The sequence below is a fragment of the Giraffa tippelskirchi genome, chromosome 5 (genome assembly GCF_054371585.1).
Source record: "Giraffa tippelskirchi isolate mGirTip1 chromosome 5, T2T-mGirTip1v1.2.pri, whole genome shotgun sequence".
Lineage (NCBI taxonomy): Eukaryota > Metazoa > Chordata > Mammalia > Artiodactyla > Giraffidae > Giraffa > Giraffa tippelskirchi.
Window position 1 is genome coordinate 37313140 of NC_137279.1, and position 264343 is coordinate 37577482.

At 50.4% G+C, this 264343-nt stretch overlaps 11 protein-coding genes and 6 long non-coding RNA genes across 82 annotated transcripts; 8 read left to right on the plus strand and 9 right to left on the minus strand.

Annotated features, from left to right (window-relative positions):
• Positions 1-31315: 31315 nt before the first annotated feature.
• Positions 31316-44733, minus strand: FBXO2 (F-box protein 2). 5 transcript variants are annotated; one of them, XM_081491358.1, is made up of 7 exons: positions 38651-38970; positions 38148-38439; positions 33296-33667; positions 32722-32851; positions 32554-32649; positions 31981-32119; positions 31316-31743 (listed from the first exon to the last, which is right to left on the minus strand). In XM_081491358.1, exons 3-7 carry the CDS (start codon positions 33660-33662, stop codon positions 31609-31611), a joined length of 867 nt encoding a protein of 288 aa, XP_081347484.1. In that variant the 5' UTR covers positions 33663-33667; positions 38148-38439; positions 38651-38970; the 3' UTR covers positions 31316-31608. The 5 variants fall into 5 exon arrangements, with proteins under 5 accessions (XP_081347484.1, XP_081347483.1, XP_081347482.1 ...); XM_081491357.1 differs by lacking the exons at positions 38148-38439; positions 38651-38970 and adding exons at positions 34495-34680; positions 36178-36326; XM_081491356.1 differs by lacking the exons at positions 38148-38439; positions 38651-38970 and adding an exon at positions 44603-44733.
• Positions 33321-42768, plus strand: FBXO44 (F-box protein 44). 15 transcript variants are annotated; one of them, XM_081491360.1, is made up of 7 exons: positions 37706-37797; positions 38142-38270; positions 38703-38974; positions 40087-40213; positions 40357-40452; positions 40565-40700; positions 41612-42768. In XM_081491360.1, the coding sequence occupies exons 2-7, from the start codon at positions 38251-38253 to the stop codon at positions 41753-41755; spliced, it is 795 nt and encodes a 264-aa protein (XP_081347486.1). In that variant the 5' UTR covers positions 37706-37797; positions 38142-38250; the 3' UTR covers positions 41756-42768. The 15 variants fall into 15 exon arrangements, with proteins under 15 accessions (XP_081347489.1, XP_081347500.1, XP_081347490.1 ...); XM_081491367.1 differs by having other exon boundaries at positions 40087-40184; positions 40370-40452; XM_081491363.1 differs by lacking the exons at positions 37706-37797; positions 38142-38270 and adding an exon at positions 33321-33548.
• A 34-nt stretch (positions 44734-44767) lies between the features above and the next one.
• FBXO6 (F-box protein 6) lies at positions 44768-61174 on the plus strand. Of its 16 annotated transcripts, none has more exons than XM_081491383.1 (8): positions 44768-44899; positions 47394-47528; positions 53146-53379; positions 56532-56826; positions 58683-58809; positions 59325-59420; positions 60353-60488; positions 60717-61174. In XM_081491383.1, exons 4-8 carry the CDS (start codon positions 56562-56564, stop codon positions 60888-60890), a joined length of 798 nt encoding a protein of 265 aa, XP_081347509.1. In that variant the 5' UTR covers positions 44768-44899; positions 47394-47528; positions 53146-53379; positions 56532-56561; the 3' UTR covers positions 60891-61174. The 16 variants fall into 16 exon arrangements, with proteins under 16 accessions (XP_081347509.1, XP_081347504.1, XP_081347510.1 ...); XM_081491378.1 differs by having other exon boundaries at positions 53194-53379; XM_081491384.1 differs by having other exon boundaries at positions 44768-44841.
• Positions 61175-61213: 39 nt separating this feature from the next.
• MAD2L2 (mitotic arrest deficient 2 like 2) lies at positions 61214-66548 on the minus strand. 3 transcript variants are annotated; one of them, XM_081491394.1, is made up of 9 exons: positions 66515-66548; positions 65939-65990; positions 65717-65835; positions 64329-64400; positions 63643-63743; positions 62757-62851; positions 62362-62435; positions 61792-61884; positions 61214-61565 (listed from the first exon to the last, which is right to left on the minus strand). In XM_081491394.1, exons 2-9 carry the CDS (start codon positions 65976-65978, stop codon positions 61524-61526), a joined length of 636 nt encoding a protein of 211 aa, XP_081347520.1. In that variant the 5' UTR covers positions 65979-65990; positions 66515-66548; the 3' UTR covers positions 61214-61523. The 3 variants fall into 3 exon arrangements, with proteins under 3 accessions (XP_081347520.1, XP_081347519.1, XP_081347518.1); XM_081491393.1 differs by having other exon boundaries at positions 66436-66548; XM_081491392.1 differs by lacking the exon at positions 66515-66548 and adding an exon at positions 66191-66319.
• Positions 66549-73165: 6617 nt separating this feature from the next.
• On the plus strand, positions 73166-105904 carry DRAXIN (dorsal inhibitory axon guidance protein). 2 transcript variants are annotated; one of them, XM_081491395.1, is made up of 7 exons: positions 73166-73631; positions 88510-88970; positions 91848-92035; positions 93676-93787; positions 94872-94961; positions 96460-96549; positions 100823-105904. In XM_081491395.1, the coding sequence occupies exons 2-7, from the start codon at positions 88550-88552 to the stop codon at positions 100933-100935; spliced, it is 1014 nt and encodes a 337-aa protein (XP_081347521.1). In that variant the 5' UTR covers positions 73166-73631; positions 88510-88549; the 3' UTR covers positions 100936-105904. The 2 variants fall into 2 exon arrangements, with proteins under 2 accessions (XP_081347521.1, XP_081347522.1); XM_081491396.1 differs by lacking the exon at positions 73166-73631 and having other exon boundaries at positions 88526-88970.
• Positions 95096-100879, minus strand: LOC145506526 (uncharacterized). The gene is made up of 3 exons (XR_014053998.1): positions 100567-100879; positions 96758-96792; positions 95096-95506 (listed from the first exon to the last, which is right to left on the minus strand). It is a non-coding gene; the product is annotated as an uncharacterized LOC145506526 (long non-coding RNA).
• A 1672-nt stretch (positions 105905-107576) lies between the features above and the next one.
• Positions 107577-111325, minus strand: LOC145506527 (uncharacterized). Its single transcript, XR_014053999.1, has 4 exons — positions 110838-111325; positions 109546-109748; positions 109245-109429; positions 107577-107854 (listed from the first exon to the last, which is right to left on the minus strand). It is a non-coding gene; the product is annotated as an uncharacterized LOC145506527 (long non-coding RNA).
• A 573-nt stretch (positions 111326-111898) lies between these two features.
• On the minus strand, positions 111899-116239 carry LOC145506529 (uncharacterized). The gene is made up of 2 exons (XR_014054000.1): positions 116162-116239; positions 111899-115737 (listed from the first exon to the last, which is right to left on the minus strand). It is a non-coding gene; the product is annotated as an uncharacterized LOC145506529 (long non-coding RNA).
• AGTRAP (angiotensin II receptor associated protein) lies at positions 115900-134977 on the plus strand. Of its 6 annotated transcripts, none has more exons than XM_081491400.1 (6): positions 116320-116405; positions 123207-123308; positions 129056-129090; positions 131674-131779; positions 132625-132799; positions 134275-134977. In XM_081491400.1, the coding sequence occupies exons 2-6, from the start codon at positions 123240-123242 to the stop codon at positions 134376-134378; spliced, it is 489 nt and encodes a 162-aa protein (XP_081347526.1). In that variant the 5' UTR covers positions 116320-116405; positions 123207-123239; the 3' UTR covers positions 134379-134977. The 6 variants fall into 6 exon arrangements, with proteins under 6 accessions (XP_081347525.1, XP_081347529.1, XP_081347524.1 ...); XM_081491401.1 differs by lacking the exon at positions 116320-116405 and adding an exon at positions 122656-122703; XM_081491399.1 differs by lacking the exon at positions 123207-123308 and having other exon boundaries at positions 115900-116405.
• Positions 134978-135367: 390 nt separating this feature from the next.
• LOC145506530 (uncharacterized) lies at positions 135368-139537 on the plus strand. The gene is made up of 3 exons (XR_014054001.1): positions 135368-135641; positions 136731-136856; positions 137638-139537. It is a non-coding gene; the product is annotated as an uncharacterized LOC145506530 (long non-coding RNA).
• Positions 139538-149084: 9547 nt separating this feature from the next.
• Positions 149085-174945, plus strand: C5H1orf167 (chromosome 5 C1orf167 homolog). Its single transcript, XM_081491404.1, is given in 22 exon segments — positions 149085-149227; positions 149591-149817; positions 153503-153630; positions 154690-155951; positions 156155-156198; positions 156638-156845; positions 157970-158106; positions 160580-160695; positions 161190-161376; positions 164198-164373; positions 164851-165037; positions 166660-166837; positions 166922-167076; positions 167744-167952; positions 168834-168978; positions 170328-170711; positions 171250-171526; positions 172887-172980; positions 173339-173423; positions 173635-173770; positions 174098-174208; positions 174671-174945. Coding segments are annotated over 21 exon segments (4527 nt in total). The 5' UTR covers positions 149085-149227; positions 149591-149686; the 3' UTR covers positions 174848-174945.
• Positions 174946-175243: 298 nt separating this feature from the next.
• Positions 175244-189942, minus strand: MTHFR (methylenetetrahydrofolate reductase). Of its 10 annotated transcripts, none has more exons than XM_081491429.1 (13): positions 189894-189942; positions 189390-189552; positions 187119-187388; positions 185486-185724; positions 184541-184651; positions 181352-181545; positions 180146-180396; positions 179736-179870; positions 179391-179571; positions 178952-179134; positions 177756-177857; positions 176814-176933; positions 175244-176236 (listed from the first exon to the last, which is right to left on the minus strand). In XM_081491429.1, exons 3-13 carry the CDS (start codon positions 187376-187378, stop codon positions 176018-176020), a joined length of 1995 nt encoding a protein of 664 aa, XP_081347555.1. In that variant the 5' UTR covers positions 187379-187388; positions 189390-189552; positions 189894-189942; the 3' UTR covers positions 175244-176017. The 10 variants fall into 10 exon arrangements, with proteins under 10 accessions (XP_081347555.1, XP_081347558.1, XP_081347549.1 ...); XM_081491432.1 differs by having other exon boundaries at positions 175244-176315; XM_081491423.1 differs by having other exon boundaries at positions 187119-187391.
• CLCN6 (Cl-/H+ antiporter 6) lies at positions 188871-224199 on the plus strand. 16 transcript variants are annotated; one of them, XM_081491413.1, is made up of 25 exons: positions 189109-189235; positions 190317-190362; positions 190632-190910; positions 191151-191210; positions 197229-197294; positions 197987-198052; positions 200798-200864; positions 203164-203270; positions 203796-203922; positions 204918-204985; positions 206276-206334; positions 207207-207339; positions 208338-208451; positions 208703-208869; positions 209414-209540; positions 212141-212267; positions 212541-212694; positions 213034-213193; positions 213283-213389; positions 214366-214552; positions 215475-215632; positions 215749-215905; positions 217517-217624; positions 217768-217893; positions 221054-224199. In XM_081491413.1, exons 5-25 carry the CDS (start codon positions 197283-197285, stop codon positions 221132-221134), a joined length of 2412 nt encoding a protein of 803 aa, XP_081347539.1. In that variant the 5' UTR covers positions 189109-189235; positions 190317-190362; positions 190632-190910; positions 191151-191210; positions 197229-197282; the 3' UTR covers positions 221135-224199. The 16 variants fall into 16 exon arrangements, 14 of the variants coding, with proteins under 14 accessions (XP_081347533.1, XP_081347539.1, XP_081347541.1 ...); XM_081491415.1 differs by having other exon boundaries at positions 189113-189235; positions 190762-190910; XM_081491412.1 differs by lacking the exon at positions 189109-189235 and adding an exon at positions 189853-190211 and having other exon boundaries at positions 190762-190910.
• On the minus strand, positions 203015-213272 carry LOC145506534 (uncharacterized). The gene is made up of 3 exons (XR_014054005.1): positions 212889-213272; positions 210959-211130; positions 203015-203400 (listed from the first exon to the last, which is right to left on the minus strand). It is a non-coding gene; the product is annotated as an uncharacterized LOC145506534 (long non-coding RNA).
• Positions 224200-227197: 2998 nt separating the features above from the next.
• On the minus strand, positions 227198-228349 carry NPPA (natriuretic peptide A). The gene is made up of 3 exons (XM_081486961.1): positions 228141-228349; positions 227717-228043; positions 227198-227209 (listed from the first exon to the last, which is right to left on the minus strand). Exons 1-3 carry the CDS (start codon positions 228258-228260, stop codon positions 227198-227200), a joined length of 459 nt encoding a protein of 152 aa, XP_081343087.1. The 5' UTR covers positions 228261-228349.
• Positions 228350-230117: 1768 nt separating this feature from the next.
• Positions 230118-232538, plus strand: LOC145506535 (uncharacterized). Its single transcript, XR_014054006.1, has 2 exons — positions 230118-231551; positions 231883-232538. It is a non-coding gene; the product is annotated as an uncharacterized LOC145506535 (long non-coding RNA).
• Positions 232539-238484: 5946 nt separating this feature from the next.
• NPPB (natriuretic peptide B) lies at positions 238485-239880 on the minus strand. Its single transcript, XM_081486010.1, has 3 exons — positions 239675-239880; positions 239164-239410; positions 238485-238626 (listed from the first exon to the last, which is right to left on the minus strand). The coding sequence occupies exons 1-3, from the start codon at positions 239798-239800 to the stop codon at positions 238610-238612; spliced, it is 390 nt and encodes a 129-aa protein (XP_081342136.1). The 5' UTR covers positions 239801-239880; the 3' UTR covers positions 238485-238609.
• Between the last annotated feature and the right edge of the window lie 24463 nt (positions 239881-264343).

Sequence of the window (264343 nt, forward strand, 5' to 3'; positions counted from 1 at the left end):
CAGAGGAGGAAAGGATAGAGGAGAGGGAGGAGAAAGGAGATGTAAGAGGGGTGAGGGACAGGAGATGAGGGGAGAGAGGAAAAGTAAGTGGAAGGGAAAAGAGAAGGGGTACACCTGGACCACACAGTGCTGAAACTCTGGGCTCAGCATCCTTACATGCTGTTCAAAAGCCCTATTTGCAGGGGAGTAGCCCCACACTAGCCCCAATCCCCCTTCCCACAAGGTAATCCCATGCCTCTTGCCACAGTGATTGGTTTATTAATAGATAAACCAGGTCTGAGCCAAGCCATTCCTGTCATTCCTCTGGCCATAGGTATTGGCTCTGAAGTTGTGTCACCCAGCCCACTTGGCTGAGGACTTTAGCTGGAATTCTGGATAGAAATCTCTCTCCTTCTGTACTAGGAGGTGTGGCTAGAACTGTGCAGCCCTTCAGCCTCCACAAAGGAAGCCATCGTCCAGTCAAAACCAATATCAAGAATGGAAAAGAGTGGAGAGTTGAGAGAACAATTGGGCATCTGGTGAGACTTTTGAGCTTCTGAGTCAAACAACCCTGGAGGCTGACTTGCCAGAGGAGACCCAGAGAAGAGATGACACTGCAGCTCAAATCTGGAGGCCTCCACTGTAGGACTCCCCCTTCTTTGGGAGAAGTCATTATTTTGTTCTATGCAGGCCTTCAACTGATTGGATGAGGCCCACCCACATTATGAAGGGCAATCTGCTTTATTTAAGTTTACTGATTTAAATATTAATCTCATCCAAAAATACCCTCCCGGAAACATCCAGAATAATGTTTCACCACATATCTGGACACCCAAACTGACACATAAAACAAACCATCAGAGCATTATTTCCAGATGCATGTTTCTCAGGTACAGACAAGAAACAAGTGCTCCAGATATAGACAAGAAATAGAGGTCCAGAGAGGCCCAGAGGTCTGTCCAAGGTCACAGAGCAATGCAGCAGCGGAGGCTGGCTGCCTCCATCCTGACTCCCAGGCCAGTGCTCTCTGGACAAATCCCCTCACTCCTGCCATGGCTTCTGGGAACCCAGGGATAAGATGAGAGCAGGAGCCACAAGCAGGCCAACCACTCTGCCATCCTGACACATCTGAGTTATAAGCCCCGAGAAGAAATGCTAACTGGCATGGAACTTGCTTATCATTTGCATGCTGTTCCCTGAAGTTCAAAGCACACAGATATTCATCAGATCTGCCTTGTCCCCTGCAGCCTCTTCAACCACATCATCACAGAAGGACCTCAGAGAGCAACGGTTCTGCTGGTTGATCACCTTTTCTCTTCATATGTCTCCTGACCCCCATCCTAGGGCCACATGGGCCATGGGTCTATAAGCCCAGGTTTCCTGTCAGGTAGGTTTATTATTATTGTTTATTTATTTTTGGTTGTTCTGGATCTTCATTGCTACATCTAGGCTTTCTCTAGTTGGGACAAGTGGGGTGTACTCTTTGTTGCAGTACATGGTCTTCTCATTGTGACTTCTCTTGTTGTGGCTCACAGACTTTAGGGCAAGTGGGCTTCAGTGGTTGCCACATGTGGGCTCAGTAATTGTGGCACACAGGTTTAGTTGCTCCAAGGCATGTGAAATCTTCCCAGACCAGGGATTGAACCCGTGTCCCCGGAATTGGCAGGTGGATTCCTATCCACTCTACCACCAGGAAAGTACCTGTCAAGTAGCTAATACAGCCCTCCCCATGTGGAATTCACTTTAGGTGGTACCAAATGGACATTTTAAAATTTTAATACTCATGAATTCATTTTTGTGTTGCTTTGAATTTATGACTAGGGGATGCTGGTTTCCCATTTATGGTGATGATATAAAGTTTCCCTTTAAACTAAATTTAAGTGTTTTTTTAAGTGAGTCAATGGAAATAGAGTGAGTAAATAATATAACAGGCAGTATGTTGATATGGCCCAAACAGAGATGAAATGACTGAGATTTTAGAAACACTGGACTGATCGAAATGTCTCCTGCCACCATGTTGATCCACCCCTACTAGGCCTGTTCTCAGCAGAGATGAAGGCTAAGGGGGCACAGTCCTGTGTGTTGGGAAGGCATGTCCATTCCCACACCTGAGTCTGTCTTGGAGACACCTGGCCTTGGAACCATGGCATGTCCAGACACCTTGCCCCAGAACCCAGGGAAAAGGTCCCAGCAACAATTCTTGGGACCCATTATCTACCCAGGACTGACTTCCTCTCATGCCTCTTAGAAGGGGAGACATATTTTCCCATCTAGACCACTCACCATCATGGAAATAAGTCATTTCTCCACACGAAAATGCCTGCAAGGTAATTAATATCGCAGCCATTTAACTCAGCAGTAATACCCTCACCGTTAATAAGCTAGCTAAGAGTTCTCCTTGAAATTAATAACTTGCAAATGACCCAAGAGCCCTGGTTCCCTACCTTCTTTTTTTAAACAAAAAAACACACAGAGAATTTCAATAGAAAAGCAATTTTCATTTATGAGCCAGTATCATTATTCATAACTGGAGAATTTGGAGAATTGTACAGAGTAAAAGCCTTTTCCACTTAGTTAGAATCTTGAACATCACAGGAAAAGGGGAGAGACCACATCTAGTACAGGAGACAAGGAGGCAGGAAATATGAATCAAAAGGAAGAAAATCTCTCCTGTGTAATCGCAGGTTCGCACAGCTGGGTGAGGAACAGGACTCAGCGTCTGCATCTATTGCAGCAAGAAAATCTGGGGCTTGCTGTCACATCCAGGGCCAAGGCTGGCATGTCACAGCCATGTACTCAAGACCCAAGCACCAAAGTCTAATCTTAAAAGCTACAAGAGAGGAACTTAACCCGGTGGTCCAGTGGTTAAGACTCAGTGCTGCCAATGTAGGGGGCGTGGGTTTCATCTTTGGTCAGGGAAGTAAGATTCCACATGCTATGTGGCCAAAAAGATTAAATATATATATATAAGTGAAGCCAGATGTGGCCAAAAAGATTAAATATATATATATAAGTGAAGCCAGAAGCGGAGAAGGCAATGGCACCCCACTCCAGTACTCTTGCCTGGAAAATCTCATGGATGGAGGAGCCTGGTAGGCTACAGTCCACGGGGTCGCTAAGAGTCAGACACGACTGAGCGACTTCACTTTCACTTTTCCCTTTCATGCACTGGAGAAGGAAATGGCAACCCACTCCAGTATTCTTGCCTGGAGAATCCCAGGGACAGCGGGCTGCCGTCTATGGGGTCGCACAGAGTCGGACACGACTGAAGCGACTTAGCAGCAGCAGCAGCAGCTGCAGCAGCAGCAGAAGCCAGAAGGGAGTGCACAGAGGCAGTGAATGGAGAAGAGGCTAGAGTAGAGGTTTGGGGAGAGAGGCTTGGAGGCAGGAAGGGTGGAAGAGGAGAAAACTGTCCTGTCCTTCCCCCAAGACTGAGGTCCAGCCTGTGGCTCATCCTGCACGGCCACCTCATCTATGTCGCCGTGCACACGCTTCCTCTAATTGCAGCGAGCAGGGGCTACTGTTGGTTGCTGTGCATAGGTTTCTCGCTGCAGTGGTTTCTCTTGTTGCAGAGTACAGGCTCTAGGGACCGCAGGCTTCAGTAGTTGTGGCACACAAGCTTTAATTGCTCTGTGAATAGCGCATATTTTTGTACAGGTGAGGAGGTAAGCCTCGGTGAGGTGAAGGGACCTGCTGCAGGGTCACCCAGCCAGCCAGTGGCTGGGCTGCGAAGAAAGTCAAGTCCCTTTGATTGCATGCAAGGCTGAGTCACCACGGCCACCAGACCCTTCATTTGCACAGAAGTCCTGCTGAGTTCATCCCCCCCTCCACTCTCTCTAAAACCTCCCAGCCTGCTGATAAAGCAGGTATCATCATCACACTTCACAAATTTGGAAACGGAGGCTCAGACGAGCTGAGGGCAAGCCTGGCTGAGGCTGGGATTTCACCCAGATCTTGGACTCAAACACCAGGAGAGATGCTAGTTGAATCCAAACACATCAACTTCAACTGAACCCCTGGGAGCAGCGTCTGGGCCTTCAGCTGCCTGGAGGTCCCGGTCCCACCTCCACTCCATCCCCTAGAGCTCAGAGAAAACAAGTCAGAAACACATTGACATAATCAACTCAGTCCAATTGGATTCATGGCTCCACCAATGAGTTGCTTTTTTTAGAGTGTTCCCATGAACTGTACTCTGCTCTAAAGCCTTCACCTCAGTTAACCCACTCTAGAGAGTAGACACCATTCTCCTCCCTTTAGATGGAGGGAAATTGAGGTATGGCGAGGTCAGGCAACAAAGTCACATGGCCAGTCAGTGGCTCAACCTCCAGAGGCCTGGTCATAACCACTAGGGGACACTGCCCTTGCACTGATATTAACACCAGCAAGGCCAACAATAGCTAAATGCTTGTTTGTTGTTGTTTAGTCACTAAGTTGTGTCCAACTCTTCTGCGACTCCATGGACTATAGTCTGCCAGGGTCCTCTGTCCATGGGATGTCCCAGGCAAAAATACTGGAGTGGGTTGCCATTTCTTTCTCCAGGGGATCTTCCTGACCCAGGGATCAAACCCATGACCCCTGCACTGGCAGGCACATTCTTTACCACTGAGGCACCAGGGAAGCCCAAATGTTCATTTAGCACTGTTCTAAGTGCCCAGTCCTCATAAAGATCCCTAAGGGAGGTGTTATGGCCATCCCTCATTGTATCAGTGAGAAAATGAGGGCACAGAGAGGCAGAGTGGCTTCCCCAAGGTCATACAGCTTGGAGGAGGCTGAGTTGGGATTTGAACCCAGGAAGCAAAGTTCTGAAATCTGTGCTTTTAGCTCCCTCCCTCCTGTGACAGTGACAAGGGAACCCTGGAGTCATCCTGTAGCTTCACCCAGGCTGCCCATCATTTCTGGCCTTATCACCCCCTCCCTCCCCTCTGAGCTCTAGCTCCCCTGCCCCCACCTTGCCCAATGGGCTGGGGGACACAGCACCCACAGGATCCCACAGACCGAGCCCTGCTCCTGCTCCCACAAGAGCCCCCTTGGCCACCACCCTCCCACTAACTGCCCTTGGTGTCCCCTCTCCCAACTTGAGCCCTAAGGGCTAGATTAGACTTGGAATGTCCCACCTCTAAAGATCTGGCAAGCCATCTCATCCACTCTTATACCCATTCTACAGGTGGGGAGACCAAGGCCCCACAGGGGGTGACATGACATATTCAAGGTCACAGGCACCTCACTCCCTGCTGGACTCAGGCAGCTTGATTCATGGGCCTCTAGTGCCCACTCCAAGAGCCAGCACCCTCCTTTCTTCTCCAGGCACTGGCTTAGAGTGACACGTCCTGATGAAGCTCCAGGAACAGCTCTCAACTCCAAGATGTTCCATCAGCTGGTAGGCCCGGGTCCCTGTAGGGGTCACATACCACCTGTGGACACAGGACAATCACCATAGCAGGCTGAGATGTGGCCTGGGCTCAGCAGCTGCTGTCACTTCTGATCACATGTGAGACATGTCCCTCTGTCCCTCCGGTTATCACAGGAGGCAAACAGGGATGCTGCAAACAAAAATCAGCTCCTTGTCCTTTTTTAAAAAAAAATTTTTATTGGAGTATAATTGCTTTACAATGGTGTGTTATTTTCTGCTGTATAGAAAAGTGAATCAGCCATACATTTATATATATCCCTTATTTTTTGGATTTCCTTGTCCCTTCTGAGGAACCAGATTTCTTAGGTAGTGGTTCCCAAATGTCAGTTTATGAATCAGCACTTCAGAATCACATCTCAAAAATAGAGCTTCTCAGGCCCCACTCAAAGATCAAGGAGAAGGCCTGGAAATCGTGATTTGAAAAGCCTCCTATTCCCACTCAGCCTACTCTGGCCAGTGAGCTTGGGAACCACTGCTCAGGACACTTCATTCACAAAGGGTCAAACATGGGGGCATCCTAAGGACCCTCTAGTCCAGCCCACCCATTATACAGATGGGAAAACTGAGGCTCATGGAGCTTGTCCTGGGTCACAGAGTGACTCAGTGATGGTGTTCTGATTCAGATCCAGGTGTCCTGATTCCCAGACCAGGATGTTTGCCCTTCTAGGCCATCAGCAGAAATAGCAGAAAAGTTCTTCTAGCTCAGGGCTGGAGGCCATGCTTGGCACGGAGCAAAACTGTCATAGAGAATTGTTGGATGGAAATTAAAGAGCATTGAATTGGAGACAGAAAGTGCCTATTTCTGCTCATCTGTCCCCCTTCTATGTGGTCCTGATGAAGCTTATTCACAATGCTCTTTGAAGCACAAACACACATCACACCACACACACACATCACACCACACATACACATCACACCACACACACACACTACAGGGTGTGTGACTGGGCCAGGCTGCCCAGAGTTCTTATCCCCCTAGCCACTGTGCCCCCTTCTCTTGGATCTGTGAGTAACAAACTATGTTTTCAATGGCAAATGCATCATGATCTCTTGGTCTCACCACACCTAAATAATGATACAACTATACTTTTAAAGGAAATCAACTTTGAATATTCATTGGAAGGACTGATGCTGAAGCTGAAGCTCCAATACTTTGGCCACCTGATGTGAAGAGCTGGCTCAATGAAAAAGACCCTGATGCCGGGAAAGATTGAGGGCAGGAGGAGAAGGGGGTGACAGAGGATGAGATGGTTTGATGGCATCACTGATTCAATGGACATGGGTTTGAGCAAACTCTGGGAGATGATGAAGGACTGGGAAGCCCGGCATGCTGTAGCCTAATTTCCTTCCAACAATTTTCCATGGGGTCACAAAGAGTCAGACACGACTTAGCAACCGAACAACAAAATACTTTCAAACACTCTCTGAACCTCTTATTCCCTGTTTATAAGCTGGGGATGCATCCATCCGCCCTGCCTCACAGGATCTCAGCAGGAAACACATGTGATGATGCTTTAAAGAGCCTGGAAACTATAGAGGGCTCAGCAGACAAGAGGAGGCAGGTCCAAACCCAAAGGCAGTCCTTTGAGGATGTGCCATCTGCTTGCCTCTGCATGATACCTCTTTGAAACAGGTTAGGCCAGAATGATCAGCCCCCTCTCCAGATAGGTACCCTGAGGCACAGCAAGATCAAGGACTCACCCAAGGACAGGCTGCTGGCTCTTCAAAGATTCAAGACTGGAAATTGAGAAAGAGGAGGAAGAGTAATCCAGGCCAGTTGGAGTTAAGCAAGGAGAGGGTCTTGAAGGAGGTGGAGTGTCACATAGAGAGACACACAGTGCCCATGTGCATAAGCGCACATACACACACAGGTATGCACACACATGTTCACACCTGCTGTTGCTGCCAGCCCAGGCAGAATTAAGAATGTAAGCAGTCTTTGTATGTGGACTTTAGAAAAATGGTACAGATGAACCTATTTGTAGGGCAGGAATAGAGACATAGACGTAGAGAATGAATGTGAAGACACAGTGGGGGAAGGGGAGGGTAGAACGAACTGGGAGATTAGGATTGACATATATATACTCCCATGTGTAAAAGAGACAGCTAGTGGGGACTTGCTATATAGCACAGGGAACTCAGTTCAGTGCTCTGTGATGACCTAGATGGGTGGAATTTGGGGGGCTGGAGAGGGATCCAAGAGGGAGGGGATATATGTACACATAACTTTGGGCTTCCCAGGTAGAACTAGTGGTAAAGAACCCACCTACCAATGCAGGAGATGTAAGAGATGCAAGTTCAATCCCTGGGTTGGAAAGATCCCCTGGAGGAGGAAATGGCAACCCACTCCAGTATTCTTGCCTGGAGAATCCCATGGACAGAGAAGCCTGGTGGGCTTCAGTCCATAGGGTTGAAAAGAGTTGGACACTAGTGAATCATCTTAACACACATAGCTGATCCACTTCACTGTACAACAGAAACTGACACAGCATTGTAAAGCAATTATACTAAAAAAAAAAAATGTGTATACTTTAGTACTAGCTAGACAATTATCCTGTTAATCCCACTTCTAATGTCTTCCTCCTTGTCCTTGGACAAAACTAGGAATCTCTTTTATTTTTTCTTTTTTGGGCAACCTCTTTTAGGTTCACAATTCAGCCCCTTCTCCAGCTGGCACTGTTTCCATGCCTCCCACGTGGCCCCTCCTCACCCCACAAGTTTCCATCACAACCCTCTCAGCCCAGTGAAGCCTGACAAATCCTTCTTGCAAACATGTATGTCTCAGGCTCAGCAGAACCTCCCAAAATAAAATAAAAACAAGTTTGAAGTGCCTCCAGATAACTCAAAGTGTTCCGCTCATAGCAGCGTTAACAGCATCTGCTTTCTCCCCAACAGCACAAACATTTCTTGTCTGCAGTAACCATTCAGGCCAAGTCCAAGGACATCCAGAGAAGCCTGTTGCCCCAAAGACCCAAGATAACTGGACGACAATGAACAGATTCCCCCTACCTTCCCACCCAGAGAGTGTTGGGAGTCAGAAGAAGGAAGACAGCTGGTCTCTTGTGTAGACAGAGCATGACAAGAACAATCATAGGAATTGTCAATGTCACTTACTATGGGCCAGGCACTGTTCTAAGCACTTTGCCTACATTTGCTCATTTAGTCCTCATTCCAACTCTGTGACACAGATATTATTATTGTGCCATTTTACAGATGGGGACACTTGCAGAGACTGAGACCATATAACAACCCAAGATCAGCATCCTCTCTTGGCAATCATTGCTGGAGCATAAAAATGGCTGCCCCTCGAGGTGGGTGTGCACACTCCACTTTGCCACAGTCCTCACCACCCCCTGTTGTATCACACTTTGTCTGCTTGGCTCATTTAAGTCACTTGCTCCACCCTTGCATGTGTCTGGGTTTCAACTCAGACACCATACTGTCTCCTCCCATGTGCTTCATCTGCCCTCATCCAAGGAGTCAGGATCTGAGACCTGAAGATCTGAAAAAAGTTCCACCCTTCCCCTTCCTTTAGACCGACTCCTCCAGGAAGTCTTCTTTGTCTAATCATTAATTCTGCAGGTACCTGAGGTGAAAGGATTCCTGCAGGTCATCTTTTTGCTTCCCTGGTGGTTCCGTGGTAAATTATCCGTCTGCCAATACAGGAGACATGGGTTCAGTCCCTGGGTGAGGAAGATCCCCTGGAGGAGGGCATGGCAACTCACTCCAGTATTCTTGCCTGGGAAATCCCCTGGACATGACTTAGCAACTAACAGACAACCCATCAGTTATATATGAGAGACTGGGTAGAAAAGCGCCATGAAACGCTGCTCCCTGCCTGCCCCGTCACCCATCCCCGTCCCACCAACATGGTCTCAACTCCCGTTCCTCCCCATGGCAGGGAAAAAGGGCTTGTGCTGTTCGCAGGCTTATTTTACAAATGAAGGAACTGAGGCAAAACTCTGGGTCCCTCTTTGCAACATACGAGGCAGCTCTCAGGTCCCAGGTCTCCCTTGCCACCCCAGGGAAGGCTGTTTTCCCCCTCATCACTCTTCCCCTTCTGACTCTTCTTTTAGTTCCTCAGCTCTAGGACCAGGTCTGGGTCCCCTTGGCATTCTCCTGGGCACAGGCCTCCGGGGGCCCAAGCCTGGAGCTCCCACTGAGCCTCCTCCCCGATACTCAGGCCCTCTATTCTGCCTCCCCCATTTACAGTCACCCCAGCCCCTCTTTTCCCATGTTCCTCTCTCCCCTCTGCACCGCCCTCCACAGGAGCTGAGGGACATCACTTTGATCATTCCCCTGGCTGGCCCTCCTTCCCAGGGCCCCAACCACTTGAGAGACACCCCCTTTTCTGGGGTTGGCAGTGGAGTCTTGGGCCCATCCAGGATCATCATTTCTTCGGAGCCTTTGAAGCACAAGCCCTGGCAGATCACTGAGCTTCTGTTCTCTCTTCCTCCCCTGGATACTGCCTGTCTCTGGAGCCCCCCAGCACCTCCCAGACAGCTGTGCAGGCTGCGCGCAGCACTCCCTGCCCCGAGCAGCCACATGCTGCAATCCTAATTGCCACTCACTAGGCATCACGGCACGTCCCTCACGTCCTGCCCTGTGCAGCTGCCAACTGGAGAGAGTGCTGCCATGGTCTGTCACTCCTGCAGACAGGGTGGGGGGGTGGGGTCGGGGGGGCCTCTCCTTGCCCCCACTGAGCACCCCCACCCCCACCACCAGGCCTCTAAATGCCCTCAAGCAACTGAGGGTGGACCTCAGGGACTGGGAGGAAAGGTCCCCCCAGCTGGGGAAATCTCGCTTGGCTGTAATTAAACTCCGCCACCATGCTGGCGGCAGACAAAAAGGAACCCATAATGGGATTAGAATTGTCATAAATTAAAATCATAAATTCAATAAACGCCTTATCGGCCTCCCTCTGGAAACGGTTGGCCTACAGTGGCCGGCTCTGATAGGCATAATGGAGACGCTGTGGGAAGACGGGTCAGGGCAACCAGGCAGGCAGCAGGCAGGGAAGACTCTGGCCCAGCTGCCAGCCCAAGCTGATGGGGCCTGGCCAAGCGGCCCTTCTCCAGAGAACCTCCCATGAGGGCAGACCATGGCACTTGGTAGTGCTTCAGAACCAGCCGTGGCTCCCTAGTACCCCCACAACTTAATGCAGCCTGGCTCTTCACCAACTTCCCACTTTAAAATCTGCTGACACATGCCTCTGCTACCCACTGCATGGGCATCCATAGAATGACCTCTGGCCTCAAATGTGTGATGTGATAGAAGGACATGCTTTTTATGCTTTTTTAATGTGGTAAAAAGTCACCTAATACAAAACATAGTATTTTAACCATATTTAACTGTGTAGTTCAGTGGCACTAAGAACACTCACATTGTTGTGCAACTCTCACCATCATCAGCTCTTGAATTTCTCACCTTCCTAAACTGAAACTGTCCCCATTAAACACTAACCCCCATCCCCCCAACCCCAGTCCCTGGCATCTATCAGTTCTCTTTCTGATTCTATGAGTCTGACTATTAGAAGGGCATGCTTTGACACAGTCAAGTTCTGGGTTCTGAATCCCAGCTCCAGCACAGGCCAGTGGCATGCTCTCTGAAAGATATCTGCATTCAGGATCAAATAGCTGCACGTAGTAACAGAGTTCCAAATGAGCACCAGCTTCTGTGCTCACCGATGGGGGAAACAGCAGTGAGCAAGACACACAGGTCACAGATCTGGCATTCTAGTGGGAAAGACAGACGCATGCAGGTTTTGCATGTGTTAATCATCAATTCTGCAGGTGCCTGAGGTGAAAGGATTCTGACATTACTATGATTGTCCTTGTCAACAATTTCAGGAATTGTTTTGTTTCTAAGTCGTGTCTGACTCTTTGCGACCCCATGGACTGTAGCCCACCAGGTTCCTCTGTCCATGAGATTTCCCAGGCAAGAATACTGGAGCGGGTTGCCATTTCCTTCTCCAGGAAATCTTCCCAACCCAGGGATCAAACCACGTCTCCTGCACTGCAGGTAGATTCTTTACCGACTAAGCCAGGAGGGGCCACCAAGGGGAAACCCAGGAGACCCGACCAAGCTGAGAAAGGGGACGTGCAGGGGGAGAAGGTATTTGTGAAGAACTAAAGCTGGAGCTGAGATCTGAAGGATACGCCAAGGTGGGGGTTAGTGTTAGTCACTCAGTTATGTCTTACTCTTTGCAAACCCATGGACTGTAGCCCACCAGGCTCCTCTGTCCATGGAATTCTCCAGGCAAGAATACTGGAGTGGGTTGCCATCCCCTTCTTCAGAGGATCTTCCTGACCCAGGGATCGAATCCAGGTCTCTAGCACTGTAGGCAGATTCTTCACCGTCTGAGCCACCAAGAAAAAGCTCTCAATGCAAGGGAGAGTGTGTGAAAAGTAGCAGGGGATCCTAATTTTTCAGGATCTGAAGTTTATACAGCTTGGGTGGGAGGTGGAGGATTTAAAAAAAATAATGCAAAATAGCACTCTTCATTCAAAAGAATGCAAAATTAGGTGTGAAAGTTAATGTTTATTTAGAAAGAAATATAATGAAATAAAGTTAATGTTTATTTAGAATGAAAAAGTATAACTTACATATTTTTAAAGCTGACAAATACCACAAACATTCCAAAATCCGGGTGGGGGGAATTTTTTTTGTTAACTGCCTAGCACCTCTATAACAGTTTCTTACATTTTTGGCTACATACTGTTGGATTCCCCCTTCACATGTCAAGACTTTGTAATCTCATTTTCAAGAGAGAAAACAGAAAGATAATTCCTTCAGCATGTTTGAATAAAATGCACACACACATATATATTAATCTATACACATAATAGAGTTTGTTCATATGGAATGCATAAAACACAAGCTTCACACACAGACACACTCATTGTCTGTAGAGCTGATACAGGTTATGTCCTACTGTTATCTACAGAAAATGGCCCCCCAAAAGATGTCTATGCCCTAATCCCCACAACCAGTGAAGATTTGGTTACATGGCAAATGGGAACCAAGGTTGCAGATGGAATTAAGATTGCTGATCAGCTGACCTAAAATAGGGAGACTGTCCTGGATCATCCAGATGGGCCCAATGTAATCCCAAGGGTCTTAGAGGTGGAAGAGGGAGACAGAAGAGAGAACCAGAGAGATGGCAGCATGAGAAGAACCCGGCCCAGCCTAGCTGGAGGAAGGGGACACAAGCCAAGGCATGCAGGCAGCCCCTAGGAGCTGGAAAAGCAAGGAAACAGATGTTTCTCTGAAGGCAAAAAGGAAAGCAGCCCTGCCTATACCTGGATTTTAACCCTTGATTCAATCCCTGGTCTGGGAACTAAGATCCCATATGCTGCGTGGTGTGGTCAAAAAAAAAAAAGAATCCCAGGAAGAGGACATGGAGGCTGGGGAGTGAGGGAGGATGGGGAGGATGCTATATAAGTAGGACAGATTGAAGGTGGGGCTTGAGGAAGGGGCAATGTCAGGGAGACACCAAGCTTCTGGCTCAAAGATGGGGGGATTCAAAGAGGCAGCGGCGGGTGTCGGGGCTCCAGGAGAGGGATCCTGTGTGCCCACCTTCCCATCCCACCCCCGGCCCACAGGAAAGAGAAGGGAAGTCACTCCTGACTTCCCATGCAGCCTCCCAAACATCACATTCAAAAGAGACTGAGAACTTCCCCCGGCACTATTGCTGCCAAGCGACCCAGTGCCTCAGCCCAGGAGGCAGAGCAAAAATATTGCAGAAAGAGAAATGGGGCTCTCTCCTTGTGAACCACGCAGCTTCTCAGGCTCCCTCAGGAGCCCACCCACTGCTGAGCCCAGTGCTCACCCCCCCCACTTCTCAAGCCCCCGCCCCCTAACCCTCTTGGGGTCTCCATTCCCCAACCTCAACTCTCAAACCAAGCCCAGAGTCATTGCTAGTGCTTATTAAGCCACTAATTAATTGAATTTTTTCCCCTCATTGCATGCTGTTAATTAGTTTCTTGTAGTAACAGAGACTATTATTCTTGGAAGTAATAACTTGGTTCGGGAGGCAGTTTTAATGTTACTTATAATTGCTGGAGGGGGTGGGGTCTTGGGCTCAGGTGGGCGGGACTAATTCAGGAAAGGAAGGGAGTAAAGCAGACACACACAATTCTCTTGCCTAAAAGATGACTTTCTCGTTTGTCTTAATAGTGTCCTGCCTTTTCCAATTTTCTCCAAAGAAACATATTATTTTTATAATATCAAAAGAAAAAAACTTAAGGCAGGAAAAGCCTTAGAGTGTCTAGAAAAATTGTGCCTGGGAGAACGAAGCCATAGAGTGCTGGACTGTGGGGCCAGAGGGCAGTGGGCTTCCCTTGCTCCCACAGCTTCTGTTCCAGGCTGTCCTTTCTGTTCCCTCCCCACGAGCCCGCAGTGAGTCAGCCCCAAAACCAGGGTGCAAAATCAGGACTCTGCCTCTGAGCCCAGGGACCTAACACTGATTCAAGCTGAGTTACAAAAAGAAAATAGCTGGGAGCCATGTGTGCCCCAGATCAGGAATCATGAGGCCACAGTGAGGAGATGACAAATAAAAACAACCAAGGGGACTTCCCCTGTGGTCCAGTGGTTAAGGCTCTGCCTTCCAATGCAGGGGACACGGTTCAATCCCTGGTTGGGAAGCTAAGATCCCACATGCCACAGGGCAAGTAAGCCCATGCACCACAGCAAGAGAAGCCTGAGCTGCTAGATAAAGATAACTAGATAAAGAAGCCCATATGCCGTAATGAAGAGCCTGCTTCTGCCGCAATGAAGACCCAGCAAAGCCAATTTTTTTTAATAAAAAATTAAATAAATAAAAGCATCCAAAATCACAAAGTCCCTCCATCTTCATGGAGCTTGCATTTTAGCAAAAGAAACAGAGAAAGAAGAAAAACAGAAAATAAAAGAGAAGATCATGGGTGCAAAGAAACATACTGGAGATAGGACGGCCGGGGTCTCCTGGAGGAGATGCCATTTAAGCTGCAAACAGAAGGATGAGATGGGAGGAAACCCAAACATAAAAAAAGGGTCTTCTAGAGGACGAGTCTGTGTTTATTCCTGAGGAGGGGCCTCAGTGCACTCCCCCCACCACCAGATTCCTGCTTGTCCGCAGAGCCCTGCAAAAAGCTATCACTCACACCAATAAAAGCACCCGTTAACCTTGAGTCAGCCCTCAATTAGCCACAAGGTCTTAACTCCATCATTAGCCTGGGGGTTAGAGGGGAGGGCAGTGGGAACCGTATCTGATTCCCAAAATGACTTGTGATGTTGTGAAGCAGCCAAACAGAGGCTGACAACTCCTCACTCCTCAACAGGAATTCATTTTGCTCTTCCTCAGTTCTCCCAGGATGAAGAGGCCACTTACCGGCAGGAGGAACATCCTTGGCAGTTCCAATATGACACCCATCCTTTGCTACTGTGGCAGGGGACAGTAATGGGCAAGGCACCTAGGGGCACTGGTGTGCAGATAAATGCTTAACAACCAGCTCTCCAAGGGCGAAAAGCCCTGATTTGCAGCATCTGCCAATTTCCATGTTGTCAATACCCTAGCCAATTTCAAACTACCAAGCCAACATCACTGAACGGAGATGCAGACTGGGGTGAGTCTGCCTGGCACACCACTGCTTTAGGCATGACCCCTCTGCAAGTCTCCCCACCTGCAAAATGAAGATTAAATGAGATCATGGTAAATAACCATCACCCTTGAGAAGCGTCAACAGAGGTTGGTGCTGATAAAGCAGGGGTTCCCTTCTTCCACCCAAGGAAAGCGGAGGAGTCCTGGCGCAAAGTTGAGAAATATCACCCGAGCATTTAGGGATTGAATATCTTGTTAAACCATCTGGGTAGAGATGAGGTGGGGTGGGTTTGCAGGGGAGGTGGCAAGAAAGAGAACATAGAATCAATTCCCACCCCCTGCCAAGCTCAGTGCAGAGTTTCACCAGCTGGGTGGTAGCAGAGGGAAGGAAAATGTAGCACAACTTAGGGTCCCCAGGACGGGGACCAGGCTTGGCTGGTTTACGCTCTATGCCCAGTCCCCAGCCCAGGGCACAGCAGGAAACACGGCTGTTCAATAAATGTTTGCCAGATGAGCTAATGAATGAATCCCAGCGTTCTCTCCAAGTGGGGGATGGGAGCCTTTCCCTCCTCTCTCTCAGTCCACGCACATGCAGAGCAGGCAGCCTGAATTGTGGTTGGTGCTCTGGAACGGATCACCAGGCAAGCCCCCCACCCCTACCCAGGACCCTGGGGTCTGTGGATGGGCCTGTGGTGCTGCATGAGAGCAGGTTAGAGACAACCTGTGATTCATCACAGCAAATGCCCAGAAAATAAATATCACACTGCCCTAGCCCTTCCCATTGCAGCCTCTAATATCGTTCCTGCGGGAAGAGGCCTTATTATTCAGTGCCTGTGGTGACAGCCAACGAGTAAATCAGTGACCTGGAGATTGCTCCCTGGGGAAATTGGATGTGGCTTCTGGTGATGGCTGCTCTGTAGGTGCTGCGTGGGAGGAGGAGGGGTCATTTGGGGGCAGGAGTCGGGGCGAGGTTTTCACTTGGAGAGAAACTCCCTGCGCATCTTCCTGCTTCCCACGAAGCTCACCTGATAGGGAACTCCACCCCACCCTGTGCGGTCACTTCCCAGGTTCTCACTGGATTGGGAGTACCCCCACCACACCCCCAAGCTGTCACTTGCCTTCCTGGGACAGAACCAGCTCACAGACAGAGACACAACTCAAAGGCAGTATCCTGTGGTCTTCTGGGCACTAGTCCTTTCCAGAGCCTGTCTCCCAAGCCCTAAATTCTATACCAGTATCCACTCTTCCAGGCTGGAGTGGGTGGGAACCCAATCCACCAGTTACAATGATGAGAGATCATATCTATTTTCCCAGTGTTGACACCTAATTCTTTACTGTTTGCCTGGCACATAATAGCCCCTCAGTAAATATTTGTTGAATGAATAGATGAGTAAATGAAGGCCCTAAGAAATGGTTACAGAACGGAACAGGCATGTGTGTGCATTTTTCATCTATTTCTCTGCCTTGTTATGTTCCTAATCTTTTCAAGGACGTACCACCATTTTTCATCACAGCAGCTATATAATGTACTGGGTCACACTCATTTCTAGTCTCTGGCTTTAAACTCTTCTCAGCTTTTCTTCCTTTCCTCCAACTATCATAATGACACTACTCTGAAGTCCTCTTCCCCCATCCAGATGGTGGGCATCATGAACATGGGCCCTGTGTCCACTGACCTCCTCCAGCATCATGTTTTCCTACATCCAAGCAGGCCCCCACGGGACAGACTTCATGGTCAGTCAGATACTAAGCTAGTCAAGGAGCTACTTTGCAGGCAGAGGGCTTTCCTGTTGCCTTGACATTTCAGTGGAGAAGTAAAAGTTCTGGGCACAGTACCCACAGAGCCATGAACTTGGTGAAGATTAAAGGCCCAGTTCCAAGCTCTCTCCCCAAGGTCGGCAGGATACAACAGCGCCAGCTCCACTACCTGCCACTCTGGCAAATCTTTCTCCTAATTATACCTGAATTATGCAAATCAATACCAATGTCGATATAGGATTTCCTCTAACAAGTCAAGAACATGCAAGAAGTAAAGACCTGGGGAGACGGAAATCCATCTAATTAGGAGTGAGTTTCTCTCTTTTTCTCTTGGCTGTGCCAATAAATGGTTGCACGACAACCCCAGAGAAGAGGTCAGCGGGTAGAGCAAACCAGGGCAGAGGGCAGACAGAACGTGAAGACGTGGTGTGAGCCAGAGGAGAGAGGACTGGGAGGCTGTGGTCACCCTGAGAGCATGATGGATGTAGCATCATTCACAAACAGAAATGGGATTTTGGAGTCTCTCTTTCCATCAAGCAGTTTAAAATCTGCCAAAGCTGGAAGTTGGGGGCCCAGGAACACATAGTCTCTTACTATAAGGCATAGTCTCTTATCTCTGGAGACATGCACTAAGAAAGAAAGAAAGAGAGAGACAGAGGGAGGAAGGAAGGAGGCGAGGGGAAAAGAAAGAAAGAAAGAGGGAGGGAGGGAGGGCTTTCATACAGTGAACTTATGCTATGTGCCTCTGAGAAGCATTGTACCTCCAGGCTCTCGTTTAACCCTCAACACTTTGACTTAGGTATTGTTATGACCCCATTTCAAAGATGTAGACTGTGAGCTCAGAGAGGTGAAATATCCTGCCAAGTTTCCATGGCTGTAAGCAGAGTAATGAGTTTATGTGCTCAGTCATGTCCAACTCTGTGCAGCCCCATGGACTGTAGCCCATCAGTCTCCTCTGTCTATGGGATTTTCCAGGCAAGAATACTGGGGTGGGTTGCTATTTCCTCCTCCAGGGGATCTTCCTGACCCGTGTCTTCTGTGTCTCCTGCACTGCAGGTGAATTCTTTACCCACTGAGACATTGGGGAAGCCTGTAAGCAAAAGGCTGGAGCATCAGTTCTTCTTGTCCCATCGCACTTATTGCTTCATTATATGCAACTGGGGCTCAAAGGCAGAATGTGGGCAGGCAGAGAGCTGCATTTGGAGGGGTGAAAGAGAGGACAAGGACACCTACCTTGAAGCCATAGGACCCTTAGGCCTAGGCACCACCTCCAGCAGACCCCTCCAGCAAGGAAGAAGCAAGGAGGCCTGAGTTTATCATGAGGGCTGGCTTAACTCCCTTTGCACTTAATCCTCAATCATTTTATTATAGCTTGTCTTCTCCAGGTAGACTGGAACACAAATGACAAGTAATTTATATACTCCATGATCAAACATCCTCCAAGCTGATGGCCCAGCATAAGGCACTATAGCATAGTGGCTAAGATCTTGGCCTCTGGAAGCAGACTGTGTCTATCCACTGGCTTACAACAAGTTACTCTCCATACCTCAGTTTTTCCATCTCTAAAATGGGGCTGATGACAGTGCTTGATACATACTAGAAACTATGTTAGCTGTTGTTATTGTTCAAGGCAGGGCACCAGGTCTCAAGATGACCGAGGCATCATCTCTGTCCTTGAGGAGCTCATAATATAAGAAGAATGGGAAAAAGACAGTGCTGTGGTATGTCAATTACAGAGATAAGCAAAGGGGCCAGGGGAGACCAGGGAGAAAGCCCTTAACTCTGCCTGGCTTTGTCCTTTAGGGAGGCATGTTATAGTCAGGGAAGGCTTCCTGGGAGTGGTGACACTAGGTGATGGTGTTTTAGTCAGTACATCGTGTCCAATTCTTGCGACCCCATGGACTATAGCCCTCCAGTCTCCTCTGTCCATAGGATTTTCCAGGCAAGAATACTGGAGTGGGTTGCCATTTCCTTCTCTAGGGGATCTTCCCGACCCAGGGATCGAACCTGGGTCTCTTGCATTGCAGGCAGATTCTTTACTGACTGAGCTATGGTGTTTGCAAGCAGAGGGCTCAGCCTGTCCAAAGGCCTGGAGGCGTTCAGAAAGTCTGTGGCAGGCAGCTGGAGGAGCTGAAGCTGGAGAAGTGGGCAGGGCCTTGCCTCCCAGAGATTATGACCACCCATCTAAGAGGTTGAGATTTCATCCTCAAGTGCCAGGGAGACCCTGAAGAGAGGCAGGATGAGCCTTGAACTTTGGAAGGGTTGCCCTGCATTTGAGTGAAGGCTGGAGAACAGGTGTAGAGGAGGTGAGGCAGGAAGCTGAATCCTAGCGCTCAAGCCCCCAGCTCCTAGCTCCCAGCCAGACTTCCCTCTGGGGGGGCTCCTGTGGGAACCCAAGCTCAGCGGGACTGGGGAAGTTATTAATCGCTCCACGACGCCGCAGGCCATGGTCCATTTGCTGCTTTTCTCAGTCTGTTTTGAAACTGTGAAATGAGCCCCAGTCTTCAAGGCGGCCGTAATAACCATCCCGATTCTGACATTTAAATTACAGATGGCATTTTCAATTAAACAGGCGCTCTCAGCAGGTTTAATTTAGCTATCAGTTCTGGTCTGTTCTTTAAGTGCTAAAAAAAAAAAAAAAAAAAGCCAGCAATGAATTCTAGGTCTCTTTCCAGGAGGAGGGAGGGTCTCTGAAATGTGACATAACTCTCATCTTCTGGCTCTCATGGGGACTCAGGCAGCCTCCTGTAGACAGTCACAGTCCACTGAATTCACTCTTGTGCACTCCCAAAAGCACTCACAAAACTACACACACACACACACACACAGACTCCCAGCTACAAATCCAGTGGCTTCGAGGGCATCGTTGAAACAAGCGTTGAGAGGCTTGTGTCCTCTCCTATTTGATTTAAAAAAAAAAAAAAAAAGCAAGAGATTCAGGAACCAGACAAACTTGGACTGAGATCTTTGCTCTACCACTAACTTGCTGTGTGACGTGGAGCAACTTACTTAACTTTGCTGAGTCTCTATTTTCTCAGTTGTAAAATGAGAATAAAGATGAGACCAAGTTGGAATAAGTATTAAAGTGTCCAGCACTGGTGCTGGCTGATATAAGTGCCAATAATCCTTGTGCCTCTCCTTTCTTCTTCCCTTACTTAGACTGTCACCCATCAACTTGGAGCTCTCCCAGTTAAGATTTCCATTCGTTCGGTCTTGGGTCCAAGATGGTGGCAGCTCGCTGTCCGCGGTGCTGAATCACACCGCCGAACCACACCTATCGCTTACTTTCAGTTCCTCATGAGTTATCTCCTCCCTCCTGCCTGGTTGGTCTGCTCTGAGAATCTCCCTCAACCCAGGTCACTACTACAGGTGAGTTGGGAGACAAAGGTCCAAATTTTCTCCTAAGGTTCTGCCTCCCCATATTCCAAAGTCACTGAAATCCAGGCTGGGGAGCAGTGCAACTCAAAGAAACAACGTGCCTGGTCCCTGTCCTCCAGCCCTTACTGACACAGGAAATCCTCAGTTTCAAGACTTTTCAAGAAAAGTCCAGCTGCTGGGCTCCATCAGGTCGTATCTGAGGTTTTTGTTGTCCTAGGTTGATCCCTGCTCTATTTTGGGGTTCTGAACAGGATGTAAACAGGCTGCTTTCTCTGGCCACAGCATGTGCTGGTTCAAGGCCAGGGAGAAGCTGACTCTGGAGAAGCTGCAAGTGGCCAATTATAGTGTATTTGCATGCAGTGCCTGTCCCCTCACCCTAGAACACTTGTAATCAGGTGGAATTAGGGCTGAGGGAAGGTCAAGACAGAGATTATCACCCCTACTTTACAGACCAGCTAACAAAGACCCAGAGAAAACCAGAAATCTACCCAGTATATCACGTCATATCTAATTTCACAGTCAAGCCCATACCAGCAGGTCAGGTAAATGTTCGCCCAAAGAATTAGAAATTGGGGGGTCAGGAGGCTGCAGCCCAGAATCTTGTTAAAACAATATTCCCATGACTGTGTGTTTGGGGCATGGCTGGCTCTCCAAGGGAGGGTTTTATATGAGAGAAAGCTCTTTGGCTCTGGTAGAAACTTGTTTGCAGTTCACAAAGCACTTTCACAACCACTCACCTCCTTGGCTCTGGCAGCAGGCCTGTGTGCTAAGTACTATTATCCCATTTCAAAGGGAAGGAAGTTGAGGTTCACAGAAGTGAAGTAACTTGTCCAAGGCCATCCTGAGAGAAAGCAACAGGATGTAGACTTGAACTCTGGACATGGGAAGCTCCATTCTCCTTGTTCTAATGCCCCAGGCCACTTTACTAGGAAGGGAAGAGGAGCTGGCAGGAGCCAGGGGGGGCAGATGCCCTCTTAGGGAAAAAATATAGGGACCTGAAATTGAAACTACAGGTATTCAAACCATACTCAAGAAGGTACATGGGTACATATATCCACATGCTCTCTTCCAGAGGCCTGGAGTTGCCTATATGTCTTAGGGGAAAAAACTAATAAAATCTGATATTTGTTTTGAGTACCAACTGTGCCCAGAGTTGCACTGAGTGCTTTATGTACAGCATCCAACTTCATTCTTATGACTGCCCAACAAATTGATCCAACATTTCTTCCTATTTGACAGATAAGTTCAGAGAGGGCCCAGCATCACACAGCCAAGAAGGGACGAGCTGGTCACTCTGCACCAGGGCCTGAGCTGGGAACCCTGTGCTCTGCCACTCTCAGAACCTGACACCAAGTCCACTGCTATGCTTATCATCACCTACCCTCTGGCTCCTGAGATCCCTTGTCCCTGGTGGACAGGGGCCAGGAAGTCCAACCAGGCACTTGAGGACCTCTAAAAACCAGGTCTCTGCCAGCTCTGCCCTCTGTCCTTCTCATTTCCTTCCTGACTCTAGAACCTTCCCAATGTTTCCACACTCCCTCCCCAGCCTAGGTCCTCCTCCTCTCAGCCCTTCCTGTCCACCCAAAGGAAACCAGGGCAGGGATGCTGACCTCCCTCCCCACACCTGTGCACATAGCTGATCCCAGAACCGAGATCCGGAGTTGGCAGAATCAGGCTGACCCTCAAGAGATGCACATCTATCCCCTCCCCCAACATGGCCTAAGTTTCCTCACCTGTAACTGGAAAGGTGTGGGGTCAGGGCCAGGGAGTGACTTGAATGCATACCCCTTAGACAGAAAGAGCCAGCACTCAGGTGGGTGTGAAACAGGACTCTCCTCTCCATCCTCTTCCTCCTCCTCCTTCCTTGATCCCTAGGGGCAGTTGTTTGATTGACAGGGTAGATCTTTCTGAATGTGGTTGGGGGTGGGGAGTATAATACAAAAAGGCAGCTGCAATATTAAAACACGACTTTACATTGAGGGGAGATAAAACAGATACTCAGTGTTCTCACAATGCAGGATAGAGATAATCCAACTCAGCAAAATTGTCTTGGCCACAGGTGGATCAGACTATGGCGGGGCAGGAGGCAGGCAGGATTAACTGAGGAGTCAGCAGAGCTACTGTGGGTGAGACCCCCCACCGCCCCCCTCCCCAGGTTCCCGCTCCTCTCTCCTTAGTCAGGCCTCCAACCCCTCAGGAACCCCAGCCTGGATCGGACATGCCCCCTCCCCTCCTGGCAGCTCCCTTGGCTCCAGCTCATTAGCCCTGAAAAACCAGCTCAAATCCAGGGGGAGGATTTTTCAGCTAAAATATCTCCATCTCAGGCTAGTTTTTTTCTCTCTTCCCCACATCATTAGTGAAAGTGCAGTCTCTGAAGCTCCCAGGCTGTGTGGTGAAGAATGCCCCCCGCCCCGTCCCGGGGCACCCCTGGCCAGACAGAAGGCTACATGCTGGGATCTGGCCTGGGGGTGGGCTGGGGGAGCAGATGGCTCTGGAGACCAAAAAGGAGGCAGAGGGAGTCCCAGCAGAGCCCCTTGTATCCTGCCCAAGAGGATGCTGAGTCCCCAGAAAACTGGAAGCAACTTCTGTCAGCAGGGCGGTGGTCAACTGAATGCTTGTCCTGCACCAAACCCTGAGCCAAACACCCACTCATCCCTGCCCGAGGCTGTGTGGGGTGGGACTCTACGTTAAACTTTCATGGCACTGCCCAGCCTCCTCCTCTCAGCCCTGTGGTTCTCAGTGACTCCATTCCAAGCCTTTCCCATTAGAATGCCACTCCTCTCACCACGATAATTAGCTCAGAAGTTGGGAGTATGAACCCACTGGACTTGATGCCAGAAAGACACGGGCCTGGGGGTTCTCAAGTCCCTTCTGGGGTGGGACTGCCTGGGATGAAGCCACACAGAACTGAGAGACAAAGAGAAAAACCCAAGTTCTGAATATACTGTTGGAGTTCCTGGATCCAGCTTTACCTGAAAGAAAGCTATACTGGACTTTTCTGTTATGTGAGCCCCAAAATCTACTTGTTACTTAAACCACTTTGAATTGCCTTTCTGTCAATCATAGCTGACAGACTCACAACCAACATAAGCATTTTAGCACACCTCTTTTTTTCCATCAGGAAACTGAGGCCCAGAGAGGTTACACTACTTGCCCCAGGTCACACAGCTATCACTCTGTGGATATCAAGCCAGTGATGGGGGTGGGGAGGGGAATTCCCAACTGGAACTTGTTCCCCCTGAGGTTCTGAGAGGAAGGGGGCTGGGAGAGGCTCTGAGGCTATTTTCAGCAGGACAAGGGACAAAAAGGTAACAGGTTGCCATGGTTGCCACCAGCTCACTGTGTGGTTCCAGACAAGCAACCTCACCTCTCTGAGCCTCAGGCTGGCAACAAAATGTCTCACCCTGTAGAGTGCAGGTGGCCGTCAGGCAGGCAGGATGACTGCTCTTGTCCCTCACCCCAGCGGTCTGTGAGCAGGCGGCTTCCCCAGCCAGGCAACGGAGGTTCCCCCCACCCTGAGGTCAGGCACTCCCAACCATACACACACTCCACCTGGTTTTAAATGTCTCTCAAATACCAAATTCAATTTCATATAACTCCACCAGCTCTGCAGTGCAGAATTCATTGGATGAGGAGCTTGCTTTTCAGGGAATAATTCATTTTTCCGGTGTTGGAGAGGAGAGTAATTGATCCAGGGGGCCGACGCCTCCCTCCCTTTCTCCCTCCTTGGGACCATCTGATTCCAAATGCAGCTCTGAGACTGCTAGGTCAGAGTCAGGGGGCTTCTGCTTTAATATATTGGATTGTTCCACACGGCGGTGACGAAAAACAAGATTTAATTCCCCGAGAAACACCAGCAGAGAAAATCATTTCCCTGCCTGCTTCTCCCTTCCCTTTTTTTTTTTCTTTTTATTTTTTTTCAGAGACATCTTTGTCTTTGTGCAGGCTTTACAGCCAGCCTTGCTACAACCCTATACCACCAGAGACTTCTTGAACCTGCCTACCCCATCTAGAGTCCTATTTTCCTGTCTTGAAGAAGATTCAAAACCCTCTCTGCCCACCCCCCCCCCTCAATTAAGGGTCCCTGAGGACAGATGTTTCTATTCGTATTTGGAGGACATTATGGTGATTGCTGTTGTTCAGTCTCTAAGCCGTGTCCGACTCTTCGCGACTCCATGCGTTGCAGCACACCAGGCTCCCCTGTCCGTCACTATGTCCCAGAGTTTGCTCAGATTTCTGTCCGTTGACATGATGCTTAGCACGTTGATAAATTACAACAAGCCTGGGGAGAAGACCACATAGTACCACAGCTCTGACTGATGGGACAGGAAGCTAAGAGCTGGCCAAGGAAGTAATTTACTTTCCTACCACCTCTCAGATCAAGAGTCCACTCACTGCCTCCTCCAGGAAGCCTCCCCTGATTAAGGTCCAAGTTAGCTATCCATCTTGGAGCTTCCAAAATACAATGGGCTCCCCCATCACAGCCCTTTTACTATCTGATGGTAGTTGCCAGACTTTTATGTATGTAACAAACTAGTCATAGCACTTGCTATGTGCAGGCCCTGATCCAGGTGCCTTCCAAATATTAATTCATTTCAATCCTCCTAACAACCAGGAACTATGATCAGCCCCATTTTACACACAAGGAAACTAAAGCACCAACTGGTAATGTGACTTGGCCAAGGTCACACAGGTAGGGATAGCGAGAACTGGGAATCCAGGTGTCTACTCCTTTAGTCTATGAGCTCCCAAGGGACAGGGACCCTGTCAGTTCACTAAACCCAGAGGCCCCCACCCTCTAACAATCCCACCACTTACAGGACAGAAAACCCCGTAAAAGTCGCAAGGGAAAGCCCCTTGATGTGGAGCGAATTCCAGCTCTGGAGTGAGACAGTCATCGGCTAGATTCCAATTGTGTGTCCTTGGGTGGGACTGCACTGCTCTGAGCCTTAATTCTGTCACTGTCTCTCAAACAGGAATGAAAACAGCACACAGGTGCACTAGGAGGATTAGATAAAGCCATGCACCAATAGCGCTTTGAACACACCTAACATGTAGTGAGGACTCGTAGGTGTGAAAGATCCTGGACTCGAAAATGGAGGCTTTGGGGATACACTTGCCACGCTCAGAAAAATAACAAAACCTTATCAATCCAAGTCAATGAAGCGAGCTCTGAAATCTGGGTGGAAGGGTGGATTTTTCTTAATAGTGGTAGTAAGATGGGTGAGTTGCCAAGAACTACCAAGAAGAATTTTGCAAAGCACATGCAATCCATTTATTTCTAGGAGTTACTGAGATGTGGGAGAGTCTGAAACAGGGGCTCACAGGACCAGAAACAGCACTTGATGGGTGTTTCAGTCATTCAGCAAGTGTGTATCCAGTGCCTTGGAGCCATGTGGAAGTGTGAGGGGCACAAGCATTGTGGGCCCTTTGGATCCAGCTAGCTCTGCTGCTGACTGCTTTGTGACCTTGACCGTGAGACCCACCCTCAGAACCGCAGCTTCCTCATCCATAAATTGGGATGACAAAATGAAGCCTCCCCTGGGACTGCTGTGGGGGGCCAATCATGTAACCAGGGTAGCAGATCGAGATCAATAACAGCAGCAGCAGTCAGCCCAATCCCATCAACCTCCCATCTTGTGCAAAAAACCTCAGAGGCACTGGGAGCTGAACCTGGAACCTGACTCCTTGGAGCAGCAAAGCAGGTGGGCAGGTGGGGATGCAGGTCCCATTTTATAGATAAGGGGCAAAGGGCTTCCCATGTGGCACTAGTGGTAAAGAACCTGCCTACCATTGCAGGAGACATAAGAGACACGGGCTTGATTTCTGGGTCAGGAAGATACCTTGGAGGAGGGCATGGCAACCCACTCCAATATTCTAGCCTGGAGAATCCCCATGGACAGAGGAACTTGGCGGATTACAGTCCTTGGGGTTGCAAAAAGTCCGACATGACTGAAGCAACTGAGCATGCACACACATATAAGGGGCAAAGCCAAGTGAAATCCAAGTGTTTCTGTCTTCAAATCCATGCACTTGACCCTGGATGAGCAGCCTCCCTGATTCCTGGGAGAAGAAGGAAAGAGGGAGATCAGGGCTGGGAGGAGGCTGGGGACCCCTGTGTACAGGTTCATTTATCAAAGGTGACCCCAGAATGGAGTCCATGAGGCTGAGACAGGTCACAGAGAGATCCTCTATGGGAGGAAAAGTAGGGGAGGGTGCCAGGCGGCCTGGGATGGAGACTGGTGAGTGATCAGAGAGCACTGGAGCCTCAGAGAGCAAATGCCTGGTATGTGCAGGGGTCCCTGGATTCCCATGGAGCCTCCCTCTGTGTCTTACAAACATCACCTGGGTGGCTGAGTCCCTGCTCTTCATCTCCCTTCTTTGGCTCCAGCCCCTCCCCTAATCCAGGCAGTTCTTCCTTACATCTAACTGAAACCTTTCTTGCTATATCACCAAGACCCTCACTGAAGCACCAGAAGATGTCCCCAGCCCTGCCTGTGCCATCTGCAAGCTGGTGGCGCTCCTGGCTCAGGGCGGTTATCTTGCTGACAATTAATTGGCTTTTGTTAGAGGAGAATGAATACCATCTCATCTTAATCTTCCTCATTATTCTCCTTGTTCAGCAGAGTCAACACAAGATTAGGTTTAATTTATGGGGAAAAAAATAGCAAAGTCATTACTCACCAGGAGATCAGGATTGGATCTGCCTGGGTGTTCTGTGTTCACTGTAAGCAAGGGGCCACGAGGAAGGCTTGGAGTTCTGCTGAGGCAGGGACAGGCTGGGGGGACCTTGGCCCCCAGATCTGTTTGGGGCTGAATCCCTGGAGACCATCAGCCCTTTCCAGTCTTACAGAACTCAGGCCTCAGAGGACCCAGCCTCCTACATGTTTCTCAGGAGCCTTTGCCATAAGACCAGTCCCAAAGGAGGGCAGGGAGCTCAGCTTCTGAGGACGCAGACTCAACCCGAGTCCACGGAAATAAATCAGGATTTGGATTCAAATTCTGACTTCTGAGACCACTTCCTCTGCAGAGAACTAGCCAGAACCGGCCCTGCCTGGGGACTCCCTTGACAATGCTGACACTTAGTGGTGTTTAGAAGTACTGGTCCTTCCTTCCATCCTCCCTCTACATCCCCAAGCAAACCATACATGTACAAAAAAAATCCAGATTTACAAAGTAAATCAGAAAGGGAAAGAGGGACTTTTAGCCATTCAAAATGGCTAACTATATTTCCACCAAGAAGTCTAAAAGAAAATTCATCTTATCTTGCCTGACTCCTTAATCAAAATGGCCCAGACCCCTTAGCACCCCCTCTTTCTGCCTGGGGCGATAATAAGCAGAGAAGCCCAGAAGCCTCACAGTCCTTGTCATTTTCAACTCTTTCCACTTCCCCGGCCCCAACTCTGTCCTCTGGCACGTGCTCATCTTGGATCCTGTACCACAGCAGAGTAGCTAGGACCAGCTCAACTACTTACTCGTCTTATGACCCTAGGCTAGTTACCCAACATCTAAGTCTTATCTCTTTCATTCATAAAATGGGAGTGCCTGCATCTACCAGAGAGGGCCACTGAGCAGATTAAAAAGCCTGTGTGTTTAGCACAGGAACTGGCAGCAGAAAGTCCTCAGCAAATACCTATCACCCTCACCACCATCATCACTATCATCCTCTTCATCCTGCTTCTCTGAAAATTTCGTTTCATCCACTAAACTGTAAGCTTCTAAAGGTGACTCAGTGGTAAAGAATTCCCCTACCAGTGCAGGAAACACAGGTTCAATCCCTATGTTGGGAAGATCCCCTGGAGGAGGAAATGGCAACCCACTCCAGTATTCTTGCCTGGGAAATCCCATGGACAGAGGAGCCTGGCAGGCCACAGTCCATGGGATCACCAAAGAGTTGGACACCACTGAGTACACATGCACACACCTCCAACTCCTCATCCCCAGCTCCTGCTAGACCGAAGAGATTTTTTTTTCCTTAAAGTACACTGATATCATCTCTGCTTCTTGTAGTATTTATAGCTTATTAGATAGAGCACACAGTAGGTGCTCAGGAAACTCTCAGGATCACCTGCCAACGTCTCCAACTTCATGTCAAACCACTTCCCCACTTGTTCACTGAGCTCCAGTCATGCTGGTTGCCTTTCTAATCTGTGAGTAAGTTCATTCCCAACCCCGGGCCTTTGCATTTACAGCTCCTGCAATGTTCTTCCCCCAGATACCTGGTTTCTCATAACCATTCAAATGTCACTTTCTCAGAGAGATCCTCCCTGATCACCTTGACCGTGCACAGCAGCACTTCCACGCTCACTCTATAGACTTTACTGTGCTATAGAGGTCAAGTGCCTAAGCGGCTGGGTAGAACTCCAGTTCTACCACTTACTAGCTGTGTGGCCTCAGACAACTTGCTTTACCTCTCTGTGCTTCAGTTCTCATATGTAAAAATGGAAATATTAATAATAATGGTTCCTACTTCATAAGGTTATTATGATGAATCAACATATGTAAAGCTCTTGGAGTAGTGCCTGTTGTCTCTAAGTGTTATATCATGTTGGTAATTATCCTGTTTATTTAATTGCATGTGTTTATGTTTCTCCATCTAGACTGTATATTCCAGGAAGACAGAGGCCTCCTTTGCTTTATCCATGCCTGGTAGAGAGCAAGTGCTTAAAAATATCAGTTGATTAGAAAGAAATCTTAGGGCCAGGCAGGCCTCTCCTTAATCATGTTCAGGTGCCTTTGAGCTAAGTGGCCAACCAATCGGCTATCTCTGGCTTTCACACTCTCAGGGCCCTCGGGCTCCCCCTGATGGACAGCGAGTAAGTTTTGTTTTGTTTTGTTTTGTTTTTTTCCTTGAGGCAGATCGCAGCCTGCTGTAGCTGTCAAATTTCCGCGCCCACGTAGGGGACAGTAAACCTGACTCTTTGGAGTCAGACGCACCTGTATCACCCACTCCAGTATTCTTGCCTTGAGAATCCCAGGGACAGAGGAGCCTGGTGGGCTGCCATCTATGGGGTCACACAGAGTCGGACATGACTGAAGCGACTTAGCAGCAGCAGCAGCAGCACCTGGATCAGAACTTCTCCAGTTATTCTGCACGTCATACGCCAGGTAAGTCTCTCATTCGAGCCTCCTTATGGGCAAAAGAGGGGTAACGACGGCCCTTGCCCCCTCCACCATATCTAACTTGGTCATAGGCAGTGTGGTGTGAGGGTACCCTGTGCATAGGGAGAACTGCAGGCCCCCATACCCCCAACGTCAGCCCTTGGATGATGCACAAGAAGCCATCTCGTCTTCCAAAGTTAAACACCACCAGGTATCCGCTGATCTTCCAGGGACAGACACGCAGGGACAGCCTGGAGCACCCCATTATTTGAGCCCCCTGGGTCTCCTCTGTGGGCCCTGTGCCCTGGGGAAAGAATCTGGCCTCTGTCCCTCTGGCTCCTTCCACTGAGAGCCAGCAGTTGGCTGGAGAGGGCCTTGCTGGGCTTGCATCCTCATATTTACTTGACCCCCACCTCCCTGGCTGCTGTCTCCCCCACCGTGGCCTCAGAGGCCAAGGGTTCCCTGTCTCACTCCACACTTGTTTCCAGATCTCACAGTGCCCTTGGCTTTGGCTGAAGACCACAGACACTGCAACTCCTATATCTCCAGCCCAGACTCCTTATGGCCCTCTTTCCTGAACACCCCCTGGGGGAGTTCTCCCTACCTACAGCACCTTTCATGCCTCCCATACCCCTGCCCTGACACCTAGTCCTTGCGGACCCCTGGACTCAGATTCCTGGCCTCTCATACCCACTGCAACTCTCTGTCCAATCTCTTCCCAAACCCCAAGTGTTGTCTCTGGTCCTGATTCATCCCCATCTGGTTCCCCATGTGCCTATCCTATTCCCTCACCCCCAAAGTATCGCCTTGCCCATTATTCCTTTACTTAAAGCTGGGAGCTCAAGGGGTAACTCTCTTCCTTCATGGCTCCTCAGCAAACTGGGTCCCCAGGGTAAGGCATCGCTTACCCTGTCTGATTGGCAACTCAGGTGCATGTGAACAATGCCTTCCCCACTGGACTGTGAAATCCTCTAGAAAGGGCCAAGGGTGCTCATGGGACAGAGGGCTGTGGCTGCACCTTCAGACTAGGAGTTTTCAGGGATGTGTCTTCCCTATCTGACTGAGGATGCTCCCAGAGCAGGGAACATATCTCCACCATTAGATTGGATATAGCCCTTCCCCAGATGCCCCATCCTCAATGTGTCCAGGCAGTGACTTTTCCAGGGACAAGGAGTGTCTTTCTCAACCTTGTAACCTTAGGACCCTGCACTAGGCCTGGCCCCAGGTTGGGGCTTCAAGAATCATGGGTGAATAAATAAACCAAAGAACAAACGCAGGCAGGCTGCAGCTTAAACTCTGCAAGCCCACTGACCAGCAGGTGGCATCAAGGAAAGCTGGAGGGGCAGGGAGATTTTATTGGTTATCCTTTTGGAGAGAACAGATTTCTCAAGACCCTCAACCACCCCCAAGACCAGCAGCTGAGAGTCCTGAGGAGGAGGCTGGGTTTGAGAGCTGCTGGGGAGGCCAGAAAAGGAGTTCCTGACCCAGAGCCTGGTACACACCCTTCCCTCCACCTCTCCCTTTGAACCAGTGCCAGGGGCTGGCCTCTGGGCAGGGCTTGGGAAATGACCCATGGGACCAGATGCTAATGACTCCTGTCTAATCCAATACTAGGCCAAGGAAGACAGCATGAAGTGGGTATGAACTGAAGAGGGACACCAAGCTGACCCTTCCTGTGCCTCCCACCTGGTCACCCCCCACCCCCATCTCCCACCTTGAGCCACTGGCACTAATCGTGGGCCCAGGAGAACTGGCACCGTAGACTAGGTGCTGCCATCACTCAGCATTCTGCCTTCAGAAAGAAACAGGGCAGGGGATCAAAAGAGGTCAGGAGGGGAGCCCCCACACACGCCCTGTTCTGGCTTCTGGGCAGTTTGGGTCTCAGTCAGGCGCCAGGTCCAGCTCCCCATCCTTGGCTTCACAATCCCAGCCTTTGTCCCTTGGGTCCAGGCCCGGCTGGCTCTGCACCCGCCCAAGGGCCCCTGGAAACCAGAGCAGCTGGAACCCCACCAAGTATTTTTCCAGACTGGGCCAGAGGCCCTCAAGAGACAGAGACTAAGCAAAGGGAGGGGAGTTCATTCATCCATTTGTTCATTCATTCCTTTCTCGGACAAATAACATTTATTGAACATCCACAGTGGCAAGCACTGTGCTAGAGGACAAGTGCTAGGGGATTTAGTGGTCGGCCCAGTGCAGACCCACGCCCTCACCCATCTTATTTTCTGGATGCAAATATATACCAACAAAACCTCTCTTTCCCTGTGTGGGGGCTGGGTTTAGAGTATGGGACCGAGAAGAGTGCTTGGGGGTGGGGAGAGTGAGGATGCTACTGACTAAGGCCTATCTAATCCCGGGCCTCTGCCCCTCCAAGGCAGCTGGGAGATGCTGGAGAACAGGTCACTCAGGGCTCCACCCACACACTGCTGTTGGTCACCCGAGCCCCGAACCAGCCCTTCCAGTAGACGCAGTCCTGTCCCCCGTGCTCGAAGCGGACGAAGCGGACGCCGGGCCCATAGTCGGTGAAGGTATGGGAGATCTGGAGGTGGGGAGTTGGGAGAGGGTCAGACTCAGAGCCCTGGGGCCTCCCCCAGCCACCCTGCCCTGGCGCCCTGACCCTCCTCTAGCCCCCTGGACTTTTCAGCGCAGCATCCCTCCTCCGGGTCTGTCTGACGGTCCAGGCTAGCCCCGCCCACAACCCCCGTGGGCAGGGTTTCCATGATCCCCGCCCCTCGCGTCTAGGCCCCGCCCGCCGCCCTCCGGCCTCCGAGCTCACCTCAATCCAGCCACCGTCGTCGCTGTCCGCCGGCACTGCCACCTGCCCACTGTTGAACTCGGCCAGCACGTCCTCGTGCTCCGACAGCAGCTTCACCGTGAGCTCGTACAGGCAGCCGGCGTCTCTGCGGCCCGAGTACCTACCCCGTGGGAGGGAGCGAGCGCCCGGGGCAGGCTTCAGCCCTGCTGAGCCGGTACTCTGGGCCCAGCTCTTAACGGAAATTAACCCTGCCGGTCGGTACTACCAATGACCCCATTTTACAGATAAGGAAACCGAGGCCGGAGAGAGAAAATGACTCGCTCAAGGTCTAAACCCAAGAACTAAATCCCAGATGAGCCAGACCGAACCTTGGGACCAAAACTTCTTGTTTGGATCTCAGATATTGAAAAACAAAACCAAAAAAAGCTCGTCAACATTTAAAACTCAAGAGGGGAGGCGGATTTCCACCTTCTCCTGAAAGCCCGTGGCCCATGTGGTCGCAGCCTCTAGAGTTGGGAGGCAGGGGTCCCTGAAGCGGGGTAGCCGGTTCCAGTTGGCCCTTGACCCCACTCCCCTAGCCCCCCGGCCGCTCACCAGTCCTTCACCACGATGGCCGGTTGAGTGGTGTCCAGTAGCTCCTCCCAGTAGCCCTCAGCCTGCAGATCAATGATCTGCGCTTTGCGACACCACCTGGGAGACTGGGGGTTAGAATGGAGTGGAGACTCCTTCCCTCCCCTTCCCATCCGTCCCCCTTCTCCTTACTCAAAGGAGGAGGCGAAGTACTTCTTGACTCTCTCATCGTGGATGAATTCCACCCCACAGTCCCCGGGCAGCTCCTCCACTCTCCAGCCGTCCCCACCGTGCTCCACGTCGCACCAGCCCTCCAGGTCCTCTGTAGGAACACGACAGCCCCACGCTGGCCACCCAGTCCCTGAGAGGGTGTGGGGGGACTAGTTCTTGCCCCCATCGTGGGGGGAGGGCGAACGTGGTCCTTGAACGTTGGGCAGAGGGTGGTGAAGGTAAACGGTGAGCGCTTCCTGTTTTTCCCCCGGATTGTCTCAAGCTCTCCGGAGGGTCTTCCGCGGAACCTGTCTTGTCCCAGTTCCCCGGGGATGGAAGGATCCCCAGGGAGAGCGGACCCCTCCTCCAAAACCTAACCCAGGGAACAGGACAGAAAGATGATACTACAGTATGTATTGGGGTTACTCTGTGCTGGGCACAGCGCCAAGCACTTTATCTCATCTACCGCTCAAAGCAGGCTGGCTTTGTTACGGCCCATTGTATACAAGAGGAAGCTGAGCTCCCAAGGCCAGGGTGACAGGGCGCGACCCCTCACCTTCCCCGCACGGGTTCCTCAGCAGGTTGCGCCGCCTCTTGCTCAGGAAGTAGAACTGCTGCCAGTGGTCGCGCTCGTCCTCAGGGCCGTCCTGGGACACCAGCCCCTCCTGCTGGCACTTGAGCAGCCACAGGGGGGCGCCGTCCACCAGCTCCTTCCACCGCAGGCACACCAGACGGCAGGCCTGCACCAGCTGGGCGGCCGGCAGCTCGGCCAGCACACGCAGCAGCAGCGGCTCGGGCAGCTCGTCCAGGTACGCCGCCTCCTCCTCCCCCTCGTCCTCTGGCCGCTCCTCCCCGCCGCTCACCTCCTCCGCGCACGCCTCCTCCTGCTGCTCCTCCGGGCTTGCCTCCTCCGGCTGGCCCATGCTCTCTGAGGGTGGGAGGGGCGGGGGTGCGGCTGAGACTCCCCGCGACTGTTCCCCGCCGCGCCCCACAACCTCTATGTGAAGGGCATCGCCTCCACCCAAGCTCCAACAGTCCGCAACTGGGGCCGGATTCCGTGATCAGAGAGTAGGGCCTTGTGGAGGAAGTTCAGGGGACCAGGGCCACCGACCAGCCCCAGGTCTGAAGAGTGGCCTCAGACGACTGTTTCCCCTGCAGGGCCACTACACCACATACCTGAGCCGAGAGCAATAACTGATGGTACTTCTGACACATGGAAGTCCCTTATTCCTTTGAACCGCCCTCTGAGATCTCTGCTCCAGTCACCTCCTCGAAGGAGCCCTCCTGGACCTCCCTTATTACAAAGTCCTCTCACCTCACCATTGGGAGTTCTGTCCTTCCTAGCTTTTATCCAAGGATGTGATGGTTTATAAACACCTTTCTTTGGACTAGACTGAGGGAATGAGGCCAAGAACAGGGTCTGGGCAAGTCACTGCTTCACCCTCAGTGCCTGGTATCGGACACCCTCCCCTGCCCACTGTCAGCAGCTATTGTCTATTGGGCCGGGTTTTCCTGATGGTTCAAACAGTTAAAATCTGTCTGCAATGCAGGAGACCTGGATTCAATTCCTGGGTTGGGAAGATCCCCTGGAGAAAGGAATGGCTACCTATTCTAGTATTCTTGCTTGGAGAATCCCATGGACTGAGGAGCCTTGAAGGCTACAGTCCATTGGGTTGCAGAGTTCGATGTGACTGAGCGACTGACACTACCAAGAGTTAGGCCCTATTTCATTCTAAGCATTTTAATTGTATTTACTCTTTAAATCTTCACAGCATCTCTTCAAGGTTGTTGGTATTATTGTCTCATTCCGTTGATGAGGAAACTGAGGCACTGAAAGGTGAAACCACCCAGGATCACACAGCAAATGAGTGGCTGGAACCTGGATTTGAACCCTAGGCAATGGGGCTTCCAAGGTGATGCTAGTGGTAAAGAACCCGCCTGCTAAAGCAGGAGATACAAGAGATGTGAGCTCGATCTGTGGGTCAGGAAGATCCCCTGGAGAAGGTCATGGCAACCCACTCCAGTATTCTTGCCTGACGAATCCCATGAACAGAGGAGCCTGGTCACACGGGGTCAAAAAAAATCAGGAATGACTGAGGCAACTGAGCACATCGTCAAGCTCCAGAGCTGCCTTTAACCACCACAGCCTTGAGAAAATGATTCGTGGAGTTGGGAGTTATAATTTTGATTTCACAGGTGAAAATGCTCAGGCTCAGAGGTGTGGAATGACTTGCCAAAGGTCACAATGCTGGTATTCAGGCAGGGGACACAGGGACCTGAGGCCTGAAGGGAAGAAGAAACAGGGGCTTGGGGATGGGGAAGGGAGGCTCCTTAAAAGACAGTGTGTGTGTCAAACAGGGAGGTGTAACACATACTTGGGAAGGAGGGTTTCTTCACTCCTTTTCCTATCCCTGGCCCTCAGCTTCCCTGTCTATAAAATAGGAATAATCCCTGTGCCAAGGCATTCAGACAGTACTGATGATCAGCTCCGCTGAGGAGTAGGCAAGGGCGTTCAAAATTATGAGAGGGACCCATGTCAGGATCTGTGGGCTGAACTGTCTCTTGGATCCTGGCTGGCCTCAGCTGGGCCATCCAAGCCTCGAATAAGCAGATACTGTGTGCCCAGTGTCCCTGGAGACGGTGGGGAGGAGATGGAGCCACTCTGAGTGATGGAGGGGGCCACTGCTCTCAGACCTAGGATCAGGGCGGAGAGGGTTCCCTAAGGGCTGGGCCCTGGAAAGACAAGGCAGTGGCGAAAACAGGCCAGGCACCAAGGGAGGAACAAGCAGGGCCCAGACCCAAGGCTGGGGGTTGCCAGGACCTGGCCAGCCAGCCCTTCATCTCCTCACATGCAGCATTCCCCACCCCCAAACCCCTGTCAGACCCCTGAGAGCCGAATCAGGGTTTACCTCTTCAGAGCCCAGAGCACACAGGGAGTCCTCAGTATATCTTATTCAGTGAATCTTATTAGTTAGCACAGTTCCCTTCATTATTAGCATTTTTTTTTTGCCACATCTTTGTAATATGGGGCTTTACCCACCCCTCTGGCCAGGAGGAAACTGAGGCCCAGAGAGGCTTACTGGCCTCTCCCAAGTCACACCATAGAACAGTGGGAATGGCGGAGAGGAAAATGCCTGCCCTGAAGCCATGTCACCTGCCCATCCTGCTGCCCACAGCTCTCCGGGGAGCTGGGCCCAGTGTCCTCACCTCTCTACCCCTCCCCCTGCCGTGCCCTGCCCTGGCCCTGGTAGACACCTGATGCTCCCCAGAAAGGTGCACCTCGCCCAGTCCCCTCTCCTGGCCCCAGGCCTGGCACTGAAGGCCCCAGATCTGATTACAGGCCCCCCACCCCCTCTGGAGCACATACAACTCCCCACATTGTTGCCTTCAGAAAGTTATCTGGGTCCTGGAAGCTGCCTCCGAGGCTTATTCACTCACTTGGATTGGGCCCTTAAGTACAGGGAATAGCTGGGCCCTGGGAAAAAGCAGGAACCCATTCTGGGTCCTATGAAAGGTATGGTAAGGGGGCCATGGATTGGGAATAAGAGCTGAAGGAGGTAGGATTTTCAGGGCTAGAGGTGGGGGCAGGGCAACTCAGCCACCCTAGTGAGCATCACTGTTACCCATTGTCTCCCCCAAGCAGTGGCCTCTCAGATGGGCCTGATGACAAAGGGGTGAGGGAATCTGGGAGTGGGCAGGTCTTGTTCCCACCCTGACTCAAGAAGCAACCCCTCCAGGCCCAGCGGGAAGTCCTAGAGATGAGGAAGGGGTCTTTGGTGCCAGACAAAATGACTGGGCAGTCTCAAAGGGCTCTAAGCGTTAGCTAGAGCTGATGCCTGAACTCTCTCACCACTGGCCTGGTGCCCACTGGGCATCCAGCCAACCAAATGAGGATAGCCCCTCCAGACAAGGGATCCCAGGAGGAAGGCTTGGATAGGGTGGGGAGAGGCCAGTAACCCCAAGAAATTCGTGGGGATTCAGACAACTCACGGCCTAGAGTTGGCAAATGCAAGAAGCTGATGGAATAAAAAGGCTTGTGGCCTTTTCGATCGCAGATGGGTCCCAGACCCCGGTCCAATCAGACCCTCGGGACGCCGGGAGGAGGAGGGAACGTGGACCACTCCTACGCTATCTGCAGATTAAATGGGACCCAGGAGTCCTCCCTTTGCCTGTCATCTCTCAAGGCCTCTCGCACATCAAGATACCAGACAGAAGGCTGTGCTCCTTAGAGACTGTCTCAGGGGCTCTACTTGGGTGAAAGTTTGCCGCTCCGGGTCTAGGGGGGCCCCCTCGCTTTCTGATGCCCCCTCTCCGTAGCACTCGCCCGCCTGCCCCGGTCACCCCTCCTGGACTGAGTGGGTGGATCCGGTGGCGGCGGCTACCTGGGTCACCGTCTCCGTCCATCGCTGCGGAGGGCGTTCGCGAGAGGAGGAGGACCCGGAGCGCTGTGGGGCTGTCCGAGTCCCGAGGCGGCGGCGGCGGCGAGTCCAGGCGCTGCCCGCGTCTGGGTCGGGTCCCGGCCGGCTGAGCCTTTTAAAGGCCCCTGCCTCCGTCCCCGCCCAGCATTTGGCCCCGCGCCGGGACGCCCCGCAGTCCAGAGCGATCGGCCAGAGGCCGGAGGCTCCTGGTTCCTTGGCGGACCCAGAAGGCTCGAAAAGGTCGGCTTTTGTTTTTGTTTTTTAATGCAGGAGGAGGGGGAGCCCAATTCGGGGCGTCTCCCAGCGCCCTCCTAGGGTGATTGCTCGGAGGAGGCGGTGAGGCGGCGGGTAGAGTCTGGGTCACGCGGAGGGTGCGGGGTGCGCGCCCCAGGCGGAGGGAGAGGGCAGAGGCTCCTCCCCGCACCGCACCGCCCCTCCAGGTAATTTTCCTACATCGGTGAGGGGCGCGTCCCAAGCCTGGTGCTCCCCAAGCGGCGGGGAACGGAGCGGGCGGCGGGGGGCGGGGCCGGGGAGGGGCCTGGTGGGCCGCGGAGGCGGGGCCGCACCCAACGCGACTGTAGGTCCAGGCAGGCTCAGCCCCCGCGGCCAAGCGGGATCGCACAGCGGCGGCCGAGCGCAGGTGACCGATGGGAGTAGGCGCGGGGAGCGCCGGGGCGAGGATGCGGGTTGCGGGGGCCGGGGGCCTCAGCGATTCCGCGCCCCGCCGCAGTGCGCCGAGGGAGGCCCAGCGCGAACAAGGCCCAGGCCGCGGGGTTGCGCGGCGCGGCCTCGGGCGGCGGCGCGGGCGAAAAACCCCAACTAGGATTGCCATCGATGCGCAGGGGTCCAGGCCTAGACTCTGAAAGCCACAAGGAGGGATGGGAAGTCGAAGACGCGCGAGGGCACCTGGGCCTGGAGCCCAGCCACGGGCATGGGGGTGGGGGTATAGGAAAGGCGGCTCGCCCACGCCTACCGCTTCTCCAGTCTCACCCAGGCAGGTCGTTTCCTCCGTGGTCTCGGAAAAGTGCCTTGAGCCCTTTGGACGTCGGTCGGAGACAATGACAACTATGCTTTCCCATCCTCTGTTTTGAGGATGGGAGAGAGAATGAGAAGGTACCAGACAGGCTGCGGGGCTTTGCGTCCGTATTTCCAGGCGAAAGACTGGCCTATTGAAAAAGGCTGGCTCTAGACTCAGAAAGGGCTCAGGCTCCTTTCCGCCGCTCCCGTCTGTGTGGCCTCAGGCAGGTCCCACCTCTTCTGCCTCCGTCGCCTCCCTTAGGGGCTATTGTGAGGTGCCAGTAAAAAAATCAGAGCTCACCTTTTACTGAGCTTCTCCTGAGAGGGGTCCTTGAACCCTTTACAGGAGGTAAGTACTGTTCCTGGCCCCGTTTTACAGAGCAGGAAACTGAGGCTCAGAGAAGCCCGGTGACTTTCCTGAGACACTCAATGGCAGAGCTGGGAGGAGAACCTCCACCACGGGGTGCTGCGAGTACCTGGTCCTCTGGAGGGGGCCAGGTCTGCAGTGTAGCTTGTCAATGCCCACAGGAGAGCCATGGCAGTGGGGAATATCAACGAGCTGCCCGAGAACATCCTGCTCGAGTTGTTCACACATGTGCCTGCCCGCCAGCTGCTGCTGCGCTGCCGCCTGGTCTGCAGTCTCTGGCGCGACCTCATCGACCTCGTGACCCTCTGGAAGCGCAAGTGCCTGCGCGAGGGCTTCATCACCGAGGACTGGGACCAGCCCGTGGCCGACTGGAAGGTCTTCTACTTCCTCCGCAGCCTCCGCAGGAACCTCCTGCATAACCCATGTGCCGAAGGTGGGATGCTGACTGGCTCTGACATGCCCCCAAGCACACACACTGTTGTGATGTCAGCTAACATTCATTAAGCACTTACTATGAGCCAGCCAGGCACTTTAGGGGGCTTAATGCCTTTCATCCTCTCACAGTAATCCTAAGAGGTAGGTGCTGTTAGGCACCCATCTTTCAGATGGGAAAACTGAGGCCAAGAGTGGCATTTCTTATTCTGCTCTTAAGGTTATTTCCCCAGTGACCTTTCTGAGGAGAAGGAATGTTGGCCAGTTGGAACTAATTGTGCCCAGGACATAAGACCCAGAAGTCAGAACCATATTTTCTTGGCCTGGTTCCCAGACTCCAGGATTAAGCCTACTAGGAGTGTCCCAGAGGACAAAGGGGACTTTGCTCACGAAAGAGGGAGAGATCCAATCTTCTTTCCAACACATTCCAACAGCAGGTGAAACATGACTTCTGTGATCATTCAGAGGCCCCCCTTTCCATTGCTGTGTTGTAACTGATTAATTAGACACTGGAATGGGATGAGGACCTCATTCTCCATTATGTGGTCAAACCCTGGAGTGAAATAATAAAACCACCCAAAGCTGTCCAGAGCTTTCAGATGCCTCCTCACTTGACTCCCCAACAGCTATGTTCTTGACCAGCAGTTAACACACCATGCATGGTCCATAGGCCAAATCTGGCCCAGGAACTAAGAAGAATTTCTAAGGTTTTATGCGATAGTCAATATGTAGCCCACAAAACCTGACACTTTGTGGAAAAGGTTTGCCAGTCTCTGTTCCTGACCCCAGTTTACAGAGGATGAAACCAAGGCTGAGAGAGGGAAAGCAGCTTGCATAAGGTCACAGAGTCCAGTATTGGTAGAGCTGGGACTAGATCCAGATCTGCCTGGCGTCAGAGCATTCCCTAACAGAAATTGTCTGGTTATTCCCACTGTCAGGATTCCCAGGAGAAGTCAGTCATGGTGGTGCCTGGCACACCGGATGTGCAGGGTTCCCCAGCTGGGGGCTTGAGGGCAGCTGCTGAAATCCAGGGAGAGATGCTGGGAGCAAGGGGCGCTTGGGCGCTGACCACTAGAGGGCCTCCCTTTGATGTGAACTCTGCTTTCCTGCCAGAGGGGTTTGAATTCTGGAGTCTGGATGTGAATGGAGGTGATGAGTGGAAGGTGGAAGATCTCTCCAAAGACCAGAGGAAGGAATTCCCTAATGACCAGGTCAAGAAATACTTCGTGACTTCTTATTAGTAAGATCCATGGGGTCCGGGCGGGGGGGGGAAGCCCAAGTCATTGCACCTTGAGTCCTCTCCTGCTCTGGGAAGGGCAGTCTTAGCCCTGGAGGGCCCTGGTAGCGAGCCCCAGCCCCTCCCACCCATCCACCCACCCCCAGCACCTGCCTCAAGTCCCAGGTGGTGGATCTCAAGGCCGAAGGGTACTGGGAGGAGCTGATGGACACCACACGGCCAGATATCGAGGTCAAGGACTGGTGAGTGCCTGGGGCGAGGGCTTGGGGTGGGGGGGGGCCTGCCATTCAGGTGCCCCACCCCCACCCTGCCCCCCATCTCCAAGGCCCTGATGGGCCCTCCCTCTGCCTGCAGGTTTGCAGCCAGGCCAGACTGCGGGTCCAAGTACCAGCTGTGTGTTCAGCTCCTGTCATCAGCACATGCACCTCTGGGGACCTTCCAGCCAGACCCAGCAATGATCCAGCAGAAGAGCGATGCCAAGTGGAGGGAGGTGTGTGAATCGGGAAGGGGACCGGGGCACACTGTCCAAGGCTGAGACCACAGTCACACAGGCCTGGGTTCAGACCCCAGTTCCACTGCTTCTGACCTAGGCTTTGGCTGCTCTGATCTCTAAAAGACTTCAATGAAATGATGCTGGGAAAGATATGTTCAAAAAGATTGACTACTACTAATTACTACCAGTTATAACTATTATCTAGGTCAGGGTTCAGTGATCTTTTTTCTTAAAAGGCCAAATACAAATAGTTTAAGCTTTGCAGGCTGTACTGTCTCTGTCTCAACTACTCAGCTCATCAGCTCTGCCATTGTCATGAAAGCAGCTTTAGCAAGTGGGCATGGCTGTGTTCCAACAAAACTTTATTTATAAAACCAGGTAGTGGGCCCCTAGACCACAGTTTCCCAACTCCTGATCTAGACCAGTGCTCTCTGGTAGAACTTTCTACAGTGACAGAAACGGTCTGTCTGCCCTGTCCAGTTTGATAGCCCAGAGCCACACACAACAACTGAAAACTTAGTAAGAGCCAGTTTGTAGTGTAGCTGAGGAACTGAATTTTATCTAATGTTAATTAATTTTAACTTAAATAGCCACATGTGCTTAGTGATGACTGGACATCCTCTGGCAGCTTGCAAAGTTTCCTTCAGTTCCTTTGAGCTGCAGTTAGATAATCCCATGCAGTGGATCCGGCAGGATTTTGCTCCATTTTACAGATGAGGAAATGGAGGCATAGACAAGGGAGGCAGTCTGCCTAAAATCAGAGTAAGGACTCAAATTCCATTCTCCTGACTCTGGGTCAAGCACTAAGACCTCAGCCCATCCTGGCCCCCTCACCCCCTCAGGCAGTGCCACCCTCAGGGTCAACTCCCCTGACCATCTCCTTCCCTCTGCCTGCCCCCCCCCACCAGGTCTCCCACACTTTCTCCAACTATCCGCCCGGCGTCCGCTACATCTGGTTTCAGCACGGTGGCGTGGATACTCACTACTGGGCCGGCTGGTATGGCCCGAGGGTCACCAACAGCAGCATCATCATCGGGCCCCCACTGCCATGACATCCCCGAGCCCCCAGCCACCTAATCCCAACTGAAAAACTGCTGTCAGAGAAGGGCTGGGCTTGGGAAAGGGAGGTGGAGGCCAGGCTCCCCCAGCCTTCCTAGTTCATCTTTGCCCCCAGCTCCTCACTTGCCACTTTGTGGAGCCTCTTTGTTTGTGCAGCCTTCGTATGTTATCGGTAGCTAGCTCTCTGCCAGGGATCTCAGTCTGAATTATGGGGGCCCCGAGGTTAGGGAGGTACAGGTCATTCCCCCAGGCTCCTCCCCTAGTCACCTCTGAGGGAGGGTCTTCAAGCTCTGCTGGTAACCCAGATCTGTGTGTCTACCTTCTCTCCCTGGGCCGTTTTCTCACTGTCTTCTTTGAGGGCCCTCAGAGCAGGGACAGTCAGGACTTCCGGCAAGCCTGTGACTGCCCTATGTAGTACAGATGCTGGGAGGTGACTGTGTAGCTCAGACAGGTCTAGGAGTCGAAGGAGGGTTCTGCTGGCCCATCCTCTGCCCCTTTCTCTACCACCCTCAAACTCTCACTCTGTGCCCCTGCTCAGGGAGGTGGCTTTGGCCCAGAGGCTCAGGCCTGGTCTGAGATAGTCACGCCCAGTGGGGTGGGGTCCTGGCCAGGTCTAGACAGTCTTCACAGTCAGAGAAGCCCCAGAAGCCACACAGGTATTAAGTGGGGGCAAGGCTCCCCAAAAGACCCCCCTGGAATTCTGTGCAGGGTAAGCCAGGGCAGGTGGGGGGGGTGCCAGGACTGGTCCCTGAGAACTGGGATATGTGAACCCTGAATGAGTAAGATAGGGGTTTTCAAGAACCACCTGTCCACCTCCATGCCTAGACCACGCTCTCTGTAGCTTGGAGAGCATTCCAGGCCCCCACCCTACCCTCAGAACTACCATTCCCAGGACCTCCCAACCCTGTCTGCCCACGTTCCCGCCTCTCCCTCCTGCTGGAAAGAGAGTGGTGCTCTGGTCCTACCTCTGCTGCATGTGGCCAAATAAAAGGTATTCCCAGCCCAACATGTGCCCTGTGTTTTCGGGGGGGAAATGGCAAACTTCATGGGAGGTCCTGCCTCTGGCCTGCAGAAGGTGCAACTTGTATGGCTCTGTCCAAAGTACACAGAGGGGTTGACATTTTGGGAGCCAGACTTCGAAGAATGAGGGTCCTGGGACAGACTGCTGGAAGAGCTGCAGACCCCCACACCCCACCAGCCCTCCAGTACTGCTGGCTTCCTCTGGAGGCCTGGCCACCAGATGGGGGGTGAGGCGTGAAGGTTTCTTGGGCAGCTCTTGCCTACAACTCTTGCTGGGTCAGCAGTACCACCACAGACACTACTTACTGCTGTTTTTTTCACTGCCCAGAGCTTTACTGACATTGGATGAAGCCTAAGAATTTATAGTGGCTCAGCTGGTCAAGAATCCGCCTGCAATGCAAGAGACCTGGGTTTGAACCCTGGGTTGGGAAGATTCCCTTGGAGAAGCGAAAGGCTACCCACTCCAGTATTCTGGCCTGGAGAATTCCATGGACTGTATAGTCCATGGGGTCACAGAGTCAGACACGACTGAGTGACTTTCACTTTCAAGAATTTATAAACGTGCCTGGCACACAGTAGGTGCTCAATAAGTGCTGTTAAGTTGCATTATCTTCACTCAACAGTTAGCTAGATTAGGGCCTCAACCAGGGCAGGGACTGTTACTGACCAGGGTTCTTGCTTGCCCTCCTTATCAACAGAAATTGATAAGATGCCAGATAAGAAGTTCAAGTAAGCCTTTATTGGGACCTCCACTAGAGTAGGAGGGAAAGAAATCAAGTAACAGGTTTCCTTGCTCCCTGGCTAGCTAAAGGAGTGCAGGGGCAGGAGCAGGGGTCGGGGTGGGGGGACTCAGCTTGGTGAGCCGGTTCCTTACACAGGGTGAGGGTAGGGTTGTTAGGGCTGTGTTCTAGGGCTTGGGCTGGAGGGATGGCCTAGGTAGTTTGCCCACCCCTTTGGTGGTGATGTGTGCAAGGGGGCATCTGTAGTATTTGCTTTTGCTCCCAGCTCTTCAGAAGTGACAACGGGGTTTTTGGTCTTTTGTATCTAGTCCATAACTTACCCCAACTTAGTGTGCAGAGAGTTATTTTCAGTCTCTTACAGTTTCTATTTTGTTGCTCAAGGGGACTTCTAAGCAGGTGCAAGCCCTGCAGCAAAGAGTCTCTGGTCTCACCCAGCCTGTCTCAGAAACACCACCCACTTAACTGTACGGCAAGTCAGCAAAGGACACTCTGTCTTGGAGGAGACACAGCCCTGAGTTAACAGCCTGGCCTGGGTCAGGCACCCCTGGGCAGTGCATGGCCTTTACGACCCTTTGTGATTACCTGAAGTGTTGTTCTTCAGTTGCCCAGTCATGTCCAACTCTTTTGAGACCCTATGGACTGCAGCGCCTAGGCTCCTCTGTCCATGGGATTTCCCAGGCAAGAATATTGGAGTGGGTTGCCATGCCCTCCTTCAGGAGATCTTCCCAACCCAGGATCTAACCCGGGTCTCCTGCTCGGCAGGAGGATTCTTTACCACTGAGCCACCTGGGAAGCCCCTGAAGTAGGTGCTTTCTAATTATTTATTGTATAGTGAAAGTGAAAGTCGCTCAGTCGTGTCCGACTCTTTGCGACCCCATGGACTATACAGTCCATGGAATTCTCTAGACCAGAATACTGGAGCGGCTAGCCTTTCCCTTCTCCAGGGGATCTTCCCAACCCAGGGATCAAACCCAGGTCTCCCGCATTGCAGGCGGATTCTTTACCAGCTGAACAAGGGAAGCCCTGAATAGAGAAAGGAATTAACTTAATCCTAACAAAAAAACACAGAGCGGATGTTACCTTTGAGTTAATTGAGGGCTGCCCGAGAGATGGTAGGAGCCAAGCTCAAGGCCAGAGTTTCAGCAGTCTCCCTCCAGACCCACTTCGCTCCCGAGGTCCAGGGATCCCGGGTAGATATCTAAGGAGTGGCCCCAGAGGGGAGGAGCTGGGTCAGGAGGCGGCTCCGGGTTTCCCGGAAGGAGGAGAGAAGGTCGGTCCCCGCCGCTGAGCCGCCCGCCGCCTAGAAGGGAACGCTTGAGGTCTGGAGCTCCCCTGACGCGGCCCTGGCCCTGAGAACCCCAGACTCCCTGGCACAGGGTGGGTGAAGGGGTTCCGGCGCTGGGTTGGCGAGGTCTCAGGAGCGGCGCAGAGGGAGGCGGCCGAAGCGCGGCGCGTGACGCAGGCGCGGGGCGGGGCGAGAGCGCACAGCGTCTAGGAGGCCGCAGGCTCCAGGCCGATCCCGAGCTCCGGTCCCGCGGAGGGCGCCGCCCCGCGCCCAGGTCTCAGCCCAGCCGGGGGACGGGTAGGGGGGCGACAGGTGCGGGAGGGGGCTTGGATGTCAGGCGCTGAGGGTCTCCGGGTCTCCCAACGTTGACCGAGCCCTAGGACGCCGTTACTGGCGGGCCGACACCCGCGGCAGGCGGAGAGGGACGGAGGGAGCCGATTACAGGCGTGGCGGGGGCGTGGCGGGGGCGGAGCCAATCGCCAGGATCTGGTAGCCGCGGCGCGGAATCCCTCACCTCCGGGCCTGGCTGTCTCGGAGCATCCTCGGCTTCTGGGGCCACTCCCGCCTTACATCCAGAGCAGCGCCCTGGCCAGGAGACAGTCTAGGGACTCTGGGCACCATCACGCCCGCTGGGCCTGGGACGGGGCCAAATTTACCCAAGCCTCAGCTTCCGCTTTCGGAAATGGGCTTAGTAACAGGGTCTCAAGGGGTTCTTGGGAGAGTCTATGGAGAAAAGGCTAGTGCGTGGCTTCTGGAGTGGTACACAGGAAGCCCAATTGGTGCGAGAGGCTGCTTCGTAGCGCTGATGTAGACGTTTCCACTTAAGAGTGCCCCAGGATGACCTTCATCGACTCCCCCACCCCCCGCTACCCCCTCTGCAGTCAGGCTTTGGGGATGGGGTCCAGTAATAACGTGGGTTGCCATGCTCTCCCTCAGGGGATCTTGACTCAGGGATCGAACCCGCGTCTTTTATGTCTCCTACTTTGGCAGGCAGGTTCTTTACCACTAGTGCCACCTGATGTTGTTAGTCGCTCAGTCATGTCCACAGTCAACCCCACGGACTATAGCCCGCCAGTCTCCTCTGTCCATGGTATTCTCCAGGCAAGAATACTGGAGTGGGTTGCCATTTCCTTCTTCAGGGATCTTCCCGACTCAGGAATGGAACCTGGGTCTCCTGCATTGCAGGCAGATTCTTTACTGTCTGAGCCACCTGGGAAGCCCAATAACATGGGACCAGATTTTGGACCACAGGTTAAGACACCTCTAACTTGGAGATCCAACCAGTCCTGGGTGTTCATTGGAAGGACTGATGTTGAAGCTGAAACTCCAATACTTTGGCCACCTGATGTGAAGAGCTGACTCATTTGAAAAGACCCTGATGCTGGGAAAGATTGAGGGTGGGAGGAGAAGGGGACGACAGAGGATGAGATGGTTGGATGCATCACCGACTCAATGGACATGAGTTTGGGTGAACTCCGGGAGTTGGTGATGGACAGGGAGGCCTGGCATGCTGTGGTTCATAGGGTCTCAAAGAGTCGGACACAAGTGAACTGAACTGAACTTGAAGCCCAGGGACTTTTACTTGGTCTAGACAATGCTTTTAGAGGTTACCAACTTTTAAAAATGGACAGATTTCATGTTTAAAAAAAAAATGTTTAAAATTTCTCCTGAAAAATGGGAACACCTGGCCATATGGAGTATTTTTCCATCACTGCCCAAGGGACCAGTGGACCTTAGGAGCCAGGCTCGAGGCCAGAGTTCCAACAGTCTCTGTCCAGGTGGGGGCCCACCTCCCTCCCTGCATCCAGGAAACCAGGCTAGAGGTCTAGGGAATGGCCCCGCAGGGGAGGGGCTAGGTCAGGAGGACTCTTTGGCTTCCCAGAGGGAGGAGGAAGCAGAGAGAAGGTGAGTCCTTGCTGGAGCTACAAGTACCTTGTGGTGGTGGTTTAGTCGCTAAGTCATGTCCACCTCTTTGCGACCCCATGGACTGTAGCCCGCCAGGCTCCTGTCCATGGGATTTACCAAGCAAGAATACTGAAGTGGGTTGCCATTTCCTACTCCAGGGGATCTTCTTGACCCGGGGACAAGTACCTTATTTATCTGTTTATTTTTTTCTCTAATAATGGTAAAATGCTTGTCCCTGGGCAGGTGCCAGTGTGTCCACCCTCATTTTTTTATGGGATGAATGTGTTGAGAAGACTGTGAACTGTGTGAAAATTAATAAAGGGAAACTGACAGTACAATCCCAGCATCAAGAGGCATACTGGGCATTTCTGCAGAAAAGGACAATACTACTGCAAACAGGAAGCAAAAAAGATCTTCTCCTTGCTTGGCAACAGCTCAGCCAATGAGAGACTAACAACTCAACCAATGGAAAGCCATATGCTTCCAACTCCTAGTGTCTTCCAGTGCATTTTTTTGTTTATAACAGCCCCACCCAACTTTCCCTTCTCCTCTATAAAAAGAGTCCCTTCTTTACTGAGCAGGACTTGGTTTGCTGAAGTTGCATAGCCTGAATTGCAGTTCTTTGCTGCTCCAAAATAAACCGGTTTTGCTAGTAAAAAAGCAACCATTTTACTGTTTTAGGTTAACTTTACACGGAGATTTCCACGGAGGTTTCACGGAGATCCAGAGAAGACCTTCCAACAACTCCAAGGCTGGTGAGCAAACAGGTGCCGCAACTCACAGAACCCACTTTCTTGCCAACCTGGCAGTTTGAGGGTAAGTTTTTCTCCTGGATCCGAGCTCCACTCTTTCTGCGTTTTGAAGCTCTCCAGGCTTTATTTGGGGGCTTCCCTAGTAGTTTCAGATGGTAAAGCATCCGCCTGCAATGCAGGAGACCAGGGTTCGATCCCTGGGTCAGGAAGACCCCCTGGAGAAGAAAATGGCAACCCACTCCAGTATTCTTGCCTGGAGAATCCCATGGACAGAGGAGAGTGGCGGGCTACAGTCCATGGGGTAGCAGAGTCAGACACGACTGAGGGACTAACACACAGGCTTTATTTGGAATCAGTTTGAAGGCGCCATCCTTTTTTATTAAGGCCTTGTTTGTCTGTGAGTACTTGGTTAGCTCTTAGGCCTCACTCCATGTTGAAATCAGACTGTTCCTAGTGGAACTGTGCTAGCTTCCAGTCCGACTACTTTTGGAACCAGGCTTTTCCTATTGAAACTGAGCTGATATTTGGCCTGGGGGCTGTTTAAGAATGATTCTTTTTCTCCAGAGAAAAAGCCCTGAAAAATGGGATCCTGGTTATATAAAAATGTTTTGAGGGTGCTCCCCTTTTCAGGGACCCGAGGCAATTTTATGTTAAAAAAAAAACACAAAAAACCTGCTGTCTCTCCTTATAAGCATTTTTAACTAAATGGACCAACTGAAACAGATGTAATTTAGAACATCAGTGATCAGTGTAGGAAACTTTTGAACTCCCCAGATTTCCTTTCTTAAAATTGTTCAAAGTAACTGAAGCAAACATTAAAGACCAAACAGTTTCTGGGGTCTTTTTTTCCCTACACCCTCTTCTTTGTCTGTGGATGCTGGCTCCCCAGTGCTCCCTTCCTCTGAACCTATCGGAACATGCTCCTTAAAGTTAATCTTCTGAGGATTGAAATAAATCCCAGATTACCTATGTTCCCTGGACCAATTGTAAGCCATAGGTAGTGTTTCCTAAAGTAACTGAAGATCCCCCATAGGTTGGCTGGAGATTTTAATACAGTTTTTCAAACCTGCCAGTCTGGTTTCTCAGATTTATATCAGTCCACATGCTTGTTGGTGAGTGTCAAGTAAACACTGGATGAAAGTAGCCTCATGGGAACATTCTGGAAGGGTTTTAGTAGAGCAAACCCCTACCTTTTGGCAAGAGGCTAGAACACTCATTGAAAACCTCCACTGAGCAATGACAGTAGCTTTTCCTAAGCCTGTTGATTGGAACAAAATGCAGCCTTACACACAAAAATCTGATGATTATTCTGTTCATGATTAGTCTAATTGACCTAAGGTTAATTTTTTTAAATATATGTATTTTATTGACGTATAGTTGACTTACAATGTTTCAGGTGCACAACAGTGTGGTTCGGTTATACAAATACACTTCTATTATTTTTGAAATTATTTTCCATCATGTGTTATTACAAGATATTGACTATAGTTAACTATGCTATACAGTAAACCTTTGTTGCTTGTTGCATATCTATTTTTTAATTAAAAATCTAGCATTCTATTCATACTAAGTCAAACAAGTGGAATCAAAATGTCATAAATTTTTTAGTTAGGAAAAAATTCATAAGTTTTCTAAAACATATATATTATACATATTTGTATATGTATACAAAAGCTTTTCTACTACACTTGATAAAGGCTTGAGAAAGAACATCAAAAAAAAAGTAAAAGATCATCATATAGCCCAGTTGTTTTTAAACAATGACTGCTCATTAGAAGCATTTCTGGTGCTCTGGAGGAAAAAAGCAATCCCTGAGCATTTGTATGATTTCAGGTTATTTTTAAAGAAATATTCAACTTCCTTCAGATGTTGAGTCCCCTTGGGTAACTGTTACTTCCATGTTTATTAATGGACTGAACTAGGATCTTTTTCTTTTTGTTAAAAGCATGAGGATGGAATGGGAAACTGTGTCCACTCTTAGATTCATTTGGTAAATCAGATTACTTGCTCCCTAAATGAGCCACCAGAAAGAAAGACCTCTAAAATTCTTAATCTTCAGCTCCAGCAAGTGAAGGTCCCTAAACAGATCCAAAACCTTCTAGTTTCTGGTATTGCAGAGAATCAGGGTATCAGGAAAAAGATTTTTGCCAATTTAAGCATTTCAGGAGTTTTCAGTCTTCTCATCAAGTCTCTTATCAGCCTTTCCATTGTCCTCCTAATGCCCAGTGAGAGGGCTCTGAGAACTACAGGGGCTCTTCCCAATCCTCCCTGTTCATCAGCTCGAAGAAACATCTCTCCAGGTTAGGAAGGAATTTCTGTCCTTACTGAGAGCAGAGCCACACTCTTGGTGCTCAACCCTACTGCAGAGAACTAATACAGTTCAGATAGGGGATCTCTAATAACCCTAAACAGATCCTGTCTCCGAGCCTTCTCCCTTTTGTTTGGGCCTTTTGAGAGATACACACCCGTTCTCTTAGCTCCTCCAACTCCATTCATTATTAGGTTAAGGCTTCTTAGAAGAATATTATACCGGAATTTCTTCCTCCAAAAAGGAGGAAATAATTCTAGAATTTGACAGTAGCCATCAAAATAGCCAGCGAGGTAAATGAAAAGACTTTTTGACATCTTTTATTTGTTCTGTGTCTGACACTGCAGGAGCTAATTCTGGAAATACCAATTGTTTGTCCCTGATGAATCAACTACCACCTTCAAGGGCCAAATCTCCAACTGATACTGGCAAAATTCACTGTGTACCTCCCTTTAAGATTCAAATAGACCCCTCTAAACTCTCTCCAGAATTAATCAATAGTCTATAAGTAAAAAAGCCCTTCAAGGTGTAAAGCCCATAATAGAAGATTTCAAGCCTCATGGTCTCATTATCCATTGCAATAGTCCCTGTAATACTGCTTTTTTACCCGAGGGGTAAAACCCAGGTGCTGAAGATGGTTTGTCCAGGACCTCCAAGCATCAAACACTGTTATCTCTCAACACCCAGTTGTTCCTAACCCCCATATGCTACTGACATCTGTTCCCTGTGGAAGCAGGTTTTTCACTGAACTGATCTATGCAGTGTATTTTTCAGTACTCCAGCTGATAAAACTAACCAATAATCTTTTTGCCTTCACCTGAAATGGACAACAATACACCTGTACAGTGATGCCCCAGGGTTTCACAGAAAGTCCTTACTTTTCACATATCTTTAAAGCTGATTTAGATGATATAAAGTTTTCTACAGATTCTGCTTTGTTAAAATACATAGATGACTTGCTCTTGTGCTCTCCTTCTCAAACCTCCTCACAGGAAGACAGCATCCACCTGCTAAAACTTTGAGACATAAAGTCTCCAAAGAAAAACTGCACTTTGCTCAAACTCAGCTTTGATATCTAGAGCATGTGATCTCAGAACAGGGACTATGTTTGAATCCAGGTAGTCTCCATAATGGGCTTCCCATGTGGCACTGGTGGTAAAGAATCCACCTGCCAATGCAGGAGATGGAAGAGACTCGAAGTTCGATCCCTGGGTCGGGAAGGTCCCCTGAAGGAGGGCATAGCAACCCACTCCAGTGTTCGTCCATGGACAGAGGAGCCTGGCAGGTTACAACCCAAGGGGTTGCGAAGAGTCAGACAAGACTGAAGCGACTTAACACACTCGCACAACAGGCTCCGTGACATCCTGAACTTCCCCAAATCAAAAACTAAGCACCAGTTATGAGGCTTTCTGAGCACTCCAGTTACTGTTGAAATCAGATTCCAAATTTCTCTCTATGGCCCAGCCGTTACATGATTTATTAAAAACCGGTAAAGTAGACTCCGTTAATTGGAGAGGTCAAGATGATACAGCTTTTGAGGACTATAAGGAAAATCTTAATGAGACCACCTGCCCTTGAACATCCTAATCACCAGCTTCCCTTTTTCCTCTTTGTATATGAGAAGGCAGGGACTGTCCTCAGAGCACTTACCCAAAAACATGGGGACCATCATTGACCTGTAGGGTTTTGTAGCCAACAGCTGGACCCTGTGGTGCAGGAATACCTCCCCCCCACTCCACCCATGCCTCAGCCATTCCTGCCACTGCCCTCTGGTTAAGGCCACTGAAGAGACAGCCATGCGATCCCATTCAACCATGTTTGTACCCCAGGTAGTAGAAGCCCTCCTGAATTCTCATCCACTCAACACTTTTCAGTCAGTTGCCTCACCTCGTATGAAATCCTTTGGCTGACTGCTCCCCACATAACCCTTTCACATTTACTAGCTTCAGCCCAGCTGCCCTTCTCCCCTCCTTCACCACGAAACCCCTCAGCACTGCCTGACCCTCACAGGTCACTCTCTGACTCCACATAATCATTTAGAGGAGATGCCTCTAACCAAGGCAGATTTTTCATGGCTTACTGATGGTCCTTATTTAAAGGGAGAAAATGGTAAATACTGTGCTGGGTATGCTATTACGACTCCTTTTGATATTGTTGAAGCAACACCTTTGTTCATCGTTCAGTGGCTAAATCCTGTCCGACTCTTTGCCACCCCATAGATTGCAGCATGCCAGGCTTTCCTGTCCTTCACTGTCTTCCGGAGTTTGCTCAAACACATGTCCATTGAGTTGGTGATGCCATCCAACCATCTCATCCTCTCTCGCCCTCTTCTCCTCCTGCCCCCAATCTTTCCCAGCAACAGGGTCTTTGCATTAGGTGGCCAAAGTATTGGAGCTTCAGCATCAGTCCTTTCAGGGAATATTCAGGGTTGATTTCCTTTAGGATTGACCGGCTTGATCTCCTTACAACATCTTTACCTATGGCTTAATTACCCTACAGGCTGAATTATATATTCTCACCAAGGCTTCTAAGTTTAGCCAAGGCAAAACTGCTTACATTTATACTGAGAGTCATATGCCTTTGGAGCAGCCTATGACTTTGGGATAACATGCGACCCCCTGGACTGTAGCCTGCCAGGTTCTCCTGTCCTTAGGATTTTCCAGGCAAGAATCCTGGAGTGGGTTGCCATTCCCTCCTCCAGGGGATCTTCCCAACCCAGGGATCAATCCTCTGTCTCCTGTATCTCCTGCATTGCAGGCGAATTCTTTACCACTGAGTCACTGCGGAAGTCCCCACAGCTGATAAAAAGAGATATATTTTAATATTGTGTGTGTTAGTCACTCAGTTGTGTCTGACTCTTTGCAATCCCATGAACTATAGCCTGCTAGGCTCCTCTGTCCATGGGATTCTCCAGGCAAGAATACTGGAGTGGGCAGCCATTTCCTTCTCCAGGGGGTCTTCCCGACCCAAGGATCGAATGCAGGTCTCCTGCATTGCAGGCAGATTCTTTACCATTTGAGCCACCCGAGGAGCTCAGAAAAACAAAACTCTATCTACATCAGCTACTGGAATACTGGAGTGGGTTGCCATGCCCTCCTCGAGGGGATCTTCCCAATCCAGGGATTAAACCCAGGTCTCCTGCACTGCAGGCAGATTCTTTACTATCTGAGCCACTGGGGAAGCCCAAGAATACTGGAGTGGGTAGCCTATCCCTTCTTCAGGGGATCTTCCCAACCCAGGAATCGAACCAGGGTCTCCTGCATTGCCTGCAGATTCTTTACCAGCTGAGCTACCATGAAGAAGATCGCTCTACCAGAGCATTGTTATTTTTAATGAAAGCAATTAAGCCTTTATTATAAAATCTTCTTCATAGTGTGCTCTTGGGAGATGAAGACCTTAAGTATCACACCTTTCAACCTAGAGATTTCATCTATTGGAAAAGACACCTCAAGAAGGACTCTCTTCAGCCTCCCTGGAAAGGCCCCAGCTGCTACTAACCTCCCCTTGTGCTGCCAAACTCCAGAGAACAGACTCTTGGATTCATGTGACGCATCTAAAGAAAGCACCAGACCCTGACTGGACCTGCACACCATTTGGTGACCTGAAGGTAAAGATTTCCTGGAATTAGAGCAGATGACATCCAATGAGACAGCTTGCCCCAGATGTCTAGACAAGGCCTGTTAGAAGGTTCAGTATTCACAGATGTGGCTGTCTTTCATCTAGACTATAAAACTGACCCTGGATTCTTAGCCAAATTCAGTCTCTGCATTTGCAACCTACAATCTGTATTGCTGATGAAACATCTGATTCCAAAGAGTTTCTTTGGAGATAACAATACTGTCTAATTACTCCATGTTTATTCCTACACTATGTCATTCCAAAGTTCTTGTTAATTCCTTCAGTTTTGAGCATGACTTTCCTTCCCAGTTGGCACTAGTGGTAAAGAACTCGCCTGCCAATGCAGGAGACAAAAGAGATTCAGGTTCAATCCCTAGGTGGGGAGGATCCCCTGGAGGAGGGCAGGGCAACCCACTCTAGTATTCTTGCCAGGAGAATCCCATGGACAGAAGCCTTGTGGGCTACAGTCCATAGGTTCACAGGAGTTGGACACAACTGAAGCGACTTAGCAACAAATTGCTGTATTCACTCTTTAAAGATACAGACTTTTAGATGGGAAATTCCTGAGAGATCTCCTCCTGCCCACTCCTGCTTGATACTTAAATGTGACCACAATGGGTGTCCAATATGTGCACTTTCCCTCTGACATAGGACAAGACACTCAGGAAGGGTCCTTCCTGGCATTCAGTGACAAAAGGTGATTGAACGCTAGTTAAAAAAAACAAAAAACCCTGAGTCTTGATCAGCGATGCTCTTGGAGAAAGATCTTGATCAAAAGGGAGAAATGTGAAAATTAATCAAGGGAAACCTTACTAAAATGGACTGGGGAGGACAGAAAAGGGAGTACTTGACAGTCAATACACATCCCAACAGGAAGAATCAATACAGATCTCCAGCAGAAAGTAACACTACTAGCGCCAGCAGAAGGAAGAAAATTTTTCTCCTTTCCTGGCAACAGCTTAGCCAATGGGAGACTGTCACAACTCGGCCATTGAAAAGTCACCATATTTGGAACTCCCAGTTTCCTCCAGCAAGCTTTATAACTGTCCCTCCCAACTTCCATGTCTCTTCTATAAAAGAATTCCCTCTCCTTGGCTTGGGCTTCCCTTGTGGCTCAGCTGGTAAAGAATCCGCCTGCAATGCGGGAGATCTGGGTTCTGGGTTGGGATGATACCCTGGAGAAGGGAACGGCTACCCACTCCAGTATTCTGGCCTGGAGAATTCCATGGACTGTATAGTCCATGAGGTCACAGTCTGACACACCTGAGGGACTTTCACTTTCACTTTCTCCTTTGTTTAAGAAGATTTACAAGTGGTTCACCAGTTGTATGTCCCAAATTGCAATTCGTTGCCAGTGTTAGTGTTAAGTCTCTCAATTGTGTCCGACTCTTTGTGACTCCATGGACTGTAGCCCACCAGACTCCTCTGTCCATGGACTGTTCCAGGCAAGAATACTGGAGTGGGTTGCCATGCCCTCCTCCAGGGGATCTTCCCGACCCAGGGATCGAACTTGGGTCTCCCACATTGCAGGCAAATTGTTTACCATCCGAGCCACCAGGAAAGCAGTTCTTTGCCACTCCCAAATAAATCTCTTTTGCTGGTAAAATATCTGGCTGTTTTATTGTTTTAGGTTAACAACTGCTTTTTTGGCCAAAGTCACAATGGAAAATGAGAAGACTCCCCAGTGTTCCTACATGTGGGGGGAGACTATTCCCCCCCCCCCATCCATAAGCAGATAAGGCCCTGAGTGATAGTGGCTACAGGCCCACCCCCCACCCCCCGAGGGAATCCCTTAGACAGCTGGATAACCAGGATCCCCCCAGGCAAGATTCAGGCCTAGGTGGTGAGACCACTCCAATTTTTCCAAAACCCTGTGCAATTCAGGGCTTCCCTGGTGACTTATTGGTAAGGAATCTGCAATGCAGGAGATCTGGGTTCAATTCTTGGGTCAGAAAGATCCTCTGGAGAAGGAAATGGCTACCCACTCCAATATTCTTACGTGGAGAAACCCTTGGACAGAAGAACCTGGTGGGCTACAATCCACGGGGTCACAAAAGAGAGTCGGACATGACTAAGCAACAAAACAAGAACAAAAGAGTTAATGATGCTGTGGAGCACTTCTCAACCAGCCTTGTGCTCAGTGCTTTACTTGTACCTCCTCAGTCCTTCCAGCCCTTTTGAGGTCAGGACAGCTACTACCTCCATTTGGGGGGGTGGGGGTGGGGGAGGAGGGGACTACCGTCCCGGGACAGGGAAGCCTGGTGCGCTGCAGTCCATGGGGTCACAAAGAGCCGGACATGACTTAGCAACTAGACAACAATCTTCCGAGATAGTCATTGCAGGCCACAACTAAAACACAAGCAATCTTGCATCTTCACCCTCAATCTGCTTTTCAGTTTCTAGGCATTTCAGAGTGACCTGAAGCCCAAGCCAGAACTGTTGGGGGGGAACCTCCTCATGGGGATATTTTATCACATTTGGTTTCCAGGCTAAAGCGAACAATTTAGGGAGAGGAAGTTTGTTATCTTGGGACTAGCCCATCACTTAAGTTGTGAGCTAGTCTGTGGATGCAGTAAAGATTTTCTATCAGTGAATTCACAGCATTAAAATAAAGCTTTTGCAGAGCTTACAGACAACAGCATGGTCTTGGCAAAATCTTACAGTTCACCAGGCCCACCAACTAAAAATTAAGCCATTAATTTTTAATGAGGATGGAGCTTCTTAAAATATTAGTCCCTGAAGACTTTATCAATATTATTATTGCACTCTTTCAAATGTGCATGACATGTGACCACTTTATTGTGAGGGTCTACCGTATACTAATGTGTGTACTCAGTCACTCAGTCATGTCTGACTCTTCGCAACCCCATAGACTGTAGCCCACCAGACTCCTCCGTCCCTGGGATTTCCTAGGGAAGAATATTGGAGTGGGTTGCCATTTCCTTTTCTGGGGGATCTTCCTGACCCAAACCCATGTCTCCTGCATTTCCTGCATTGGCAGGTGGATTCTTTACCACTGAGCCACCTGGGAAGCCCACCATGTACTAGAAGGGGGCTCGGGTGTCTCCTGGCCCGGGTCCTTGGGGATCTGTGGGGTCCACCTTCCCGGTCGGAGCTCATGACCACTGTTGCTCCCCACAGGCCTGTGTGTGCACCTCGCCCCCTGCAGCCATGGCCCTGGTCAGCATCAACCAGCTGCCCGAGAACATCCTGCTGGAGGTGTTCACACATGTGCCTGCCCGCCAGCTGCTGCGGAACTGCCGCCCTGTGTGCTGCCTCTGGCGCGACCTCATTGACCTCGTGTCCCTCTGGAAGCGCAAATGCCTTCGGGAGGGCTACGTCACCGAGAACTGGGACCAGCCTGTGGCCGACTGGAAGGTCTTCTACTTTCTGTGCAGTCTCCGCAGGAACCTACTGCACAATCCATGTGCCGAAGGTGAGTGGGGGCTGCTTCCCTCCCTTTCCTGAGCCTCAGGACCTTTGCACTTGCTGTTCCCACACTACCTGGACCGTTCCCTCACCCCCCCCCCGCCCCAACACCTGTCACGCTCCCTTGGTCCTTCTCCTCATCCATCAGATCTCAGTTCAGAGATGTGCCCTGATCCTGCATCTGCAAACAGTGCCCCCCACCTCTGTCATATCACCCCATTTTCTTCCTTCATTGCACTGGTCATAACCTAGAATTACTCAATCTCTTGGGTTTTTTTTTTTCCCTCTGCTACAAATTTCAAGTTCCTGGGGCCTGACAGATCTTGCCACTTGGCACCCGTGTCCACATAGCAAGTGCTCAGGACACACTGGTTGAATGAATGAGCATACGCCCTGCCCCGCTTCCCGTCTAGCTCAGTCTTTGCTGCCTAAGGGCTATGTGCAAGCTGGCTATGTACCTGGTCTGAGTCATTATCCTCCTGTCACCTCATGATACAGAGGAAGAAAATGAGGAATTTGAGAGGTGACTACAATCACATGGTTTGAGGCTCCAGTTTTGCTTACGTTCTCTTACATTTGTCAGGGTTTGTTTATTTTTTTTTCCCTTCATTAGCACCTTCACTTCATATCAGGCATCATGCTTCCTGCTGGGATATAGCAGCAACTGATCAAGAGGCCTAGTCTGTACGCTTAGAACCCTTTTCATGATTGTTTTCTCTCTCTATTCGCACGAGCATCATGCGGGTTAGCCAAAGAAGAGAGGTAGGCTCCATTTTATAGGTGGGGAGTATGAGGCCCCCCAAGATGAGTGTCTTGCCCAAAGATCTAGAACTGCCCAGCTTCTGGAGTCTGGTCCTGACTACTAAAGGTCCTCAGGCCCCATAGACAGTGCCCCACTCAGTCTCCTGGCCTGCCCCAAATTGTGCTCAGAAGCTGCCCAGCAGGTCTGGGCCACCAGCTTGGCTCATCCAGCCTTGCAGAGCCAGCCACCCAACCTTGCTCAGCTCTCCCCGTGGGTCTGCCCTGGGCACTAGCCCAGCTCCTGGATTTCTGAATTCTTCTGGTTCTCTGCTGGGGGGCCCCCAGGGAACCTGGGGAATAGATGTGGGCTCTTAGTAGAGGGAACAAAGGAGTAATTTGGAAAAGCTCCCCTGGTGATTGTTTTGGAAAGCCTGGAGAGGAATCACTGTTTCAGGGGAGACAGAAAGGACAGCCCTATGCCTCCAAACCTGCTCTGCCAACCTGGTGGAGAACCTGTCCACAAATACAGGGTTACTACACGGTGCCAACCCAGGGATGCCCGGCCCCCCAGTCCTCCCTTCTGCCCAGGGCAGCAAGTTCCCACCACCCACCAGCAGACCCCCTCGGATCTCAGTTACGTAGTTGACCTCCCAGACGTCGACATTGGGGTGGCTGCCAGTAAGTGGTCTGAGGTGGGATGAAGTCACACTAACCGTTCAGAACAGAATTACCCTCATGGGCTCTGCATCATTCAGTGGTTTGAGAACTGAAATGGGTATTTCCCAGAGCCCCAACCCGGGCAATATGGAAGTGAGGAAAGTTTGGTTTAGAGTTTCTGCTTATACTCTTTTTTTGCCCCCAGCTTCACATCAGGAATTTAGCCAGTCAGAAACAAAGTGAGAAAGTGGGAGGGGAGGGTCTGGATCAGAGCAATGGGTACAGGTCAGAATGTGGAGCAGTGGGGGGGTGGGTCTTTGCAGGGTGGCTTCAAGGTGGCGGGGGGGCATGCCTTGAGATCTGAGCCTCCCCAACCCCTGCCCCGCCTCCCTCCCAAGACCAAGTGGAGAGGGCCAGGCTAAGCATTCACACAGGAGATCTCACTGGGGCTTCTGTTTCTCATAGAGGATATGAAATCCTGGGAAATCGACTCCAACGGAGGGGACCAGTGGAAGGTGGAGAGCCTCCCCGGAGCACATGGCACAGACTTTCCTGACTCCAAAGTCAAGAAGTACTTTGTCACGTCCTATGAGTAAGACAAACTGAGCCAAGAAGCTGTGTGGAGGGAGGAGGGTCCAGACATCTTCTGCCAAATCCCAAGGCCTAAGTGAGGGCCTGCCTATGAAGCTCCAGGGAGGGGGTTCCCAAAACCAGCTCAGGGTCTACTGCTGCCTAGCACAGGAGTCAACTCAGCGGCCACATTAAGAGGCAGCAGGGTGGAGAGCAGTTTGAGGAGGCAGGGAGCCGTTTGCGTGGTGAGGCTAAGTCGGGGCGGTACAGGCTGTCCCCAGTCTAGGGACCTGAGTTTACAGGTGCCCTCCTTAGGGTGCTGGGAGACTGGGCCTAAGGACTGGGATGGATGCAGCCCAACATAAGTGGGTCAGGCTCCCCGCATGTTCCCCACAGGGCTGCCAGGAAGCAGGAGCCAGAGTCCGCAGCAGCAGTGACTGGCCCACAGTGATCAAGCGGGGACTGCTGGGCCCCTTGAACTAGCCCGCTGAGTCCAGGCCATGCCTGCAAATGCATGCCTTTCCCTCTGCTCCCCAGCATGTGTCTCAAGTCCCAGCTGATAGATCTCAAAGCCGAGGGCTACTGGGAGGAGCTACTGGACAAGTTCCGGCCAGACATCGTGGTTAAGGACTGGTGAGTGGGGGCCCCCACCTGAGTCCCACACTCTGCAGCTCTCCCTTTTCTCTTCCTGAGATCCCCTGTAGGGAGTGCCTGCTAAACCCAGCAGTGTCCTGGGGCACAGGCTGCCCTCCTTCCTGCTGACAGAGCCAGCACTTACTCATTCAACACCTACCTCCCACCACCACCACCACCCTGCACCAGCAGATGTTAACCCCAGTTTATAGATGGGGAGACTGAGGCCTACAGATGCGTTGTCAGAAACAGGCATGGGAGCAAAAGACATCAGAACCTAGCCTCCTTGGACCTCACAGATACTCACATGCCTCCTTGCCTGTGTGCCGCCCCTGCCCTTTTAACCATTCATCCCAAGACTATCCCAAGCTCCTACTCTGTGCCCAGTGTTTTGCAAGGCTCTGGCCTGGCTCAGAGCAGAAGCTGAGCCCCGGTGCTAGCAAGGCCCACCACTCTGAGGATGGAGGGTGGGGTTTTAGGTGTGCAGAGCTACAGAGATTTCGGAGGGTGCAGTGGGGCTGACCAGAGGCTGAGCTCTGTGCCAGCCCCCATCACACAGGCCCTCCCTCCCAAACCTCCATTAAAATGTACAGGTGACATGCATCTGACAGCCCAGGCCTTTATCTCTGTAGAGAGCCTGTCACTTGTTAGGTTGAAACAAGTGTTATGTTGAAAAAAAAGATTATGTTGAAATCTCCACTGGAACACCCAAGAAAGTTGTTGCCCCTTTTCTCAGATGGGTTCATTGAGGCCCAGAGCAGACTGTACCTCCAGGGGCACAGTGGGGCACAGGGAGCACTGCAGCCACCTGAGCCTCACAGGCAGAGTAGGGCAATGAAACTCAGAGCCCCAATTTGTGGGCCTGCTGCCTGCCTGCTTCCAGGGCTGCCTCTGTCTTGGGGTGCCCAGTCCTGAGCCCTGCCCTCCCACAGGTTCGCCGCCAGAGCAGACTGTGGCTGCACTTACCACATCCGAGTACACCTGGCCTCGGCTGACTACCTCGTCCTGGCCTCCTTCGAGCCCCCACCCGTGACCATCCACCAGTGGAACGATGCCAAGTGGACAGAGGTGAGGCCTCACCTGCTTGCCCCTCACCGAGCTGCTTCTCGCAAGGCCAGGATGGCAGGAAATCAGGGGCAGCCCCAGAGCCCGGAATGCCCCAGTCCACTGCCTGGAGCTCCTGCCTTCTGGCCCAGAGGCTCTCCCTTGCAGGACCTGGCTCCATCCTTCCCTTCTCCAGCTCAGCTGTCATCCCCTCTCCAGTCCTAGTGATTGCTCTCTCTCCCCTCCCCCCAGGTTTCCCACACCTTCTCGGATTATCCTCCAGGCGTCCGCCACATCCTCTTTCAGCATGGGGGCAAGGACACCCAGTTCTGGGCAGGCTGGTATGGGCCCCGCGTCACCAACAGCAGTGTCGTCATCAGCCACAGGGTGACCAGGAACCCGCCCCCCGCTGTGGCGCAGCCCTAGACCTTGCAGGGGCCAGAGGAGGCACCCCACCTGCCCTCCGTACTCCATCTCCACAAGCCATCTCTGACTGTGCTCTGACAGCCATCCATCCATCCTCTGCCTGGGCCAGTGCCAAAGGTCCCCTGCAGGCAAGAGCTGAGCCTGTAGGGGGCAGCCCCAGCTCTGACCTGGGGCAAACCCAGCCATTTGTGAACTTGCTGTCACGTAGCTCTGACTTTTTGTTGTAATAAATGTTTTCAGCAAAACCCGCCCGTGGCTGCGGCCAGGGGTGGGGCTACAAAGTCCTTGGCACTTGGGCAGAGAATCAGCTCCTTCCCTCCAGGTAGTGACAGCCTGGCTCAGCCCTGGGGGCTCTTTATTGAAACAACTCACAGCACAGCATTTGAGACAGACAGAAGGCTGAGAAACAGGTCCCAGCACTCTTCCCTGCCCTCCTGGGTGGAGAAGGGAAAGATTCCTCCACGAAGGCAACCAGGCCTGAGCAGCCTGGGGCTGGAGGCGGGGGTAGTCCATACACAGAGACAATAAGAGCACTTGGAATCAGGGTGGCCCTGCAGCACGGCCCAAGGCTGGGCCCCCAAAGTCCGACAGCCGTGGCTTTCCTGGGGGGTATGGGGGAGGGCAGATGCACCCTCAGCTGCTTTTATGCGCCCTCTCTTCTACGTAGAGCTGCATCTGATGGACAGGAACAGACACCATGGTCAGACGGACAACCAGGGCACCTCCTCTGGGGACCCCATGGGGTCTCCGCCCAGGGTGGGGCTGTGTGGCCACCGCCAGGGGTTAAGAGAAGAGGGGATTGGGAGCCTTATGCCAGGCATGCCCTGTCATTTCCCCTGAGCCTTTCTTTGTCCACAAGCCACCTGGCGAGGCCTCAGCACATGGGCCCCAAGCGGCTCACCTTTAAGATGTCTGATGTCATGGTCTTTAGAGGTATCAGTCGGGGGTCATGCATATGGACATCCTGCTCATCTGCCAGGATCCAGGGGAAGTCCTGGGGAGGGGACCAAGGGAAGGGTGGCAGAGGGCCGGCCCATGGCCCACCTTCACTTTGCTCCCCGCTCCCCTTCCAGAACTGGCATCCTCAGACATCAGGGAGCATCAGAGCCACCAGGGAATTGCCGCTGTGCCGATTCCCAGGTTCCCCCACCAGAAAGGCCGAGTCTGTAGATTTGAGCTGGCCTGCGAGCCCCAGTTACTCAACATGCCCCAAACACCAGTTCGGAAACTAGATCAAGTCTCCCCTCCACTGAGTAGGTGGCTTGCCCTCCTCTCAGCGCTGAGTGCCCAGGTGGAGCGCTGACAAGGTGGTGACCACAGGGCTGATGCAGGAGAGCTACTGATGCCAGGCGCTGCCATAAGCAGTGTGATGAGTGCCCTGCCGGGGCAACACCCCTGCTCATACAGAACTCTGATTCTCAGCGCCTCCCAGCTGTCTCCTGCCCACCCTCCTACACCAATCCCATCTCACCTTGATGACCTGGATCTTCTCCATGTTGCGAGTGGCAGCTTCTCTTGTGTGCACTAAGACAGTGAAGGTACAGCCTAAAGAAGCCAGAGTTCGGTCAAGCCTGGCGCCCCCATGCCTGCCACTGGACACAGCTTTTTCCCACACAGTCTAACAGGCGTGGCAGCCCCACAGAGCAGAGGGTGAACCCAGTGCTCAGACAAGACACTCAACAGGGAGACTTAACCCCAGGTGGAGTCAATCAGGGAGGCCTCCTCAAGTAGGAGGGTTCTTAAGAGAGGTTCTAAAAGGCAGGAAGGAAGAGAGGCGGCTTGGTGCAGCCAAGTAGGGACCCAAGGACACAGGCCAACATGGAGCCATAGAAATGCCCAGGGAAGAAGGGGTGGGGAAGAGCACACCTGGGGGGTTGTGGTCCAGAACAGCATCACACACACTGATCTTCAGGATGAAGGCTCGGAGCAGCTGCTCCACGTGAGATAGCAGGGAGTCGGAGCTGGGAAGGAGAGAGGAGGAGGGTCTCCCAGTACATGGGCGTCCCCCCTCCCACCGGCAGGCAGTCAAACCTGGAAGCAGCCCTGGGGGTACAGAGGGCCTGGTGCTTCTGAGGGCCTACCTACTTGATTCCACATGGTTAAAATCCTCTGGGGAGTTTAAAACCAAAGCCTTGTCCCATCCCAGGCTAATTAAGTCAGAATGGGGTGGAGGTGGGGGGGGCACCGAGCATAAGGAACCCTAGTAGGTGGTTCTAATGTGCAGCCCAGTCTAAGAACCAGGACACCAGGCCAGGAAGGGACAGGGCTTGCTTGAGGCCACACAGCAAGTGGGGACAGATTCTAGTGCCCTGACCTCACCACAGGAAGCCAGCAGATGACCAGCCCAACACAGCCACCCAAGGTCAACTTCTAGTTGACTATGGACTGGATGCTTGACTGGGAATTCAGGAAACTGGGGCTGTGTCCTGGCTCTGGGTGACCAGGTCAAGATCATCTAAGAACTAGGACACGATTGATTTCTACATCTATAAAATGAGGTTGGGACCAGCCATTCGCCAATGCTGTGATTTTCCAGGTGTGATACAGAAGGGTTTTCTGTGTAACCTGTGTGACGCCCACAGAGACTGCTGGGTGGCCAGCTGTGCCTTGGCCACTAACAGGCCTCGTTAGGTCAACATAACCTCACCATGTGTCCTCCCCAGCTTTTAGCAAGACATTCGGGGGTTGCCTTGAAGGGGTGAGAGTAGGGGTATTGCTAGGGAGCCTATGGATGGTGAACAAGGCAGCGCACCTGATAGACAGCAGCGGGGGCTGGGTGATTTCAAAGACGAATTTCTCCACTGGGCGGTGCTCCTTGTCCAAAATTACCACCACCACTTTCTCCACATCATTCTGCAAGGACAAGAACCACGTCCTCCAGAGCTGGGTCCCCGCCTCCCTTCTCCCCCGCCCACTCCCCTCCCTGCCACCTGGTGCTCCATGCCCAGGGAAGGTTGGGAAAGACACTCGCAGTCCTACTCAGCTTCTAGGCCCAGAGTCCCTGGGATCCCAGAAAGAGGTTTGAGAAGTTGAGCAGGCACTCCCAGACATCAGTGGTACCTACGGAGAGGAAAGGATGCTGGGTCCCATAGCGAAGCTAGGATGTCTCAGGGAGCAGAACAAGATAGAAGGAGGAAGCCCTGAGGGGCTAATCCCAGACAGGGGCAGAGGGAGAGAAAGCAACATGGGAGAAGGACCCAAAACCCTCAAGGCAGGCCCCACTCAGCGAATTCCACGAACCAAGTCTGGGCCCATCACTCCCTGAATGTACCCACATGTCCTGGGGCCTGTCCCTGGGCAAGGGTGGTCTCCAGAGAGCAGGGAATAGGCTTCTGGGTGTTATGAGTCATGTGGACCTGACAAGGTCCCAGCATTGCCCCATCCTGGAGCATGGAGGGGCACTGGGGGCAGGGTAGGCTGGGGGCCTGGAGTTCTCACCTTCTCCAGGAGCGGCTTGACGCAGTGCAACGTGTCCTGGATATACTGGTTCAGCTCTGGGTGACAGGACATCTGCACACAATCCCCACGATGGCTGGTGAGGTTGCAGCACTGATGGAGGACCCCTGACACCCCCTCCAGCTGCCCAAGGCCCTGCCTGCCTTTGGAGAAAGGCCCAGCTGTTCCCTAGGGCTCCCCACCAGAAGACAGACTTCCCGTCATGAGGCTAAGAACTGAACTATCGACAGAGGGGAAGAAGTTAGAAGATCCTAAGAATTCAGTCCCAACATTAACATTTAATACAACATTAGGAGTTCTAATGCGGGGCCACTGAGCTCCTCCAGAGTCTGAGATGTCTCAAAATTGTGGCGGTTTGAGCATACAGGCATTTTTCCAGAGAAGGGATCCAGGAATTTAATCCATTTTCAAACATTAAAAATCTGGAACTGAGGACCTGAGTGGCCTTAGGCTTAACTCCTCTGCGCTTTCCTTACGTCATCTGTGGAAGATCTCGTTTAAAAAGAAAAAGGGAGAATTAAGTGAGACAAGTACCTAGTACACAGTATTGTTGTTTAGTTATTGTGTCTGACTCTTTTGTGACCCCATGGACTGGAGCCCACCAGGCTCCTCTGCCCACGGAATTCTCCAGGCAAGAATATTGGAGTGGGTTACCATTTCCTTCTCCAGGGATCTTCCGGACCCAGGGATTGAACCCCTATTTCCTGAATTGGCAGGTGGATTCTTTACCACTGATCAACCAGGGAAGCGTGGTACACAGTGGGTACTCTGTAAGTGCTGACTCTTTTTTTTCATTTTCCCTGTACATCTTTCTGCTTGTTTTTTGTTTCCCACCCCCCATCCATATCTTTTAAGCTTCCACCACCTTCCAGTGTTCAGTCATTTGTTCTAATATTTACTGAGTGCTTTCTAAGGGGCAAGCACTTCTAGAGGCTGGTGATATAGTCACGTATATTTCCTGCTTCGTCTGCCTTTTAATCTAAAACAACCTGTCACAATTAGGGTAAATGAGGGGAGAGAGAAGGGGCCTGAGTTTATAGGAATCCCCTCCCCAAACCAACCAATCCTCAGCTTCAGAAGACCTTTAAAAATCAAAGATGGGGGGAGGAGGGACTCTAATCGGAGGGCCTGGTCTCTAACTTCTGGTAAGGGGAATTCCGAGTTCAGAGGGGAGGGAAGCAGATGCCACGGCAGTGAGGGATGGGAGGTTGTGGAGCTATTAGCTGCTTCTGTGAACTAGAAGGCAAGGTCAGGCCTCTGGGGAATGAGGGCGCTGAGCCTGAAGGTGGAAGAGAGTTAAAAATTCCCTCTCCATCCACTCTGTGATTCGAGGGTGACCCAGTGCACCCAACCTGGCTGTGGGGGCTCACCTGGACAGGCACGTTGTACTTCTTACGCTTCTGGAAGATGCCCACCGGGTAGACCTCACGTACGTAGAGGATCAGGTGCACCGCCACCTCCAGGAACTCGCAGAGCACATCGGCCACCACTGAGAGGGGGTGCAGAACCCGGTGCTCTCATCGAGGGGGAAGCCCGCCAGCCCTGGCCCTCCCTCGCCCCCTGCCCCGGGTCCGCAGGTCCAGCCTCCCTACCTTGACCAAAGTTGAGGTCCTGTCGCGTGAGTGTAGTCATCCTTCCCGACAGCTGGGGGGTGGGGCAGGAGCGGGAGCTGGTTTCAGAGGCCCCGGCAGCCGCAGGGCCCGCCCACCCCCAGAGCCCCTCCCCTCGACCTGGGAGGGAACCCCGGCAGGACCGCCCGTCGCTTCTCACAGAAGCAGAGCAGCTGGGAAAGTGCCCCCCCTCCCCCGCCCCACGCAGGTGTTAGAGCTGGGAGGCAGCCTAACGCCTGCGATCAGCCTCCGTGCACTGGCCGCTTCGGCCTGCAGTCTCGTGGGGCTGGAAAAGGCCAGAGTGGTGCCCGCATAAAAGGGCATGGCAGCGGCCGCAGAGGGAACAGTTGGATGCGCAGGGCCGGGAACGTAAAGCTGGACACGCGGAAAGCGAAACTAGGCTGGAATTTAGACTTCACCCCCTGCGAGGCTGTGTTGCTCCCCTGCGAGAATCCCGCCCCTCCCCTCTCTCCCCGTACCGGCTCCGGCCTCGATTCCCGGCTAGGGGCCCTGCCCCCGCGAGGGAGACCACCGACCGAATTACTCCCGCGCGCCTACCGCTCAACCCGCGGCCGGGGCGCCGCTCCGTGACGTCCGCGGCGCTCCGCCGGGTCCTAACGCCGGCTTCCAGCCACGCCCACTCCCCACTCAGCCAACCATGGGCGCGGGAAGGAGGGGCTGTCAGAGGGGTGGGCCCTGCCTGGGCGCCAAAGCGATCCCAGGGCCTGAGTCGCTGATGCTGCGCTACGCCGCTTCCTTTCAATTAAAGGTGGGCGCGAAAAAAAACAGACACAACTTTGGTCTCCATATAGGATCGCAACGTGTTTTCCTCCTCAGGGCATTTCTCTTGCTTTAGGACGTAAGGGACGAGGGCGGGTAGGTGTTGCTGGTGAGAGCCACTGGAGGTCACAGATAGGCACTCTGGACAGCGACATCTACCGCTAGCTCCAAAGTCACCATCCCCGGAACCTCAGCTGCCCAACCGAAAGCGAATCCGCCGGCTCTGGGGCGGGGATAGGGGAGGGCCGGCGAGCACCTGGGTCGTCCCCGTTCCCACCCTCATCTGGAGCCTAAATGCAGCCAGTCTTTACCTCCCGGAAAGAAAAAACCTCCCGGGATATGCATCGTAACAATAGCTGACATTTATAGAGCCGCTTCCCAGGTGGCTCAGCGGTAAAGAATCCACCTGCCCATGCAGGAGACAGGGGTTCTATCCCTGGGTGAGGAAGATCCACTAGAGGAGGAAATGGAAACCCACTCCAATTTTCTTGCCTAGATAAGCTCATGGACAGAGGAGCCTGGCAGGCTACAATCCATGGGATGGGGTCTCAAAGAGTCGAACACGACTGAGCATGTACACAAAGCACAAGAACAAGCCAAGTGCCAGAGACTGAGCTAAGTGTGTCCGTGAATCAGCTCACTAAATTCTCAAAACAATTCCACTGCAACAGTTGCTATTATTGTCCCCGTTTTACCGATGAGCCAAACAAGGTTCAGAGGGGTGAAGTAACCTGCCCGAGTTACCCAGTTACTGGGGGAGGGTGTGGACACAGATGTCTTCTGCCTCTTCACTTTATAGCCCGAATGTTTCCCAGGGGCATGGAGTCTGGAAGGGCTGAGAGGATCCTGGGAAATAATATTAATATTAAAATAATTCCTAACATGAACACCCACTATGTTTCAAGCACTGATTTCTTTAATTTTCTCATTAACAATAACAGCCAAGCCTCCATTTTACAGTCCTACTTCATAGATGGTAAAACTGGCTCAGAGATGTTTCCTAATTTGCCTAAATCACACAGCTGGAATACAAACCCAGTTCTGACTTCTACTCTAACTCCAGAGCTTCAACTTATTTTCAACCCCTTTATTTTATAGGTGGAAAAAACTAAGGTCAGGGAACTGGCTGCGGAGTTATGGACAACAAACCAGGAACAGAAATCTGGGGATCTTGTCTCTGATCTCCAGGGACACAAAAGCTTGTTAGAAGTCATGCCCATCTGTTGGTACATAGATCTAGCCAGGAAAGTTAACTGTTTACTACTTAGTATCAGAAACCTGCACCCCCTTCACCCCAGATGCTTTCAAACCTGCATTTACACATTTCATATGGCAGTGGTGATGGGGGAGAGAATAAGTAACCTGGCCCATTAAGCCAAAAATGCCAGCAGAGCATTTCTCAGAAGCAGTCCCAGGAAATCTGCATCAAAATCCCCAGGGAGCCTGTTAAACACTTGGAACCTGGGCTTCTGGGATCTATGAGATCAGTTGGGGTGCACAACAGGGCACTAGCCCTTTAACAAGCTCCCAGGGGCCTGATGCCGAAGAAAATGTGGGAATTGCAACCACTCTAATTGCTTAGGGAAAGTCTGCATTTCATAAAATTGCAATGTTTAACTCAATAGAATGAAGGATTTATTTTAGAAATGGATGTGCCTGGCAGCACATTCTGGGCACAGCAACCCTTCCCAAGACCTGGAGACCCTGCCCACGTCACATAGGAAAGGACCATTTCCACATGGAGCCAGCTAAGCAGCTCACTTGCTTGTAGGCAGGTGTCCCCTGGCTCCTTGAGACTTAATCATTGTGGATGCTTGGGAAACTGGGGAAAATGAGTGTCCCTCTTTGCTCCTCCCTGGAGGCTGCTCAAGCAGCATTTTCATTGGTAACAGAAAGTGGCAGTCTTAAGGGGGCAATTCCTTGTGAAAAGCCCCTTAGGATGGAGCTCTAGGGAGCAGAAGCTCAGAGCCCAGTTACTCCTTCGGGGTGGCCTCCAAGGCACAGTGCAAGTGACCTGGGGACTCATGCCATTGTTCCTTCCATTGACCCTAAGCTCCAGCCCCCTGCCCTAAGAAGACATAGTGCAAGCCACTCAGAGGTCTCCTGCCACACACAGCTAAAGAACTTCAGAGGAACCTTGGTAGACAAACATCCCAAAACTCACATTTTTCCTATGGGGACACTGAGGTCCAAACAGCTTTGTCTGACCCTGGGGTACTTACCTTGTCAACTGGAAACTGGATAAAAATACCTCAGTTTGGGGCTTTGGATTCAGAGCTAGCCATAAACAGAGGAAGCAGGGCTAGGAGACAGATGAGGAGGGATCAAACTAATCTGACTCCATCCCCCAAAAGGCCTCCATCTCATTTGTGAAATGAATAGGCTGGACAGATGTTCCCTAAACTTCTGATGACCTCAGGTTCCAAAGGCGCCAAGAAGCTGGGATAGTCAGGGGCAGGGGGCCAAATCAGCATGGGACCATGAGAGAGTTCTGCGAAAAGTCATCTGTCACTTCTGTCCACACGGCATCTGATTTTTCATATCTTAATCACATCAGCATGATGGATGGTCATGGGATCCAGATTACATTATGGAGTTAATTTATTACATTTTTGAATACCCATTTGTTGGGAGTCTGTTTTTTCAAAGTTATTTGCATATTCTTCACCGTAACGACAATATGTAGGAGGGCACCTGGGAAGGAAGGGTAGATGTTTAGGAGGAGAAAGAGCTTATTTGCCAACTGCACCAGGTTCCTGAGGGTCTTCAATGGGAACAGAGAGAAACTCACTCCCTAGAGACATTTAAATTGAAACTGAGAGAAGGTGAGATGTAAGAGTTTTGCCAAGACTGCACAGACGAAGGAAGATTCCTGGGGTTCACTGAACAACACACAATGAACAAATGGGGTGTAACAACAAGCAATGAAGTGTCCAGACCCCTAAGATGTTTCCTCTCATTCCCACCAGGATGATCACAGGACATATCATCCATCCCATCGCTGCCTAAGTTTCCCAGGACACCAGATACAGGAAGGCGAGAGGAGCCACAGAGAGTCAGCCAAGTTTAGCCTGGTGACAATCCCACTGTCACCAGGGGACCGTGCTGGCAGTGGGATTCACCACAATGCTCAGGAACCCAGCCAGCTGGGACACCCCCTGAGCAGAGGCCCAGCCTCATTCATTCTCTAGGTTCAACACCTCCCCAGTGCCTGGCCGAATCCAGGTTCTAAATGAATGTGTGTCCAATGAGCAAATCTGAAGGAATGAAATGATGGTGGATAGTGGCTCACTGACACTTGCCTGACATGAGTCCTTATTGAGTCCGGATGAGGAGCAAAGGCCTCTGATATCAGTGAGCGGGCTCCAGGTGGTGGTGTGCAGAGAAGAGCTGTTTTCACAAATGAAGCAAGAGCTGCAGAATGCACCCCCCTAGGTGCCCCTCACACCCTGCTGTGAGAGGCTGCTGCTTCTCTCCCTACCACTGCCCTTTAACCAGATGAATCTCTATGTCTTCATCTGTAAAATGAGCAAGGAATATGTGTAATAATATTTGTAAAGACACAAAGTACACAATGTCTGGCATGTAAATGCCCAATTAATGGCTGTGATGACAATGATATTAAGGTTGACACACACACACTACCTAAGCCCCTAAAGCAAACACTCTGGACCAGCCATCACACCTTTCAAAACCCCATCCAAAACATCCATAGCTGTGCCCCTCTTGCTATTTCCATTTCCCCAGGCAGCAGGCAACTCCCAAAATGCCCTGAAGGGGGACGTGCATCCTCATGGTCCAAGCTGCCTAAAGATAAGGGGCTACAGCTGAAATCAGCGCCTCTCCCTGCTCATCTGGCCTTCTGGTGTGAGGCTGGACCTGTACAGCTGCCCCAGATCCTGAGGTCCACTGCTGACCTCAGGCTCAGGTCAGAGCCCTGGCCTTAGGCCAGTAACACTGGACCACCTCCAATACATCATCAACCAGGGCAGAGCCCCCATGCCATTTCCTCCCCAAGGTTCTGCTGACTTCCTAGTGTCATTGACCCCCTTGTTGGTCAGGGGGACCTTACAGATCATTTCTTCTTGAACTTTGAAACTTTATCCACAGAAGTGCACAGAGACACTAACTGTTATCCACATTTTAGGGGTTGCAAGGCCCTCTGAAGTCATCCTGGACCAGAGAGTAAGAGACCTTGATCCAGCTCAACTGTCACCTTTTTAAAATAACTGCTTTATTGAGATATAATTAAATAAATAATAAATATAATTCAAGAAATAATGCTTTTTAAAGCATGCAATTTGGTGGTTTTTAATATAGTCACAAAATTGTGCATCCATTGCCAATATCTAATTCTAGAACATTTTCTTTGCTCCAAAAAGAAAAACCCACACACATATTGGCAGCCACTTTCCTACTGTCGCCTTCTCCCAACCCCTGGCAACCAACCCCTAGTCTACTTTCTGTCTCTATGGATTTGCCTATTCTGAACATTTCATGTAAATCACACAATACATAGCTTTTTATGTCTGGTTTGTTTTACATAGCATACTGTATTCAAGGTTCATCCAGACTGTGGCATGTATTGGTACTTCATTCCTTTCTGTGGTCAAATAATATTCCACCACATTAATATACCACATTTTGTTTATTCACTCATCAGGCTATGGGTATTTGAGTTGTTTCCACTTTGGCCATTCAAACATGGGGAAACTGAGGCCCAGAGTCCCCAAAACCTAGATGGGACTGGATTCCAGACCTCTCCTAACATCTACCTTTCCCCACAGCATCACTCTGAGAGGACCCTGAGAACAGAATCCAAAAGATTACCCTACTGATTACCCATCACAACAGCATTGGAACCAGAGGAGCCAATAATTCACTTCTGGTTCAGTAAATGCTGGGCCACAGCTTCATCCTGGACACGGGGAATCATGTCCGCTGTCCTCCTCAGGCCCAAGCTACCACTGCCTCTTTTCTGCTGCAGTTTCCAGCTGGTCTCCCTGCTTTTGTCCTTGCCAAATGCAGTCTATTCTTAACTTTGGGAATCAGAGTGAATTTGTTAAAACCTAAATCAAATCATGCAGGGCTTCCTTGGTGGCTCAGCGTTAAAGAATCCGCCTGCCAATGCAGATTGAATTAGGGTTCGACCCCAGGGTCAGGAAGATTCCCCTGGAGAAGGAAATGGCAACCCGCTCTAGTATTCTTGCCTGGGAAATCCCATGGACAGAGGAGCCTGGCAGGATATACAGTCCATGGGGTCACAAAAGAGTAGAATATGGCTTACCAGCTAAACAACAAGTCAGATCATGTCTCTGCTCAGCTCATAACCCAATCCATCCTGGGGCCCAACAGGCTGATAATATTCATATTACAATAACAATAGCCAATAATTTTTCTAGATCATATCCTGTGGGGCTAGGACCTTAGGAACATTATCTCCTTACACAGCCATTGCACTTAATCCTTGATCCCTGAGAGTTAGGGCTAGCGGATGGAGAGGGGGAATGGCATCAGAAAAGGAGGCCAGGCATCTAGCCTGACTACAGAGCAGAGCTCTTAAACCTCTGAGGCATAATTTGCCACCCTCCGGAGAAAGAAGACAGTCGAAATGGAAGCCGCTGGAACAGCTCTGGGGGCCAGGCAAGACTGATGCTTCGAGCAAACCGGGCCCGCCCCACCGCTCTTTGATCTTTGCTGCGCTGGTGGCCCCACTGACCCCGCCGTGAGTTATGGGGGCCGCGGGACCCATGCATAGCATTCCTGGACTCCCAGGGTCGGCACTCTGCGCCTGATGAATGAGCTGGCCCTGAGCGCTGGCTTTGTCCTGCCTGGACCGGGTTGTGGAGCGTCAGATCTATTTTGGACGGGGCGCGGCGAGAGGCGGACTGTGTGTGTGTGTGTGTGTGTGTGTGTGTGTGCGTGCGAGAGGCGGACTGTGTGTGTGTGTGTGTGTGTGTGTGTGTGTGTGTGTGTGTGTGATAGGGTGACTGTCTTTTTCCCTTCCCTTCCAGGGTGTGAGTGTGGGGAGGGGGCTCTAGTGCAGCCGTCAGGGCGCCCGAGTCTCACCTGATAGCGCTTTGAAGATCCCCTATAATCCCACATGGAAGAGCGACCCCTCCCAGAACCTAGCCCCAAACTCCGCTCACTTTCCGAGGCTGCAAAAGCCCCGCGGTGCCCGGTTCCGCCTTCCTCGCACCGGGCGTTTCTTCCGTCCCATTTGACAGCCTAGGCGGAATAATCCTTTTGGAGAACCGCCGGCCCCTGCTCGGCCAGACTCGCCGCAGCTGAGCGCTCAGCCCCGATCCATTGTTGGGTCCGCCAGGGACCCCCTGCCGCGGCCCTTTGTCGCCCGCTCCCGGCCGGGCCGCTCCAGAGGCGCCACCGCTGCCCGCGCCCCGCCCGTCCCACGCGCCCCGGGCCGCGCCGAGGCGGCTCTTACGCACCAGGAAGAGTGGGCCCGCCTCTCCCGGTACCCGCAAGGCCACCCGGCTGCGCCCGCCTTTGTCTACCTTCTTTGTCTGCCCCGCGCCCTCGCGGCGGCGGCGGCGGCTAGGCCTCTGGGGAGCGGGACCGGAACGCCGAGCGCAGCTGGCGAGGGCGCGCTGGCCGGGAGCGCGCTGGGCCCGGCTCGGCCCGGGGCTGCCCCTCGGCTGGGGGCAGCGGAGCCCTCTCCCCGCCGTCCCTCCCTCTCCCCTCCCCGTGTTCCCGCCCCCTTCCCTCCCGCCCGCCCCACTCCCCCTTCCCTCGAGCCCCGCTCAGCCTCGGCACATCCTCCTGCCGCCCGCGCACCTCTCCGCGAGGTCCTGACTTCGCGGCTCTGCCCTCTGCTGCGCTCGGCTCCCGCAAGCGCTCGGCCCGGAGCCCCTCGGCCCCCGCCCCTCCGGTCAGACAGGTAAGGCATGGCCTTGGCCCGCCCCCGGCCCCGCCCTCCCGCCTCACCTGGTTGAGCGCGCGGACAAAGGTGGACTACCTGGAACGCTCAGGAGCCAGGCGCGCTGGGGACCGAGGCTGGAAGTGAGGATGCTGCTTTCTTTCCTGTCCTCCCAGCCCTCGGACACGTCGGTCGGTCTTGGTCCGCCGCCTCCCCTCCTCGACGCATCTCCCCTCAGCTCCTGGCTCTGCTCCCGGGCTCCTCGTCTGCCCACCTTCCTCCGGTCACCGACTTTTCCACGTTCTGACACTGCCTCGAGTGCGCCCTCGCCTTGCTCTCCCGGACTCATCTCTCGCCCACTCTCCTCCTCCGCACTAGCCTTCTCCCTGTGGGATCCGGTCTCTCTTTGTCTCTCTGTCTCTGAGTCTCCGGGTGGTCTCTCGGGCTGAGGATCCCAGTCTGACGTCGTTTGAAGAAGCTCGAAAGACTCCCCAGGCAGAGCTGGCAGGAGTGTTCTCGGCTTTTAGCGAAGCTACCTACGGGGCTGGGGTGTGTGCAGGGAGAGGGAATCTCTAGGTGCTCCCCGCCCCCTCTCCCCGCCAGCACTGCGGGTGGTCCCAAGCCCTCCCAACCCGACCCGGGCCAGTTCCGTGCCGTAGTGATCCCGACGGCGCTGGGCTAGCTCTTCTGGCTCCGGTTCAGGCCCTCTCCCTGCCCACTGCCTGCTTTTCTCCAACCGCGCACCGGGGTCTCAGGCGCCTGAGGGAGCCAGGTTTGAGACGTGAGGCCTCTTGGGTTTCCCGCCAAGTCCTCCCTTGCTCCACTGGGTGCTCCCTCGGCCCTCGCCTCGGTCTGCTCTCTCTCGCTGAGAGCACTCTTCCACGCTGCCCACCTCCCAGCCTGGTGGCATGCAAGAAGTGCCCTAGTGTTGGTTCAGTACCCCTCCAGAGTCAGGCAGATGGAGGCTGAGGGACAGATCCTGGACAAAGGAAAGTACTTCTCTGAGCCTCAGTGTCCCCTTGATAACTCGGGCATAATAGCACCCACCTACAGGGATGTGTGTGGAAACGTGAAAAACCGTATCGAATGTCAGCGCAGCACGCACTCGGCAGCCATGGGTGATTCTACAGTCTCTGGGTGGGTGGGGACGAGGCTCCACAGAAAGGGGGAAATGAATCCAAAATTCAAGGCTTAGAGACCCTGAAAAGAAACCTGACTATGGCCCCTCCCATATCACGATCACCTCCCCCTACACACTCTTATAGGCACTCCTCTCTTTCTCTCCCTCCTCTTCTCTCCTTGTCCTAAAATCAGAGCTTAAAAATCAGAATGAAAAGGGCCTCTGCTTTCAAAATGAGATCAATGTGGCTGTTGATGTTGCCAACAACTGGTCATTGACTGAGAGACATCCGTGTGCCTCATTGCCAATTCCGAATCTCCGTCTTGCACCCATTTCTTTTTGTTTGTTTTTTAAAAATATGTATTTATTTGGCTGTACCAGATTGTAGTTGCAGCAGGTGGGATCGAGTTCCCTGATGAGGGATGGAACCTGAACCCCCTGCATTGGGAGTGCAGAGTCTTAGCCACTGGACCACCAGGGAAGTCCCTCTATTTCTTTTTCAATATCTCTCACTCACAAGCCACTTCCTTTCCTCTGGAGGGATTGTCTTTTGGACCCTGAACCTGCTGGGGAATCACTCAAACCCTCTGACCATCTGTGTCATCACGACAGGTGGCATACGACTCCAGGAGTTAGTGGACTTAGTGGCATAATGTGGGCAAGTTTATAACATCTCCTGGCTGGCAGGTTCTGGATTCTCCTAGCTGAGTTTTCCAGCCCCAACCAGGACTGGCAGCCAGAGCCTTTCTCTTTAGAGAGGCAAGAATGGGACTGAGAATACACACACCCACACATATACCGTCCAGACTCCTGTTCACCATCCTTCCTGCCACTTTCGCTGTCTTTCTCACCATTCAGTCCACCCCTCTCCCCATCCCTAAACCCCTCAATGGCTCCCTGTTTCCACTAAATTAATGACCTTGCCTGCCTCCCACCACGCCCCTATCAGCATCAGAATTTTCAGCCATGATAGAAGGCTGATTGTCTCCATGCCCTGATGGACTCCGAGCTCTCCCCTCTATCTGAAATGTCTCCCCTTGCAGGCCAAGGTCAGATGGCCCATCCTGTAGGAGGCCCTCCTGCTCCCCCTTTGCCTTCCTGTCTCTCGTGGGCTGCACTTCCCTGGTGGGGCGGGTCTTGTTCCACTTATGGTTCCAGTGTCTGAGACACAGCAGTTGCTCTATCGTGTTTGTTCTGATGAATGGAATCCTTGGCTAAGGGGACAGGGATGAAAATTGCAAACCACAGGTTATCTCTGGGTTCCACTGGGTCCTGCTGGCCAGGCCAGGGGCAGAGTGGGCTCTAGAGCAAAGGACCAGAGCTGGGGCGGTTGGAGAAGGAGCAATCCTACTGGAAAGTCCCTGTGGCACCAGGGCCTCTGCATGTCTCCAGAAGTTGAGGATGATTTCTGTTTCTGATTGTAACAGAGGAAATAGACTAGATAGGGAAGCAGCTATCAGTAGTAGTCAGTAGACTACCTTAGCAGCTGTGTGGCCTACACCTTCACTTGTTTCAGCCAGAAACGTGACAGAGCAGAGATTTTGCATCCTGGCCTCCCTGATTGCGCATTCTAGGGCGAGCAAGAGCTGGGCATGTTCCTGGGGTGGGGAGGAGTCATCAGGCATCACTCCACTCGCTCCTTCAGGTGAGATCCCTTCTCTTGCTGCTCCATGCCCTCTGCTTTTCCAACCCCAGCCCTTCCTCTCAAGGGGGCCAGTGGAGCATATGTCTCCCCAGGAAAGACCCTGCCCCCATGCCAGGTCCCAGCTTTGGCAGCCACCCACCCCCCTACTACAACACCATGGCCTGGCATTGACTGTCTGAGACACCTCCCTGAGTGGGTATGGGGGCACAAGTACTAGAATCCAGAGCAGTTGGGATGACATAATTGCAGAACCTCAAGTTTTTAGGAGCCCCCTCTGTGCCAGCCTCTGGGTTATATCTAAACCCCATTTTGTTATATCTAAAAGTCACAGCATCGGCACTGATATTAGTTACTGGGTAAGCATGAGACATCATGGTCAAATGTGGCCTTTGAAGTCAGGTGGCCACAAGTTCAAATCCCCACTCTCCCAGTCACTCTACTGTGTAACCTTGAGCAAATCCTTCAAATCTTTGTCCCAATATTGATCCACTGTTACTGTCATTATTACCTGAAAAATATTGTCCACTTCAAGGGGCTAAATTAGATAATACACATAAAGCCCTAAGTCTTAAGAATAGTCGATGCCCTGTAAATTATACCCAAACAAACATCGATTTTTCAGATGTGGGACTGAAGCCCAGAGAGGTTAGTTGGCTTGCCCAGAGTCACACAGCTATTAAATGCTGGAGCCAGGATGCACACCCAGGCTTGTGTGACTCCAGGTGTCTTTCTACCCCACACTGGCCTCTTCCAGAACTGACAGCAGGCATTTTATCACTTGATGATTAAGTGATGGGTCCAACAAAATTATCTGGGAACCAAGATAATGACATTTGGGGGATGAGGACACCAAGAGGATGGCTTAGGAGAGGAGGAGGAGGGGTAGCCAGTACCTGTAATGTAGCAGGAAATAGGACTCCATCCACCTTCCCCCCAGAATAACACCCTTACATAGATTTTTTTGAGGTGTGAGGCCTTGGGAGGGTGGGAATTCCCAAGGCTGCTGATGGAAAAAATAAAAGCAGATGGAGCTGCCCCTGTGGGGAAGCCAAACCTCATTTGCCAAGACAATGGTCCCCTCCAGGCGGGCCTGGGCCTGTGCTGACCCACCCCACCGAAGCCATCAATCACCCCACCGACGACTGAGGACGGGGCTACCTGTGTCCACCCCCTGCACATGCAGACATAGATGCACGAACACTTCCAGGAACCCACCCTCAAGCCCCACGCCCGCTCTTTCCTCTCCTCATAATAACAGCAGCTACTGTTTATTGCACCCTTACTGGGTACCACTCACTGTATACCTTTACCTCCCTTCATTCTCGAAACCTCCAGCATTTTACAGGAGAGGAAACTGAGGCTCAGAGGGGTTAAATGACTCAACCAGGGTCACACAGCTCTTTTCACTCTGTTCAAGGGGGCTCTCCCATGGCTCAGATAATGGGTTTGGATTGACTGTGTGTGTTTGAATCAGTAATAATTATATCTGTGCCTCCCTCTGTCACTGGGCCTGCAGCCTCCCTGCCGGGTCAGAGTGGGGACCTCTAGATGGCAAGGACTGTGTTTTTACCCAAGATTAGAAGCTCCCTCCAGCAAAGTTTCCCCCATGTCCTGGGAAAGTCCGAGGCCAGAGTTGTGTGTCCCCTCGCAGACTGGGAAATCCCTAAGGGAAGCAGTCAGATCTCCCCCATTAGACTGGAGGCTTCCTGGGGCAGAGGCTGCTTTTCTTACTCAAACCAGAGCTCCCTGAGGACAGCAGCTGTGTCTCATCAGTCTTAGAGTCCTCCAAGGTGAGACCTAGATCTTCCCTGTTAACCATGAGAGCTCCCCAGGGCACGGCTTCTGTCCCAGTCAGACCAGCAGTTTCTAGAAGCAGGGACCAGGAGAAGGAAATGGCAACCCACTCCAGTGTTCTTGCCTGGAGAATCCTAGGGACGGCGGAGCCTGGTGAGCTGCCGTCTATGGGGTCGCACAGAGTCGGACACGACTGAAGCGACTTAGAATAGCATAGTCTTCAGAGAGAAGAAGAGATCTGTTCTTTTACTGAACATGGGTTTAAAGAAGAGAATTCCTTTTTCCAAACCTGCTTCTGGTTTTCTACTGTGAATCCTGAGAGTCTGGAAGCATCACCGTCCTTTTTTTTTCTCTTGCTGCCACGAAAGAGCACTGGGTTCAAAGCAAGATTCTGTTCTCCCTGAAATTATATACTTTTTCTTAGCACCTATGCCCCACAGCACGTTTTGTTTTTTCTTTTTAAACTTGTTAAGTGAATCTTGAGCATATATGATGGTTAAAAGAGCTGTGTAGTGGTGGGGAGCAAACCTGTAGATTGTTTCCAATAAAATGACAAATTTCAAAAAAAAAAAAAAATAGAAGCAGGGACCAGGTGTTCAGACTGGAGCATCTTCCTTTGCGTGGCACCCAGTCCCTGCACCCAGAGGGGATCAGTAAGTGCTGACTATCTGATGTCACTCTCCATCATGGTGCTGCATGGTCAAGAAGCAGAATTCTCTGTGTGAAGATGGGTTGGCAGATCTGTGAGGGGTAGTGGGTGGGGCTCTGGCTGTTCTGAGGCCTGGGGAGGGAATGAGAGGCCCCTTCCTGTTGAGCAGGTGTCACTTTAGGGGTACAGAGCCTCAGAAAGGCAGGGTAGATGGGTAGGGACTAGCTCAGGACTGTCAGGGTCAACCTGCCAACAAGCACCCTCCGCCCAGGGCAGCCGTTTCAAGTCTCACCCCGCACACCCCTCAGTAAGCTCATCTTTGCTACCTTCCCACCCACCGACACTGCCTGAGTTCCTTCCATACCTAGAAATGTCCCTTCCCCCAACCACACAGAAGTTCTAATTTCCTAAATAGTCAAATCTCGTGACAGGTTAATAATCCCATTTCACAGACAGGGAAATTATGACTCATGATGAGGTGTGATGGTGGGAGGGATTGTGGGAGGGGCTAGAGAGGCAAAATCTGGTCCCACATTGCCTTAGCACCAGCCCAGCTGGTGAAATTAAGATCCAGCTCCCCCTTCCCCACCCTCATCAAGGACAGAACTATTTTGTGATTATTTATTTATTTGTTTATTTTTGGCTGTGCTGGTTCTTTGTTGCCGCACAAGCTTTTCTCTAGTTGCGGCAAGCAGGGGGCTACTCTCCAGCTGTGTTGTGTGGGCTTTTCATTGCTGTGACTTCTCTTCCCACAGAGCATGAACTCTAGGGCAAGCAGTCTTCAGTAGTTGTGGCTCCAGGCATTAGAGTACAGGCTCAATAGCTGTGACACACGGGCTTAGTTGCCCCAAGGCATGTGGGATCTTCCTGGACCAGGGATCGAATCCATGTCTCCTGCATTGGCAGGCAGATTCTTTACTACTGAGCTACCAAGGAAGCCTGACATAACTATTTTGATTGAACGATTACAACTTCTCATTTTCCAGCCCTGGGGGAATCAGCTTCCCTTAAAGAAGATAGGAATCTGCTCCTAGAGAACCAGGACCTCTAAGACCCCCACCCCCAACTGGAATTCCAGATTTGTGGAGCTGACTGCCAGGTGGCCCCACTGTTCTAAGAGCAGAAGGTGGCACCTGGGGATGGCCATCTCCACTGTTCAATTCCAGCCATTCCAGGAAGTGTATGACTGAGTCATGAGGAGGTGTCAGAGGGAAGAGTCAGGCAGATCAGTTCCAAGATAGAGCATTCCTTCTAACAAAATCTGTCCTAAGCACTACTGAGTTGGGATTCTGGGCATACAAACACTGCTCCTGGGGCTCCCAGGTGTGAGAGTGAGGTGAAAGTTCTTTGTACGTAAAGGAGCTCATCTCTGTCTGCTCTATGTGTTGTGGAAATGTCCCCTGAAGAGTTTTAAGCTGGAAAGCTGATGATCCGATTTGTCCTTCTGATCACAAAGCTGAAGATGTTTTGGTGATAAGCCAGGGTCAGGGCAGACAGCAGCACCGGAAGTTGTTTGGGTTACCAGAAACATGGCAGGAAACGTGGTGTGAGTTTTGTCTTAAGGCAGCACCCACTTGGAGCCCAGTTTGACCAGAGACTGCTGCTCTGAAAGACAGAATTCAGCCCCTTAGTGTCAGAGTCCCCAGAGGGGAATGATGAGATGCCCAGAAGGCCACAAAACCCCAGACCCATTTCTCCCATGAGCTGGGAGGGCTCAACACCTGAGCCCAAGAATACTGACTCCCAGACTGCCCCAGAGTAAGGCTGGGTTCTCTAAAGGGAACAAGATCCTCATGGAGATGTTTCTTGGCCTCTCAAGGGTAGAGGTCTCTTCTAGTCCAGGTTTAGCAGAAGGCAGCTACCTTCCAGTTTCTTTCTTTCTTTTGTTTATTTTATTTTATTTGATCTTGGCTGCACAGGTTCTTTGTTGCTGTGTGCAAGCTTTCTCTAGTTGCGGCGAGCCGGGGCTACTCTCTAGTAGCAGTGCTTGGGCTTCTCATTGCAGTGGCTTCTCTTGTTGCAGAGCATGGGCTCTAGGGTGGGCGGGCTTCAGTAGTTGCACCTCGTGGGCTCTCGAGTTGTGGCACGCAGGCTTGGTTTCCCTGTGGTGTGTTGGAATTTAGTTCCCCAACCAGGGATCAAACCTGTGTCCCCTGCCTTGGGAGGTGGATTCCTAACTCGACCACCAGGGAAGTCCTGACCTTCCAATCTCTTATGAGTTAAAGAGGGTTAGAATGTTTCTGTGTGGAGCATCATTTTAAGACCTGAGCTGTGGCCAGGGATGTGGCAGGAATTAGAACACTTCTCTCTCCAGTTCCCTGACCTCCCAGCACTGTGCACCCCTTTCTGAGGAGCCCTTGAAAGATAGGTGTGCCCCAGTCATCCCAGAGACCCCAGTGCTGGTCTCAGGATGCCCATCCAGCAGCTCGGTGGGTTAGGATCTCACCTGTGCTGGAGGTTAGGCATGATTGGAGAGGTGGCCAGAGCAAAGCAGAGCTCCTCCAAAATCGGGTAAGAGGGAGGGCTGACCCAGGAGTGGACTTCTTATCATCACACATGATTGTGTTTGTTTTGCCTCTCTCTCCCTCTCTCTTTTTTTTCTGGCAAGGAGTTTGGGGGAGCTTAGTCCCTGACCAGGGATTGGACCCGTGCTCTCCGAAATGAAAGTACAAAGTCCTAACCACTGGACCGTCGGGGAAGTCCCACATATTGTCTTTGAACATTCACAGATATGTCCTGTGAATTCATGCTACTTTGACACCTGTCCCTGGTCCCTGGGGGCTCACTCCAGAACCAGGAGGATATGAGATATCCCTCCCCACAGGGGGCTGTCAGTTGGACGGACAAACAGATGGAAGATCTTGTCACCATGGATCATAAATTCCCAGGATCCCTTGGCAGAAGGCCCTGGAGACCATTTAATCTAACTCATTGATCCAGTAGTCTGCTTCTACTATGCTTCCCATCTGTTTTATTTATTTATTTATTGAGCAGTGCTGATCATTTCCCATGAAATCTTATCCATAATCCCAGATGTTCAGTTGCTGAGTCATGCCCAACTCTTTGTGACCCCATGGACTGCAGCACGCCAGGTTGCCTTGTCCCTCATGATTTCCCAGAGTTTGCTCAAACTCATGTCCACTGAGTCGGTGGTGCCATCCAATCATCTCTTCCCCTGTTGCCCCCTTCTCCTCCTGCTCTCAATCTTTCCCAGCATCAGAGTCTTTTCTAGTGAGTCAGCTCTTCACATCAGGCGGCCAAAGTATTGGAGCTTCAGCATCAGTCCTTTCAATGAATATTCAGGGTTGATTACTTTTAGGATTGACTGGTTTGATCTCCTTGGAGTCCAAAGGACTCTCAAGAGTCTTTTCTAGCACCACACTTCAAAAACATCAATTCTTCTGTGCTCAGCCTTCTTTATGGTCCAGCTCTCACATCCATACATGACTTTTGGAAAAACCATAGCTTTGACTATATGGACTTTTGTCGGCAAAGTGATGTCTCTGCTTTTTTAATGTGCTGTCTAGTTTTGTCATAGCTTTTCTTTGTCTTTTAATTTCATGGCTACAGTTACCATCCAAAGTGATTTTGGAGCACAAGAAAATAAAGTCTGTCACTGTTTCCATTTTTCCCCATCTGTTTGCCATGAAGTGATGGGACCAGATGCCATGATCTGATGGGACCAGATGCCATGATCTTAGTTTTTTGAATGTTGAGTTTTAAGTCAGCTTTTTCACTCTCCTCTTTTACCTTCAACAAGAGGCTTTTTAATCTCAGTACTAAGACCAAAAAAGGCATGATTTTAAGAGTTGTGTGGCATCCCACCACCACCACTAATTTCTTCCCCAAATCAAAATTTTTTTCCATCTCATGAAGATACAACTTCAAGCCCTACTTTCACCAAACTCTCTTCCACCTCTCCTCCTTGGAGGTGCTATGCAACCTCTGTTACGCCCAATACACTATATTGCCTACTTTAAAGTAAATCAGTGACAAAAAAAGAAGCTATCCTCAATGGTATAAAAGAAGACAGTGGATGTCAGTTGCATTTGTCAATGTGAAGCAGAGCCTCTAACTGGCTTTGGTTGTTGGTGCCCAGAAAATCCTGGAGAGTGTAAATAAGTCGTTGCAAATGTCAACAGTTCTTTTAAACTGCTCACATTTCATCCCTGGAACACTCTTCACTGACCCACAAGAAACCCAAGTTATGGTGGGGCTGTGCCCGAGTTAAAATTGGGTAGAGGATGCATTTGAGAGTGGCTGTTGCTTCCCAGGTGATGCTAGTGGTAAAGAACCTACCTGCCAATGCAGGAGACATAAGAGACCTGGGTTGGATCCCTGGATTGGGATGATCCCTTGGAGGAGGCATGGCAACCCACTCCAGTATTCTTGCCTGGAGAATCCCATGGTCAGAGGAGCCTGGCAGGCTACAGACCATAGGGTCACAAAGAGATGGACACAATTGAAGTTTACCTACACTATGGGCTTCCCTGGTAGCTCAGTTGGTTAAAGAATCTGCTGATAGCTCAGTTGGTAAAGAATCCGCCTGCAATGCAGGAGATCCTGGTTTGATTCCTGGGTCCAGAAGACGCCCTAGAGAAGAAGTAGGCTACCCACTCCAGTATTCTTGGGCTTCCCTTGTGGCTCAGCTGTAAAAAATCTGCCTGCATTGTGGGATACCTGGCTTGGGAAGATCCCCTAGAGAAGGTAAAGTGTACCCACTCCAATATTCTGGCCTAGAGAATTCCATGGACTGTATAGTCCATGGGGTCGCAAAGAGTCAGACACGACTGAAAGACTTGCAGCTTGCAAAATAGTTTTAAAGCATTTTTTAAAAATTAAGGATAAAATCAAATGCTTAGAGAATCCCTGAAACATCTCTACCAAATATCGAGGCTCAAATGTGTCACTTTCACACGCGAGATGGAGATCCAGGGTGAAAGGGTAGGGGTTGATAGCCAAATTCTCCCAATGGGTGGTTGTCTGGCTCACAGCCTGGACTGAGTGTCATAACCCCTCAGCTCCATCAAAGCCTCACTGATATCCCTGGCCTGGGATTCCCATCAGACCCTCTTTAGCCAGCCCTGCTCCCACCTCCCACCCCCCACCTGTCCCCCTCTCCCCTCCAACCCATCAAGCATTGGGTGAGCTGATCAGTAAAGGAGGAATTCAGGCCCCACAGCTGTCTGCCAGGCGGGTAGGCAGGAGCCTCCGCCTAGTCTCCTGGCCCCCAAATGCCAAGGCTGTTGTGGGGAGCAAGGGTGAGGGCTCAGGAGACATAGCAGGCTCCAGACTCCATTAACTGCCTTCATTTGCATGTGACACTGCATCCCTGCTGGCTTCTGGATGGAGACCTCGCTGGCAGTTTAACTCCACACGGTATGGGGACAGGATGAGGGCTTGAAACAAACCCCTTCCTCCTCCTTTGTCAATTTCCTCTTCTCAGCTGCCAGAGCCTGGCCTGGCTCCTGGGCCCTGACTGCACTCACAGCAATGGCAGGAGATTACATGGGAGAGGCAAGCAACCCCCCACTGAAGCCCAGTGGATGGGTGAGGGGGTGCAAGGACTGACTGTTCGTGTGCGCTGGGTGCAGAGAAAACCCCGACCCTGAGGTGGGGCTTTGTCACTCATCAGCGGTGTCACCTTGTGCTTTCGGCTCACTCTCCCAGAGCTTGGGTTTTCTCATTTTAAAAATATGGAGAACAACCTGCCGTATGCAGGGCAGTTGAGAGGATGCAATAAAAAATGGATGAAATAAGCTTGTAAGAGCCTGGCTTCCCAGTTGCTCAGGGAATGGCAGCTCCTATGGTGACAATTGCTATAGCTTAGTTTAGTTTTGAAGGAGCCACTATTAGCTCTCTGTTGTGAGAGAGATATCTCTGGATGTGGATGGTCCTCCTGTCCCTCGAGTGCTGCTGAGTGTCCCCAGTCCTAGGGAAACCAGACCCAGGCCCAGAAGAGTAGGCTTTGTGTGCAAAGCACAGGCAGAACCATCCAGGGCTGATGGGGACCCCGGGGAGGCGGGGCACCTGCTGCCTCTTCTCTCCTGGCTGCTTGGTGCCTTGGGAGGCAGCCTCCAACTGGCTTCCTGAGTGGCAGAAATGGATCGGAGCCCTCATCGCTGTGGATCCTTGGCACAACTTCTGTAGCAGCCCACATTTCCTAAGCGGCTCTTTGCCAGATTGGCATCTCGGCTGCTGCACTGTGCCAAGATTCAAGTACAAATCTTGTGGGCTTGGAAAGAGGACTCCATGCTGTCTTCAGGGCAAAGAGGCTCCGGGATCCCCAGCCCTCAGTCCAGCATGCTCTCTCTCTCTCATTCTCTGTCACACACACACACTCATACACACACACACTCTGACACAAACACATACACCCTCCCTGGGAATTTATGTACGATCTTGGGCTCAGGTATCAGTTTGATTCCATTCTGATCCATAGTTGTTGTTTAGTATCTTAGCGTGTCCAACTCTTTGTGTCTCCGTAGCTTGCCAGTCTCCTCTGTCCATGGGATTTCCCAGGCAGGAATATTGGAATGGGTTGCCATTTCCTTCTCCAGGGGATCTTCCTGACCTAAGGATCAAACCTGCATCTCCTGCGTTGGCAGGTGGGTTCTTTACCACTGAGCCACCAGGGAAGCCCAAAGTTATAAGTGCCTATTATTTGCAGAGCCTTATAAAGGTAATAGGAACAGAGGGGAAAAGGGGACAGAACTTCCTGTCTAGTTGGGGGTCTTAAAAAAAAAATCTGATTGGCCCAGGAGGAAATGATCTGGGCAGAGCTGTGTGGGATCCCTGAGGAGGGAACCAACCGTATCTCAGTGGGGAACTAGAGAAGGCTTCTGTCAGAGGGGACATTTGGGATGAGTCCCAGAGGATGGGAAGGATTTCCATAGAATAGCATCAGCGAGAATAGAGAGACAAGAAAGATGCGGGGTGGGGGTGTTCGAGGCCCAGGGGATAATCTCTATTGGCTGTGATGGGGAGGAAATAGAAGTCAGGGCTGCAAAATTAGGTTGGGGCCATGTTACACAAGATCTTGAGTGCCAAGGTGAGGAGTCTGTGGTTAAATGGGAAGGGAATAGGGAGCCAGGGACAGTTGTAAGCAAGATCAGAGTAGTTTGGCAGCAGTATGGCTGTGGCCAGGGGCAGGATGGTACCGATAAGTCTGAGGAAGGGGATGGCCTGCATGCTGAAATCCTCGCTTCCCTGCTTCAGGCTGGCCTATACATGATGTGTGGGATGCAAAACGGGCAGGGAACAATGATGGCACTGAAGTTAGGGTTTCTGAGTACAGTGAACAGACCCATGGTCACCAGCAAGGGCTTGATATCAGGACTTCATTGGGAGAGATGGCAAGTGTGGATGCGGTCGTGATGCAGGGGGTTGTCTAAGGTTGGGGTGGGGCTGGGCTTCAGCTCCTGGCTCTGCAGGGGAGATGCTGTCCTCTGGACTAGTGCCAGGGCTGGTCACCAAGCTCAGAGGCCAGTTCTGAGTCACTGATTGGCCTCATATGTGTCCACAGGGACAGCAAGCTGCCCCTACCTGACATGGGGCTGCTCACTCCTCACCCCTCTGCCAAGACTCATCTGGTCTCTTGCCTGCACTGTTTGGGTGACTCACCTTGCTCCTCTCTACCCTCAAGATGGAGGGTTTCTACTCCCTTCCCAATGTCCCAAAGGTTCCCTGTCGATGGAGGTGCCCTGTGGGTTTCTCCCAGGCTGTTCATTTGATGTCCCCACAGGACGGAAGAGGGGGCTGGGCGGGGGACAGCATCCAACACAGACTCCGCCTCCCTCAGTCACAGGGAGAGGAGGGTGGAGTCTGGTAAATGCAGCCTGGCATCTGTCTGAGGCTTGGAAATAGGGTTTGAAGGGTCCCCCGGAGCAGAACAATGCTTGACTGACAAGCCCCTCAAAGGGCCCCTCCTCCTCCCACCTGGCTGCCTCCGGAGTGCAGGCCCGCCTGAGCACCGGTCTCCAGGGCTCTCATTATGGAAAAGCTGGGGGTGAGGCTGGCGGGGCAGAGCCTAGGGCGGTGGAGGCCAGGGCCCGCGCCTCCCCAGGGACTAGGACATGCCAGGCGGGAATGAAGAGAAGGAAGGGAGGCCAGTGACCAAGCAAGGTGGGGGAGGAGCTGTTTCTCTCCCTCTGCTTCCCCCCGACTCCTCCCCAAGCAGGTCAGCCTGCCCTCCCTGCCCACTTCAAGGGCCCCTCACTTGGGGTTAGCTAACGGTGACCCTGGGGCCGGATGGCCAGGGCCGAGAATGCAGGAACTGAGGGGGCTGGAGGGAGAGCTGCTGGCCGAAGTCCCCAGCCACGAACCTTTCCTCAGCCCTGGGCAATTACAAGGCCACAAATCACAAGGAGACGGTTGTGTAAGCATCTTTGCGAGCCTAATGGAATACGCAGGGGGCCCAGGGAGGCCGTAAAAATTCAATCAGCCCAGCTAACCTGGTGCCCAACTCACCTGGAATACAGTGGTGCTGGTGGGGTCGGCGGGGGGTGGGGGTCGAGAGGGGAGGGCTGTGGGGGGGGGGACATCCCCACTGTCCCCCAACCACAAGTCTCCTGAGCTTAGCTCCAAGCTCTTCTGGAAACATTCGGGAATTTTGACTCTTCCTCCAGTGCAAAGAGGGGAGCAGTGAGGTCCCATGAGATGCCCCCACTTCCAGTGCAGAAGGACAGGCTGTCCCCAGGGGAGGTCAGAGGTAGTTCACCCCACCCTGCAGGGTGAGAGTCCAGCCTCCAAAGTGCCCCCCTCCCCCACCCCCGCCCCAAGAGGGACAGTGCCAGCCCTGTCAGAACCTGCCTAGAACTTGGAGGAAGAGAGAAGGCAAGGCTGGGCTGTCCCAGAACAGCACGTGGGGGCTCAGGGCACAGGCTTAGCAATGACTAAATGCCACTTACTCCCTGTGACTCAGCCTCTCTGAGCCTTAATTTCCACTTCAGAAAATAATAGGCGCCACTTCAGAGAGTTGCAGAAAGGACCAAGTGATAAAAACGCACACCAAGCGTGGAACGCGATTCTTTCTTACAGCACGTGCTCAAATGCTATTATTCCATTTGTTTGATTTTAGGCTTTGAGTCAAGTCTCTGGGACTATAGGCCTATTTCTGAGCTTGGAGGGACTCAGCTCATTCCTGGGAACTTAGCCCAAGGCAGAGGTTTGCACAGAAGAAAGGAATCTAGACTGGAACCTGGGTGTTTCTTAAAACTATTGAAACCCGGGGATTCTCAGCTTCGGCACTGTGGTCTTTCTGGGCCAGGACAGTCCTGTGCATTGTAGAGTGTTTAGCAGCATCCCTAGCCTCCACCCAGTAAAGTCGGTAGTGCTGCCTAGTTTGGGCCACCTAAAATGTTTCCAGATGTTGCCAAATGTCCCCTGGGTGGGGGGAGGATCAAAGTCCCCCTCCATCCCTGTTGAAAAAGACTGGGCTATAACAGTGTGAGTTAGGGAGAGATGTCCCTGGTGGTCTAGTAGTTAAGACTGCACGCTTCCATTGCAGGGGGCATGGATTCGATCCCTGGCTGGGAAATTAAGATCCTGTATGCCATGCGGCATGGCTAACTGATAAATAAATAACAATAAATGTAGTAAGCAACTTATGAAAGAAGAGTGTGAATGAGAGGAAAGTGGATGTGGAGGAGGGCTGCAGAGCTGCCCCCTCATGGTCCTACTTTTCTTGCAGGAAGAAGCCCTTGGCTGGGCCCACCACCCACGCTGCCCCCATGCTGCTCTTCGCCTTCCTCCTGCTTCTGGAGCTAAGCCTGGCAGGCTCCCTGGGACCCGGAAGCTCTGCTCAGAACCTCCCGGAGAATCACATCGACCTCTTGGGACCAGCACTGTGGACGCCTCAGGCCAGCCACCACCGTCGGCGGGGCCTGGGCAAGAAGGAGCAGGGCCCAGGCACACCTGGCTGGACCCAGGATGGGGCTGTGGTCACTGCCACCAGGCAGGCCTCCAGGCTCCCAGGGGCAGAGGGGCTGCTGCATGGGCCGAGTCCTGCAGGCCTGCTGCAGGACAAAGGTCTGCTCCGGGGACTGACTCGGCCCCACCCCGAGAAGGAGAGCCAGGCTCCAGGGTCAGAGAGGGTGAAGAAACGAGGCAGGGAGCACAAGAGACGGAAGGAGAGGTTGAGGCTGCACAGAGGTAGCTGGAGGTCTGCGAGGGGGTGGGGTCCTACAATGGGGGGAGCGGGGCAGTGGAGGAAGGGGATCAGACCCATATGACCAAGGAGATGGACTTCAGGGGGCAGACATGGAGGCTGGGGGTGGGGTCAATGGCACAAGCTTCCTGGGAGGACAATTGGATGCCCCAAAGGGGGCAGGTAGTGGATCCTCAGAGGAAGAGAGGGGTCTCACTATATTCAGAGTGATCTGGTAAGAAGAGGTGCTGGGAAAGGCCAGGGCCGGGGTGGAGCAGGGGAGGAAGAGAAGGATATGTGGCCATAGGAGCTCAGTCTTATCCATAGATCATCCTCCTGATTCAGGAAGTTCTACCTCATGTCTGACCTAAATCCATCCTATTGTCAGTCTTGAGCAGAGGTGGCACAATTCGGTGCCCTCCAAGCACATCACTTAATCAGCGCTGAAACGCAGAGCAGAGGCGAAGAGCTTAGACTCTGAAGCCAGATCTGCCCCAATTCAGATTCTGGCCCCAGGACTTCCTGGCAAGTTACCTTTCTGTGCCTTGGTTTCTGCAAAGTGAGGGCATGGCCCCCTCTATCCTCACAGTAGATTCAGAGAAGTCTTGCTATCCAAAGTACCTAGGACAGTGCCTGTCATTTGGCAGGGGCAGCAGCAGTGGTTGTTTCTATTCACTAGTTAATTCTCAACTTTCTCTCAATGCTGAATCCATCCATGTCCTCTGACCTGGACAAGGCTGACCCAAGGAGAGTGGTCACATCCTTATTTCTCTTCCCTCTGCCCTGTTTGTTGATGGAGTCTCCTCCCCATCCTTCTTTGTTGTTGTTGTTCAGTCGCTCAGTCGCGTCCGACTCTTTGTGACCCCATGGACTGCAACCTGCCAGGCTTCCCTGACCTTCACTATCTCCCGGAGCTTGCTCAAACTCATGTCCATTGAGCTAGTGATGCCATCCAACCATCTCATCCTCTGTCGTCCCCTTCTCCTCTTGCCTTCAATTTTCCCCAGTATCAGGGTCTTTTCCAATGAGTCAGCTCTTTGCATCAGGTGGCCAAAGTATTGGAGCTTCAGCTTCAGCATCAGTCCTTCCAATGAATATTCAGGGTTGATTTCCTTTAGGATAAACTGGTTTGATCTCCTTGCTGTCCAAGAGACTCTCAAGAGTCCAACCTCCTTACCTTCCTTCATGTTCCCAAATCCCCTGTGAGCTCCAGACTCCCCAAAACAAACATGTTTCAGCATCTCCACCCAGCTGACCCCTCCCCAGTCTCCCCTGGCCAGAGCCCAGGCAGGCAGCCTCAGATTCAAGTCTCTTCGTGTGACAAGACTGCCTCTAGGGGCTGGCCAAGTGCCGCAGGCATAGATGGGGGCAGAGTTCTGCAGGAAGTGGGTGATGGAGCCTCAGCCCCCTTTTCTCCTGCAAACAACTGAGGCTTGTTTCCCTGCCAGGCCCACTGAAACCCCTCAGGTGGACAGAACACAGTCAGAAGAGGGGGATCCAGCTTAGATTCTCAGCCTCCCACCCCTGGGGATCATGTGTCAGGTTGGTTTGAGGGTGGTAACATCCTTGATGCCAAACTGGAAGGGGTACACTCTGCATGCACTCAGCCCAGCCCAGCCCCAGTCCCAGCTCCAGTGGACCAATGGGGCCCTCCCACAAGAGTGAGTGAGCAGAGGAGGGGACAGTGGCCATCTGGAGCTCAGGCTGGATTCATCTCAGGAGGGTGGGGTGGCCCCAATGGACCCAACCAACCTTAAAGTCAGCTCTTGTCTGAGAAAAAGAGGCAAGCATAAGCGTGGGCCCTCTAGCTTTTCCTGAAGCCCCCTGGTTCCTGTGTGTGTGTGTGTGTGTTAGTCACTCAGTCGTGTCCTACTCTTTGTGACCCCATGGACTGTAGCCCATCAGGCTTCTCTGTCCATGGAATTTTCCAGGCAAGAATACTGGAATGGGTTGCCATTTTCTTCTCCAGGGAATCCTCCCGACCCAGGGATTGAACCCTGGTCTCCCGCATTGCAGGCAGACTCTACTGACTGAACAGCCAGGGAAGCTGGTTTCTGACCACCCCCCAACCCTGCACACTTTCCCCCTCACACTCATCCTACCCCATGCCCATGTGTCTTGGAAGGCGGCATCAGTGGCTAAAAGTATTGATTCTGCATTAGATGGACCTGGGTTTGAATTCAGATTTCAATACTCACTGGCTGTGCACCCTCAGGCAAGTCACCTAACCTCCTTGTGCTTCAATTTCCTTCCCTGTAGATGAGACTGAAAGAGTACCTACCTCCCAGAGCTCCTGCAAAGGTTAGGTGAAATAACGCTTGTAAAGCAGGACCCAGCATGCAACATTGTCCCAGCTATGGCATGCTTGCAGCTCAGCAAGCAGGGTCATCATCACCACGTCAGGAGCTCTCACTTCCCAGCCTTCTCAAAGGCCTCTCCCCTCTGCAATGCCTCTCAGCCTCGTCACCTTACTCCCCTACTCAAACTTCTCCTCCAGGAAGCCTTCCATGGTTAATCCTACAAACTTCACCTCCTCCAGGAAACCTTCCATGGTTAATCTTACTGGTTTCCATTCATTGCACTTACATCCCTGGCTGCATTCCGTCAAGCTGGACTTGGACTTGCTGGAATGTTGTTTTAGAGGGAGAATCCCCAGCAACACTGCAAGTTCATCCTAGACATAACCCCTTATCGTGCCCCCAGGCTCCTGTTTCCAGCTCCCTCCCCAGGAGGGTGGGCAGCGGGGATGCTGATTGAGCCAATAACTTGTCCTATGGTTCCTGCTGCCCCCTAGCTTGCAGCAAAAAAATCCGGGTCCTGCTGTGGGCCGATAGGGGGTGATGAGCAGATAAAGTCGCTGTGTTCCCTGCTCTTTGTCTCAGGCCGAGCCTTGGTCAGAGGCCCCAGCTCCCTGATGAAGAAGGTGGAGCTCTCAGAAGACCAGTTCCCGGATGCTTTGATGGAGGAATCCTCCACTAGCCTGGCCCCCACCATACTCTACCTCACTACCTTTGAGGCACCTGCCACCGAAGAGTCCTTGATCCTGCCCGTCACATCCCTGTGGCCCCAGGTAAGGGGCTGGAAGGATCCTTGGGATGACCTCATGCAAACCACTCCTAGTCCCTTTATGGAGACTGAGGCACAGGGGAGGGAGGGAGTTGGTCCAGGCCCATGGGGCTGGATGGAAGCTGGTTCTCCTGATGTCCGTCCAGCCCAGCTATGGCCAGCCGGCCCACTGTCCAGGGAGTGCTGCCACTGTCCAGGCAGTGGTCCAGGGGCTCATTCTATGGAATGCCAAGGAATCAAGTGCCAGCTCAGCACACTGGTCTCTGAACCTAGAAAAGTCAGGCTTTTGGGGAAGAATTTTGTACATCCCGCAAAAGACAGAGAATAACAATGTCTAAAACCATGTTCCCACAACCCGGAATTAACAAGCTTTAGTTAACACTTTGACGCATCTGCTTCAGACCTTTAAAAAGAGAGGGAGCAAGCAAGCAAATGTGGCAAACACACCAACCATTGGTGAGTCTATGGTAGTTTAGTCGCCAAGTCATATCCGACTCTTTGTGACCCCACGGACTGTAGCACACCAGGCTCCTCTGTCCATGGGATTTTCCAGGCAAGACTACTGCAGGAGGTTGCCATTTCTTTCTCCAAGGGATCATCTCAACCCAGGGATCGAACCTAGGACTCCTGCATTGCAGGTGAATTCTTTACCAACTGAGCCACCAGGGAAAACCCCTTGGTGAGTCTAGACAAAGGGTATTTATTCTTGCAATTAACACGAAGTGTGTCATTGCACCTCTTCTGTGGCTTTGAACATTTTTTTCAAAATAAAATCATTTAAACATGACCAATAAAATAATATATATAGAAGAAGTAAAACTTTTTTTAGCAGGAGATCTTCCTTATTCTCTTTTTGGGTCTTGTACTCCCTTGAGATCCTGATAAACCATCTCCAACAAATCCACGGTTATCCATGCCATTGAAGGGCTCCCTGAAGCCCATCTGTTGAGAATCCAGCCCCATGGCATGCTTGCATGCTCAATCACTTCAATCATGTCCCACTTTTTGTGACCCTATGGGCTGTAGCCCGCCAGGCTCCTCTGTCCATGGCATTCTCCAGACAAGAATGCTGGAGTAGGTTGCCGTGCCCTCCTCCAAAGGATCTTCCTGACCCAGGGATCAAATCCAGGTTTCCTGTGGTTCTTGCGTGGCAGGTGGATTCTTTACTGTTGAGCCATTATTGCCCACGTTCTACTGTGCACAGATCTAGCCCTGAGACCACTGACGGGGGACTACGAGTAGAACTGAGCCATGGCCATGGCCTCAACAGTGTCATGCCATGGAGAACTGAGGACATTTGTAGGGGAGAGAAGGGACAGGGGAGCGAGTAGCTGGGCTTCCTCCTGAGAGGACACAGCTGCCTCCCCATCCCCCAGCCGCAGAGAGCCTGGGGACTGCAGCAGCTGCCTGTAGGTGCTGCCCTGCCTGGGGGTGGCTGCTGGGGGAAGACACTGCCCGAGTAGCTGCTGGAGCCCGAGTCCCAGAGGCCATCTCGAAGTCCCCAGGCTGAGAATGCAGGCTCTCCAGCACGCCATGAGCTGGCCTAGGAGGAGCCCCTCCTTTGCCTTCTGATCCTGGAGCCCCACATTTCTTCTTCCGCCTTCTGGGATCTTCAGGCTCCCTCTTCTCCACCCTCCTCTGCAGACTCACCCCAGGCCTGACGGGGAGGTGATGCCCACACTGGACATGGCCTTGTTCGACTGGACTGACTATGAAGACTTAAAGCCTGAGGTCTGGCCATCCACAAAGAAGAAAGGTACGTCTGCCCACCGCACCATGCCCCTGCTGGGCTCCTCCCCTCCCCCACCATGCCCTGGGATAGGGGCCTGGCGACCCCAGTCTGACCTACAGATGTCCAAGTTGGGGAGAGGGGCATGGAGTCTGTAAGGGAACAGATACCTGAAATAGACATGTTGCTCTCGAGTGCTCATCACACACTCAATGGGTTCTACTCCTTTAACCTGAAGGAAAAAAAAACAGGTCTGTTCTGCTGTTGATCCCCTCTGCCTTTTTAAAAGTATTTTAAAATTTTGTTTTTATTTATTTATTTTGGCTGAGTCTTTGTTGCTGCCTGGCTTTCCTCTAGTTGCAGAGAGCGGGGGCTACTCTCTAGTTGAGGAGCGGGGACTGCTCACTGCAGTAGCTTCTCTTGTTGGGGAGCACCGGCTCTAGGGCAGGTGGGCTCCAGTAGATGTGGCTCCCCAGGCTCTAGAGCACAGGCTCAGGAGTTGTAGCACACCAGTTTATTTGCTCCGAGGCACGTGGGATCTTCCTCACCCGGGGAGTGAATCCGTGTCTCCTACTTTGGCAGGTGGATTCTTTACCACTGAACCACTAGGGAGTGTGTGTTAGTAGCTCAGTCGTGTCTGACTCTTTGGGACCCCATGACCCTCCAGACTCCTCGGTCCATGGAATTCTCTAGGCAAGAATACTGGTGTTTGTTGCCGTTCTCTTCTCCAGGGGATCTTCCTGATCTAGGTATTGAACCCAGGTCTCCTTCATTGTAGGCAGATTCTTTACCATCTGAGCTACCAGAGAGCCACCAGGGAAGCCCTCCCTCCTTTTTTTTGTCCACTCCATGTGGCATATGGGATCCTAGTTCCTCAACCAGGGATAGAACCATGCCTCTTGCATTAGGAGCACAGAGTCTTAACCACTGGACTGCCAGGGAAGTCCCCTGATCCCATTTTAGAGAAGAGAAAACTAAGGCAGAGAGGCTTCATGTCTTACCCAAGCCACACAGTGGGAGTGGTGGTGTGAGCACTCTGACCCTGGCATCCAGTGCTTAATCTCTGCTCAGATGAGCTTCAGCCTCTAACTACAGGTCCTTTTTTCCCCAGAGAAACACCGCGGCAAACTCTCCAGTGATGGGAACGAAACATCACCGGCTAAGGGGGAGCCCTGCGACCATCACCAGGACTGCCTGCCAGGTACCGAACCAGCATCGTGTTCCAGGCACTAGGCAGGGCACTGAGGGAACCCTTGTGGGGGTGGGAGCAGGTGGGTCTTCCCAGACACATGAGCAGGATCCTTTAAGGGTGGTAAATAATAACAACCACTTTGATGAGAGTTGCTGCCATACTTTATTCTATTTCACCCTCACAGCAACCCAGACAGAGAGGGACCCTGTAATTCCCAATTTTCAGGCAAGGAAACTGAGGCTCAGAGAGGCCAAGTGTTTCAGCTGTAATCACAGAGCTCGGAAGTGGCTCAAACCTGAGTCGGCTGGTTCTGAACCGCTGCCCCACACTGCCTTAAGTCAGGATGACCCTTCTCCCGACTTCTAATGTCTTGTCAGGCTTCATTCTGTCCTCATCCTGTCGTGACACTGCTGGGCTCCTGTGGGTGCTTTGATGACATCCTGACCTGTTCAGCAGCTGAGCCCATCAAGACAGTCTGAGAACAGGGGCCTGGGGTTTGGATGGATGGTCTAAACCGCTGGCCCTCGACTGGGTCACTCAGGACTTCTGGGCAGCTGAAACCGAGATGGAGTTAGAAGGGCAGGAGGTTTCGGGGGTGGTGGGGGATAAGGCCTGTGAATAATAAGAGCGGGAGGAAGGAGGAATGGACAGGAGTCTGATACAATCTCGGCCAGCCCAGTGGGCAGCTCCAGAACAAAGACTCCCTGTTAGAAGAGGCCCCCACTGGGCAGAAATAGCCAGGCCCTGGCTCCTCCGCCAGCCAGTCACTGCCTGGGCTGTTCTGCTCAGGCCTAGTGTGACATCATCAGCCCAGGAGGCTCCTGCAGGTGTTAACAGTGGGGGCTGGTGGCTAACTACTCTCCTGGTCAGTGGACTGCAAGGGCAGAGACTCGAGTGGCACACCTCAGCTCCTGTTAATTCAGTAGCCAGAATATTCTACAAAACACCAACTGAATCATTTGGCATTGTGTAAACCAGATCACCAGCTCTCTGACAAGCTGTTTCCCTTCCAAACGGTTTTTCCACCCAGAGCAGGAAGAAAAGGCTCAAGTTTGGGCCAATTGGACAGCAGCTCTGAGAGCTGGCTCTGTGGTGGGCGAGGTCATGCCCGGGGCTGCGTCTCGGGGGCTTCTGTTTCCCCATCTGTCAAAAGAGGACGTTGGCGTCCGTGATCCCTGCGGCCCCTCCCAGCTCCACGCTGACTCCACACCTGGCGGCCCCCCCAGCCTTTCCACCCAGTGGGGAATCAACAGGGCCTTTCCTCCTCCCATGATCAATCAATTGCCCATCTGGGGAGTCTAGGGTCTCAGGCGCCCGCCCTTTGGGGACCTCGGCTGGGACATCCGTTGGTGGTTCCGGCTGGGAGCCTTTTGCACCAGATGGTCCACCCTGCCAGGGGCAGCCCCGCCACGGAGATGATGGATCTCCTGTCCAGCGGGAGCGTGTATGGGGCTGCAGGGAGGGTCTGCTCGGCACGGCTGACCGCGTGTGCTTGCCATGTGGGCAGGGACCTGCTGCGACCTCCGGGAGCATCTCTGCACGCCCCACAACCGAGGCCTGAACAACAAATGCTTTGATGACTGCATGTGCATGGAAGGTGAGGCCAGATGCCAGGGGCTCCCTCGGCGCCGAGAACCTTGCCACCTCCCATTCTCCTCAAGGCAGGGGTGGGCAGAGAAGGGGGTGAGAGAATCCCTGGGGAACTGAAGACACCAGCAGGAACAGCTTTGCTCGGTGCTTTCCCAATCTGTGAATTCATTTAGTTTCCCATTCCTGGCATCGTTGCTCAGATTTGCTTTTCTCACCTCTTGAAATACAAGCTGGTATGATCTCCCATGATCTGGAGACAGGAGAAGGGAGGACAGAGAAGCATATCTTTTAAAAGAAGATCAAACCTGAGAAGGCTGGTGCTTTCACACCAGAATTCTATCCCAGGGGAGACGTTCCAAGTGTGATAACAAGCGGTGGGGAGTGGATTTCCCAGCACTTTCCCAAGGAAGGAGGCTCTTACCCAGCTGGCACCCTCTGAGCTCCTCTGAGGGAGCTCTGAACTCCCACCTGGAGCAGTGCGTGCCCTTCTGCCCAGGTGTGCCTAGATGTACCCAGCTCTGTGCTAAGCACTCTACCTGTTAGCTCCTCAATCCTCACAACCATCTCAGAAGGGAGCTATCATTCTCCCCGTTTCACACAAAAGTAAACTGAGGCACAGAAAGGTTAAGTCACTTCCGCAAACCTATGTAGCTAGAAAAGTAGGGGAAGTATTTTTTAACTTGTGTATTCTGAAAATTTTCAAATACATATTAAAGTCATTGGAATAGTATAAAGAACCCCAATTTCCTATCATTCAGTTTCAGTAATTCTCACTCATGGCCAATCTGTGCTCTCCCCACACCATCTAGTTCCCCCACTGCAACAGGATTTTTTTTTTTTTTTGGCAATAGGATTTTGAAGCAACTCCTAAGAATTTAGATATTTTACCTGTGAATATTTCCATATATACATCTAAGAGACAAGCACTCTTTTAAAAACAAAATACTGAAAATGCACAATAATTACTGGATGTCATCCCACCTCCAAGGTTCACTTCTCTAGGGTGAGGGGTTTGACGTCTGTCCCTTTGTGGACCGTCCTGAGGTACACACCTTATTTTTGCTCACATGAGCCTCAAAAGTTACCTGCTGTGAAAGCAATAAAACTGCTTCAGTTCAATTATTCATTTGTCCAGTTGGTCAAGACATATTTCCTGAGTGCCTACTATGTGCCAGGTTCTGATCAAGACATTGAAGATTCAGGGGTGAAGAGAACCAACAAGTTCTCCACCTATGGATTCCATTCTAGTGAGATGAGTGACAGTTAGCAAATAACTGGGCTTCCCTAGTAGCTCAGATGGTAAAGCATATGCCTGCAATGCAGGAGACCCAGGTTCAAAGCCTGGCTTGGGGAGATCCCCTGGAGAAGGAAATGGCAACCCCCTCCAGTATCCTTGCCTAGAAAATTCTTTGGACAGAGGAGCCTGGCAGTCTACAGTCCATGGGGTCGCAAAGAGTCAGACATGACTGAGCGACTAACACACACACACAAGCAAATAAGTAGGTGTCTGTAAAAAGGAGTAGAACTGTAAAGACAATAATTAAGGCTGGCCTGGGAATTATTTTAGAAAGGATGGACAGGAGCGGACAGCAGAACTAGCCACGTGAAGATGGGAAGTGGGGTAGGAAGGGAGAGTCCCAGGCAAGCAGCAGAGCAAAGGCAAGGACCTCGGACAGGAGCAAGGCTGGCATGTTCGAGTGCGCCTGGCACACAGCAGCCACACGGTGGCACAGAGGGGCTGGGAGAAGCTGGAGGGTAGGATCAGGACTTCATTTACATTATCATGGGAAGATGTCGGCAGGTTTTTATTTTTCTTGTTTTAGTATTTATTATTTGGCTGCATCGGGTCTTAGTTGCTCCACCACATGTGGGATCCTTGTTTGCCCACCAGGGATCAAACCCGTGTCTCCTGTATTACAAGGCGGATTCTTAACCCCCGGACCATCAGGGAAGTCTCTCAGCAGGTTTTAAGAAAGGGAATGACCTGGTCTGACTTTTGAGTATACCAGCTTACTTTGGCTGCAGGACTGTGCGGGGCAGGGCTGGAGAAGCAGGGACGAGCTAGGAGGTGAGGGGATGGAGGTAGGCAAGGGTGGAGATGCTGAGAAGCCGCCTTCTATTGTCTGTGTGCAAGGTGGGGGCCCATTTTGTGGAGGAGGAGACTGAGATGCATAGCAGGCTGGACTTCAGTCCAGGGAGCCTGGAATAACACCAGGACCTCCAGGTCCAGCCTGCCCAGGTAAGGGGGATGTGGCCCTACTGCTGCACATGCCCTGTTGATGCTCTGCTGGATGCTCAGTGGGCAGCCCTCTACCAGGGAAGCCATCCTTCCTTCCTCCCCTGGGCCTCAGTTAAGAGGGGGTAGCTTTCCAGGCCTTCAAAAGATAACTGTGCAGCCAAAGCCCCATCTGCTCATTTCCCTGGTCCCTCCCATCTTGGTCAGTCCCGCCAAAACTCTCGTTTCCTCCCTGGAGACTCGGACTCTAGGGAAAAAAAAGAAATTGAATGGAAATGACAGCTCCTTAAAGATGGTCCAGGAAGAGGTTGTCGCCCAGATGCTACAGCAGAGGGATCCAAGTGATGCCAGGAAACCTCATGAGGACCAGGAGTCCTGAGGACTTCTGAGAAATCCTAAAATGTTGGATTCAGGTCCCAGAGCTGAAGTCCAGCAGTCTAGGCCAGCCTGGAGGGTTCCAGAAGGGCTTCTATGGCTACCATACACTCCTATTCATTCATGATCCCCTGCCCCTCCCAAGTGTCACTCATGTGGCCACAGATCTGAAGGCTCAGAGATCCAGGTGTCGGTTCTAGACCCCTAAGCACAAACTTCACAGCATTTCTGTATTCTCTTTACAGTGACATAAGAGGATCTTAAATTGGTGATGGCCCCTCTCCCTGTGGTCACTCCTAACCGGAAATGTAGAGATTGCTCAGACCACACTGACACGTCCTTCCCTAACCCCCGACCTCGAATCAGGAGGATATGGCCTTTTTTTTTTTTTTTCCATTGCTGTCTTAGTTGTAGCACACATGATCTTCATTGTGGCATATGGACTCTCTAATTGTGGCTCTTAGACTCAGTAGTTGCGGTGAGAGCTTAGTTGCTCCATGGCATGTGAAATCTTAGTTGCCCAGTCAGGGATCAAACCCACATCCCTTGAACTGCAAGGTGAATTCTTAACCACTGGACCACCAGGGAAGTCCCAGGAGGATGTGGCCTGAAATGAAAAACATGCCTACCCATGTATGGCCAGGGAATGTCTATCATCGGCCATGATTTAGCCCAAGCAGGAACCCCTTCCACTGGTGGGCCAAGAGGGGCACGCCTACTCTAATTAAGGTGGTCAGGGAGGGTCCCTTTGAGAAGGGACTGTGAAGGAGCAGCTATGCCAAGAGCTTCAGGAAGGGATTTCTGGCTGTGAGAACAGCAAAGGCCCTGAGGCTGGAAATGGTGGGGTGTATGAGGAAAAGTGAGAAGTCTAGGTGTGGCTGGAGTTACCAAGTGAGGAGGAGTGGGAGGTAAAGAGAGCAGACGGGGGCAGGGAAGGTCCCGGCGAGTCTTGTAAGCCAGGGGAAGCAGTTTAGATCTCCTTTGGAGTACAGTGGGGAACCACGGGAGGTTTTATAGGGAAGGGCAGAATCTTTTATTTATTATTATTATTAGCTGTGCTGCATGGCATGTGGGATCTTAGTTCCCTGACCAGGGATCAAACCCAAGCTCCCTGCATTGGAAACACAGAATCTTTACCATTGCACTACCAGGGAAGCCCTGCATCCCTTTTAAAAATAATTTTAATAGACTATTTTTAGAGTCGTTTTAGGTTTACAGGAATATTAGACAGAAAATACAGCAGTCTCATATGCCTCCCCCCACAGTTTCGCCTGTTATCTTACAATAGTGTGGTACACTTTTTAAGATTGGTGAACCAATAGTGGTACATTATTAAGTCCATAATTTACATTAGTGTTCACTCTTTGTGTTGCACATTCCTTGGGTTTTGACAAAGACTAGACATGTACCCACCATTATAGATAGTATCGCACGAAACAGTTTTGTGGCCCTAAATATCTCCTGCGCTCCATCTGTTCACTCTTCTCCGTCTGTGATTCTCTTTTTTAAACCCATTCAGGCTGCTGTGCGGGGGGATGGATTGGTTGTAGGGCAGAAAAAAAGAAGGCAGTGATAGTGAAACGGTGCGAGGCCGCGGCAAGGGGGAAAGGGAGGAGCGGGGGGGACTGGCTGGTCTCACGTCTGACTCCCCTTGCCTCTCTTCGCTCAGGGCTGCGCTGCTACGCCAAATTCCACCGGAACCGCAGGGTCACCCGGAGAAAGGGGCGCTGCGTGGAGCCCGAAACGGCCAACGGCGACCAGGGGTCTTTCATCAACGTTTAGCGGCGCTCGCGAGGCTCCTCCGCACCGGCCCGGGGACTGAGCTCCGGAGGTTTGCAGAAGCCGGGCAGTTTGTTTATAACTAGCGGTGGCGGATCAAATGCGGGACCAGCTGACTGAGGCTGCAGGCTCAGATCCAGGACGCTCCGTCCCGAGCCCTGGACGAACTGCCCCTGCCCAGGAGCCGAGCAGCAGCTCACCTGCACCCACCCCCGGGCGGACTGGAGACCCACACCGCCTGCTCATCCCGGTGTCCGTGTTCTCCGCGATGGCAATGTCGAGAGTGCCCTCTACCGTCCGACCGCAGCACCGCAACGGTTTCGAGTTTCAAAAGGAAGAGGTTTTTGAGCTGGGAAAGAATGGAAACTCCTGGAGAGACAGGGGAACCAAGAGGCGGGAGATGAGCACCAAAGCACCTCCTATGTACCAGGCACTGTGCTAAACGCGGGCCATACGTTATCTCGTTTATCACATGACCTTTTAAAGTAGGCATAATCACCATTTTACAAGTGAGGAAACTGAGGCAGGCTTAAATGATCTTGTCCAGGGTCCCAGGTCAGTGCTCCTCAAACCTTCACCTGTGTAAGAAGAATCCCCAGGGATCTGGTTAAAATGCAGATTCCAATTCAGTCGATTCTGCATTTCTAACAAGGTTCAGGGCTTGCTGATGCTCCTGGTGACCCGGGACCCCACTGAAAGCACCAGGTCCTGGGGAGTCAGGAGTGGAGCCGGCATCTGAACCTGGGTCTGCCCAGCTCCAAGGCTCACATCCTTGCTCTTCCACAACCAAGGACTCATTCCAAGTTATCCGTGGCTTTCGGTGAGAGACACATGTTCCCTGGTGGTTCCTTTTGCTGTGGTGAAGGCTGGAATAACAGACAATTCTCTTCCTTCCCTGGACAAAGGTGTATTGTTTAAAAGAAAAAGAAAATAGAAAATGTGCATTAAGCACCTGCTTGCTTACAAGGCAGGATTTGGGCAGATTGGCGAACTGGTGTTCTGAGACAGGAAATGTTTAAGGAAAATGGTAAAGCTGTTCCTATGTCTATGGCCCTGCTCACCGCGTCCTGGGACGTGCACTTTGGAGGGGCCTGAAAGCTGCCACCCCAGGGGTTCTTTGGCTTTTGGAGTTCATGACCTTTGAGAATCTAATGCAAGCATGGACTCAAAAACACACATTGCCAGTTGGCACCCACTTTGTATACATCTTAGTGGTTCTAGGTCCCCCAGAGACCATTGCAGGTCTACACTTCTTCAACAGAGTGTACTGAGGAGTTGGGGGCATCTCTTCTAACTGCATCCATCACAGGCCAGACCCATGATGCCCACCCGAACACCTTTCCGAGCTGATGTGACTCTAGTGGCCACCTCAGGAGAATCACTTAAATCCCTCCACCTGGCATCTCACTCCTGACCAACCCTCAGGTCCGAGGCAAACAAGGTTGCAAACCTCCCCTCTCCAGATGCCTTGCTGGCCTGGACCCCTGCCGGAGGGACCACGCCCACAGGATGCCAGGGCTATTTACTCCATTGGGAAAATCAGTTGGGGTCAAGGGTATGGCACTGAGGAAGGCAAACAGATCTAGAAGAAACCAAATACACCGGGCTCTTTTCTCCTTATTCAAGTTCAAAGGGCATGGGAATCTTAGGGAGGGGAGGACTGCAAGAGATCAAAGCCGGCTATTTGAAAATTGAATCCGCCTGCAGTTTTGTCTGTTTGAGACCAGACAAGGCCTGTGCTGTGTGCCTCATATGGGGTGGCCGATTTGAGATCATGATAGAACCCTAGTGAGGGTGGCTGCAGGCAGAGAACCCAGAATTGCTTTTGTCTGGTGGGTGGTCGGTGTGGTGGGCAGTGGTAAGGGTGGCCCTGGCCATCAGTGATGGAAACACAAAAAATTAGGACAAAGCTGGAAGGCTCAATGGAGGTATCAGTGCCTACCAAGGGAGCTCCTTGGCTAGAAATTTAGGGCCTATCTCTTTGCCCTAGCTACTTCCATTTTGCATTTGCAAAGGCAAAGTGCGTGGAATTCTCTTAACTCCAGGGTTAGGGGTCCCAAAGCCCCCTCTGTGTTTAACAAACCTCTCTGCCAGAAGTTCTTCCTTAGGTCTACCTTAAATTTCTTTTGCTGGTGCATAAGCCAATATCCTCGAATCCAGGGTTCAACAAACTTATCATAAACGGCCAGATAAATATTAATATTATAGGCTGTGTTCCAGTGAAGCTATTTATGAACACGCAATTTCAGATAATATTCACTTGTCACAGATGATTATTCTTTTGATTTTCTAAAACACATTTTAAAATGTGAAAACCTCTTAACTTGCAGACTACACAGAAACAGGCAGTGGGTTGGACTTGGAGCCCAGGCCATGGTTTGCCAATCTCTGCTTTAATCTGCTGGTCTCAGCCTTGGCTGCGCATTAGGACAGTCTGGGGAACTTTCAAAGGTACCAAAACTTTCAAAGGTGCCTGAGCCCACCCACCTGCAAAGATTCTGGTTTAATCACTCTGGGTTGTGTCTGGGCATCGTACTTTTGCAAGGCATCCGGGTGGCTCTAACATCTCACCCGGGCCTGGGCCTGGGAGCCCTGCCCTCATCCTCCTGCAGGAGTGCAACTGCTGACAAACGGCCTGCTCCACCACTCACTACCTTGGTGACCCCAGGAGACTTCATTAAGGTCTCTGTGCCTGGATTTCTTTATCTGTAAAATGGGGATAATCACTCTTCCTTCATAGGGGTGTTGTGAGATGTAAATACAAAATCCTAGCAACATGCTTCCTACAGTGCCTGGCACATAACAAGCCCTCAGTGTTAGCTAATTTATTTTCTAGAATGATTTTAGCAGGTATTCCGTCTTTTGACAGTGATCTATCATGTACTCAGAGATCAGTTCAAAGTCACCATTCAGGATCCTTCCCCAAAGCATGTTCCCTGGAACACAGGGCTGTGAGATGCTCCCTTAGGAAACAGGGGATGGGATTCTGTGGTCAAAGAGGTTTGGAAAACTTCTGGACTCAGCCCTAAGCAGCATGTACAGATTCTGTCCACTAAGGCAGAGCTGTGGATGTCAGTGGCTTTGCAACAACAGGATCAGGAGTTTCTAAATATATCCCCCCTCCTTACCCTGAGGCTGGGAAGAGCTGAGCAGGAGGCCAAGTGGAAACCAATAGCTACTGGGACGGTCACCTGTGCCCCCTGCATTCCTCCTGAGGGAGCTTTCCAGCCATTCCCCAGAGATACTTACTGTTCCCACGGGGCTGCCTTTCCGTGACTTGTCTGGTGATGCCAAGAGTGGCTCCTGAGCCTGCCAGAGATAGGCGAAGGGTCAGAGGACACGAGAGCCATGCCACATGGGAATGTGACAGCTTCACCTGCCCTGAGGAATCACCAAGCCATACATCATGTACCGAAGCCAAGACCCCTTCCACCACCTAGAAGCTACAGGTGGAGCCTTTGTTGTTGTTAAGTCACTCAATCGTGTCTGACTCTTTGGCACCCCATGGACTGCAGCGTGCCAGGCTTCCTTGTCCTTCACCATCTCCTGGAGTTTGCTGAGACTCACGTCCATCGAGTTGGTGATGCCATCCAACCATCTCGTTCCCTTCTCCTCCTGCCTTCAATCTTTCCCAGCATCAGGGCCTGCCTTACTTCAAGCCATATTCAACATATCCAATACGATCTGATGTCTAGATGACGGGCATCAGCTTCCTGGAAGGGATCCCTTTTGCAGCTGGAGAGACATCCATGTAACCTGCAAGGAACATGTTTATAAAACAACAGAACAGCAAGGAAAAATGGGTGCTGGGAGAGACAGCAGGAGGGGCAAACTATTAAGGCTCCTCATTGGGGGTTGCATGAGGTTGACAGGGACACCATGACCTTCATGATGATCTTCACTCCTGTGGGAGATGGGAGGGCATGTGCTGGGGAGGGCATGGTAGGACTTGCCAATCTGAAGAACCAGGGGCTTCCATCACAGGGAGTATATTTACTGAATCCTAAGTCAGGATGGTGGTCTGGTGGAGGATAAGCAGCCTCTTCTGGATGCAAAAGGCTTTCTGGCCCTTCTGTCCTTTTTTGGTTATTGTTGGGACAAGAAATAGCGACTTTATTCGGAAAGCCAGCCAACCCCATCTTGCCCGAGTTAGAATTCAGGCTCCTTTTATATTTGAAGGGGAAACTCAAACACTTTCTGGTTCCCATCAGCCTTCATCTCTTCCTCCCTGCAGTCAGTCATTCACAGGTGGACCTGATCAGGATGTCCGTTGTGTGCTAAACAAAGGTATTTTAGCTTAATGCTCGTTATCTGGGAAGCAGGGTTCCCCGTAATGGGCCATTATGTGTAATTTAAGTTTATAGGAAATGTCCCTGTAGTGATTAATTTGTAATAGGATACAAAAAGTCTTCCCTATCACAATTCCCACCGTCAATATCCGTTCCACAGTCTTGTGGGGGAAAGACCTGGGAACTTGGCAGAAATGTGGGATCCCGGCCCCACTGGGACCTGCTGAATCAGTATCTCTAGGGGTGGGTTTTCACAAGTTCTCCAGGCTGTCCTTGTGCACAGTAAAGGTTCAGAGACACAGTAGATACAGAAGGGGAGTCAGGACAGTCAGATGGTCAGGGACATTGGGATGATTCGGGGGCGTTTGCATAGGCGTGTGAGTTGACCGATCTGAGATCTACTTTGCCTGGTTAATAACCAGCAGTGACCAACTTGCAGGCTCCAAGGCCCTGCCTCCTGGGCTGGAACTGGCCTTTATTTTTAGAGAAAATGAAGTGGAGCATCTGGGCCTGGGGCCTCAGTCGTTGGGTTTTCTGGCTCTTGGGAACTTCCCTGGGGAACTGTGGTTCCTATTTATAAAGTATGGGGGGAACAGGGAAGCGGGAAGGTGCTACACCCTTGAGTCCCATGGTGGCGTGTTGCATGCGTTCTCTTGAGCTGTAAATAAAGAGATGATGGTTAATAAGCTTCCCTGTTGTCTCTCTCTGCCCCTCCAGATGGTCTGTCTTGCAGACAGGAGCACTGTCAGGGTGTTTCGGGGGAACTCAGCCTGGTATTTCTCCAGCTACTTATTCACTCACTCTGCACCTTGGATTAAACATTTGCTCTGAGCTAAGCAGAACAGAGTGGCAGAGGATGAGATGGTTGGATAGCATTACCTATTCAATGGACATGAACTTGGGCGAACTCCTGGAGATAGTGAGGGACAGGGAGGCCTGGTGTGCTGCAGTCCATGGGGTTGCAAAGAGTCTGACATGATTTAGCGACTGAACAACAACAAAGCAGTACCCAGGCAGGTAGGGTCTCCGCCCTCACCTCGACTGCATCATGGTCCTTTAACCAGACCATTGGGTGGGAGTTTCATATTTTTATCTTCTCCCACTTTAGGGTTGGGGCAGCTAAGGTCCCAAAGAGATTACAAGGCTGGCCATATACAAGGCTGGCAGGCACATTGCAGGCAGAGAGTGCTGAGAAAAGCAGGTGCCCACTTGGGCAGAATGAGGAAAACAAAGCACCACCACCTGAGGCCAGACCTGGGCAGGCTCAGATGCCATCTTGGGAAAGGGCGTGAACTGGCTGGGGGTGGACTGTCTTAGCACCAGGAAGGACATCTGTTATCTCAGTGGCAGCTCCAGCCAGCACGGCCCAGCTGTGCAGATCAGACCCCCTCCGAGCCTAGCCAATCAGAGCAAGGCTATGGTATGGCTCTCAGTGGCTCTGTGTCCTAAAGCCAAGGGAGGGTCCTGAGCTTCCTAGGAGCCAGAGTAACCACAGATGTGGGAAGGCCCTAAAGGCCTAGGGTCCTTGTGGGAATCTCCCTGCCCAGGCACCACTGAGGGACTGGCTCCTGCAGCCTGGACTGGGAAACCCCTCTAATGCAAGGTTTTTATAACACAGGCCTGGGGTGCCAGTGTCAGGATCCTCTGAGGGGCAGACCCATGGTTCTGAGCCTACCCAGGCCCCTGACTCAATCTCTAGTGGTGGGCTTGGGAATCTGCATGTTGATAAGTACCCCCTCACCCCACCCCCGATTCTGATAACTACTGCACCAAACCTTCCTGAGAACTCACGTTCTTCCCTGCTAAGGCCTCGGGTAGCTGGCAAATCTCCCACTGAGGGTGGATTCCAGGAATCAAGCCCAGGAGGTCCCCCCTTCATATAAGCAACTGCTCAACTCAGCCATTGTAGCGCAAAAGCCTCCAGAGACAACACAGGAATATATGAGCACAAATGCATGAACATGGTTGTGTTCCAATAAAACTTTATTGACACCAAAGGGCAGCAGGCTGGATCTGTCCTTGGTCTATAGTTTGCCAGGCCCTAGTTGTTACTGCTGACCCTGGGGTCAATGGTTATAGAAAGGCATGCTGGGCTTCTAAAATCCCCCTTTGTTGTGGAATGTCAACTCAAACCCATTTCTGCTAAGGAGGGTCTGAGAGGTCTGAAGTGAAGGGTCAAGACCAGTTGAACCTGAGGCCATGGGGACTTCGATGCTCTGTGCTGGCAGCGTGCATGCAGCCCTCAGGGGATCAGACGGCTGGATTGGCAGTGTTTCAGGGTTCTCCAGAGAAACAGAACCAACTGAGCATTTGTATTTATGTATCTTTAAGTGTCTATGTGTTTACTTTTCTTTATATATAAAGAGATTTATTTTAAGGAATCGGTCCACGCTATTGTAGGGGCCATCAAGTCTGAAATTTGAGGGGCCAGCCAGCAGGTGGGAAACTCAGGCAGGGCTCAATGTTGCAGGCTTGAGACCATGGTTCTTGTTCCCGAAGACCTCAGTTTTTGCTCTCAAGGCCTTCACCTGATCGGGTGAGGCCCACCCACATTCCTGCAGGTCAACTCCTTTACATGAAGTCAGCCGCTTGTTGATGTTGACCACATCTGCAAAATGCCTTCACAGCAGCACCTGGAGCAGTGTGTGATTAAATCTTTGGGTACAACAGCCTGGCCAAGTTGACACAAAAATATAATCACAGGGGCGGGGGCAAGGGGAGTTCCTGGAGCTGGGCTCCCGAACTCCAGATCCAGATCACAACACTTGGGTGTGTGGTAGCATCGTCTGTGATGTATCGTGAAGCTCTGGGCCTCCTTGCTCTGTTTGCCAGCTTTAGCATCAGGTGGCAGCAGCAATGGTTATCATCTGTCATGTACGTGGGCATGGGTGCTTTGGTGTGCCCAGAGGAGTGTCTGGACCTGAAATTCCACTTGGGGTGGATAGGGTGCAAGGGTGCTGTGAGTGGACCCATGTAGGCAAGTGGCTAACAGGGGTGCCCCTTCCTTTCATCGCACCCCCACCCCCAATGCTGTATCCTGAAACCACCTGTTTGTGCTGAGAGGGGCCCCCTCAGGACAACTGGGCTCCTTCCACACTGGTGATTGGTCAATGGGGTAGGGCTGGGTAGTCAATTCTGCACATTGTGGTCCCAAAATGTCCCACCGTGATCCCACCCTTGACCTTGTGTCAGCTCCCCGCACATACTGAAATCCAGGGTGAGCGAGGAAACGCATTCATCTGAACACTACCCTGACCTCTGTTTGCTGAGCTGAGTCCACTGCACGAGGCACATACCCTCTGGTGTAGCAGGAAGTTATTAGAACCCATGTTGCAGAGCAGAAGAACTAAGGTACTAAGAAACAAAGGCCACTTGTCCAAAGTAATGTAGTTACTTAGTGGCAGAGCTAGGGACAACTACCCAAGTGTCTCTGAGTCGAAAACCTAACTGTGGGTAACAATTTCCTGGCATTCTAGTCATTAAGACTCCACACTCCCCTGCTATACAGCACAGGGAGCCCAGTCTGGCGCTACGTGACCACTAAGAAGGGTGGGATGGGGGTGGGTGGGAGGCAGGCTCAGCAGGGAGGAGATATATATATATATATGGCTGATTCGAGTTGTACAGCAGAAACCAACACAACACTGTAAAGCAGTTATCCTCCAATTAAAGGAAAAAAAGAAAGAAAGATTCTATGCTTCCAATGCAGAGGGTGTGAGTTTGGTCCCTGGTCAGGGAACTAAGATCCCACAGGCTGTGCAGTGTGACCAAAAAATGAAATAAAACCTGATTATGTCCACCAGCCTCATGTTCCTCTCAAAGGCCACAAGTTCACTGAGCCCCTACTAGGAGTCAGTCACCGATCCTCACCCTCAGGCCCATCCACTTGGCAGATCACAGGACTGTGAGCTCACCCGGGGCCATCAAGGCTGCTGTTGGGGCCAGCGGGGGTGGGGGGTGGGACAAGAGCTCCGCCCGCAGGCCCCAGTCCTGGGCTGCCTGAGCCGAAGGTCACCCACTCACCTTCAGGCCGCCTCCTGGAGGGCTCCTCAGAAAGAAAAGGGGTCGAGATTCCTCCCAGGGGCTTTCCAACTGGTGGAATCCATGGAGGCACCCTGCCCAGTCCCACCACTGCTTCCTCATTCTTCTCTTATCTCTCCACCAGCTTCTTAGTGACCCCCAGTCTGTGAGCTGAGACCTCGTGGAGCCTGCAGCGGAGACTGAGAGCCAGTGAGCAGGCAGCAGTGGGTGAAAGCAAACACCAAGATAAACCCCACCTCAGATAGGCATCCGGGGCGCCGCAGGGCTCAGCAGCATAACCGACCTTGTTTGCGTTTCTGAGCGATCTCTGAGGAGCAGCCGGAGCTCTCACGTGCCTCCTTGGAATCCAACCCCATCCATGTGGAGAGATGGGAGGCCGCACAGAGAAAAGGAGGCAGCAACCTGAACTCAGGACAGAGCTGGGACAGGCAGTGGAGGCAGGAGGCAGTCAGCATGTTTAGTGAGGGGCCTGTGAGATCAATCCGCCTGCCAATGCAGGAGACATAGATTCGATCCCTAGGTCAGGAAGATCCCTTGGAGAAGGAGATGACAACCCACTCCAGTATTCTTGCCTGGAGAATTCCATGGACAGAAGAGCCTGGTGGGCTACAGTCCATGCGGTCACAAAAAAAATGGACAACAACAATAACAATCTCAAGCTCCCAATCCAGCAATCCTCTTTATGTCACCAGGTATATGCATGCATGTGTGTGTGTGTGTGTGTGTGTGTGTGAGCACATGTGATCTCACAGTTGTTGTTCAGCTACTAAGTCATGTCCAACTCTTTGCAACCCCATGGACTGCAGCATGCCCGGCTTCCCTGTCCTTCACCATCTCCCGGAGTTTGCTCAGATTCATGTCCATTGAGTCAGTGATGCTATCTAAACATCTCATCCTCTGCTGCCTCCTTCTCCTTTTGCCTTCAGTCTTTGGGATTAGCAGATGCAAATCACTATACACACACACACACACACAATGGATAAACAACAAGGTCCTACTGTATAGCACAGGGAACTTTTTTCAATATCCTGTAATAAACCATAATGGAAAAGAATATGATAAAGAATGTATAGATACATATTGTTGTTGTTTAGTTGCTAAGTCATGTCCGTCTCTTTTGCAACCACATGGACTGTAGGCCATCATGCTCTTCTGTCCATGGGATTCTCTAGGCAAGAATGTTAGAGTGAGTTGCCATTTCCTTCTCCAAGGGATCTTTCTGACTCAGGGATCAAACCTATGTCTCCTGCATTGGTGGGTGGATTCTTTACCACTGAGCCAGTGGGGAAGTCCACATATATTATATACATACAACTGAATCAATTTGCTGCTCAGCAGAAATTAATACAATGTTGTAAATCAACTATACTTCAATAAAAATAAAGAGGATTGCTGGAGAATAGATGAGGGGAATGAAGAAAATGCCATAAGACTGAGAGTTAGAGTGAAGCTGAGGGGCTGGACTTGTCTTGGGCAATGGCCAGTTACATTGCTTTCTTTCTAGCTGACATCTCACATAACCAATGGGGCATGGCAGGGCACAGGCAGTTTCCTTTCTGCCTTCTCCACACTCACCATGGGGTCTACAGGGCGTTGTGATGGCTTCTCTGATGGCTGACTTGAGCACTCGGGTGTCTGGAGGCATGGGGAAATATTGCTAAGAGTTCAGTGAGGCTGTCCCAGGATGGGGCTCACCCAGCAGTGATTTTCATAGGGCCCCAAGGAGCTGGCGAAGCAACTGGAACATTAGGAATTATTGGCTGCATTTTAGGGCTCAATAAGGAATATTCAAGGAGACTGATTGGGACCTATAAAAGTTAGTGATGGATGCTGTTATAAGTCTCAATTCTGTGCCATTGGGATAATTGTTTCAGAATCAGTCTCCCTTTCTTCTGACTAGTGATACAAGCATGTCTCCCTGGTGAGGAGGCTCTCACACCTCCCAGCAATGTCCAGGCTCCTTCAGAAAACCCAGGAAGAGAGGAGCAGAGTCACCCACCCTAACATGCCCCCCCAACCCCCGGGGCACGTGCTTCCCCAGGAACTGTCCCTTGCCCGGCTCTGAGTGAGTGATGCCATGAACACAGATGATCTTACTGACAAGTCACAATGACCTTTGATACTTTCAGAAACTTGGTATCAACCAGAGACCAGGCCAAGGGATCTGGGAGCTCAAGAAAGCCATCCTGACTCCAACCCTACAATGTTCCACTCAGTTTCATCACTTCTCCTGCCCGTCTCCCACTGTCTTTGCTCAGAAAGAAAGAGATCACGTTCTCAGATACAAAGAACAACCCTGACTGATCTTGAGTGGCCTCAGCCTGCAGCAGCTTGAAGTGAGGCTTTGGTTCCCGGCCAGAGATTGAGGTCAGGTCTCAGCAGTGAGAACACCAAATCCTAACGACTAAAAAAGATCCTGATGCTGGGAAAGATTGGGGGCAGGAGGAGAAGGGGGCAACAGAGGATAAGATGGTTGGATGGCATCATCAACTCAATGGACATAATCTGAGCAAACTCTAGGAGACAGTGATGGATAGGCATGCTGCAGTCCAGGGGTTGCAAAGAGTTGGACTGAACAACGACAAGACCAGTGGTCAGTGACAGTTTGCAAAAGAGAATTCCCACAAAGACAGAAAATAGTGAAACAAAGTATTTATTAGGAGGAAAAAAGGAGTACAGTATATGTGGATATACACAAGGGTGGGCTCAGAGGGACAGTGTCCTCATGGTAGTTTGAATCACTTTTATAGGGCATTTCTTCCAGGTTTCCTTTGACCAATCATCTTGCTTTGCCTGGTTCTGAGGCTGCCCTGGTTTAGTTCAGGGTCCTCCTACATGTGCATGCACATCTCTTAGCCAAGATGGATTCTAGGGCAGATGACCGTAGGTATGTAGACATCACTTACTATGAGGTGATGCCCCCCCTCCATTTTTGACCTCCAAGGAGCCTTTCTGCACATGTGTAGTTGGGGAGGTCTCCTTAACTTCAAGTATGAGGACGATGTGGTCTTTTATCTCTTATCTGGCAGGGCCCAGCCTCCTCCATTATCTTCCTTGTAGGGAGTTTCTGCATCCCCTGTGGCTCAGAAGTAAAGAATCCACCTGGAAGTCAGGAGCCCCAGGTGATGTGGGTTTGATCCCTGGATCAGGAAGATCCCCTGGGGAAGGGCACAGCAACCCACTTCAGTATTCTTGCCTCGAGAGTCCTATGGACAGAGGAGCCTGACTGTCTACAGTTCATAGGGTTGCAGAGAGTTGGACACAATTGAAGCAACTCAGCACACATGCACAAACTGTTATTATGAAGTTTCCATCCACAGGGGAGAAACTGTTCAGCCGGGTGCCCATCTATCTCCTGCCTCATGACTAATGAAACAACTTGACCTTCCCCTACCCTGCCAGACCTTAGGCCAAGAAACACAGAGCCAGTGTGTTTGGGTCAAGCTGAGAAGAAGCACTGGAGCAGAGGTCTCCAGATTGAATCCGGATCCAGCACGAATCCTGGTAGCACCCAGGGACCATGGCTCTGCCTCTCGGGCCCTTCCCTGATGAGCTCCCTGGGGAGGGCCCGCTCTCTCACACGTGCCTGTGGCTTTCAGACAATATTTTGGTTACTTTCTCTGTTTTGTTTCTTTCTGTTGATGTCACCCACTCAGGGAAGGAAGTGGCCGGATCACAGCAGAACTGTTGAGTGTCCAGTACATTGTGGCCCAGAGGACAGTTAAAAATCATTTCAAAGCCTTTTTATATTCAGTGCTTCCCACCGCCTGGGACCTGTTTATCGCTCTCTCCATTTTTGAGATGCAGAAAGAAATTCAGAGAGATTAAGCAACTAACCCAAGGTCACACAGAGACAGATTGGCAGCACTGGGCGGGAGCGGGGCGGGGGGGGTGGGTGGGTAGTAAAGGCTGGGGAGGCAACAGCATGCTGAAACACTGAGGTCCATCTCCAAGGCTTTGCTAGTGGGAAGGAGGTATAAGCATCTCCCAGTCCAAGGAGCCTTTCTCTGCTGCTTCAATATAACAGGCATGTATCAGGGGTCAGGAGATGCTGAGAGATGCCAGAATATGCTGTGGTTTTTTCATAGCAGTACAGCAGTTATTTGCTTATTGAGCACCTACAAAGTGCCAGAAGCTATGTCAAGCATGCATCACCCTGAGGTTTAAGATCACTCTGCTAGGAGGCAGGGCAGGGATCCAAATAATATCACGAAAGGACACAAGTGACCACGGGGAAGAAATGGCTGTGAAAGCTTCATTGGCCATTTGCATAACCAGCAGCACTGAGTGGCTTCCTGACAGAATCTGGATTATTCCGAGGACAAGTGGGTGGTAGGCTTTCCCTCATGCCCATGATGGAAGTGGTGCCAACACACTGGTTTAGCTGGTGTATTCCCTGAACACCATGTGCCAGGCAAGTATGGAGGTTGCAAGACCCTCCCAGGGTTTGCAGTCTAGATTGGGGAGGGTGAGAGGGGACAGACAATAAACATGTCAATGAGTAAATGGAGAGGTCAATACCTTCAAGTACTGATAAGTGCTACAAAGGAAAAAATATTGGATGATTACTACCATCTTTGAAAACAATTTGACAATTTCTTAACAGCTTAAGTATACACACGCCATGTGGTCCAGCCATTCCATTCTAAGATAGTCACCCAAGTAGGCATTCAATAACTATTCCCTTAATGAATAAATGAATGTATCTATTCTGCATGTCAGTTTTTTGGGTTTTGTTTTGTTTTCAATTGTGGTAAAAAGAAATAAAAGTTTACCATCCTAACCATTTTAAGTGTACAGTTCCAGTAATGTTAAGTACAGGCTTCCCTGATGACTCATGGTAAAGAATGCCTGCAATGCAGGAGACCCAAGTTTGATCCCTAGGTCAGGAAGATCCTCTGCAGAAAGGAATGGCAACTCACCCCAGTATTCCTGGCTGGAGAACCCCATAGACAGAGGCTACAATCCATGAGGTCGCAAAGAGTCAGACATGACTGAGCAACTAACACACACACAATGTCAAGTACATTCACCTTGTTGTGCCATGTCATTTACTTTTCATCCTGAAGGTACTGAGGATAAAACTCAGCTGAGACAGACAGAATTGGTGAGGGACATGAAAAATTTAAACTTGACATCCAGAAGTGTACTCTAAAAAATATGGCCCCAAAGCCTATGCTTTGTGAAGGTCCACTTGTCCTTCCATAGTCAAGGTGGGTCCTGGCAGGAACTCTGGCTCCTTTGAGAACAGTTTCACTTTCCTTTGTCCCTTTGGGCTCCCTCCCCACCCTTACTGGGTCTGCCCCACCTCCGCCTTGCCCCAGAGTGCCTCGGCCTCAGCTGGTCAGATGAAGGCAGTGTCACTGCAGGGACATTCCACAGATCCAGCCTTGTGTTTCATCTGGCTCCAATCTGTCTTCCCCTCTTTGCCTCACTCCATCTTTGCATCTCAGCCTGGGCTATATTTTCCTGTGGTGTGGGCAGTGGAGCTGAGTGGCTACATGTCACAATCCTGAAACCAAACCTCCTTGGTCCCCAGCCCAATTTCATACCAACTAGGGATATGCCTTTGGGCAAGCCCCTTAACTCCTCTTAACCTCAGTGATCTTATGGTAAATCAGGATAAGAATGGCACCCACACCATGGCGGTTGTTATGAATATTTATTATGAGCACTTTTCACATTGTCTACCACAAAACTGTACTTCATAAATGTCAGCTCTAATCCCAGGAATTGTTTGTTTTGCATTTTCTCCTTACGAGGTGATCAGTTTTATTACATACCTACATGCTTGGATTGAACACCTCTAGGATCTAGGGTTTATAGGAGACATCTCTTAGAAGGAAACATTATAATAATAATGTTATAATATCCACTAGTTATTGAGGAATTTCTCTTTTCTAGGTACTATGCCAGTAACAATAATTAATGATAATTAACTAATAATGAATATCAAAACAGTAGCACATCCTGATTGAGTGCTGTTTGCCAGACAATGTTCTATAACGTTTTTATATATTAACAAATCCTTATTAACAAATTCAAAATAACCATCCTTCAAGGAAGGTACTATTATTTCTCTCATCTTACAGATCAGAAAACTGAAGCATAGAGAGGCAAAGTGACTTGCTCAAGAAGAACCAGTAAAAGTCAAAGTTAGGACTCAAACTCGTTTATCTGGTCCAGCTAGTCCTCTGGGCTCTGAATACCAAACAATCGTGCCCAGGGTAGCCATCTGTCCGGTCTCTCTCCGAAGCTTACCAGCTCTCCATTACTCTGGCAGATGTGCTATTCTGCTCAGGGGGCTAGACAGCTGTGTCTCCAAAAGGGACATTCAAATAGGCCAGGGGACCCCAGAAGACCCCACACCCACCTGGAAAACTCCGTTCTTTGTACCTAGAGAGAGTCTGTGTCTTGATAGGATCTTAGGACCCACCCAGGCAGTTTTTCAGGTTTCCATGTGGTCTCTCCCCTCCTGGAAATAAGAATAAGCACTCAGAGGGACCCAAGGGGATCCCAGCAGTCTTGAATAAGTCTTCCTTACCTTTAAAGCAAGTGTCAGAATCATTTTTTCTTCAAACATGAATTAGTTCATTCATCCTCACAAGGGTTCTATGAGGTAGGTAACCGTCTTCACAGGGAGGAGAGACTGTGCCCTCAGGGATGAGACACCAGCTGTTGCCACATCTGCAGTTTGTACTTGGAGGTTCCCCCAAGTTCTCCTGGCTGCAGGTGGTCCCGTCAGCCCACCTGCTGGGATTTTAACTCGGCGAGATATTGCGCCCTTTGAGACACAAATCTGGATATTCTCCAGCCGCCCCCGGCTCCCGCCCCCCACCCCACCCCCTTATCCCCCTTACCCCCCTTACCCCCCTTTACCCCCCCCCCCCAGTAACTACCTGGGCAGTGGCTCGGTGAAGACTCGAGAGGCACGACGCCGTTTCCTAGCAACCGGGCAGTCGTCACATGACCTACTCACGTGGCCCCCTAGCCCAGCTGGGGTTGGAGCGCTGGCAACAGGCAGCCGGCGGGGCGGGGCCGGGCAAGTTTGTTTTCCGAGTTCGGAGACCAGGAGCCCCCGCGGTTGTGGCGCAGGTGCTGTCCGGCTGGGTCGCGATGGAACTGCCAGCCGTGAACCTGAAGGTGGCGATGGGCGGGGCGGGGGTGGCGCGGGGCGGGTCTCCCGGAGCGTGTTGGGCGTTTGCGCTTTTAAAGTAGGATTTTAGAGGTGAGAGGACCGAGAATCTGGGGAAAGTGGAGTGGCAGGGAGATCGAGAACGAACAGAGCCCAGGTGGAAGGAGGTGGGCGGATAGACCCTTTAGGGAGACGGATCCAGAAGGCCGGCAGGAAAGACCGAGAGGGAGCTGGAGGAGGGAAGCGGCTGTCTCTTCCCGGAGTCAGACCGGTTCAGCTGGGAGCGCTGAGCCCCTGAGGCTCGCTTTGTCCTGCGCGCCCAGAATTTCTCCGGAGAAAGAGGAAGGCGTGGCGGGGAGGGACCCACGGAGAGTCCGAGGCTGGACTTGGAGGCAGGGGACACCTCCCCTCCACCGAGAGAGGGGTAAAGCTTTCACCTGAACCCCCAGCACTGCCCTTACCGCGTCTTTCGTTGGGAAGATCAAGTTAAGGAAATCAGATGACCCCAGACAGACGGTTTTTCAGAGTTGATAGATTCAACGTCTTTATTTCTTAAGCAACACAGACACCAGTAGAATTTACTCAAAAGCAGAACCCCCTAACTTTGCACATTTAGGAAAACACTGCAGCTCACTGGGGTGTCTTCATTTCCTGAGCTGTAAGAATGCCAAAGGCTGTTCTTCTTTTTCTCCCCTCCCTCCCCCAGCCCAGTGCTTCTTGGCTGGGTTTGCCACTGAGAGGCTGAAGTCTTGAGCTTTGGTCAGAAAGGTGTTAACCTTGGACCAGACCTGCCATTTGGGGCCTGGATACAGTTTCCTTTGAGATTGTATGCAGGAGTACCCTCTTACTCACCCTTGACAAAGCATTATGCACCCATGGTGTCTGGTACTAAAGTAATCTAAGAGATAGATGACTGCAGAACAATACGTCATCTATATTTGGATTATTAGACACAGTCTGCGCTGTGACTTCACGTCACATTTCCTTAATATTGAATACTTGCTTCAGCAGACCTCTCCGAGGCTTCCAGTCAACCACTGCAGGGGGAGAGATGGCTGTGACAAGGCAATGGGCTTGGATTAAAGGTTTAGCGGGGAAGAAATTTACACGAGGGCAACTAAGGTTCGTTGGTATCAACATTCACTCTGTTCCAGGCCATGTGCGGTTAATGCCGACTACCTTTTCTCTGATTAGAGATTTGCCTAAAATAATTATTAAGGAGAAAGGAGGAAAGGGACAGAGGGTCGGGAACGGACAAGGGAGTGAGCCCTCATTCTTGGGGTGTCTGTGGTGTGCCAGGTTATTTATTTAATCGCATCAACCTTCTGAGATTTTTATAGTTGAGCCAACTTCAGCTCATACCAGATAGGTAACTTATCAAGGCCCCACAGAGATTAAGTGGCAGAGTCAGAATTTGACCCATCAGGGTCAGACTTCAAAGCTGTGTCCTTTTCTGGCCACCATTAGTTAGGGCTGACTTCTGCTTTGACAGTTTATGCCCAGTGGGAGGGCTTAGTCTGTTTACGGCTTTTTTTTTTTTTTTTTTTTGGAGAAACTTTATGGGCCTCACAGGCCACACGTGACCACACGTGTGAGCTCTGCTGGCTTTCAGTGCCCACAGTGAAACAGCTGGTCCTTTCTTTGACTTGGGAGATAAAGCACCATATCTCCAAGGGTCTTAGCTGCTACCAGTCAGAGACAAGTAAGTACTGAGAGGTCGTGAACAGCTAGGGTTGCCAGGTAACATTGAGGACATCCAGTTGAGTTTGAATTTCAGATCAACAATGAATAATTTTTTAATCTAAGTATGAAAAGTGAAAGTGAAAGTCATTCATTTGTGTCCAACTCTGTGACCCCAGGGACTGTACAGTCCATGGAATGCTCCAGGCCAGAATACTGGAGTGGGTAGCCTTTCCCTTCTGCAGGGGATCTTCCCAACCCAGGGACTGAACCCAGGTCTCCCACATTGCAGGCAGATTCATTACCAGCTGAGCCACTAGGGAAGTCCCAGAATACTGGAGTGGGTAGCCTATCCCTTCTCCAGCAAATCTTATATCCCAGGCAATATTTGGAACAGTCTAGAAAATTATTCATTATCTGAAATTAAAGATTAACTGGGGGTTCTGCTTTTGTTGTTGTTTTTTCTGGCCTCCCACAGGAGTCTAAGTGGGATATTCTTCGATCAGAGCCCCTTGGGAGCTCAGAAAATGCCCAACCCCTCTGACCCTACACTACCTGTGCCCTCCTATCACACATTCCTGGGGCATTGGCTCGTGCCTGCTTGTGCCCAGCCCAGCCAGAGTGGGCAGTGGTGCCAGGTGAACAGAAGCAGCTGCCCCAGGCCCTCTGGGTAGTTCCTAACCCAACGCAACACATGGGGCAAGTCCTGAGCTGAAGGAGCGTCATTGTGAGAGTTTAGAAAGTTCTAGACTTGGGTTCATGAGGGCTTATGAGAAAAGGCCCTTGGGAGGAGAGTGCAGGGGGGTAGTATAGCTCGAGAGTTAAGAATTCCGGAACCTGACTGCACAGTAGTCATGAGGATGGCCTTGTCTCGGGGCTTCCCAGGTGGCGCAATGGTAAAGAACCCACCTGCAATGCAGGAGACATGAGTTCAATCCCTGGGTGGGGAAGATCCCCTGGAGTAGGAAATGGCAACTCACTCCAGTATTTCTTGCCTGGAGGAACCTGGCAGATACAGTCCATGAGGTCACAAAGAGTTGGACACAACTGAAGCAACTGAGCACGTGCACAGCCATGTCCCGGAGGCTGACTACCTAGCAGGCAGTGTGTTGAATGTTCTACACACCCCTCCACCTCTCCATAGCCACACAACACCCCCATGGAGCATTATTGTCCCCACTTTAGAAGAGCAAGCGGCAGTTGCGAGAGCTCAGGTGATGGCCCAGAGTCACACAGCTCTAAGTCATGGAGCTGGGGTCTGATCCACATACTTGGCTCTAGCAGCCACGTGGTCAGCCACTGCCTGCCTCTGCCTTCTCTCTCTGGCAGCCCTGACTACTGCCCCCTGGGCTCAGCCCTTGGGGATCCTTGGGGATCTTGCTGCCTCATTCAATAGGCCACCGAATGTTTGCACAGGACTAAATATATTCTGGTTTTTTTGTTTGTTTATTTTTTGTTTTGGTCACACCACATGGCTAGTGGGATCTTAGTTCCTCGACCACGGATTGATTCTGCACCTTTGGCAGTGAAAGCACACAGTGCTAACCACTGCCCCACCAGGAAATTCCCAGGAAAAATACATTCTGTATATTAATCTGTATGGAGAGGGATTCCCTGGTGGTCTAGGGGTTCAGACTCTGTGGTTTCACTGCCTGGGGCCCAGGTACAATCCCTGGTCAGGGAACTAAGATCCTGCAAGCCATATGGTGTGGCCAAAGAGAAAAACAAATTCTTTATGGTGACCTCAGATCTGTCGACAGCCTGGCTAGGCAGTCCCAGCTCCACATCCATGGGTCCTCCAGTGACAGATGAAGGGTTTGAATCCTGGTCCGAGGACCCCTCGGTTTCCCCTTAGCCTGCTTTCCTCCAGATCAAACATACTCATTTCCATCCACCCTTCCCTTGCTCTTCCAGATCCTAGCACTGTAGTACAGTGGGTACAGCACAGGCTTTGGGGCCAATTAGATCTCTATCCAAGGCCAGGCTTTGCTGCTTACCAGCTGTGTGACCTGAAGCAGGTTTCTTAACCTCTCTGAATATCAGTTTCCTCACCATAAAGAGAGCATAAAAATAGACCCTACCTTCTAGGATGATAAGAGGAGGATCCAGTGGTCCAGGAGGTGATGTAGTTTCATAGTTTTGTTGTTTTTTTATTTTAATCTTTATTTTATGTGTTTATTTATTTTCGGCTGTACTGTGTCCTTGTTGCTGTGCAGGTTTTCTCTAGTTGCAGTGAGCGGGGCCCAGTCTCTAGTTGAGGAGCATGGGCTTCTCATGGCAGTGGCTTCTCTTGTTGCAGAGCACTAGCTCTAGGGTACATGGGCTTCGGTAGTTGCAGCACATGGGCTCAGTAGTTGTGGCCCATGAACTCGGTTGCCCTATAGCATGTGGGATCTGCCCAGATAAGGATCGAACCAGTGTCTCCTGCATCAGCAGGCGGATTCTTTACCACTGAACCACCAGGGAAGCCCGCATCACGTTTTTATTAGCAGAGAAACTCAGACCCAACAGACTGATTCTGCGATTTGCATCTGGACTCTCTTGTCATACATAACTGCATAACTGTTTGGGCCAATGAATCTCTCACAGCCTCAGTGTCTTCATAAGTGAAACAGAAGGGTTAAAACTCTACCCCAGACAGTCACAAGGATGACATGGGCCAAGAGTTCAGGGCAGTGTAGACATGTGGCAGGCATATCTACATCAGTAGCAGAGGTTGCTGTAGGTGATGTGGTTTCAGGATGACTGTCTGCAGAGGTTGTGGTGGTGGTTGTTCAGTCACTCAGTCATGTCCAACTCTTTGTGACCCCATGGACTGTAGCCCACCAGGCTCTTCTCTCCATGAGATTCTCCAGACAAGAATACTGAAGTGGGTTGCCACTTCCTTCTCCAGGGGATCTTCCTGACCCAGGGATCGAACTCTCATCTCTTGCATTGGCAGGCGGATTCTTTACCACTGAGCCCCCAGGGAGGTGCTTACAGTTATTTCATGGAAACATCCAGTGACTGTCAGATGCCTGTCTCTTTCTGGTTGAGGCGCCCCTGTGGGACACGAGGGTGATAGATGCTGCCTCTGTGTCACTGGGGAGGAACCCAGGGCTCCTACACAAAGGGAGGTGGCCCCTCGACCAGAACTCAGGTCTCCTACCCCCAGTCTAGCATCTTACAAGCCCCTGCTGCCATGGCCAGTCTCTGTCTCCCCTGGTCTTCTGACGCATCGAACACTGGCTGGGAAAGGGCCAGGCAGCCCCACCAGGCCAAGTGCTATATGAAGAGTCCAGGAGCTCAAGCCTCTCTCCTCTTGCCCAGCCGGGAGCAGTCAGGCCGCCGGGGCACATGCTGAGGCCCCTCCCTCTCGTATTCTCTGTGGCCGTACCTGAGACTCCCAGTATTCCCTTGGTGACCAGAAACCTCCCCCAGAGCCAGCAGACTGATCTTTTGTGCTGAGATAAGGGCTGTGGGAGAGGGCAGGGCTGGTTTGGCTGGGTTTCTTTTTGTTTTTTAATTTCTATTGAAATGTGTTGTTGTTTAATTGCTAAGTCATGTCTCTTTGCAACCTCATGGACTGCAGCACACCAGGCTCCACTGTCCTTCTCTGTCTCCTGGAATTTGCTAAGATTCATGCCCATTGAGTCAGTGATGCTATTTAGCCATCTCATCCTCTGCCACCCTCTTCTTTTGCCTTCAATCTTTCCTAGTATCAGGGCCCTTTTCCAATGAGTTGGCTCTTCACCTGGCCAAAGTTTTGGAGCTTCAGCTTCAGCATCAGTCCTTTAAATGAATATTCAGGGTTGATTTCCTTTAGGATTGACTGGTCTGATCTCCTTGCAGTCCAAGGGACTCTCAAGAATCTTCTCCAACACCACAATTCAAAAGCCTCAGTTCTTCGGCACTCAGCCTTCTTTATGGTCCAACTCTCACATCCATATGTGACTACTGGAAAAACCATAGCTTTGACTATATGGACCTTTGGTGGCAAAATGATGTCTCTGCTTTTTAATACACTGTCTAGGTTGGTCATAGCTTTTCTTCCAAGGAGCAAGCGTCTTTTAGTTTCGTGGCTGCAGTTATTGAAGTATAGTTGACTTACAATGTTGTGTTAGTGTCAGGTGTGCAGCAGAGTGAATCAGTTGAACATATACCTATATTCACTCCTTTTTAGATTCTTGGCTGGGTTTTTTGTTGGAGCTTTCCTGCACATTTGGACCCCTCTGGGCCCGAGTGGGTGTGCCCTCTCATTACAAAAATGGGGAAACTGGCAGAGGAGGCTTAGTCTTCAATGGTTTCTTTTTCCATGGCTGAAGAGACGTGCTCCACTGGTGCTAAGTTTCCTAAATATTGAGCAAACAAAAGTGATGTCGCACCGAGGGGAGGTGTGTCTGCTAAAGGCCTGCAGGATTTCCAGGTCATACTGTTTTCTTCCCCAAAGCGAGGGCCTAGTTTAGGGGCCTAGCCAGGTGCTCACTCTGTATTACAGGCTTTTCCGGCTCCAGGAAATACTTTATCCCACAGGTTATAGAGTGGTTTCCTCACAGGCTTTCCTGTGTGTCGCTGCCTTTCCTTTTCTGGGCTCTGCAGGCCAGGAGCGTCCCTTTATTGAAGACCTGCTGTGTGCGCAGTCTAGAGGTGGGAACCAGAGCATTTGGGAATGAAGACCGTTTCTGAAAGAGAAGTTGAGAAAGGGAAGGACTCAGTGTTGATGTTGGGGAGGGGAGAAATGATATGACTGTGACTCACTCCTTCCTTGGTGTCTTGTCTTAGTTAAAAACCCAACACCAGGACCACCTGGCTGGCCGCATGTGGCAGGTCCCTTCCCCTCTGTGGGCAGGACTTCCTGTCAGAGGGGACCATGCTTTGCTCTCAAGATAAAGATCAGAATTCTCTCCCACACCTCCAAGGCCCAGCCCTGCCCCCCACCCCCAACCCCAGCTTCCTGTCCCTCCTCTACTCTCCTCTTCCACTCCAGCCACATGGGCCTCTTTTCAGTCTCCAGAAGGTTCCAAGCTCCCTTCCGTGACAGAGCCTTTGCAGGTGCTGTCCCTTCAGCTCAAAATGCTCTTCTTTCCCCCTCTGCCCCTGGTTACCTCCTTGCTCACCTGCGTCATCTCCCCTGAAACATCATCCTTCAGAGAAGCCTCCGTGCTCCCCTCCCCTGATGCAGAATGAGTGTCCTTTCCTTCGCTGTTACTTCCTTCTCAACAGACTGTCTGTCCGGACCCCACGCTCCTAAGGTAATTGTTTGGTTAGCCCGTGTTCCCCCCCACCCCACCCGGACTGCCAGGTGTCAGTTCTGGAAGGGCAGCCTAGGACTGCATCTGCCCAACTTACCTTTGAATCTGCAGGGTGGAGGCCAAGCAGATGTCAGCGATGTCAACTTAACCTGTAAATGATTGAGTAACTTGGCACTGTTTGATCACTCCTCTTCAGTCCCTGTAGCATCCTGGATGGCTCAAGTGGTAAAGAATCCACCTGCAATGCAGGAGTCATAGGAGGCATGGGTTTGATCCCTGGGTTGGGAAGACCCCCTGATGGAGGAAATGATAACCCACTCCAGTATTCTTGCTTAGACAATCCCATGGACAGAGGAGCCTGGCAGGCTCCTCTCAAAGAGTTGGGCATGACCGAGCACACCTGCACTCACTCTTTTGTGTGCTTAGTCAGTCGTGTTCGACCCTTTGCAACCCTATGGACTGTAGCCCACCAGGCTTCTCTGTCAGTGGGATTCTCCAGGCAAGAATACTGGAGTGGGTTGCCATGCTCTTCTCCAGGGGACCGTCCCAACCCAGGGATGGAACCCAGGTCTCCTGCATTGCAGGCAGATTCTTTACCATCTGAACCACAAGGGAAGCCCAAGAATACTGGAGTGGGTACAGTTCAGTTGAGTCGCTCAGTCATGTCCGACTCTTTGTAACCCCATGGACTGCAGCACGCCAGGCTTCCCTGTCAATCACCAACTCGCAAAGCTTGCTCAAACTCATGTACATTGAGTCGGTGATGCCATCCAACCATCTCATCCTCTGTCATCCCTTTCTCCTCCTGCCCTCAATCTTTCCTAGCATCAAGGTCTTTTCTAATGAGTCAGCTCTTCGCATCAGGTGGCCAAAGTATTGGAGCTTCAGCTTCAGCTTGGGCTTCCCTGGTCACTCAGCTGGTAAAGAATCTGCCTGCAATGCGGGAAACCTGAGTTTCATCCCTGGGTTGGGAAGATCACCTGGAGAAGGGAACGGCTACCTACTCCAGTATTTTGGCCTGGAGAATTCCATGGATTGTATAGTCCATGGGGTCACAAAGAGTTGGAAATGACTGAGCAACTTTCACTTTCACTTTCTTTCAGCTTCAGCACCAGTCCTTCCAGTGAATATTCAGGACTGATTTCTTTTAGGATTGACTGATTTGATCTCCTTGCGGTCCAAGGGACTCTTAAGAGTCTTTTCCAACACCACAATTCAAAAGCATCAGTTGTTTGGCGCTCAACTTTATTTATGGTGCAACTCTAACATCCATACATGACTAGCAAAGAAGCCATAGCTTTAACTCTATGGACCTTTGTCCAAAAAGTAATGTCTCTGCTTTTTTACATGCTGTCTAGGTTTGTCATAGATTTTCTTCCAAGGAGCAAGTGTCTTTTAATTTCATGTCTGCAGTCACCATCTGCAGTGATTTTGGAGCCCAAGAAAATAAAGTCTGTCACTGTTTCCATTGTTCCCCCATCTATTTGCTATAAAGTGATGAGACTGGATGCCATGATCTTTGTTTTTTGGATGTTGAGTTTTAAGCCAGATGACTGGCTTTAAGTCATTTTTCACTCTCCTCTTTCACCTCAATTACTTTCTGCCATAAGGATGATGTCATCTGCATATCTGAGATCATTGATATTTCTTCCTGCATTCTTGATTCCAGCTTGTGCTTCATCCAGCCCGGCATTTCGCATGATGTACTCTGCATATAAGTTAAATAAGCAGGGTGATGATTTACAACCTGGACATCCTTTCCCAATTTGGAACCAGTCCATTGTTCCATGTCCGATTCTAACTGTTGCTTCTTGACCTGCGTACAGATTTCTCAGGAGGCAGATAAGGTCGTCTGGTATGCCCATCTTTAAGAACTATCCACAGTTTATTGTGGTCCACACAGTCAAAGGCTTTAGTGTAGTCAATGAAGCAGAAATAGATGTTTTTCTGGAATTCTCTTGCTTTTTCTATGATCCAACAGATGTTAGCAACTTGATCTCTGGTTCTTCTCCCTTTTCTAGATCCATTTTGAACATCTGGAAGTTCTCAGTTCACATTTTGAAGCCTAGCTTGGAGACTTTTGAGTATTACTTTGCTAGCGTGTGAGATGAGTGCAATTGTGCAATAGTTTGAACATTCTTTGGCATTGCCTTTCTTTGGGATTGGAATGAAAACTGACCTTTTCCAGTCCTGTGGCCACTGCTGAGTTTTCCACATTTGCTTGCATATTGAGTGCAGCACTTTCATAGCATCATCTTTTAGGATTTGAAATAGCTCAGCTGGAATTCCATCACCTCCAGTAGCTTTGTTTATAGTGATGCTTCCTAAGGCCCACTTGACTGTGCCCTCCAGGATGTCTGGCTCTAGGTGAGTGATCACACCATCATGGTTTTCTGGGTCATTATGATCTTTTTTGTGTAGTTCTTCTGTGTATTCTCGTCACCTCTTCTTAATATCTTCTGCTTCTGTTAGATCCATACCATTTCTGTCCTTTATTATGCCTATCTTCGCATGAAATGTTTCCTTGGTATCTCTAATTTTCTTGACGAGATCTCTAGTCTTTCCCATTCTGTTGTTTTCCTCTGTTTCTTTGCACTGGAGTGGGTAGCCTATCCCTTTTCCAGGAGATTTTCCCAACCCAGGAATCGAACCGGGGTCTCCTGCATTGCAGGCAGATTCTTTACCAACTGAACTACCAGGGAAGTCCACTCACTCCTCAGTCCCTGGGCAAAACCTCAGAAGACTAGTTCTACTCTGCCTCTGTTTCCGCATCTTTGTAATAGGGGCACATCCACTCAGGCCCTGGGTGGAACAACACCTGGCTAAGTCGGGGTGGAATCCTGGCTCTGCTCTGTAACCTGGTGCAGATTACTTACCATTGAGCCTTGGTTTTCTCAACTGTAAAACTGAGGAAATGGTGCTTCAGAAGATTGTAAGGATGAAACGCGTTCACAGGCAGAAAAATCTTATCTTGGTGCCTGACGCATAGGAAGCACTCATTAATAAAGGTAGGTGGTGACCAAGATTCCTTCCAGAGCTAGCCTTCTGTCATGTTCTTGTTCAGTCGCTCAGTTGTGTCCAACTCTTTGCAACCCCATGGACTCCAGCATGCCAGGCTTCCCTGTCCATCACCAACCCCTGGAGTTTGCTCAAACTCATGTCCATTAAGTCAGTAATGCCATCCAACCATCTCACCCTTTGTCTTCTCCTCCTGCCTTCAATCTTTCCCAGCATCAGGGTTTTTTCTAAGGAGCTCTTCATGTCATGTGGCCAAAGTATTGGAGCTTCAGCTTCAGCATCAATCCTTCCAGTGAATATTCAGGATTGATTTCCTTTAAGATTGACTGATTTCATCTCCTTACAGTTCAGGGGACTCGCAAGAGTCTTCTCCAACACCACAGTTCAAAAGCATCAATTCTTCAGCATTCAGCCTTATTTATGGTCCAACTCTCAGTCATGTAGGCTCAGCTTTTTCTGCATCTTGAGACCTCTGTAAAGTCAGGTATGTTGGTCCTTAAAGTGCTCTTCTCCTAGTCCTCTGTAGCTGGAAGAGGAGTTCTTTAGGGGTTGGGGACCACAGTCTGGACTTGGTTCACTTCACTGAGCATTGGGGGCAAGGTGGGGTATCCTGGCCATCTGCCCCCCACCCCCACCCCACAATGTGGAAAACATCCATGTCTGTCCAAGCCCAAAGAGCTTCTCTCTCTAGCACAAAGGTAGGAGTCCTAGTTCTGGAGTCCGACTTACCATTTAATTACAGTTTTGTCTTCAGTGGAATCATGATCAACTTAATTTACCTCTGAGCCTAGTTTTCTTGACTGTAAAATGGGAATGATTCCAGTATCTGCTTCGGAGGCGGTTATGAGGCCCAGAGAAGGTCATGTGAGACATTGGGTCCAGGGCCTGGCACATTGCAGATGTGCAATAAATAACAACTCTTTTTTTTGGCTATACTGGGTCCTCATTGCTGCGTGCAGGCTTTCTCTACTTGCGGTGAGCTGGGGATACTTTCTAGTTGCCACACTCAGGCTTCTCATTGCCGTGGCTTCTCTTGTTGCCCAGGCTCTAGGTGTGCAGGCTCAGTAGTTGTGGCACACAGCGCCTAGTTGCCCCGTGGCATGTGGGATCTTCCCAGACCAGGGATCAAACCCGGGGCCACTACATTGGCAGGTGGATTCTTAACCACTGGACTGCCAAGGAAGTCCAATAGTAATTCTTCTAGAAATGCAGCCAGAATTCCTTGTTGCAGGTGGCATCCTCTCCTTAACAGCCCCCACTCCCCTGAGCACAAGACCAGAAACCTGGGCCTTTCACTGCAGTCCTTGCCGTGTCCACCCTTGCTCTCTGGGCCCAGCATGCTGCCGCTGCCTCAGGCTCTTGGCATCCTTGAACCCTCAGAGCCTGGAGCAAACTCCCTTAAAGGCCCTAGTCCACCACTGGACCCCACTCCTACCATCTCGCCACCACCCCCAACCTCAACCCTGTCCCAGCCCTCCCCCTCCTCGGGGCTCTGGGTGTTGTGTCTCTGCCTATGCTTCTGGGAGTCCACCCTGAAACACCCCACTCTCCCTCCCCTGTGCCTGGCTGGTCCCCAAGTCCCCTTTAGCACCAGCTCCAAGTTCCCCGCTTCTTCCCCCTGCCTTCCCCGTAGCATCCATCTGCTCCTTCCTTCCTTCTTCTTCTTTTTAAAAAATATTTATTTGAGACTTCCCTGGTGGTCCAGTGGTTTAAGAACCCACCTGGTAATGCAAGGGATGTGGGTTCAATCCCTGATCCGGGAACTAAGACCCCACATGCCGAGGGAGCCACTAAGCCCTTGCGCCACAGCTAGAGAGCCTGCATAATACAGTGAAGACTCCACGTGCTGCAGGTAAGACCCGAAATAGTTAAACAAACAAACAAATGAAAAAATATTTACTAACAGAGATCTTTAGTTGCAGCATATGGGATCTAGTTCCCCCCACCAGAGATCAAACCCTGGACCCCCTGCATTGGGAGCACAGAGTTTTAGCCACTGGACCACCAGGAAAGTCTAATACTTCCTTCTTTACTTGCTTTGCAATCAGGACTCTTGATTTCCAGGAATAGAGACCAGTTCCAGTAAAGAGGGCTGCCTCTGAAGGACATATGTGGCAATAAAAAGGGTGGGACAGTGCATGGACTCTTAGTATAAATCCTAACATGTTACCTTCCTGCAGAAAAGCTCCTGGTGACTACCTTCAGCGCCCTTGAGATGAAGCCCATGCTCCTTGCCGAGGCCCTCCAGGCCCACCTCTCCCCTCTGGTCTCCTGCCCCCGGGCTGCTCTCCCGTTCCTTGGATGCACTGGGCATCTGCTCAGCCCCACATGGCACCCCAGCTCCAGTGTACTGAAATCAGCCTCATTTGAGCCCCTCCCAGCCATCGAGGCCTCCTCTGGTTTCAGAGCAGATTCCCAGGTTCCCCAGAGGAGCCTCCAGCTTTGGAAGCAGGAAGGGGTGTGAATGTCAGCTGCCCTGAGGGACTGGGGAGGGGTGACCTGGCAGTGTCCTCTGGCCTGACCTGTGCTCTTCCTCATTCTCTACCGCTGTTGGGGTCCACTCTCTTGCTGGTGTTTGAGCAGACATTGCTGAAGCCCTCTTAGGTCCTAGGCTGGGGCTTCCGGTGTTTTTTGATTCCAGAAGCTTTCCTGCCCACTCATCCTACCACCATGGTGGTCACAGTCACAGTTCTCTTCTTTATCCCACCCCCTCTTTTTTTGTGCCACAGATGATCCTCCTGGTTCACTGGCTGCTGACGACCTGGTGAGTGACTGTGGGTGTCCAGTTCTGTGTCCTCCTGGTCTCCCGAGATCTGGGTCCATGTGTCTCTCTGGGGTCTTGTCCACGTGTATCCTGGGTCCTGTCCACATGTCTTCCTGGGGCCTTGTCCATGTCTCCTGGCCCCTTCCAAGACTAAACAGCTCCTCTGTCAAGATCATCATCAGCAAGCTCCTATGTCCCAAGGATGTTGGAGGGGCAGGTGGTACTCAGAGGCCTTTGCCATCACTGACCCTCAGAGCTTCAAGCCCTCATCCTGCGGAAGACGGCAGCCCAGGGGGCAGTACTGACAGCTCAGACCTTCCTCCAGACACTGCCCAAGCCCTTTGGGGCTTGGCATCCCTCTGGTTCCTCCCCCAGGGCCTTTGCATCTGGGGCTGTGAGGTGCTGAAGCCTAGGGGCTGGCCTCACAAACCTTGCTGGGGTGGATGTCCAGTGGAGCTCTGTGTGTCTGTGACCTTGGGTGAGCCACTCAAACCCCCTGAGTCATTTTCTCACCTATAACGTGAGAGTATTACTGACCCTCCCACTTATCCTGTTAAGTCATCTGAAGGTGAAAGCATGATTTCTGAAACCATAATAATTGCTGACATTTACTGAGGGTGTCCAGGGACCAGCTGCCAGGCTGGGTGCCTTCTGGAGGTTAGCTCAGCAGCTCAGCAAGTAGACACATGATGAACCTGAGTACAAGGGTGAAGTCACTCACTTAGGGGTGGACCCTCACTCTCATTTCATACCCCCTGCCCAGAGACAGCTGACTCAGGATTTAGACTGACCCTGGTCATGTCCTTAGCCCTGCCATGTTCCAGCCAGGTCACCTTGATCAAGTGACTCCACTTCTCAGTACCTTGGTTTCCATCTGTAAAATGGGTACAAAGATGCCCGGCCCTCAGGAGCTGAGAGAGAGAAGTGTGGCCTTGCTCTGCTCACCAGACGCTGCCCAGGCCTGCACAAGGGAGGACTGGGGACTGCAGGGTGATTTTCATCATTACCTTCGGCTTTATCTGCTTCATCTGTTAAGTTTCTGGGGAGATTTTTCTGCCCGACCAAGACTGGAAACCATTGAGCTCACGTGTGCATTTTGCAGACGTGGAAGTGCAGTGCACATGTTCATGGGTGTGAATAATGGGAGCAGTGATCATCATGGTTAATGGCCTTGGGGAGTAGAGTGAAAATCCAGATTGCTCAGGCATACTCCCCGAGACTCTGAGTTGATGAGTCCAGGCCGGGCCCCCAGCACTTGCTTTCTCAAAACCAAAAAATGAGATGACTAATTCCAGGTAAGCCCCATAGTGCTCTGCACTTAACTGCTTTGCACATGTTTTCCATATGGTACACTTCAGGGAATGTCATTTACATTTATGAAGCACCCCACTGAGTGCTTGGGCCATCCAGGTGGGTAAGAGCATGGCCTCTTGAGCCAGACTGCCTGGGTTTAAATCCCAGCTCTGCCAGTTAGCAGCTGTGTGACCTTGGGCAAGTTCCTTGACCTTTCTCGTCCTCAGTCACCTCATCTATAAAATGAAGATGACTGTAGTGCCTCTTTCCAAGGGTTGTTAACACATATGCACATAAATGAACCCATTTAAAGCACTCATAACTGTGCCAGATACTAGTAAGGGCTCTGGGATAACTATTTTTTCTTTGAATTGACAAACAGTTTAGTTAGTAGCAATACCCTACAAAATGAAAGAGAGTAGGCATTGTGTTAGAAGGTGGTCCTTACAGTGGGGCAGTCAGGGAAGGAGTCTCAGAGTTAACACATGAGCTGAGGCTAAAATGACAGGAAGGGACCAAGTGTTCAGGTAGAAGGAACAGCAAGGCAATGGTTGGGAGGTATAGGCTGGGCTGTGTCACCAGACCCCACAGGGCCCCATAGACTATGGTCAAGAGTCTGAATTTTATTCCAAGAAAGTGTTGGAGGACTTTTAGCAGAGAAATGACATCCCCTGATTTACGTTACTGGTTGCTGTTTATGGAGGAGTTAATAAGTGTTGCTAGTGGTAAAGAATTTGCCTGCCAATGCAGGAGACATAAGAGACACAGGTTTGATCCCTGGGTCCGGAAGATCCCCTGGAGGAGGGCATGGCAACCCACTCCACTATTCTTGCCTGGAGAATCCCATGGACAGAGGACCCTGGTGGGCTACAGTCCGGGGTTGGGGGTCAGAAAGAGTCACAAAGGAGTGGCAAAGAGTCAGAAACGACCGAAGTGATTTAGTACGCATGCAAGCACATTTATGGAATGACCAGGACGGGGCAGGAGTGGAAGTTAGGGGACCAGTGGGGAGAGGTTACAGCGAAATGATCAATCCCAGTAGGGGAGGATGGTGGTTTGGACCTGGAGGGATATGACCAGATTCCGGATCCGTTTGGGAAGCAGAGCCAATGGGATGTGCTGACATTTTTGGCTCATGGGTGGGAAGTAGGGGAGTGGAGAGGGAAACGAGGCTAAACTGTGGCCTCTGCCTGTGGGGGCCCTGAGACTGGTGCCCCAGGAGGTGACCTGTGGGAGGGGTGGGCACCTGGGGGGCACCTCTTGACTTGACTCAGGCTCCTCCTCCCACAGGGGCTGCATCGTGTTCCAGGGCCCCTATGCCTGGACCAACTTCCCCATCCTGGCCTTGGGTGTGTGGGCCGTGGCGCAGCGGGACTCCGTCGATGCCATAAGTATGGTGAGCTGGGGGAGCAGCCAGGGAACCGGCTTCAGGGTGGTCGTGGGCCCAGCTCCATCTTCCCCTTCACCTGTCCTGTCTTCTCTCCCTTCTTTTTTCCCCATTTTCCATTTTCTAGAGTCCAGGCTCCCAGCCACATGTATCGTCACTAGCCTGGCCGCTGCTCTGCCTGCCTGGTGCAGAGTCTCCTCATTTTTTTCCCCAAAAGGGGTATGGGGTGAACTCCCACCAGTGCCCCACGAGATTGGCCGCTCCTGGAGGGCAGTAGGGTGTGCGTCAGTAACCCCCCTTGAGTGCCCCCCTAATAGGGAGGGCCCCCCATGAATAGGGAGCTCCACCACTTTGTGAGGTCAGAGTGGACACGGTCTGGCTGACTGCCCCACCGGGAGCCCCCGGACACCTGCTCAGACCCCATGGCTGTGAGCGCCAGCACCGGCCTCTCAGGACGGTTAGAGACGGGTTTCTTCGGTAGTGGAGATGGAGCCAGTGAATTCCAAGGGATCTTCCATCTCAGAGGTTCTGAGCCCATGTCTTGTGCCTCATCATGGCCTCAAGGATGAGAGAGGGGTTGGGGGAGAAGGCTCTGTCAGAGCCGGCAGGCTGGGTCCAGACAGAAACACCATCCCTGCTCTCAGCCCTGCAGTCCTCAGTTGGGCATCTAGTCTGCAGAGTCCCACCTGCTGTCTTGGTCTGTCTTCCAGCAAACCCCGAGGACACAGTAGGGCACAAATGGAGCTTCCAGTCTGGTACATATGGTGGGGGGATGGGGTAACAGGGCGGCAGCACGCTCATCAACCCTAACGACACTGTGGTCACCCCTCGGCCCTGTGCCTGGTGTCTTGCAGTTCCTGGCTGGCTTGGTGGCTACCATCTTCCTGGACGTGATCTACATTGGCATCTTCTACCCGAGGTCCAGGCTCTCGGACACGGTGCGCTTCAGTGCAGGCATGGCCATCCTCAACCTGATCCTCAAGCCGATCTCCTGCTTCTTCGTCTACCACATGTACCGGGAGCGTGGGGGTGAGCTCCTGGGCCACGTCAGTGAGGCCACCACCTCCAGCCAGCTCCCCAGTTCCCCTCCCACCCGCCCAGGTGCTGGCACTGCTGTCTCCTCCCTTCTCCTCGGTCTCTGCCTTGCCCACCCCCCAGCCCCTGCCCCAGGGAGCCAACCTTGCCCCCTCGTGTGGGCTCTGGGCACCAGGCTGGAAGGTGTGCAAGCTTCTGGTCTCCTAGAGGAACCCAGGGGTCCCCCGGCCATGTCTGCCTGGTATGACCTTTCCCTGGCACGAGGCTATGGTGCCATGTCCTTCTCTCAGCTTAAACATGGGTGCGACTGGGCGCCTGATCCAGGGCCCCAGGCGGCTCTGGGCAGCCTTCAGCCCGAGGCCCATAGGCACCTGCAGGGCCAGCTTCCCCTCTCAGCTCCCTCTAGCCCCATCGCTGGAACCCCCTTTCCTGCCACCTATGGGGTCTGGGTGACCAGGGGAGAGGTCGTGCTGGCCTGGGCCCTGGGAGCCCTGGCCAAAGCCAGCCCTGAGCTGCACATTCCTTTCCTGAGCCCGGTCCCACCCGCCCCCTCCCACAGCCTCTCTGAGCTGGACCCCTGCTTGTTGTAGCCTTTCTCCAGCCCCCTGTGACACCCGTTCTCATGTCCTTTCTCTCTGAGAGAAGCGGGGAGAGGTGTGGTTTTCTGCCCTTCACTCTTGAGAGAGACCTGTTAGGGGAGCAGCTGGGTTGGGGGCCGGAATGGGCCAGGGCCGCCCACCCTTGGCAAACCACCAGGCTGCCCAGACCCGCCCCGGGGTAGGGAGGAGCCAGTGCTGTCCCTCCATTAGACAGATGAGGAGACAGAGGCCTGGGACACTGGGGGCTTGTTGAGGAGCACAGGACAGATGTGGGGAGTGAGGACGGGAGTGAGGGGTACGGCACCCGGAACCCAACAGCCTGCCTAGCGCCGTCTGGGCTCTGCAGCTGCGCCAGCCCTGGGGGCCTTCTGGATGCTGTACAACGATGTCCACTGTCTGGGAGAGGAGCTGGAGGGGAGCCCGTGGGTCCAGAGCTGGGCATCCCTCGGCCAGATTCCTGAGCACGTGCTCCTGGGGAAGCACTGAGGCGTAGTGGCTGAGAGCCCTGTCTTTGGGGTCGTGCTGCATAGGTTTGAATCCTAGTGTCCTCTGCTTCAAGCCTTGTAATCTCAAGCAAGTCGGTTTATCTTTTTAACACTCGGTTTCCTCATCTGTAAAGTAGGGGCAAAAAAAATACCCTGCTCTATAGGTTTACAGGAGGATTGAATAAATGATACATGCTAAAGGCTTGGTGCCTGGGGCTGCTGCCACTGTCACTGTCCTGGGTGCCCGGATGCCCAGCTCTGGCTTTCCTGGTTGGGGTGGGATGGGCGGTAGGGAGTAGGGGGCATCTTGGTTTGGCCTCGTGAAATGTCCTAAGTCCTCACCCTTCATTTTTTTCTTTCCCTCCATCTCCTTCCAACCCCCCAGGTTCCCTTGGGCCCTCAGAGGAGCGCAGTTCCTACCAGCCAATTGACGACTCAGAGGTGCCTGCCGACCCAGAGAGCAAGGCTCACGTGACCCGAGGATACTGAAGCCCAGCCCAGGGGCCAGTCTTGACAAACTGTGGGGCCAGCAGAGAGGAGGCCTCATTACCTTCTTTGTGCCTTAGACATCATCCTAGGGGGTGCTCCTGACTGCCTCCTGCTTTCTCAGAACTAACTCATGTCCTCCAGTTCCCCATCTCAGGGATTGCCTGAGTCAAGTGCCCTAAGAGGCCCAGAGCCCCTGTGCACACCTGTCCCCAATTCCTCAAGGCCTCTCCTCCCTTCCGGGTAGCCCACTGGTCCCAGGCTGGGAACTCTGGTTGCTTTTGTCCCCTCCACCCTTAGCTGCTCTGTGCAGGCCCCAGGCCGAGCTGTGCCCGAGCCTGGCAGGATCAGGCCTCTAGGGGCCAGTGGTGCCCCCCACCTCTGCCTCTCCTGAGGTTGGCCATGCCCTCCCACAGGAGCTCTGAGAGCCTCGGATCCTGCTCACCCCCAGGAGGACAGGGGTGAGGACCCCTGGCTTCTTACTACCTAGTCACTTGTTGCCTGGGGACCCCAGGCCTGGAGGCAGGAGGGGTCTGCAGCCCCTCAAACCCCCATCAGCCTCCAGCTGTGGGCCACAGCATTAAAGTTCAGGGAATTCTGCAGCCGAGTGTGTTTTGAGCCGTGTTTCCTCTCCTGTCAGAGCTGGGGCCTGGACTTGCCATTCCCAGGAAGGTTTTTCCTGTGAATCTCCAGGGTGCCAGGGCTTAGGTGCTTGTTTTCTTGTGACAGGAAGAAACGGGGGCTCATGACCAACTGGGCCTGCCGGGTGCTCAGCTCTGGCCTTGCCGAGGCCCCAGGAGAGGAGGGCACTGTCCAGTGTGTCAGATAGGCATCCATGTCTCTGAATTAAGGAGAAGGCAGTGGCACCCCACTCCAGTACTCTTGCCTGGAAAATCCCATGGACGGTGGAGCCTAGTAGGCTGCAGTCCATGGGGTCGCTAAGAGTCAGACAGAACTGAGTGACTTCACTTTCACTTTTCACTTTCATGCATTGGAGAAGGAAATGGCAACCCACTCCAGTGTTCTTGCCTAGAGAATCCTAGTAACGGGGAAGCCTGGTGGGCTGCTGTCTATGGGGTCTCACAGAGTTGGACACGACTAAAGCGATTTAGCAGCAGCAGCAGCAGCAGCCCTGAATTAAGTGACTCAGGTATTGGTTTGAATCCTGCTCTGCCACTGACTGTGTGCCCTTGGGCATCTCAACCTTTGGACCCCATGTCTGCTGGAAGAGGGCTAATAACCTGCTCAGAGAGAGAGATGACGCAGGTGAATGTACAGTGCCTGACCCTTGGGAGGGCTCCCTAAGTGACAGCAAAGTTTTTGGTCGGGCTGCTCCCTAAGCCCATGCTGATGTTGGTCAGTAGTCAGTGGCCTCCCCCTGGCAGGCCCAGTGTCTTGGACTCAGAGCAAACTGGGATACCTGTCCAGAAGCTCCAGGAGTTTCATGGCCAGGACCCTACCCCACCCCCACTGGGATGGGTATTGACCACTGGGCCCCAGGCATCTGGGCTTTGTCAGGCCATCCTGGCTGGCTTGTCTCTGGCACAGAGAGGTTAAGGCCAGGTGCACAGCCCCCACCACCCCATTCTTCCATATCCATCCATCCAAAGAGGCTGAGTGCCTGCCAGTGCTGGGCATGGGTCTGGGGCTACAGGGGTGAACTCAGGTCCTGCCCGCAGCGTAACAGACACTAGGAGTCCTCTGTGAGGAGGCCTGAGCCCTGAAAAAAGGAACATGGGTTTCCGAGGAAGGGACTCATGCTCTGGGGCCCAGGAATGCAGAGCAGCTGCAGAAAACTAGAAACAGTCTCCTAGTCAGAAGAAGGTGGACAAATAAGCCATGGTTCATTCATTCTAAGAAATACTGTTCAGCAGTTCAGGTGAATACACCAGACCTATTTCTATCAATGGTGGTCCCCCCAGACATCGGTTGCAGAATGGCACATGCAATATGAGAGCGTTAGTGTGAATTTTAAAAGCTCACAGAAATACTTTGTGTTGTTCATGGTTGTGTATGTGGTAAGACACAAAAGCGTTGACTAGAAGGACCTGTCTCAAGTCCATGATTGTGGCCTTGGGTGGGAGAGAGGTTCTAATTCTCTCCCCGACCCCCACTTTTTTTTAAAATTTCTGGCTGCACTGGGTCTTCATTGCTGCACACAGGTTTTCTTCAGTTGCAGAGAGCGGAGGTTACTCTCTAGTTGCAGTGAGCGAACTTCTCATTGCAGTGGCTTCTCTAACTGCAGAGCACAGGCTGTAGGTACATGGGCTTTGGTAGTTGTGGTGCACGGGCTTAGTTGCAGCACGTGGAATCTTCTAGGACCAGGGGTCAAACCTGTGTCTCCTCCATTGGCAGGCGGATTCCTACGCACTGTATCACCAGGGAGGTCCCCAGTTCTCTTGTGTATACCAGTTCCTGGCACGAGGGAGGCTGGCAGTGTATATGCTCCTTGAACGTGTCAGGAGGCCACCATGCCTGCAGGTGAGGACAGGAAGAAGGAATGAGGTCAGGGAGGCAGCAGGGGCCAGATGGCGCAGAGTCAGAAGATCATTTTAAGGACTTTGAATGAGATGGGAGCTGCTGGAGGGCTTTGGGCAGAGTTGGACATGCTCTGATGTATGTTCTAGAAGGACAGTGTCGAACAGAGAGGTGAGGGTGGTAACAAGTGGTCAGGTCAAGCAGAGCACCAGGCACCAGCTCTATCAATCTAGGGGAGTCCTTCAGGCATTTCTGCCTGATAGGGATAGAACAGGTCAGGAATAGGTCGGGAAGATCCCTTAAGAGAGGGAAATGGCAACCCACTCCAGGATTCTTGCCTGGGAAATCCCATGGACAGAGGAGCCTGGCAAGCTACAGTCCATGGGGTCACAAAATAGTTGGAAATGACTTAGCAATAAACCACAACAACAGGTAGCTGTAGAAATTCTAGATAGGGAAACCTAGGAAACATTGGGAGACCACTGTAAGTTAATGATCATTCAAGAAAGCTACTGGAAGGTCTTGGAATGACCCAGCCTTGCTAAACTATAAAGCCATAAGTAAAAGCATGAGATACGCCCCCAGGCCATTGTGTGTGTGTATGTGGTAAGTTGCTTCAGTCATGTCTGACTCTCTGCAACCCCATGGACTGTAACCCGCCAAGCTCCTCTGTCCATGGGATTCTCCAGGCAAGAATACTGGAATGGGTTGCTGTGTCCTCCTTCAGGGGATTTTCCCTGACCCAGGGATCGAACCCACATCTTTTATTTCTCCTGGCAGGCAGGTTCTTTACCACTAGCATCATCTGGGAAGACCTAAGGCCATTAGGTGAAAGAAAAATGTCACCACCCTTCTTCTGATAAAATAATCCTAAGAGATTAAGAAGAGATGGCAAGAATACACAGAAGAACTGTACAAGAAAAAGGTCTTAATGACCTGGATAACCATGATGGTGTGGTCACTCGCCTAGAGCCAGACATCGTGGAGTGCAAAGTCAAGTGGGCCTTAGGAAGCGACAGTACAAACAAAGCTAGTGGAGGTGATGGAATTCCAGCTGAGCTATTTCAAATCCTAAAAGATGATGCTGTGAAAGTGCTGCACTCAGTATGCCAGCAAATTTGGAAAACTCAGCAGTGGCAACAGGACTGCAAAAGGTCAGTTTTCATTCCAATCCCAAAGAAGGCCAATGCTAAAGCCATGTTCAAACTACTGCACAATTGCACTCATTTCACATGCTAGCAAAGTAATGCTCAAAATCCTTCAAGCTAGGCTTCAACAGTATGTGAACTGAGAACTTCCAGATGTTCAAACTGGATTTAGAAAAGGCAGAGGAACCAGAGATCAAATTGCCAACATCCATTGGATCAGAAAAAGGAAGAGAATTTCAGAAAAACATCTGCTTCGTTGAGTACACTAAAGCCTTTGTGTGGATCACAACAAACTGTGGAAAATTCTTCAGGAGATGAGAATATCAGGCCACCTGCCCCTGCAAAACCTTATGCAGATCAAGAAGCAACAGTTAGAACCAGACATGAAACAATGGTTCAAAATTGGGAAAGGATATGTCAAAGCTGTATACTATCACTCTGTTTATTTAACTTATATGCAGAGTACATCCTGTGAAATGCCTGGCTGGATGAAGCACAAGCTGGAATCAAAAAACTGCCAGGAGAAATATCAACAACTTCAGATATGCAGATGATACCACCCTAACGGCAGAAAGTGAAGAAGAACTAAAGAGTCTCTAGATGAATGTGTAAGAGGAGAGGGAAAAATCTGGTTTAAAATTCAACATTCAAAAACCTAAGATTATGGTATCCAGTTTCATCACTTCATGGCAAATAGATGGGGAAAAAATGGAAATAGTGGCAGATTTTATTTTCTTGGGCTCCAAAATCACTGCAGACTGACTGCAGCCATGAAAATAAAAGATGCTTGCTCCTTGGAAGAAACGCCATGACAAACCTAGACAGCATATTAAAAAGCAGAGACATTACTTTGCCATCAAAGGTATGTATAGTCAAAGCTATGGTTTTTCCAGTAGTCATATACAGATGTGAGAGTTGGACCATAAAGACAGCTGAGTGCCTAAGAATTGATGTTTTCAAACTGTGGTGCTGGAAAAAACTCTTGAGAGTCCCTTGGACAGCAAGGAGATCAAATGAGTCAATCCTAAAGGAAATCAATCCTGAATATTCATTGGAAAGACTGATGCTGAAGCTCCAATACTTTGGCCACCTGATGTGAAGACCTGACTCATAGAAAAGACTCTGATGCTGGGAAGGATTGAAGGCAGGAGGAGAAGGGGATGACAGAGGATGAAATGGTTAGATAGCATCACAGACTCAATGGACATGAATTTGAACAAACTCTGGGAAATAGTGAAGGCCAGGGAAGTCTGGCATGCTGCAGTCCATGGGGTCGAAAAGAGTCAGACATAACTTAGCAACTGAACAAAAAGAACAATCTTAGTTTGACCTCAGGTCAGACACTCGCCTGACTGATAGAAAGGAGAAGGTCATGATGTAAGCCTCACATCTTCTGGAAGAAGGTGGTCTTTTCCCCTCCTCTTTTCCTTTGACAATAGAATTGTAGCCTACTTAATTCTGGGGCAGAGTTCCCTCACCTGCCCACCTGCATCTCTTACAACATTGTATATTAATAAATCTGTTTCTTGCCTATCACTTTGCCTCTTGCTGAATTCCTTCTGCGCTGAGACACAAAGAACCTGAGCTTCATTAAGTCCTGAAACTAGGTGTGTGATCTTAGTTGGAAGACTGGGTTTTGGCTGGGTTTGAGTCCCAATCTGAGGTGAATGGTTTCATGCCCACGGCAACTTGGTATTGGAGGCAACAACGAAAACACCAGGCACTCAAGCACTGATGGACAGTGCTGGACTCGTGCCAAGAAGAAACTGCATAATCAGCATCAGTAGTGGTCATCACTTTGCCAATAAATGTCCATCTAGTCAAAGCTATGGTTTTTCTAGTAGTCATGTATGATTGTGAAAGTTGGACCATAAAGAAGACTGAGCACCGAAGAATTGATGCTTTAGAACTGCAGTACTGGAGAAGACTCTTGAGAGTCACTTGAGTCGAAGTCAATCCTAAAAGAAATCAGTCAATCCTAAAAGAAATCAGTCCTGAATTCTCATTGGAAGGACTGATGCTGAAGCTGAAGCTCCAATACTTTGGTCACCTGATGTGAAGAGACGAATCAGTGGAAAAGACCCTGATGCTGGGAAAGGCTGAAGGCAGGAGGAGAAGGGGACGACAGAGGACAAGATGGTTGGATGGCATCACCAACTCAATGGACATGAATTTGAGCAAACTTCAGGAGATAGTGGAGGCCAGAGAAGCCTGACATGCTGCAGTCCATAGGGTCACAAAGAGTCAGACATGACTGAGTGACTAAACAACAAGTGGTGTTGGTCCCCTGGGACCAGCAGGTCTCTCCCGGCAGCTGATGGGCAGTTTGCTTGCTGGGCCATCTCATGGCACAGTGGAAGCACCTTTTCCCCTCTTGGAAGAGGACAGATAGAGCAGTGGGGTTAGCTGGGTGCCATATGACAGGCATGTTTAAATGGAACAAAAGAGCACACGCTGGCCTGAAAGAGGGTAAGAGATTCCCATGCCAGGTGATGAGCTCGGCAAGGCTGCATGGGCTCTCCATCTCTCAGTGAGGAAGTGTCCCAGGCCAAGCAGGGTGCAAAGGCCACACCGCAGAGATTACCTCTCCCAACCCGGCAGCTCTGGGGTTTGTTCTGAAGGCAGAGCAGCAGGTTTCACTCATGGGCTGGATACAGGAGAAAAAGAGAAAAGAGATCAACATGGCAAGATTTGGGGCTCGATCAGCTGGAGCTACCACTCACCAGGAGGAGGCAAGGAGGCCAGGGTTCAGGGCAATGATGCCCAAAACTTGGCCCCTGTGCACCAGAGCTGAACTGAATTTCAGAGACAGAGTTTTGTGTGAAGTAGAAAAGAATAGTTTTATTGCTTTGCCAGGCAAAGGGGGACGCATAGTTTTATGGGGCAGGAGTCTGCTGTATCCCCCTTTGCCTGCAAGGCAATAAAGCCGTTCTCTTCTATTTCACCCAAACCTCTCGAGTAGGCCCTGGTGCCCAGAGGCTGAGTTTTCGGCGTCAACAGGCCGGGAGCTCAGTCTCCAATGGGTCATGCTTGAGGTAATGGGGCTTTCCAGCCATTCTCACTACTGTGGCCTTTCTACTTTTTTTTTTTTTTTGAGCACCTTGCAGCTCGTGGGATGTTAGTTCCCCAACTAGGGGTCGAACCACAGGCCCACAGCAGTGAAAGTGCTGAGTCTTAACCACTGGATCCCACCCCCTCCCCACCCAGGGAATTCTCGCTTATTCTTTTTAAAAAGCCAGTTGCCCTAGGGATTTGGAAAGAGACTATATTTTTTTAATTTATTTATTTTTGACTGCACTGGGTCTTTGTTGCTGCGCATGGGCTTTATCTAGTCGCAGGGAGCCGGGGCTACTCTTCATTGCAGTGTGCAGGCTTCTTATTGTGGTGGCTTCTCTTGTTGCTGAGCACCGACTTTAGGGAGCAGTCTCAGTAGTTGAGGCACACGGGCTTAGATGCCCCACAGCACGTGGGATCTTCTTGAACCAGAGACCAAACCCATGTGCCCTGCATTGGCAGGCGGATTCTTAACCACGAGACCACCAGGAAAGCCTGAGAGTCGATATTTTAGTCTATGGTGTTGTCTGACATTCTAGAAACTCAACCACAGGGAGAAAATTCCTCTTGCCTTTGGTTCCCTGATGGCGAGAGCTAGAGTCACCTATCTGGTCTACAAATCTTCTATTTCTTGTCTTCACAAAACTGAGCCTTCCAGATTTAGGAACCAGAGAAACTGCCCTGGGAGGGCCAGTGTCTTTTCCTATTGTCAAAACTGGACCAGAGCAGGAAACACCATCCCTCCTTTGCATCAGGCCCATCCTCAGAGTCTCCAAACCAGCTCTGGAGCTAGTGAGTCTTCGTTTTAATCCCAACTGTTGCCTGTTACTGGTGCTGTAAGAGACTGGATGGTCCCTAGACTTCACTGAGCCTCAGTTAGATAAATGTGACATCTCAGTTAGATGAATGTGCATTAATTTTTCAGAGGAAGGGATGACCAGTGTAGGAAGGAAAGTTTTTCTCAATTCTCCCTGGGTCCCTGGATAGGTCTGAAAATTAAACTGACAGAGATCATTAATTTTTTTTGGCTTGCAGGATCTTAGTTCCCCAACCAGGAATTGAACCCACACTCTTGGCAAAGAAAGCTCAGAGTCCTAACCACTGGATCACCAGAGAATTTCCTAAACTGGCAGAGATTAACAGGAGAAAAGTGTATAAGCTTTTTCAAAGTTTTATGTATCCAAGAGAATGGAGACCCAAAGAAGTAGCCAGAATAGGAAGCTTTTAGACAGAGAAACAAGAAATTTGTGAAGCATTAACAAGACAAAGGTTTGGGAACCTGGGGTTGTAAATAGTAAAGAAGTAACTAGAAAGATAAAGATTTAACAACCTGTAAGGGTTTAACAGATAAGGGTTTGTTCATACAGATTTCTTGATCAGAAATCCCCCTTCTCTGGTGATAAATGTCTTCTTTTCTCCTGAAACAGCAAGGGTACCTTGCACGTGGGTATCTCATGACCTGTTTCAGGGAAGAAGAGCAGGAGGGTTGGGGAAAGGTCAGAGGGACCTTCCTGCTTCTGCTGTTTTCTCAAAAACTCCTGTAGCTTAAAATCCCCTTGAAATTAAAAGACGCTTGCTCCTTGGAAGGAAAACTACGACAAACCTAGACAGCGTATTAAAAAGCAGAGACATCACTTTGCCGACAAAGGTTGTCTAGTCAAAGCTGTGGTTTTTCCAGTAGTCAGGTACAGATGTGAGAGTTGGACCATAAAGAAGGCTGAGCATCAAAGAATTGATGCTTTCGAATTGTGGTGCTGGAGAAGACTCTTGAGGATCTCTTGGACAGCAAGGAGATCAAACCAGTCAATCCTAAAGGAAATCAACCCTGAATATTTACTGGAAGGACTGATGCTGAAGCTGAAGCTCCAATACTTTGGCCTCCTGATGGGAAAAGCTGACTCCTGGAAAAGACCTGATGCTGGAAAAGATTGAAGGCAAAAGGAGAAGGGGGCAACAGAGGATGAGATAGTTAGATAGCATCATCGACTCAATGGACATGAATCTGAGCAAACTCCAGAAGACAGTGAGGGAAAGAGGAGCCTAGAGTGCTGCAGTCCATGGGGTTGCAGACTTAGTGACTGAACAACAACAAAGCTTAAAATAGTCTATCTGCCAAGGTGCCATATTTGGGGATAGCATGTCCTGAACCCCATCACCAGTCTGACCACCCATTCATCTATCCATTTATTATTAATTCCATAAACATTTATTGAGTGTATTCTACAAATTTTCAAAAAATTGAAAAAACTGTCAGGAAACAGAGGTCAATGGGTTTTATAAAATATTATTGTTGTTCAGTCACCCAGTGGTGTCCGACTCTTGGCAACCCCATGGACTGCAGCACACCAGGCCTCCTTGTTCCTCACCATCTCCCAGAGTTTGCCTAAGTTCATGTTCATTGCATTGCTGATACTGTCTGGCCATTTCATCCTCTGATGCCCTCTTCTCCTTCTGCCCTCAATCTTTTCCAGTATCAGGGACTCTTCCAGGAGTCATCTGTGTGCATCAAATGACCAAAATACTGGAGCTTCAGCTTCAGCATCAGTCCTTCCAGTGAATATTCAGGGTTGATCTCCCTTCAGATGACTGGTTTGATCTCCTTGCTGTTGAAGGGACTTTCAAGAGTCTTCTCCAGCACCACAGTTCAAAGGCATCAATTCTTTGGCATTCTGCCTTCTTTATGGTCCACCTCTCGAAACCTTATGTGACCACTGGGAAGACCATAGCCTTGACTATATGGACCTTTGTCAGGCAGAGTAATGTCTCTGCTTTTCAACACACTGCCTAGGTTTGTCTTCGCTTTCCTGCCAAGAAGCAATCGTCTGCTGATTTCATGGCTGCAGTCATCACCCGCAGTGATTTTGGAGCCCAAGAAAATGTGCCTATCTTGATTCCGGCTTGTAATTCATCCAGCCTGGTATTTCTCATGATGTGCTCAGCGTATAGGTTAAACAAACAGGATGACAGCAGACAGTCCTCTTGTATTCCTTTCTCGATCTTGAACCAATCAGTTGTTCCATACAGGATTCTAACTGTTGCTTTTTGACTTGCATACAGGTTTCTCAGGAGACAGGTAAGATGGTCTGGTATTCCCATCTCTCTAAGAGCTTTCCACAGTTTGTCATGGTCCACACAGTCAAAGGCTTTAGTGTAGCCAATGAAACTGAGATAGATGTTTTTCTGAAATTCCCTTGCTTTCTCTATAATCCAGTGAATGTTAGCAATTTGACCTCTAGTTCCTCTTCCTTTTCTAAACCAGTTAGAACATTTGGAAGTTCTTGGTTTGCATAATTTTAAGCATGACCTTACTAGTATGGGAGATGAGTGCAACTGTTGAATGGTTAGCACATTCTTTGATACTACCCTTTTTGGGAATTAGGATGAGGACTGACCTTTTCCAGTCCTGTGGCCACTGCTGGGTCTTCCAAATTTGCTGACATAGTGAATGCAAAACCTTGATGGCATCCTCCTTTAGGGATCTGAATAGTTCTGCTGGAATTTTCATCGAATCCACTAGCTTTATTAACAGCAGTGCTTCTTAAGGCCCACTTGACTTCTCACTCCAGAATGTCTGGCTCTGGGTAACTAAAACATTATATCAGAGATCTAAACTCAGAATCGTAGATTTGAACTAGAAGAGAGCTTAGAGCTCTCCTAACCCAGCAATTTGAAAAGTCTCTTTTTATTTCAAATGCTTTGTTCAAAAGAAATCTTATCTATTATATGGAATGTAGCTAGTCTGACAGAGCAGATCCAAAGCTCGCATCACCAGTGCCACACTAAGGTAGGGCCTCGGAGCACAATATGAAAACTGGTCCCCTGCATCCTCCTTGTTCCTCAGCTGGGGACACAGCCCAGGAAGAGGAGACTCAGACAAGGGCACATGGAAACTTCTTGATTTTAGAGCCAGACTGTGACTGTGCAAAATGGGATGCCAGGTAGAATTTAAAAGGAAAGAAATAGGGGACTTCTCTGGTGGTCCAGGGGCTTCGCTGGTGGCTTAGATGATAAAGAATCGGCCTGCAGTGACGGAGACCTGGGGTCCATCCCTGGGTCAGGAAGATACCCTGGAGAAGGGAATGGCAACCCACTCCAGTATTCTTGCCTAGAGAATTCCATGGACAGAGGAGCCTGGCAGGCTACAGTCCATGGAGTCTGCATGGAGTTGCTCGGACATGACTGAGCAACTAACACTTTCACTGATGTCCAGTGTTTAAGACTCTGGGCTCCCAATTCAGGGGGCATGTTTTCAATCCCTGGGGAACTAAGATCTCAAATGACATGCTGCATGCCATGGCCAAATAAAAAATTGGAAAGAAATATAACTTCTACCAATGAAAAACAAAGTGATTGAAGTCAAAAATTCAATGGATAGGTTAATTCATAGAAGAGATTCACCAGAGGAAAGAATCAGTAGCCTTGAAGATTAGAGGTGAAGGATGCAGCAAAAACAGGCAGAAAACAGGAGAAGTTAAACAAAAGAGTCAGAAGGTCCAATAAAAATATAGTCAGAGTTTCTGAGGGAGACAGTATGAGAGAGAGGTAACATCCAAAAAAACAATAGTGGGGAGTTTTCCAAAATGGAAAGACACCAAACCCAAGATCCAGGGAGCCAAACAATCTCCAAACAGAATTAATAAGAGGAAATCCATGTTTATCAACATAATGGAGCTTTGTTCACTCACTGATGTTTCTTCAGCACCAAGAACAGTGCTGGCTCCCAGTAAGTCCTTTATAAAAGTTATGGAATGGGGGCTTCCCTGGTGGTCCAGTGATTAAGAATCTATCTTGCAATGCAAGGACACCGGTTTGATGCCTGGTCTAGGAACATCCCACATGCTGTCAGGGCAACTAAGCCCATGCACCACAACTACTAAGCTGACGCCCTAGAGTCCATGCTCTGCAACAAGAGAGTAGCCCTGCTCACTGCAACTAGAGAAAGCCTGTGAGCAGCAACAAAGATCCAGTGCAGCCAGTTAAAAGAAAAAAAAAAAAGTTATGGAATGAATGGATGAATGAAAACAGCAGAACATCAAGGACAAACATTAAGATCCCAAAAGCAGTTAGATAGATATTGTCCTAAAAAGGAATGACAATTGTCAACTGAAAAAAAATGCACAGACTAAAGGTGGAAAAATTATGTTTTATTTGGTGGACAAAACTGAGGACTTAAGCCAGGGGACACAGCCTCTCAGAAAGCTCTGGGAAACTGCTTCAAAGAGGTAAGTAAGGGTGAAGCCAAGGTATATAGGAGTTCTTGCAATGAAGACCAGCTAATCGGAACATCAAAAGGTTACTGTTAATTAAAGAAAACCAGACATTTCAGGTAGATGCATGTAGCAATTTTCTAGGTATGCAAAGACGCAAAAGTCTGGGCTCCTCGACGTCATTCCTTTGATATGCATCTCAGCTACCTAGGGCCAGTATCCTGTACTTACTCGTTCTGAGTGTCCTCAGGGGGCACCTCAGGGGCCACTGTTATGTGGTGGCTTGACAACTGCAGCATCCTTTGTTTACTGATATGGCCGCAACATTTTTTCTTTCATAAAATTATACTGTCAGCTGATGTCTAGTGAGGTATCTGTCAGGATGAAATACATATTCAGAGGAACGCCAGTGGAGATGATCACCAAGAGACATTCCCTACAGAGGCGTCTGAAGAACCTTTTTGTGGAAGAAGGAAATTTTTCCATAAGGAAGATCTGACACCTGTTGGGAGCCGTTCTGGAACTACTGCCAGATGACAAAGTCATGGCACCACTCAAGAAGAAACTGCAAAGCGGTTTCTCTCCTGGATCAGAATCTTCACTCCTTCCTGTTTCTATGCTTTTGTTGTGGCTAACTCTGTTTCATTCTTTGATGGCTGGAGTTGTAGGGGCTTCCATGATGAGGTCATGAGAGTCCAGGAAAAAGAGAAATGATCCCTTGCCCCAGAGAAACATTCCAAAAATGATCAAACCTACTGAGGCCCCTGCCTGGTGGGTTCCTAACACTCAGCCAGGGAATAAGGCCATGTTCATTTGGAAAACAAGCCCTAAGCCTATTGTGACCTGGCCTCATGAGGAGATTGTTATTGATGACTGGAAAACTTGGGTCATGTATCAGGGAAAATAACAGAAACTAAGCCAATTGCCTTTTCCCCTCAGAATCTAAGCATAAACGGAAAAGAACTATATGAATTGTATTGTAAATAGTTTCTAGGAAAACTGCAAAAGACTTGTCCCTACCAGAAATAGTCTTGTATTATGTGGGTAGATGGTAAACAAACCACCACTGACAATGGCTGTACTATGAGAAAATTTGCCCTTAGCCACCGCTATAGTACTTATTCACTGAAGCAAGACGCTGTACTCGCTATAGTAGCAGGCTGTACAGAATAAGTAGATGGAATAATATGATTTATAGACTATGTTTTAGTAAAATAAAAATAGGTTTCAGGGTAAGTATGCAACCAAAGTGTGACAATAGACTAGGAAAAAACTTTTAACATACCTTAGAATCAGGGAATGTTGATCTGAATGGAAAAATATTGTAAGAATCATTACGTAGAAGAACATGTGCTATATAAATAGAGACTAAAGCAATAAAGATTATGGTCCTTGGGCCATCAAAAACTCCCTGTCTCCTTTCTTTTTCTTTCGTCGATGCTGTTCATCCCTTGGGGACCCCTGGACCAGCTGGAGCGGGACTCCGGCAGACACTCATGAAGGAAATATTATTAGTAAACGTGGTTTAGTGTTCAAGACAATAATACTATATGTCAGGGGGAGTGGAGCAGGCACAGTGTTACCAAGTCCATTTGGGGTCTGAAGGGAAGGTAAACACTGGATTAACTTTAGACTTTGTTAAATAAATACACATATTAAAATGTTTTGGAGGACCACTGAAAGAAGAAAAACGTGTCATTTCCAAAACAGTGGTGGGGAAAAATATGAGGAAAAAGGAAACCTTGATTGATTATAAAAAAGACAAGAAAGGGAGATTCCCTGGTGGTCCAGTGGCCAAGATTCCTTGCTGCCAATGCAGGGGAGCCAGATTCGAATCCTGGTGAGAGAACTAGAGGCCACATGCTGCAACTAAGAGTTCGAATGTCGCAGCCAAAGATCCTGCATACCTTAAGGAAGATCGAAGATCCCACACAGCACAGCCAAATAAATAAATAAAAATTTTAAAATAAAAAGACAAGAAAGGAGAAAAAAACCCATGAAATGTGACCATTAGAAAGCACCAAATAAGATGGTTTATATAAATATAGTCATAAATTTGTAAATGACTTTAAAAAAAATTCCAGCCACATTGTGTTTTAAGAACCATGACTAAAATATAAAGACACAGGAAGGCTGAAAGTAAATGGATGAAAAAGTTAAACCAGGCAAATAAGGACCAAAATAGAGCTGGTAAATATAATTACCAGATTGACTTGACTTTAAGGCAAAAAGTATTACTAGAGATAAAAGAGGATTTGAAGTAATAACCACACCCTCCTTCAAGAATTGCTTTAATTTAAAGGCTCTTTGGCATCACCCTGCTTAACAGCTAACTCTCACATCAAACCCATGAAACCGTCGAGTAAGTCTCATCACTCCTCTTTTACAGATGAGGAACCTGCGGTTCAGAGAAGTTAGAGACTTGCCTAAGGTCAGACAGCAGCGGAATCAATATTGATCACAACTCTTCTGACTCCAGGCTCCCTGCTCTCCGTGTTTAGAAAGGAGAAAATGGGAAAGAGCAAGGCAGGGCTGGGTGGGGAACAGCACATAGGTAAAGAGGCTTGGCAGGGAGAAAATGCCTGGAAAAAAGTAAGACTGCGCCGAATTTGCGCCGGCACACCGCGGAGGGGAGTGGGTAGAGTGGATTCCAGCCAGTTTTGAAGGGACCCAAAGCTTTGTGCAAGAAGTTTGCACAAGGCCACCTACCTTGCCAGTACCCTAGAGCGTGGGACCGTCCCTTTCAGCGCCCTCGAGCCAGTGCACGCGCAGACACCGGCCGTGGGGCTCAGGACTCCCACGCAGGCGCCGCGTGCACCCTCGACAGGCAGCAGCTGAACGCTGGGCAGGCGCGCTCTCTGACGTCTCCCAACACACATCCCACTTACCTAGGTCGTTAGCCGTCCGGCCTGAGACCCCTTCCAGTGAAGGTGGACCAGAGGAAGACAGACGCGCGGGAGGACAGGTCCGGGAAGGCAGGAAAACAGTTCTGGTGGGAAGAGAAGAGATGCTCTGATCACCTTAACTGGCCAAGGATGTGGGTGGAGTGCCTGCGAGGAGGGGCAGACAGGGTGGGGTGTGAGGAGCAGGTAGATGGGCAGGTGAGTCCAGGCATGGGACCAGGGGAGTTGGAGGTAGGAAAAGATACTGTGGATTGAGCTGTCTCAACTCTCCTTTGAAAAGAGGTAGGGGTCAAAGTGGTCCTGGTTAGGAGCATGCACTGTGGGGTTGGACCCCCGGCGTAGCCCTTCTGCAGCTATTGATCTTCTTTAAGCTTTGCGCTGGGCAGTCTCTAAACTCACGTCTAAAACAAGGAACTACTTCTTAGGGCTGCAGAGCAGATAATGACAGGAAGCATCCTAAAGGCTCCATGAGGCTGAGTACCAGCCAGTCACTCCTTTAACACAATGTACAAGCCCCCGCTATGTGCCAGATACTGTTTATTCTATGTGCTGTGAATACAGCAGGAGAAGAGACAGTCGCTTCAGTCCACTGGAGGGAGAGGAGCAATTTCTTCAGTCTGTTAGGTGGGGATAAGTCATGGAGAAAAATCAGGTAGGGAAAAGAGGGAGTAGGGAGGGTACTGTGGGAAGGGGCAGGGGAGTGGTCAGGGAAGGGCTCCCTGTGAAGTCTGAGCAGGATTTGAAAGAGTGAGGGAGAGTGGGAGGGAGAGAGAGAGTTCTGAGCAGAAAGGACAGCAAGTGCAAAGGCCCTGAGGTGGGAACATGCATAGCATTTTGGAAGAACATGCAGGAAGCTGATGTGTTCAGAGCAGAGAGAACAAGGGGAGGGAGTGGGGGTGGGAGGAGGTGGGTAAGCTAAGGGTGGGGAGCAGATAGCGTAGGGCAGGGGCCAGAGAGTAAACATATGCAGCCGTAGACAAGCATAACCAAAGAGTGGGACTGTGTTCTATCATCACTTTGTACATAATAAACAAGGTCCCTGAGGTGGGGCTTCGAAGCCTTGGTTGAGGACTGAATGGGTTGGGGAAACTTTGGCGGTCTTTTAGTTGAGTCAGGGCACACTTGGATCTCAGTGTTCACAGGCCACTCTGCCCTCCGTGGGAAGGAGGTTCTGGGTGTGGGGACAAGGGCAGAAGTGGGGAGACCAGTTAGGAGGCAAGAAGGGAGGGTGACTCAACCCAGGGAGGTGGGGATGGAGGCGGGGAGCAGCAGCAGATTCTGGGTGTTTTTGGAAGGTAGGATAGATGGGGTTAGCTGATGGATTGCATGTGAGGTGAGGGAGTGAGGAGTCAGGATGTCCCGATGGAGCCGTCCTTCTTGAAGAAGAGTGGGATGGGAGTCTGGGTGAGAAATGTCCAAGGCTGAGGTCACCTGGGGTGTGAGCATCAGGGGAGTGGGGGTGGGGGCTGGGATTGAACATGGAGAGGAGGAGGAACCAACAGAAGAGACTGGAAAACAGGCAGGAAGGAGGGAGGGAAACTGAGAGGGGGCAACCTGGAGTCAGGGAGATAAGGACTCTGAGGAGACCAAGTAATCAGTGTCCTGCCTCCAGAAAACAGAGGGCTGGGAATTCCCTGACGGTCTGGTGGTTAGAACTCCTCACTTTGACTGGGTTTGATGCTCCTTGGAAGGAAAGCTATGACAAACCTAGACAGCGTATTAAAAAGCAGAGACATTACTTTGTCAACAAAGGTCCATATAGTTAAAGCAATGGTTTTTTTCAGTAGTCATGTAAGGATATGAGAGTTGGGCAATAAAAAAGGCAGAGCACCAAAGAATTGATGCCTTCAAACTGTGGTGCTGGAAAAGACTCTGAGAGTCCCTTGGACAGCAAGGAGATCCAACCAGTCCATCCTAAAGGAAATCAGTCCTGAATATTCATTGGAAGGACTGATGCTGAAGCTGAAACTCCAACACTTTGGCCACCTGATGCGAAGAACCGACTCATTGGAAAAGACCCTGATGCTGGGAAAGATTGAAGACAAGAGGAGAAGGGGATGACAGAGGATGAGATGGTTGGATGGCATCACTGACTCGATAGACATGAGTTTGAGCAAGCTCTGGGAGTTGGTGATGGACAGGGAAGCCTGGAGTGCTGCAGTCCATGGGGTTGCAAAGAGTCAGACATGACTTAGTGACGGAACAACAACACAGAGCTAAGATCCTGCAAGCTGGAGGCTGAGAACTAGCCAGGGGTGTAGCACCTCAGATGTCACCTAGAGGAAAGGAGCTTTGGGGTGAGGGGAGCCCGACTACAGTGAGGTCAGCAGAGGTGAAGGTGGGGAAGGAATTGGGATTTGGGGGTGATGAGAAGGGGAGACATGGCCTGTGTCCTGCCTGGAGGCTCAAAAGGAGAATGTTGCTGTTGTTTGGTGTTTTTGTTTTTAAAGATGGAAAAAAATAACCACCATTTAAGTGCTGATGGAAATGAATCAGTCAAGAAAGGGGAAGTGTTGATGGTGGGGGAAGTGACTAAGGGAGCTGGGACAAGGCCCTGACACACCATAGCCTGTGTCCTGCCCCCCAGCTCTGTGTCCTGGTGGGGTTGGGGGGCTGAATCAGCTGTGGGGCTATGGGGATCAAAGGTGCTCTTTCTGAGTCACAGAATGGGACCTCAGAGGCCGGTGGTGGCCCCGGATGCTGGCTTTGGGCAGGGCAGACAGGATGGCCCCTGGAGCACAGAGGAGGGTCAGGCTGGAGGTGGGACCACACAGGATGGCGGAGGGGCCAGGAGAGACGATGGATACAAAGGTGGCAAGTGGGGACACTTAACAGCATTTCTCTTTTTATATATATATATTTATTTTTGTTTATTTATTAGTTGGCTGCACTGTGACTTAGTTGCAGCACGTGGGATCTTTAGTGCAGCTTTTGTTGTTGTTCAGCCACTAAGTTGTGCCTGTTGCTCTGTGACCCCATGGATTGCATCATGCCAGGTTCCTCTATCCTCCACAATACCCTGGAGTTTACTCAAAATTCATGTCCATTGAGTCGGTGATGCCATCCAACCATCTCATCCTCGCTCAATCCAACCTCTCATTCTCCTTTGCCTTCAATCTTTCCCAGCATCAGGACCTTCAGGTGGGATCTAGTTCCCTGACCAGGGACTGAACCCAGGCTCCCTGCATTGGGAGCATGGAGCCTTAGCCTCTGGACTGCTAGGAAGTGCCAGCATTTCTCTTCTGATGTCCCTATTTGATGGGTAAAATAGGAACAAGTTCTGCTGTAGGGGGTGAGTGGAGAAGAGGTGGCAGAGGCCCGAGGACAGCAGAGAAGGTGTGAGTTAGCATCTGGGAGGGCTGGGAGGAGGGGACAAGAGTCTGATTCTCCAGCAGCCTTGGGGGCCCCGCTTGAGACTGAGGGTGGCACTTTCTGAGCGAGGCCATCAGTGCAGTTGTAGGGTTTCCTTTAGTCACTTTAACCTGTGTTGTCATTTTTCTGAGTGAGTGGCAGAGAGGAGGAGCTGGGAGTGTGCAGAGGGGATGGTTAGAACACTGGATGGTTAAGCTGCAGGAGGCAGGAGAGAGACATCAAGGATCAAAGAACAAAGGGTGATGAGAGCAGAGGACCAGGTCTCACGCAAGGTCCACAGGAGGGAGCTGGAAAGATGGGTGTGGGCTCTGAAGCAGAAATTAGGGAGGGTTGCAGTTATTGAGGATGACAAAGTCTGAGGGACCCTGGGCACCGGTGGCTGAGGTTGGGTGAAGGACAAGATGGTGGGAGGCAAGAAGGTCAAGGACTCACAGTCCAGGAATTAGAGGGATCATCTACATGGAGGGTAAAACCACCCAGAACTTAGGTGTGTGTTGGACAAAGTGACAGTGAGCCAAAGCTGACATCTTCAAGAAATAAATAATCAGGACTTCCTTGCTGGCTCGCCTGGAGCTTAGAACCAGAGCATTCTAGAGAAGAGAGAGGGCGAATGGTTGGGAAGTGGCCACAGGAATCAAAGAGGGGCACCCCATCTTGCCTGGAGGTCTGAAAGAAAGAGCCCCTACCTGACACAGCTGCTGGGGAAGCACAATCCACAGGAATCTGTCATCAGTGTTAGAAGGACTGGGTGCTGGAAGACATGAGAAAATGACAAGGGAAAGGGTTGGTAGGGGGCTGGGGAGAGGAGACTTGAAGGGGCCCTGAACAGGACAGCCAGGCTGGACCTCAGGGCAGCTGGGGATGCTGGTGAAGGGGGGGGGGGGTGCTGGGGACCAGGGATGGGCATGGCTGGGTAGGAGCTGGGCACCCTGTCCTCACCCCTCAGAGCCCCTCTAATCAAATAGGACTGCCAGCTGTGGTGTGGAACAAGATCACTGCCCCCCTGGCTTTGCCCTGGAGCACATGGAGCTGAGACCTGATGCCAGCCACAAGGAGAATGTGCCCCCCAGGCTGGCAACCTCCCTGAGGCCAGGCAAGAGGTTCAATGGGTCTGGGTCAGAGGTGGCAGGAGCAGGGTCCCCTCGGGTAGCAGCCCAGAGCCCCTTTCACAGACAGGCCAGCCCAGGGCCTTGTTAATTCCTGAGATTAGCTGTTTGAGGCCAACCAGACCAGGACAAAGTCTTCCAGCCCGGGGCTCAAGGGAGGATCAGGAAGTCAGGACGTGAGGTGAGGAAGGGGGAAACAGGAGCCCCAGAGCTCAGTCTCGGCAGTGGTGGGCTGGGGAAGCCCCCTACTCAGGTGCCTGGGGCTTCCAGAAGGCCACAGAGCTGTGCAGCCGAGAGTGGGAGCAGCCCAAGAACCAGTTCAGATTCCAATTCACATGCCAGTTTCTCTGTGTTCTAGCTGTGTGACCATGGGGCAAGGTACTTAACCTCTCTGAACTTTAGTTCCTGTCTGCAAACTTTCATGGCCCACTCTACCTGCCAGGCCCTCCCAGGCATCTCACCAGCACCCAAGAGGCTGGGTGGAAGGGAGGCAGGCTGGGGAGACTGGTGGCAGTGGGGCGGGGGCAGGGGGAGTGGTGACTGTGGGGTGGAGGGCTCTAAGCCCCAGGCCCTTGGCCCCTAGAGTAGCTCCTTTTTAACTTTAATGTGTTAGGTCTTGCTTTCACTCCAGCTGTGAGCCACCCCCTCACCCAGCACCTCTGCTCAAGCTGGACACCAGGGAGTCGTCCTTGATGCTTCTCTCTCCTTCACCCTCTTTTACGCCTTCACCTTCTCAGCAGATCTGATCTGCCTCTTCTCCAGCCTCCTACCGCCCCCATCCCAGCCCCATCACCTCTCACCTGGGACCCCCCTCAGCAGCCTCCCCACTCTCTCCTTGCTTCCTGCTGCCCTCCTCCGAGCCCCTGCCCCATCCCCGCTCTGAGTCCCTGCACCGATGCCAGGTCGTTGCTCTTGGGGTGCATCCATCAGTTCACCCGGGACAATACCTGACACAGACTCATGGAATCTGGGCTCCCTCCCCTGTCCCTCCCGAGCACTGACCAGAGAGTCCTCCTTCAGCACATAACTGTCTGTCCTTTCTTTAGAGCAACGGAGACTCCAGAAGAGCCTGGGTGTCAGCCTGGCCAGTAGACGTGGCCGGTGGGTGCCCATGGGCCCAGCTGACAGGGGAGGGCCTGCTGCCACACTGTGCCCGCGGATAGCACTGCACCAGGAGCCTTGCCGAGTCCAGAGCAACCTGGCCAGCCCCAGCCCCAGCCTGGGCCTCATCCCGAGGAACACAACTGGCCGGCTGACCACCTCAAGCTTCCAGCAGCAAGACAACTTGCAACCCTTGGTTGGGAGGCCCCAAGGGAGAGCCCAAGACTTTGCGATCCAGCAAAGTAACTTGTGCGCCAGGGAGACCCACATGGCTGAGTGTGGACATCTCACCAGCCGCCAGCTCTGGTCAGAGCCTCAGAAGAGCTTCTGGCCCCACCTGATGCCCCAGGGAAGCCCCCTACCCCAAGGGCCACTGGCTCGCCCATCCTCCAATCTGAGACAGTCCTGGCTGCTGGCCACAGATACCTCTTGCCCAGACATCGGGCCTGCTACAGGGCTGGCCCCACTCAAAGGGCCCACAAGGTCAGGCCCCAGATCCCGGTGTGGCCTGGGGGGCTGGACCTCCAGGCTCGTGGGGGAACCCCTGACCCTGAAAGACCTGGCTGTCCCTGCCCAGAGCCCGCCTCGGGCCCCATCCCAAGCTGCCATTCACCAGCTGCTGGTCTGTGTGCAACGCCTGGAGTGCCAGGCAGTACGGCTCAGGTGCCAGGCATCCCAGGAACCCCCAGGCCCTGTGCGGCAGGAGCCCTGGACCAGAGCTGGCCAGATACTCCCTGTCCGCCCCCAGCCCAACCAGCCTGTTCCTGCTTCCTGGGATAAGAGGAGGAGATACTCCCGAGGCCTCAGGGAAACTATGGGTTTCCCAGAGACACGGGGGCCCCAGGAGGGTCTCTCAGACTCTCAGGCAAGCAGCAAGCATGCATCGCTGGGGACCACTCTGGAGATGCTGCCTGGGGATGTCCTTGACCCTGAGCAGGTGGTCCTTTCTGCCCGCCCCCTAAGGCAAGGAGAGCAGTGCTCCCCGGGGACTACACACGGCTCGGGGCAGAGGGGGGACCCCCTGCTCCCTCCAGGGGCAGACAGCAGGGAGGCCAGACTCTGCTCTTCAACCTCGTCCAGCTCAGCCCAGGGCATCCTCCCTGGGTGGGAAGGAGGGGACGGGACCCCAAGGGAGCAGATCAGCAGGGAGAAAGAAAGGCCACCTTCCAGGCCACGAGACACAGTCCCCGCGAGGAGTGCCCTGCAGGTAGGGGCCAGAGGAGTCTGGGAGTTAGGGAGCTCTGGGTTGGGGGCTGCCCTCCCTTCCAGGAATTCACACTCCAAGCTAGCTGTCACTACCCAGTCACCCTCCCTTGAAAGTGAGGCCTTGGGCAGGCAGGCTTAGCAGGGGGTATCTAGTCCTGTTTACTTCTCAGCCTGAGAGTGTGTTGTGTTCTTTTATTTCCCAAGAACAAAGCCAGAAACACTGTGAACCTGGAGCCTGAGTTAGGCCGGTGAGGTTATGGGCTGTGGCGCGGGGGCTGAGGCCACACTCTGGGGACAGCTCCTGTCCCACTTGCCTGCAGATTCGGGCCTGATGGCGATAAGGCCCGGCTGGCAGATTCTTGCAGAATTTAAGGGGTAGGGAAACTCCCAGGCCCCTAAAGACAGGAACGTGGGGGCTGCTGCTTCCTGGGATCTGAAACTTGTTAGGCTGCCTGCACTCTTAGCAGTCAAACAGGGCATTCCCCTGCCTCCAGGAGCCCTTTTTTATGGGATTTCCAAGGCTAGCCCTCTTTAGAGGAAAGTCCTCCCAGTGTCCAGCCAGCCCTCCTGCCTCGGGGTGGAACATCACCCTCCATGCTGGAAAGGCAATGTGGGTGGTGCTGAGCCCCCAGCTGCTCCCTGGGGGTGGGGCCAGGTCCACCCCTGGTCAGCCTTGTCTGTCCCCAGCTGGCAGTGGCTGTCCAGATGTTTCAGAGCATGGTGGCGCTGGGCACAGCGGCGGCGGGCAGTGGCGGCGGCTGTGACCCTGGGCCGGCGGCAGCTGTTACGCAGGGGTCTGTGGGCGCTGCGGTGGGCGCTGTGTCTCCGGGAGGCCCAGCTGGAGGCAGCGCGGGGGCGACACACGCAGGCCCTGCTGGCCCGGACCTTCCAGAAGGTTAGGAACCTCCAGATTGGGGCATGGGGAGGTGATGAAACACCTGTGTGTCTGGGGAGGGGGCTCTCTTGGAGCACAGGTTGTTCCCCCTGAGTAATTAGCAGTAGAGAGGGCAGGCGTCAGCCCAGACACGTGACTGAACTCTGCTCAAGTTCAAATCCTATTTCCACCACTTTCCTTTCCCCCACATTTTCTCGCTGTGTGATCTTGGGGAAGTTACTTGACCTCTCTGTGCCTTAGTCTCTTTAGCTCTGAAATGCACTCACAATAGTACATACCTCTCAAGGTTGTTGTGAGGTTGTGCTATGCTTATTTGCTCAGTCATGTCTGACTCTTTGCAATCCCTCTGTCCATGGGGATTCTCCAGGCAAGAATATTGGAGTGGGTTACCATGCCCTCCTCCAGGGGATCTTCCCAACCCAGGGATGGAACCTAGGCATCCCGCATTGCAGGTGGATTCTTTACCAGCGGAGCTACCAGGGAAGCCCCATTGTGAGGTTAAATTAAAAAATATAAGAAACTCAGAATCCTGCCTAGCACATAGCAAGCCCTCTGCTATTCAAGTGGTTGCTTTTTTTTTTTTTTTTTAAACTAGGGGCTTCCCTGGTGGCTCAGCAGTAAAGAATCAGCCTGCCAATGCAGAAGATGCAGTTTCGATCCCTGGGTCAGGAAGATCCCTTGGAGAAGGAAATGGCAACCCACTCCAGTATTTTTGCCTGGGAAATCCCATGGACAAAGGAGCTTGACGGGCTGCAGTCCATGCTGTCCAAAAAGTCGGACACAACTTAGCGATTAAACAACAATTTTTTACTAGAGGTTTGCTAGCCAGGACTGGGAGGGCATTTCTCTGTTCCTCCCTCCTTAGGAAAAGTGCTTTAAGAGGGCCTAACTCCAGGTTTTATCTCCCAAGGAAAACTCTGCCTCTTGGGCTCCATTTCTCCATTCATCCATCCATCCATCCATCTATCCATCCATCCATCCATCCTTCCATCCATTCATTCCCAAAGAGGCAGGGGCATCTAATTGGTTAAAACCACAGTGTCTGACTTTGTCTCTGCCCTTCCCACTCAGGGCACATTTGAGGCAACAGGCAACGTCCCTCTTCCCCTTCTCTCTTGACCTAGTGGAGACACTTGATTCAGCAGCACAAACAAGGGCAGCCTCACATCCAGGCTGGGCCAAGACCCCTGTCCTCCTGGGAAGACCAGGACCAAGGCCCTTCAGGAAGGAAGCCGGTGGTGGATGGTGCCTGGAGAAGCAGGTAGTCTGGGACACCCCAGGTTGGTCAGGCTTGTGGCCTTCCCTCCTTGTCCCCCACTTCCCCTCAAATGTGGACAAGGATTTGTGCAAAAGGATGTCCATCGTGGTGTTACCTATACCTATTAAAACTTCAAAACAGCCTAACTATCCAACATCAAGTGAGAAAATTGTCATTTAACCACGTGATAAACATTTGGCAACTGTTCAATATGATGTTTATCAAGATTTTAAAAATTCCCCCCCACTCTTTTTTTCTTTATTTTTTGTTTCCATATCTTTATTGGTGTTCTTTCCTATTATAATAATCATAATAGGAATACATGCTTGATTTGAAAGAGCATTCAAGGTAGTTGCAAGTATTTCAATTAATTCAAAAGTTTCATCTCCCTCCTTATGTATCTTATCCTCCTTCCTAGAAGTAGCTATGTGTATTTGCATATGGGTATTTTTAATTCTGGGGGAAAAAAAAGAGGGTAAAAAACAGTACCTAATGGGCTTCCCTGGTGGCTCAGTGGTGAAGAATCTACCTGCCAATGCAGGAGACACAGGTTCGATCCCTGATCTGGGAAGATCCCACCTGCTGTGGAGCAACTAAGCCCGTGTGCCACAGGTATTGAGCCTCTTCTCTAGAGCCCGGGGAATCGCAACTACTGAGCCCATACGCCACAACACTGAAGCCTGTGTGCTCTTGAGCCCGTGCTCCACAACAAGAGAAGCCACTGCAATGAGAAGCCCACTCAAATGCAACTAGAGAGTAGGACCCACTTGCCAGAACTAGAAAAGAGCCCGTGCAGCAATGAAGATCCAGCACAGCTCCTCCCATCAAAACAGTACCTAAGAAGGAATTCCCTGGCAGTCCAGTGGTTAGAATTCTGTGCTTTAAAAAATATATATATTTATTTTTAATTGGAGGATAATTGCTTTACAATATTGTGTCAGTTTTTGCCCTATGTCAACATGAATCAGCCATAGGTATACATATGTCTCCTCCCTCTTGAGTCTCCCTCCCCATCCTGAAACATAAGCATTACTATATGTAAAATAAACAGCCAGTGAGAATTTGCTGCAGGACTCTGTGGTTTCACCACCAAGGGCCTGGGTTCAGTCCCTGGTTGGAGAAACAGGATTCCACAAGCTGTGTGGCCAAAAAAAAAAAAAAAAGGTACCCAAGATGGGCTTCCCTGATAGCTCAGTTGGTAAAGAATCCACCTGCAATGCAGGAGACCCCAGTTTGATTCCCGGGTCAGAAAGATCTGCTGGAGAAGGGATAGGCCACCCACTCCAGTATTCTTGGGCTTCCCTTGTGGCTCAGCTGGTAAAGAATCCATCTGCAATGCAGGAGACCTGAGTTTGATCGCTGGGTTGGGAAGATCCCTTGGGGAAGGGAAAAGCTACCCAACCCAGTATTCTGGCCTGGAGAACTCCATGGACTGTCCATGGAGTTGCAAAGAGTCAGACACAACTGAATGACTTTCACTTCACTTCAGTACCCAAGATATTGTTTTCTATGAATGAAAACTAGTGCATAGAAAAAAGACCAGAAGGAAAAATATTAAAATGTTGCATAACAATGTGAATTACTTAACACCACTGAACTGTTCACTTAAAATGGTTATTGTGTTTAAAATATTTATTTAAAATGGTTAAGATGGTAAATTTTATGTGTATTTTACCACTATTAACAATAAAAATAAGTAAATAAATCTCATTTTCCCCTGTCCCCCCAAAAATATTAAAATGGGAATAGTGGTCATTTCTGGAGCAGTGAGGTTAAAGATGGTTATTTTCAGTTCCTCAGTTTTCCATTCCAACGATGTATTGTTTTTGTTCTTATTTTCATTTTTTAATTTATAAAATTTTATTTATTTTTGGCTCTCCTGGGTCTCTGTTGCTGTTTGCAGGCTGTCTCTAGTTGCAGCGAGTGGGGGCTACACTTTGTGTGGTGCTCAGGCCTCTGATTGTGGTGGCTTCTCTTATTGTGGAGCACAGGCTCTAGGCTCATGGGCTTTAGTAGTTGCGGCTCTCGGGCTGTGGAGCATAGGTTTAGTAGTGGTGGTGCACAGGCTTAGTTGCCCCATGGCACATGGGATTTTCCCAGACCAGGGATTGAACCCATGTGCCCTGTTGGCAGGCGGATTCTTAACCACTGGACGGACCATCAGGGAAGTTCCATTCTTCTTTTTAATCAATTTTGTTTAAAATATTTATTTAAGTAATATTTATTTTAATGCACGTTTGTTGTAAAAAACCCAAATAGTATTAAAGAGAATACAGCAAAAGCAGAACCCTCCCCACAAATTACTGACATAATCAGGAACAGAATGTACTGTCTGGAATAGAACAGGGGGGTGGCTCAGCATACCTTTGCTCCTGCCGGCAAATGGTCCTTCAGGACTGGGGTGGATGGGTTGGAACTGGGTGCCTCCCTAGGCTGGGGAAGGCATCAGTTTCTCTCTGGGCAACTTCACTCTCAGTCCAGGGAGTCTGAGAGAGGAGGCAGGAGCCCAGCCGATTCCATTGTGTTCTGGGCCGAGGCCAGATGGAGGAGACAGGGGAGTCCCGATCCTGCAGGCTCTGCAACAGCTGGCTGGTGAGACGTGGGGTTCTGGGGAAAGGGGGAGATGGAGCCAGGCAGGGCAGGGCCCAAGTCCCCACACTGGGCAGGGCAGGGGGGTCAGGGGCTCCTCAGTGAGTGAGTGTTTATTGAGTATCTACCCTAGCAACTTCCCAGAAAAGATCTCATTTAAGTCTCATGGTGACCTTGGCAAGGCGTTGTGCCCATTTTACTGATGGGGAACTGGCACAGGGAAATTAAGTGACCAGCTCAAGGATACACAGTATGAGAGGGGCACATCCTGCATTTGTGTGCCATGGAAGATGGATACAGGCCAGACAGAAGCTTGTATGTTAGAACTGGGAAGTCCTTAGACATGACTCACTCATGGGGAAACTGAGGCCCAGAGATAGAGAGTGACTGACTGGTCCGAGGCCACTTAGCCTGGCATCCCAGGACTCGGTGGTCCCTCCTGGCCCTGTTACTCCCCTCCACTCACTCTCTCTTCCCACCTTCTTCCCTCCCTTTAGTCTTCCTCCTGTGGTGCCATCAGAAGGAATGGGCCAGGCAGGAGAAAGGGGTCCAGGGAGAGGCCTCCCAGGCCACGCTGAGGACTCAGAGGATGGGGAGGCCCCCCCACGCCTGGGGCTCTCCTGCTGCAGGTGCAGCCTGGGTGGCCCTACTGGACCCTCAGCATCAGAGAGCCTGGCTCTGCAGGTAGGGGGAAGGGGGAATGGGGACCACCTTCCCTGAGGCAGAGGGTGGGATGCACCTGGGAGACACCCTTTAAGTCAATTTTTAAAAAAATATTTATTTATTTGGCTTCACTGGGTCTTTATTTTAATTGGAGAATAATTACTTTACAATACTGTGATGGTTTTTGCCATACATCAATATGAATCGGCCACAAGTATACATGTGTTCCCTTCATTCTAAACCCCCTCCCACTTCCCTCCTCACCCCATTTCTCCAGGTTGTCCCAGAGCACTGGCTTTGGGTACCCTGCTTCATGCATTGAATTTGCCCTGGTCATCTATTTTACATATGGCAATGTACATGTTTCAAAGATATTCTCTCAAATCATTCCACCCTCGCCTTCTCCCACTGAGTCCAAAATTCTGTTCTTTACATCTGTGTCTCCTTTGCTGTCCTGCATGTAGGATCGTCAGTACTATCTTTCTAAATTCCATATATATGCATTAATATACAGCATTTGTCTTTCTCTTTCTGACATACTTCACTCTGTATAATTGGCTCCAGGTTCATCCACTTCATTAGAACTGACTCAAATGCGTCTCTTTTTATAGCTGAGTAATAGTCCATTGTGTATATGTACCATGGATCCTTTACCACTGAGACACCTGGGAAGCCAGGGATTCAGTTATAAGCAGAGCTTAAAGCCCATGGAACCCATGATTCAGTACAGGGACAGATAGGAAGGAAATTAACAATCACAAAGGGTGTGTGTGTGTGTGTGTGAATACCACCCAAATTAAGTGTTGTGAAGGGAAGGAACACAGATCTACATGAAGATTTTTTTTCCTGTTAACTATTTTATTATGGGACATTTTTATCTTGTACAAAAGTAGGGAAAACAGAATAAACAACTTCAATGTACCCATCAAGAAAATCACCTCCTAAGAAAACTTGTTTCATCTGTACCCTAGCTACTTAACCAAGAAAAACCCCAGGCATCCTATCATTTCATATGTAAATATTTCCACAGCATCTCTAAAACAGTCTTTTAAACAACAGAACCACCATACCATGGGCTTCCTAGGTGGTGCTAGTGGTGAAGAACCCTCCTGCCAATGCAGGAGACACAAGAGACACTGATTCAATCCCTTGGTTGGGAAGATCCCTGGAGGAGGAAATGGCAACCCACTCCAGTATTCTTGCCTAGAACTTCCCATGGACGGAGGAGCCTGGTGGGCTACAGTCCATGGGGTCGGACCGGACTGAAGCAACTGAGCACGCGCGTACCACCATACCATGATCACACCTAAAATATGAATAATTCCTTAACACCAAGAAATAGTTGATCAGCATTCAAATTTCCACTTCTACTATATGTTTTTATCATTTGTTTGAATCGGGATCCCAGTAAGGCCCATGTGCTGTCATTGGTTGAGGAATTGTCAAAGTCTTTTTAGTCTATGGCATTCCCTCTGAGTTTTTGTTATTTCCTCCTTGCAATTATCTGTTGAAGAAACCAGGTTGCTTGTCTGATAGTTTCCCACTGTCTGCATTTCGCTGATTGCATCCCCTGATAGAGTTTTCTGTGAGAACTTTTTTTTGGCTGCATGAGTTTTCGTTGCTGCGAGGGCTTTCTCTAGTTGCGGTGAGTGGGGGCTACTCTCCAGTTGCGGTGTGTGGGTTTCTCACTCCAGTGGCTTCTCTTGTTGCAGAGTGCTGGCTCTAGAGGTCACGGACTCAGTAGTTGTGGCTCACAGGCTTAGTTGCCCCATGGCATGTGGGATCTTCCCGGACCAGGGATTGAACCCATGTCCCTGGCATTGGCAGGTGGATTCTTAACCACTGGACCACTAGGGAATTTCTCTGTGAGAACGTCTAACAAAGGGAGCTGACCTCGACGGGAATTCAGCAGAGATGGGAAGGATGCAGGGTTGACTGGTAGAGGGAGAGCAGACAAAAGGACCGGGCAGAGGGAACAGCATGTGCAAAGGCCTCTGACAGGGGAACATGGAAAATGCAAAGGGCAGTCAAGCTGGAGCCCTGTTAGTACAGGGTTGGAGGCCAGGGTGGTCTGAGATGCAGTTGGAAAGGTGTGCAGTGGTGTTGGGGGGCAGATCATCAGAGAGGGCCTTGTTGACAGTGGGGAGCAGCTGAAATTTTATCATCAGAGCAAAGGGACTACTGCTGAAGGATTTTAGCAAGAGAGTAAGATGCCTGCGATGCAGAAAACCCAGGTTCCATCCCTGGGTCGGGAAGATCTTCTGGAAAAGGGAATGGCTACCCACTCCAGTATTCTTGCCTGGGAAATCCCATGGACGGAGGAGCCTGGCAGGCTATAGTCTATGGAGGTCACAAAGAGTCAGACACAATGGAGCAACTAACACTTGAAAAATATTTCTCTTGGGACTTCCCAGGGGTTCCAGTGGTTAGGGCTCCACACTTCCACTGCAAGAGGCACAGGTTTGATCCCTGGCTGGGGAACTAAGATCCCACAAGCCTCAAGGCATGGCCAAAAAATAAAAAATACAATTTTTTAAAAAAGAAAGAAAAATATTACTCTGGTTATGGTGTAGGCACTGACCAGAGGGGTGGGGGCAACAGTGGATGCAGGAGGCCAGGTAGGAGGCAGCAAAGAACTGCCAGGCACCCAGAAGTGATGGTGGTGTGGCCTGAGCAGATGGCATGCTGCACTGTCCTTACAGCAGCCCCATTTTACAGATGAGAAACCCGAGGCTCAGTGAGGTGAGTGGCTTTCCCGAGGCCTCAGTGGTTTGTCTGGCATATGGCAGGTGGCCGTAGCTGCTGTCATAACAAACACCAGCACTTTTTCTTGGCTCTCCAGGTGCTTTGGGGCCTGGCAGCATTTCGTGCAAAGAGGGACCCGGTACCGGGACCACGTGGTCAACCGCCAGGCAGGGACCCTGAGAACATGCTTGCAACAGTGGGTGCAGATGAAGCAGCTCCGGGCCTCAGACGGGGCGAAGGTGACCCAGCTGTCCTTTTGTTGGCAGAAGGCAGGTGAGTGAGTGGCTGGTCAAGGGGCTTCCCTTCCCCCCACCCAGCAAACAGCACCACTTCAGCTCCTTCTGCAGTTGCCCTGGTTGATTTATGGATTCTCCGGATGGGAGGTGATGAGATTGGGAGCTTTCTCAAGGGTGCAGCCTGGCAGGCCTGGGAGGGTCCCTAGAGCAGCAGGCCTTGGTGGGCCCCATCATGGCTGCTGTCATGAGCTCCTCTAGGCAAGAGACCTGTTCCATCCTCCACCTGGAAGGGCTATGTAGCCCCTACTCCTGGGAGGCCCTGAATCTGAGGGGGATGCACAGCCTCCACACCTGACCATATAGGATCTTTGAGGTGTCCTGATGGGGAGAGGGTTTGGAGGTGGTAGGAGGGGGCAGTGCCCACGAGGAGAGAGGTCCTAAGGGGCTGAGGCAGTGGCCACCAATGGCTTTGAGCAGAGAGAGGTCATTGATTCATCTTTTGTCTACTTCTCAGGGAACTTGGCCCTCTTCAGCTCAGTCCCTGGAGGGGCCACAGCCCATGGGCTGAGGCTGATGGCTGCGGCCCGGGTGCTGCCCCAGGAGCAAGGCCAGGACTCCTTGCAGGAAGCCTGCCGGAGGCTGGCCCTCCAGCGGGTGCTGTTGCTCTGGAGGATGCGGCTGTCCCAGCGCCAGCGGGCGGAGTAGGTGACCATGAGCTTGTGACCTGGGGTAGGGTCTGGGGGAACCTAGGGTGGGTGTGTGAGCAGTGCTCAGCACAGGATGGAGCATCCCATAAGGAAAAGGTGGCATCCTGCTCCTCCCAGTGGTCTCAGCCTGGGGCCTGGCACTCCGTGGTGCCCAGCGGGTATGGGGCTGTGGGAGGTGGCCCAGGGACACTGAGACAGTGACTGAGCAGAGAGCTGGTGGTGGGGGTTGGGGAGGGTGGGCAGGGTGCGCCAGGGGCACAGACATGGAATCCTACCAGGATGACTGGAACCTGATGGGAGGTTGGTTTAATGCTTAACTCCCTCCTCAGAACCTGAACCCACCTCTCACCCATCTCCTGGAAACCGTGTATGTCTCCTCACCAATGCCTCCCAGTATTTTGAAGGTGCCCAGACTGTCTGTATGCAGAGTAGATACTTTAAATGAATAAAAGAGAGCCACTTTTCCCTGCCCCCAGTTGCCTTATTGGGACTTCCCTGGTGGCTCAGTGGTTAAGAATCCACCTGCCAATGCAAGAGATGCAGATTTGAGCCCTGGGTTGGGAAGATCCCCTAAAGTAGAAAATGGCAACTCACTGCAGTATTCTTGCCAGGAGAATCCCATGGAGAGAGAAACCTGGCAGGCTACATGGGGTCGCACAGAGTCGGACATGACTGAGCAACCAACACACAACACAATTGCCTTTTTACACAGCTAGAGAAACTGAGGCTCAGAGGGGTCAGGCACTGCGCTCTAAATCACACTGTGAATCTTTAGCAAGAAAGTCCCTATAGTGAGACCTTCTTCGTGATGCATTTATATAAGACAGGATGCTGGGATTCAGGGCCCAGGCTGATGGTTGTGGGTGAGGGGGCTGGTGGAGGTCAGGAGGGGTCAGCTTCACTAATGGGATGTCAGGAGGAATGAAAACTAGCAGCTGCAGGGTTAAGAATTCTGTCATTAAAATCGATACACCTGGCATCCATCAGCCCCACACCCACTTGGTCCACTTGGACCCTCAGTCTCTTTTAATGCTGGAACTCCAGGAAAACTCAATGCACCATGATCCTTCAGAATGTAACCCTCCGGCACGGTCCATATCTCCTTGCGACATGTCTGGGGTTCCCTGTAGCCTGAGACCAGTACTAGGATCCCAGGTCTGCGGCTGTTTGGAGTTTGAGGAAATGACCTTTCCCCAGGCCTCTGTTTCCTTACCTTTGTAACCAAGTGGAGGCAGAAATACTGGTGTGGGCTCTTGAGTCCTGGGTCTGTGGGCCTGGGCCTGGCTCCACCCCCCATCAACTGCATCCCCCCACCCCCCACCCAGGGAGTATGGTGAGAATCAAGCAGGTGACCATGGCAGGTAGAGCTGTACTCTCAGCCTCAGCTGCTCATGAAGGTCACCCTGGGACTTTGGGAAGCCCAGGCGGCATCCAGACCATTAAAGCAGAATCTTCAGGGGTGGGGCCCCAGTGGACCCCAGTGGACATCGGTATTTCTTAGAGCCCCGTGTGGTCCTAGTGTGCAGCCAGTCTGGTGGTGCCCAGCTCTGCGCCCTTCCAGCACCCCCAGCCACAGGTGAGGTGCAACCCCAGCACTCCCCTGCCCCCTCCTGTAGCTCCTTCTTCAAGGGCATGCAGTGGTGGGCACTGCAGCACATCCTGAGGGGCTGGTGCCTGAGAGCACGGGATCTGGGCAGCACCAGGATTGCCTCGGCTCCAGATCCGCTGGGCAGCACCCTGGGAGGGGAGGCCCCACCAGGCCACAGCACACACCGGAGAAGCTCCCAGGACAAGGTGAGGGGCAGAGGGTGGGGAGGAGGACAGGGGAGGAGACGGTGGGAGGCCAGGGCACCCAGGACCCCACACCTCCTTCCCCAGGCTTCCAGGACCCCTGCCCTCCTGGAGATGCTCCGGTTGAGCTTTCTGTGGGCAGCGGGTCGGTGACAGCAGGGGCAATGCCTTCTGCTCTGGCGGGCACGGGCCCAGCAGTCCCGGGATGCAGCAAGGTGGCACCAGAGCACGCTTCAGAGGCGGTAGGGACCCCTCCCGGGACAGGGGAGCCGTGCTGCCGGCCCCCGCTGTGGATTTATTGTTTCCCAGTAATCCTTGCCTTTCCATCTGCATCCCCTTGGGGTCTGCATCCCAGAGGGCCCCCCTCACTCCGCAGACTCTGGTACTGCCCTCCTACCCTGCCCTGCTGCGAGCCGTGGGGGTGAGGGTGGGGGCCATGTGAGGCAGGGTATTCATTTCTCCCAGAAATTTCATGGCTGTGGTCATCTCAGCTTTGCCCCACACTGGCTGTGTGATCTCGGGCAAGTTGCTTAACCTCTCTGTGCCTCTATCTCCCCATTTGTATGGGGTTCATACTAGGGCTCTCACTGGTGGGCTTCAATGAGCTGGGGCACACACATCCCCTAGCAAGCACAGTGCCTGACATTAGTAAGCACTCAGTTCACAGTGCTGTTCATCACAGCAGTTGGCATCGGGGGTCTGGGGTCCCATTGTATCCTGTCCACCAGTCAGTATGACCCTCAGGGTAGTGTTGAAGCTCTCCAGCCCCCAGCAACCCCTCCTCCTCCATGATGGAAACAGGAGGAAGAGTCGCCCAAGCCCCTCCTTGCTGCTGAGGGGAAGGGAGGGCAGGGCCAGGCTGGCCCGGGGTGGCAGTGACCACCTGATGGTGGACACTCCCCTTCCCAGCATCCTCCTTGACTGGAGCCACTGGGCAACAGCCCAAGGGTCCCAGAGAGAGCTGGCTGCCCACTGGGCCTGGGATCGGAGGGGCGGGGCCACCCTGGGCCTGTGGCGGCAGCGGCTGGTACAGCGGTGGGAGGTGGAGCGGCGGGCCCAGGAATGGGGCCGGAGACTGCAGCGACATGCCCTGGGCCACTGGCACTGCTACTGGCAGAGTGAGTCGGGGACTGGGATGGGGCACCAGGGGTGAGGGAGGGGCTAAGGTCCGGCAGGGACACCCAGGATTCAGGTCCTCTAACACAGAGTCCAGTGATGGACTGGGTGACAGATTGGGACCGGGGAGTGGGGGCAGGGTGTGGTGTGTGTGTGGATGCTGTATGCTTGGGTTCACACTCCCCACTCTTCCATTCCCTGATTGTATGGAATTTAAACAAGCTACTTAACCTAGTCTCAGCTTATTCATCCATAAAATGGGGACAACAATGGTACCCACCTGCTAGGGTGGTGGTGGTGATTCTATGAGACAATCCACATGAAGTGCTTGGCTCAGAACCCAGCTCCTTGTGGGCATTACCATCATCATCACCATCTTCATCTGCATCCACATCATCCTCATCTGGCCTTTAGGAGTCAGGGGGTCCTCAGAGCCCAGCACAGAAGGCAGGGTTCAGTGGGGCCATTTTAGAGGCTTCTCACTCCTACAATGTCATATCAGTGAGCTGGCAGGTGGGGACTTAGCTGTTCAGAAAGGTTGTGTCCTGTCCACTGGGGACAGTGGCTTCCCTGACCCAACTGTTGCCCAGGGATATTGACCCAGTGTTGCCAAACCTTTGTTTTTACAGAAAAGCTAGAAATCTGTATTTTTGTGTGAATTCTTCTGATTCCTAAACATCATCAAGAAATTAAAAAAGAACTCTATGAGTTGGTTGGTTTAGTCACCAGTAGAACACCTGTAATAGGAGAATTTTAACCCAGTTAGCCATTCCCGCTTGGGTAGAGGGTCGAGGCTGGCGGAGCAGGGGCCCATGGTTCCCCAGGGCCCAAGGTGAGGCTGGAATGAGCACTCAGAGGCACCTCAGCATCTCTCTGGCCACAGGACAGGCGTTCCTGCAGGAGAAGTGCCAGCAGTGGGTGCAGGCCCGCCTCCAGGGCCTGCGGAGGGCCATGTTTTGGGGCTGGCAGCAGGCAGCAGCTCGCCGAAGACCCATGGCGGCCAGTCCAGAGCAGCTCCTACTGCAGAGGTGGGTGGGCCTGGAGGTGGGAGAGCAAGGGTCATCCCCACCCCAGAAGAAGCAGGGAGAGAGCCTAGGGATGGGAGGCTGGGTGGCCTCTGCAGCTTGAGAGGCAGGCCAGGCTGGAGACCTAGCATCCAGACAACAGGGGCATGAAGGGAGACCCCGGCCTGGAGTCAAAACCACCAAGCTTCCATTCTCCATGTTGCTCAGGAGGTGGGGGATGGTAAGTCCCTAACCCTTCCCAATGCCCTGACAAGCCCTGGATCTCCACCTCCTGGCTGGGTCAGCCTTTTGGTTTCAAAGCTCACAGCTAAGACAGGGGAACCAACTCCTTAAACAGCCACAGGAACATGTGTTCCAACTCCACATCTTGTCTAATGAATCACAGCACAGGAGAATTCCATACAGTCAAAGAAGAGAGCGAAATCTGAAATAGAGATGGTCTAGTGACACATGTATACAGATCATAGATGCATGTGGCGTTTTTTTTAAAGTTATTATCTTTGGCCACACCCCACAGCCTGTGGGATCTTAGTTCCCCAACTAGGGATTGAACCCAGGGCCCACGACAATGAAAGCATAGAGTTCTAACCACTGGACCACCAGAGAATTACCTGGATACACGTTTAAAAGCAGAAGGGGGCAGATCACGTTTTCTCCCAGGGTTGGTTCTATACAAACTCACAGGTGTTCACAGTGCCCCCATAGGGGCAGTGAACCATTCACTGCAGAGTAGCTGATGTTTTCTTGGCCCCTCTGACCACAGTCCCCTCACTGACCTCCTGCCCTAGAGTTGCCATGTGAGGGCAGACAGGGTGTGGCTGTTCCCCTGATGTAGGGGACCTGAACCCACACCAGCAGGCTCCCACACTGTCCCAGGCAACCTGCCCTCAGCAGCCAGGGTGCACACGTGCCGAGGTCCCTAAATGAAAGCCAGAGCTTTCACCTGTCACACATCAGTCCACACTTCCTTTTTTTCCTTAAAAAAAAAAAAGATCGATTTTTTTTGTTTTGGCCATGCTGCACAGCATCACATGTGGGATCTTAGTCCCCTAACCAGGGATCAAACCCAAGCCCCCTGAAGTGGGTGGAAGGCAGAGTCTTAACCACTGGACCTCCAGGGAAGTCTGGTCCAGATGTTCTTAAGGCACCGAGGCTGTGTATACAAAACTGTGTATAACCTGTGATGGTTCGTGGACGAGTTTTGGGTGTAGCTTTGAATACCTGGGCTGGCATGCTGCAGTCCATGAGGTAGCAAAGAGTTGGACACGACTGATGGATTGAACTGAACTTGAAATAAATGAGACTTCTGACTGGGAAGCCACCTAGGCCCCTCCTCTGCCCCTGTTCTGCAGCCACTTCCAGGCCTGGTGTGGAGTCGTGAAAGCCTCCTGGGCCAAGCGTCCAGACTTCCAAGATGGTCTGAGGAGACGGATATCCGGGGCCACAGTTGCCAGTGAGGCCCCAGTGGCCACAGCCCAGCCTCGGGAGCTGCGTGTGGCCCGGGCCTCCTGCTGGAGAAGCCGAGAGCAGGAGTGCCAGGCAGACAGGCAGCTGAGGAGGACCTGGGCCCAACAGGCCTTTGTTGCAAGGCGAGTGGCCCCGGGCCAGTGTTGCAAGGCTGGTCGGCAGGCAGGAGAGGGCTCCAAGGCCCAGGCCCTATGCTGGATGCTGTGGGCACGTGAGTCCTGCCAGCACTGGGTCATTCGAGACCATGCTGTCCCGACTCTGAGCGCCAGGTGGGTGCCCTTGACCTGAGGGCAGTCCCGTACTCTGTGGGGCCAGCTTGGGCCTTGTACTTGTTTAGGGTCAGGGTAGAAGGTATTTGGTGGCTAGTGGCAGGGCTCAGGGGGCGATGGGAGAAGTGATGGGAGAGGACGTCCTGGTCATTACAGCTAGTCCTGGGGTCAAATGCCAGCTCTGTACTCTCCAGCCGTGCCACCCCCTCCTTAGGCAAGTCTGACTTTGAAGTCAAAGGAAGATAACAGGCCTCCCTTGCAGGGTGACTCCAGGGTTACCATGGGCAAGCTCTCAGTCCATCTCGGACCAGATGCACACCAGGTGCTGAAAATATAAAGCAGTGCTTGTGGGGGGATGGGAATGAAGGAGCAGTTGGCAGGCCTGCTTTCTCTCTGTCCCCGTGTGTAGTATTCTGCCCATTTGAACCTGATTTCAACACAAGAGGGATGAGGGAAGGGAGCACAGGCACGAGGCTTTGCCTGGACCTGCTGCAGAGTCCTGGCCCTGACTTCAGTGTGGGCTCCTCCCTCCCCCCAGGGTCCTAGAGACCTGGACCCAATCAGCGACTCAGGGCCATGTCCAGCGAACTGCCGTCACCCACTTCCAGCAGGCTGGGCCCAGGCGCTTCCTGCAAACCCACTGGGCCCCATGGCGGTCATCGCTGTTTGGAGTGTGGCTAGAACCACAGGCGAAGGCCCAGAAGGCCAGCACAGCCCACCCGGCCAGGCCCAGGGCCAGCCTCCGGCGTTGGCCCGGGCTGGCCACTAGAGGGCATCTCCTGGTGCTGATGAACCCTCCAGCCCTCAAGAGGCAGGTGAGGCCGGGCCCAGGTGGGGTGGGAGGTCCCAAGTGACCCGAGGGCCAGTGGCCTCAGAATCAGCTTGATTCAGCCCAGGTGGCAAGGGTGGCTGGATGCTTCTCCAGGATTCCAGTGGCCTTGTGGACACCACCCCTATGGGTTCTCGGACAGCCTCTGGTCTGGCAGTCAGCCACCTGTGGGTCCGTCAGCAAACATTTACTGAGCACCTGCTGAGTGCCAAGCCAGTGCAGTCTGCTACAAACACATACCCTGGGTGGCAACTGTTAAGGAGCAGACACCTAAACTCCCAAGTCAAAGTGCAGCCTAGGATCTAGACAGGTAATTGGGTTCAGTAGAAATGGTGACAAAGAGCTGGGTGGCCTAACAGGAGGGGAGAAGCCACAATGAGTGTGTCACTCCAGGCACAAGGAGTGGCACCGCACAGCAGTCTAGGGACACGTCATTGCGGGACACACAGTATTCCTCGAGATGACTGGCAGCATCAAGAATCCTGTTTTAGGATGCCAGGAAGCATGTTATAGCCTCTAGGAAGATTTTAAGAAAAAAAGACTCAAGTTGTTTATTTTAAATGGAATTGAAAGGGACTAGCTTTGGTTACTTGCAGAATCCGCATTTTCACCTATGCAGGGCTATGGCAACTGCAGATTTTGGGGTTTCTGGGTATTTTCTTTCTAGATCTGTGTTTCAGGACAACTTTATTTTCAGAGTATGTTTATAAGCACTTCCATTCCTGTCAGCAAAGGCAGGCAGGGATCCCGTTTACTGATGGAGAAACTGAGGCTTATAGAAACAAAATACAGTAAATGCCAGGAATGGTCAGTGGTAACTAGGGTGAATTCCAGGCCCCACTCTTTCTACCACATGCACACACGTGCCCAGGCAGCCCTCACTTAACGGGGACAGATTTTATGCCATCTCTTGGTGCAGCAGCAGCCCCCACTTGTATAGAGCAGCTGCTGGGGGCTCCAGCCCTGGAGTCAGAACACTCTCGAGAGGTGGGGCCTCACACAAGTAACTTTTAACTTTATGACACTAAGTAGGGAGAGAAATGCCCGCCTCACAGGCTGTACCTGACACAGGTAAGCTCTGAGTGTTAGCCGTTATCGGTCCATTTGCTTTCCGGAGTCTCCAGCCACGCGGGAGGATGTGGGAAGTGGCAGTGGCATGTACCAAAGGCCACATTACTCTTAGCCCTTTTCTGTCTCCTCTGGATGCCTCATAGGAGAACCTGAGGCAACGTGAACCGTCCCACTTGTGCACACACAAACAGGAGGTCCCCTGACTGGTTGGGGCAAGACAGAAAAGGAATCCTACCAGGTCACTTGGGTTCAGGTTTTTCTCTTTGTTCCTTCAGACCTGCAGCTGCAGGCCATGGGCCATGTGGCCCAGCCCAACCCAGCACCACAGCCCCAGTGGACAGAAGCAGGGAGAAGCATCCTGGACTCAGAGTAAGGAGACCCTCCCTTTGGGGATAAACGAGGTCTGAAGTGCAGGGATGAGTCAGTTACCAGCCCTCACAGGCCTGGGAATCAGCATGGAGCTCTCTGCGAACCTGTCTTATGTATTTACTGTTTTCCCCACGCATCTCCTCTTCTGGCACATTTCCCAATGTTGGGAAAACAATGACAATTTCCCCCACCCCACCCGGTTCCTTCTCTTTGGGCCACAGACTTGGGCAGCTGTGCTGGCTTCATCTGCACACCATTTCTTGTGCACCCTTCTCTTACAGTTCAACCTCCAGAAGCATCGGGGTGGGTAAGTCAGCTCCCCTGAGTGAAGTGTTAACCTCTTCCAATTCTTTTCCAGGTGACAGCCAGCCTCCCCTCTGCCCCACCTCCCAGCTCCAGGGGCCCAGGTGCAGAAACCACGAGGGCAAGAAAAGGCATCTGGGGTAGGAGCAGAGGGTGTTCGTAGAGGGAGAGGTGAGGATGGGGGCCGGGCCGAGGGGCTTGCCTGACCCGTGGCCAGACCTGGCCCACCCCGGCCAGTGCTCGTCCCACAGGATCCCAGGGGCGCAGGCCCAGGCCTGGAGCTCTGCCCTTTATCCTGACCACGAAGAAGTCGTAATGGCCATCACGACCCACCAGGGCCTCCCCCCTCAGGAGGAAATACCTGCAGTGCTGGCGACTTGAGGCCCAGCTGCGCCGGCTGCAAAGCTCCCAGCAGGCCAGGCTCCGGGCGGCCACATGGCAGCGCTGGGTAGATGCTCAGGGGGCGGAGAGGCTGGCGCAGACACTCGTGAGTGGGGGGCCCCTTCCCAACCTCATGCTGATCGCCCATCCCTTCCCTTTCCCAGCCCTAACCCCTGGACACGCCATCTCTCCAAGTTTGGTCTTTGAACCCACCAAGCCTGAAACCCTGGGAACAGGCCCAGGGTTAGCACATCTCAGATGACATCTCCTTGTCACACCCCTCTTCCCCCTTGAGCCAGGGCTTTTGGCCTGGGGCAGAGAGAAGGGCCCCTCTTCCCTCAGGGCTGCAGGTGGGGAGAGGTAGCGGAGGGGTGGGGGCTGCTGGGGACAGCGGTGGGGACAGCTCGGGGCCTCCTCACGACTGTCCCCACAGCTCAGGCAGTGGTACCTGAGATCGGCCTGGCGACTGTGGCGGTGGCGCATCCTGCGGTTGCAGGTGGCTCAGCGGTTACAGCGACAGGAGGACGGCCGGGTCCTTTCCCAGGTACTGGCGGGCAGCCCCATCCCCAGCAGGCCCTTCCCAACAGGGCCACACCTGCACATTCCCAAGCTGGGTCCTCCCTGGCGGCTGTCCCCAGAGCCTCTCTGTTTTCAGGGAGGGGTCAATTCATTTAAGAGAAAACAGCCTGGATTCCTTAATTCAGCTGGTGACCGAGGGCTCCGCCCAGTCCTACAGTCACTGGTTGGAGGACAACGCTTGGCCCATGGCACAGCTGTTGTTCACACCAGTCCGTGATGGCTGTGGGTTGCTGAGCATCCCCCCTTCCTGACATGCACTCAGAGCCCAGCTTCCCTGGTCACAAATCACATGTATCACGAGCCAGGGCTTTTGGCCTGGGGCAGAGGGAAGGGCCCCTTCTTCCCTCAGGGACAGAAGGATCTGGGCCCAGTACTGACTACACAGACCTGGAAGGGAGCCAAACAGCTCCTCCCTTCCTGATTCCAGGCCTTTAAGAAGTGGCACCAATGTCTGGCATCCAGGGTCCTGAGGGCCAGAGCCAGCAGCAGTGTGAGGCCCTGGAGCAAGGCAGGCCTTAGGAGGCCTGGAAGCAGGCCAGAAGTTGCCAGAGCCCCAGCGCTGGGTGGACCTGGGGCAGAGAAGGGGGCCCAGCTGCAGCTGTGACTTGTTCTCATGGAAAGGAAAACAGATCAGAGCTCCACCCATCTGCGGAGCGCAGGCCAAGAGCTCTGAAGGACAATAAAACGCCCTCCTTAACCCCAGCCGCTTCTCTGTCTCTCCTAAAGGGTGCCCGCCCCCGCCAGCCAGCCCCTATGATCCGTTTTCTCTGTCATCAGGCTGCTCTGTGGACACTCACCCCCTTTCTCCTGCCCCTGAGCTGGTGAAGACCCACAAGAGGGAATGGGACAGGGACCAGCCTGTGTGCTTGTGTCAAGTCACAGCCCCTGGGCAGTGGGGAGCAGTGCCAGGCAGACAGCTTCCTGGATAGGGTGTTCCAAGTGGAGGAAGCAGCCGGCAGGAGGGGGTTCTGCCGAAAAATAAGCTAGGAAGAAGTCAGTCGGGCTCGGCCAACCTCATCTTCACTCTTGATGGTAACAGGCAGGGTATCCTTTCACCATTCAGGGCCAGGGGAGAAATGGGAAGGCCAAGGGTACAAGGGTTCAGACACCTTTAACCCTTAAGAGGTACTTTCTCTCTCAAGTCACAGGGATAAGCCTTTCAAACAGCAGCACTGTAGAAAGGGGAAGAAACCCAGTTGAGCTCTCTGCTAAAAACTATTAAGTTTCAGTCCAAGGTCTGTCCAGGGGCTGCTGCCTAACAGGGCAATTGGCAGGCGGGGCAGTGGCTACCTCTTCATTCCCAAATGGGTGGCACCAGGCTGCCAATGCCTTTGAGGTGGAAGGGCGAGGCGCTGTGACCTTGCCATGTCTCCTCTGCAGTTGCACAGGGCCTGCTGCCATGTTCACTTTGCCTGTTCTCCACAGACCCCAGAAGCAAGGTCACTGGCAGTCCCAGGCTGGCCCCAAGGGGCTCCGTTAGCAACAGCCCTTCTCGGGGTGGATGGCGTTCCGCCCACAGGGTCCTTGTGGAAGGGGCTGCTCCCCACCAGAGCACAGACTCTCAGCTGAGCAGGAGTATCAGGCTCCCGTGTGGGGTGGACTCAAGTCCAGCCAGAGCCTGGGAGCCTCACACCAGTCTAGCTGCCATCATTGTATCAGGGGGTGGAGGCCAGGGCTCGGGAGAAAGAAAGAACAGGGGTCTGCCAGAGAGCCAGGACGGAGAAGAGGAAGGCAGGACACAGTGGCCTCAAGCTAAGGTTGTCAGGGCGCAGGGTCACGGCGCCTCTGCCTCCCTCTCGTCCTGGGGGGGCCTGCTGAGAAGCTCGAACGTGTCTTCCACCACCTGCCACAGGCAGTTGTCCAGAGGAAACTCGTTGTCCACCAGGTTGACCAGGAAGTAGTTGTCGTGGATGTACTGGATGATCATGCGGGAGGGGGACTCCTCCTCATACAGCTTGCCCCACTGCTCGATCCACAGCGCGAAGGCCTCGTCCTGCACGTGTGCACGTGTGTGCACACAGGCACAGACATACAGACACACACGCACAGAGAGAGGCACAGGTACACACAGTCTCACACAGAGATAGACACACACGGAGATGCAGGCAAACATACAGGAAGGCACAGTTACACATAATCGCACGTAAAGACACACACACACAGATGCAGGCACACAGAGAAGCACAGGTACACACAGTTGCACATACGGAAAGACACACACACACACAGGGAGACGCAGGCACACAGGCACAGGTATACCCAGTCCCACATAGAGACAGAGAGAGATACACAGACACAACAGCCAAGTTAACAGAGCTGCCCCTAGGCTAGGGCTCCATGCTCAGCACCCCAAGGGCCTCCGCTGCTGCCCAACAGGATGCTTCCAAGAACTCAGCATAGCCCATTTCCGGTGCCACCCCCTCCCTGGGCCAGAGGTAAACACTGTGAGTCAGAGTCAGGGTGCTGCCAGCCCCAGGGGTGCAGCCTCCAGCCACCTACCCAGGACCTGGCGACACCGCCTGCCCAAGGCTCTGGAGGTGGGCAGGGCAGGCCTGCTCCCGGGCCCTTACCTTCCAGAACATGAAGCTGACCGGGTCCACCACTGTGGGCTGGATGATCTCTCGACCAGGGAAGATGCCCCAGGTGACCGCGTTGGGCTGCAGCTCAGGGGCGTTGGTGATGTTTTCACCCTGGGGGGTGGATAGGAGCAGACTTGGGGTGCAGATAGCTGCAGTCCTCTCACCTCGAGTGCATACCCCCGTCCCCCTCTCCGCACACCCCCCCAGCTCTGCAGCTCTGTGACCGGCCACAAGCCTGAAAGTCAGAAGTCATCCTGGCCTTTTCTGTCCTCCTCCCGAAGCATCAATCAGCTCCACTTTCAGTGGTTCTGCTCACTTCCTCTCATGTCTCTCCTGGCCAGGCCTCTCTTTGCTACTTAGACCACCAGGCCTGGGGACTCTTATCTGCCCAGCCCTGTTATCCACATAGCTGTCCACTGGGACCCGCCCCCAATCAAACACAGGGCCAAGGCTACCTCTTGCCTATAAGGGAAACCTCAAATGCCAAGCAGGACAATTGAGATCCCTGAGGACCTGGGCCTGGCTAACACTTCAGCCTCCCTCTGATCCCATTCAGCAGTGAGGCCTTTGCACACCCTCAGCCCTTTCTCTGGATTGCCCTCATCCTTAAAGTTTCAGGTCACACAGGATCCCTCCCATCGCCTCCTCTGACCTCTCAAGTTAGACATCCCTCCTCCGTCTCCAGCTTCCTCCGCTGAAGCTCACTGTTACAAAGTGCAGCTGCTTGCACCCATTCATAATTATCCTCTGATGGCTTCCTCACTAGGCCGGGAGCTCTAGGAGGGTGAGGCCTGGCTCTGTCTGCGAATCCACTTGGCATAATGCCTGGCCCAGTTGGGCGCTCCATGATTGCTGAATGGCAGAGTAAATGTGGTGCCCTTGGCCCTGGTGCTCTGGCCCTGCCGGGAGCCCTTTGACCCAGGGCTGGCCTACCTTCACATCCACGATGTGGTAATTCACCCGGAGCTCGTACTTCTTCAGCACCTGCAGAAGCGCCTTCACCGTCTCTCGGGAAGTGAAGAACTCTAAGTAGGCCTGCGGGAGGGAGACAGGCACCGTCATGTAACCCGCTGGCCTCGCTGGACACCTTCCATGGGCGCTGCTGAGCGAGCTGTGTGCTCTGAAACACTGGACGCTTGTCCTGCTGAACGTGCCGGGGAGGCACCCATGAGGACATGTGTGGCAGGACACTTAAGGTGTCAGGATGAACAGTGGCCACTAGCTGGAGTTAGCAAATACATGAATGACAGGGAGGGGAGCAGGTATGTGCAGTTTCTTGGTCTCGATGGGTCTGAGGGCTGTTTGCCACCCTTCATCCAGTGGAGAAAGCGTCCACTGAGAAGCCATTTCATAAGCTGTACAGGGGGCCAAATTTGGCAAGAGAGGTCTGACACACCCTATCCCCTGTCTGCTGGGTGGAGGGCTTCTCCAGCACTACCTGGCCATCAGGAATCAAGCTGGGTTTATTTATTTAAATTTTGGCCACCCCAGAGGGCATGTGGGATCTTAGGTCCCTGAGGGATCTAACCCATCCACTTGCATTGGAAGCGCGGAGTCTTAATCACTGGACGCCAGGGAACTCCGAAGTTGGGTTTATTTAAATTCACTTGCTATAATACTCATAAAACTGCAAGGTGGGGCTGTTAGCTCCATTTTACAGATGAGGAAACTTAAGTTCAGGGAAGCTAAGCAACTTGTCTGCACTGGCTGTACACAGCAGAGCTGGTATTCAAACGCAAGTCTTTCTAACCCCTGAGACTTCAGGCTTTAGTTTAGAATGTAATTTCGACTCTAGCAGCCCTTGGAGAAAGGGATCCACAAGGAACAGTAATAACAGCTCCCAATTAGGGGACGTTTCCCATGTGTTAAGCACTTTACGTGCTTTGTTGTGTTTCATTCCCAGAACACCTGGCATACCCCCATTTTACATAAGGGAAAGCTGAGGCTCAGAGCGGCCAAGTGACCATTCTACCCAGGTCTGTCCGACTCCGAGCCTGAGCTCCCATCCACCTTGATTCACTGTTGCTCAGAGTAAAAAGTCCCTGAGAGGAAGGCCACTCTGTCCTCAGCCCTGGAGAACACCTGCATGCAGGTCAAGGGGTGGGTAGTCCTGTGGGTCCCTGCCACACCTTCTGGAAGACATAGCCCCCACTGGGGCCCCAGCCCACGATGGGGTCAGAGGATGGCTTCCCGTTGATGTTGGGCTGGGAGTTGATGGTGAGGATGCCCCGCCGGTTCACTTTCAGCAGCTCCTCCTTCATCAGGCTGGTCTCGGCCGCCAGGGGCTCGTCATTCCAGGGCAGGCAAGTCACCTGAGGAGGATGAGCCCGGCTGGGGCAACAACCCGACCTGGCACCCTGGGTCCCTCCCTGTTACAGTCCCCGTCAGAGACCTAGCCTGTCTCTGCCTTTGTAAGCCCCTTCCAGGCACCCCACGTGGGGACCCCCTGACTCACCTCCTCCCTTGGCCGAGGTGCCACATCCAGACACAGTGACAAGGCTCAGGCTAGGGCGTCTGGCCCACGGGACGAGGGGCAGTACCCAGGGATCCCACCCCAGCTGCACTCACTTTGTAGCCGTTCTGGTTGGGCTCTCCCGAGAGGTAGTGAGCAAAGACTTGGAAGACGCTTTCCTCACTGGTCAGCTCCTCCCCCCACATCTTCAGCAGCTCTTCCTTTGGGGACTTGCTCTTTAGGTAGAAGAGGTAGTAGTCCTTCAGCTCCCCAAAGGCCGGAGAGGAGGAATTGCCCCTGGCGGAGGAGGTGCCCTAGGTCAAGTCGCACTCCTGACCTTGGACTCCAGACAGACAATGGCCTCCACCTGCCCTGGGAGTGGCGCATTCCAGTGAATTCTGTCCCACGGCTCCTCCACACTCAGTCTCCCTCCTCCCCCGGATAAACAAAACCCCACTTACCAGCGGCCGTTGGGGAACTCATCCCACTCCTGTGTGCGGTAAATGTAACTCTTCGGTCTCGAGGCCCAGAAGATGGGCCGGACATCCTCCTCCCGGCGCTTGGGGTGGGCGCTGAGGGCCCAGGGCAGGGGACGCCTGTGTGAGAATGGAGACTGAAAGGGTCAAGGACTGGACAGAGGGAGGGAGGGAGGCAGCAGTGAGCCCAGGTTCTTCCATCGAACTCAAACATCAAGCTGGACAGGCAGTTCCGGCTGAGACTGGAGCTCTAAGACACTAGACACTGCACAACCCTCTGCGCACTGTGGCGGCTGGCACAGCTAGGGTGTGCACATTCTGTGACTTCTCACTTCCTGACCCACCCAACTCTCCTCTGTGGCTCCTGGGCCTGAATTTGGGGCCTCTGGCCTCACCTGGGGTCCTCGATCCAAAGCCCCAGGCGCTTCAGCACCTCGATGGTGGCCACCTCGCGATTGAGGGTGTAGAAGTGGAGGCCTGGCACCAAGCCGCTGGCCAGCAGCTCCTGGCACAGGCTCACAGCCTGCTCGATGCCGTAGTTGCGGATGGCAGCGTCATTGTCTTTGATGGGCTCGACCACATCCTTGATCTGCTGCGGCACCTCTAGTTTGGATAGCTTCACCAGCTGCCGGAGGGAGTGGTAGCCCTGCCCGAGACACGGGGGGCTGCAGGTGCCATCTCCCAGCCCGTCTCTCACCCCACATACTCACCCCCACACTGGGTCTCCTGGCCCCTGTTGTGCGACACAGGGTGACCCAGGACAGTCAGGCCATACACACAAGCACCCTTGCCTACTCCAGCTTTTTCTATTCTGCAGATTAGAGCAGCTGCCCACAACATCCCTTGGGCTTCCCTGGTGGCTCAGATGGTAAAGAATCTGCCTGCAATGAGGGAGACCTGGATTCAATCCCGGGGTTGGGAAGATCCCCTGGAGAAGGGAATGGCAACCACCAGTATTCTTGCCTGGAGAATGCCATGGACAGAAGTGATGGACGGGCTACAGTTCGTGGGGTCACAAAGAGTCAGACATGACTGACCAACTAACACTTTCATACTTCATAGCATCTCAGCCACAGGCCTGAGGCAGCCCTCTGGCCCCTAGATGGATCTATTGATAGCACGGTGGTCATCTAAGCCAGTGGTTCCCAAGCCTCACCAATCACTAGAATTGCCCACCACATTTAAGAAGTAATGGACAGATTTCCAGGCCCCACATCAGATCTACTGAACCAGAACTTCAAGGCATGGGGTCTGGAAATCTATCCTTTGAAAAAGCTCATTAAATGATTCTGGTAACAGTGAAGTTTGGAAACCATTAACCAAAATTTATAATGAGAGTAATAACCCCTTTTAGTGACACTTATCAGCAAGCCCCTCCAACAGGTACTACTGCTATTTGAGAAGACATCAGGGGTAATCAGAAGTGGCTGGCAAGACAGCATTTTGCAAAGACTGAGCATCCGTCTAATGAAAATCTAATGAGCATCAGAAAGAACTTGAGCCTGAACTTGGCACTTCACCCCAGGGCCCTAGCTAAGGGGGAAGTGCCAGGATGAGCAGGGGTGGTGGTGGGAGTCCATTAGCCCTCCTGGGACCCTCACCTGAATAGGGAAGATGCCGGGGAGGATGGGGCAGGTAATGCCTATCTCGGAGCAAGCCTTCACAAAGCGGAAGAACGTGTCAGCCTCAAAGAACAGCTGGGTGATGATGAAGTCGGCTCCTGCAGCCACTTTCTCCTTCAGGTGCTTCAGATCGGCCTCAAAGCTCTCTGCGTCCGGGTGGCCTTTGGGGTAACCTGCCAACAGGGATACCGTAGAAAGAGGCTGGCCAAGCTGACCTGGACTTTGTGGCCACAGAAAAGAGAAAATGCTACATTCACACTGGCTGGGCAGCTTGGGTGGATGGTACTCTAGGTACCGGATGAAAACAGCGCTTTTAATTTCACATCAAAATCACTCAGTGGTTCCAGATGGTACAGTCAGAACCACAGTACACAAGGAAGAAGTGAAGAGAGTGGAGAGGTTCTTCTTGAAGAAAGGAATGGAGAGAACATGGTAATTATTCCTAAATGCCCACAGGTATGTCACCGGGGAAACAGAGTGACCTTAGTTCCTTATTCGCTATATTCTGTGCTGCTTCTGATGGCAGAACTAGAATCAGTTTCAGAGAGCTGCCTGACAGTGGAAAGAGCAGCCCCACAAAAGAACAAACTCCCAGAGTGTGAAAACATGGTGGAGGCGGGGGGTACGGATGTCCACATGCTGGGATGGCAAGGATGTTTGGGAGGCGGGGCCAGACCTCCCCAAGGCACCTCACTAGCTCCAGGAAGGGTACACCTCACCCCACTCCACCCGGCTCCACCCCCACCCCACTTCCCTAAAAGACTAAACTCACTAGTGGCTCTGCCTGCACTGAAAGACCGGAGGACCTAATGAACTACAAGCAGAGCACTGGCTTCCTCAGCCTGAGGCCAGGGCAGGACCCTAAGGCAGGAAGGGACAGACCTGAACCCATGCTGATGGGCAGCCAGGCTGCTTTGCTGTGACAAGGCAGTTTCATTCTTAAGAAAGCCCGAGTCATCAAAAATGGATAGAAGAACTACTGTTTCAGGGATAAGGGGGTGGGAGGATTAAACACCAGACTGTTACACTTTCAATAACAAGGCTATTTTTCCAGCAGGAATTTCAGAAACAGAGGTTTTAACAGCTGACTCTAGAAAACCTCAACAGCACCCAACAGATCCAGCAGTTGCTGACGTTTGGGTTTTGCTATGTTCTTGTTCTAGGGTGGCCAGCTGGGTGCTTTCTAATCCATCCGTCCTCTTTCTCATCCACTTCACCACGAGCAAGGCACCAAACTGCTCGGCAACTGTACGCTCACAGCTCTGCTGGTTTCTACTTGTGACCATCCAATGCCCACTGCACGTGGGCACATTCCCCAATCAACCATCTCGTGGCCCCGTGAGCAAGGACACTTGAATTCCCAATTCCTCATCAGGGCCTCCCACACTCATCCACCTCAACACCCTATTCTGAACACTGAGAACAGTGGACCTGTACACTGGGGGCCTGGGGACACAGCCCAAAGCCCCCACAAGAAGTAATTTCCTTGAAGTCACATAGCTTTACTTTTTACAGTTCAGATCACTCCGATGTTCTATTCCATAACATAGCCGGGTTTGTTTTAGTAACAGTGATATAATTTTCTCCAAAATATTTGAAGAAATCATCATGCCAAGATGATGCATCAAATGAATCCCTGGACTTCCAGTGTGTCTGGCACACACTGCCTCATCATACCTAAGCTCCTATTCGAGAAGCTCAAGGCCCAGACCCCAAGAGTGCAGGCAAGAGGGAAGGCCACGCCCTCTCTTTCTAGCAGGTGAACCTCACCTCCTGGCTGTAGCTAAAGAAACTAGAGTTGAAACTAGAGTTCTCTCTCCTGAGATCTGGATTTATCACTGAGGCCTATAGGTCCATCTTGGCTACACTCAGGAGCAAGCAGTGGGTCACGTGTGTACCATACATATCAGAGACAGGAAAAGTGTACATATCAGATCTACTGGATGAAGCATGGAGCAGTGGAAGGCAGAGATGGGGCTCTGTGGCCCCAGAGAGAATGAGGGAGGGCTGTGGATTCCAGGGCTTAGTGAGGTCTGATGTCATTTCCTGACCTTATTCTGAGATTCCCTGCCCTTGGAATCTTAATAAACATACCTCTTTTGCTTAAAGCGGAATAGAGCTGGGGAATAGGCTAATAGCAAGAAAAGGCAGAGAAACAAAACTTTACAGTATGAAGGGATACAGGGTGGGGGGAAGCATTGGTTTTGACTTGTGTTCACTTTAAGTAAATAAAATCTCACTTTGAAACTGTTCACACCTCCCTAATACAGTTAAAAGTAATGAATACCTCAACCTTGTTCCTTTCACATGCAAAGATAACATCCTTTTTTCATCATGTCAAGAACACATACATATCTTCCTTGGAAGTCTAGGTGGTTAGATTCTGGCCACCAGGAGTTGAAGAGGAAGAGGAGAGGAAGGGGGTCCCAATGGTGGGCAGAGGTGTAAGGACAGAGGAGCCCTGGCCATACGACACTGGTTTATGCCACATGAACAGAGAATCACAAGTTCAGTTTTGGTACTTTTCATTCCTTTGTATTCAGTCGTATAGTACTCCAAATTCAAAATGAAAAGAAAAGCTGTTCTGTATCAAAACATCTGAGTGATGTTACATTTTAAAAATGGACGGAGGACTTCCCTGGTGGTCCAGTGGTTAAGAATCTGCCTACCCATGCAGGGGACACAGGTTCAATCCCTGGTCCGGGAAGATCCCACATGCTGTGGGGCAACTAAGCCCGTGCGTCGCAGCTACTGAGCCCACGTGAGCTAAAGCCCACGCTCCACCGCAAGAGAAGCCACTGCAGTGAGAAGCCCAAGCACCACAACTGCAGAGTAGGCACCACTCACCACAACTAAAGCAAGCCCTCGTGTAGCAATGAAGACCCTGCACAGCCAAAAATAAATCTTTTTTAAAAATAAAAATGGAAAAAAAATTAGGGGATGGTGACACTCCCAGGAGCGTGGTGTATGAGAGAAGGAAGAAAAGGCAGAAGACGTGGTCTGTCCAAGTCACCTCTGCACCTCCATCACGCCATTCCATCATAGCACAGGCCTCGCCGCATGGTGCAGGCAGGCCCCCATGGCACACTGAACCTTTGGGGTCCTCACCTGTGCCGCTCCTTCCTTCCTCTCTCAGGCCCCACCCACTGGGACGCCCCAGCCCCTCACCTGCCACACAGACGTCAAAGTAGTCACCAAATTCGTTTCGGATGTGCTTCACCAAGTCCGTAGCATAGTTGAAGCTTCCTTCCTCCTCTTCCCACTGGTCACCTATGGGGTCTGCAGGGTTGGAGGTCACAGTGCTGGGTCTCACCCCACCTCCAGGAACCTCTCTGTTCCTTCTCCCCACGCCCACACCCAGGGCCAACAGAATCTCAACGGCAGAGCCTTCCTATTACTTAAGTTGGTGTCTGCACTTTCCATTGTAACATTTGGTAAACCGTGGGAGGGACAACAGCAGCCAAGCCAGCAGAAAGTCGCCAGGCACAGATGCGGGCAGCGGCTGGCAGAGAACAGCTGCCGCTCTGCATTCAGCCCGGAGCATCTGAGATCCACGCCCCCCCCCCCCCCCCCCCGCTCACACCTAGGTGTGTCCAGGCACCTCACCCAAGCCCACTGCTCGCTCTCCCACTCCCTGAGAACCCTTGCCTCCTGGGAGAAGCTTCCACTCATCTCAGGTGAGACGTGGTCTTTGGGGATAGGGAGCATGAGGCCACAAGGGCCCGCCCAGCAGACTGCCGCTTCCCACACTTGGGTGTCCCAGTGACAGCCCGGGCCAGAGGCATAACCAGCTACTCTCACTCCTGGGACACAGGTCAGAGCTGAACTCTGTGACTGGGTCAAAAGTCGGGAGCAGGGAGGGATAAATTCAGTGGTGTACATCACAACAGAGGGTTATCAGGCACCGGCCGCGGTCCTGACTGAATTCCTACTGAGAGGTCAAGAGGTCAAAAAGTGGCTCCATCTGTGTGTCGCCCATGGTCCTCTTGACCCACACCGCCTACTGATGCTACTGGCAGGGATGGGACCCGAAGAAAAGAAAAGGACCATTGCAGGGACAGAAGAGGTCCTCCAGAAATCAAGACCCCAGAGAGCAGGCTGCTGGCTCCACACCTCCCCTCAGCGCCAGGATGTTCTTCAGGCCCAGCTGCTTGGCTTTGTGCAGGTGGCCCGTGATCTCTTCCCGGCTCTGATGGCAGCAGGTCATGTGCAGGATGGTCTCGAGGCCACAGTAATTCACAGCGGTGCTGGCAATCACCATGGACGAGGTCTCCTTGTCGGACCCAGGATCCCCGGCTGGGTGCCAGGTCACGTCTACAAAGAGGGGGCCACCCGCTCCCATCCGGTCAAACCTGTAGGGAATTTCTTTCTGAGGAGGGGCTCCTGGGGGTGCACCACCCGTCACCACCTTCCCATAGGGTCTTGGACTTAGAGAAACCTCACCTGGAGGTTGGCATCAGACTGACCTGCATTCACATCCTGGCTCTGCTACTCACCAACTGTGTGATCTTGGGAGAATTACTTAAACTCTCTGCGCCTCAGTTTTCTCATTTCTACAATGTGGCAGGGGACAGTGCCTACTTCTTAATAACACTCTGAGGATAAGGTGACAGATGGCTCCACGACTCAATAACAGTGCCAGGTACGCAGCAAACAAGCAATCAATGTGCTGTTATTATGATTACTCTTATTGCAAAGATAACAATAAAGCCATTTTCTGTGAGAGCAGCACTTTGGACTTTTCAAAGTGCTTGCATATTTACCATCTGGGGTGAATTAAAACATTTTGATGGATAAGGGTTCAGGGTACTCCTCAGAGTGGCAAGCAAGGCCTTATTCTAGGGAAAAAGAGGGTCAGCAGACACAAGTTTCTTCCATGCTGCCCGCCTCTGCCACCCCCCAACCCCCAACACTGCCCAGTCTTGGCAGCAGCCAACAGTCCTGCAGAGCACAGCCACGTTATCAGGACTAGTATCAAGAGCCACATGGATGCTGTGTTATAAGCTGTGAAAAAGGGAAAGTGTTAGTCGCTCAGTTGTGTCCAATTCTTTGTGACCCTGTGAACTGTAGCCCACCAGGCTCCTCTGTCCATGGAATTCTCCAGGCAAGAATACTGGAGTGGGTAGCCATTCCCTTCTCCAGGGGACCTTCCTGACCCCAGGATTGAACCCGGATCTCCTGCATTGCAGGCAGATTCTCTCTACCATCTGAACCACCAAGGAAGCCCATTATAAGCTGTGGTGCATTTACACATTTTTGTAACTTCAAATTTCACAACCTTGGGAACGACACATAAGTGCAAGCAATACAAAGCTTGATAAACTTTAAAAAAAGAACTGCGATTCATAAAGTGCTAATGCAATCCAGTTGGCATTTCTCGATTTCAGGGGCATAATCCAAATGCCAAACTTGCTAAAAATGTTCTCCAAGCCGCTGTTTTTTAACTTTCTAAACTCTACTTGTGATCTAGCCACAAACTCCATCAAAGAATGCTGTCTGGGAGAATGAACATTTTTAACTCATGGAAGACTATGAATAAAAATTCCACGTGCCTGGAGAGACTTTTACAGACCAGGATGTGGCAAGCTGCGTATCAAAGCATCTCTCTTGTCCTGGCTTCTTTCCACCCCTTGGAGCTACCTTTTTTCTGCTGGGTCACAGTGCAGCCCAGTCGCCGGGCAGACAGTTCACCTATTCACCCTGCCTCCACTCCCCAGTCTGTACTCCTTATCTTACACCAACTCACCTGGAGATGAGATTGACAGCACCCTGGGCAGTTCGGGGAGGGAAGAACTCTAGGGAGAACCACTTGTCACCAGAGTCCATCCTCCGCTTCATCTTTTCCCGGAGTCTTTCACATCGCTCGGGGTCCAACCCTGGCGTGGAGCACCTTGAACTGTCCTTGGAGCTCTCACTGCCGCTGCTGCTGCTCTCCCTCCCTCTGGGTTCGTTCACCATGGCCGAGTTCCTGCTGCTGCTCTCCCTCCCTCTGGGTTCGTTCACCATGGCCGAGTTCCTGCTGCACGGGGCGAGGGCAGGGGACGTGAGAGAGCGGGGCAGGCAGCCGAGCCCCATTGTGGCAGGGTCAGATGAGAGATGCTACGTTTTCACGCAGGAAGAAGGCCGGTGAGGGTCCGGGTGACAAGGCCCCCACCCAGCAACTCCGCAGTAAGGACTGTCTGTGCTGCCTCGCTCCAAGCGTGGCCCTCTGCTGCTGCCTGACTCCAGGGACATCAGCCCCCACCCGGCACATGCTCCTCAGCCCCTGGGTCCTCCGTGACAGCTACCTGATGGAGGGTGGCACTGAGAACCTTCCGCTGCCAGCCTCCAGGGCTCGCATTCCCAGGGAGGGGCAGCAGTGCCTCACTGGGAAGACCTTGGGTTTTGGATGGTCCATCTCTGCCGGGGTAAACTCAAGACCCCGGACCTCTGAGTTCCTGAGAAACTAGGAACCTTCCCCAGCGGGTGTGCCTGACTGGGCGGAGCCGTGACAAAGGAAGAGCTTAAAGCTGTAGCTGGGGCCAGCGCGAGGGGGCGGGGGCAAGGCTTCCAGGCCAGAGAGAGGGCTAAGGCACTAAGTGGTTGAAGATGGATAGGAGGAGGAGGATGTGGGACTGCAGACCGCAGCATTTGGGTGGAGATGAGGTCAACAGATATTCGGGGCGACTGGATCACTCGCCAAAGAAGGAACAGTTCAGCCCTGGAAACATCTCCTGGGACTGGGAACAGTTTGTGTGCATGCAGGATGGAAGGGCTTAGGGCTTGATGAAGCTTGCAGATTTCTCCCAAGTTTGTGCTTCTCCAACAAGACCATGTCATGGGTTAGAACTTGACACTGGCTGGGTTCCAAAAGTAGCCAGGTCTGAGTTCTGTAAGAGCATGGATTTATGTCCTACGTGGAACAAAGACTGTCCAGTCTCTGCATGCCTTCCAAGCTGTTGTCCTTACACACATCAGTGAAGTCAGTTCAAGAAACTGCACAGCCACCACAGCTGAAGCCCTGAACCATGGCAACCACAGGCAGGCCAGGCTGACAGAGGGCACAGGGCCACGGGGCAGTTTGGTGGGGAACATGGGACACACTACTCATGCACCGCAAGAGTATCAGTGTGTGGCAACGCAGAACATTAGAGGAACAACCAGGCCAAGATCGTGTGTTTCAGGGAATGCCTACTGCCAAGCCCATGTTCTTAACTAGTTTGGGGTCCTAGACTCATGAGAAACTGATGAGATCCAATGCTCCTCTACCCTAAAACATGCACAAGTTGACACCAGACTGTGCTTTCCATCCTGAGGGATGCCCATTTTGATTCTGACCTAAAGCTCCAGTTTCTCCATAAGGGATGAACACGAAAAGTAAGAAAGGGGAGTGTGTCAAGATCAGCGGAGTCTGACCTCTCCTCAGAAAACAAGCGAGTGCATCGTAAATCATCTGCTGGACCAAAATAGGAGTGGGGGAAGAGGCTGAACCGCCTACAAACTAACTGCTCCTTCCTTTGTTCATGAAGACTTCCTAGCTCTGACCAGGCACTAAACTCCCTTCAGCATTTTTTTACGTGCTACCACTTAATCCATTTTAAGCTAGGACCCCAAAGGACCCTGTTGCAGCTGTGGATTCACATGTTTATCTCCCCTCTTCCCAGTTCCCTGAGACCAGGGCCAAGTATTCTGCTTATGGTATCCCAACGCCTGGCATCCGGTAACAACAACTGGCACTCACTGAGCACCAACAGGCCAGGCAGTGTCACACCGTTCTCAAAACAACCCTCCACCAATGCATGTGCGTGCTCAGTCACTCCGTGTGTACGACTCTTTGTGACTCCATGTAGCCTGCCAGGCTCCCCTGTCCATGGGATTTCCCAGGTAAGAATACTGGAGTGGGTTGTCCTTCCCTTCTCTAGGGGATCTTCGGGACCCAGGGATCGCACTGGTGTCTCCTGCCTCTCCTGCACTGGCAGGCGGATCTTTTACCACTCAGCCACCTGGGAAGCCCCTCTGCCATTTGATGAGCACTTACTTAATCGGTGCCAGGTACCCGGAACAGTGGGGAAATACTGGAGCCCACCACTCTTAGAGAGGTCCGGGTGGGCACTTGTGTGCAGCCCGATGCAGTGGGCGTTGGGGACAGCAGTGCCAGCGGCCCTCGGCTCTTCTCAAGGTGTTTCAGCAGCTTTGGCGCGCTGCGAACAGAGTCACCGGGTCACTCGGTCACGGGCGGGGGCGGAAACCAAGGCCCAAGTCCGGTCCCAAGGCACTGGGTCACCACCCCACCTCAGGGCCGCCTCAGCCGTGAGGTCCCTCCGTCCAGGTTGGGGGCCGAAACTGAGTCTCTGCTTCAGGGTTGGGGGGTCGCAGGGCAACTAGTGGGGGCTACTTTAGTCTCACCAAGGGCGCGCGCGCAGAGAGGGCTGGCCAGCTTCCACCGCTCCCCGCCCCCCCCTGCAAGAGCCCGCCCCCAGGTGGGTGGCCCCCAAGGCCCCGGTCTCTCCCGCGGGCGACCTTCCGCCTCGCCGTCACTCACCCTCGGGTTATGGATGACTCAGAGCTCGCGGCCTCCGCAGCTGTGTGGCGGCTAATGAGGCTCCGGCGGAGGGGGCGGGGCTCGGGAGGGGGCGCGGCGCGGACGTCAGGTTGCTAAGGGAGGCGGGACCAGAGGACGGAAACCGCCCTAGCGGACGCCCGGAAGCCCCGGCCCCAACATGGCCGCGCCCAGAAGTCTCGCTGGAAGCCGGCCCTCCACCGTCATGTGACGCGAGCCCTCGCCCCACCCGTCTGCAGCCACTCCCCGTCTCCATCCCCAAGCTCGAGAGGGCCACGTGACACTCCCGGGGCCAGTCACGTGAGGCGCGGATCCTGGGTGGGAGGGGGGTTGGCGGAGGGGTCCAGAGTGGCAGTAAAGGAGGAAGATGGCGGGGTGCAGGGGCTCCCTGTGCTGCTGTTGCAGGTGGTGCTGCTGCGGTGACCGTGAGACCCGGACCCCGGAGGAGCTGGTAAGGAGCAGGGGGAGCCGGGCTGGGGAGGGGGCGGTTGCTAAGGGACTGCGAGAGGCGTTGCCGGGGGTGGGGCCGGGTCGAGCTGGGCCCGCAGGTGGCCGCGGGTGGGGCCTCGGCTCCACAGCCCGGGTCTCGAAACATCTGCCCGGCCTCACATGCCCAAGTCTGGGGTCTTTTCTCATAACCCCTCCCTGGAATCTGAGGGAAGATCTAGGCTAGCTCCAATCAATCTCATCCATATTAATTTTTTAATTTCCACCTAAAAGGAGTTTTGAATGAAACGAGCATTTTCAGAATGAGCCCCTTCACTGGACTTTGCAAATCATGCTGCTGGCTTAGTTTTTCCAGCCCTTTGTCACTGTATCCTTCATCCTTTCTGGGTCACTGATAATCCAGCTTCCCTCTGCAAAGCACCCTGGGAAAACTTGAGTTGTGTCCTCAGAGTTGACAAGTCCCTCCTGATGTAAGACTCCACGTGTTGTCAGAAGGAACCTGAATTCTTTCCCCCTTAAGCTGGCAGGTGACATCTTTGAAGTGTCGTGAAGGTGAGTGGTGATTTGAAGAATGTATGGTAAGAGTGAAGAGCTCAGCTGATGACTGTATACCTTCACCACATCACCCCCGTCCCAAAATGGTTTTTTGTTTGTTTGTTTGAGGTGTTCCCATTTGATGATAATGGCTACAGAGGATTTAGAAATTAGTAGTTGGTTTCAGTAAATACTTCTGCCTCTTTCCACTTTTAAAACCATTAAAAGGGTCTCCCTTCTCTGGATTTGTTTTTCTAGACCATCCTTGGAGAAACACAGGAGGAGGAGGATGAGATCCTTCCAAGGAAAGACTATGAGGTAAGATTCTTAGATGCTGTCTTGGGTAACAGAAGTAGTGAGTGACCAGCTCACTTCAGACTGAAGCATTAGGATTCCAACCAGAGATGCTCTATGACCTTCTTTCCCAGGGAGTGAGTGGGTAAGAGGTAACTTCTTTGTCAGAAGGGGCTGTTTAAGAACTAAGCCCTTTTCTCATCTTAGCCTCAAAGCGGGGTCTGAGTGTGTCTCCAGGCTTTCATATTGCACCTTAACCTGGTTAGAGCATGTGTTTGCCATTAGACTGTTTGCTTTTGCAATTTTTGGAGACCGAGAGTCAAAGCCACTGACAGCATTTGCTTGTAAACAGGTGTGAGCCAGGAAGCCTTGCTTTTCTTCTAAGAGAACTGAGTTTTCAGATGATTGTTTCCTGCCCAAGCAGCTTCTCTTGGAATTTTCAGTTCTTGGTTATAGTTCCTGACTTCATGCACGGGACTCAGAGAGAGAGAGTGTGTGTGTGTGTGTTTTGTGTGGTGGGGAGCAGTAAGGTCAGTGCTGCTAGAGTACCTTTTATTATTTAATCAGCTTATGGTGACATTTCTATGACTTTTGAAATGGCAAAAACAAGCCATGGTTGTGATAGAGGATTTACACATGATTTTCAAAAAGAAGCTGGGGAAAAATCTACAATCCTGTTCGTGAAAAGATGACTATTCATTTTACTAAACATCCTTTTCCGTGCCTTCTTTTAAATAACAAAGTGAAATTTTACTAAATACACTATTTTAACATGGTTTTCCCTCCCACTTGATAACAAAATAGATAATGCTAATGCTAAGTCACTTTAGTCGTGTCCGACTCTGTGCGACCCCATAGACGGCAGCCCACCAGGCTGCCCCGTCCCTGGGATTCTCCAGGCAAGAGTACTGGAGTGGGTTGCCATTTCCTTCTCCAGTGCATGAAAGTGAAAGTGAAATCACTCAGCCGTGTCCGACTCTTAGCGACCCCATGGACTGCAGCCTGCCCGGCTCCTCCATCCATGGGATTTTCCAGGCAAGAGTACTGGAGTGGGGTGCCATTGCCTTCTCTGGTATCAATAGATACTTTATTGTAATACATTTTTAAATGGGGAAATAGTATTTCATTATCTATGAAATAAGATAATGTTTTTTATCTGACTTTTCTATTTAATGAATTGCATGGTGGTGACCATGCTTTCTTGTTTATCTTTAATTGCTTTCTTAGAACTAATTCCCAAAGTGAGATTAATCGTGTCTATGCTTAATGACTTTTAAAAAAATAATATCACGTACTTAAAAAATTCAATATTCTAGAGCAATAACATACCCAGACTAATTTTCTTTCTAATATTTTATCTTACTCTTGCTGTAGAATTTAGTGTATCTATTATGATTTGTAGCTTTTCATGGAACCTTTTTTCTATTAAGTTCCGTGAGAAGCTACAGATCATAATGTAGACAAAATGGGCAGAATAGTACACTGAAACCCCCTGTACTCATCAGACAGCATCGTTCAGTCATGCCTAACCTTGTTCTATCCACTTCCCCCTTCCCATATTATCTTGAAGAAAAGTCTATACATCATATGATTTCACCCATAAATAATAAAGCTCCAGTCTCTAGTAGATAAGGACATTTTTTTTCCTACCATAAGCCAATGCCATTTTCACACCTAAGAAATTCACAATAATTCCTTGATATCAAACAACCAGTGTTTGGGTTTTCCAGTTGTCTTATAAATGTCATAAGTACTTTTTCGTAGTTTGTTTGAATTAGGTTCCAAATAAGGTCCTAACATTGCACTTGTTTTATTCATCTTTTAAGTCAGATAGGTTTGAGATGAAGTAGATTCCACCTTCATCTTTGTTTTGTTTTCATCTTTTTTTTTCCCCCTTGCAATTGACTCAACAAAATAATTTTAAGAGTCTGAAATTTGCCAACTGTACCGCAGTGGTATAATGTGCTACTCTGATGTGAGTGCTTTTAATCAATCAAAAATCACTATATCCAATAATGTATTGTCTCATATTTCTTTTTAAAAATAATTTCTTTTATTTATTTGGCTGCGCCAGGTCTTAGTTGCGGCAAGCAGGACCTTGGATATTTGTCAAGGCATGCAAACTCTTAGTTACAGCATGTGGGATCTGGTTCCCTGACCAGGGATGGAACCTGGGCCCCCTGCTTTGGGAGCATGGAGTCTTAGTCCCTGGACCATCAGGGAAGTCCCATAACTCTTAAATATGTGTTTGCTTGTACACAGTAGAAAGATTTGCAAGAATTAGTATGACAATCCATGTCATGCTGTCACCTTGCTGTCCCTCCTTGAACCTGGTGATTCATTCTGATGGTTACAACTGTCACTGTCTCAGCCTTTATCCTCCTCCTGGGATCTCAACACTGCGTGTCTGCTCCATTGATCTTCTGTTCTCTTCACTCTTTTTGCTAAATTGCACTCATATCAGTAATGCGTTTTCTCTCACCTGATATGCATATTTGTGTAAATTTTATGGCTTAATGGTCTTTCGTGTGAGTCATTAATATTTTTCAATTAACCGTCTTCATGAGAGCATTTGCTGTAAGAGCAAGTTTAGTTAGGCATTGACTCAGAAAAGTCAGCTCAGATTTTATTTATGAGGGATCAACTAGAAAACCCTTCTGCTGAAGATCTTTCTAAAATGTGCTCCTTCCTGCCTTAGTGGGCTTCCCTGGTAGCTCAGCTGGTAAAGAATCTGCCTGCAGTGCAGTAGACCTGGGTTCAATCCCTAGGTTGGGAAGATCCCCTGGAGAAGGGAATGGCTACCCACCCTGGTATTCTTGGCCTAGAGAATTCCATGGATAGAGGAGCCTGGCAGGCTACAGTCCGTGGGGTTGCAAAGAGTCGGACACAACCAAGTGGCTAACACAAGAGTTCATTGTACGTACTTGACTCTTTCTTTAATAAGTTGGGGATCTTACAAGATGTTAGAATCCCCATTTTGACATCCATTCTCATTATAGATGGTTTGAATAATATCAACTCCCTGTTTGTGGGATGGGACCATTACCAAGGAATATTGTTTTTCTGCATGTCACAGAACCTGTAGTGCCCTTTTGAGAGAGAGAAAGGCACCCCCTCAGAGCTGAGGACTTAGAATAACAGACCTCCCCTCTCTGAGTCATTTCAACGCCAACACCCCTGCTAAAGGCCCACTGAAGGTGCTTTTTTTGTGAGCCCTAAGATGCCTTCCTGAGTGAGTTTGGGCTACACCTCAGTCCCTGTTTGCACCCTATAGCTGGATGCCATTTTTGCTCATAACCGTGGACATCAGCCCTGCAGCCTACCTATACACATTTTATTTTTAAAGAATTTTATTTTAAAGAAGTTGTTAGTTTCCCAAACCAAAGAGTAACATATACAGCAGAAATGAAAAGAAGTTAGTCATGGCAAAGGAGAAGTACCTATCTGGTTTTAATAACAGATCATATAGTTCATGGGTACATGTTTACCAAGTGTCAAATTTTCAAAACTTAAAAAATAAAAAAGTTTGGTGTTCTTGTTTTACAGTTCTTTCTAAATGTCCCTTTTAATAGCCTTATTGAGCTATAATTCACATTCTATACAATTTACCCATGTAAAGTGTACATGCAGTGGTTTTTAGTATATTCACAGAGTTGCACAACTATCATCAAATCAATTTCAGAATATTTTCATCACCCAGAGAGAAAACATGCACTGTTAGCAGTCACTGCCCACTCTTCTTGCCCCTGACCGTAGGCAGGCACTAATCTACCTTCTGTAGCTATCCCTTTGCCTGTTGTGGACATCTGCAAACCTTTTCAATGTTTATGGAGCCTTAGTGTTAGTAGAACCATCAAGCAAATAATTGCTAGTGCTTTTTATACATATTGGGCATGAAGGATATCATATTTTTCAACATGTTAATTTTTTCCCATTTGTTCTTAGAATGTGATGTCATTTAATTGATTAAAACGTGTGTGTGTATATACATACACACGTACATACGTATATGTGTATGGACATATAGTTAACCCTCGAACAACATGAGTTTAAAGTGCACAGGTCCACTTATATGCAAGTTTGTTTTTTGTTTTTTCAATAAATATAGTGCCTGTATTTTCATTTTACAGATCTTTAACTAAGTATGGGGGCAAGTTTGTGTTCCATTAGAGATCACAATGTGTGGAATCCAAAGAACTAGGGTTGAGTCCTGATTCTGTCCACATTATTTCAGCCTCTTGTCCTTGGGTGAGCCATTTATCAAATTCTTCATTTTTAAGGGAGAAATAGCAAAATGTGGATTTTTACCTGTGTGGAAAGTTGCTTCCCCTAACCCCTGTGTTGTTCAAGGGTCTACTCTGTGTGTGTGTGTGTGTGTGTGTGTGTGTGTGTGTGTGTGTGTGTGTGTGTGTGTGTGTGTGTGTGTGTGTGTGTGTGTGTGTGTGTGTACGTAAACTATATATGTGTATATATATTATCACTAAATACATACATGTTTAATCATTCACTGATGGGTCTAGTTTCCCAGTGGAAATATTGTTTACCGGTTGTTGTTTTTTTTTCCTGATTTTTTTTTTGTTTTATAATCAGACAGACAATTTTGTTTCTAATATAAAAAAAAGTACACCATACTTGCCAGGAGAATTTTAAGTAATATCCAGATGTGAGTGCCTCCTGAAACACCACCTCAGAGTTAACCATTGTGAACGGTTTTCCCAAATGTTTTCTATTGTATGCTGACCTACAAATCTTCATTTAATCAAAACAGGATGCTATTATACATTTTAATCTGCATCTGCCTTTATTAATTTATTTTGCATCTTGCCTTTTTAACTTAATCTTTGCACATTGGCCACATCTGTCCTTGAAGAACTGTCTGAATTCTTTTTATGGCTACATGAATGTGTGCGTGCTAAGTTGCTTCAGTCGTGTCCAACTCTGTGCAGCCCTGTGGACTGTAGCCCACCAGGCTCCTCTGTCCATGGGATTCTCCAGGCAAGAACACTGGAGTGGGTTGCCATGCCCTCCTGCAGGGGATCTTCCCAACCCAGGTATCCAACCTGAGTCTCTTACATCCCCTGCATTGGCAGGCAGTTTCTTTACCACTAGTACCACCTGGGAAGCCCTATGACTACATAGTCTTCCATATTGGGTGGATAAAAGCTGATTTGATCAGTCACCTGCTGCTACTCCAGGATCCTTTTGGAAAAGGAATTTGGACTTTGGGTAGTCACAGAAATGGAATGAACTGTCACATGTCACACCTGTGTTTGTTTAGCGGCTGACTCTGAACTTCTGTGTGGGAGTGTGGCCACGAGGCCAGTGTCCAAGTTTGTTCACTAGCTGATGTGTAGGTAGCAGCAGGTTATGGGGAGAGCACACAGCAGACTGTTTTCCTTTGGTGCCAGACTGCTGCTGCTTGTGCATGATGTAGAAATAAAATCACTTCCTTTGAATCGTTCCTCAGAAATGTCCCTGGCATGCCTGCAGATCGTTTGCAGAACTGCTGTGTTCTGTGAAGTTTAAGGAACTGTTTTAGGAGCCAGGCTGGCTCTATGCCTTTTCCTAACATAAACTGAAAGTTGTTTTTTTAAAACAGTCTCCACGTTTGTCTCGTGACTCACCTCTTTTTCACAGATGCTAACCGCAGAAGATACTTAAAATTAGACTTGCTAAATTAATTTGGTTCTGGTTAATGGAAGCATTTGTTTGTCAGTGGAGTAAGTTGGGTAACACCAGTGAGGGCACGAGGTCTTTTAGTGTTTGACAGAAACAGGGCACTTAAAAATATGTAGTTTTAAACTTCCTAAAGCATAAAGTATGCACCTACAGGGGTGCTGCTGAAACATCCATGTAAGTGATTTTGATTAAGAAGGATCTGAGGGGGTCCAAGAGTCTGTGTTTCTAACAAGCCCCTCCTGGGTGCTGCTCTGGCCATCAGTGCTTTGAGTGGTGGGAACCGGAAGGTTTATCCTTTCCAGGTTATGGTAATTCTTCCTATCTGCTTATGACTTTTTCTTTACTTACACATCCCTCTTTCAGAGTCTGGATTATGATCGCTGTATCAATGACCCTTATCTGGAAGTTTTGGAGACTATGGATAATAAGGTGAGTTCTTTATTGATCTTTTGGGACCAAGTAGGTTTTATGACAGCCTCTTTTTCTTTTCGTTTTAATTTATTTATTTTAATTGGAGACTAATTACTTTACAGTATTGTAGTGGTTTTTGCCATACATTGACATGAATCAGCCATGGGTGTACATGTGTTCCCCATCCTGAACCCCCCTCCCACCTCCCTCCCCATCCCATCCCTGAGCACCCTGTCTTATGCATCGAACCTGGACTGGTGATCTGTTTCACATATAATAATATACATATTTCAGTGCTCTTCTCTCAAATCATCCCACCCTTGCCTTCTCCCACAAAGTCCAAAAGACTGTTCTATACATCTGTGTCTCTTTTGGACAGCCTCTTTTTCTGTTCTGAATACTTCAGTAATTTTCCTTAACCTTTGGACTCTTAACCCTTTTCATGAGATATCTATTAATACCATCTATTAACTAAATTAAATCTATTAATTCCTTAGTCCTTCAACTAGCCAGCCAGCATGTCCACTGTCAGTGCACCTGGCCTGGCCTTTTGCGTTCTTCATTCTTGCATTGTAAAGCTTACCTGCCACACTAGACATCATCTCTGTGCTTGCTGTCCATGTGGAATTTAGTCTGAAACTGGTTGGCCAAGATGTAGTCCCTCCTTGCTGCCATCATAATCCTGAGTCATTCTTTTCCTTTGTGAACAGAAAGGTCGCAGGTATGAGGCAGTCAAGTGGATGATGGTGTTTGCCATTGGAGTCTGCACCGGTCTGGTGAGCAGGCGGGGAGATCATGGGCCAAGGGGCGGCAGAGGGTAGAGGGCACACAGCAGTCTGGCAGATAAGTCATTTGTCCTTACAACAGGGACTGCCTTTTTTTATTTCTTTTTTAAGTATAATCCTGATACTTTTTTATACTTTTCACTTTATGAAATGAAAGTGAGCCATGCAACGCTGCTGCTGCTGCTGCTAAGTCGCTTCAGTCGTGTCCGACTCTGTGCGACCCCATGGACTGTAGCCTACCAGGCTCCTCCATCCATGGGATTTTCCAGGCAAGAGTACTGGAGTGGGGTGCCATTGCCTTCTCCTCCATGCAACGCTAATGCCCTTTAAAGCACTCGAAGTCTTGCTCAAGACTTGTCCTTTGTTATGTGGTCCCATTAGGTAGATGGTAGAGTGGGGAGAGTGCTTAGTGGATGCTGAGGTCACTCTGGAGGGAGAAAGCAACATGATGAGAACAAAACTGTGACTATTATGTTCTTTGCTCGAGCACAGCGTGCCAGTAAACAGGACATCGCAGATCTCCATGAACTCATTACACTGTCCCTCTTCCCTGAACACTGCTCGTTTTACCTAGAAGGTAGAGCTGGCAGTTGTGGGTAGAGGAAATACGCCTGAGTGCACAGGGTTCTGGGTCAGCACGTTCACAGATGAATCCCAGACGAGAAGAAATCATGAAACATCGCCAAAGATTGTCGTAGCAAAAGTCTGGAACCATAACTGCTGATTCACCATGCTTCAACCCAGAGCAGAGAAGCTAGAAGAGTTAGCAGACAGTCCAAATGATAAATGTCAAATCTGATTTTCTGTCAATACGGTGTTAGAAAAGGGGATTGTCTTCATCCACCCAGACTGCTATAGCAAAAGTACCATGGACTGAGGAGCTTAAACAACAGGCATTTACTTTTCATAGTTCTGGGGTCTGGAATGTCCAGGCCAACAGATCCGGTGTCTGGTGAGGGCCCAATTCGTCATTCACACATGGCCGTCTTTTTGCTGTGTCTTCAGGTGTCAGGAGAGGCAAGGGAGCTCTCTGGGGTGTCTTTTATAAGGACACTAATCCTATTCATGACCTAATTACCTACAGAGGCCCCCCCACCTCCTAATTAGAGGGCGTTAGCACTTCAACATATGAATTTGGGAGTGGGCAGGGGAGACCACAAACATTAGCCCATAACAGTGTATATGTATTCTTAAGCAGTAGCCTGTTCATCATCTTTCTCTAGAATTAACCACAGGTTTCAAACTTAATTCTACATAACATACCCATTAAATGCAAATACATATTTAAACATAACATAGCCACAAGAACTGACCACAGGTTTTAATTTCAGATTTATACTGTAGTAAATTCACGGATCAAGGAACATCTTACTAGTTAAGATTAATAGCATTCAGGAGGCCTTTTTGATAATATTCTGATGGATGCCTTTGTGGGGGCACCGTGGGCTGATTTGATTGTTTTATTTTGCTATATAGTTTCCTGGTTGCAGATTACCCTGTAATAAGCATAGTCACTAGCCATATAGATGTTAGTCTTTCTGCTACTGTCATGTCAAACTCTAGCAACTCTACTGAACACCCTCCTGTTCTAAGAAAGCAGACCTGCCTTAATAATGTAGCAACTATCTCCTTTTGCTGCTGGCCCTCTTCTCCTTTGATCTGTCACAGTTTATTGTTTCTATATTTAAAAGCCCCCTTTGCACTGGTTTGTGGGCAGACCAGAGTTAAAGGCACAAAGCCTTTGATCCTGAATTCACATGGTCAGAAGTTTTCCCAATTCTCTGTTAAGTCCTGAGCATGCACTTCAGAGAGTGAACTAGTGGAACAGGAGCAGTTATCTCTTATTCACCAGGCTAACCATTGGCTATACAATGGTTATAAATCGAAGTCATGATTTATAAAATGGTAATAACAGAGTGCCAAAGAATCAATGCTTTTAAATTGTGGTGGTGAAGACTCTTGAGAGTCCCTTGGACTGCAAGGAGATCAGTCCAGTCAATCCTAAAGGAAATCAGTCCTAAATATACTTTGGCCACCTGATGCAGAGAGCTGACTCACTGGAAAAAATCCTGATGCTGAGAAAGATTGAGGGCAGAAGGAGAAGGGGATGACAGAGGATGAGATGGTTGGATGGCATCATCAATGGAGAAGAACTTGAGCAAACTCTGAGAGATAGTGGAGGATAGGAGCCTGGCGTGCGGCAGTCAAGGTGGTTGCAAAGACTCAGACATAACTTAGCAAATGAACAATAACAGACGTGCAAGAGCCATATACTACTCCTGAGTAGGTACTGGCTTTCAAAGTAATATCCTGATACCCTAAGCCTTTCTACACTTACCCAGCTAAGGATCACTGAAAATGTGTTTGGATTACTTCTTTTGACCCTGCTTTTGGGAAGAGCAGAGCAGGCCCTCACACGCCTCTGTACTGTTTCTCTCTAAGCACTGGTAGTCTTCCTTCGTCTCAGGTTCTTTTTTTATTCTTATCCCTCTGTGTTGTAACTCTCCTTCTGACAACTTAGCTACACCCCTTCTTTTGTCCTCAGAAGGGCCGTGGGACCAGACTCAGGTGGGGCACTCCTTGACTAATGAAAGGCCTGTTCACACATGGCCTGTTGGTAGCATGGGTGCGCATGACCAATGAGAACAAGCAGTGGGGGGTCGGGGGGCTGTGTTTCCAGGGAAATGCCTACGACAATGTGGAAACCCAGGTGACAGCTCTTGTTGCTCTTCCCAGGTGGGTCTCTTCGTGGACTTCTTTGCTCGGCTCTTCACGCAGCTCAAGTTCGGAGTGGTGCAGGCTTGTATCCTTTACAGGGGTCATGGTGTTCCCCAACATCTGTGGTTGCTCACCCTGCTTTCCCATATAGAAATGAGTTTACAGATGTGATCTTTGAAGAGCTACTTATTGGCCACTTGGGTTTAAAGTTTTTCATGATTATCAAAGGACACAGAGGAAGACTCGGATAGAAAGATGCTCATAGTCATGGTAGTAAGACACGAAGCCCAGATGCCTGTTTTTTCTCATCAGTCTGTGAACTGATTGTGGTTCCAAGGAAAATTCCACTAGAATTGTTCATGGAACTTGAAAATTCTCTTCCTAAATTTGTGTGGAATCATAAAGAGCCCAAAGTATCTGAGACAGCTTTGAACAGCAGATGGGACTGGCCATCCTCGATGTCAAGGCTTACATAATTTAAGATATAGTAATTAACGCAGTGTCATATTGCTATAGATGTCAAGGCTTACATAATTTAAGATATAGTAATTAACCCAGTGTCATATTGGTATACAGAGAAGGCAATGGCACCCCACTCCAGTACTCTTGCCTGGAAACTCCCATGGACGAAGAAGCCTGGTAGGCTGTAGTCCATGGGGTCACGAAGAGTCGGACACGACTGAGCGACTTCACTTTCACTTTTTACTTTCATGCATTGGGGAAGGAAATGGCAACCCACTCCAGTGTTCTTGCCTGGAGAACCCAGGGACGGGGGAGCCTGGTGGGCTGCCGTCTATGGGGTCGCACAGAGTCGGGCACAACTGAAGCGACTTAGCAGCAGCAGCAGCATATTGGTGTAAGAATACCCAGTTAGACCAGTGGAAAGTAATAGAGAAGCAGAAACTGGCCCACACACATACAGCAATGCAGTGAGTGACAGAGTTAATATTATAAATCAGTGAGAAAGGATGAGTTTGTTAATTAAAGATGCTGGGAGATTGGTTACCCATCTGGAAAAATACAAAATTAGATTCTTACTTTGTACTATACATTAATTCCAGATGGGTTAAAGATGTAAATAGGCAAAACAAAACTTGAAGAGACTGTGTAACGTCAAGACCAGGGAGTAATTTCTAAGAACTCCAGGAGGCATGAAGATCAATAAACTTCATGATATCAAAGTAAACATTCTGTTTATACACGCACCAAAAAAAAAACCTCAGACAATAAAACCCTGTAAACAAACTGAAAAACAAGTTTACAGTTTAGGAGAAGTTGCTCCCTGTGCATTTAAGAGACAAATAATTAATATCCATAATAGAGGGAGAACTGCAACTCCGTAAGAAAAAAGCCAAAACAGGTCAGTAGAAAGACAGTGCAAAGGATGTGAACAGACAGTTCTCAGAAGAGGAAAATTACCTGTGGGAAAATGCTTACCTCACCACCAGCAGGGAAGTGAAAATTAAATACACAGGAAGGTGCGCTTCCCTGACTCCTGTGTTTGTGTTCTAGGTGTGGCCCTCAGACATGCACAGAGATGTTCATTGCATCTCTATGATTGCAAAACATTGATATCACACCAAATGGGAGAGTGGGACAGTTGTAATTCGGATGGTGTAATTTCATGCAGAAGTTAAAGGAACCAGAGCTTTTAGATCAACGTGGCTAATTCTCAAAAAGTGTTGAGGGAGAGAAGGCAAGGGTAGAAGGTGCATCAAGCGCAATGCCACTGTTTTAATCTCAGAAACACTCAGAACAGTGTGGATGCACATGGACATGTGCCGGGGAGGATGTGCAAGGGTTCAGGTTAGGGGTTTCTTCCAGGAGAGAGGGAGGAAAGCACAAGGGGTTTTGTTGTTGTTTTGAACAGTATCTAGTGTTTTAATTTTCAAAAAGCACCTGGAGCAGATGGGGCTTAACACTGAGATTTGTTAAGGATCTGAGGGTACAGATGTTTGTACGTCTTGTAATGTTTGAAGTATTTCGTGATTTTAAAATGGTTCCTAGTGTAGGAAACAAAGGCTTCTCTGGTGGCTCAATGCCTGCCAATGTAGGAGTTGCGATTTCTATCACTGGGTCGAGAACATCCCCTGGAGAAGGATATGGCGACCCACTCCAGTATTCTTGCCTGGGAAATCCCATGGACGGAGGAGCCCAGCCGGCTATAGTCCATGGGGTCGCGAAAGAGTCAGACATAATGACTGAAAACACCAATGTATGAGACATCTCAGACAGTTGTGTTTTTGTGACGTTTATATGCGGAAAACAGGAAGATGTGCAGGAAGCAGCCCCCATGCTTCAGAGGAAGAGAAACTGCTTCATATCTAGTGGTGGCAGGACCGCTGTGGCTGGCAGGCTCGTTTTCCTTAACCCCATGTCTGCAGCGGTGGAGGAGTGCAGCCAGAAAGGCTGTCTCGCACTGTCCCTCCTGGAATTCTTGGGTTTCAACTTGACCTTTGTCTTCTTTGCAAGCCTTCTTGTCCTAATTGAGGTGAGGTGTCATGGGGGTGAGGCAGTGCGGGTCTTGCCTTCTTGCTCACGAGGTTGTTGGGGACTCCATTTTTCTCCATCTCCATTTCCAAAATGTCAAGACACTGATTTAGTCTTAAGAGTATAGATTCCTGTAGAAAAAGTGATTCTCTTTCACTTAGAGAAGTTTTCTGAAAGTGGTTTCAGCCTCTGGGGAGATTAAAGAGGAACAATCTAGACTAGGAGGTTGCTCCTCAACCTTGGCAGCACATTAGAAGAAACACCTGGGGAACTGTAAAAACACCTTAGAATAACAAATGCTTTAAACCTTAAAGAACTTTAAAAGTGACCAATACCCAGCTTAGACAAATGAGGTGAGAATCTCTGGAAATGGAAGGCGGCATTGATTGTTGAAAAGCCTCCCCTCGCAGGAGTTGTTAAATCACCAGGAACTTGTCAGAAATGCATCAGGCCTACTGAGTGCGGTGCTGTCCAGGGTGAGCCCAGTGGGTTCTGAGTTTCTGAGTATGCCTGCTCTCCCCCTCAGCCAGTGGCAGCCGGTTCTGGGATCCCCGAAATCAAATGCTATCTGAATGGCGTGAAAGTGCCTGGAATCGTGCGTCTCCGGACCCTGCTCTGCAAAGTCTTTGGAGTGCTGTTCAGTGTGGCTGGAGGTAAGGAGGGTCTTTCTTTCCCCCTTTTTTTCTTTTTTAAAAATATTTATTTATTTATTTGGCTATGCCGGGTCTTATTTGTGGTGTGCGAGCGTCCTCAGTCATGTCCAACTCTTTGTGACCCCGTGGACTGTAGCCTCCTCTGTCCCTGGGATTCTCCAAGCAGGGATATTGGAGTGGGTTGCCATTTCCTCCTCCAGGGGATCTTCCCAACCAAGGGATCAAACCCGCATCTCCTACATCTCCTGTGTTAGCAGGCACCATTTCTTTACTGCACCACCTCAGAAGCCCTCTTATTTGCAGCACACAGGATCTTTTTAGTTGAGCTTGGAGTCTTAGCCACTGGACCACCAGGGAAGTCACGAAAGGGTCTTCCTGGCTTTTATCCTTCAAGCGTTCCAGGGGTGAAGATGACAAGAGTCATTATGGGTGTACCTTAAGCAGATTTGGCTTTGAAGGTTCTGCCCTCAAACAGATCTCTGCACTTTTTGTTGATGAGTTAGTTTTTAAATGTAAACGCTGTTAATAAGTTACCATTCAGAGCTGTCTGACCAGTGCACCACTGACTTTCAAAGTAGAGGGACTGTCTAGTTGATTTGTGGAGTTGGCTTTTAGCAAAGTCAGCAAGATTTTTGTACCAGATGGTAAATATTTTAGGCTTTGTGGGCCAAGTGGCAAAAAGGAGCTATTATGTAGGTGCTTAAACTTATATAACCACTTCAAATGTATCCATTCGAGAATGTAAAAAACCATTCTGAGCTCTTGGGCTGTATAAAAATAGGCAGCAAGCCTGTCTTGGCCCACAGGCTACAGTTTCCTGACCCCCAATTTAGATTTTCAAGGTTTCTTTCTCATATTTGATAGGGATTTGACTCACTCTTACTGTTAGCAAGTCGCGTGATCATCTCTGTTTTATAGTTGTCAAGAGAAAGGTCTATGTAACAAAGACTATTCTGTGCTGATAGATTGTCTCACCTTTTTCCACCTGTTCCCAGGGCTCTTTGTGGGGAAGGAAGGCCCCATGATCCACAGTGGAGCAGTAGTGGGGGCTGGCCTCCCACAGGTAAGGGTTGATGGGCTGTGGGGGGCGGATTGGCCTTCAGAGTGGGCCTCCTGGGCAGGGGTGTGTCCGTGGTTAAAACTGGAAAAAAATCCATCAAGAGCACCCTAATGTGGCCTTGGGATCCATTATCAGTTTGGGTTGATGAGAAACTATGAGGTCTGTCTCCCAGCAGAGCAGGTAGCTGGAACTTGGAGGTTGTATTGGGGCCCTGCGGGGTCTTGGGAGCAGAAATGGGACAGAGAGAAAGTTCAAACGAAAGTCGCCCGGTGCTCCTACAGCCATTGCCAAGTGCCTGCACACAGGGTGGCTTGCGGAGCATCCCAAGAGAGGCTGGAAGCCTTGGCTGTGATGGTTTCAGGCAGAGGCCAATGCTGATACCATTGGATGCAGCAAGGGAATAACAGCTGCTGTTCATCAGGTGCCATCTGGGCCAGACTCTCCTGTCCCATCTCCTCTCTTCTTTAAAGCCACTTCAGGGACTTCCCTGGTGAGTCCAGTGGTTAGGACTCTGAGCTTCCACTGCCACGGGCCTGGGTTCCATCCCCAGTCGGGGAACTAAGATCCCACAAGCCGTGTGGCCCAACCAGAAAAAAGCCCCCTCGGGTTTAGTTGTCCTCCTCCTCATCATTCCTAGATGAGGAGCTGAGGCTCAGGGAGGCCAAGGGGCTCACTCAGGACTCCCAGACTCCCCTTCTCACAGGCAGGTCCACAGAGGAAAGTCTCAGTTCCTTGTGAACTGTCACTTGTAGACAGTTTATGTCTCACATTCTAAGGGGAGGTAGTTGCTGTGGTCGTTGTGTTGTCCAGGGGAAGGAGAGAAGTCCCTGTCATCCAGAGCCCATCTTTTGATCTCTCTTGTTACTGCCTCATCTCCTTCACATCATGCACCGGCCTCTAGGAAGTAAGCCGAGAGGCAGGAGGAGGCCAGGCCAGGACGGAGCGGTAGTCTGAGATTTTGTCTGGCAGTCACTTGGCCCTTCCCTGGTGACTGCCCCAAGCAGAGCTCACATTGTCTTCTGTAGCAGCTTTCAGTTCCTCTCCACTCTTCACCCAGCTGTTTTCCCTTTTCCTTTTGGACTTGTTGACTATGTACAAAATGCAGTTTCTGAAGAGCCTAGGGATCCGGGGGCAGGAAAGAAGTTCCTCCCCAAAGTCACTGTTTCAGCAGCTGCTGTCCTGGACTCTCCTCCTCGCGGCCCCTGCCCAGGAGGGTCAAGCTGCGGGGACCCCCAGTGCTGTGGCTTCCTGCAGCCTCGGGCCCCTCCCTGATTCTGTTTTCTCCTGTTCTAGTTTCAGAGCATCTCCTTACGAAAGATCCAGTTTAACTTCCCCTATTTTCGAAGTGACAGGTATGGAAAGTTTAGAATTGGTGTGTTTTAGGTGGGTTTTTTTTTTTTTTTTTTTTTAAAAGCTGTTCGTTTATTGCCACTGAGACCCTGTATTTGCTCTAACCGGGCTTACGGTCTCCCCAGCTTGGGTGGGCTGCATGCAGAACCCGAGCGTCAGGAAAGACCGTGGGCTTTGAATTATTTTTCTGAAAATTAGGAGCACAAGGGGCAAGCAGGCATCACAGCTTCTGTTTTGCCATAACCCAGGGCCTAGAAGCATCTCCGACAACAAAGAATGTGGTCCAAGATCAAAAATATGACCGAGAAAGTCTATTGGCATGTTAGCAAGAATGGAGTTTATTTATTTGGTCCACCGCTTTAGGCTTGGAAGGTCTCTGCACCCTGTGGGATTTGCAGGTGTCACTGATCTGCACACCTGGCAAGGCCCTTGCAGTCAGGGGCCCACACCCAGGTTGGGGTCCACCTTCTCACCTTCCTGCCGGGCACTGTCACCTGTCCTTCTGCATGCAGCCACACTTGGCTATTTTCTCTGATGTTGGGCTTTCTGGAAGGAAGGTCTAGGGAGCTGGTGGCTCAGTGGTGACACCGGAAATCTTCGACCTGCCTTCTGAGAGTTCATGCTCGGAATTGACTGACGTCAGAGAGCCCCCCAGCTGGCGGAGTTCCAATGGGGGAGAGCATCTGGCTGGTTAGTGAAAACTGTGTTCGCTGCTGAGTTGCCTCAGCAGAGACCTGCCCTTTGTGAGCCCTGACTGGTGACTGTTCATGGGTCTCGAGATACTAGAATGTCGGTGCATAAGAAAGTGAGAAAACTGCCCTTTGCCGCCTGAGCACTGTTTCTCAGATAAACCATCTCTCTCTCCACCCTTCAGAGACAAGCGGGACTTTGTATCAGCAGGGGCAGCCGCCGGAGTTGCTGCGGCTTTTGGGGCTCCCATTGGGGGCACCCTGTTCAGTCTGGAGGAGGGTTCATCCTTCTGGAACCAAGGGCTCACATGGAGAGTGGTAAGGAGGACCTTCCCCAAGCTTAACCATCCACCCGCACCCCAGGTTTCATCTGGACAACTCTTACTCAATACATTTACCGGTAGTTTTTTTTTCTCCTCTTTCGCTGTTTACCACAGACATACTTTATATACAGTCACAAATGTCTGAAAATAAAAGGAGCAGAAAAGGTAGACCATGCCATCGCTAACCAAAATAAGGCTATTGTAGGTGGTTCTGTGGTAAAGAATCCACCTGCCAGTGCAGGAGACTTGGATTCAATCCCTGGGTCAGGAAGACCCTCTGGAGAAGGAAATGGCACCCCACTCCAGTATTCTTGCCTGGGAAATCCCATAGACAGGGGAGCCTGATGGGCTGCAGCCCATGGGGTTGCAAAAGAGTCACACAACTGAGCAACTCAACAACAAAAAGTAGTTTATCAGTGTTAAAGGAGACTTTGAGACAAGGGGAATTACCAAAGTGAATAAGGGATGTATCACAGTGGTAAAAGGCTTGATTTAGTGGATAGTTTTAAGTTAACCTGTAGTTTTGATGAGGCCAGGAGAGCTGACTTCCTTTGCTCTAGATGCCCATAACCTCCTATGGACTGTTCGCTATTTCCCATATTAACGTCCTTCCCCTCCCCAGTGAGACGTTACCCTCTCATGACAAACTATCTGACTGGAAAGGTGAGACCAGCTGTGGTCCTGACTGAGCTCCCGTCTGCTCACTCGGGGAGCGCGTTCTTCCTCTGGTGTTTACTATTCTCTTTTAGCACAGGGTCTGGTGCATCATAGACTTTAAATAGTCCTTCACAAAAGGCTGAATGGAAACTGCTAATAGCCAGATTTCCAGCTTTTCACATTTGAGGTGAATTTACGGCTGTGGTCACCAGAGCCCCATGTCCAGACCTGGAGTTGGAGGTCTCTGTGTGGAGCAGTAGGTTTATGGGGACGCATCTGGGAGGAGGTAGGACTTGCCGCTATCAGCTGTTTTTGTTTTTATCACCTGTTTCCCAGCTCTTCTGCTCCATGTCTGCTACCTTCACCCTCAACTTCTTTCGTTCTGGAATTCAGTTTGGAAGTTGGGGTTCCTTCCAGCTCCCTGGGCTGCTGAACTTCGGCGAGTTTAAGGTATGTTTTGTCCTTGCCCTCAGAATTTCTTTCTTGACCCGTGACAGTTGCTCTTAAGTCAAGTATCAGAGAGAAGCTGGCAGAGAGGTAGGTGCGCCTGGGCCCTGTAGTCTCCTGCATGCATGTGCTCAGTGTGGGCAGGATTCCAGCTCCGCTTCGGCTCTCTCGTCTCTGTCTTCTCTGCTCCTGCCCCTTCCTGTTCTCACGGGCACTCTGGTTTTTCTCTCTCCCTCCCCTGCCCTTTCTCTCAGTGCTCTGACTCTGATAAAAAATGTCATCTCTGGACAGCTATGGACTTGGGTTTCTTCGTCGCGATGGGGGTCATTGGGGGCCTCCTGGGAGCCACGTTCAACTGTCTGAACAAGAGGCTTGCAAAGTACCGTATGCGAAACGTGCACCCGAAACCTAAGCTCGTCAGGTACCCTCGCAGTCGCCTCCCCCGCCTGCTGCGGCTCCCTGGCCCCGTGTGGACCAGGCCATCTCTCCCGAGGAATAGACTCCACTTCCCACGCCAGCTTCCAGGTCACGTCCAAGACTGAGAACATAAATGTGTTTATCATACAGGCCAAGAGACTGCAGCTGAGCTTAACTTCTATCAGAGCCACTCTGGCTCCCGGCCTGTCTGGACTTGGCCACGGGGACACATGGCAGAGTCAGTATCGGCCCCGCCGAGGGGCACGCTGTCATGAGACTCTTACCCTGGGACTTAAAGTGGGAGACCTTTCATTCCTCGGAGAGAGATGATGTTGCCGCAGCAGCCCTCGCCACTGGCCACCCATACAGATTTGTACATAGAGATTGCTGGAACACAGCAAGTCGCTGATACATTCTGCACGTGTGCTGACTGCCCAGGGGCAGCTGTGCGTGCTCTGGGGGCAGGGAGGGCTAGGGGTAGGCAGTTTCGAGTTCCCAAGACCATGTAGCTTTTTATCCACTCTTAACAGCTGTGCTTTGCCTCCTAGAGTCTTGGAGAGCCTCTTGGTGTCCCTGGTGACCACCATGGTGGTGTTTGTGGCCTCCATGGTGTTGGGAGAATGCCGCCAGATGTCTTCTGCGGCTCAAATTGGGAATGACTCCATCCCGCTCCAGGTAACCCCCATGCATCTGCTGCCCTTGTCCTATGTCCACAAAGATGAAGCATCCAGAATGTATGACGTGCCTCTGTTTAGAGCCAGTGGATGTGTTGGTCCACTGTTCCACACCTGAGTCAGTTGGTGGGGGGATGGGGGTGAGGCTGGGGTTCGTGGCTGTCATTTTACCTAAGAGAGGATGTTCACCAAACTGGCTCTTTTTCACTTCTGTGAACAGTCCTGGTCATCATAGAGAGGACTCCTCTCTCTCTCCCCTGACCCCTACTCTGTTGAACAAGACTGATCAGAAACAGATGCTCAAGACATTGACTGCTTCTCCTCTGAGCCTCAGTTTACTCTTCTACCCCCCACCCCTGAAAGGTCCCCAACAGCCTGCCCATCGGGGTAGGAGAGGCACCCTTAAGAAAGGAGAAAGGAACACCTCCCTCGGGGTGCACAGTGGTCCTGGTTCTGCCTGTATCTTCTGGTTTGAATGGGTTTAGGTCATTTCCTGGCACACTTCCTCTTTGCATTTTTCTCTCCTTTCTCAGGAGTGAGTGATATTTTCTAGAAGCTTTCCTGCAGAAGAGTAGGGTCAGTGTGGTAGGCATTGGAGCTTACTTTACAATGTGTGTTGGGTCTGAGAGTGGACCCTAAGGTGGAGACTGGAGGTTCTCTCAGTACATGTCTTAATGGCCCCTGGGGAGCTACTTGAGTCCCTCCAAGCCCCTTTGGGTCTTGAACGGCTGCCTCTTCCGTGTCCCCAGGAACACTAAATGGCTAGAATGTACTCAATCAACTCAATCAGAGGTCAGCAACTGTGGTCCATGGACCACATCTGGCCCTTGGCAACTGCTTGTTATTGTATAGTCCCCGAGCTAAAAATTGTGTTTACAGTTCTAAGGGTTGGGAAAAGAAAGCCAGAAAAACATGCACTAGAGACTGTATGTGGCTTGTGAAGCCTAAAATATTTACTCTCTGGCTCTTCACAGGAAAAATCTGTTGATCCTGTTACTGGTTATTCCCCACGGCCACCTTGTTACCAGGCCAATACTTTCAGTGTGTGTTCTAAGGAGCATTTATATACATGATTCGGAAGCAAACAAACAGAAACAGATTCTAAGGTCAGATGACATAACCAGGGCTAAGTAGGTTTCTTGAACATAGGACTTCTCAGGGCCTTTAAAGTTCCAGTAAGTGTTAGGAATATTTGGCGTGTTTTTTGTGTACCAGGTGTTCCACTAGCACTGTAAGTACATGACCTCACTTAGTTTTTACCACGGCCACTCTGGCTAGTATTGTCCCCACTTGACAGATGAGAAAAGTGAGGCAAACTGAGGTCTTGCCCAAGGCTACTCAGCTAGTAATAGGTAGCCTGAGATAGGTGTTATTCCCATGTTATAGATGAGGAAACGGAAGCTTCACGAAATAGAGTACCTTTCCTTAGGTCACAAGAGGGTGACAGGATGCCAGTCAGGTCTGTCTGATCATGGAGCCTGTTCCCTGCTCGTCGCAGATGCACTGATTTCTAGCAAGTGCAGTGATGCTCCTCTATGCACTTGACCATACAACTCTTTCCAGAGAGCCTTCACGCTGTGTTCCTCCAGACCTAAGTTAGGGAAACATCGCGTTGTTGGTTATTAAGCTGTTTCCTCAGCTTGTCCACCCTCGACAGCTGTGCACACACGTCCCGGTTGCCTAGTCCTCCCTGCCAGGTTCTGCCCATAGGGGGCGCTCCCGTTTCCTGCAGCAGCCTTCGTCTGGCTGTGTTGCCTCGTAGGATTATACTAACCCATGGCCTGCTATCGTTACAGTGTCCACGTAAGGCATCTTTACAGTGTCACTGATGGAATGGAATCCAGGAACAATCCTTCTCCTCAGTTAGCTTTGTAGTAACACCCATTAGTTGTTTGCCCAGGAACAGGTATGAGGTTCACCCCCTGTGCCGCTGAACCCCAGCAACCAGAAAACAAACACCCCTCTGATGAGTCTAGCAGTGCCAGGCTCTCATCTGCTCACACAAGATGATGAAGGGGGTAAGAGGACTGGGATGTGAAGAAATCCCATCTTTTCCTGACTTGGGTTTTGTTCAGCCAGGTGAGGGATGGGCAACCAGGAGCAAGATGTCTGCATTAGGTCTCATATACACAGGTTTCTTCTTCAGCAAACTCGGTGCAGAGGCTTTTTCCACTTGGAACAAAGCTGGGCTTAGGTCAGGCAGTGCCCTGGACTCTCCTCTGCAGACACCTGACCACTCTGGGCCTCTTGTCGGGCCTCTACCTCGTCCTCCATGGTCCATGGTCCCCGGGGTCCAGGCTTCCCCCAGTGCCTCTGACAGAAGTAGCACTGAGCCAGACCCACAGTGAATCATGAGTGTAGTTAGATTTTTGTTGCAAATGTGCATGAATAAGTGCCCTCATCCTGTTTCTTTCTCAAAATGTGAGGAATACAGTATCACAGTTGGCTGCTCTTGGATCTCGATCTATTTTTGCTACCTGTTTTATTATGAGTAAAGCTTGCATGCCAGGTTTGCTGCACCCTCACTGGAGACGTCCCACTTGAAATCTCAAGTGCCCTGGTCAGGGACCTGTGTTTGACTTTTTGATTCTTGCTTCTCAGGTCACATCAGAAGATGTGAATTCAAGTATCAAGACCTTTTTTTGTCCCAACGAGACGTACAATGACATGGCCACCCTCTTCTTCAATCCCCAGGAGTCTGCCATCCTTCAGCTTTTCCACCAGGATAGTGAGTCTCGGGAGTTGGGCTTTGGGGCAGGAACAAATGATTATTTATCTGCCTCTTCTGTTTACCCTCAAATACAGCTGGGCTTACCCCTAATTTTGAGCAAGAACAGGGCTTTTTGTTGGTGACATCACCCCAGACAAAGATGGGGTTTCTGCCTCCAGCACTGGAGGTGAACTGGACAGGATACAGTAGGACCTGGTGGGAGCCGGGTAGTCTAGGAGGCCTTGGTAAGCATCTTAGTGGGACTCAGGTCAGTCTGCTCTTGCTTCGCAGGTACATTTAGCCCCGTCACTTTGGCCTTGTTCTTCATCCTGTATTTCTCACTTGCATGTTGGACTTACGGCATTTCTGTTCCGAGTGGCCTTTTCGTGCCTTCTCTGCTGTGTGGAGCTGCTTTTGGACGTTTAGTTGCCAATGTCCTCAAAAGGTACTCTGTGCATGTGTGTGTGTGTGTGCACATATGCACATGTGTGGAAATCATAGCTTCCCACCCAACCCCTCAGGCTTCCCTGGAGGCCCAGCAGTAAAGAATCCACCTGCAATGTAGGAGACCTGGGTTTGATCCCTGGGTTGGGAAGCTCCCCTAGAGAAGGAAATGGCAACCCACTCCAGTATTCTCACCTGAGAAATCCCATGGACAGAGGCGCCTGGCAGGCCATAGTCTGTAGGATTGCAAGAGTCTGACATGTCTTAGTGACTAAACTACCCTCACCCTGCCACACAATGGATGATTCAGAGCCGTGTTCTTGGTCTCTTTCTTCACCAGCTACATTGGATTGGGCCATATCTACTCTGGAACTTTTGCCCTGATTGGTGCCGCAGCTTTCTTGGGTGGGGTCGTCCGCATGACCATCAGTCTCACGGTCATCCTGATTGAGTCTACCAACGAGATCACTTATGGCCTTCCCATTATGATCACCCTGATGGTGAGCACACCCCTTCTAGGCCTCGTTCAGATTCAGGGCCCAGTTCCCCCAACAGCAGCCTATTTTCAAGCCTTTCCTTTGTATTTCAGGTGGCCAAATGGACAGGGGACTTTTTCAATAAAGGCATTTATGACATCCACGTGGGCCTGCGAGGTGTGCCACTGCTAGAATGGGAGACAGAGGTGGAAATGGACAAGTAAGGCCAGGATTTCTCTTTGTGTCCTAGTTCCAGAATTTACGAGGTCTAGGGCCCAGGAACATTTGTATTAGGGAATGGTAGTCCAGATTCTTGGGTTGGAAGAAGATAGGTAACCTTCTGTCCCCAAGTGTTTTCAGGAGAGTGGAGTGGCCCTGTGGGCTGGAGGCTGGGGCGGGCAGGGCCGCTTCGTGGACTATTCAGCCGCTGTGGCATTCTGGTGAAACAGGAAGTGTTATGATTGAATGTTTAAGCGTCCGATGCTTGTGAGTCAGAGCAAGCTGCCTCGTGTGCCCAGTGAAGAGTTGTCTTATCAGTGGTGACTCCTCTGGGCATAAACACCAGCTTATCCATCAGGCCTCTCATGTCTGGAATCATGCAAGATGCTTAAAGTCTGTCCCGTAGGAGTCAGCCAGCTTCCAGAAAGGGCCAGCCAGTCATACTTTCCAACATCGCAGGCCATGCGGTCTTTATCACAACTATCCAGCTCTACCATTTTAGTGCAGAAGTAGCCATGGACAACATGTAAATGAGCAAGCGTAACCAGATTTTACCTGTGGGTGATGGTTGCCATCCCTGGTCTAAAGGGACACCCAAAGATTTTCATTTTAATTCCTGTGTCATTAGCAGTTCAATGGTGATACATGGCACGTGCCATGGGGTGCTGAGGAGGGATGGCTGAAACCCTGGGCAAGCGGATGGGGTTTATGGTGAGGGAGCATTTGTATTGAGATGAGGGTCTTGGCCCACCCACCTGACAAGGCAGGGAAGAGCATATTCCGGGCATGGGGAACCAGCACGTATGAAGGGGATGGGAATACCAAGGAGCACATGTGTTCAAGGATCGGCTGGAGGTGGTTCAGAAGAGGGGCCCTGGTGGTCCAGGCAGTACGGAGAGGGAGCACAGCCATGTCACGGCTGCTCCCAGTGCCAAGGGCTCTGTTGTGAGGCTGGACCACTTCCCTCCCTCCCCCAGACTGCGAGCCAGCGACATCATGGAGCCCAACCTCACCTATGTCTACCCACACACCCGCATCCAGTCCCTGGTCAGCATCCTACGCACCACCGTCCACCACGCCTTCCCGGTGGTCACAGAGAACCGGGGCAACGAGAGGGAGTTCATGAAGGGCAACCAGCTCATCAGTAACAACATCAAATTCAAGGTAAAGGAAGTGGCCCTGGAGGAGGGGTGAACTGTGGACAAGTGGTTCGCTGACACTCACAATGACCCAGGCTTGTTGCACCCTGTGGATGAGGTGGCCCTGGTTGGCTCTTGTAAAAGCACCCTTGTCATTGTACGTGTCAGTAAGGACTAGATAGTGAGTAAGGACTTCGTTAGGCCATCAGGATGTGTGTTCATTCTCACTTCAGCAAGCTTGTGAATAAGTGGTGGTTTTAATCAGCCCACCAGGCTCCTCAGTCCATGGGATTTTCCAGGCAAGAATACTGGAGTGGGTAGCCATTCCCTTCTCCAGGGGATCTTCCTGACCCAGGTATCGAACCCGGCTCTCCTGCATTGCAGGCAGATTCTTTACCGTCTGAGTCACCAGGGAAGCCCAGTTTTAATCAGCAGTGGTTAGCATTCAGTACAGGTTGTCCCAGAGAGAGTTCTGACTTGGCAGCAGTGGACTTTAACCTACTTAGAAAGAAGTCCGTAGGAAGCTGCAGGATGGACAGGGAAGCTGAGGAACCAGGCGCGGTGCACCCAGGGTGAGCAGGTGGCTGGCAGCTCCTCTGTGGGTACCAGGAGGCATCGAGGGAGGGTCCTGCTGCCTCACTTGGGCTGCGTGCCCACCCTTGGCTTTGGAAGCTGGAGGCACATCAATTGACGGGCCTGCAGAGGTAGGACGTGGGAGTGCTGCCTTGCTGTACCCACATCAGAGGAGTCGGGGCGTGGGGCCAGCAGAAACCTTGGGCTCTGAGAGGCTCCTTGAATCACGAGTCCCTGAGCCACCATGCAGGTTTCTTGCCATTCTGGCGTGGGCCTGTGCCTTTTGACCCTCAGGGTCATCCACCTCCTCCCCTGAGTGGATGCTGGCCTGCCCTCTAGCAGGCTCCGTCATCGCCGCCCCCTCCCATCCCCAGAAGTCCAGCATCCTCACCCGCGCCGGCGAGCAGCGCCGACGGAGCCAGTCCATGAAGTCCTACCCATCTAGCGAGCTGCGCAACATGTGCGATGAGCACGTGACCTCCGAGGAGCCAGGCGAGAAGGAGGACCTGCTGCAGCAGATGCTGGAGCGGAGGTGAGGGGGCCCCTCGTCCGGGGCCATCCCTGGGACTGCGGGTGGGGCTCAGGGCCGTGGACGGGACGCGGTCCTGCTGAGGGTGTCCTAGGCAGCATCTGGTTTTTGTATAACAGATACACTCCCTACCCCAACCTATACCCTGACCAGTCCCCGAGCGAAGACTGGACCATGGAGGAACGCTTCCGCCCGCTGACCTTCCATGGCCTGATCCTGCGCTCGCAGCTCGTCACCCTGCTCGTCCGAGGAGTCTGTTACTCTGAAAGCCAGTCGGTGAGTCTCCTTTCTTGTCCACACCGGGCCTCTGGGAAGCACGAGGACGCTCGGAACATGGTCCCCGTACCTGCTGTCGAGCGGTGTGTGCAATCCCTGCTGCCCCGGCGCTGAGCAGGGCTCAGAGTCCCTCCAGGGCCTTGCCCCTTAGTCTCTGCACCTCTTGCTAAGTGTCCTTCTGGCCAGTAGGCTTTTAATATAATTTCTACACTTTAATTTCTGCCATGTAGGGACTTTGTTACATGTGTTATCCAAAGAAATACCTTTGTTCTCGTTCATTCCCCTCTAGTCTTTTTTTCTCTTTGGTTTTTGTGTGTTCAAAGTGATCTGTATAGTGACCTGCAACACACTTCACCCCTTCAGATGGAGCCTGAAAAAAGGAGACTAAAAAACTCACTCAGAGACCTAGTTCCCAAACTAATACTCCTTTGGGTCTTGCCTGTGGGCAGCCAGCCTGAGGTCACCTGTAGTCTGACTAGCCTGCAGAAGAGCAGCTTACATGGGCAGGACAGGAAGGACCATAGATGGAGTGGCTTGGGCTTGGGAGTATGCCCTGTGGGAGGCCCAACCCCACTGGAATGGCCCAAAGGATGAGAGTTGGAGGAATGAAGCAGGCCAGACTACACAGGGCCTTGCCTGCAGACAGAAGCCACCAGTGCTGGCCTGAGGAAGCCCTGGGGGTCAGCGGTGGACAGCAAAGACTGTGGGCGAGGGGAGTGAAGGGGAGGAAGGTTGGGGAGGAGCAGTGGCCTGAGAGCTGATGGTGGTGGCCTCGGTGCCCTGTGACGGTCAGCGGCCTTGAGAGCTGAGGGCAAGTCCAGAAGACTCAGGATGCAGAAATAGTGGCAAAGCTCCCTTGTGACTTTTCTGGGCTGACTTTCCTGGGGCTGATGTTTCCAGTCGCCACAAACTGGGCAAAATCCCACAGGCGGGCCCCTCAGACTCAACCTGCTTCAGATGCTTCCAGCAACAGCAGTGTGTCCTTGCTTGGTTTTCAAGGCCCTGGGACAGAATGCCCGGTCGGCCGGGCTGTGCTTCCTCTGAAGGCTTCAGGAAAGGATTTTTGCCACCCTCATTTGTGGTGGGTGCCCTCGGCCTGCCCTGGCTGGAGGCACATCGCTCGAGTCTGCCTCCTTGTCTCCCGGTCCTCCCTCTGTGTCCTCTCCTCTTTTAGCAGGACACCAGTCCCTGGGTTTGGAGCCCACCCTCCTCCATGTGACCTCATCTTACCTTGACTACATCCACAAAGGCCTTGTTTCCAAGAAGGCCATATTCACAGGTTCTAGGCGTTAGAATGCAGACGAATCTTTTAGGGGACCCAGTCACCCCAGCTACAGCTACTATTAGCACTTTTCTCATTGAAACTCTAGAATAGCTCACATCCGTTCTACAGATGAAAGGGACATTCAGAGAAGTTAGGAGACCAGCCCAGGGGACACAGCTAGGGAATTGGCCGAGAAATGGCTTTGGAGCAGGAGGTCTCACTCCAGAGCACCTGTCCTGGCCCTTCGCTGCCCTCCTGGCTCTCAGACATTGAGGGAGGGTCCCCTAAACTTGGCCCCGCCAGTGGCCACATCCGGTGTGAGGACAGTGTCTGGGTTGGGATTGCAGAGCGCCAGCCAGCCACGCCTCTCCTATGCCGAGATGGCCGAGGATTACCCGAGGTACCCCGACATCCACGACCTGGACCTGACCCTGCTGAACCCGCGCATGATCGTGGTAAGCAGGGCTTCCCTGGGGGCCGGGGCTGGGTGAGGAGGCTGAGGGCCCATCCTACATGGCCCGCTCCTCGTCTGCGTAGCCAGCGTCACATCCTGGGCGGGCAGGACTGGCCGCGGGTCACCGTGTTGTCTCCCCCACAGGACGTCACCCCATACATGAACCCCGCACCCTTCACTGTTTCGCCCAACACCCACGTCTCCCAAGTGTTCAACTTGTTCAGGACGATGGGCCTGCGGCATCTGCCAGTGGTGAACGCGGTGGGCGAGGTGAGTTAGAAACTGTGAGGCTGTGCCTCCTGGAGAGGAGCCTCTAAGCTCAGCGCTGTAGGAGGAGCAGCAGAACCCCACAGGGGGGCCCCTCAAACTTAACCTGCTCCGCACTCCCCCAGCAGGAGTGAGGGGCGGAGGGGTGGGCGGGAGAGAAGCAGCTTCGGAAACCTTCCCCTTTTGCCTCCTGGGTGTTTCCTACATGCTGTCTCCTGTGTGGCTGGCAGGTGGAGCCAGTGTCGCACTGGTCTTCCTTTCTGTGGAACTGAAAAGCTTAGGCCTGGAGCTTCCCTGGGGGCTCGGTGGTAAAGGATCCGTCTGCCAATGCAGGCAACGTGAGTTCAATCCCTGGGTCGGACAGATCCCCTGGAGAAGGAAATGGCAACCCACTCCAGTATTCTTGCCTGGAGAATTCCATGGACAGAGGAGCCTGGCAGGCTATAGTCCATGGACTAATAAAAGAGTCGGACACAGCTTAGCAACTAAACAACAAACCTCTCTGTATCCTAAAATCTTCCTCTTCTCGTTGGACTTGGTGGTGCCTTCTTATGGGAAGGGGATCAGTTCCCTACCTGTTATGGGAATTTGTAACACTAAATGAGAGAATTTCAGGCAAACTACTCAAGAGAATGTTAAAAGATAAACTACCTAGTTGTTATTACAGATTTTTCCATTTTTTTCTTCGTAGAACTTCATTTTTTTTCTTACTATAGCAACATTGGTATTTGATTGTGGAAAACTGAAACAATAGATAAACAAAAAAAAAAGACACGTCTAGCCCTTATCTCTATAGCGGCAGCCATGTTAACTTTTTAAAGTATCTCTTGTTTTTTCCTCTCCATCTAGGAGTAAGAGACATTATATGTCAAGTTTCAGTGAAAATGTTACCATTGCCTGTACTGTTTAATATCTTTATTTTTCAGTGAATCTGTGGGAAATGACTTTCCATGGCAAAAAGTATTCATTTAGGACATTTTAATGGCTCAAGAGCATTCTGTTGCACAGCTGCCTGGTCACTTACTCAGTTCTCTGTGGTGGAATATTTAGTTAAATTTCACTGTGAAAGTGAAAACGTGAGTGTGTTATTCACTCAGTCGTGTCCGACACTTTGTGACCCCATGGACTGTAGCCTGCCAGGCTCCTCTGTCCATGGCATTTACCAGGCAAGAATACTGGAGTGGATTGCTATTTCCTTCTCCAGGGGATCTTCCCGACCCAGGGGGTCACACCCAGGTCTCCTGCCCTGCGTCTCCCGCATTGCAGGCAGATCTTTTTTTTTACAGTCACTGTAATGGTCACCTTTCTGAGGCTTTCAGTCAGTGCCCCCTAGCTGCCTTGCAGGAAATGACGCCTCTCCAAAGTGAGGGTCACCCAGCAGAACCCCGATAGCACGCATGCCCTTACATGTGTTTCGTGGCTGGAGGTGGAATCGTGTTCCTTGGAACACAGCTGCGTTGACAGTTCTGGGACGTGAGTCACTGCAGTGACTGTGGGAACCCCCTGGTTCTCTGGACTCTCTTGCTCTGCTGAGCTTCAGTCTCTGGATTGGGGAGGAGGGTGAGTTCCCTACACAGAGCAGTTCTCTGGACACCAGCTGGGTGTCCTCAACTCAGTTCAGTCCTGACACTGTCTGCTTGGGGATGGCATCATGTCCCTCAGGTGAAGGGCTCAGCCCCACAAGACTGTTCACCCCACCCCCCTTCCCCACCTCAGTTCTCAATCCAAAGTCCAGGTTGTCACTTGTGCTCCTGACTGGCCATAAATAGGAGGTTCCCATGATCCCCTGCTCACAGAATTCAGAGAAACAGTTACTCATATTCTTTCATTTATTTCTTTCTTTCGTTTATTTATTTTATTTCTTTCATTTATTTATTTTATTTCTTTCATTTATTTATTTATTTTATTTTATTTGTTTCTTTCATTTATTTCTTTTATTTATTTACTCATTCATTCATTCACTTATTATTTATTTATTTATTGGTTGTGCTGGGTCTTTGTTGCTGCACAGGCTTTTCTCTGTTTGTGGTGATCGGGGGGCTACTCTCTAGTTGGGGTGCGTGGGCTTCTCATTACAGTGGCTTCTCATGCAGAATACAGGCTCTAGGCAGGTGGGCTCTAGAGCACACTCTCAGTGGTTGTGGCTCACGGGCTTAGCTGATCCATGGCATGTGGGATCTTCCCAGACCAGGGATTAAACCCACGTCTCCTGCACTAGCAGGCAGATTCTTTACCACGGAGCCACCAGGGAAGCCCTCCCTCATATTCTTTTATAATAGATTGTAGTCAATAACCTGGAATGGGCAGATGGAAGAGATACACAGGGCAGGGGATGGGGGAAGGGAGGCTGAGCCCTACCTCTTCTGGCAGGCTGGGCACCCTGCTATCACCTCGCAGGTTCACCAGCCTGGACGCCCTCCAAACCTTGTGGTTCAGGTTTAATAGAGGCTTCATGACACAGGTGTGGTTGATTTCATCTGTGGCCATTGGCAATGGATTCAACATTTCCCACCGCCCCCCACCCTCGCCCCACCGAGGAGGTAGGGCTGACAACTCCAATCCTTTAGTCATACACTTGGTTCCCTGGAAAACCAGCCTCCATCCTTAAAGGCTTCCCAGAAGTGACATCATTAGCATAAACTCAGGTGTGGTTGAAAGGGGCTTGTTACGAATAACAAGATACTCTTATTATTCACCACTTAGGAAGTGCTGAGTTTTTAAGAGCTTTGTGCCAGAAACTAGGGTGATGACCAAATATATTTTTCTTACTATAAATCCAATATCACAGTGACTCAGGTAGTTCTGAATGATGAAGCTGGCTGGGTGTGGTGGCTGTGAAGCTACAGAGCGTGAGCTCTGCTTAAGACATTCGTGTCCAGATTCCAGCTGGCCCAGCTCAAATCTCTGCGGCTGAATTCGTCCCATTGGTCTCCAGCTGGAGATCCCCAGCTTTCACTGTATCTTGTTTCCATCTAGAAATGAGGTGCCCTTTGGAACGAACGTCCTGATCATGTTGTCAGGTTCGCCCCGGTCCTTCCGGGACCTGATTCTGGCCCTGCCGCCTGAAACAGGCTGGGCAAGCTCTTTTCACTCCGGTCAGTCAGATCTCGTCCCAGTGGGTTTCACTCTGCAGGTGACTTGGGTCTTTTCTTCCTGGTCCTAGATCGTGGGGGTCATCACACGACACAACCTGACGCACGAGTTTCTGCAGGCCCGGCTACGGCAGCACTACCAGACCCTCTGACAGCCGGGCTCAGCCTCACCGCTGCGCACCGGCTGTCCTCTCCAGAAGGCACCTTGGGGGGCAGCAGCTCGGGCTCCGCCACCACGGCTGGCACAGAAGATCCCCAGTCACCCACTCGCTTGGAAAGCCTACAGTCATCGAACACTTTGCCGTCAGAGATCCTGGGGGTGGTATGGGACCATCAGAGCCTAGACTTGTCTGACTGCTCAGCAAGTATCTTTCCGTTTTCTGCTCCATGCGTTCCTCCACCCAGTGCTGACCCAGGCCCCAGCCCCCCTCCCCGCTAGCACCAGGACCAGAGGGGAGTCAGGCCTCGCCCGCTGGAGGGTGACCCTCAGAGCAGGTGGCCCGCCTCCTCTTTACCACTTTCCTAGGGAACCCAGCTGTTGCCTTAAAGCATCATGGGAGGGGCTTTGGCCAAGGCAAACACTGGGGTGGGGGGAGATTTGCCAGTTGCAGAATTCAGTGAATGGGGAATTAGCCCCTGAGAAAACCACCTATGTTTCAGAGAGCACCCCCCCCCCATTCATTGGGACTCAAGTTGACACCTTCACTAGTTCATTTTAAGGGAAGTTGTTCTTTTGGGTGTGAGGTGGGGCCCCTGTGGTGTGAACCTCCCTGGAACCACCAGCTCCAGAAGCACAAAGCGTTCAAATTTTGCTCATGGTCTCTGAACTTTATGATGAAGCTGACAACAGAGTCAGATTTCCACCTGCCCCAGCTTCGAGCATTTTGGCACTCTCTCTAGTTTCCCGATTACCCATGGTCTCCTTGTGCCATGTTTTCACCCTGGTCCTTCTCCTCCCCATCAAATTACTAAACTTCCCTCAAGTTCTACCTGCCTCTTCGTGGTGAAGCAGCCACAGCCCAGAGGACCTTGCATCACCCCTAAAAGCAGGGCTCCCTTAGATAAAACTGCTTCACTTGACCCTGGGGAACAGTGCTGTTATTCATAAGACTGGAGGGAGTGAATCCTGAACCAGGAATGCGGACAGGTCCGTGCTGTGGCTGAGAAAGCCAGAATGTGACCGCATAGCAGGTGTTAATTCGAGGAAGAGGGTGTCTGCCCTTCATAAGCATCTTGCACTTGCCTGCTGCTGGCTGTCCCCACCCTCCCAAGGGTCTCAGCAGCAGCAACCTCAGGAGGGGTTAGCAGTGGGTAGGGGGAGGTGCTTTCTGCCAGCTCACGCCCCAAGGTTTTAGCGTCAGACATAGGAAGCCTCCCTCTCTGTTTCTGTGACTCAGTTTCCCTCCTGGCTGATTGGTCATCTCTGAACAGGCACCCAGAATGAGCATCTGGGTGTCAGGCATTTGCACTTAACTTTCCTCTTTGTTCTCTCTACATCAGCAGCATCTTTTTTTTTTAATTGGAAGATAATTGCTTTATAATGTGTCAGTCTCTGCTGTACAACAGCTCGAATCAGTCATAATTACATACATATACACACACCCCCCTCTCATTAGACAGCCCCACAGCAGATGTGTTTGGAGACTCAAGATGGCATTTGTTTGCATTTAGTTAGTTGTTCCTGTTTTTTTTTTTAAATCATGGAAGTTGCCAGAGGGCATCAACACCAGGCCCCAGCAAGGCTCTTCTCTCCCCTGAGCCTCCCAGCTTTGTTGCCAAGACTGCCGTTCAGCCTGGGGACAAGTGCCCGCCCTGCTTTGCCATCTCCAGTCTTGTGCTCCACACACTCTAGGGAACAACACCTGTGACATCGTCCCCAGTGACTAGGGCCCCTCTCTTCTTCCCGTTTTCTCATCTCTTTGATCAACATGACTTGGACGTATAAATTTTTTGACTCCCTTGGGTGCACTTATGAAACACAGATGAACATTCCCGTAAGCAGTTGAGGAACTCACCAGAACCAAAAGAGCAAGCCCTCCTAAGTGTGATGGGTGTTCAGCCAGCTGCCACAGTTTTCAGGCAGCATCTGAAACTGGAACCTGCTCCCCTCTTGCTGCCACTCTCCCGTTCCTGAAATTGGCAGGACTGAGGTCCTCCCACCTTCAGGGGGCGGGATCACACTGCTGGCTTGGAGGCCACCCTGGATGAGTGTTGTTGAAATTTATTCCTCCCGCACACCGTGTTGTGTGTGAGTCACCTGATATTTTGTTCCCATCGGTGCAGCCCAGAGATAGACAGCAGAATGCAGACACCTCCCTCCCCCTGAACAGATGCATCAGACCCAAACCCAGCCCCTCTGGAATGGCACGTCATTTTCTGTCCTCTCCTGGCATCTGCCCTTTCCAGACAAGCCCAAAGACTACCACAGCTCCACTTGTAACACAGTTAACTGTCAGTCTCATTCCTTTGATTTCTGTTAGTTAGAAACCTGCATTTCAACATCTTGCCTGTTTCCAGCACGGTCACCTCCCAGGGATGTGGCCCCTCGATAGATTCTTAGGAGCCACGCCTGGGATTGGCTAGAGGTGGTTTCATGTTTCCCCAGATGAGGTGATGGGGGAGGACGCAACAGTCCTACCCAACTGTGCTCTGGGAAATAATTGCTCATGAGCACAGAGGATGAGATGGTTAGCTAGCATCACCATCACAATGGACATGCATCTGAGCAAACTCTGGGAGATAGTGAAGGACAGGGAAGCCTGGTGTACTGCAGTCCATGGCTTTATAAAGAGTCAGACACGACTTGGCAACTGAACAATAAAAACAGCCACGTTTCATTAACGGTTCCTGGCTGGAATGGACTCTTGCTTGCTTGACTCAGCTGACCGTATGACATTTCTGATGCAAAGTCACGCACTGATATGGCCCTCGGGGATGAAAAAGCCTGCAGGAAGGCCAGCAGCACCCTGGCGGCCCCACAGTATTGATGTGCAGTGTTACGCCACAGCTTGTGGACCTTGGTCATCTCATCAGTAGCAGCTTCCTTCTTTCTGTTTGCACTGTTTGTTTATACAGTAATGTTAGCTAATTCTATGGTGTATATAAATTGTATTTTTTTTTTAATTTGTAAAGTTCTATTTTTATTTGAACTCTTGGAACTTGGAGGTTCTCATTGTAACTGTAACATGTCAGAATAAAACGTCCCCGTCAGTCTCCATCCTTTTGTCTCCACAGTGCTCTTTCTTTAGCGTGGTAAGGACTTGTTCTCATTTCATTCCTCCCCCCCTTTCTAACACGGACAAATTGCAGAACTGAAGAGGGATGTATAGCCTCAGGTGTCCTATAGCTCTCCCGGGAGGACTCTTCATCCTCAGGGGGCCACTTGGCACCTTAACATAAGAACCACTTAGTCCTGCGGGTCTCAGCAAAAACCACAGCAGTTGCCCTGCTTTGTCCCCCCTTCAGATCAATACTGTTGGGCTTGTTCACAGGTCCTTTCCACCTATAAAATCGCCTGTCCTCACAGGCACCCCCTCACACAGCAGCTGGTGGAGAATCCATTCAGTTCCTGCCAGTGCTTCATTTAGGATATGGCCCTGCAAGCAGATTCCCCCAGTGTCCAACCAGAAGAAATGGACCCAGTGCTGGGCCTAAGGAGTTTCAGACCTTGGGTGCAAGCCTCCATTGCTGCCACCTCTCAGGGCTTTTGGGTCACATTTTGTTTTGCCTGAAATGTGATTTCTTGGTCTCTGGGTGATCTGCTTTGAGTTGCTGTCCCCCAGTGGCAGAAACACTGGCTGGGCTTTCCTGTTGGCTCAGATGGTAAAGAATCTGCCTGCGGTGCAGGAGACCTGGGTTCGATCCTTGGGTTGGGAAGATCCCCTGGAGGATGGCATGGCAACCCACTGCAGTATTCCTGCCTGGAGAATCCCATGAACAGAGGAGTCTGGCAGGCTACAATCCATGGGATCGCAGAGTCAGCCAGGACTGAGCGACTAAGCACAGTGGCAGAAACAGCCTCAGTCTACTCAGGCTCCTCCATGCATCCTCCCTCACCCATCACCCCTTCACCCATCCCTGCTTCAACCTGTCCCTCCCACAACTCATCACCCCTTCTACCCATTCCCCAGTGTCCTCTAAGTTCCAGGGGCATCTCTTGTATTTGGCACGTTCAGTCAATCCCATCCGTGAGAACCTGCTGTGTCACTGTGACACCTTGGCAGTGAGCCCAGCTCCCACCTCCTCCCCTGCCAGCAGCCCCTGCTCCCCCAGTGCCAGACCTCAGGAGCCAGATGCTTCTTCCTTTCTCTCCACCCTCCTGGTCCTTGTTAGTCCTCTTGTTCTTAGTTTTCCACCCTCTGCATTCAAAATCCACACAAGGAACATCTTTTTCAGAAGCAGTTACCTTCGAGTTCTTTCCCTACCTCCCCGCCTAACCATCAATTCTCTCCTGGCCTCCCCCTCACTCTACACGGAGCATATTACTACTTTACTTCCTCTTTTCTCAGTTTCTGTGCCATCTGACCGACTATTTGTAGAGTGCCTGCTGTGCCACGTGCTGCAGGGCCTGCTGAAGGGGCGTATACCTCCAGGAGCTTGCAGATCAGGGACGCAGACCCAGTTGCCTACCCAGGCATGTTGTGGTGACTGATAATAGTTATAAAATGCTGCCAGTGAAGATCTTGATCTGTCCTGGGCATGTGGTATCCTGGAAGGCTTCAGGGAAGAAGTGGCATTATTAATGAGCTTGAGAAATGAGTAAAATGTTTGGGAGAGGTGGGAAGCTCTGGATAAAGGGCATCTACGTGGAAGGAACAGCATGAATAAAGGCATGGGGAAGTGAAGGTGTAGGGGTGTTGAAGGAATGTTGTAAAATCCAATACGGGGAGTGTGGTGTCGGGGGTGATGGGTGGGGAGATGGCTTGGAGCCCTGCTTCCTGGCGCAGGCAAACCAGGGCAACACCTATTTCAGAAGCAGATACAAAGAAACTACCTCTTCAGTGGCTCCCACCTCCGTAAAACATGCAAGTCCAAACACCTTGAACATGAATTTGGGAAAGCCAGTGGCTAATTTTTAAGTTTAGTGCCCAAAAGATGCATGAAGTTGAAGTATGTCAGCACAGCAAATTCCTTTCTTCATTTTGCTCAGCTTTTAAGCCCAAATATTCTGCCTGTTCTTCAAAGAACTGCTGAAGAAGAACGAAAGTGCAATTCACTCAGCTGCCACACTAACTCTCAAAAGGTGTCAGAGAAGAGTTAGTGTCCTGATTTCATATATGCCCCTCTAAAAAAAGAATAACTGTAACCAAATAATACTAGGTGTACAAAAGTGTCATACTGAGGACAAGCTACCTTCGATGTAACCAGGAAAAAAGCCCAAATGTTAGTAAGTTTTCTTTTCAATACCTAAGTGCTCTGAATGTGAGCAAGTCTGAGTAAAGATAAAGGCCCTTTTGGTCTCCTAGGGCTTTTTCAGAATCAGTGGTGAGGCTGCAGTGTGAGTGAGGGCAAGTAGAGAGCTGCAGTTTGAGCCCCTACCCGCTAAACACACACACACTTGGAGGGAGAAATGAAAGGAAGCCGAAGTTGTCCAAATCCACATACCACCAAGGATGAACACGATGTGAACTACGGATGTTGGGTGATTATGATGTGTCAGTGTAGGTTCATCGATGGTAACACGTGTCTCTGGTGGGGATGTTGGTCATGGAAGAGGATGTGAACGTGGGGTGGGAAGGGATGTGTACGGAGTCTCTGCTTTCTGTTCAATTTTGCTGTGAACCTAAAACTGCTCCCCCAAACAAGTTAATTCCTTAAAAAAAAGAATAAAAAAGGAACTGAGCATTCTTCTCTCCAACAAAAGGTAAAATGACAAGGAATATCAGGCTGAACTCCCTTCTGGAAATGAAAGAAATCACACCAACCCGAGCCTACTGCTTCTGTCCATGGTGCTGAAGTTTATTCATTTTCAAACTGATGTTGGTAACAGGTGATTAAAACTTAACACATGGGTGGGAGAGGTGGAGAAGCCACAGTTAAATCACTTTATCTACATTTAGCATAAAATGTGAGAAATGTTGACAGCTGATGCTTGAATAGAACGCTCATCACAACTCAACTTGATGGCAACCAGATGCGACAAAATTGAGTGAGAGACCCCAGGGGATTCTCTCGAAGACTGCCCGGGGCCTGGCCTGCCTTTTCCTCCCTGGCCGTTATCTTCGATACTACAAGAGAGCAGAGACATGTTTGGTTTGGTGACCTGACTCCACCTGATAAGTCAGCTTCATCAGACTGTGCTCCCTCCAGCCTGACGACCCTCTGACTTCTATAAACTGGTAAACAAATTGCCCATTAGGAGCTAGTAAAGTCAGTCCTGCTCAATTTCAATCCTTTGGGATCTGATGATTCTGCAAAGGACACGAACTACCAATCAGCAGAAGACAGGTGACTTGGCCCCATGAACAATTTAAGTCCCCAGTGCTCATGGCAGTAAACTCTCTTTTTCTTGGCATTTTCTCAGCAAACTAGCTGAGGTTGGTATCATTGTCCTGAGACTCAGAGCACACTCCCCTCCCCGCCAAGTTGGGGCAGAAATTTCAAAGGGGTTGCCTCTATGCTGTCCCTTTCCTGCTGAAGGCATTTCCTGGCAGTGTTCTTTCACAAGGTTTGAACTTCAGTGAAACCACACTTTCCTTCCTCCCCATCCCATTTCCATCCTCAGGTCCTCTTACCCGGAAGCTGTTGCAGCCCAGTCCACTCTGGGCTCCAATCCTGTCCATTCTGCCCCCAAAGCAGCTGGACCTCCGCAGGCTCCGAGGGGCAGTGAGCAGTGCCCTCAGCTTGCTCTTCAGGAGGGCAGATCTATCGGAGGATTCCCAAGGGCCCCGCCCAAGGGCGCCCCCATCTCTCTGGGCTGGGTTGTCCTCCCCCATCCAGGGAGGCACCTCTGAAAGGGGGCTGAGAGGAGCCCCAGCTTCTTCGTTCTGCTCACTTAGTACTTGTGAGGGCACAGCCTCATCTTCTAAGGGCATCTTGTCCTCCAAACGGTCCAGCAAATTCTTTACAAAAGGAAAACAGGGAAAGGGAGAGGTCTCACTGCCTGGCACAATGTCACAACCCCCCTCACACCAGACCGTGCCACTTTCCTGGCCCTACCTTGAAATCCATCAGGTCTGCATTGGACACAGAGCCATACATGGGGTTCGCTCCTGTTTGCCCTGGGAGCTGAAATGCCAGAAAGAGGAGGAAGCTCGCAGTGATGGCGGAGGAGCCCATGCTGACGTCTGTCAAGGAATGGTCTGTCTGGTGCTTGCTGCCTCCTCTCTGTCCTCTCTGGCCTTCCACTCTTGGCCTTTGTCTGTCTCTGTCTCCCAGCTGCCCTGCGCTTCCTCTTTTTATAGCCCCCTGGCTCTCCGGGAGCTCATCCGGGAGAGGGACGGAACCCTCCCCATTCTGTCACTTGCAGTGATAAAGCAGCTGAGTGAGGAAGCAGCAGAAGATGCCCTTTTAAAGTTATCAGTCCAGCCTGCTTGTCACAGCCCCTCTGCCTTGAGCAGCCCCAACAACCCCCGGGACCCTCAGCTGCAGGAGCCACATTCTTGTTGATTTGCCTCAAGAGGTTCCCACTTCAAAGGTGTGAGAAGAGCAAAAAAGAGTCCTTGGTTATCTCACAGTGATGCCTCCGCTTCTTTCTCCTCAGCAACGGGACTCATGCGGGGAAGCAGAATGTGACGGTTGGCGGGCACCCAGCTCCCCTGTTGGTTTGCCGCTCAGCTGTCAGGGCTCCAAATAAGGGCGGGAGGGGAGGATGTGGCAGGCAGCCTGCCGCTCGGCTCAGGACAAATTAGTCCAGATGCTGGAGCTGGCCTCACACCTGACTCATCGGCAGTGGTGAGGGCAGACCTCTCCCTCCGCAGGGCTGCCCCCACCCCTGATTGTCCCGCTCAGTGTCCAGGTGAAGAGAAAGTTGTTTTCTAGAGTCCTAAGTCAGCCAGAACCAAACAGGACCAATGTCCCAAGAACTCCACTCCCCAAAAGAAACTCAAGACAAGTTTTGGGAACACGATCATTCCTCTGCAAAGCCTGCCCTCCTTCACCGCATGGCTCCGTTTCAAGGTGTGGGGGGAACTTGACAATAGGAGGATGCTGCTATTTTCAATTATAGAAGCTTGCTGCTTCTAGAAACTCAGACTCTGGATGTGAAGCTTGTAATGCCTCACACCTTCCTGGGAACACTCCCAAGGTGAGGTTGGCTGATGGAGGCAGCTGTGACCCATGCAGTTTTCCTTAAGGCCTTTCATGTTCTTCTCTAAGGCCTAGCAAGCGATGAGCCATCAAGGTCTCTGTTTTTGTGCCCACCCCCCAAAGAGAAACACCATGCAGTGAGCCTCTCTACCTGCAATGAATGGCCTCCTTTTGTTGTTGTTGTTATTCAGTTGCTAAGTTGTGTCTGACTCTGTGACCCCATGGACTGCAGCATGCCAGGTTTTCCTGTTTTCCACCATCTCCTGGAGTTTGCTCAAACTCTTGTCCATTGAGTCAGTGATGCTATCTTGCCCATCTCTTCAGCTGCCACCTCCTTCTCCTTTTGCCCTCAATCTCTCCCAGCATCAGGGCATTTTCCAATGAGTCAGCTCTTCCCATCAGGTGGTCAAAGTATTAGAGCTTTAACTTCAGCATCAGTCCTCCCAATGAATATTCAAGGTTGACTTCCTTTAGAATTCACTGGCATGATCTCTGACATCGAAGGGACTCTCAAGAGTCTTCTCCAGCACCACAATTTGAAAACATCAATTCTTTGCTGCTCAGCCTTCTTTCTGGTCCAACTCTCACATCCATACATGACCACTGGAGAAAATGTCCAGCACTGGCCTCCATTTACTAAGTGCCAGACCCAATGCTATACACTCTTCAGTGCAATGTATCCAGAGGGGAAACACTACATTGAAGGGATTAGAACCCTGCATTGCAGCCCCAAGAAGTTAAATTCCATGCATCTTTGTGGCCTTCTTTTCCTTATCTGTGAGCCTTAAAAGAGCTGTTACTATATAAATGCATTTTTAAGTGTGAACTGACTCATTGGAAAAGACCCTGATGCTGCAAAAGATTGAGGCAGGAGGAGAAGGGGACAACAGAGGATGAGATGGTCGGATGGCATCACCGACTCAAAGGACATGAGTTTGAGCAAGCTCCAGGAGTTGGTGATGGACAGGGAAATCTGGTGTGCTGCAGTCCATGGGGTCGCAAAGAGTCAGACACGACTGAGCGACTGAACTGATCTGAAGTGTGAACTGCCATATAACTGCATGATACTCATAATGGTTATCTTTATTGGTTGGTTGGAATGTGTGAGACATGGTGCTGAGAGTTTTATGTGGATTCTTCCCTTTTCATCACCAGCCCCAGGAGGTGGGTATTGTCCCCATTCTCAAGCCTGAGAGCATCTGTCACTTGCCCAACGTCACTCAGCAGGATCAGGACACAAACCCCAGATCTGATGCCAAAGCTTGTAATCTCAACCCACTTCTCAGATACTGTCGCTTCTTAGCACAAAGTTTCCTTTAGTTTCAGTTCCTGATTAAACACTGCCCTAGTCCCAGTCCTTTAGGTTGTCTCTGAGCACCTCCTTGCCTTCCCCCTGCCGTGGGGCTGTAGCTTTGCATGCTTGGCAAGTCTGTGAGTATGTGGACTATCTCAGGAAATCAGCACACCCAAGCCCCATTGATTTTCTATGCATGCAGCAGCAGGCAGTATCTTGCAGTAAGCAGCAGTAGTGAGCTGGAATCCAGACCTTAGTTCCCTGACCAGGAATCCTAACCATTAGACCAGAGAGGCCAGCAGCTAGGGCCTAAATCCCCAGTCCTTGCCTACTGAGATAAGAAGGAATTCTGATGAAGAGGTAGAAGGTAAAGAGAAAAATAAAACATTTATTGGAAAGGCAGAGTGCATGCAGAAAGACGCATGGGCGAACTCTGTGAGAGCTGTTTCCAGAGTCACACCTTTGGAAAGTTTAAATCCGTTAGAAAGGGCCAGTTTTCCGGGTCTTTGTCTTTCCTCTGGCCAATAGTCTGTTTTGCCTCCCCTGGCTACTTTGTCTCAGGACTCTCCCCTCCCAATCAAATGGATTTCAACACAAAGGCGTCTGGGAGGAAAGAAGCAAGACTCATTATGGCCTGGCATCCCCTGACTTTTGACCCCCAAGGAGACTTTCTGCACATGTGTAGTGTCTCCCTTGCCCCAAGGAGGGGGAATATGTGATTTCTTGACCCTTCACTCAAACAAGATTTAGCCCCACTCTGTTCTTGCCATGATTGTTATCTGAAGGTGTGCATAAGAGACAAAGCCTGGCTATTTACCCTGTTTCTATTGTTACTTCCATTTCAGAGGGTAAACAGGAGTGAGAGAGTGCAGCGAGCTCAATCAAGTCCAGAGGGGAAACACTACACTGAAGGGATGAGAACCCTGCATTGCAACCCCAAGCAGTCAAATCGCATGCATCTTCAGGGCCTTCTTTGTGACCCCATGGCCTGTAGCCCACCAGGCTCCTCTGTCCATGGAATTTTCCAGGCAAGAATACTGGAGTGGGTTGCCATTTCCTACTCCAGGGAATCTTCCCAACCTGAGGATCAAAGCTGTGTCTCCTGCATCCCCTGCCTTGTCGAGTGGATTCTTTTACTACTGAGCCACCTGGAAAGTGCCTAACCAGGAGCCCACCTATGTCCTGTCTCGGGCAATGCAAACAGGAGGCTAGTTGTACAGGTCCAGCCTGACACCCCTTTTTCTTGCCCCATGAAATGTAAACAGAAAGCTAGCTGTGAATGCCTAACCTGGAGCCCATCTATCTCCTGCCTTACCATCACATATTTACACACCTAACTTGTTTCAATCTACCCTCTAGAACCTCAGGAACTGCAAATGGAATGACAGCTCTGTCCTGGCTGTTCCTCTTCTACCTGTGCTCAGTCCTTGGCTGGTCAGATGGAGAGGCTGTTACACAGCAAGAGGACAGGATATCAAGGCAGTACGTATCCAGGGGACGTGAGAGACATCCAAGGTAGTTTCATTCTAAAGGAGAAAGCAAACCCCTTTACTAATTTGGATTGACCAAACTCAACTTCAAATCCAAAATGAGTGCAATTCTGACGAGGAGCTCTGGGGGCCAAGAACCACCGTATCCTGGAATGCATTCACAGCTTAATTGCTCGGGTGGCAGGGTTATTATTAGCAAAGAGGATTCAGTGGGCAGCCACCCTGGGGGAATTGATGCTCCTCGAGTGTGCGTCAGACAGCCTGTCTCCTGGAGATGCCCTTTAAGACAGGCCTTTGATTCGGGCAAGACTTCCGGAAGGGCACCGTGGTGGGTGGCCTCTGCCGTGGCTTAGCCTCTGAGGGCGGATGCTGCTCTTTTGTCCAGCTCCTCTTCTGAAGTCTGTTGGTGGCCCAAGGAAAAGTGGAAGTCCCGTGCAAATCCAGAAGAATTTCAGAACTTTTTTCAGTTTACTTTTATATTTAAAGTTACTTTTCCCGTTCCAGAGTGAATCTGGAGTGGGGGCACAAGTGTCATTTTTTTCAGCTTCTTCTTTTGTCTCTGTTTTGTTTTTTTTGTTTGTTTTTTTTTGCCGAAAAGAATATTTAGTTTTCTGCCCTGAGGACTTTGTACAGATTACCACCTCCTGCACTAACAGGGCCCAGGGAAAACAGATAGTCCCCAATATACTCACTACCCCAATGCTATGAAAGCCTTCAATTTGAGCCTGAAATGGAAAATGACTTAACGTACAATTTCTCTTCCTTTCCATGCCCCTGATCCACTTCAGGGTGTGTGTGTGAAGGAGTTAATATTTAATGGGATGTTTAGAAGCCAGCCTGTGGGAGTAAAAAGCAAAAGACACAGAAGACCAGATCCACCCCCCACCCCCACCTCTTCCACTAGCTGAAAAATCAAAAGCCTTTATTTCCTTATCACTGGAAAGAAGTCGTCTTAGTCATATGATGGAATGAAGGTTGCAAACGGCTGTGAGAATCCAGAATTGGGGCATCTCCAGTTTTAGTTGAGTTTGGTTTCATGATCCTTCAGGGGAATGCTGCGGGCTGCTTCAGGGAGCCATGAGTGCCCAGCAATGTTACACATGTGCAGAACTGGTGTGAAAAACCCATCACATTCTTGGCATGACTCTGTCAGACCTAAACAGCCTAAAGCAGAAGCCCCAGTTTGGAGAAACTGGTAGGACACTGGTCGTATTTAGGAAAGATTGCTTTAGACTTAGAAAATGATGTTCTGTTTCTTTGGTGCAATTTGGAAGTGACTGAAACTGGAATTTGGGAGCAGATTGCCCAGGGGAAAAGGCCCAAGGCAAGTGTATTTGCTAAAGCTTTGGGGGCTTCTAGTTTAAGTGCAATAATGGTGAGGGGAAAAGGGAAGTATTAGTCAACTATTGCTATGTGACAAATTACCCACCTCTTAGCAAACTTTTGTTTTTCCAGCTGCAATGGCTCTTTGTTGCTGTGCACGGGCTTTCTCTAGTTGCAGTGAGTGGGGTCTACTTTCTAGTTACTGTGTGCTTGCTTCTCATTGCAGTGGCTTCTCTTTTGCACAGTATGGGCTCTAGGGTGTGTGGGCTTCAGTAGTTGCAGTGTGAGGGCTCAGAAGTTGTAGCACACAGGCTTAGTTGCCCCTCAGCATGTGGGATCTTAGTTCCCAGACCAGGGACAGACCCTGTGTCCCCTGCATTGGCAGGTGGATTCTTAATCAGTGGACCATCAGGGTAGTCCCTACCTAAGCAACTTTAATCAACACATATCTATTATCTAACAGTTTCTGTGGACCAGGTATCCGGCTCTGCTTAGCTGTATACCAACTTTCTCAGAGCTTGCACAGGCTGCAATTAAGATGTTGGCCAGGGCTATGGTCATTTCAAGGCTTGGCTGGGGACCTGTTTTCAAGGTCACTCCTGTGTCTTTTGGAAAGCCTTGGGTCCTCACTGACTGTTGCCTGGAAATGTCATTTCCTTATGACATGGACTTCTCCATAGAGATGCAGCTGACTTCTTTTAGGTAGAGAGAAAAGCATTAGGTAAACCACCATCGTTTTGTAACCTAATCTTGGAAGTGGTATCCCATCATTTTTGTTGTCCTCTTTTCATTAGATGTGAGTCACTAAGTCCAGCCCATACTCAGAGGGAGGTTATTACCAAGGGCATGAATACTAGGAGATGAGCATCACTGCAGACCATCTCAGAGGCTGCCCACCACAGGTAAGGAAAGAGAAAAAGCAAATACACAGTGATAGGTTACCAAGTTGGTCACAGCTTTGAGAAAACAATTTAGTGGTAGGTTGGTTGGTTATTGGTTGGTTGGTTGGTGTGTTGGTTGGTTGTTGGTTGTTTGGTCATGGTACACATCTCCAGAGAGTTTCATGGCACCCAGCATCTTGGAACAGTCAGTGAGGAAAGAAAAGGATGAAGGTGCTGCATCGAATCTTTTGGGCTGCCGTAACAAAGTACTACAAACTGGGTATCTTAAAACAGCAGGACTGTATTGTCTCACAGTTCTGAAGGCTAGAGTCCAAAATCAAGGAGTCAGCAGGGCCACGTTCCCTTTAAAACCTGTAAGGTAGGATCCTTCCTTGTCTCTTGCAGCTTCCAGTAGCTGCCAGCAGCTTTTGGCATTCCTTGGTTACAGATGCATCTCTCTGATCTTCATCTCTTCCTTCTCTTGGTTTCTCTCTTTTTTTCTTGTAAGGACACCAGTCAGACTGAATTGGGCTTCCCTGGTGGCTCAGATTATAAAGAATCTGCCTGCAATGCAGAAGACCCAGGTTCCATCCCTGGATCTGGAAGATCCCCTGGAGAAGGGAATGGCAACCCACCCCAGTATCCTTGCCTGGAGAATTCCATGGACAGAGGAGAATGGTGGACTACAGTCCATGGGGTCGCAAAGAGTCAGACACGACTAAGTAACTAACACTCACTCTCTTATAATGAATCAGGAGCCCACCCTACTCCTACTCTATGACCTCATCTTAATTTTCTCCGCAATGCCTTGATTCACCACACCCCCTCCAGCATACCACCCATGGACATACCTGGAGTACATGCCCTCCTTGGGGGCCTCACAGGGAGGAGGAGTCTCCCTCTGGCTAAGGCATGAGGGTTCTGCTCTCTCCCCCCGATGCAAAAAGAACCAAGTAGGGAAGGCTGGAGCAGGGGGGCCATTTAGGAAGCTGGTGTATCAATATGGGCATGAGTGGTGAGGGAAAGAAGGAGGAATGGAGATGGTACCTGCCTGGGTGGTCCAGTCAAAGAATGGAGTCAAGGAAGATTCCAAGGGCTGAAGTCATCAAGGGTGGGGATCCCTGGAAGAAGGTTTACTCATTCGGGAGTGTCTTAGTTTGGGTTCTCCTGAGCCTGAGACACATAGTCAAGCAAAGTAGTTTATTTTGGAGACAATCCCAGGAAATATTGGCAAGAGACTGGGGAAGTGACCAGGGAGAGGGGTTTAGTGATCACCGTGGGCAGCTGCAGCTTAATCCCCATACCCTGCAGAGAAATCTGGGGACCAGTGAAAAATGCACACCACCTGTGAACCGAGGGCACTACTAGATGTGGGTTGAGTGCTGCTCCTGGTCCATGTCAATTTCCCAGCACTTCCTGCCTGCCCCCAGGAAGTGGGCTCTGGCTGCCAGAGAAAGTCCTCAGGCAGGAAAGTGGGTTCCTTCTGGATGGAAGTAGGGCTGGTGTACACTGTGAGGGCAGGGGTTGTGTTTGGCAGGGTCAGAGACATGATACTAGGGGCAAGAGAGTGGGAGCCACTGTCCCAGGGCTGAAATGCTATAGAATGCCCACACAGTTCCATGAGGCTTGGCTCTTCATCCCATGAGAGAAACAGGCCACTTAGTGGAAATGCACTGATTTCATGAAAAATTCTACAGAGACAGAGATAGACAGCTGAGAACTACAATATGAACAAGACAAATGGCCAAGTTCATGACTTTGTGCTTAGACCTGGTTCTGCAGGGGGCGGGGGGAGTGGGGAGGATGCATTCTTTTCTTGCCACAAATCATTCTCAGGAGGGTCAAAGCTGCCACAAAAGGATGTAGAGGGGAGTGTAAAATCGGTGACAAGAGATGAAGAATTCAGGTCTGACACTGTCCTGACTTCAATAGCCTCAACACTGGAGACCCAGCAGAACAGGCCCACCCTCTACTGAAACTCCTTCCAGCTGCAAAGCTGAGGGCTGTGAAGCGTGGGTCAGTGTTCACCAACATGTCTTTCTGGGTAGGTTACAGTGGCAAGCATCCATGGAGATACATAATCTGCCAGCTTCTTTGGAAGACAAGGTTGATCATAGGTAAGTCAGGAGATTAAGGCCATGGCTGAAGTCCATGGGGATGTGTTTGAAGGGGCCAGGATCACAGGTCAGGGAGGGCTGGTTTTAAAGGGCATCCTTAGATGGTGCATGTGCCTTTTCACTGCCCATAAACACCAAATACAGGAGGAGCTTGATGAGATGTCATTCCATTGGGCACATCAGACCACCAACTTCCCACCCTCCAGAAGTCACATTTGGCTCTTCAGTTTGTTTTGGAGTCCTTTTTCCCGGACTTTGGCTTGGGTGAAAAACCTCAAGTAACAGGATGTATCTGTATCATGCATAGACTCTATCACCTGAGCCCTCTATATGGAAGAACTGGACTTACCTGGAAGACTTCTGAAGTGCGGGCTGGGTTTGTAAAGTGGGTGTTCTGGGAGGAATCTGTCTTCATCATCTGAGCAGCAGAGGGAAGTTGACAATAGGCAGTGGCCCCAGATGTTGAACTGACTGATGCCATTACGAGGGGACCTTCCATCCCACCAGCAAGCCTAATTCACTGGCCTGGGAAGGGATGGACTGTTCAGTGGTTAGGGATATGGATGCTGGGCCAGCCTGTGTGGGCTTGAATCCTGGCTCTGCCACTTTACCAACTGAGAGACCCTGAGCAAGACATATCACCCTTCTGTGCCTCAATCTGTAAAATGAAGGATAATAAGAGTTCTTCCTGCATAGCTGTTGTGAGGGCTAATATGAGTTCATGGAACTGTGCCTGCACATTATAAGTCCTTTATAAATGTTAACTATCAAAACATCAGGAAAAATGACTCACAGTTTTGTTTTTGTTTTAGGATAAATTGGTCCTAAAACCTTATTTTCAAAACTTTAATGTCATTAGATATCTATCACCTCAGATGCAAACTGGGTTAAAGTGAGAAATAACACAAAGACCCACCAATTGTGGTTCCCTCTCACTCAAAGAAACATCAGATGAGGACAGCAGGAAAGTCATAAGAGTGCAGTTAAAGGTCTGGAGCTCAGGGAAAGAGTACAGGCTCCAGAGTCATGAGGATCCCTGCTCAAATTCTAGCTCTGGAACTTAGCAGCTGTATGCTTTCAGGTAAGATGCTTCCCTTTTCTTGGCCTCAGTTTTCTCATCCATAAAATGGGGATACTCATAGTCCTGTCCTCCTGCTGAGCTGGTACCATAAAAGGCATCCTTGGCCAAGGAAACTGCATAGGCTGAAAGCAAGAGCAAGTTCCATCACATGATGTGGGATGCCTGGAACCCAAGATGCAGGGGGAGGGGCATCCTGAGAGGAGAGGGCAGTGACCCCCTACCAGCACTCCCAGCAGATTAAGGCAGCACAGTAGGGTTCTGGGGCTTGTCTCTTTTTCTGCCTTAGAATAAAAATCTTTCCTCTCTAGGGCAGAGAGGAAGTAAAAATGTGGGACCCCAAGGGAAGGGCACTCCGAAATGCTGGGCCTCTTTCAGGCCCTTCTAAGCTTGTGGGCTCAGAAAATGAAAATGCTATTAAACTTGGGGATTTGAAGTCACCTTTCCAGGATGACATCAGGAATTGAAGGCCTGAACCTGAGGTTGGAGGCAGGAGGGAGAACTCACACTCATCAAGAATGCAAATAAGCCAGCGTCCCTCTCTCTCTCTCTGATACACACACACACACACACACACACACACACACACACACACACACTGCCCTCGATCTCTGAGAGCTTCTGGAAACAACAAATTTATGGAGAGTGCCTCCAGTGACAGAATTCTAGGCAGAAGGAAGGCTATTGTCAAGGGGCAAATATCCTGCCACACACCCTCATGTGGCAGGAATACATTAGGGTCCATTCAGCTCCCACAGAGAAACTGTCAGGCTTTCAAAAGTAGTTTCTGGAAAGTGTCTCAAGTGTCTGAGGTGTTTAGAGACATTTCAGAACATGAAAAAAAACCTTAAAGAAAAGTAGCCCCCCTCCCACCAACTGCTTGATCATCAGCCCTTGAAGCTGTGTCCCCACCCCACCATTAAATGGACACCATTGGGACCTGCAAGAAAACACAGGGTTTTGGTTTTTTTTAATGATGGGTTATTTTTTAAAACACTGAGACAAATGAATTTCAAAAGAAAAAAGCTATAATACTGACTTTATTTCATCATGGAAAATTTGTGTCCAAAGATAAGAACCATCTTATATAAAACAACCAAATAAATAAATAAATAAAAATAAATAGGAGTTGCTTCCAAGGGGAGCAGGGGTTGATGGAGAATCAGATGCAGCCATATCTGCAGCCAGGACCTCCTCTTAGTACCTCCTCAGCACTGTGGGGGAAAAAGAGAGAGTGATGATGACTTTGGAGTGGGAGACAGGCAGGATCGGAGCTTTCCCTCACCCTGTGCCATCCCTGCCACCCCTCTCTTCAGTTCATCTGCATGTTTGGGGCTTTGGAATTAACCCATCTCCCTGAACCTCCCCTTCCTCCTTGTAAACCAGGGATTACCACACCCCTGGTGACCCTCCCCTCTGCCTTCCCAGCTTTAGACAGTTTAGGGGAAACTAGGAGGAAAAATGTTAAGTACTCTTTCTGCTCTGAGGAGGGCCTGCTGAACAATGACTGAATTACATCCTAAGGTGACTCTGCCCCTTTCGGTCAGAGAGGCAGGAGGTGGATAGAAGGGGTCCCAGACATGAAAATGAATGTTGTCCAAATTTAATATTTCCAGAAAGGCATGCCTTGGCCCTGAGGACTTTCAGCAAGGAAGAGTGATGTTCTTTGTTCAAAATTTGGTCCCCTGACACATCGGACCCAGAAGCGGCTCTAATGGTGATGTGCAGTGGGAATGGGGGTAGATACTCACCATTGCAGCCCAGGCCGCTGAGGGAGCCGATGCGGTCCAGCCTCCGCCCAAAGCAGCCAGAGTCGCGCATCATCTTGGGGCCCCGCAGGGCCTGGAGAATGCTGTGGCGGGGCCCCTGGAGCCCCGCGGCGGCTGCTGCCGGAGAATCCCAGGTTTCTTCCAGGCCCTGGCCCTGCTGGAGGGGCTCCACGCCCAGCTGCTCCGCCTGCAGTTCCGAGACCCTGTCTCGTAGACGGTCCAGCAGCTCCTACAATGCACGGTGGGGGAGCCGGAGCTTCAGAAACCCGCATCTGGGCCCAGCCGCCCTCGATGGCGCCAAAGCGATCCAACAGCGCTGGGTACCGGCTTCCCGCACCCAGTCTCGCCGTTTTCTGATTCCCTTTCTGATTCCCGTATCACTAATTCCCAAGAGAGGGAGGGGACCTCTTGGGATGTAGGGGGGGGGACCCGTTAATTGCTGCTGTCCGCGCCCTCCCGGCGAACCGGGTTTACGCAGTTCGGCAGCTCTCACCTGTAACCCGGGCTGTTCCGAGGCCGGGCCGGGGCCACCCAACGGGTGGGAACGACATCCTAGCAGCGACAGGTGCAAGAAGAGGAGAAGCAGGAGCGCCCGGGACAGCGCCGTCTGGGGGTCCATGTCGCCGGCGGAGCGGATAGAGGTTGCGGCCGCGGCTGCTTCGTTGGGTTGCGCTTCACTTCTCACCTTCTAGTGCCCGGTGGGCGCTCTCCCGGATCCTTGGGCAACAGCGGCCTTTTATCCCTGGTCCTGGGAGCCGGGCCGGCCCTGCCTCTCTGGGTTATCTCTGATTTATCGGCTGCATTCCGGCCCGACCCGCTGAGCTCAGGGCGGGGGAATGCACCTCTCTGCGCCGAGGGGGTGGAGGCTGGGGAGAGCAGGCCTTGTATAGAAATGGGCCTGACCGGGAGCTGGAACGCGCGCCCTGGGTGGGGGGGGGTTGGAGGGGTGGGGTGCGGGAATGGGGGCGTAGGCAGGGAGGGGTAGACACCAATAGGTCCTTGTCTCTCTCTTCTTCCTTTTCTGAAAAAAACCCGGGGGCATTAGCGTGGAATTTTTTTCTCTTTTCTCCCCACCCCCATTCCTGGATTGAGCAGAGAGAACCCCAGCGATCAGAGACCCGACGCAAATGCCGGGCGCACGAGGTGACTCACAAAGCACGGCCCCAGCCAACACCCCATCACTGCAGCGCGTCTTCCCTCCCCGCCTGGAACTCGGCACCCCGCCTGGAAGCGCGCAAGCCTGTAACTCTGCCCGGCGCCAGACCGCAGGTCCCTCGGGCGCGCTGACCGCTGTCCGTGGTTCTGATCACGCTGAGCCACCAACGCGAGAGGTCTTGCTCTTCTCAACTCCGGTCTTGCCAGAAAGACAAGAACGGGGCAGGGGCCAAGAGACGCCTGAGACCCCCTCCCCGCCCTCTCACGACCTCCTGCACTAGGATGCTAATTCTCCAGTGTCACCTGATTAAAAGTCTGGGTATGACAAGGAACTCCTGGAATGCTGATCCTTCTTCCGTCCCTTAAAGGGTAGAGCTGATTTGACAGGAATTTTGAGAGGCAAAGCCCAGAGATGAAGTCATTCAGGAATGCCTTCTATCACATCTCCTCCAGGTGCCAACACCTCCTCTCCCCCACCAAGTCAACATAACGGAAAAAGCAAAGATGACTGCAAGATGGTTATCTATTTAGTGGGACACTAGGGGTGTGAAGAAGTGTCTTCTGCAGTGCCTCCGTCAACTGGTCGTCCAGGATCTCATTCCCATTTGCAGATCTGGTCTGTAATTTGCAGGTCTGGACCTCCTCCCTGTGATTGCAAAAGGGGCTCCAAGGGGAAAATGGCCCTGGGAAGAGACACAGCAGATTAAATCCCCCCTAAAGTGTGCATGACTGATGTCACCGCCCCTTCCACATAACTGTGTTGGCAAGCATCAGGATGAGGGAGAAGGGTTGTTCAGGAAAGGAAATGTGTTATGACAGAAGTGGAGAAAGGGGCAGAAGCTGGGACCACTAAGCAAATCTTGCTTGAAAAATAGCACCTGCCAGGTATTGAGTGAGAAAATTGTTATTATTGTTCTTCACTTTTTTTGGATAAGGAAACTGAGCTCAGAAAAATTAATGTACTTTTTTCTTTTCTTTTTTACAAGAAAACTGATTTTTTTACCTTAATCAAGGTACAGTTGATTTACTTAGTTTCAGGTGTATAACATAGTGATTCAATATTTTTATAGATTATACTCCATTTAAAGTTATAAAATATTAGCTATATTCCATATACTATATATTACATCTTTGTATCTTATCATTTTATACGTAGTAGTGTACCTCTTAATACCCTACTCTTATTTTGCACCTCCCCCATCCCTCTCCCTAATGGCAGCCACTAGTTAGTTCTCTGTACCTCTGGATCTATTTCTATTTTGCTATATCATTCATTTGTTTTATTTTTTTAGATTCTACATAGAAGTGGAAACATATTTGTCTTTCATGGCTGTACCAGTTTACATTCCCACTGAGAGTGCATCAAAGTTCCCCTTTCTCCACATTCTCGCCAGCATTTTTTATTTGTGGTCTTTTTGATGATAGCCATTCTGACAGGTGTGTGGTGGTATCTTATTGTGGTCTTGATTTGCATTTCTCCAGTAACTAATGATTTGAGCATCTTTTCATGTGCCTCTTGGCCATCTGTATGCCTTCTTTGGGAAAACTTCAAATCAAGTCTTCTCACCATTTTTCCATCAGGTTTTTAAAATATTGACTTGTATGAGCTGTTTGTTTGTTTTGGATATGAACCTCTTATCAGACACTTCATTTGCAAATATTTTCTCCCATTCAATAGGTTGTCTTAATCTATTTTCTTAAGATCACACAATTGACAAGTGCTAAAACCTGGATTTTAACCTAAATAGTCTGATTTTTAGACCTGAAGCACTTAATCACTGCCAGGGTGATTGTCAGGTGTTTCTACTAAAGAAAAATTAGATTACCCTATGAACTTCATTTAGAAACTTCATTTCTAAAGTTACAGAAAGCTGTGCAGTGAGGTATGTGTAAGTCTGGTCCCTGACACAAGGGAAAGGAGGTCAAGCAGAGGAAAGTTCAGCATTTTACAGATGAATATGGGGGAGAAGTAAGGGCTGTGTAAAGACATCAGTCCTGGAAAGATTCTGGGAGCTGGAACAGTGTGTGTGTGTGTGTGTGCATGCACGTGTGTGCACGTGCATGCACACACATGCACACCACAGGAAGAATATCCAAAACTTAAGTGGCAGAGAGAGACAACAAAAGACAGCCAAGAGCAGAGCTGAAACTTAAAGCTGGGGCTGCTGAGGGTGTAGAGAATCACTAGAGCTGGAAGTCATGAGATTAAGAGTTGGGAGCAACACAGAGTCCATCAACCAATACCTTTCAAGAACTGATTCTGTATCTAGCCTGAGCCTTGCTTTGCTCTTCTGCAAAATGGGCATATGCTCCCTCCTTTCACAAACTAAAAGGAAGAAAAAAAAGTGTCTTTGAAAGTCAATAGCAGTGTGAAAAGAGCCAAAGAATTCAGAAGACATATGAGAATTCATCTTTGCTTCAAAGGAGATTCTGTGTCAATGGGGAGACAGAGCCATTCCAGGGAAAAATGATGAAGTGCTGAGCACTCTGACCAAGCCCCTATCTTCCCCCAGTGGGGAGGATTGTGGGAGAAGACTTTAGGGCAGACACAAGACTGAATACATACTCCAGGGACTTCTGCCCAGGGAAGGATAGCTCTTACACCAGATCATCTCCATCAACATTTATTGACTGCTTACTCTGTGCCATGCACTTTTCTACTTCTATTTAATGGAGCTATGTCATAGCACTACCACCCAAGGATTAAATGAGATGGATATGTGATAAGCTGAATAACAGCCTCCCTAAGATGTATACATCCAAATTCTCAAATCCCTATGCCTTTGAGGAGCATATAGTGTAGGGAGAGAAACAGACAGTCACAGGCCCCCAGGGTGGTGACTGATCCAACAGTGAGACCTGGATGCTCTGGGAGCATGGCAGGAGCACTCAGTTGAGGAGAGAGCTTCCTGGAGAAGGTGATTCTTGGCTAATGCTTAAAGAATAAGAATGGGTCAGCCATGAGAGAGAAGATGAGGAGGGTTCCTGGCAGAACTGGGGGGCTGGTTAAGCATTCAACTACCTCTCCTAGCATCTTAGTCCATTCAGGCTGTGTATGAACTAGGACTACCATAGATTGGGTGGATTAAACAACAGAAATTTATTTCTCTTAGTTCTGGAGACTGGGAAATACAAGAATCAAGGTGCAGGCAGATTCGGTGTCTGGTGAGAGCCCATAACTTGTCTTTTCACCAAAATCCCACGTGACAGAAGGGGTGAAAGAGATAGATGGGGTTTCTTTTAAATATTTTTTGATGTGGACCATTTTTAAAGTCTTTATTGAGTTTGTTACAATATTGCTTTTGCTTTAAGTTACAGTTTTTGACAGAGAGGCATTTGGGATCCTAGATCCCAGACCAGGAATTGAACCAACACTCCCTGCATTGAAAGGCAAAGTTCCAACCACTAGGCCCCCAGGAAAGTCCCAGCAGGATCTTTTTTATAGATCCCATTCATGAGGGCTCCACCCTCATGTCTTATTCATCTCCTCAAACCCTACCTCTTAACACCATCGCATTGGGGGTTAAGTTCCAACATATGAACTTGGAGGGATACAAACATTCAGTCTATAGCACCTAGGCTCTTGGCAGAAGGAAAAAGATACTGGAAAGAAAGGTTTGGGATAGCCGGTCCCATCAGGGAGTGCGGCTTGGCTGTATTATGCTGAGTTACTTCCCTAAAGCTTCTCTTCACACCCTACTTCTAGCCCAGCCCTGGGCAGCTATGGGGCAGCATAAGAGAACTGGGCACCCAGGACAGGGGAAGGCAGGGCAAGGAGCACTGCCCCAGGAGTCAGCAGTTGGAGAGCCTCTGCCTACTGCTATCTCACTGAATAGCTTTATGCAAGTCCTTTCCATCCGCTGGGATTCTGTTTCCCCTTGTGCAGAAAGAAGGAATTAGACAAAAACATTATAGTCAACTGCCCCTACCTAGTTCATTGTTAGGTCTACTTGCCAACTCCCAGCCCCCAGCAAAACCTCCATCCTCTATGACCCTTAGACATTCTCCAAAAGCCAGAAACCACCCGCAGAGGGGCTGTCAGATCCTTCACAGCAGTGGCAGCCATGTATGTGTGTGTGTGTCTGTGTGTGTGTGTTGAGGGTGCTTTAGAAACCAGTCTGAGTGTGTCGATTGTCTCTGCACTTGGAGTGAACTTCTAGACTTATGGTTAACAGAAGAAGGTCTGAGTTTGGTAGCCTGGAAGAAAATAGCTATTAACCCTTCCCACTCCATGTCTAGCTTCCCAGGTGGTGCAGTGGTAAAGAATCTGCCTGCCAATGCAGGAGACAAAAGAGACATGGGTTTGATCCCTGAGTCAGGAATATACCCTGGAGAAGGAAATGGCAACCCACTCCAGTATTCTTGCCTGGAGAATCCCATGGACAGAGGAACCTGGCTGGCTACAGTCCATGCAATCGCAAAAGAGTCAGACACGACTGAGCACGCATCCCAAGTCCAGCTTCAACAACAATGTTCAAAGCATCTGACTATGGTTGCCTTTGTGTTGCAGGGTAATAGTCTCTCTCTTTCCCCTCTTCTCCCCATCTCTCATTTCTTCCCCTCTCTTTCTTATTGTTATAACCTCATAAGGAAAAAAGAATTCTGAAAGGGTCCCCTTATCCCTCCCCTCACCTCCAAAAAGGATTGTATTCATTCTTTGTCCCCATAGCTGACATTCTAGTGACATCATTGGAGCCTCTGGACTCAGCAAATCTTGAAGTCAATTTACTTTCAACCAGTAAATATACCCCTTCTTTGCCTAGACCAATTTAAGTTAGATTTCTATCACTTCTGTCTCAAAAATTCCTAACTGACACAGTCCCCAAAAGAAACTGAAAATCTTTTTCTTAGAAGTGTATCTGGAGAACAAGCTATCTCAGCCCTGGGTAACCGCCCAAGGTCTAAAGCCTATGCAGACTAAAGTGCTAAGCACTGTCCAATTTAACTCTCTTCTCTTGTAATGTGAGTTGATCCCCATGGTCAGATAGAAAGCAGAAAACATATTCAATAACTTTCCAAAAGGCTGGAAAGTCTGAGCTGTCTCAGTAGGTGGGAGGGATACAGAAGGAAGGATGAGAGGTACACCCCAGAATCCACACCCTACAGGAGCTCTGTCTTGGCACAGTGGGGAGAGATGGAGGAATTAGAAGGTCCAAAGACCGCCTTCAAGTTGCCTTCAGTCTAAACAGGCAGACAGACTTCCCCCTTCAGCAGGCTGAGGAGGGGTCCTTAAGAAGCAGGACTGAGGATGTACATGTTGACCTCCACCCACCAGCTGGACATTTGTGCATCTTGTGATGCTGCTGAGCCAGAGACACCATGGGAAAGGGGTCCCTCTGCCTCCTGAGGCGGTTGCCTCCCAAGGTGGTCCTGGTCCAGGAATCTCACCTCCTTCCCTCAGGAAACAACACAAAGGATTATCTCAGGTCAGAGCCAGGAGCCTGGAAATGGGTGTGACAACCGTTCTCTGACCCTGCTAATCCAGGGGGGACACGGGGTCTGCACTCAGCGCACCCAGTGTTTTCTGCTTCCTGTCTGACCTCGAGGATCAATTCACATTGCAAGAGGAGAGAATTAAATAGGACAGTACTCAGCAATTTTGTCGGCAAAGGTTCTAGACCTTGGGCTGTTACCAAGGGCAGAGATATCTTGTTCTCAAGATACATTTCTAAGAAAAAGGTATGCAGTTTCTTTTGGGAACTGTGTCAGTTAGGAATCTTTGAGACAGAAGTGATAGAAATTTAACTTAAATTGGTCTAGGGGATGCGGCTGTTAATCTCTGAGGGTGGGGGCAGGGCACAGGCCACCCAGCCTGTCTGGTTTGAAGGTTCAATGTCACCAATTAAAGGACTGATTTTGGCTTCAGCGGAAACAGCCATATCGGGGAGCCCCTGGAGAGAAGTTACATGGCCCAAGCAGCTGACCTCACTGGGTCAGGAGCTGACCCTGGACAAGCATGTGCCCTGTCTCTAGCTGGGGGAGTCTGTTCCCAGACCTGGGACTCCCTAATTAAACAAACGTCTCCTCCTATCTAGACTGGCTGGGATAGAGAGCATTAATGAGCTGAGGAAAAGGCAACCCACTCCAGTACTCTTACCTGGAAAATCCCATGGACAGAGGAGCCTGGGAGGTTACAGTCCATGGGGTCACAAAGAATCGGACACAACTGAGCCACTTCACTTTTTTTCACTTTCTTAATGAGCTGAGGCCAGGAGCTCATTCCTCCAGGACTCTTTCAGGAGGGGAATTCCTGGGGGGCACAGCTCAGCCCAGTAAACTGGGGCTTCCTTACTCTAAAATATTAGTCCCAGGTTGTCTGACACTCAAACTTAACTGGACGTCCTATATCGTTCTGTGTTCAATCTGGCAACAGGACATGCGGAGAGGAGGGTGGGGCTTGGGGGCTGCTCCCTTACCCGGGTTCTTCTGTCTGCAGGTAGTGGATGTGGGAATGAGGATAAGGGGGAGTTCTCCAATTTTCATTAGCATCCCCACCCCATTCCACCTCACTGTGCTTGGATATCCACTGCCGGCCTTCACTATGGGGGTCTCCAGCAGCCTGTCCTCAAGAGTGCTGACATCCTGGGTCTGATCACCTCACCACCATCTGGGGCAAGACAGTGTAGCCCTTGGCTGAGAGGGTGGAGAGGATTCTGCCGCATGACAGCACCGACCCCCAGCCCAGGGGGCTAATTACAGGACTGGACCTCTGCAGCTGCAGCAGGCCAGTGTGCCTCCCCAACTCATGTCCATCATTGATCAATTGGCAGGCTCCCTGCACCCCATCCCTCCTCCAGTATCAGGAGAAAGAGCACAGGCTCACAACACAACACCTCCCTTCCCACCCCCACACCATCAGCCCTGCCTGGTCACTGAGCTTCCGGCTCTGTGGAAGTCGCATCCCCTTGGGGCCTCAGTGTCCTCGTCCAACCTTCAGAGGTGGGGGAGAGGGATGGGCAAGATTCCAGCGCCCTTGGTGCCAAGAGCTGTGCCACTTCAGGAAAGTCACAGACTTCTCTGTGCCACTGTTTTCCCATCCGTGAAATAGGAACAATGTGGTCTTGTGTGAGGATTAAGGGGCTTCCACGGTGGCTCAGCTGTTAAAGAATACACCTGCAATGCAGGAGATGCAGGGGACACAGGTTCCATCCCTGGGTCGGGAAGATCCCCTGGAGGAGGAAATGGCAACCCACTCCAGTATTCTTGCCTGGAGAATCCCATGAACAGAGGAGCCTGGCGGGCTACAGTCCATGGGGTCAAATGAGTCGGACAGGACTGAAGGGACTGAGTATACACATGTGCACGTGAGGATTAAAGGAGAATGCCAAGCAGATACAATCTTTCAGAAATCTTGGCTGCTGTGTTGGCTGTTTTCTAATCCCTGCACTCTGCGTTTCCCCATAGTGCCATCTTAGACCACTGTTTTTGAAACTTCCATGCTGTCCTTGCAGGAAAGACCATGGAATCTTTCCCTAGAGATCTTTCATGTTACGACTCAACATCTTCAAACATTTATCAAACTGTGTGTGGCTTATGTTTGGCTCTTGGTCTTGAGTGGTCCTTTTGCAAGTGAGCATTCTCTAAAATTCCTGTAGTCAAACAGCTTACCTTCTTCTTGGAACTTGATGCCCTTTCTGCTCAGCATCAGATCAAGGTAGAGTTTGCTTTTCCTGCACATTCAGTTCATCATCACCTTCTTGCTTGGGACAGAGTTCCACTCCCACTGGGCAGAGAAAGCATCTAGGTAAGAGTGGAATAAAGAACAGAATGGATTTTAAGTTCATCCTTCCTTTAAAATCCAACTCAGGTCAGGTCACAGGGGCTTCCTTGTTGGCTCAGATAGTAAAGAATCCACCTGCAATGTAGGAGACCTGGATTTGATCCCTGAGTTGGGAAGATCCCCTGGAGAAGGGAATGGCTACCCACTCCAGTTTTCTTGCCTGGAAAATCCCATCAACAGAGGAGCCTGGAGGGCTACAGTCCATGGGGTTGCAGAGTTGGACATGACTGAGTGACTAATACATACACACACACACACATCAGGTCAGGTCAGTCCCAAAGAACCAGGAGTTGTTGCTGCTGCCACTGCAAGGAAACTCGAAGCATCCCCTCCCTCCAGCTCTCTTCCCCCTCCTCCTTTCCCCAGTGCATCTCCACTCTTGCCCTGGAAAATGTAGCCACTGGCCCCTTTCCTCATTTCACAGATGGGAAAACAGAGGCCCAGAAAGATAAAAGTCCCTGTCCAGGGTCACACAGGAAGGCAGTGATTCAACTGATTCAACTGTGAGATGGACATGAGGCCAGTATTTCCAACCTATAAGGAAGTTCCAAGAATAACTGAGAGAAGTTCCATATACCCCTCACTTGGATAAAACCATTCTTAATATTTTGCCACATTTGTTTGTCTCTCTTGGATCAGGTAAAATAGGACAACTAACACACAGGCAACTGAAAAAAAAAAATAGATAAGTTAGACTTCATCAAAATTTTAAAATTTTATGCATCGAAGACACTATCAAGAACATGAAGACAACCCATATTTGAAAATAACTGTGGATCATATATTTAAATGTCCAGAATATATTTTAAAAACTCTTAAAATACAGCAACGAAAACACTAATAACCCATTTTTCAAATGGGCAAAGGATTTGAATAGATATTTCTCCAAAGAAGATGTACAAATGGCTAAAAAACACATGAAAAGATGCTCAGTGTCATTAGTCATTAAGAAAATGCAAGTCAAATCCACAGTGAGATATCACTTTATACACTAAGATGCCTCTAATTTTTTTTTTAAAAAAGGAAGATAATAAGGGTTGACAAGGATGTGCATAAATTAGAATTCTCATATGCTGCTAGTGGGAATGGAAAATGATGCAGCTCTTTTGGAAAGCACTTTGGTGGTTCCTCAAAAAGTTTAATAAAGAGTTCAGTTCAGTTCAGTCGCTCAGTCGTGTCCGACTCTCTGCGACCCCATGAATTGCAGCACGCCAGGCCTCTCTGTCCATCACCAACTCCCGGAGTCTACCCAAGCCCATGTTCATCGAGTCGGTGATGCCATCCAACCATCTCATCCTCTGTCGTCCCCTTCTCCTCCCGCCCCCAATCCTACCCAGCATTAGGGTCTTTTCCAATGAGTCAACCCTTCGCATGAGGTGGCCAAAGTATTGGAGCTTCAGCTTCAACATCACACCTTCCAATGAACACCCAAGATTGATCTCTTTTAGGATGGATTGATTGAATCTCCTTGCAGTCCAAGGGACTCTCAAGAGTCTTCTCCAACACCACAGTTCAAAAGCATCAATTCTGCGGCACTCAGCTTTCTTCACCGTCCAACTCTCACATCCATACATGACCACTGGAAAAACCATAGCCTTGACTAGACGGACTTTTGTTGGCAAAGTAATGTCTCTGCTTTTAAACATGCTATCTAGGTTGGCCGTAACCTTCCTTCCAAGGAGTAAGCGTCTTTTAATTTCATGGCTGCAGTCACCATCAGCAGTGATTCTCATGTGATAAATGCTATACTGTTTAATATAGAGTTACCACATGATAAACTCTATACCATTTAATATAGAGTTACCACGTGAGAAACTCTATACCATTTTTTTTTTTGGCTCAAAAGGTAAAGTAAGAGAGTTAAACAGCAAGCTTGTGAGGGTGTTTTGGCTAACACAGTCTCTCCCCCAGAGTCATTCCCTAGCCTTGGTCTTGCCTCCCAAATTCCAGCCAGACAAATGGAATCAGAATCTAAATGAACACCAGAGTCTCTCCCAGATTTCAAGTTCCCTTAAGAAAGAGGCTGATTAAGAGGAATGGAGAGGATCGGAGAAGTTAAATTCAACTAACAGCTATACACCGTTTAATATAGGGTTACCATGTGATAAATGCTACACTGTTTAATATAGAGTTACCACATGATAAACTGTATACAATTTACTATAGAGTTATCACGTGATAAACTCTATACCATTTAATATAGATATTCAGTTAAGTTCAGTTGCTCAATCATGTCCAACTCTTTCTGACCCCATGAATCGCAGCATGCCAGGCCTCCCTGTCCATCACCAACTCCCGGAGTTTACCCAAACTCATGTCCATCGAGTCAGTGATGCCATCCAGACATCTCATCCTCTGTCGTCCCCTTCTCCTCCTGCCCCCAATCCTTCCTAGCATCAGGGTCTTTTCCAATGAGTCAGCTCTTCGCATTAGGTAGCCAAAGTATTGGAGTTTCAGCTTCAACATCAGTCCTTCCAATGAACACCCAGGGCTGATCTCCTTTAGGATGGACTGGTTGGATCTTCTTGCAGTCCAAGGGACTCTCAAGAGTCTTCTCCAACACCACAGTTCAAAAGCATCAATTCTTTGGGGCTCAGCTTTCTTCACAATCCAACTCTCACAGCCATACATGACTACTAGAAAAACCATAGCCTTGACTAGATAGACCTTTGTGGGCAAAGTAATGTCTCTGCTTTTTAATATGCTATCTAGGTTGGCCATAACTTTCCTTCCAAGGAGTAAGCGTCTTTTAATTTCATGGCTGCTGTCACCATCTGCAGTGATTTTGGAGCCCAAAAAAATAAAGTCTACACTGTTTCCACTGTTTCCCCATCTATTTCCCATGAAGTGATGGGACCAGATGCCATGATCTTAGTTTTCTGAATGTTGAGCTTTAAGCCAACTTTTTCACTCTCCTCTCTTACTTTCATCAGGAGGCTTTTTAGTTCTTCTTCACTTTCTTCCATAAGGGTGGTGTTATTGATGTTTCTCCCAGCAATCTTGATTCCAGCTTGTGTTTCTCCCAGCCCAGTGTTTCTCATGATGTACTCTGTATATAAGTTAAATAGGCAGGGTAACAATATACAGCCTTGACGTACTCCTTTTCCTATTTGGAACCAGTCTGTTGTTCTGTGTCCAGTTCTAACTGTTGCTTCCTGACCTGCATACAGGTTTCTCAAGAGACAGGTCAGGTGGTCTGGTATTCCCATCTCTCTCAGAATTTTCCACAGTTTATTGTGACCCACACAGTCAAAGGCTTTGGCAGAGTCAATAAAGCAGAAATAGATGTTTTTCTGGAACTCTCTTGCTTTTTTGATGATCCGGTGGATGTTGGCAATTTGATCTCCGGTTCCTCTGCCTTTTCTAACACCAGCTTGAACATCTGGAAGTTCACGGTTCACGTATTGCTGAAGCCTGGCTTGGAGAATTTTGAGCATTACTTTACTAGATATGCCATATGATAAACTTTATACCATTTAATATAGAATTATCATGTGACCCAGTAAATCTACTCCAATCAATACACTCTGGAAAAATGAAAATATGTTCACACAAAAACTTGTATACAAATGTTTATATTATAGCAGCTTTATTTATCATAACTAGAAAGTGAAAGCAATTCACATGTCCATCAACTGATGAATGGATAAAGAAACATAGCCTAGCCATACAATGGGATATTGTTTAGCCATAAAAGAACAACAATGATTCTTGCTACAATATAAAGGAACCTTGAAAATAATCACACTAAATGAAAGAAGCAGAAACAAAAGACCATATATTATGTGATTCTATTTCTATGAAATGTTCAGAACAGGCAAATCCACGGATACAAGGAGGAGATTAGTAGTTGCCAGAGACTGGAAGGAGAGGGGCAACGGGGACTAGCTACTAATGGGTATAGGGTTTCTTTCCAGGGTGGTGAAAATGTTCTGGAACTAGTCATGATGGCTACACATCCTTGTGAATATTCTCAATGTGTGGTTAAAAGATGGGATGTGAATTGTATCAGTCAAAACATGTGAAATTGCCCTTAATTTTCTGTATTCTGAAACAATGCAACCATGGGGTTATCTTGACTCCAAAGCTGAGGTAGGATTTCCCCCATGAAATCATATGGGACTGGGTTTTTTCTGTTGTTGTTGTTTTTTGTTTGTTTGTTTGTTTTTGGTGTTTTGGTCATTTTGCAGGAGTAGTTTTCTGTCTCTTCTATGGAAATAGGTTTATTTATAAGTTCATTTTACCTCAGACACAATTGATTTTGGAAAACCACATTCAGCATAAAATTAATAATTTATCTATTTCATCTAGGTTTTCATATTAATGTGCATTGAAATGTACCAAGTAGTGTCTTTTGACATTTAAACTTTCTCTCTATTGATAGATACTATTCTTCCAATCATACCCCCAATATTGTTGTAGTTTTTGCTCTGCAAATAAATATATTAAGTGCTCACCATCAACGTTTTCGCCTAGGTTTCCCCAATTGCCTCTTGGTTGCATCAAGCTCATCATCTAGTTTTGTTGTTGTTTAGTCGCTAAGTCATGTCCCACTCTTTGCAACCCCATGGACTAAGCCCTCCAGGCTCCTCTGTCCCCGAGATTTCCCAGGCAAGAAGACTGGAGTGGGTTGCCATTCCCTTCTCCAGGGGATTTTCCTAACCCTGGGATCAGACCCGCATCTCCTGCAGTGCCTGCATCTGCAGGCATATTCTTTACCACTGAGCCACCAAGGAAGCCCCCAGGACAGAGAGTTCATCAAAAACACGATTACAGGCACATTCCAGGCTGACTGTGCTGTCCTGACTATTGCTGCTGGTGTTGGTGAATTTGAAGCAGGTATTTCTGAGAACGGGCAGACCCATGGGCATGTCCTTCTAGCTTACACTCTGGGTGTGAAACAGCTAATCATTGGAGGTAACAAGTGGATTCCACTATGCCACCCTACAGCCAGGAGATTTCTCTGAAAGGATGCCTGTAAACTATATTCTTTGAGATCTTCAGCCTTTGATATTTGAAGGACAATTTAACTAGATAGAAAATTTTTACTTCACACTTTATTTCCTTGGCGCTTCCCTGGTAGCTCAGATGGTAAAGCATCCACCTACAATGCAGGAGACCCGGGTTCAATCCCTTGGTCAGGAAGATCCCCTGGAGGAGGGAATAGCAACCCACTCCAGTATTCTTGCCTGGAGAATTTCACGGACAGAGGAACCTGGCAGGCTATAGTCCATGGGGTCTCAAAGAGTCGGGCACAACTGAGCAACTAACACTAACACACTTATTTCCTTAGTCTCCTGAAAATGTTGCTCTGTCTGTTGTTGCCTTGCTTTGTACATTGCTCTTGGGATGTCTGATCATAGCCTAATTTATTATCCTCATAAAATAATTTGATATATTCTTTTAGCTTGGGTGATCTGATCATATTTTCCAATAATTTTTATCTGTGTATCTTAGAGTTGAGAGCCTTAGGTCAATTTCTCAGTTTTCTGGGAATTTGTTTATTTTTTAAAAAATCTTTGTATTTTATATTGGAGTATTGCCAATTAAAAATGTTGTGATAGTTTCAGGTGGACAGCAAAGGGACTCAGCCATACATGTACATGTGTCCATTCTTCTCCAAACTCTGTTCCCATCCAGGTTGCTATATAACGTTGAACAGAGTTCCCTGCGCTATGCAGTAGGACCTTGTTGGTTATTCACTTTAAATACAGCAATATGTACATGTCATCCCAAACTCCTTAACTATCCCTTCCCCCCATCTTTCTTCCCAGCAACCATAAGTTCATCCTCTAAGTCTGAGAGTCTGTTTCTGTTTTGTAAATAAGTTCATTTGTATCACTTCTTTTTAGATTCCACATATAAGGGATGATGTTTCTCCTTCACTGTCTGACTTACTTCACTCAGCATGACAATCTCTTAAGTGCATCCGTCTTGCTGCAAATGGCATTATTTCACTCTTTTTAATGCCTGAGTAGTAATCTATTGTGTGTATGTGCCACTTCTTTATAAATTTCTCTGTTGATGGACATTTAGGTTGCTTCCATGTCTTGGCTGTTATAAACAGTGCTTGTGTATAGGACTTAATATTCCAAGTCTACTCTTTCTTTTTTTTTTTTTTTTTTTGCATCACAAAGTATTTTTATATATATATATATATTTTTTAATAAATTTATTTATTTTAGTTGGGGGCTAATTACTTTACAATATTGTAATAGTTTTTGCCATACATTGACATGAATCAGCCATGGGTTTACATGTGTTCCCCTTCCTGGACCCCCCACCCACCTCCCTCTCCATCCCATCCTTCTGGATCATCCAAGTCTACTCTTTCATAAACAGCCCTTTTTATTAAACTTCCTTGAATTATTCTAAGTCTGCTGCTTTCTGCTTCCACCCTCACCAATACCTTTTATCATCATTGTCATCACCATCACATATGTGTTTGACCTTGGGTGTTTATTCCTCCTGGTTATGGCTGCTGTGTCTGCTCTTCAGACAAGTCCTATGGTTTGTCCAGGTTCTGCCTGGTTGAGCTGAGCCCTCTGTGTGAGGGAGAGGAAGGCACCCCAGGCCTGAAACTGAGACGGAAAAAGGCAGGACAGTCACAAAGCCTTGCTGCCAGGGACTTATCGTAAGGCAGCCCTCTGGCCTGTCACCTGCTCTCAACCACCACTAGGTTTCTGGGATCTGAAGGTGGGAGGGTGACAGGTAACACACAGGCATTGTACCGAGCTCTCCTCCCTGGCCTGGCAGGCTCTGGCCAGTGTCCCCCAGTAAACCACACACACCCTCTTCCTGATCGGATGGGGCCGGAGGGAGCTTGGAGGCTCTAGATGGCCGCAGGTCAGGAGTGATTGGCCAGTCTCCAGTTCTGTTCAGAATAGAACAACCTCAGCAGCCTGCTTCCTGCCAGGGGTGGGGAGGCCAGGCTGGGCCATTCAGACATGAGGAGCCATGTGCTCTCTTTTTATAGCAGCTGCATTTGAACTGGGCAAGGTTCTAACTCATTCATTCAACAAACATTCATGGAATGCTTACTCTCATCAAGGTGTTCAGGGTACAGCAGTGAACAAAACAGACAAAGCCTTATATTTGGGAAGTTTATGTTCTAATAGAAGGAGATAGACCCATAAAATGAAATAACTAAAATATATAGTATATTGTGTGTGTGCTCAGTTGCTCAGTCATGTCCAACTCTTTGTGACCCCATGCACTGTAGCCCGCCAGACTCCTCCATCCTTAGGAGTCTCCCAGCAAGAACACTGGAGTGAGTTGCCATTTCCTCCTCTGGGAGATCTTCCTGACCCAGGGGTCAAACCACAGCTCCTGCATTGGCAGGTAGAATCTTTACTGCTATCGCCACCTGGGAAGCCCCATTTAATATATTAGAAAGTGATCATTCTAAGGAGGAAAATAAAGCAGAGAAGGAGGGCTATGTTAGGGGTTGTTGAGTTGTTGGCAGGAAGCTCAGGAAGTGAGTACTCCCTGGTGAGTACCAGGGAGGTGATATTCGGGCAAAGATTTGAAGGAGGTGAGGAGGTTGCCTCAACGGTTTTAGGGGAAGAGGGAGCCACGCAACACTACAGTGTGTTGCAACATGCAAGAATGGCAAAGAGGTCAGCATTAGGGAGTGGAGTGAGTGAGACGAGAGAGAGAGGAAATGGGCTCAGAGAGATGGTGAGGGCTGAACAGAGCAGAGCCTTCCGGCTCAGACTTGGGCTAACTTTACTCCAAGTAAGATGGGGCCATTGGAGTTTAAGGCCAAAGATGGATATGATCTGACTCATGACCTAACACTCAGTGTGCCCATGTCTGGTCTGAAGAGCTGGCCCCAAGGACTCTTCTGCTTCTTCTCCATCCTCCTAAGAGTTCTAGGTCTCAGCCCCATGGGGCCCCTTCCCCCAAGCTTCTAAGTTTTAACCAATTCCAGGGGGGCACAGTTTCTTTTTTTGGTATCTCCCTCCTTGACACCTAGTTTTAACCAATTCTGGGGGGCACAGCTTCTTCATTCGGTGTCTCCCTCCTTGACACCTAGAGTTCTCATGATTTTTCAGGTTTTCATGACTAATTAACAATTTTAAGGGCTTCCCTGGAAGTCCAGTGGTTAAGACTCCACACTTCCGCTGCAGGGGCCAATGGGTTTGATCTCTGGTAGGACTTCCCTGGTGGCTCAGATGGTAAAGCGTCTGCTTACAACACGGGAAACCTGGGTTCAATCCCTGGTTTGGGAAGATCTCCTGCAGAAGGAAATGGCAACCCACTCCAGTATTCTTGCCTGGAAAATCCCATGGGCGGAAGAGCCTGGTAGGCGACAGTCCATGGGGTCGCAAAGAATCAGACATGACTGAGCAACTTCACTTCACTCACTTCACTGGGGAACTAAGATCCCAAATGACACATGGCCAAAAATAAATAAATGATAAACAAATTTTTAAAGGTTTACACATAGAAAAAAAATTTAATAAAAAAATAAAAGCAAATAAAAATAAAAAATAAGAGCAAACAAGTAACTTTATGTTAAACTATCTCTGTTAAAATAACCAGCATGGTCCCTGTCTTCAGCTGGCCCTTAGCGGTACCCTCGATGGCGGACCTTCCACTGTGAATGAAACCCAGTCTCTGGTTCTGAGGATGACCTGAAGGTGATAAAAGGGAGATTTCCCTCATATTCACTGCAGATGAGTTTCCCAGTACTGCCAAAGCAAAATACCACAAATTCCTTAGCTTGAAACGATAGAAATTGGTTCTCTCATCATTCTTGGAAACCAGAAGTCCAAAATCAAGCTGTTGGCTAGGTGTTGCTCCTTCTGTAGTTTCTAGGGGAGGATTGTTTCTGGCCTCTTGCAGCTTCTGGTGGCTCCAGATGTTCATTATTGGCCTGTGGCAGCATCCCTCCAATCCCTGCCTTTGTCTTCACATCACCTTCCCCCATCTGAGTCGCAGATCTCCTTCTCCCTCTCTTTTTTAAAAAATTATTTATTTATTTTGGGTGCTCCCGGTCTTAGTTGTTGCATGCAGGATCTTCAGTCTTTGTTGTGGCAAGCCAACTCTTAGTTGTGGTTTGTGGGATCTAGTTTCCTGATTAGGGATCAAACCCAGGCCCCTTTCACTAGGAGCGTAGAGTCTTAGCCACTGGACCACCAGAGAAGTCCCTGTCGGTATTTTTAAAACAACTTTATTGAGATATAATTCACATACCACACAATTCATCCATTGAAAGTCTATTATTCATGCTACAGAAATCTACAGAAATCTGGTGGTGAGCTGAAAGTGATTAAAACAATTTAAAAAATCTAATTAAAAGTTTAAAAGTGTATCATTCAATAGCTTTTAGTACATTGCAGATATATGCAACCATCATCACAGACACCTTAGAACATTTTCATCACCTTATCATGCCATTACCCACCTACACCACCCCTATCATCACCTCCAGCCCCTACACCACCCCCATCAACACTTCTAGTCCTAAGCAACCACTAATCTTCTTTCTACCTTTATGTTTGCCTATACTGGATAGTTCATATAAATGTAATCATAAACCATATGGCATTTTGTGTTAGGTTTCTTTCACCTAGCATAATATTTTCAAGATTTATCCATGCTGTAGCTTTATGTATCAGTATTTCATTCCTTTTCATAGTCAAATAGTATTCCATCCTGTGGACATACCACATTTTGTTTATTCAGTCATCCACAGATGATTGGGTTACTTCCACATTTAGGTGATTACGAATAATACTGCCATGAACTTCCATGTACAAGGTTTTATGTGGACATACATTTTCCTCTCTCTCAGTTATATACCTAAGAGTGCAATTGGTGAGCCACATAGTAAAACTATGTTCAGTCATTTGAGGAATTCATATATATAATTATGTATAATATTCATATGTAATTTTAATATACTTCTCTATGTTGCTAAAGCCACCAGGGCTTTCCTGGTGGCTCAGATGGTAAAGAATACACCTGCAATGAGGGAAACCTGGGTTCAATCCCTGGGTCGGGAACATCCTGGAGAAGGCAATGGCAACTCGCTCCAGTATTCTTGCCTGGAGAATTCCATGGACAGAGGAGCCTGATGGACTACAGTCCATAGGGTCACAAAGAGTCGAACACAACTGAGTGACTAAGCACAACATATTGCTAAAGAGCTGTCATATTTATCCTTTTAAATGGCTATTTTATAGCTCACTGAATTTAATATTCTTAATATAATTAACTGTTCTAACTTGATTGTGCCTAGATTTTTCTTATTAGTTTAATTAATGCTACTATAAAATTTTTTAACTATGTAAACTTTTTGTCCTTTTAGATCAGTTTTCCTCAGCCTCAGCCTGATAGACAATTTGGGGTCAGACAATCTTCTGTAGGGGTCAGGGCACTGTCCTGTGTGTTGCAGGGTAGTTGACAGCACTCTGGGTCTCTAGCCCCTTACCCAAATTGTAACCAAAAGTATCTCCAGGCATTGCAAAAATACACCTGACTGAGAGCCATGGTCTTAGATATTTTACTCAAGGTAAACTCCCAAGGGGACTTCCCTGATGGTCCAGTGGTTAAGACTCTGCTCTTTCACTGCAGGAGGCTCAGGTACAATTCCTGGTAGGTGAACGAAGATCCCACATGCTGTGTGGTGTGGCCAAAAACATTAAATATAGAAAATAACAAATGCCCAAGAATGAGATTCACTGAATTAGAGGCTACGAGTCTGTTCATGGGTCTCAGTGCCAACCAGTGGCCAACCCTCCAGGGATGGCAGCAGTTCACAGCCTTGTCACGAGGGTCAGGAGAAGGGGATGAAGGACCCTCGTGGATGCCTGTGAAAGAGTAGACCTCACCAAGAGCGGCTGTCCACTGCTGCTCACACACTTGCAGGGGGCACCTTTCACCGGGCAGCCCCTGGGACATGTCCTAGACCGACGTCATTCATTCAGAGTACAATGCATGATGTGAACGCAGAGCCTCTAGCTCACAGTCAAGAAGAAGCACACGGTGGCTTAGATCCTGCAGGTTCTCTGCAAACAGAGCAGAGGAGGGAGGGAAGGAGCAGAGAACAGGAGAGGGGAGGGAGCCAGCCCTGCCTGGAGGGTGACACTCATGAATGGTGGAGTGGGGGACACACGTGAGGACGGGCTCATGAATGGCTGGCCCAGAACGTCCACATGAGGGATATTAATAGAGCTGTTCCAGGAGAGGACACCCTGTGCTGGGCAGGGTCAGACCCACGAGCAGGCCTGGGTGTGCGGGAAGCAGGCCCTGTGAGAGCCCCACCACGGGAAGTGGGGGAGGCACTGGCAGGGCTCTGATGTCACCCTGGTTGGCTCTTTCCCCTGATGCTACTCCCCAGGGAAGGCAGCCACCCCCACAAGGGCTAGCCACATCCTCCTTGATGGCCTGGACCTGGAGCCGTGCTCTCCCGCTTGAAAGGCTGTGTGGAGTGATGAGAGGGACGGGAAAGTAACTAGGTGTGACTGGAAAATCATAGAGGGGCATTTTACTGGGCTGAGGTGTGTCCCCTAAAACTCACACCACCCAGAACCTCAGAAAGCAACCTTATTTGGAAATAGGATCTTCGGTGATGTCACTAGCTAAGATCATACTGGAACAGGAACGGCTTTAAATCCAACATGACTGGTGTCCTCATAAGAAGAGGAGACAGGGACTTCCCTGGTGGTCCAGTGTTTAAGAATCTGCCTTTCAGTGCAGGGGACTCGGGTTCAATCCCTGGTCAGAGAACTAAGATTCTGTGTGCTTCAGGACTTACATGCACAGGAACTACTGAGCCCATGCACTCTGGAGCCCATAGAGAGAAGTCTGTGCACCACAATGAAGATCCTGTCTGCCATAACTAAGACCTAATGCAGCCAAAAATAAATACATAAATAAATGAAGAGGGGACACACAGATACAGTCAGACATGTAACGAGAAAGCCATGTAAAATCAGAGTCAGAGATTAGAGCCATATGTCTACAAGCCAAGGAATACCAAGGAATTTCTGAAACCTCTAGAAACTAGAAGATGCAAGGAAGGATCCTTACCTTGAGCCTTTGAAGAGAGCATGGCCCTGCCAACACCTTGATCTCTGACTTCCAGCTTTTAGAACTGTGATAGCATGAATCTCTCTTGTTTCAAGCCACCCAGTTTATGGTGCTTTGTTGCAGCATCCTCAAGAAAGGACAGGGACATCTAGTATTTGCAAAGGATCTTGATCTGGGCTTCTGTATCTTTTTGTTTATGCCTTAGGTCTCTGGGGGACTTAGCCTTTATGGGGCAACACAGTACAGAAAGGCAGAGTTTTGGGTCCAGGAGTCAGCCTGTTGGCATTCAGACCACCTCTCACTAGTGTGGCAGATTGAACCATCAAAGAGGGCTGCAGGATCTCCCACCCTCCATGCTCTTCCTACAGTGGGGATTGACTCTCCTCCCATTGAAAAGAGGGTCCATGTTCCTCCTCTTGAATCTGGACAGGCTTGTGAATAAGGCAGAAGTAAAGCGCTGTGACTTCTCTGACTGGGTCATAAAAGGTGGAGGAGCTTCTGTTTTGCTTGCCCAGCAGAACACTTGTACCGAAGTCCTGAGCTGCCATGTAAGGGGTCCAACAGCCTCGAGACTGCCATGCTGTAGGAAAGCCCAAGTTAACCCACCTGTCCTGAGGCCACATGAAGAAGGGTGTTCCCCACCTATACCTGCTCTGCCACCATCTGACTTCTGGGACAGAAGACCTTGAACTAGCCCTCCTCATATTCCTGACCCACAGAAATTCTAAGAGAAAAGAAAACATTTTTTAAGCTCCCAAGTTTCAGGGTGATTTGTCATGCAGCAATTGATAACCAGATGCTAGCTGTATTCCAGGGAAAGCTACTGCAGCCTCTCTTTGCCTATTGATAATAGTACCTGACTCATGAGGCAGTGGAACAATTAAATGAAATAAGTAGGGTGCTTATCACAGGGTCTGGCACAAAGTTAAGTACTCAATACAAATTAGCAATTGTGCCCATTATTATTATGATTACTATATATAACTACTTTATATAGTTACTATATATATTTTCCACCAAGAAACCAGTTGTGCAGAGAAACACAAACATCACATGATATATGTGGAGTCTTTTTTAAAATGGTACAAATGAAGCTATTTACAAAACATAAATAAATTCACAGGTGTAGAAAACAGACATATGGTTACCAGGGTATAAGGAGGACTGAAGTGAAGTGAAAATCGCTCAGTCGTATCCGACTCTTTGTGATCCCATGGACTATCCTGGGGTGTAGTCAAACCCAAGTCTCCCGCATTGCAGGTGGATTCTTTACCAGCTGAGCCACAAGGGAAGGTAAATTGGGAGATTGGGACTGACACATACACACTACTGCTGCTGCTGCTAAGTCACTTCAGTCGTGTCCGACTCTGTGCAACCCCATAGACGGTAGCCCGCCAGGCTCCTCTGTCCATGGGATTTTCAAGGCAAGAGTACTGGGGTGGGGTGCCATTGCCTTCTCCGACATACACACTACTATATATAAAATAGGGATTCCCGGGTGGTGCTAGTGGTAAACAACCTGCCTGCCAATGCAGAGGACGTAAGAGATGTAGGTTCGATCTCTGAGTAGGGGCGGTCTCCTGGAGAAGAGAATGGCAACTCACTCCAGTATTCTTGCCTGGTGAATCCCATGGATAGAGGAACCTGGTGGGCTACAGTCCACATGGTCGCAAAAAGTCAGACACAACTGAAATGACTTAGCATGCACGTACACACATATATAAAACAGATAACTAATAAGAACCTACTGTAGAGCACAGGGAACTCTACTCAATACTTGTAATGATCTATATGGGAAAAGAATCTAAAAAAGAGTGGATATATGTATATGTATAACTGATTCACTTTGTTGTACAGCAGAAACTAACATAACATTGTAAATCACTATACTCCGATAAAAATTAATTAATAAAAAAATCAGTTGTACCTATTCTGGGGAGCAGGAAATGATCTCCAGCTCCAGTTAAGCCTTGACATTGCAGCCCCTGTTGACATCTTGGCGGTGACCACATGAGAGATGGGCCAGAATCATCCAGATTCCTGATCCACAGAACCTGTGGGATTACAAAAGTTTATTTTTCAAGTCATTGCATGCATGCTTAGCTGCTTCAGTCATGTCCGATTTCTTTGTGACCCTATGGACTGTAGTCCACCAGGATCCTCTGTTAGGGTTCATTTCTTTTTTTTTCTTTTTTTTTTTTTTATAAATTTATTTATTTTAGTTGGGGGCTAATTACTTTACAATATTGTAATAGTTTTTGCCATACATTGACATGAATCAGCCATGGGTTTACATGTGTTCCCCTTCCTGGACCCCCCACCCACCTCCCTCCCCATCCCATCCCTCTGGGTCATCCCGTTGCCCCTGCCCTGAGCCCTTGTCTCATGCATCGAACATGGAATGGTGTTCTGTTTCACATATGATAATATACATGTTTCAATGCTATTCTCCCAGAACGTCCCACCCTCACCTTCTCCCTCAGAGTCCATAAAATTGTTCTATGCATCTGTGTCTCTTATTCTGTCTCGCATATAGGGTTATCGTTACCATCTTTCAAATTCCATATATATGCATTAGTATACTGTATTGGTGTTTTTCTTTCTGGCTTACTTCACTCTGTATAATGGGCTCCAGTTTCATCCATCTCAGTAGAACCGATTCAAATGTATTTTTTTTTAATGGCTGAGTAATATTCCATTGTGTATATGTACCACAGCTTCCTTATCCATTCGTCTGCTGATGGACATCTAGGTTGCTTCCATGTCCTGGCTATTGTAAACAGTGCTGTGATGAACATTGGGGTTAGGGTTCATTTCTTATGCAGCAGTAGATAACTAATACAGGTAGATATTGTTCTATTTTATATATGAGGAAAGTATGGCATTCATGCACCCCTCCAACAACTACTTACTGGGTGTCTACTATATGCCAAGCACTGTCTAACCTCTGGGACCTACCAGACAACAAGGAATACAGAGCTCTCCTCCTCACCAAACATAGGACACATGCAGGTTAAGATATGTAGTCTCAGTCACAGTGAAATGACACAACCAAGATTCACCTTCAATCTACCTGTCTCTAATTCTGTGACCCAAACACCCAGGGTTTTCCTCACCCCACAAATTAATTTCTTGGGGGCTGATGAGCTCATCTCCCACAGCCCACCCCCCTAGAGTAGTCTAGAGAGAGACATCCCAGTGGAGGTACAGATCTATGCGGGGTGCAACTGGTGAAGAGGGCAGGTGGTGTGCCCTCCCTTGCCCCCTACTCTCAGAGCTCTGCTGGGTGCTGGCAAGTCAGGCACTTGGGCCCCAGAAGAAACTCTGGGGAGGGGAAGAGAGTGGTAGGAATGTCCCCAGGATGGAGCACTCAGGGAATAAAACCAACTAACAACTATAATGTCCCTTCTCGGCAATCAACTTACTAGGATAATTTTTTTTACATGGGGCGAGGTAGTTTTTGGATAGACTCCCACACCTTTTAAAGATCATTTAAAATACTCTTCATTCACGGCCAGCAACAGATGATGCCTGCTCTCAGGATCCACCGGTCTATTTCAATCTGTCTGGCTTGGAGGTGAGGCTCATAATCTTTTCTTCTAGAAAAGATTCACCCCATCACCAGCATTTAAACTAAATCTCGGTTCTTCAGAGGTGTCTGTTTGTGTTTGAGAGTGGGGTAGGACCCACACCCGTCTGGGTGAGTTCAATTTTCACTGAACTCCTGATCTGCCATATGTGTGAGGAGTCTGACAGCTCTGAGACTGCCATGCTGTCAGGAAGCCCAAACTAGCCTGATACCAGTCAGGGTTCTTGACCTTCCCCAATCAATAGAAATTGAGAAGAAGCCAGACAAGAAATGCAGGCAAGGCTTTATTGGTTCTTGCTGCAGCAGGCGGAAGCGAAAACAGGTAACAGGTTCCTTTGCTCACTCTCCAAAATGAGGAGAGCTGATTCCTTATATAGGGTAAGGTAGGGGTGTGTCTAAAGAGCTTCTTGACCAGGGTGAAAGAGGAGAGTGAAAAAAGCTGACTTGAAACTCAACATTGAAAAAACTAGGATCATGGCATCTGGTCCCATCCCTTCATGGCAAATAGAAGGGGGAAAAGTGGAAGCAGTGAGATTTTATTTTCTTGGGCTCTAAAATCACTGTGGATGGTGACTATGGCCATTAAATTAAAAGAC

Excerpts from the sequence above, each read along its gene's own strand:
- MAD2L2 (XM_081491392.1), bottom strand. The coding sequence starts at position 66,280 with ATGCCCTTTTATGCGGGCACCACTCTGGCCTTTTCCAGCCCCACGAGA. Across the intron at positions 62,852-63,642 it reads CCCCCGCTGCTGTCTATCAG|CTCCGACTCCCTGCTATCTC; the intron begins GTGCGCTGCCTT and ends TCTCCTTCCCAG. Across the intron at positions 62,436-62,756 it reads TCTGGACCACAACCCCCCAG|GCTGTACCTTCACTGTCTTA; the intron begins GTGTGCTCTTCC and ends TGGCTTCTTTAG.
- AGTRAP (XM_081491398.1), top strand. The coding sequence starts at position 116,229 with ATGACCTACTCACGTGGCCCCCTAGCCCAGCTGGGGTTGGAGCGCTGG. Across the intron at positions 131,780-132,624 it reads CCGTCGATGCCATAAGTATG|TTCCTGGCTGGCTTGGTGGC; the intron begins GTGAGCTGGGGG and ends GGTGTCTTGCAG. Across the intron at positions 132,821-134,274 it reads TGAGCTCCTGGGCCACGTCA|GTTCCCTTGGGCCCTCAGAG; the intron begins GTGAGGCCACCA and ends CCAACCCCCCAG.
- MTHFR (XM_081491421.1), bottom strand. The coding sequence starts at position 187,769 with ATGGACCATCCAAAACCCAAGGTCTTCCCAGTGAGGCACTGCTGCCCC. Across the intron at positions 185,725-187,118 it reads GCTGTCAATCTCATCTCCAG|GTTTGACCGGATGGGAGCGG; the intron begins GTGAGTTGGTGT and ends AATTCCCTACAG. Across the intron at positions 179,135-179,390 it reads CCAACCAGAACGGCTACAAA|GTGACTTGCCTGCCCTGGAA; the intron begins GTGAGTGCAGCT and ends CATCCTCCTCAG.
- DRAXIN (XM_081491395.1), top strand. The coding sequence starts at position 88,550 with ATGCTGCTCTTCGCCTTCCTCCTGCTTCTGGAGCTAAGCCTGGCAGGC. Across the intron at positions 92,036-93,675 it reads TCACATCCCTGTGGCCCCAG|ACTCACCCCAGGCCTGACGG; the intron begins GTAAGGGGCTGG and ends CCTCCTCTGCAG. Across the intron at positions 94,962-96,459 it reads TCACCAGGACTGCCTGCCAG|GGACCTGCTGCGACCTCCGG; the intron begins GTACCGAACCAG and ends CCATGTGGGCAG.
- CLCN6 (XM_081491406.1), top strand. The coding sequence starts at position 190,279 with ATGGCGGGGTGCAGGGGCTCCCTGTGCTGCTGTTGCAGGTGGTGCTGC. Across the intron at positions 204,986-206,275 it reads TGGGGGCTGGCCTCCCACAG|TTTCAGAGCATCTCCTTACG; the intron begins GTAAGGGTTGAT and ends CTCCTGTTCTAG. Across the intron at positions 215,633-215,748 it reads CAGCAGATGCTGGAGCGGAG|ATACACTCCCTACCCCAACC; the intron begins GTGAGGGGGCCC and ends TTTGTATAACAG.
- FBXO44 (XM_081491360.1), top strand. The coding sequence starts at position 38,251 with ATGGGAGAGAGAATGAGAAG. Across the intron at positions 38,975-40,086 it reads GCATAACCCATGTGCCGAAG|AGGGGTTTGAATTCTGGAGT; the intron begins GTGGGATGCTGA and ends CTTTCCTGCCAG. Across the intron at positions 40,214-40,356 it reads TACTTCGTGACTTCTTATTA|CACCTGCCTCAAGTCCCAGG; the intron begins GTAAGATCCATG and ends ACCCACCCCCAG.
- NPPB (XM_081486010.1), bottom strand. The coding sequence starts at position 239,800 with ATGGACCCCCAGACGGCGCTGTCCCGGGCGCTCCTGCTTCTCCTCTTC. Across the intron at positions 239,411-239,674 it reads CGGAACAGCCCGGGTTACAG|GAGCTGCTGGACCGTCTACG; the intron begins GTGAGAGCTGCC and ends CGTGCATTGTAG.
- FBXO2 (XM_081491354.1), bottom strand. The coding sequence starts at position 37,143 with ATGGACGGAGACGGTGACCCAG. Across the intron at positions 33,668-37,121 it reads GGACGGAGACGGTGACCCAG|AGAGCATGGGCCAGCCGGAG; the intron begins GTAGCCGCCGCC and ends TCCCACCCTCAG. Across the intron at positions 32,120-32,553 it reads GCCATCGTGGTGAAGGACTG|GTACTCGGGCCGCAGAGACG; the intron begins GTGAGCGGCCGG and ends CCCACGGGGTAG.
- NPPA (XM_081486961.1), bottom strand. The coding sequence starts at position 228,260 with ATGGGCTCCTCCGCCATCACTGCGAGCTTCCTCCTCTTTCTGGCATTT. Across the intron at positions 228,044-228,140 it reads CAGACCTGATGGATTTCAAG|AATTTGCTGGACCGTTTGGA; the intron begins GTAGGGCCAGGA and ends CCTTTTGTAAAG.
- FBXO6 (XM_081491383.1), top strand. The coding sequence starts at position 56,562 with ATGGCCCTGGTCAGCATCAACCAGCTGCCCGAGAACATCCTGCTGGAG. Across the intron at positions 58,810-59,324 it reads TACTTTGTCACGTCCTATGA|CATGTGTCTCAAGTCCCAGC; the intron begins GTAAGACAAACT and ends TCTGCTCCCCAG. Across the intron at positions 59,421-60,352 it reads GACATCGTGGTTAAGGACTG|GTTCGCCGCCAGAGCAGACT; the intron begins GTGAGTGGGGGC and ends GCCCTCCCACAG.